A 250,561-nucleotide genomic window follows, 5' to 3' on the forward strand; every position below is an offset into this window, starting at 1 on the left:
GCGGGGTGGCTCATGCCTATAATCCTAGCACTTTGGGAGACTGAGGTGGGTGGATCACCTGAGGTCAGGAGTTCGAGACCAGCCTGGCCAACATAGTGAAACCCCCATCTCTACTAATAATACAAAAATTAGCCAGGCATGGTGGCGCACGCCTGTAATCCCAGCTACTTGGGAGGCTGAGGCAGGAGAATTGCTTGAATCTAGGAGGCGGAGGTTGCAGTGAGCCAAGATTGCACCACTGCACTCCAGCCTGGGAGCAAGAGTAAAACTCCATCTCCAAAATAAATAAATAAATAAATAAAAATAAAACCAAAAACCATAGTGAATACACAGACTCATTTTTATTTGATTGGGCCAAGGCCTCACTGACATGTCTTTGACAAATTTTGAGCAGCCCTGGAAAGGTTTCCACACCAGCTCCCTCAGTCTAACTACACACGTCCCAACAAAACATCACTTCATTCCTGAAAGAAGCCGTGTGGGTCTTGCCATGAATACACAGCCAAGACTATAAAGAGGTCCTTGAAAGTGCACCTGCTCAGTCTGCTCTTGAGAAAGAAAGAATGAAATTTTTTAATTCAATAGGGTTAGCATGTAGACAAGCCACAGTTGGAGCGTAGAGAAGAGGTGCAGAACAGATTTAATTGCTGGCCTAAAACTGCTGTCCTTAGGAAACGCCTGCTTGCAAGGTTAGCCCTGGGCTGGCACCTAGGAACTCAGATGTAGGGAGGGTTCCCACAATTCCTTAACTGGTAAAAGTGGCCTGAAGTGTCTGTGCAAACAGTGTGGTTGATGCCGTACACCTGCCTTCCTCTGGAAGTCTGGTATTTTAGTATATGTTAGGCAAAGGGTGCCTATGTGGCCATCCTCCAACAAAAACTCTGGGCCCTTGGCCTTCTTGGTTGGTAGATCTTCACGTGTGTTGTCACAACTTGATGCTGGAGAAATCAAGTGTGTCCTCTGTGACTCCACTGGGAGAGGACTCTTAGATGCTTGTGCCTAGTTTCCTTGAGACATCACCCCAGTGTATTTTCTCTTTACTGGTTTTGCTTTGTGTTGTTTTGCTGAAATAAATCATACCCATGCAGATGACTCTACACTGAGTCCTGTGATTCCTCCTAGCAAATCCTCCAACCTGGGGATGGTCTTGGAGATCCTTGATGCAGAAGAGCAGCTGTCAGCAGAAATAAAAGACCTTTTAAGCTAAATACTTACAAAAACTTGACACTTGACATCATTGGTACCTTTAAATTATTCAAGCAGTAGCACTCCAGTTGGGATTACTATAGCATACAATTGAGTACATAAACAACAATTTTCTGGATTAGAAGCAGCCCAAGGCAATCAAACATGTGGTAGGTTGTTTCTACCTTTTATGTAAGACTCTCCTGAGAAAACCATGAGACAGCTGGAAGCAGGGCCCAACCAGCTGAAAATTAATTAGAAACTTTTTTCTTCCCCCTAAACTGTTAAAAGTCACTCAATCTCAGGACATAACTTACTTGGAAAATTCAAATTTCTCTTGAAGATTTAGATTCAGCCCTTCTTTACTGGAGTAACAGCTACTGAAGAAATATATACAAATGTTGTTATCTGAGGCTTGAATGCAGTCTCTGGAAAAAACTTTAGAGCAATGTCCTTTTAAAGAACAGTCCAAAGCACTTTATGAAAGGGAAATAAAAATGAATAGTGAATAACGAGTATGCAGAAAACCGAGGATGACTGTCCTGAGGTAATTGTTTACTGAATCTCTGATTTTAGTGTTTGTTTCTCAGAGATTCTTTAGAATTGAGTGTTTCATCCAGCCTTGGTGTTTTAGGACTTGGAACTCTGCACCAAACCCTGAAATTTCTCAGTGCACTTTCTCACCAGTTAGATCATACTCAGAGCGCTCAGAAGGAATGCAGGAGCCAAATGGTCTGCAGTCAGATATGTTAATGGAGTGGTCCCCACTTCTCCCATTTCCCCTCTTCTGTGGGGAGAGCCACATGACACAAAACATGTCAGCTACAGGCACCAAGGATAATTCTCTACTGTCCAATTTTGGGCATAAAAAGTCCAGGATGTTTCTGGTGACTCTTGTTCCGCTGGAATACATGGCTGACAGTTTTCATATGCTCCATTTGCTTTCTCTGGAGAACAGAGAGCTGTCTGGAGTTGCACTGGCTAGGAGGACAGAGTCAACTGTAAGCAATGGGATCACATTGCTGAGAGCCTTAGGTGTACACAGCATGACCTGAGGAAGTAGGAACTGATGAAGATAGAGGAACCATTCTTGGCCTTAAAGCTGGGTGCAATCTGACTTGTGCATCATACCAACAGGATAAAAGGAATTAATCAAGAAGCGTGAACTCCTTATTGAAAGATTGGTTATCCAACAATGTCAATTTTCTGGAACCCAGATAAAACTTAGAAATTAAACACAAAATGGAGTCTGTTCCAAGATGGCCGAATAGGAACAGCTCTGGTCTGCAGCTCCCAGTGTGATTGACACAGAAGTTGGGTGATTTCTGCATTTCCAGCTGAGGTACCTGGTTCCTCTCACTGGGACTGATTGGACAGTAGGTGCAGCCCACGGAGGGTGAGCTGAAGCACGGCAGGGCGTTGTTTCACCTGGAAAGTGCAAGGGGTCAGGGCGGGATTTCCCTTTCCTGGCCAAAGGAAGCCATGACAGACTGTACCTGGAAAAATGGGACACTTTCACCCAAATACTGCACTTTTCCCACAGTCTTAGCAACTGGCAGACCAGGAGATTCTCTCCCGTGCCTGGCTTAGCAGGTCTCATGCCCATGGAGCCTTGCTCACTGCTAGCGCAGCAGTATGAGATCAACCTATGAGGCTGCAGCCTGGTTGGGGAGGGGTGTCCGCGATTGCTGAGGCATGAGTAGGTAAACAAAGTGGTTGGGAAGCTCGAACTGGGAAGAGCCCATCGCAGCTCAGCGAGGCCTAGTGCCTCTATAGACTCCACCTCTGTGGGCAGGGCATAGCTGAACAAAAGGCAGCAGACAACTTCTGCGGACTTAAATGTCCATGTCTGACAGCTCTGAAGAGAGCAGTAGTTCTCCCAGCACAGTGTTTGAGCTCTGAGAACAGACAGACTGCCTCCTCAAGTGGGTACCTGACCCCCATGTAGCCTAACTGGGAGACACTTCCCAGTAGGGGCCAACAGATATCTCATACAGGCAGGTGCCCCTCTGGGACGAAGCTTCCAGAGGAAGGATCAGGCAACAATATTTGCTGTTCTGACATATTTGCTGTTCCACAACCTCTTCTGGTGATACCCAGGCAAACAGGGTCTGGAGTGGACCTCCAGCAAACTCCAACAGATCTGCAGCTGAGGGACCTGACTGTTATAAGGAAAATTAACAAACAGAAAGGAATAGCATCAATATCAACAAAAAGGACATCTACACCAAAACCCCATCTATAGGTCACCAACATCAAAGACCAAAGGTAGATAAAACCACAAAGATGGAGAGAAACTAGAGTAGGAAAGCTGAGAATTCTAAAAACCAGAGTGCCTCTTCTCCTCCAAAGGATTGTATCTCCTCGCCAGCAACAGAACAAAGCTAAACAGAGAATGACTTTGATGAGTTGATAGAAGTAGGCTTCAGAAGGTTGGTAATAACAAACTTCTCCGAGCTAAAGGAGCATGTTCTAACCCATCGCAAGGAAGCTAAAAACCTTGAAAAAAGGTTAGATGAATGGCTAACTAGAATAAACAGTGTAGAGAAGACATTAAATGACCTGATGGAGCTGAAAACCATGGCACGAGAACTTTGTGAGGCATACACAAGCTTCAATAGCCTATTTGATCAAGTGCAAGAAAGGATATCAGTGATTGAAGAACAAATTAATGAAACAAAATGAGAAGACAAGATTAGAGAAAAAAGAGTAAAAAGAAATGAACAAAGCCTCCAAGAAATATGGGACTATGTGAAAAGACCAAATCTACATTTGACTGGTGTACCTGAAAGTGACGGGGAGAATGGAACCAAGTTGGAAAACACTCTGCAGGATATTATCCAGGAGAACTTCCCCAAATTAGCAAGGCAGGCCAACATTCAAATTCAGGAAATACACAGAACACCACAAAGATACTCCTCAAGAAGAGCAACCCCAAGACACATAATTGTCAGATTCACCAAGGTAGAAATGAAAGAAAAAGTATTAAGGGGAGCCAGAGAGAAAGGTCGGGATACCCACAAAGGGAAGCCCATCAGACTAACAGTGGATCTCTCGGCAGAAACCCTACAATCCAGAAGAGAGTGGGGGCCAATATTCAACATTCTTAAAGAAAAGAATTTTCAACCCAGAATTTCATATCCAGCCAAACTAAGCTTCATAAGTGAAGGAGAAATAAAATCCTTTACAGACAAGCAAATGCTGAGAGATTTTGTCACCACCAGGCCTGCCCTAAAAGAGCTCCTGAAGGAAGCACTAAACATGGAAAGAAACAACCGGTACCAGCCACTGCAAAAACATGCCAAATTGTAAAGACCATCGATGCTATGAAGAAACTGCATCAATTGACAGGCAAAATAACCAGCTAACATCATACTGACAGGATCAAATTCACACATAACAATATTAACCTTAAATGTAAATGGGCTAAATACTCCAATTAAAAGACACAGACTGGCAAATTGGATAAAGAGTCAAGACCCATCAGTGTGCTGTATTCAGGAGATCCATCTCATGTGCAGAGACACACATAAGCTAAACCAAAGGGATGGAGGAAGATCTACCAAGCAAATGGGAAGCAAAAAAAAAAAAAGCAGGGGTTGCAATCCTAATCTCTGATAAAACAGACTTTAAACCAACAAAGATCAAAAGAGACAAAGAAGGCCATTACATAATGGTAAAGGGATCAATTCAACAAGAAGAGCTAACTATCCTAAATATATATGCACCCAATACAGGAGCACCCAGATTCATAAAGCAAGTCCTTAGAGACCTACAAAAAGACTTAGACTCCCACACAATAATAATGGGAGACTTTAACACCTCACTGTCAACATTAGATCAACAAGACAGAAGGTTAACAAGGATATACAGGACTTGAACTCAGCTCTGCACCAAGTGGACCTAATAGACATCTACAGAACTCTCCACCCCAAATCAACAGAATATACATTCTTCTCAGCACCACATCACACTTATTCTAAAATTGACCACATAATTGGAAGTAAAGCACTCCTCAGCAAATGTAAAAGAACAGAAATCACAACAAACTGTCTCTCAGGCCACAATGCAATCAAATTAGAACTCAGGATTAAGAAACTCACTCAAAGCTGCACAACTACATGGAAACTGAACAACCTGCTCCTGAATGACTTCTGGGTAAATAACAAAATGTAGGCAGAAATAAAGATGTTCTTTGAAACCAATGAGAACAAAGACACAATGTACCAGAATCTCTGGGACACATTCAAAGCAGTGTGTAGAGGGAAATTTATAGCACTAAATGCGCACAAGAGAAAGCAGGAAAGATCTAAAATTGACACCCTAACATCACAATTAAAAGAACTAGAGAAGCAAGAGCAAACACATTCAAAAGCTAGCAGAAGGCAAGAAATAACTAAGATCAGAGTAGAACTGAAGGAGATAGAGACACAAAAAACCCTTCAAAAAAATCAATGAATCCAGGAGCTGGTTTTTTGAAAAGATCCACAAAATTGATAGACCGCTAGCAAGACTAATAAAGAAGAAAAGAGAGAAGAATCAAATAGACGCAATAAAAAATGATAAAGGGGATATCATCACCAATTCCACAGAAATACAAACTACCGTCAGAGAATACTACAAACACCTCTACGCAAATAAACTAGAAAATCTAGAAGAAATAGATAAATTCCTTGACACATGCACCCTCCCAAGACTAAACCAGGAAGAAGTTGAATCTCTAAATAGACCAATAACAGGCTCTGAAATTGAGGCAATAATTAATAGCCTACCAACCAAAAAAAGCCCAGGACCATATGGATTCACAGCCGAATTCTACCAGAGGTACAAAGAGGAGCTGGTACCATTCCTTCTGAAACTAGGCCAATCAATAGAAAAAGAGGGAATCCTCCCTAACTCATTTTATGAGGCCAGCATCATCCTGATACCAAAGCCTGGCAGAGAACCCCCAAAATAAGAGAATTTTAGACCAATATCCCTGATGAACGTCAATGCAAAAATCCTCCATAAAATACCGGCAAACCGAATCCAGCAGCACATCAAAAACTTATCCACCATGATCAAGTGGGCTTTATCCCTGGGATGCAAGGCTGGTTCAACATACACAAATCAATAAATGTAATCCATCACATAAATAGAACCAACGAAAAAAGCCACATGATTATCTCAATAGATGCAGAAAAGGCCTTTGACAAAATTCAACAGCCCTTCATGCTAAAAACTCCCAATAAACTAGGTATTGATGGAATGTATCTCAAATTGATAAGAGCTATTTATGACAAACCCACAGCCAATATCATACTGAATGGGCAAAAACTGGAAGCATTCCCTTTAACAACCAGCACAAGACAAGGATGCCCTTTCTCACCACTCCTATTCAACATAGTGTTGGAAGTTCTGGCCAGGGCAATCAGGCAAGAGAAAGAAATAAAGGCTATTCAGTTAGGAAAAGAGGAAGTCAAATTGTCCCTGTTTGCAGATGACATGATTGTATATTTAGAAAACCCATCGTCTCAGCCCAAAATCTCCTTAAGCTGATAAGGAACTTCAGCAAAGTCTCAGGATACAAAATCAATGTACAAAAATCACAAGCATTCCTATACACCAATAACAGACAAACAGAGAGCCAAATAATGAGTGTACTCCCACTCACAATTGCTACAAAGAGAATAAAATACCTAAGAATTCAACTTACAAGGGATGTGAAGGACCTTTTCAAGGAGAACTACAAACCACTGCTCAATGAAATAAGAGGACACAAACGAATGGAAGAACATTGCATGCTCATGGATAGGAAGAATCAATATTGTGAAAATGGCCATACTGCCCAAGGTAATTTATAGATTCAATGCCATCCCCATCAAGCTACCAATGACTTTCTTCACAGAATTAGAAAAAAACTACTTTAAAGTTCATATGGCACCAAAAAAGCCTGCATTGCCAAGACAATCCTAAGCCAAAAGAACAAAGCTGGAGGCATCATGCTACCTGACTTCAAACTATACTACAAGGCTATAGTAACCAAAACAGCATGGTACTGGTACCAAAACAGATATATAGACCAATGGAACAGAACAGAGGCCTCAGAAATAACACCACACATCTACAACCATCTGATCTTTGACAAACCTGACAAAACAAGCAATGGGGAAAGGATTCCCTATTTAATAAGTGGTGCTGGGAAAACTGGCTAGCCATATGGAGAAAGCTGAAACTGGATCCCTTCCTTACATCTTATACAAAAATTAATTCAAGATGGAGTAAAGACTTAAACATTAGACCTAAAGCCATAAAAACTCTAGAAGAAAACCTAGGCAATACCATTCAGGACATAGGCATGAGCAAAGACTTCATGATTAAAATAGCAAAAGCAATGGCAACAGAAGCCAAAATTGACAAATGGGATCTAATTAAACTAAAGAGCTTCTTCATAGCAAAAGAAATTACCATCAGAGTTAACAGGCAACCTACAGAATGGGAGAAAATTTTTGCAATCTACCTATCTGACAAAGGGCTAATATCCAGAATCTACAAAGAACTTAAACAAATTTACAGGAAAAAAACAATCAACCCCATCAAAAAGTGGGCAAAGGATAGGAACAGACACTTCTCAAAAGAAGACATTTATGCAGCCAACAGGCACATGAAAAAATGCTCATCATCACTGGTCATCAGAGAAATGCAAGTCAAAACCACAATGAAATACCATCTCATGCCAGTTAGAATGGTGATCATAAAAAAGTCAGGATAAACAGTTGCTGGAGAGGATGTGGAGAAATAGGAATGCTTTTACACTGTTGGTGGGAGGGTAAATTAGTTCAACCATTGTGGAAGACAGTGCGACAATTCCTCAAGGATCTAGAACTAGAAATACCATTTGACCCAGTGACCCCATTACTGGGTATATACCCAAAGGATTATAAATCATGCTACTACAAAGACATGCACATGTATGTTTGTTGTGGCACTATTCACAATAGCAAAGACTTGGAACCAACCCAAATGTTCATCAGTGATAGACTGGATTAAGAAAATATGGTACGTATATACCATGGAATACTAATCAGCCATAAAAAAGGATGAATTCATGTCCTTTGCAGGGGCTTGGATGAAGTTGGAAACCATCATTCTGAGCAAACCATCACAAGGACAGAAAACCAAGCACTGCATGTTCTCACTCATAGGTGGGAATTGAACAATGAGAACACTTGGACACAGGGCAGGGAACATCACACACCGGGGCCTGTCAGGGATTGAGGGGCTGGGGGAGGGATAGCATTAGGAGAAATACCTAATGTAAATGACAAGTTGATGGGTGCAGCAAACCAACATGGCACATGTATACCTATGTAAGAAACCTGCAAATTGTGCACACGTACCCTAGAACTTAAAGTATAATAAAAAACAACAACAACGACAACAACAACAACAACAAAAAAAGGTATTATTTGGAAGCCTTGCATTTTGGATATTAAAATTCTACTTTTACCCTATTTTTCAAGGTATGAAATATCTTATACTTAAGAACTTTCAGTTTATAAAATGGTATAGATAAGAGGAAATCTATACAAGTGACTTAAATGCATGAACTCTACAGGAAGATTTGCAATTACTGAAAATTGTATAATTTTAGATTGATAAATGCTTTTGGAATCTAACCATTGTATAAGCAGAGAAGACACTCTCAAGTAGACATTCGGGGGCTGGGTGGGGTTTAATAGATAAGGAGAGATCCCATTAGGTCCTACACAGTCACATTTGAGAAAAGCACTTTATTAGGTTTTAGACTTGCCCTTCTTCTGTTAGCTTGTGTTTTTAGTTTATTGAAGTGCATCGTAGAACCCAATTAAAAAGAGAATAGAGCCAAAGGAAATTCAATTCTTATTTGACAATTCATTTCTCAGAGAATGAAATCATGTCTTTTTAAGGCAGCACAGATGAAACTGGAGGCCATTATCTTAAGTGAAACAACTCAGAAACAGAAAAAAAATACCACAGGTTCTCACCTGTAAGTGGAAGCTTAATAATGTGTACACAAGAACATAGAGTGTGGAATGATAGACAGTGTAGACTCAGAAAGGTGAGGCATGGGACTTAAGCGGAGGATGAGAAATTACTTAATCAGTACAATTGTACTTCGTTCTGATGATAGATACCCTAAAAGCCCTGACTTTACCACTACACAACATATCCATGTGACAAAATTACGTTTGTATCTCAGAAATTTATATAAATAAGATGAAAACATAAAATTCATATGTAAGCATGATTTCTTATTAAAAAAAGAGACAGCAACCAATATAAGGACTAATTAAACAAAACAGAAAATTGAAAATATAAACAAAAGCAAAAAACTAAAAAGAGAAACATCTTTCTGAAGACTGAGAGTAAGAAGACACCTCATAAAATTATTTAATTTTTAAATTATGGGTCAGAATATATTATTTGAAAACTCTTCAGCAGTTCAAAGTAAGAAAGTATAAATTCAATAAAGTTAAACAATTTTAAGGCAGTAACAAGTGAGCTAAAATGTAGCCGGGTAAAATGTATAATGATACAAATGAGATGAATATATGATAATAAACAAAAAAAGCATTAAAGTACTTAATAGAGAAAACGGGATTGAGAGTAAAATAAATCAAATGAAAATGTGAAGGTCAAGTTTATAAAGTTTTCTCAAAATGTATAAGAAAATAACTAGATGAAAATACACAGATAAGATGTTACAATTTAAGAAACCAAATACAAAAATTTTAAAAACCAATCATTAACGTGTTCTGCAATATTTAAAACTGAAACTACAAATTAAAAAATAATACAAACACCAAGTCAGTTGATTAACATTGTTTTCCAAAGAATGCCATTTTAAAATTGTACTAAATCCAATCTGCAAATATTTCTTTCTTTAATCTACTGAAAACTTTTTGCTTACTTTATTTCCATTTTTTCTAATTTTGTTCATGATTTCTTGTAACATATTTAGAAAATCGAACATATTTATAATAGGTGCTTCTTATGTATCCTTGCTTCCTAACTCGAATTTTCTGTCATTTCTGGCTCCTTAAAAACACGCATTTTTATAATTCTGGAACATAATTTCCTGTTTGGGAAAATGTGTATTAATATTTTATTAGATGATAGAATTTGTTTTTATACATAGTTGAATGCAGAATTTTGCTATATTTTAAAAATGATGTTGGACATTCTTTTAATCACAACTTCTAGAGAACAGCTGTAATCTAATGAAATTTTATGAAATCCTTATTGTGCAAGAGTACATAATAAAGCTGCTAGTTGTAAACTTTTACTTATTTTCAATATTTTCGTGTATTTTTAGGACAACAATTAAAATCTTGTGTGGAAAAAAGAAGAAATTAAACACAAAATACTTCTTAACAGTCAGAAAGAATGTCAAAAAGTTCATATGCTTTCCTCAAAAGCGTTCCTGCTTTGGTCCTCACCTAGAGTACATTTATTCTTATTTTATGGGGAAAAAAAATCTGACTTCAGCCTCCACTAAAACTGCTGTCAGTGGACATCAGTGCCTTCCTTGAGAAAATAATGTCCTTTTACTTATGAACTAATTCTCTTGGCAGCATTTTTAATGTTGAATCCGTTCTCCCTTTCTTATGACTTTTAATCAATTAAATAATTGGATAAAGAAAATGTGGTACATATACGTCACAGAATACAAAGCTGCCATAAGAAAAGAATGAAGTCATATATTTTGCAGCAACATGGATGAAGCTGGAGGCCATTTTCATAAGTGAACAAAATCAGAAACAGAAAATCAAATACTGCATGTCCTCACTGATGCATGGGAGCTAAACAATGAGTACACATGGACATAAAGATGGATATAACAGACACTGGGGACTCCAAAAGGCGAGAGGGTGGCAAGGGGACAAGGGTTGAAAAATTACCTGTTGGGTACAAAGTTCACTATTTGGGTGATGGGTATGCTAGAAGCCCAGATCTCACCATATCTCCATGTGATATATTCATGTAATAAACCTGCACATATACCTCCTAAATCTACAATTTTACAAAAGAAAAATGAATAATAAAGTAAAATTTAAAAAATTAGGCTAGGCATGGCGGCTCATGCCTGTAATCCCAGCACTTTGGGAGGCCGAGGCAGGCGGATTGCCTGAGGTCAGGAGTTGGAGACAAGCCTGGCCAAGATAGTGAAACCCTGTCTCTACTAAAAATACAAAAATTAGCCGGGCGTAGCGGAGCATGCCTGTAGTCCCAGCTACTCGGGAGGCTGAGGCAGGAGAATCGCTTGAACCCGGGAGGCGGAGGTTGCAGTGAGCCAAGATTGCACCACTGCACTCCAGCCTGGGTGACAGAGTGAGACTCTGTCTCAAAGAAACAAAAAACCAAACCAAAACAAACAATAAATTAACCATTTTAAAGTGTACAGTTCAGTGGTATTTAGAACATTCACAATGTTGTGCAGTGACCACCTCTATCTAGTTCTTAAACATTGCTGTCACTCCAAAGTAAAATCCTGAACCCATTATGCAGTTTCCCCCATTCTTAGCCCCACACAGTCACAAATCTCCACTTATCCCTATGGATTTATTTATCCTGGACGTTCTCTATAAATGAAATCATACAGTATATGGTCTTTTGTATCTGGCTTCTTTCACTTAGCACAAAGTTCTAAGTTTTATTTTTGGGAGGTAGCATGCATCAGTACTTCATTCCATTTTATGGCTATATTTTATGGAATATTATTTATGTATAATGTTCCATTTTATGGATATGCCAAATTGTGTTTATTCATTCTTCACTTGATGTACGTTTGAGGTGTTCCCACTTTTTTGCTGTTATGAGCAATGCTGTTGTGCACATTTGTGGGGTTCCTAACTTTTCCACCTCAGTTTTCTCATCTCTAAAACTGAGTTGGTAATGGTAATTACCTCATGAAATTGTTAGGATTAAATGAGGCTTAAGCACTTAGAATTGTGCCCAGAACATGGGAAAGGCTCAATAAATCTTTATTATTTTCATAATACGTAAGCACTCAAAAAGTACCAGAAGTTGGTTTGTGGTAGGACAAATGACTTTAAACATCTCAATTCTTGAAGTCATCATTATCTTACTTTAATAATTAATGTAAGAAATAGTGACCCTGAATTATATGTGAAAGGTTAAAATTTCAACTGGGGTCAGCATTTTTGGGAGGTAAAAAGGCAGGGATGAGCCTGATACCATCTTGACGGATTTCCATCAAAACATAGCATTAGACAGGGGAAATAAATAAGGCCTTACAGAGAGCCAAATGCCTTTTTAAAAGTAATAAGCTATGAGTTTGAAGAGGCAGCATGAAGATTAGGTCATGTTCTAAGGGCCTTTGAGTGCCATATCTCAAGCAGTAGAATTATGTGATGAAAATTATAAATGAAGAAGAGCACCCTGGAACTTCTGAGCCCAGCAGATGTGAGATGTGAGTGGAAGTAGGAGGACCAGAATGGATATTTGTACAGAGGTTGGGGGATTGTCCTGGAGAGGCGACTGGGCATATGAAAAAGAAGCAACGTACCTGGCAGCCACCTTGTATGAAAAATTGATAGAAAATGGGAAGAGACCAGCAGGAGAAGGGAAGATTCAGAACAAATGTTCTAAGATTATGTGAGGGAAGGGCAGGAATGTCACACATTGGAAGTTGGAAAGGGCAGGAAGGACTGCTTTGACACTTCTGTCTTCCCACACGTTTTACTTTCCATTTAGGATTAAAAGGAGATATAGCAACACTCTTGGCTGCATTCGTGAGATCTATTTCCCATTTCCCCCTTGCTGTATCAGTCACAATGTGTTGAGGCCTCACTGACACGGCTTAGCACCCTTTCAGCAGCCCTAGAAAGGTTTCCACACCAGCTCCCTCAGTCTAACATGCATTTCCTAACAAAACGTCATTTCATTTCCTAAAACAAGCCATGTGGGTCTTGCCATTAATACACAGCCAAGACCGTAAGAAATACTTGAAAATGCACTTGCTCAGCCTGCTCTTGAGAAGGAAACAATGAAGTTCTTTCCTTCTTCAATGGGGCTCAAGGGGCTTGGCTTGTGGACAAGCCACACTTCAAATGTAGACATGTGCAGAAAAAATGAATGGCAGGCCCAAGACTGCTTCCTTAGAAAGGCTTGCTTGCAAGGCTGGCCCCTGACTGGCCTCTGGGAACCTAGATGTAGGGAGGGTTCTCACAATTCCTTAACTCATAAGAGTGGCCTGAAGTGTCTGTGCAAACTGTGTGGTTTATGCTGCACACCTGCCTTCCTTCTACATTTACTAATTGAACTCCAGTTTTCTGTTTTGTTTTTCAGGTATGAACCCTATGGTCTAAATCAGTCATGGCAGAAATTTTGTCTTGCCTAATGTCTGCTGTAAGTATGAATGGGCATGGGCCCCAATTCTGATCAATGATACACAAAGGTAATTCACCTGGGGGCTTCTAGGAGAGGTTTTCGTACTTATAGAATGTGCTCAAGGAAGGTGTATTCTTTTCTGCCTCTGGACATGAATATTTCCTGACATGATATTGATAACTGCTATGTACATCCAGACTGAGGAGAAAATCCTCCTGGTAAACTTGGCAAAGCAGAGATACAGAAAGAACCTGAGTCTTTTGCTGACATGTTTGAACTACTGAATGAACCCAGGCTGAAATCACCATATCTCCAGACTTCTTGCTGTGTGATAATACATCTTGTTTAAGTGATCTTTAATTGAATGTCTCTTATTTGGAGCTAAAGTATCCTAGCAGACAATTAAAATATAATTCCACTACCTTGTTAAGTGAATTAAATGGTAGTGTTTTGGTGTTTCATAGAGAAGAGGCCCTTGCTATGTTGCCTAGGCTAATCTGACACTCCTGGGCTTAAGCAGTCCTCCTGCTTTGGCCTTCCAAAGTGCTGGGATTACAGGTGTGAGCCACTGCACCTGGCCTAGATTGTTTTTGAACAAAATGTATTTATGCATTTGTTTAACCAACAGTTTATGGAACGTCTCTTATGTGCTATGTGAATGGAGGACATCCAAGAAGAATAAGAAAAAGAGCTTACAATTCAGAAGGGAATATAAATTCCCACATTTATATTCCCAAATATAAATAAACATACAATTGTTTACCCAAATAAATATATAATAAATATCAATATGAGGCATCTTAAGTCACATGAGATACTACAACATAATGCTGGTGTTATGTAAGTTGTTTCATACCAACATTGTTCTGAGTTCATGTTATTCAGGACACAAGTTATTCCACAGCCCTGAGCAGAGCTACCTTCCTGTCTTGCTGTCCAGAATTGGGGCATAAGCCCATTCATGCTTACAGCAGTCACTGACAAGTGAATGCCCACCATGACAGATTGAGTCTTTGGGAGTGGTGATCAGGACAGAACTTATAAAGTTGAGGTCTTTTTGGTCTGCTTCCCCCAGTAAGAACAGTACCCACGTGAGGTACTCCCCTGGGTTCAAGCTCCTTAAAGTGACAGTTGCTTGTGGTTCAAGCACACGCTAGCTAGCCTTCAGCTAAACACAAATGGTCAATCCAGCGAAGAATGTTCAGCCTCCCAGAGCTCAGGCTCCTTCATCCTGTGGAGCTATTATGATTTTCCATTTCTCTTAGTTGGGAAGAGGTTGCCCAGGTACCATCCTATTCAAGGAATACATGGTTCAGCTTACTGGATAAACAAGCAATCTTTCTGACTCTTATTGGTTCAATGTATACTTATTGTTCACTTCCTTTAGAAATGTGGCTCTATAACGCGGGAGAGGATGGGGTGAGAGCAACAGGCTCCAACATCGCCACAGCAACACCAGCTAGCACAGTCTGGAGGAAAGCAATTTTCAGAGCCATATTCGTGGCACATCTGTTAACCCAGTAACTCCACTCTAGAAATTTCCCTAAGAAGGAACTAGTGGGCAAATAGATACTTCATTGTAACATGATTAAAAGAGAGATCAATTAGATTTATTTGTGAAAGGGAGGTTTATTAAAAGTGAAATTACTAAAACATAAATTTTTATAAGTATCTTCCTTTCCTTAAGGACCTACCTCAGCTGATCACATTATTACTTTCAATCCCCGTAATAAACTATGAGGCAGCTATTAGGAACTTCATTTTTAAAATGAAGAGGCAAAAATTGAGAAAGGTTAAATTACTTGCCCAAGATGAAAGAACTACTAAATTGAAAAAATAGTACTTAAACCTAGTTTTTTTTGTATTCAAACTTCAGTTATTTCTGTTATGGTACAAGTTAAATTGATATTATACATATTTTTCAGGGCTTTTTGTAGTCTTCATAAAGATCATTTGAATGAATATATAATATTTTGTTGATAATCATGAAATAACAATTAGGAAAACATATATAATATCAAATCAAAAATATAACTTAAATGTGTATTTACTCTAAAAATACAACTACATGAAAAAATATTAGAAGGAAACATTGAACAATAAAAATAGCTTTTTTTGTAGGTAGCATTATAGGCAATTTTATTCATTTTCTTTAACTTCTATTACTATTATTATTAACATTATTTTAGAGACAGGGTCTTGTTATATTGCCCAGGCTTGTGTGCAGTGGCTTTTCACAGGCATGATCATAGCCCACTACAGCCTTGAGCTTCTAGGCTCAAGTGATCCTCCTACCTCAGACTCCCAAGTAGCTGGGACTACAGGTGTGTGCCACCACGCTTGTCTAACTCTATTGTTTTTTGTTTTTGCTATTGTTTTCATGTTATTTTGTACACAGTTTCTTTTGCAAGAAATACTGGGGTAAAGCAAACACTGAAAGATCATTCTTTTGGCATCATCAGACTTTCTTCCCCATCTCATATTCCCAGCAAGTTGCACTCACTTTGAGGAAGGAAAAAAAAAAAAAGGATTATATAGGTATTGATATGTCTCATTCTAAGCATATACTCTTCATAGACAAGTTTATTTTTGGTTACAGGAATTCAGTTTATTATCTTAAGAGTCTGTAAGAGCAAGAGCAAGAGCAAGATAGTCACAGTTTCTTCCCTGAAGTGCTAATTTCATCTGAGTGTGATATTCCAATTGCTGTGGATCAGTAGGGAATTGCGTGTAAGAAATAAGCATCAGGGAACAGGGCACTTTCTTTTGATGAAACCACAGGTTGAAAAAAGTTTTTCACCTTTGTGCTAGCCTTTTTCATATCTCCACAGTGTTGTTTAACCAGCAATATATGGAATGTCTTTTATGTGCTATGTGAAAGGAGGACACCCAAGAAGAAAAAGAGCTTATAATTTAGAAAGAAATATAAAATGGGCACCCAAATAAATATATAATAAATATAATATGAGGCATCTTAAGTCACATGAGATACCACAACATAATGCAAAAACACAATTTTCACCTTTGTGAAATACTCTCGAGTTATCGTGAAATGACTCTTACAATTCCCTACGGATCCACAGCAACTGGACTATCACACTCCACAGTGTTGTGGAGTTAAGAAGAGGCTAACACAAAGGTGAAGAATTTACTTCAAGTAAAGGTAACACTATACACAGACATGGAGGATTCCTAGTTTTCATTTCTGTAAATAGGGAAAGGTGTATGTGAACCCGGCTATGGCAGGATGGAGGCAGCCAAACTAAGCCCACTTCTGCCATTTCTTTTGATACATTTGGCAGAGTTGATGTGGACATTTTAAGGAATAAGGAAATATATTGAAGAGGAAAGGGATAAAATAAAAATCAGTTAACTTATGACCTTGGCAAAATAGCAACTTTATAAGAGGCAGCATCTTTCCGTTGTCAAATTGCTACAAAATTATCTCTATGACCTGAACACTAGCACATTAACTCTAATAACATCTCTGCTCACTGGGCCTGGGGTGGGCATCCACCTCCCATCTCCCCAGCTCCAGCCACCATTCAAGTTTATTCTTTGGGATTCTGTTTATTCATTCAACGAATATTTGAATGCTTACTAGGTGCTAGGTATTGAGACAGGCACTGAGAGTGTGAAAGTTGTCAGAATCAAAATGGAGTCATTTGTGTTATAAAAACTCTGACAAATAGAGGTGGGGAAAACCATGAAGGGAGAGTTCCAAGGCTTGTATGCCTGATACCCAGAACTATCCCCAAAGACTCTGCAGAAACCACAACCTTACACAAAAAAATACCTCTGCAAGGGCGTCTACCCGGCAACTGCCTGTCCAACCTCAAACTGGCGCCACCTTTGTTATTGATCCTTGAAGCCAAGGATAATTATCTCAGAAACAATTAATGTAATTCTCTTCACTTTTCCCTTAAAAGCCTTTACCTCCCTGAATACACACATAGGTGACTATGGCACACATAGTCCCACTGGAATGCCCTGTCCATGAATAAATATTTTCTTTTAGAGAGCCTCTCTGTTTGTTATTTAGGTTGGCAGGAGACTAAAAGTACACATGATCTTCACCTTGTGAAGCCTACAATCCAGCTAGAAGACAGAAATTAATCAGAAAAATCACAAAAATAAACATAATTTCAACTGTGATAGGTGCTACCAAAACAAACAACTCCTCCACACCCCTCCAAAAAAACACACAACTTAGTTTCAACCAGAGCAATGATAGGCTGAGTTGACCTGATTGTGAACGTCAAGGAGGACTTCCCTGAGGAACAGATGACTGAAGGAGGTCTGAAGGAAGTCTGCATTAACTAAACGAAGAGAAAGGAACAGCATATTCCAGCAAAGAGTGGGAAAAGTTTGTCCAAATGCTCCATGCCAGGAAGGAACAAAGTCCTGGAAGCAGATCAATGTGGAAAAAGGGAAAGGAAGAAGGGGGAACTTGACACAGGATGAAGCTGGTTAGATGTCAGACCACATGGAACGTTGAGAACCATGTAAGTAGTTTAGTCTTTATCCTAAGAGCAATGGGAAACTGTGGAAGATGTTCATGATCAGATTTGGCTTAAAAAAAAAATCACTCTGGGCCAGGTATGGTGGCTCATGTCTGTAATCCCAGCATCTTGGGAGGCTGATGTGGGCTGACAGCTTGAGCCCTGGACTTTGAGACCAGCCTAAGCAACATGGTGAAATCCCATCTCTAGCAAAAAATGCAAAAATTAGCTGGGCATGGTGATGTGTGCCTGTAGTCTCAGCTACTTGGGAGGCTGAGGCATGAATATTGCTTGAGCCTAGGAGTTTGAGGCTGCAGTGAGCCATGATTCTGCCTGCCACTTCACTCCAGCTTGTGGGGTGGAGTGAGACCCAGCTTCAAAAAAAAAAAAAAAAAAAAAAAAAATCACTCTGGCTTCAGAGTAGAGAAGGGCTTATAGTAAGAGCAATGGTGGCTCCTGGTCTGTTGCAATTTTCCAGGCAAGAAATGATGGTGGTTTATACTACAGTGGTGATGTTAGTGGATATGGGGATGGGAAACGAGGGAGAATTCACAAAGGTCTTCTGGGTTACTCTATAAAAAAGGAAACATACCCAAAAGCATAACACATAACGACTTTTTCTGCCAACATATTTGTTGGAGATTTGGAGGAAAAGATATGGTGAATGCTGTGGCTGGGATCACTCAACTTCTAACCCAATTTCCTTCTAATGTGCTTTTTTATAGTGTAGAGGCCAGAGAGATAAAATTGCATTGCAAATCCCCTGCAGTTAGATTTGCAGATGTGGTTTAGAAGGTACCAACCCAATGCACTTACGTAAGACATGAATTCGGGAAAGAGGTAATAAAGGAAGAAGCAGGATTCAAAGCACACTTTTTGCTGGTGTGGCTTGTAACAGAAGGAGCAGGGTTCTGGCAATTCTGCCAAATCTTTCTGATTTGACAGGCGGCCTCCTAATGGTGGCAGGAGCTGTGGCAATTGGCAGCCCAGTTTGACAATGCCTGGCACATAAATGCTTAAAACTCATGGGCTATTATTATTACACTTAGGATATACAGCAGATAATAATATAGTATGTCTATGTGCTACAGAGACAGAAAGTAAAGGATAATTAAATGCTCACCCCAACTTCTGAGGTAGTTCAGTCGTGAAGGGAATATCGTTTCATGGTTTAATAATGTGTATGACATTGGTGTCCCTAAGCCCGTGTTATATTCCTTTTTGCAAGTAGCCTATGCTCCACAGTATAACATGCTAAAAAACCTGATTCTGTCAAATGCTTGGGAGAAAGCTAGTCTGTTGAAACTAAAGGAGGGCTGGGTGCAGTGGCTCATGCATGTAATCCCAGCTCTTTGGGAGGCCAAGGCGGGCAGATCACTTGAGCCCTGGAGTTTGAGACTAGCCTGAGCAACATGGTGAAACCCCATCTCTGTGGTTAGTGGTGGTGTGTGCCTATAGTGCCAGCTACTGGGGAGGCTGAGGCATGAGAATCACTTGAACCCAAGAGTCAGAGGTTGTGGCAAACCAAGATCACACTGTGGCAAGCCAGGTCTCACTAATGCAGGCCTCCATAACAACTGTTTCAGTACTGACTGAGTGGATAAGTTAAATATTAAAAGCCAGTGCCCTTATACAAAGGCTGGGGTATAAGAAAAGCCCACCAAGAGTTTTGCCTAGGCCTTTCCTGGGCCTTAAAGCATGACAAAATAATGAAGGAATTCTTAACAGGACTCATTTAGGATTAAACAAGTTTTATTGTGGGTCTGAAGAAACTCCCCAGGCTTCCACAAACAAGCTTATTGTGGGGGTTGGCAGGAACTCCCCAAACCTCCATGATTTAGCAGAAGACAAGATAAGGGTAATCATTCCAGCACCTGGACCCATTTAGATTAAGTAAATTTACTCAGGCTCCAGAGGAAGGTCTTCAGGACTCAGACCTTAGTTACAGATTAAAAGAAGTTAATTACTTATGTCTTAGATGAATGCACACTTACATGTAGACATATAACTTAGAAAGTATATAAGCTCTGGAAAACTTTGTAATTTGGAGTTGGTCTGGCGATGATTTCCAGGCCTTCTCCCCATAACCAGTTGCAAAAATAAAAACTCTTTTCCTCCCCAGTTCATCTGCATCTCATTATTGGGCCACGAGAAATAGCAGCCCAACACTTAGTTTGGTCTTGGAACACCACCACAGCACTCCAGCCTAGGCAACAGTGAGATCTTGTCTCAACAAAAAAAAAAAAAAAAAGAAAAGAAAAGAAAGGAAACTAAAGGTGAGCAATCTTCCTCTAGACTGTCCCAGAAATTGTAAACAGCTGATGAAAAACAATTTAGAATTAGAATAACCTGTGACTTTTAGTTGCACTGATCGTATTGACTTAAACTAAGCAGGAAATATATCTGAACCAGGAAAACTAACAATGTTGCAACTTCCTCTACAAGGATAACTTTACTGTAATAAATAAATTTTTGTTCAAAAGTTAAAAACGTTAACAAAGACATGCAGGAACTGGCTCTCTGCTCCTAATTCCCAAAATAATTTCTCTCTGCTCTGAACACATTTTTGGTACCTCTTAGGACATTTTCCATTTTTTAGCTTGTGTTGTAGTTATTTATGTCCACATCTGATCTGCCCAATAGAGAAAACTATAAAAGCACTGAAGGGACACTCACTGATTCATTTTTATTCACTTTAAAGTGCTTGCTAAGAATGATCCCTTATACAAAGCAGGCAATCTATATTTAATAAAGAAATTGGTGAATTTTTGAACAATCCATATCAAGAATTATACTAACCGTTGTGAAAGAATGCTTACAAGGTGTTTATATGTAACTAAATACTTTGATTCATTTTTCAGATAAAAGTGAAGGAGGAAGAAGATGAGTAGGGCTGTACAGGGTGGAGAGGGTGGCAACTCTGCTTTAGGTAAGTGTTTTTCCCACTTTCCATAGGCAGTAGATGTGGCAAAAAGATGGCTCTTTAAGAGGGTTGGAGACTTAGCCTCTGACCATTCATAGGCTGTATGATTATGGTCAAGACACTGGGAAGTTTCTGGGCCTTGCTCCGCCACCCCTTCATAAAAGAAGTTGATGAAGTGATAAACAATAGTTCCTCCTCACTTGTAATCGTATCAGAAGACTGACACTATTAGGAATCTTAAAGTTCATCTAGCCCCAGAATGGCAATTCAGCATTATCTTAGATGCTGATCTTGGCCTATCAGTGGCAGCTTCTTGCAGTGTTGAGAACGATTCTGAAGCTCTATTTGGACTTAGCGGAAAAGCGCCTCCTGTAGGCACTTACTATGTGTTATGCCAGTGGTTCTCATTAGGTGGGATTTTGCCCTCCAAAAGACTTCTGGCAAAAGTCTGGAGATTTTTTGTTGTTACAACTGGGGAGGACAGGGTGTTCCTTGAATCTAGTAGGTGGAGGCCAGAGATGCTGCTAAATGCACAAGACAGCACCCCCGCCAACCTTTACCTCCAGCAGGAAAGAATTATCTCCCTAAAATGTTAATAGTGCTAATAGTGCTGAGGTTGAGAACTCTGCACTAGACTATGTGGAAATTGTTTGCAAATGGATGATCAAACTCTTCCTGTAGTCCAGCAGGTACATAAGTATCTCCATTTTACAGACAAGGAAAGGTGATCGCAGAATCAGGTGGTCATCACAAGAACGAACTGAGGTAGTCTGATTCTAGAGGCCCTCATTTCCTTTACTATCAAAACATGCAAACTCAAGTAGCACCCGCTTACCTATTACCAATTTCAGAAGCTAAGACCACTGTGCCAAATGTGAAAAATTCCCACTGTGGTGGGCGTGTCTCCAAAGAGAAAAATTATTTGTTCAACAGTTCAAAGAAGAGGGTCTCTAGGAACTCTTAATATGGAACCACTGGTCTTTATTAGACATTCAAATCGTTATTTTAAAATAAGACTCTGAGGAGAAAGCTAATTTTAGAACATTAACAAACTTTTTCAAGAATAATTAGCTCTGCGTGGGTTTCAACTTTTATTTTTATTTTTTCCTTTTGATTTTAGGAGCTGGAGAGCCTGGAAGCTTATTTAGGAGCAGAAGAGGAAATGAAACTATGAAAAGCCACAGTACGATTCCTCCTTTACTTGGAGACAAGGCACAATGTGAATAATTCTCTCATCCTGTCCAATTAACTGCCTCAAGTACACACACACACACACACACACACACACACACACACACACAGAGAAAGAGAGAGAGAGAATGTACACTCTATTATTATTTGATTTGGAAGACATTAATGAAAAATCCCAGAACAGGATGCTAAACAACAAAGCCCTATGCAAATCACTTCCTTTCGGATTGAAGGCTTGTCTCCTACAGAAAAACCAATGCTAAAGAAACAGGCGGAGAGGCTGAAGGTGGTAAGCAAAAGCAAAAGAAAGAAAATAGCTTGAACGAGGAAAGGGACTGGCAGGAGGAGGACAGAGCAAGCCTCTCTCAGAGAGAAATTACAGAAAAACGGAAGGAGGTTTGGGAAAACCCAGTCTAAGCTGCTCCGACGCCAGGGCTGGGCGTGGGCAAGGTGCCTCCTTGGACGGTCCGCGCGCCTGCCAGACGCGTCCTTCCACTACCCGTCCAGCCACCTGGCGCTGGTCGGGCTTTGCGAGGTGGTTTAGGAACCGCGGAGTCATTCGATTTGAAATCTTCTCCAATAAGCTTCTCCGTGTGCCGACGTGGGCAGCATGACAGTCGATTTGCTCAGCAGCATCTCTGGCGCCTCCCGCCCTCGCCCGCCGCCTGCCAGATCCGAAACAGGCAGTCCTAGACATTTCGCGAGGAGGATGGTTCCAGAAAGCGGAGATCTGAGCGTGGTGAATGAAATGTGAACAGGATAGCTCCGGAAAAGAGTCTCAGAAACCTTGAACTGGGGTCAGTTTGGAGACTGGAAATGCGTCGAGCGCTGCAGATGGTGGTTGGCAGGGGGATTTAACACTGTGGAGCCCTTACTCTGTCCCAGGCGCCGAGCCCAGCGAGCCACGCGCGGTGCCCAGCTCGGTGAGGTCGGTTTGTTGGGTCTTCAGGGAGGCTAAATATCCTATATTTGCTATTACCTTCTTCTGGAACGCTCTGTGCGAGACTGGGTGTGACAGCTCCTTTCCCAGGCTCAGGAATCTGGGTAAAAGCCACCCTCGCCTAGAGGCCCTCAGGGTGAGGGCCCCATCACGCGCTAAACCACTTTCGAAAGTGGACTTGGCCTTCCTCTCAGTACTAACAGTCTGTCAGCCTTTTATTTTTTGCATAGATAAGTATATTCTCTTCTTTATTGTCTGCCTTTCCACAAAAAATGCAAGCCCCGTGAGTACTGGAGCCTGGTGCGCCTTTCTCACAGTTGAAAGCTCGCAACTGCTCCTGGCATATACTAGGTGCTCACTAAATGCTCACGCCCTTCCCACCCGCCACCTGCGGCACTCGACACATTTGCAGTCTGCAAACTGACCCCAAACCATCAGCTGCTTGCATTCGTCCTAGGATCAAAGAAGGCCATTGGGCTAGTGGGAAGTCAAGTCGGGTGGACTTTCCCGTCTTTCAGGGAGATTTAATAGCACGACGGTGCTCTCCCCACCCCCTACCCCCTTGCACATAAACTGCACAGAACAAAATCACCCCGGCACGAATCTGCACGGCTGCCTCTGGAGGTAGGGTCACGGTCTCCGAGCCCCGGGTCTCACACTGATGCTGTCCTTTGTCATCTCGTGCCTAGAGTGCTGCCTCCCTATGTATTTCCTCCGTTCTCGACTCCTCTGCCTCAGTCTGACTTTCTCGGGAGGTCGAGTTCTCCTAGCCTATGCGACCGCAAGGGTCCCCTGGAGCCTTCTCCGTAAACCGGCCCCTCCCGCGCTGGCCTCACTTTTTCCTCCTTCCCTGGCCCGGAAAAGCCACTAGAAGAACATTTACCGAACGCCTACCGCGCGCAGGCACAGAGCTGGGCCACCGGCAGCCCCACCCAGTGCCCCGCCGCAGGACTCGCCTCCCTCCGCCCTCCCAACCCGTCCGGAATCCGGGGTCCCTAGTTCCCCTCCCTGCGTCATGGAATCCGGGGGCTTCTTCCGAGGGTATCGCCCCACCTCCTTCCCGAAAAGCGACTTCTGATTGGTGAGATTGTGCGTCACTCTACCGCCCTCCCGCCCCCTCGGGGCCCCGCCCCCGGGCCTCGCAGGCCCCTCCCCTGTGGTCCCGCCCTTGCGCGGCTCCTGGGGCTAATCGCCGGGCGGCGCGCGCGGAGAAGTTCTGGGCAAAGTACTCAGAACTGGCCGCGTGCTGGTGGCGCCCGCCAGCCGGCCCGGGAGAGGGGACCCGAGCGCGACGCGGCCGGTGCGCAGCGCGGCTCCGGCCCTGCAGTCTGTCCGCAAGTGGCCATCCCCGCCCCCGACTCGGGCGGCCGGTGCGGGAGCTGTCAGCTGCAAGTTGCGGGGGGACCGGAGAAGCCGGGGTTGCCTTCTCCCGGTTCTGTGCGCTAACCCCGGAGCCCGGCCCCGGGGAACTAGGGAGCGTCTCCGACTGCACAGCGCTCAGGTGAGCGGCGGGGCGCCCGCCTAAATGGGGCCGGGGTGTCGGGGGTGCCTGGCGGCGGCGCGGGCTCGGAAGGGCTGCGGTTTGGGGGGCGCCGCGGGTTTCTGCAGGACCGGGGTCTGCCCGTGTGGCCCGGGGAGGATCCGGCCCTGGGGCAGACCCAAGCCTGGGAGCTTGGGTGCCGGCTGCAGCTCCCGGGGAGGGAGGACCCGGGTCTCACCCACCCTAGGGCACCTTCCCTCGAGGGACGGCTCGGAGGATTGACCGCCAGGAGGAGCCGAGCGCAGGGGCCGGGGCGCAGGTGCGGGAGGACAGGGCGTGCGGATCTCTCCTGGGCAGCGGGGAGGCGCTGCGCCGGGGCTAGAGGTGCTGCGCCGGGGCTAGAGGTGCAGGAAGCCTGGTAAATTGGACCGAGCGCGACGCTTTACCACATCCGCGGGATGGGGCGCGCCGGAGAGACTGAGACAACGCTCGCGGGGCAGGCGCTCCGCTCGCCGGCCTTTCCAACCCCGGCTTACTCAGCTCACCGGTGCCGGGCTGGAGGCCCAGGGCACATTCCTTTCTTGTCTAAATTTACATATTCATCAGCTTTCTTGCCCTTTCTGGAATTTTTTTTTTGACTTTCCAATTACTACTGTTCAGATCACCTTCAGGCTCACCCTAACTCTTGTTTCAGTGTCTCTCACATTGGTCCTTTCCTGGAGGCCCTGCAGCATCTTAGTTCAGGGTCTTAGGGACTTATGCACTCTGTCTGAACATTGTCTACAGTTGGGTTTTCCTATCTCTGTCTCTGTTTATTCCGTGGTCAGGTAAATTCTTTAAATACTGTCATCATAAGCCAGAAACTCCCAAGCAGCCTGTTAGCGCTGCCCAGCTTCCCGGGGAGCGTTTGTGGCCTCTGGAGTCGCTGATGGGCACTGTCGCAGGTCGTCCAGATACTTCTTAAGCAGGGGCGCGCCGCCCCTCCTTCGGCAACGCAACTTGCTTGCTGCCTTCTGCACACTTGTGCTTGTCCTTCTCCACCTCACAAGCCACCAGTCTCCTCAGTCGGGACTCTTGGAGCTGAGGGGACTGTGAAGTTGTCGGTTTCCATGTGTCTGCATATTGCGCAGAGGTGCTTGAGACCCCCTAGGTGTTGCTCTGACCCTCAGAGTTTGAGTATTGGGATGAGGGCATTTAGAAATATTTTAAACTACAGCTGCAAAAGAGATACTTCCACAGATAGGTGAAAGCGAAGGCCTGTCTTCTCATCATCTGCACTGTACCCCGCAAGTATCATACAAGGTGAGGTCCTCCTGGCTATAGGAGATCAGTCAAGCAGGCCTGGGTTCTTATGCATCCAAGCTAAATGACCATCCCCTCCAGCCAAGCCACATCACCTGTTTGCTGTTGCTCACAGCACTTAAATTTCTCTCTGAAATTGTCTCCTTGGGTTATTGGGTTATCTGCCTTCCCTCATTAGGATGTAAGTACCATGAATTCAGAGACCTTGTCTGTCTTGTTCATCACTTGATCCCCTGTGTCAAGAACACGCAGTAAGTTTGCAATAAACATTTATAGAATGAATAAATGAAACCTTCTCTGTAAATATGAGGAATGAGAATTTCATAGCTGATTTTGATTTTCCATCTTTATCCTTTTTTTACTGTTGGGAAAATTAACAAATAGCAATACTAGGAACTTTTGTAGATTACCGCATTAAACTTACGGAAGTCTGTTAGCTAGGTATTTTTAACCAGATGGGAAATTGAGGGTCCAGCAGGTTAACCAGTGTTGCCAAGGTTATCCTGGCAGAACTAGGATTCCAGCCCATTTTGTCTCTATTGTGCTTGACCTCTTCCAATAAACTAAAATGTGGTTTCCACCATTACAGCTAATAGACATTTAGCTTTATTTGTATCAAAAGCTATGGCTCAGCCAAAAGATTTACTGTTTTATTATTGAGATATATTTTCAGTAATCGTTAATAGTTACATCATAAGCCAGATACTCCCAGGCTGCAGTAAGCTGTAATTTTCTTTTTTCATTTCTTTTTTTTTTTTTTTTTTTTTTGAGACGGAGTCTTGCTCTGTCACCCAGGCTGGATGGAGTACAGTGGCGCGATCTTGGCTCACTGCAAGCTCCGCCTCCCGGGTTCATGCCGTTCTCCTGCCTCAGCCTCCCGAGTAGCTGGGACTACAGGCGCCCGTCACCACGCCCGGCTAATTTTTTGTATTTTTAGTAGAGACGGGATTTCACTGTTTTAGCCAGGATGGTCTCGATCTCCTGACTTCGTGATCTGCCCACCTCGGCCTCCCAAAGTGCTGGGATTACAGGCGTAAGCCACCGCACCCGGCCCGTAAGCTGTAATTTTCACCATCTTGCTGGGCAGTGTTTGAGGTTATCTCCATTTTTCAGGTGAAGAATTGGAAACCGAGGTTTAGGAGCTTGCCTAAGGTCACCAGTAAATTGCTGAGCTAGATTTTTTAATAGTCTGACTTCAATTCTTGCCCCACTAATTAGATGTTAAGTCATGATAGAGTCCAATGATACAAATATTAAAACCATCTGAGATTGGGCTGTAAACTTTCTGGTGCTGATATCAAGTGTCTAGTTGTACTGTTTTCAGAATCCCTGAGACTCTTACTGCCATTGATTTTTGTGGTTGGGTTTATGGTTTGTGGGCCTGGTAGACTGGGGACTTTTAATACAGAAGGAAAGGAAATCCTCCTTTCATCTAGATCTAAAGAGAAATCTGATTGGTTTTACCCATTGTGGTAAATGAACTCTGAACAGTAATGCTTTATACCTCTTAAAGAAAGTGCTGGAAAGCCAGCTAGTTCCTCTGTAAGCAGAGTGGAGAGTTAGAAACCGCTGCTGATTCCAAAAGCTTCTGCAGTAGGCTTTCAGTAAAACAACTACATTTCAACTTTCCACTCTTGCACTGACACTGAGGGTGAGAAGTTGGGCACCTAAGGGGCTCATGGCGAAACAGGGAATGGGCAAGGAATTAGTGATTCCTTCTTTCTTCCACTTCATTCCAGTTTGGGTGCTGGTGTAACATTTCCCCCTGCATAAGGGTTTGGATAATGCAGTTTTATGTATAATGTGCTTCTCGGCAGTGCTGTATTTTCCTATTTGTTAATTCTATTTCAGGAGTACTCCAGGGAGGGTTGGAGAACCCTGCGACCTAGAATGCCTGAGGAAGAGATTGAGGTGTAGGATACTAGGGAAGATGGAAACTGTTAGGTGGAAAAAGTCTTCCATGCATAATTGAGAGTTGTTTATGGTTCTCTGCACATTCCTTTCCTGTCTAAATTTACATATTCATCAGCTTTCTGGCCCCTTCTGGAAATTTTTTTTTTTGACTTTCCAATTACTACTGTTCAGATCACCTTCAGGGTCACCCTAACTCTTGTCTCAGTGTCTCTCACATTGGTCCTTTCCTGGAGGCCCTGCAGCATGTTAGTTCAGAGTCTTAGGGACTTATGCACGCTGTCCTAACATTGTCTACAGGTGGGTTTTCCTACCTCTGTCTCTGTTTATTCCATGGTGAGGTAAATTCTTTAAGCACTGTCATTATGTTGTTAAAAATTCTTGGGTGGCTTATATAGTGAATAATAACATTAATAACAGTAGTAATAGCTGCTGAACTTTTATGTGCCGAGTGCTGTCAGAAGTTCCTGTACATGCATTATTGCATTTAATCCTCAGGGTAACATCAAAGCAGGCATTGTTATTATGCCTCCAGTCTCCAGATGAGGCTAGGAAAAGTTAAGTTCACAACTGCTTTGCAGCTAACATATGGTGGATCTCAGACTCAATCCCCAAGTTATTTTCTCTACTTATTTGCATATGGATTCCTTAGCCTAAAGTCACGATCCAGCAGACTGGGCTCAGCTTTGGCCTCATCCCATCATTCCCCAACCCTGTGAGCTGGTAGTCTGAGTTTTATTAATCAACAAAGTGTTTTGCCTTTGTCCATGCACTCCTGTTGCCTAGAAAGCTCTCTGTTCTCTCCGTGTGAAAACCTAAGTCTTTGAAAGCTTAACTCAAACTACTTTTGTCAGCATAATCTCTCTAAACCCAATTTCCCAGATCATTTGTTTTTTTAAAATATGAGAAACTTCCCAGTTCAGTTTCTGATCACAAAGTATGTTGCTGATGTCCTTCCTTCCTTCAGCATTTCTTACCTTTTATCTTCCCCTATTCCTTTCACCCTGTTGCCTCCTGTGCTAGTAATTTATTCAAACTTATTGCCTCCCTTACTAGATTTTAAATGCTTTGAAGGCAGGGTGAGTGTGTATTCCTTAGGTTTCTATTCCTCACATCACTAAACATGGTGTCCTATCTATAGTAACTGCTCAGTTGAAAAAAGAATATTAATTATATTTGCTTGCATTTTGTTAGAGTATTCTGTGAAAAGGTAATTGGAATGTGACATTTTGTTTTCTAGTTTTCTAATTTGTTTTGATTCGCAGTATTTTATGCCATCATCATTTTATGATGAAGTAACAGAATTCCTAGTTAAGTCCATGAAAAGCACCTGTTCTGGTTGCTCTCATCTTTGGACCAAGGAGATATTACAAGGAGATCTCAAATTCACACATGTAATAATCATTGTCTGTAGAATAAATATTTTGCCTATGTTATGTACTATGGTAATGCTGTTACTAAAAATGTACTAAAATTGTTATGGAATTCAAATGGAATTTTTGTGAATATTTCATGGATCAGTGAATATTTCACATTTTAAAGCAGATTTGAAAGACCCTCTCTGAATCAGCTCCTGCTTCCCTGTCTAGACTCATAGCTCACCACTCACCATTCAGACACAATTCACATATTATACAAGTCATCCGTTTAAAGGTACAAAATTTAAAGGATTTTAGTATATTCAGAGTTGTGCAACCATCACCATAATTTTAAAACGTTTATCACCCCCTAAAAAACGTTTGCACCCATTACCAGTCATTCCCCATACTGCCCGTCCATTCCCCCAATCCCCACCCACTAATCTACTTTACGCCTGTATGGATTTGCCTATTCTGGACATTTCATATAAGGGGAGTCATATAGTATGTGGCCTTTTGTGTCTGGCTTCTTTCACCTAGTTTGTTGTTTTCAAGGTTAATTCCTGTTGTAGCATGTATCAGTACTTCATTCCTTTTTATTGCCTAGTAATACCCCATTGTATGTATATACCACGGTTTTATTTATCTGTTTGCTAGCTGATGGGACTGGCATTTCTAAAAAAGTTTGATGCTAATGTGACCCTAATGTGTAGTCCAGAAGTTCCTTTGAGCCCTGTTCGCTGTTTTATCTTGGGGCTAGAACAGAACCTGGCACAAGATAGATGCGTAATAAACATTCAGATGACTGCAATATTTTACTAAAAGTGTAACTCCTATTATGTTGCAGTCAGCAAAACGTCTTGTCATTAAAAAGAGGTCCTCATAGTTGATTGTTTAGATACTGATTTGAACAAACCAACTGTTAAAAAGAGTCAAGGAACTTTGAACATGGCTGCAATGCTACAGTTTTTAGGATTTGCTTTGAAATAATCTGGGGGTGAGGAGGGAGTACAGAGGAAACAAGGCTGTCCATGAGCTGACGATTATTGAAGCTGGGTGATGAATTCTCTATCTGTGCTGTCTGCTGGGCAGCCATTGGTCGCATGTGGCTATTCAGCCTTTAAAATGTGGCTAGTCCTTACTGAGAAGTGCCGTAAGTATAACGCATACACTGAGTTTCAAAGATTTAGTATGAAAAATAATGTAAAAATACCTCAATTTTTAAACATCACATGTTGAAATGATAATATTTTGAATATATTGTAATAATGTATAATTAAAACTAACTTGTTTTCTTTTACTCTTTGTCTACTTAAGAAATTAAAATTATATCTATGGCTCCTATTACATTTCAGCTGGGCAGTGCAGTGCTATACTTTTGTATATGTTTGAAAGTTTTCATAATAAAAAGTTTAGAAATATCAAAGCCATCTTTTTTAAAGTCTGGAGTATCATATTTTTTATAAAGGATTCCTCTGGTATGAAAGGATTGGGAAATACTGATTTTTTTCAAAGGTGCTTCTTTGCAGAAGCTTGTAGCAGGCAGGCTATAGCCTTCCAATATCATTCCTGGGCTTATTTAAGCTATGTGAACATTTAAAAATTCTTTTATAATAATAAATAGAATAGCAGTGTGAAGAATTGCTTCTTTAGTTATTAATCTAAATGATTTTGTTTTGAAGTTGATGATATATTTCCTTCATCTTAGAAAAATACAGACGACTCACTGGTAATTTCCTTGTTCTTAGCCACTTGTTTGTACCCCTGAAATTGAATTTTCTCTGGACTTGGTTTATAACTGCCTCTACCGAAGTCTGTTGTTTGAGAGCCAGAATATGGTTGTTTCTAGATGCTCCAAGACCCCTTGAGTATGAGTGGAATATGATTGTTAGGGAATAATAATAATGTGTGGGTTTAAAGCCAAGAAGCAAATTTCTTTCATAAAAATTTCTTTAGATGAAAATTATGTTGCTGTCTATATGTCTGTGTTTACTTATGAAAAAAATATCTGAGATAATCAACCTAGTTCTCTGAGTGGGTGTGGGCTGGATGAACAATCAGCAGAATTTTCATCTGTGATTTCTGAGATTGTGTGAGAGTAGATCTGAGTTAAAAAATAGCTTAAATGTAAAGCAGAACAGAATAAAATTGCAATGAGCAATCCAGTGTGGGATTGGCAGAGGATCCCTGACAGTTACTATAAATAAAGTTTGCTATTTTGTTTACCCTTTACAGTTAAAATACTAAAATCTTTATTTTTAGTATTGTGTGGGTCAGATACTTTCCTCAATGTAACATTTCTCCAAATATGTATTAAAATGTAGTACTTGTAAAGATTCCCACACTGGTTTCCTGTCTTGATATCTAATATCGTAATAGTTACAAGAACTTTAAAATTATAGTTTATATCTTATAAAACAAATATTTCTCCCTCCCCAAGTAATTTGTGGTGGACAGTCATCTGAAATGTTTAGAAGCTAAAGCTAATATATATATTTTAATCTACATATATGTATATGTATATGTGTGTATGTATATTTATGTATATATTTTTTAATCTCAGCAACTCTTATTAAATTTGAAGTAGATGCCTCCCTAGAATTAAAGCGTGCACTAAGATTTTTGCTGATACATTTCACAAATATTTATTAAGCACATGCCATGTGCCAGACACCAGGCTGGGTGCAGGGGATGTGGTGATGAATTGAAGAGATGTGGAACCTCCCTTCAAGGAGCTTACAGACTAGAAGGGGATGTAGACATTAAAGAGTTGCAGATAATTCATTAATTACAGTGGGGAGATGTGGCTCAAAGGGAATGAGTCTGGCTTTTAATTGGGACCCTGGAGAGAAAAGTTCCATTTTTTTGTAGGTTGTGATTCAGGCTGCTGAAGGAAGAGAAAAGAGAATGTGGCTGGGGAATCCTCAAAGGGGGATGAGATGAGCAGAGTCCTGCCCTTTTGTGCCTTTCTGCCATTGCTGGAGGCCATGTAGAACTGAGTGGGAGGAGGCCTTAACAACTCTTTTGAGGTTTTGAATTTCTCTCTCTGATGCAACACACAGGTTTGTTTATTTGCTAATGGGAGTTGAATCCAAAATTGAGTTTTTAACACCTTTATAGCAGAAACAGAATGATATCTAACAACCTGTCCTCCAGCATAGCCGTGCATGTAGCTTAAAATAACTTGCTGGCTAGATTCTAGTGTAGCTCAGTTGTCTGGCATCTGAGGCAAAGTGGGTTAGGGGTATGTGACGCCTAAAAGAATACAGGGAAGCCCACTTGGGTTTTTCCCAAGTGTAGGGCTGCTTCATGCAAATTCCTGGCATATATAGAGTTAACTGAGGTTTCCTTCGGAGCTTGTTGGAGTTATTAGGGAATGGGAAACCATCCTTCCTTTGAAAGTGGAGGTAATTATGAATAACAGTGATAACAGTGGCAGCCAGTAGCTGTTGGGCACTCCCCATGTGCCAGGCTAAGTGCTTTACTTACACTACCTCGTTAGATCTTACAACTTAGGAGGTGGTTACTATCATTCCAGTTTACCAATGACAAAACAGAGGCTGGGGAGCAGTCACTTGCTCTTTGGTTTTTCCAACATCCCTTTACCTTTCCTGATTTCCATTTGAGAAATCACTTCTTGCCTTTGGATATAGTCTGCTGGGACCAGAAGGAGTGGCCCCATTCCCCTCAGCTGTGGCCCTGTGAGCCAGGTCAGTCACATGCCTCCCTCTGGACTCTGGGTGTGGGAGGGTCATGGAGAGTCTGCTGCGAGATGTGTCATGGCCAGACCATCTGTGCATACAGCTTTGTTGTGGTGTAGCTTTCCATCCTACGGAGCTGTGCCCGGGTTTGCCTCTCCAGCCTCCTCTTAGTTCCTTGAACTGATTTTTTTTCTAATACATTTTCTTTGGCTTCATTTACCAAATTGCTTTCTGTTGCTTCCACCCAAAGAACCCTGGCTATCCAGGCTTAGAGAGGGTGAAGTAGTTTTCCTATGGTCACACAGAGAGCAAGCGGCAGAACTGGGGTACAGTCAGGTCATTCGGCCTCTATTGCCAAGCCCTTGACCAGAGACCCCCTCTGTGTGCTGAACAGCACTGGGCTGGAAGTCCGAGGCTCGGAGGATGGATGTAGTTCCTGTGGTACCTGCCTCTGGGGCCTTGGGCCACTGCCTCTTTGAGCTGGACAGGGTAGACAGGATGAAATCTATACATAACTGACACCCAGTTTGAGAGGATTTTCTTGTCCGTGAGACTTTTGGACACATTTTGCCCCGGTTTTCTAAAGGCTTTTACTTTGAGGTTTGAGGAATGGTCTGAAGCAGTGGTTTTCAAAGTGTGACTCCAGGAGATGTATCAGTGTCACCTAGGAACTTGTTAGCAGAACTTGGGTGGGGCCCAGACCCATGCAATTGGAAACTCTGGGGGTGGAGTCCAGAAAACTGGTTTTAACCCTTCAGGTGATTATGATGCACACTAACGTTTTAAGCTCCAGACATTTTCGTTTTATTAAAAACAATTTATTATGTACAAGGTGCTGCCTAGAAGCAGGGAGCAGGCAAATGTTAATTAGCCACAGCCCCTGACCTCAAAGAATGTTCACTTCAGTTTGGGATATATATGTTTATAGTACTCCTCCTTCTCCCTACAATTGTGTTTTTTATATCTATCTATCTATCTATCTATCTATCTATCTATCTATCTATATCTATATCCCTATATATTGATCCATCTTTTCTCTACTTATATAAACAAGATATTAAAGTGCTATAGGAGCTCAGGAGGAGTGAGGGAGATGCTTTTGCAGAGAAGTGAGTGTTTGAGACACGTCTTGAAGGGCACATAGGATTGAGATAAAGAAAGGGATGAAGGGGCCGAGTGCGATGGCTCATGCCTGTAATCCTAGCACTTTGAGATGCTGAGGCGGGTAGATCACCTGGGGTCAGGAGTTCGAGACCAGCCTGGCCACGTGGTAAAACCAAGTCTCTACTAAAAATACAAAAATTAGCTGGGCATGATGGTGGGCACCTGTAATTTCAGCTACTCGGAGGCTGAGGCAGAAGAATCACTTGAACCGGGGAGGTGGAGGTTGTAGTCAGCCGAGATGGTGCTACTGCACTCCCTGGATGACAAGAGCGAGACACCATCTCAAACAAAACAAAACAAAACAAAAAAGGGATGAAGGGAAAGGTAGGAAGGACATACTAGGCAGAGGTGGTAGGTTAGGTAGGATGAAATAAGGCATGACATTTTAAGAGTTGGTGGACTATCCAGTTTGATGAAGAGAAGGACTGTGTAATGGGAAAAGTAAGAGCATACAGGAATGGAGAGGTAGATTAGGGCCCAAGTAGTATAAGTCCTAAATCCCATAGTAAGTCCAAAGACTATTCTGTAAACAGTGAACAAGGAGGTGACACGGTAAGAGCTATCTTAGTGGAAAGTGTTCTGGTGGTGACAGAGAAGGGCAGAGGCTGGGAGTACAGGCACAAAGTGATGAGACCTGAACTGGGATGGTCACAGTGAGAGGAGAAAAAAGACAGATAATATCAAAATACTGGAAAGTTAGAATGATAGTCCCTAGGAACTAGGGATTGGGAGTAGGGTTGAGGGAGAAGGCAAAGATGATTACACAAGGGATAATTAATGGTGTTGGTACAATCAGGCAAAAAATAAATTCCACGTGGATCAAAACTTTAAAACAAATAGAAATACAAAAAAATACAATACACTTTTAATAATAAGAGGAAAAATCCTTTCTAGATAGGACAAAAAATCCAGACGCTATAAAAGAAAAGATTGGTTTATTTGATTACATATCATTTTTGCGGGGTCAATTTTTAAAAACTATGTCAAAAGGCAATCAACACATTTAGGAAAATAATTGCAATTCGTATCACAAAGACCTACTTTTATCAATATGTAAAGAACTCCAACAAATTAGTACGAGAAAGGCCAGTTACTGTAAAGGCAAAGAGTTTGAACACTTAATTCACGAAATGGCATACAGATGACTGTTAAACATTTGAAAACTTTAACCTCACTTATAAAAGGAGAAAATGCAAACGAAAACTTCATTGAGATGCTATTTTTCACCTATCGGGTTGGCAAACATCACAAAATGTGATAACAGTGTTGGCAAAGGTTTGAAGAAACAGGTATTCATACATCGTGGATGGAAATGTAAATTGGTCCAAACTGTAGCAAGCGATTGGCAGCATCTGTCAAAATTGCAAATGCGTGCACTCTCTGAATCAGCAATAACAGTCCTAAGAACTTTATTCTACAGATACGCAAAATTCACAAAATGATATATATGCAAAATTGTTTCTTGGAGTATTTGAATAAATACCAGATTGCAAGTAACTTAATTTTCATCAATAAGTACTAATTAAAAATAATAGAGCCGTTAAAAATGAGGCAGCTCTACATTTTCTGACATGGAATGATATGTGAGATTTATTGTGAAGTTAAGAAAGAAGTGAAGTATAGAATATCCATATATAATATATATTTTATATGAATATATGCATATACACATGGACATATATTCATGCATATATGCACACATGGATAAAATTGGTGGGCTGAGGCTGGTGCCGTGGCTCACACCTGTAATCCTAGCACTTTGGGAGGCCAAGGTGGGCGAATCATCTGAGGTCAGGAGTTCGAGACTAGCTGGCCAACATGGTGAAACCCTGTCTGTACTAAAAATACAAAAATTAGCTGGGCGTGGTGGTGTGTGCCTGTAATCCCGGCTACGCAGGAGGTGGAGGCAGGAGACTCACCGGAACCCGGGAGGCAGTGGCTGCAGTGAGCCAAGATCTCGCCACTGCACTCCAGTCTTGGGTGACAGAGGGAGACTCCGACTCAAAAAAAAACAAAAAAACTGGTGTGCTGAAGCCAGTTTACACCGGCATGTGGGAACCAACTGTGCGTGACTTCCCAAGCCCTTGGCTGATTACTTCATGTTGGTAGTTTGAAGCCAGCCACAGTGGGAGTTTTTACACCATGGAAATCAGGAAACATAACACATGAGGATATTTTTGTTTTTGTATTTCCAGAGAGCTGGTTGATAAACCTTTAATTGTACTCACTGTATATATAAAAATATAAAATATCTTTTTAAGGTTATACAAGAGGTTGCTATAACATCAGACTCTCCTAGGAAGGGGTAACGGAAGGCAGGATAGGTGTGAAGTTGAAATTATACCTTTTGAATATTGTTCCAAGTAAATGTGTTACTCCAAGTAAATATATAAAGCAAACCAAAAAGTAACTGCAGAGTTTCAGGCCTATGTGACTGTGTTATTTATGGTGCCATTGACTACTGCTGGGGAAAATAGGAAGATGAGTAGATCTTAGAGGAAGAGAGTGCTTTTGGTTTTGCATATGCTGAGCTTGAAGTGTATGGGTGGTATCAGCACAGACATGTCCAGCAACAGCGCAAGAGAGAGGGCAGAGCTGTTGATCAGTTCTGGGAGTCAGCAGTTTAGTTAAAATTGTGACAGTTAAGGGGGCCTTTACCTGTAGAACCTTTGAGGCAGGTCCCAGGAGAGAAAGGGGGAAGCATGTAGTACCTTGGGGAAGGTAAGCCAAGAGGTAGGTAGGGGAAGGGTAACTAGTCACAAAGATTGGAGGACCATAAAATAATAATAATGGCAGTTTCTTAATGAAGTATTTGCTGGAAGTGAGACACTATTCTCCGTACTTTTTGAAAGAACATCACCTGATTTAATTCTCACAATCGTTCTCTGGGGTGGGTACTTTTTCCATGATAACTGTTGAGTTGGGGAGGGTAATTTCAAAGAATAAACCAGGAGAGATCTCATGGGAAGGGTGTTAATAGAGCAGGACCTTGAAGTGTCCTGGTACAATTTCAAAAGGTAGAGAAATGGGAGAGAAGGACATTTCAGGTAGAGGGGAGTGATGAGCAAAGGTGGAAACAGTGTTATCCCTTGCAGCTGTAGGGTAAGAATTCATGGGAACCCGAGGGTGGCGCCTGGCTACTTCATCCTCTGGCCATTGGAGAGCTACAGAATGTTTTGAGCAAGGGAATATGTGTTAATCAGTTCAACTGGTAGTCAGATACAAAAATTAAATGTTGTATGATTGGAAGATTTGTGTGTGTACATTGTGGGAAGGAGGGATGTTAGGAAACAGGAAAAATTGTCATAAAAATTTGAGATAATGTAGATGACTTGTGAATACAGATTTAGAGTGTCTGCAAACAGGCATTGTGATGGCTCATGCAAATTCAGTCTCTTAAGCTGAATTTGCCTGTGTGGCAGTGTATTGTTTATCTTATGTATTAGTCACTTAGGGGATGTTTTTCATATATTTTCCAGAAGACTGTGAATGGGGAATAAGCAAAGTGGCGGTAAATAAAAAAATGATTATTTGTTGACATAAATTTGTATGTACGTGATTTATATATGAGTTTTGCCTGGGAAGTAATGATCAGCTTCATGAGGCACACACAAGCCCAGCCTCTTTAGAGAGGCGTTGTGTTTGTACTAGCAGTTCTTTTGCCTTATAAACATACATATACACAAACATAGTGTAAAACTCCACCCTAATTAGGTTTTCAGCTCAGTCTTTCTCTGGGCCAGTGTCTTCTTTAAGTTTGTTTTGTGTGTGTGTCATTAAGGAATGATACCAATAATAGGGTGTCAAAAAGGAAAGGCTTTGGCCTAAACATGGCTCAGAAAAAGGACTGCCTGGCCTTCTTCATGCACACCTGCCAATGCATCATACTTCTGACTTGTAATTCCTGTTTTTCTAGTCTTTGATCCTGTGGGGCAAAATAACATTCCAGCTTGTTTGTTACTTTGAGTTCTGCATCATTTGTTCCTTGATTAAGGGCCTGGAAGCCCCACTTGTTTGTGGCATCCAGAGGTCTTATTTTCCTGGGTGCGTGTAGCTAGGTGTAGATAGATCTTTATATTAGATGACTGCCTTTTCTGACCCACAGATAAGACACCTTTGTCTGACAGATGCTAGGGGTCAGAAGGACAGGATGTGGGAGTTTGGTTTCTTTTGTAAAATGTGCAGTGTGTGGTCTCTGCAGGTGCTGCATTTCTCTTCGTGGCTAAGAACTTACCAGTCTGGGGAAAATACCCATGTAGGAAGTGAGATCTGTGGGTCTTGCTGTAGCTAGTTAACTCAGGCTGAGGTTTAGCAAGTCATGGACCTTCCACATCCTTTTAACAGTACTGTTTCTCCTCCTCTCTCTCTTAGAGGACTTGTGTGAGACTTAGCCAGGTGTCAGTGGATGTGAAGGGGGTTTGGAGGAAACAAGGGCAAGACAACATTCTGGCTGGGCAGGGAGCCAGCTGGAGGGGTGGGGCCACGTGAATGGGACACACCCTTGAGGGAAGTGGTTCTAAACCTCAGCAGTGTCAGAGTGTCCTGGAGGGACTGGTAAAACACTGAGTTGAGTCCGTCACAGTGGCTAATGCCTATAATCCCAACACTTTGGGAGGCTGAGGTGGGAGGATTGCTTGAGGTTAGGAGTTCAAAACCAGCCTGGTTAGAATAATGAGACTCAGTCTCTACAAAAACAAACAAATTAATTATTTAATAAAACAGATTGCTGGGCCCCACCCCCACAGTTTCTGATTTAGTGAGTTTCTGAGTTAACGGGACCTGAGATTCTACAATTCTAATAAGTTATTAGGAGATACTGACTCTGGTTCACGGACCCCTTAGCAGATCCAAGCATTGGTTCAGCAGGCAAAAGACCAAGTCTTGACCAGCCTGGAGTCCATTCTGATTCCGAGAAGAACCAGAGAATTCTGGTTATCATTAGATTGTCATAACCCCCTTATTTTATATAACACTTCCACATTTGTAAATCACTTTAATATATGTTGCTTCTCACAACAAAATAACCCTGTGAGGTAGGCAGGGGAGTTATTAACCTTGTTGGATGACTAAGGAAAATAAGATTGAAGACAGATGACTGACTTACCCTAGGGGCAAAAATAGTTGAGCTCATACTTATATCTAGATTTTCTTACTGTAGATTTATTGCTCCTTCTACATTGTCTTTTTTCCTTGGAAAATACTACATTTTATTCAAATGATTTTGAGACAAAACAAAATTAGGGAGATGTAGAATCCTTTCCCTCATGCATTCACAGTAAATATTTTTTGAAGACATAATACAGAGCACATACTTATTGTTGAATAAATGAATGAATGGTTTCCATAACTTCCCTAACTCTACTTCTGAACTCATGCACTTTAGTGACCCAGTAGTATCAATTACAAATAATAAGAAAAGCACAATAATTAATTAATACAACATGCCTATTAAAAATACTTCCCAAAACATTGCCTTTAAAGCTAGTAAAAAGCTTCGAGATCATCTGCTTAGGTATTGCTCAATGTTTGTCCAACTTTACTTATTTTAATCACAGCTCCCAACACAAAACAACTTTTAAGTTTAGAATAGTTTTAGAGGTAGAGAAAAGATGTGAAGATAGTACAAAGAATTCCCATATGCCCCAAGTGGTTTTCCCATTGTCGATATCTTACCTTAGTATACTTTTGTCACAATTAATAGACCAGGACTGTTGCAGTATTAATAACTAAAATCTATACTTTATTCAGATTTCCTTAGCTTTTCCTTAGTGTCCTTTTGCCGTTCCAGGACTCCATGTGGGGTTCTACATTATCTTAGTTGCCATGTCTCCTTAGATTCCTCTTGGCTCTATAGTTTCTCAGGCTTTCCTTGTGTTTGATGACCTCGAGAGCTTTGAGGAGTAGTGGTAAAGTATTTTGTAGAGTATGTCTCCACTGGGATTTGTCTGATGATTTTCTTGTATTGGACTGGGGTTATGGGTTTTGGGGAAGAAGATTACAGAGGTAAAATGCCATTCTCATTACATCATATCAAGAGTATAGGTTATCAGCATGATTTATAGTTTTGGTCATGTTGACCTTGCTCATCTGATTGAGGTAGTGTTTGTCAGGCTTCTCCACCATATGGTTATTTTTTCTTCCCCTTTCCATACTATACTCTTTGGAAGTAAGTTATTATGCACAGCTCATACTTAAGGAGTGGGGAGTTACACTGTACTTCTTTGAGGGCAGTGTAGCTACATAAATTATTTGACATTCTTCTGTGAGTTGGATTTGTTTCTTCTTCTCCATTTGTTTATTCAATCAGTTTTTTTAATCAGTGTGGATCCATTGATATTTATTATATACTTTGGATTATAATTTAGTAGTACTTTATTTTATTGCTGAAGTTCGTCCAGCTTTAGCTATTAGGAGTGCTTTTGGTTGGCTCCTGTATCCCTTTGATTTAAGTCCATCATTGTGGATATTTTTTAGCATGTTGTTACTTTTTGGCACTACAAGGTACTCAGGCTAATTTTATATAGTCCTTGTCCCTCCTCTAGAATCATTTTTTGTATGGGTGATGTTGGTCTTCATCCACTAAATTGATTTCATCACCCACTACATGGTTTACTACCCACGGTGAAAAACACTGATCTGTTTCCACTCCTCACATGTTAAAGATAAGAAAATAGACACCTCAAAAGGTGAAATGGTTTATCTAAGGTTACGCCTCTTTGGTAGCAAATCCCAGGCTAGGACCAGGTCCTCTGAACTTGCAGTCCTGCCCCTTTTTTACCACTCCATGCTATGCTGGCAGATTCCATCACTCAGAGTCTGGTTCAGTATACTCCCATCTCACCCAGGTCCTTGTGCATAGGCAGTCAGATGTGCACTCAGACGGATGTGCTGCTGTCTGCCCTGGGCAGATATCAGCAAAAAAGGGAAAGTGGGCTGGCCAGATTCTTGTGAGTCTGTGTTGCCTGGTTGGAATGGAGTTTTGTCATGGTGAACCAATTACAGACCCACAGAGTGGCACTGCTGACATCAGCATTTTGCAGCTGTGGTTTGACCACATGACTGGCCTCTGTGTTCTGGGGAAGTTGGCAGAAGAGTGGCTTTTAGAATCCAACACCCCCTTCCTTTCCATGGGGGAGGATGAATTCAAGAAAGAAGTGAATTCAAGCAGCAGACCCCTCAGATTTCACTTTATCCTGTGAACTCCTGACATCCACAAAAATAGAACTGAGCAGACAGGTTTTTACTGCTCTAAAAGCCCAAACAACCTGGTATTAGGATCGGATGTGAAAAATCAGTTATGCCAAGAAGCTTATTTTCCTTTGTAAGCGGAAATAATTCAGTCATCAAAAAGTTCTGAAGATGCAGGGAATAATAAGGGACAACCTTATTTCATATTCATTTCTCAGAATGTTACATTTCAAAAATATTTAAAAACTTTTTATTATAATTGAGGGTGGGCACTCTGGCTGAAGAATTATTCCTATAAAGGGTTTTAAAAGAATTCAACAATGGTGCTATATTAGGGCATTTGTTTGCAAGTGACAGAAACTCATCCAGCATAAGGACAGTGTAAAAGAAAATTTATTGGCTTATGTTGCTAAAACATCCAAAAGTAGTGCTAGCTTCAGGCACAGCTGGACCTAGGGGCTCAAGTCATGCCATTAAAGCCCTGTTTCTTACCATGTCTTAGCCTGTTTTCACATGACTTCGTTCTCAAGCAGGCTTTCTCTGTGTGTGTCTTAGCTACAGGCTTGTCTCCTATATGCCCAGCAAATCTTAGTTCTATAGATGCTTCTTCGCTCTGGTTGTTCCCACCTGGGTCATGTGCCTAATCCTAAACCAGCTACTGGGGCCAGAGTTGTCAGGGCTGTTACTGGCCAGGCATGGGCCAAGTGTCTCCTCTGCTCTCCTCTGCTCTCCTCCTCTCTCCTCCTCTCTCCTCCTCTCTCCTCCTCTCTCTCCTCTCCTCTCTCCTCTCTCCTCTCTCCTCTCTCCTCTCTCCTCTCCCCTCTCCCCTCCCCTCCCCTCCCCCTCCCCTCTCCTCTCCTCTGCTTTCTTTTTCTTTTTCTTTCTTTTCTGTCTCTCTTATCTTTCTTGTCTTTCTTTCTTTATTTCTGATAGAGTTTCACTCTCGTCGCCCAGGCTGGAGTGTAATGGCGTGATCTTGGCTCACTGCAACCTCTGCCTCCCAGGTTCAAGCGATTCTCCTGCCTCAGCCTCCCGAGTAGCTGGGATTACAGGCATGCCCCACCATGCCTGGCTAATTTTTGTATTAGTAGAGATGGTGTTTCACCATGTTGGCCAGGCTGGTCTTGAACTCCTGACCTCAAGTGGTCCACCCGCCTCAGCCTCCCAAAGTGCTGGAATTACAGGTGTGAGCCACCAGATGTCTCTTTATTAAACAACAGGAAGGTTGATGTGCTGGTACCAAAATGGAGAGTTGGTTGGGCAGACAAAAATAATGTATATCTGTCCTTTATGATGTTGTGAACACTGAGGATAAATGCTTGATGAATGAGTAAATGGCCAGCTCGATGCTATCCATGCATTTGTTTATTTAGTCCTTTACCAAGTTATACTCATTTATTGTATGGACTTTTGAGCCCTTCTAGAGAGATCTCCTTGTTTAATGCGCTATGCTAACTGCCAGTCCTTGGTGCGCCCTGTCTTAGTGTGTTCAGACTGCTATAATAAAATGCCAGAAATGGAGAAGTTTATGAACAGTAGAAATTTGTATCATTCAGTTCTGGAGGCTGGGAAATCCAATATCAAGGCACCAGCAGATTTGGTGTCTGGTGAGGGCCTGCATTCTCATAGAGGGCACCTTCTAGCTGTGTCCTCTAAATGGTGGATGGGGCACAGCAGCTCTCTGGGAGCTTTTTTGTGGGAGCGCTAATGCCATACAGGAGGGCTCCATTCTTAAATCACCTCTCAAAGGTCCCACCTCTGAATACCATCACCTTGAGGGTGAGAATCTCAACATATGGTTTTTGTGGGGTACGTAAACATTCAGACCATAGCAGGACCTCAGCAGATGCTTCTTCTTGTTAATTTCAAGGTTAATTTCAACTAGACTTGGCTAGATCATGGTGAGCCTCTCTCCCCTGATCCTAGTCAGATATTGGTCTAATACTAACCAGGTCGGTATTAGACAGTTTATGATTGGTTTTGGCTGAATGGTCAGCCAAAAGACCATCTTTATTAAAGACGTAGATGTCCTTAATAAATCTGCTTTGCTGTTGAGGGGAAAGAAGGTATCTTCCTTTTTCCCTTCATGCCATTCTTAGCTCACATTATCAGTGGTTAATTCTAATCCTTCCTTTTGTAAGGGGGAGAAGAATTTTTTTTTAAAAAATCATTACATGAACAAAGAATTGTTCCAGGTTTAAAAAAATTATTTCGAAGTTTAATTATTCAGATCCCTTGCTGGTTTTCCTTGTTGCTACCTGCCTTTTGCAAATTTCGCTGCTTATTAGAACCACTTCCCGAAGGTGGGCAAGGTAAGATCGAGGGGTGTAATTAAAACCTTGATGGCATCCTATCTTTTTTCTTATTTCTTTTTGGAGGGACTGTGTACTTGGTGATACTTCTGTGCAAAACCAGGTTTGTGCATTGACCAAGATGAACTGTGATGGATTATCTGTGAAATTCAGCTAATTATCTTTTTGTGTTTCCTTTTACAACAGGAAGTTTAAAGTTGGCTGTGAAGTCACCCCTGGTGACCGGTGGTCACCTAGAGTTCACATCTTTTTCTTTTTCTTTCCTTTTGAGTTTTGTTGGGATCAAATTAAAAATGAATTAATGCCAGGTTCAGAAGAGGCTAAGTGTTTGGGCCTGTTCATCTGTCTCAGAGTGCCTGTTCTATATTTCACAGCCCAATAGGAAAGATTTTTAAAAATCTGCCTCCATTAGCACAGATAATTGAGTTTACGATATATTGATTTTGTGTTGTCCAGCTTCCGCATTTATTTCTGCTCTGCTTGACTAGCTTAGCACCATCAATTTATTTTCCTATTTTTAATCTCCAAAGTATTTGTATGTGGGTTGTGGTCAGGATTCATAAAAACCATTTTGATTAGGTTTCTCATTCATTTATATACCACACAATCGGGGCATGCCTTTGTATTATGAGAATATTTTTAGAAGACTAATGAGGTGGAAGGATCTGTGTTTCATTTCTCTTAGTTTCCCACTATTCAGACACCTGCAGTTGCCATTGATTACTCCTCCTGTGGTACTCTCACACTCTCTTTGTCTGTTGTGCCGTGTTTTAAAATAATATTGGGAGGGAAGCTGGGTGCTGAGGCATATATCTGCATTGGAATAAATAATCGTTTTTTTTCTTAGTAGTTCAACAGAAGGTTCATTTAAGAGTAGTAGCTATTTTGGTACCATTTAAGGAAATTCTTTTATCTTTCTCTGCAATCTTTGCCTACTCTCAGTAGCTGATCTCCGTTGGTCACCTCACTTTATTCTTAATCAAAAAATTTGAATACCATTTGTGACTCATGCATTGTTTCGGAAATAGAACATTCTTTTTTGTCCAAGTTCTCTTTTCAGTGGTAGGCTCTTTGGTCAAACCAGTGCAGGTCAGCTGTGTTTTACAAGTGGCCGATAAGCACGTCAGCATTTAGAAAAACATTTATTCATGAAAGGTATTTTAAAAGGAATATATTTTCTTTTGGAAGTTTCACCTATTGATTTATTTTAGGAACATTTTTATTAAAGTATAATATGCCCGCAGAAAACTATACAAAGCATCAACATATAATCTAATGAGCTTTCGTAAGATAAATAACCTGTGTAACCAGCATCCAGAACAAGAAACAGATTATTACCAGCTCTTCCGAAGTCCCTTTAATATAGCCCCTAGTCCCTATCCCTACCTGCAATGGGTAATTTCCATCCTGATTTGTAACACCATCAGATCAGCTTTGCTTGTTTTTGTAACTTATGTAAATTGACTCATGTCAACACTTTAGGTCTGTGAGAGTCACTCATATTTTGATGTGTGGTTTTTAGTTTGTTTATTCCCATTGCTGTTAGAATCGCATTGTGTTAATATGCCAAAATTTATTTATCCATTCTACTATTGATAAATATTTGTTTTTTTTCTGTTTGGGGTTTTTATGATTAGTGCTGCTGTGAATATTCTCGTACATAACTTTTGGTGAACAAATGTGTGCGTTTTTATTGAGTATATACCAAGGAGTAGAATTGCTGGGTCACAGAGTTAATATATGTTTAGCTTCAGTTGATTCCCCCAAACAGTTTTCCAAAATGGTTGTGCCCATTTACGTTTCTTCCAGCAGTTTATGATAGTTCTAGTTGCTCTACATCTGTACTTGTTTTCTTTTTTGTTTTAGCCATTCTAGTGAATGTTTAAAAATTACAATTCATGGATTATAGAAAAGAAGTCTGTAATCCCCTTAATACTTTGATCTTAGTTAGGTCCTTTAGTCATTCAAGTCACGGCCAGAATTTCAGTGTTAAAACAAACATTAAACAAAAAACTTAGAGAAAAGATGATCAGCATTTCAGTGGTGATATGGATGTCTAGGCCAAAGAACAAGTCTGCAGATCTTCACTTTATTTTATTATCCCCATCACTAGATTTACAATATTGGTTTGGAAGTTGAAAACCACATATGCAGTTAGAAATGCACAGTCTTTTTAATTCAGTCTTCCATGGCACATTAATTGAGTGAATGTGCTGAATATCACAGGGAATGCTAAGATGAAGAATATAATCTGGACCTTCAAGAAGTTCATATGTGTACATGGCAGAGTGAAGTGTTCACTCTTCATATGAAGTGTTCATATGTGTACTATTATGAAGTGTTAAAAATGCTCCCTGGGCACTCTGAGGAAGGAGTGATTAAGTCCTGTGAGAGGAATACAGGAACACTTCATAAACATTGAAATGCCTTTGAACTTGACTGTCAAGAAATTTTGTAAGTGAAGTTGGAAGTAATGGGCATTTCCCAAAATGTAGCCCATTTGGAGAATAGCAAATAGCTCAGAGTAGTTGGATCATAGAATGTGCAGAGTAATACAAAGGAAGAAAGTTAAAGGGTGTGAAATAAATTTTCTTAATATTCAAAGAGAGACTATCAATCAAAAAAAGCCAAAAAACCTCATTAGAAAAAGCAATTAAAACACATGGAGATAGCATTTTTTACTATCCTATTGACTGAGATTTAACAACAGTGTTTAATAAGAGATTTATATTGATCAGCATGTGGAGAAATGGTCTTCATTTATGGCTGGCAGGAGAGTAAATTGCTCTAAACCTCTATGGAGGACAATCTGGCAATCTTTTTGAAAATTGAAAACATGCATACTTTTTGACCCAACAATTCTCCTTTTAGAAATGTACCTTACAAATATGCTTATATGTGAGCAAAAGATTATGACAGTAAAAGACTGGAAATAACCTAAATGTGGGAGAATGTTAAGTAAATAATGGCTTATATAGAGAATGGGGGAGCTTCCTCCTTATTGATATGGAACAGTCTCTAAAATTTATTGTTAAATGGAAAAAAGAATGTATAAAACAGTGTATGATGGCATTTATGCAAAAATTGGGAAATGAACATGTTTCTGATAAAACAAGTATGGAATTGATTATATTAATTGCTTCCTGAGAGAACAAGATCATGGAGGACTTTGAATTCTAGTCTATTTTTTAGGTTTTACTGAATTCATCTAAGTGCCCTCCCTCCTTTTTGGTTACTGTTCTCACAGTAACCAAGTGAGGAAGCAGTTTTTATTTGTGTTTTACAGATGAGAAAGTTGAGACTCAGGAATTTAAGCAAAATAATTCAGTGGTTGATATTAGAGAACAAGAAGTATATTATTTAAGAAATAACTTACATTTACTATATTTTGTTACTAAAAGGACAAAAAGCAAAACAAGTTGAAGCTTAGTGATTTGAGACATGTTTGTTATCAATTTTATCTGGATCCTTACCTGAGTACCCTGTTACTACCATGATCAAATTTCAGCTGTTCAACTTAGATTAAAGCTTGGTTTCATACTCTCTATCCCTAGGTGGAAACGTTGGAATTCATTAGGAAAGAAGTAATTGAGGGCTTGATAAGTTTTTGCTTAATGCAACCTGAAGATTTATTTGTTTGGGGCATTCGGAACTGTAATCCTGTTTTTTGTTTTTTGCTTTTTTAATTGACCGGAAGGCAGGCATTGGATTTGATGGTAAGTTTTTTTGTTTTTTTGTTTTTTTTTTTTTTTTTTTTTTCTATTCTGCCATGTCTCAGCAAAGTGTGGATTAATGTGACTTTAATAGTATTGGCCCCCTTCTTTTAGACTATTAAATTCCTCTCTTATTGGAAGCAATGGGCCTATTCAAGTACAGAGACTGAAACTTTCTAGAGTGGCTTAAACAGCAGTTCTACCTACTTAGTCTTATACCTGCACAGCACCAGGCAAGGCAGATAACATGACTTATTCTAGTTATACTGATGAGCAGACAGAACTCATGGTTGTAAAGGGATGTGCCCAAAATCTTACCACTTTAATTGATGGAACAGACAATGAATAAAAAAACTAGAAATTCAGTAGAACAAAGAGAACACATTTTAAAAAGGAATTTCAACAGACTAAAAGAACTCCATGAGAAGAAATTAATAATGGTTGAAGGGTGAAAGTTAAAAAAGGATAAAACCTGAATTTTCTTATAAAGAAACAAAACAGTATATCTCCATTGAAAAATAAAATTTTATTAAGGTAACGCAAGTATCTAAAAGACAGATGGGAAAAACCACGAAATGTAGAAAAAGGTCTGTTTTACAAGGAAGAATACAAAGAATCCAGAAGTTTTAGGTCTAACAATGAGACTATCTAAACAGAAAATCTTCCTTGATAAATGTATATATGCCTCATGTGTGTAAGACAAAGGAAGATGGCCATTTGATAGTGAAGATATGAAAATGGTAATTCTACTGCTTTACTCTTCCAGTGTTTTACTCTTCAGTTCTTCGTAACAACAAATACATGGAATGGGCAGGTGGGACATAAAGCCAGAGTAGAGAAAACTAATGCAGGATTGGTTTTTAAAAATTAGCTGTATTCTTTTCTGAGTGCCCTTATCTCTTAATGAATAAAACAGTTCTATCCACTGGCATCCTTTGCGCATGTGGAAATAGAACAGGGAAGGGTTGGTTAACTGGAAGCCAGTTGGCACCTTTGAGGCTGAGTCAGGGGCAGGCTTTGCCCTGGGGCAGGCTTTGCAGTATTTCAGTCACAGAGCAGTTTTATTGAAGCTTTCATGGCTAAGTGGGTTTATGCATGATGGGAAGCAGCACTGAGTTCACATCCAGATGTTGACTGTGGGTCACTTTCATCCCAGGAGGAGTCAGTCAGTATTTTCCATGGAGACTGATCCAGGGCCTGATGGAAATGGGCATTTTCATTAGTGATCTAGAATATAAAGTGGAAATTATACTCTTAGGGCTTGCATAATCTCATGGCTACAAATGCAGGGTTTTCTCAGCAGGACCAAGAACTAGTTTGAGTGAAAAAGATCTGAAAGACCAGTGACTAAACTTCACAGCAGTGGCTGTGCTGAAGAAGCTCAATGATTGTATGTTTTTAAAAAACATTCATTCTGTAGATATTTATTGAATGCCTACTAATGCGTCAAGCCCCCTTGTGGGTCCAGGGGATACAACAACAAACAAAGTCCCTGCCCTCATGGAGTTTGCATTATAAGCAAATAAATATATATATCAGGTGATATAGTAAGTGCTGTGGAGAACATTAAAGCAGGGATAAGTAGGTTAGAGTGTATAGGGGACAGGGGTGCTGCTGTTTGATTTTACATAGAAATGTCCAAAGGCCTCTCTGATAAGGTGACATTTGAGCAGAAACCTGAAAAAAGAGGGGAAGCACAGATTGCACACACATCTACTTAGAGAAAACAGGAAGTGCAAAGGCCCTGAGGCCACCCCAGTAGCCTCTCCTCTACAGAACAACCAGGGAGAATCACTAGAATGGAAGCTCTGTGAGAGCAGGAACAACATGTATCTTGTCTACCACTGTATTCCCAGCACTGGAAAAATTCCCAGCACATTGTAAGTGCTCAGTATATTTTTGTTGTTGGAATAGATTAATTGCTAAATGACATGGTAGCCCCCAAACTCATTATGGGAAAAGTTTGCTTTCTTCCTTATTGGTGGGGAATTAACTGGTAAATTAACCTGCTACTGGCTTTCAGCAAATTCATGAATGATTGAACTATAATAGTTTATTAATTCAAAAATAATTTTTTGGAAGTCTGTTATGTGCCAGACACTGTTCAAATGTTGGTAATATGTATAGTAGTGAACGAAAGAAAATCCCTGCTTTCATGAAACTTGAGATAAGGCTAACTCCCTGGCAGAGTTGACAAATGGTCAGATACTGAGAATCAAGAAGTAACCAAGGCACATTATGGATCTTTGAGGCTGTGATTATGGAGGGCATGATCACATTTCCCTTGCCTGCCCTTTTGCCTCACCCTTTAATCCATCCTTAGATCCATTCCTTTAGTACTGTCTGCATGAACCCTTGGCCAGAAGGACCACTTATCAGACCCCATGGGATACTTTTTATGCTCTTTCCAAAAAACCTTTTCAAAGTGTCTTCCACCTTCATAATTTCTAGGTAATGTGGTTTGGTCATCGTATTCCTGCTAAAAATTTCCAGGTTTGAAATTAAAGAGAAGGTCAATGCAAAACGACTTTTTGTTTGTTTTTTAGGGTCCACATCTTTAATTCTTTTCAACGTACTGTTGGAAGAACCTAAGCTTATTTGTATGAGATGGGGTCAGGAGGATTGCAGACTTGCCTTTTTACATCTTGGCCCCCTCTGTCCCCACACCTTTTTTTTTTTTTCTGATTTGTGTGAGAATTGACTAGGCAGCACTGAGTAACATGGTTGGGATAGAGAGAGTGCTGTTTGTCTAAACACTTTGTTTGCAGCAGAAATGCCAAGGTTAACTGGGTCTCTTGTGGATATGATTATATGAATTCAAGCAGTGTAGATGATTCTTGGCATAAGAGTAGCTGTAACAACATTCATAATTATATAGAACTTTTAAAGCTATTTTGGTCTGATGCCTTACCTTGGGTCTGAAATATTTTGACATCCTTATGGAGAAAGGATTAAAAAGTAAGTCTCTCTTGGTGCAGAGAATAAATAACTTCACGTCTAAAAATATCTTAATATGCAAAAAAAAAAAAAAATTAATCCATAGTGTTTGGACAGACTTTTCAGCACAGCCAGATGATTCCTGGTGCTCAGGAGAGTATTTTGGCTTGAGTGATTCTGTGTTTGGACATTATCGCTACTTTGTTTGCCTAGGTGAAAAGGATAGTTTTGGGAGAAAGTAGAAGAGTGGAATACCATGGAAGAGGAAGGAAGGTCTTGGATGAAGAGCTTCACAGGGCCTGTTTGGAGCTGCCACTTCCAGTGTACTCAGACCCCTTTCTCTGAGTTTGTTCTAAGGTTCATCTGGTGACTGAGGAAGTGTTCCAGACTGTTGATCATCATTGTGATGATTACCATAAGGATTATTTTCTTCATGAGCTGTTTTGTCTCACATTTTGTAGCAAAAGCTATTCCTGGGATACATGCTGCCTCCTTCTAGTTCATGCCGTTGAACATTTAATGGAGAGTCAGGCATTGACCATTTATTAAATGGAGCTCCAGTTGTGCCTTGATCTAAGTGACTTGGAGTTTTATTTTCATTCTTTTGTTCCGCATTTATTGGGCACCTACTGTACCAGGATCTGAAATAGGTAGTGGATACAAATCTGCAGCTTCTGTTTAGAGTAAGCTTCCTTCCCTGGCTATGAACTGTTTGATCACTGACACAATCTGACTGCTTCCTAATGTGCCTAATTCTTTTTCTGATGATCTATTTAGTTTTCATACTGAGAGTAATAATGAGTGCTCAATTAATAAACTTTTAAAGATGAATATTCAAGTCTGATTACAATTCAGCAGACATGTAATACTTTTTTTTTTAACACAATACTTTAATAAGACACATTTAAACTCAACTTCTGAGCAGCCTTTCTGGCAGGGATAGGAAATTAGAACCTGCTGGTATAATTTTTTTGAAAGAAACCCCAGGGAAGAGTTGCTTGCTTGGGAAAGATTGGGCTTACTCCTTGGCAGAGCGGACAAATGATGGCATATTGAGAATTGAACTATAGAAGGGTTGCCAGAATAATTAAAGTGATGAAGCAAAACTACTCAAGTGAAGGCTTTAATCTTTTAAGGTAGTATTATTAGCAGAAGCTCAGAGTATGTGTTTATTTACTTTTTAGAGACGGGGTCTCTGTCGTCCAGGCTGGAGCACAGTGGTGTCATCATGGCTCACTGCAACCTTGAAATCCTAGGCTCAAGTGACCCTCCTATCCCAGTCTCTCAAGTAGGTGGGACTACAAGCGTGCACCACCATGCCTGGCTAATTTTCAGATTTTTTTGTAGAGACAGTGTCTTGCTGTGTTGCCCAGGCTGGTCTTGAACTCCTGTGCTCCAGGGATCCTACCACCTCTGCCCCCTAAAGTGCTGAGATTACAGGCATTGGCCATCCCAGAGTTATTTTAAATGAGATTGGGGAGGGGGAGCAGGGTTGATAGGGAATTGGGTAGGGAAATATTTTAAATCTGGGAACCTTGATGGTACGCTTGTTTATAGATTCAGCTGATGGTTTGTGTATTGGTAGGGCAGGCCTAGAATCCTGGAAATAACCTTACCATAATCTCTATAGAGTTGATGTAATGCACAGTTAAGAATGTTGCGGGATTTTGCCTGTGAATATACATATACCTGGCATGAGCTGTATTGAGATACATGAGAAATTTGAGTACCTAGTCTCCAAAGGTGGCTCATATGAGGATCTTTCCATATTTATAGAGCAACATCTAAAATTTCATCCAATTTCAGGATATTCCTTAAGGGTATTAAAAATAATATTTTAGACATGTTAGATTAGACCATACCTTCTGAGGTTTCTGAGGTTTCGGTTTGCTACAGGGCATTGTACTGAATGTTAGGAGACCTAGATAACCAGGTATATGATTAGTGATTACATGACATTGGGCAAAACTTGAGGCTTGTGGGCCTCAGTTTGTCTGTCCTTAAAAAGTTGGACTATTTATGTTTTGCTTAGCTTCTTAATTTTTTTTCTTAATTCTGTTTAGATTACAGATCCTAACCCACATGAAATATCAGCCTATTGAACAGAATTGTGTGCATCATTTCAGTGTCTGGGTAGTTCAAGTGCCTCCTGCCTATCGCATTCCAAGACTAATACTTTACTCAAAGTCTGAGCTCCTTTTTTGAAGCTTGAAAGAATGGCCGGTGGGGAGGCCCCTCTACATTCATTCGTGTTCTTCCTTTTAGTTATTAAATGTTATAATCCAGTTAATAATATCCCCAGGAAGTGTTGCTGTCAACAGTACTAGAACTCTCTACAGTCTCATTCATGTTGGAATAAAATGATTCCTTTTTATGTTTTAAAAAAATGAAAATATTTGAGGTCTCACTGGAAGTGTTTATTCATTTGAGCTGAAAGATGTACCATGGGTGTTGTGATTTTGGAGAGCTTCTGCAGCAGGTTTATGTCTAGAATGTTTTGTCCCTGTTTGTGTTTGTTTAGACTGAAATTAATAGAATTTTTCTTGTAAGCTATGAGGATCATTAATACAGGTTTCTCCCCCGTGGTGTGTTTGTCAGCCCTTACATGGAAGAACAAAATGAAAGAATATTTTTTCTTTTAAGCTCAAAGCTTATGTCTTTACCATTAAATTGGGGAACTTGGGGAAAAAAAAATCCTGTGTGTGTGAGTAGGGGGAAGGGATTTGTGTGTATGCACAATAATTAAGTTTAAGTCATAAATACTAATAGTCTTCTGGCTTTTGTAAACCGATTTCTTTCTTGGATCTAAAAGTGTTTTTATTTTTTATGCCCACATCTGTAGTCGTGGATTTGATGTATATATTTAATAACATTCAGTGATTTATTTTTCAGTTCACCTTTTTCATTTTTCCCCTTTCTTTTTACCAGAAGGAATATGAAGTTACATAAAAATTCTGCATAATTGAAAAAGTGATTTTGATTTCCTTTTTACTTGAGCAAGGAGTTGCTTTTACTTAAAGGCATTTTTATTTTTAAGAAATTTGAAAAAACCCCACTTAAGGATCCACTTACATTAGGCCACTAGCAAATATTTTTAGATAAGATTTTGATTGATTTCTTTCAGTCTAATTCCATAATCTCAAATTTCTTCGTTTCTTTTCTCCTACTTTCCATCCTCTTGATGCTACAATCATTAATAATTTGATTTAGGAGATTCTTTCTTTTTGTTGGGGCTGGTGGTAGGGAGGGAGATTGTTATTTTGAATATTAAATGATCATTTAATGGGGCTTTGACACAATATCATATAAATGCAACTTTAATACATTAATTCAGATTTAAGGCTTAGCTTTATATAAAATATGAAACTTAATTTTTTTTTTTTCAACTCAAGTTCAGTCTCCTCTGATTTTGTAACAGACTTCTAACTGTTGAGCATTGACTTTTAACAGTCCACTGTGGTGACTTGAGTTCCAAATTACATAACCACTTTAATTCTGCACTAATTTGTTCTGAATGACCCTCTTTCTTTCATTTCACCCGTATCATCTTTGGCTAAGAAATATTACATGTTTTGTGTATTGAACTAAATAGTTTCTGTTTTTCCCTTTTGAGACCTTTGATGAGTTTAACTTTTTCTATATTTCTTGGATTTCAAGTTGTAAGCCCTAGTTATAAGGACTTAAATGAATATTGATACAGGCATTTCGATTCTCTAGAAATCTGCTTTCACCAATATGTGTGTGTGTGTTTGTGTGTATTTTTGTATGCACATGTCAACGTGGATGGATATTTGTTCCTGGAGCCTTAATTGCATTACTAATGTTTATTCTGGTAAAGAAAGGCAGTGTGGCAAAATGACATGTTTCCTTAGGAGCTTTTGGGCTGGCACTCCATGCTGCTACAAATACTTTTTATGACCTGGCTTACGAATCTAATCATTTGTAATAGCATTTCTGCGGGGAAAACAATGGATTGCAAATTCCAAGCTGTTGACTTATAAACATATTTTTGAAGCATAAAGTATTGATAAATTGGAGATTATTGAAATAGTCCATAAGGCCTGGGCTTAGTTTGGGGCCCATGAAAGCAGAGCCTGAAGCAAGGAGTTGGGTGCAAATAATTTATTTGGGAGGTGATCTTAGGAAGCAGCGCTGAGGGAGCAGGGAGAGAGGCAGGGAAGGGGGAAGTCAATAATAACAGAGTGTGTTATAGTTAGAGTATTTACACAGCCATCCCTGTACCCCTCTGCGTGAGGTTGTGCACTGGGCCATTTGTACTTCTGCCTTTCTGGGTTACTCTTGCCTTCAGGCTGAGTTGATGCCACCCAGCTTCAAAGAAGGCCCTGGGGACAAAAGAGACACTTAGGCTGTCTTTAGTGGGAGCTGTCAGCTTGAGGCCACCCTACTCTGAACTCCCCGCCATGGCGATGGCTGAAATCAGAGGTGGGTGGAGGGACTACATGACAAGGGGACATCAAGAGTATCTGCTGCCAACATCCAAAATGGATTGATTATATACAGTTCAGTTAACCTATTTCATTGAATCAAAGACTGTCAATTGTAAGATCCCCCATTAATTTATGTACCACTAAGAAAGAAAATGTCCCAGTGAAGAAGGAAAATATGCTGCCAGGTAAACTATGATGGCTGTTAAATGTGAGACACACCCAATATTAGAGATATTAAAATATGAGAAAGAGTGTGTTCCAGAGTTGGTGGAACACAGTATGTGATGAGTACTGTGAAGCTATGCTGTAGGTCTGTATGTCATATTATGGAAAGATGTCAGGAATACATTGTTAAATGAAAATGGCAGGTTATACAACAATGTGTAAAATGTGGTTCCGTTAATGTGAATAAGCAGATTGATAAATTCTAGGTGAATTTACACTCAACTACTAATATGAATTCTCCCCAGTGTGGTGAGATTACTCACAATGTTTTCATGGCGAGATATGCCTGGTGTGACGCAGTTTACAAAGAAAAAATAAAGAAATAGAAGTCTAGAGAAATCATGATATGCAGACTCTTTTGGTAAGTCATTAACATCATAAAAGCCAGATCTAAAACCTCCTCCTGGAAATTGTTTAATTAATTTCTGTTTCTGTTGACTAGGAGCAGTGTTGTCATTAGGAACAACTGATTTCCTGTGATGACTCATAATTCAGCCGTATACTTCGTATGCACACCTCGGAACAGCTTGTCCTGAGGGACCCCCATCTACCCTCTCAGTTAAGATACTTCTGATCTCTTTCTTCACTCTTGATGACAGAGGGCTTAGTGAGATTAGCTGGCTTCAATATTAGCCTAGGTAGACAAATACCAAATAAAGATGTAGAATTAAGGATCCTGAGATTTTTAATAGATGATTTGGGAATTATTTACTCAAAGAAAAGATGGAGACACCCTCTTCCATAGAGTGGATAATAGAATAGGGCTTTAAGAAGGTATCATATTATCACCCAATCCTGTACATCTGATTCTGTAATCTACACAACTTTGCTGATGGACATCATTTAGCCTCTGAAAGCTTTTTCAGTGACTCAGTACCATTGCATGAAACCCATTCCAGCTGTGAGCTATCAAATTGTTAGAAGGGTCTTTTTAAAAAAAAAAAAAGATGAGGTAAATCTGCTTGCTTTGACTTCCACCTGTAAGCCATAGGTCTACCTTCTGAAGTATTAATAGAAAAGTTTAATTCTTTTGTATAGAAGTACTTCAACTATTTCCTCTGAAGTAGAAGAAGTCTGATGTCTTCTGTACAACAGTGCTTCAAATATTTGAAAATACCTTTCTGTCTTCTCCTAAGACTTTCTTTTTAGGCTATCATTCCCAGACTTGAAACCACTTGAGAATCTTCTCTCTCTGTCTTCCGTAGCCAAGGGAGACCGTTTCTCTGTGATCTGTCCTTGTTGTTAGCTCCAGCTCAAGGGATTTCTATATAGGTCTGTGAGCTTGCTGTATGGCATATGATAGGTTGTCTTAGTTTGATTTTTTTATTTCTTGAAAAAGATTTAGAAATGAACATTGGATTAAAAAAATCATTCTTAAAGCTTAATCTGTGATACAGTCTCTTGCATCTTTGGCACACAGTGAATGGATGGAGCTCTTTGGGAACATTATATTGTTCCCCTGTACAGTGTCAAATTACCAACACCGATCACAGAATCTGGCACATGGGTAGTATGCAATGAGAGTGTGTGTGTGTGTGTGTTGTGTGTGTGATTTAATTGGATATGTACGTATACATATATATATATACACATGCATATATTACTTGTGTTTAGATTATAGTTTAGTTTGTAGCATATTTCTAATGTTCAAATTTCAATACATACTGTGCTATCTACTCAGAAATAGTGATTCCTAGATATTTTTGGCAATATTTGGCTTCCTTCTTACCCATATAGTTAAGTTGTTGGTATGGTTAGGGATTAAATATTATGCTAAAAATGTTACTTTGAAATTCATTTCTTGATAGGGACTGAGGAAAGGTAGTTTCTGTGAAATAAAAATATGCAGCTTCCAGGGGTTGTCACGGCAGGAGCAAAAGCAGCAGTCAGGAGTGATGCTCTGGAGGTTTCTGGTGCCTGGGTAAAGCCAGGCTGCACACATGCTGTGGGCCGATTCCTTCTGTAGCCATTGAACTCTACCTGGAAGAGCTTTATTCAGAGAATTTCCTAGCTGTCTTTTTTTCTACGTTAATACATTTTTGGCAGGAGGATAGTGAATAGTGACATCCCACACATTTATAGGAACTCAGTTTTGTTTTTATTTTCTAAATTCTTTGTTATGGAATTGTAGAAGTCTTTCTTAGGAGGGACCTTAGAATCTTAGAACCTCCATCTGATGTTTTACTCCTTTCTACAACACCTTGACTTGACCATCATCAAGGATGGGGCACTCCTGACATTGTTTTTAGACAGCTCCATGCCTTGCTAGAACTCAGCGGTCCAGCCTTCTGTGGTATAGATTGTTTTCTTTGTTTTACAATTTAAAGACATGAAAGGGGCAAGAATAATGAACAATAATGCTTATCCTTTTCGTTTTGAGCACAAGCCAAACAGCAAACCTTTATTGGATGCCTGCTGAGTGTTGTGGGAAAGAAAAAGAGTTAACGACAGTTCTTATCCTCACAAAGCAAATGATATAGATGGAGTCAATCTGTCTCTCTCTCCTCACTCTCCTCTTTCTCACATGCATCCCTGCTACTTCAGCTCATGAATCCAAAGCATATGATAAAAAATGATGTGAGCAGAGGAGGGAGAAGTGTTTGCCACATGGAGTGGTTAAGGTGGACCTGAGCCTGCCCTTCTTAATGGCAGGACTCTATGGTGGTGTGGCCTTTTATTGCTTAGGAGTCCAAAGTCCAAAAGCAGCTCTGTAACCCTCGTTAGGCTAATCATTCAGTTAAGCTTAGCGTATTCAACAAAACAAGATACTTGTACTGAGCAAAATAACAGATAATGTCTGTTATTTCCCTCTTAATGTCTCATATCTAAAATATAGTCTCCTACCTAAACACATTTTTTTAACTAATGGAAACTTACCCCTTTAAGCACTGTGGAAGTTTTAAAAACTGACCAGAAGTTCTTTCGTTGACAGGTGAGGTCTGTTTACCCTTCTCTTAAATACGAGTTGGTTTGTGTCTGCTCCAACCAATAAAAGTACGGCAAAAATAATGCTATCTCACAACTTAGTAGTCTAGGTTGTAAAAGGCTGTGCAATTTCTGCTTGCTTCTCTTGGCACATTAGTTCTGACCATGCTAACTGCCAAGTAGAAGTATGGCTACTCTGAGATTCCATGCTGGAGAAACCATGTGTAGGTAACCCAGCCAGCAGCCCCAGCTGAGCTCCCAGCTGACAGCCAGCATTAACTACCAGCCTTGGGAGGGAGCCACCTAGGACACCTACCCAGCTGAGCCTTCAGATGATTCTAGCCCCACCTAGCTCCAGCCCCACCTGGCATCTGATTGCCATCAAATGAGAGACCCTGAGCCAGAGCTGCCCAGCCCAGCCTTTCCTGAATTCTTCACCATTTAAATTATGAGCCAGATAAAATAGTTGTTTGAAGCTACTAAGTTTTGGGGTACTTTGTTACTTAACAATACTAACTGAAACAAGTATTAAGAAATAAAAATGTTTGAAATCAACTGTTTATACATCACTCTAAAATGTATTCTCCACTGTACTCTTTCTTTGAACAGAGCCTTGACATAATTCAAACCTCCTATGAACAATGAGCATCTTACCTCTTACATTGTGATTAATGTAGTTATGTCCTCAAGCTGTAAAATGAGTTGCAAAGGGACTCTAGACTGCTTAGCTTTTCAGAGTCTCACGTGTACTTCTATTTTTTTTTTCCTTGCTGCCAGTAATCATTTCACCATATCAGAGTGTGCCACTTTCAACATGTTGAACCACATTTGGAATCATTGTGTTCAAATTCAGATACTGCCTTTCATGCAGGATGTTTTCAATAAGTATGTAGTGAGTGCTTATTTTGTGTCTGGCCTTGTTCTAGGTGCTAGATGAGATGTTAAGCTTTAAGATAGCAGTGATTTTTGTCACTGATATATCTCCAATTCCTAGAATAATATCAATACCTGGTGTCACTAAGTCTATGTTGAATGAATAAATATACAGGACACTGTGTTAGGTGGTCAGAGCACATACTCATGATGGATTCTGCCCTTAGAAGAGTGAATAGGATGGAGAAAGAACTGGAAACCATGTTGTGAGAGAATGAATGAATTAAATGGAGATGTTTAGCCTGGAAAAAAGAAGGGTTGATTGAAGGAGGGAAGGATTATCATGTGGAAGAGAAATGGTACTAGATTTGAAATAAAGTGTTTTTCTTTTTTGTTTGTTCCTTTATTATCAAATGATAATATTATTTAAGATAATATAGGTGGTAAACTCCACCCAAGACTTGATACTCAAGTAATCAAATCTTGAGTAGGGTTTGTCACCAAAATGACGTGGCAGTGGCGGTTTTGGTTTAAGAATGCTGCTTTCTCAAATATGAGGCAAAATGTAGTCATGGAATCCATCAGGAAAAGAAAATCAGATGTTAACTCCATTGGGCCAGAATTATTGTTTCCTGTTTTCTGGTTTCTAAAATATTTTTTGAGAATGATGTGGTTGTTCATTCATTTAAAATATCACTATTAAAGCAAATGAGAAGGGCCTTATAGAGGAGTTATGTACTTTGCTAGATAAGAAAAATACAAATACCATATTCTGGTACAAACCTTTGGATAAAATAGCACATACAGAGGAAACTTTGGCATTCCTTCTCTTTTGAAAGGGAGAGGATGATTTGGTTTATTGAGATTTTATATTCTTTTTTTTTTGAGTTTCTTTTTTTAATTATTATTATTGTACTTTAAGTTTTAGGGTACAAGTGCACAATGTGCAGGTTAGTTACATATGTATACATGTGCCATGCTGGTGTGCTGCACCCATTAACTCGCCATTTAGCATTAGGTATATCTCCTAATGCTATCCCTCCCCACTCCCCCCCACCCCACAACAGTCCCCAGAGTGTGATGTTCCCCTTCCTGTGTCCATGTGTTCTCATTGTTCAATTCCCAACTATGAGTGAGAACATGCGGTGTTTGGTTTTTTGTCCTTGCGATAGTTTACTGAGAATGATGATTTCCAATTTCATCCATGTCCCTACAAAGGACATGAACTCATCATTTTTTATGGCTGCATAGTATTCCATGGTGTATATGTGCCACATTTTCTTAATCCAGTCTATGATTGTTGGACATTTGGGTTGGTTCCAAGTCTTTGCTATTGTGAGTAGTGCTGCAATAAACATACGCGTGCATGTGTCTTTATAGCAGCATGATTTATAGTCCTTTGGGTATATATCCAGTAATGGGATGGCTGGGTCAAATGGTATTTCTAGTTCTAGATCCCTGAGGAATCGCCACACTGACTTCCACAATGGTTGAACTAGTTTACAGTCCCACCAACAGTGTAAAAGTGTTCCTATTTCTCCACATCCTCTCCAGCACCTGTTGTTTCCTGACTTTTTAATGATTGCCATTCTAACTGGTGTGAGATGGTATCTCATTGTGGTTTTGATTTGCATTTCTCTGATGGCCAGTGATGATGAGCATTTTTTCATGTGTCTTTTGGCTGCATAAATGTCTTCTTTTGAGAAGTGTCTGTTCATATCCTTCGCCCACTTTTTGATGGGGTTGTTTGTTTTTTTCTTGTAAATTTGTTTGAGTTCATTGTAGATTCTGGATATTAGCCCTTTGTCAGATGAGTAGGTTGCAAAAATTTTCTCCCATTTTGTAGGTTGCCTGTTCACTCTGATGGTAGTTTCTTTTGCTGTGCAGAAGCTCTTTAGTTTAATTAGATCCCATTTGTCAATTTTGGCTTTTGTTGCCATTGCTTTTAGTGTTTTAGACATGAAGTCCTTGCCCATGCCTATGTCCTGAATGGTAATGCCTAGGTTTTCTTCTAGGGTTTTTATGGTTTTAGGTCTAACGTTTAAGTCTTTAATCCATCTTGAATTAATTTTTGTATAAGGTGTAAGGAAGGGATCCAGTTTCACCTTTCTACATATGGCTAGCCAGTTTTCCCAGCACCATTTATTAAATAGGGAATCCTTTCCCCATTGCTTGTTTTTCTCAGGTTTGTCAAAGATCAGATAGCTGTAGATATGCGGCGTTATTTCTGAGGGCTCTGTTCCGTTCCATTGATCTATATCTCAGTTTTGGTACCAGTACCATGCTGTTTTGGTTACTGTAGCCTTGTAGTATAGTTTGAAGTCAGGTAGTGTGATGCCTCCAGCTTTGTTCTTTTGGCTTAGGATTGACTTGGCGATGCGGGCTCTTTTTTGGTTCCATATGAACTTTAAAGTAGTTTTTTCCAATTCTGTGAAGAAAGTCATTGGTAGCTTGATGGGGATGGCATTGAATCTGTAAATTACCTTGGGCAGTATGGCCATTTTCACAATATTGATTCTTCCTACCCATGAGCATGGAATGTTCTTCCATTTGTTTGTATCCTCTTTTATTTCATTGAGCAGTGGTTTATAGTTCTCCTTGAACAGGTCCTTCACGTCCCTTGTAAGTTGGATTGCTAAGTATTTTATTCTCTTTGAAGCAATTATGAATGGGAGTTCACTCATGATTTGGCTGTTTGTCTGTTATTGGTGTATAAGAATGCTTGTGATTTTTGTACATTGATTTTGTATCCTGAGACTTTGCTGAAGTTGCTTATCAGCTTGAGGAGATTTTGGGCTGAGACAATGGGGTTTTATAGATATACAATCATGTTGTCTGCAAACAGGGACAATTTGATTTCCTCTTTTCCTAATTGAATACCCTTGATTTCCTTCTCCTGCCTAATTGCCCTGGCCAGAACTTCCAACACTATGTTGAATAGGAGTGGTGAGAGAGGGCATCCCTGTCTTGTGCCAGTTTTCAAAGGGAATGCTTCCAGTTTTTGCCCATTCAGTATGATAGTGGCTGTGGGTTTGTCATAGATAGCTCTTATTATTTTGAGATATGTCCCATCAATACCTAATTTATTGATAGTTTTTAGCATGAAGGGTTGTTGAATTTTGTCAAAGGCCTTTTCTGCGTCTGTTGAGATAATCATGTGGTTTTTGTCTTTGGTTCTGTTTATATGCTGGATTACATTTATTGATTTGCATATATTGAACCAGCCTTGCATCCCAAGGATGAAGCCCACTTGATCATGGTGGATAAGCTTTTTGATGTGCTGCTGGATTCGGTTTGCCAGTATTTTATTGAGGATTTTTGCATCAATGTTCATCAAGGATATTGGTCTAAAATTCTCTTTTTGGTTGTGTCTCTGCCCGGCTTTGGTATCAGGATGATGCTGGCCTCAAAATGAGTTAGGGAGGATTCCCTCTTTTTCTATTGATTGGAATAGTTTCAGAAGGAATGATACCAGTTCCACCTTGTACCTCTGGTAGAATTCGGCTGTGAATCCATCTGCTCCTGGACTCTTTTTGGTTGGTAAGCTATTGATTATTGCCACAATTTCAGATCCTGTTATTAGTCTATTCAGAGATTCAACTTCTTCCTGGTTTAGTCTTGGGAGAGTGTATGTGTTGAGGAATGTATCCATTTCTTCTAGATTTTCTAGTTTATTTGCATAGAGGTGTTTGTAGTATTCTCTGATGGTGGTTTGTATTTCTGTGGGATCGGTGGTGATATCCCCTTTATCATTTTTTATTGTGTCTATTTGATTCTTCTCTCTTTTTTTCTTTATTAGTCTTGCTAGCGGTCTATCAATTTTGTTGATCCTTTCAAAAAACCAGCTCCTGGATTCATTAATTTTTTGAAGGGTTTTTTTGTCTCTATTTCCTTCAGTTCTGCTCTGATTTTAGTTATTTCTTGCCTTCTGCTAGCTTTTGAATGTGTTTGCTTTTGCTTCTCTAGTTCTTTTAATTGTGATGTTAGGGTGTCAATTTTAGATCTTTCCTGCTTTCTCTTGTGGGCATTTAGTGCTATAAATTTCCCTCTACACACTGCTTTGAATGTGTCCCAGAGATTCTGGTACGTTGTGTCTTTGTTCTCGTTGGTTTCAAAGAACATCTTTATTTCTGCCTTCATTTCGTTATGTACCCAGTAGTCATTCAGGGGCAGGTTGTTCAGTTTCCATGTAGTCGAGCGGTTTTGAGTGAGTTTCTTAATCCTGAGTTCTAGTTTGATTGCACTGTGGTCTGAGAGACAGTTTGTTATAATTTCTGTTCTTTTACATTTGCTGAGGAGAACTTTACTTCCAACTATGTGGTCAATTTTGGAATAGGTGTTGTGTGGTGCTGAAAAAAATGTATATTGTGTTGATTTGGGGTGGAGAGTTCTGTAGATGTCTATTAGGTCTGCTTGGTGCAGAGCTGAGTTCAATTCCTGGGTATCTTTGTTAACTTTCTGTCTCGTTGATCTGTCTAATGTTGACAGTGGGGTGTTAAAGTCACCCATTATTATTGTGTGGGAGTCTAAGTCCCTTTGTAGTTCACTCAGGACTTGCTTTATGAATCTGGATGCTCCTGTATTGGGTGCATATATATTTGGGATAGTTAGCTCTTCTTGTTGAATTGATCCCTTTACCATTATGTAATGGCCTTCTTTGTCTCTTTTGATCTTTGTTGGTTTAAAGTCTGTTTTATCAGAGACTAGGATTGCAACCCCTGCCTTTTTTTGTTTTCCATTTGCTTGGTAGATCTTCGTCCGTCCTTTTATTTTGAGCCTGTGTGTGTCTCTGCATGTGAGATGGGTTTCCTGAATACAGCACACTGATGGGTCTTGATTCTTTATCCAATTTGCCAGTCTGTGTCTTTTAATTGGAGCATTTAGTCCATTTACATTTAAAGTTAATATTGTTGTGTGTGAATTTGATCCTGTCATTCTGATGTTAGCTGGTTATTTTGCTTGTTAGTTGATGCAGTTTCTTCCTAGTCTCGATGGTCTTTACATTTTGGCATGATTTTGCAGCGGCTGATACCGGTTGTTCCTTTCCATGTTTAGTGCTTCCTTCAGGAGCTCTTCTAGGGCAGGCCTGGTGGTGACAAAATCTGTCAGCATTTGCTTGTCTGTAAAGTATTTTATTTCTCCTTCACTTATGAAGGTTAGTTTGGCTGGATATGAAATTCTGGGTTGAAAATCTTTTCTTTAAGAATGTTGAATATTGGCCCCCACTCTCTTCTGGCTTGTAGAGTTTCTGCCGAGAGATCCGCTGTTAGTCTGATGGACTTCCCTTTGTGGGTAACCCGACCTTTCTCTCTGGCTGCCCTTAACATTTTTTCCTTCATTTCAACTTTGGTGAATCTGACAATTATGTGTCTTGGAGTTGCTCTTCTCGAGGAGTATGTTTGTGGTGTTCTCTGTATTTCCTGAATCTGAATGTTGGCCTGCCTTGCTAGACTGGGGAAGTTCTCCTGGATAATATCCTGCAGAGTGTTTTCCAACTTGGTTCCATTCTCCCCGTCACTTTCAGGTACACCAATCAGACGCAGATTTGGTCTTTTCACATAGTCCCATATTTCTTGGAGGCTTTGTTCATTTCTTTTTATTGTTTTTTCTCTCAACTTCCTTTCTCACTTCATTTCATTCATTTCATCTTCCATCACTGATACCCTTTCTTCCAGTTGGTCGCATCAGCTCCTGAGGCTTCTGCATTCTTCACGTAGTTCTCGAGCCTTGGCTTTCAGCTCCATCAGCTCCTTTAAGCACTTCTCTGTATTGGTTATTCTAGTTATACATTCGTCTAAAGTTTTTTCAAAGTTTTCAACTTCTTTGCCTTTGGTTTGAATTTTCTCCTGTAGCTCGGAGTAGTTTGATCGTCTGAATCCTTCTTCTCTCAACTTGTCAGTCATGCTCCGTCCAGCTTTGTTCCGTTGCTGGTGAGGAACTGCGTTCCTTTGGAGGAGGAGAGGCGTTCTGCTTTTTAGAGTTTCCAGTTTTTCTGCTCTGTTTTTCCCCATCTTTGTAGTTTTAACTACTTTTGGTCTTTGATGATGGTGTTGTATAGATGGGTTTTTGGTGTGGATGTCCTTTCTGTTTGTTAGTTTTCCTTCTAACAGACAGTACCAACAGCTGCAGGTCTGTTGGAGTTTGCTAGAGGTCCACTCCAGACCCTGTTTGCCTGGGTATCAGCAGCGGTGTCTGCAGAACCGCGGATTTTCGTGATCTGCGAATGCTGCTGTCTGATCGTTCCTCTGGAAGTTTGTCTCAGAGGAGTACCCAGCCGTGTGAGGTGTCAGTCTGCCCCTACTGGGGGGTGCCTCCCAGTTAGGCTGCTCGGGGTTCAGGGGTCAGGGACCCACTTGAGGAGGCAGTCTGCCCGTTCTCAGATCTCCAGCTGTGTGCTGGGAGAACCACTGCTCTCCTCAAAGCTGTCAGACAGGGACATTTAAGTCTGCAGAGGTTACTGCTGTCTTTTTGTTTGTCTGTGCCCTGCCCCCAGAAGTGGAGCCTACAGAGGCAGGCAGGCCTCCTTGAGCTGTGGTGGGCTCCACCCGGTTTGAGCTTCCTGGCTGCTCTGTTTACCTAAGCGAGCCTGGGCAATGGCAGGCGCCCCTCCCCCAGCCTCGCTGCCGCCTTGCAGTTTGATCTCAGACTGCTGTGCTAGCAATCATCGAGACTCCGTGGGCGTAGGACCCTCTGAGCCAGGTGTGGGATATAATCTCCTGGTGCACCGTTTCCTAAGCCCGTTGGAAAAGCGCAGGATTCAGGTGGGAGTGGCCCCATTTTCCAGGTGTCATCTGTCACCCCTTTCCTTGACCAGGAAAGGGAACTCCCTGACCCCTTGCTCTTCCCGAGTGAGGCAATGCCTCGCCCTGCTTCGGCTGGCGCACAGTGTGCTGCACCCGCTGTCCTGCGCCCACTGTCTGGCACTCCCTAGTGAGATGAACCCGGTACCTCAGATAGAAATGCAGAAATCACCCGTCTTCTGCGTTGCTCACGCTGGGAGCTGTAGTCCGGAGCTGTTCCTATTCGGCCATCTTGGCTTATTTTTTTGAGATTTTACATTCGTAAACATCACCATGGCATTTTTTTTTTTTTCGGAGTCTCGCTCTTTCACCCAAGATGGAGTGCAGTGGCGCAATCTCAGCTCACTGCAACCTCCGCCTCCTGGGTTCAAGCAATTCTCCTGCCTCAGCCTCCTGAGTAGCTGGGATTACAGGCACGCGCCACCAAGCCTGGCTAATTTTTTAATATTTTTAGTAGAGACAGGGTTTCGCCATGTTGATTGGGATGGTCTTGAACTCCTGACCTCCTGATCCACCCGCCTTGGCCTCCCAAAGTGCTGGGATTACAGGCGTGAGCCACCGCGCCCGGCCACCATGGCATTTTTAACACTTGGAGTTTCTTCTTAACATCACCAACTTAGTCCCAGTAATGATCAGGTAAGTTTAATGCAAATGAGAAAATAGAAGCCTTTGCTCAAAGTCTCACAATAATTTTAGGAGGTGTTATAGCCACTATTGTAACCAGACATCTTATTTTAGAATACGAAGAATCCAGTAATCTCTTCAAGTCAAGATATCTTTTAATCTTTGGTTTCTCCCTGATAAAAATGTTTTCTTAATTTTTTTTTACTTTGGACTGGAAAATTTTAAATTTCTTCCTTGGTTTTTCTTTGCTGATGAAAGGAAATTATTGACTACTTATAGTCTCCTGTCCATGCTAGGAAGACTGATTAAGTAAAGGATTCTTAATTCAACTATTATTGTCTCTTCCAGTTTGTGTTTAATCTGAAACATAAGTAAATTTCACAAATTGACTTATCTGGTAGAGTACAGTGATAAATATCAAGATTCAAAATGGACCAAGCAAAGGCACATCTATTTATGATATTTATTCTGGATAATGACATCTTCAGCAGTCCATCCAATTTAGTTGTGTCATAGTGAAGATATAGTCAGCACCAGGGAACGTGAAAGCTTTTCTTAGAGTCACATTTCCATTTTAGTAAATTCCACTTGCTTAATCTGTTTCAAAATTGAATCTGTTTCTTAGCATGACTCTAATAGTATATGGGTTTCCTTGGAGATATGTAGAGATACAGAGTTATAGTGTTAACTCTGATCTTATCTGGTTTAATGGAAATCTTCTTAGAAAGGTATGCTGTTATTTCAGTCATTAAAATATCCCACCAAAGCAAATATAGAAACTATGCAGGTAAGATTTGAGGTGATAAACTTCAATTTATGAACATGGTGCTTGATTGCTTTTTGTATTGGAATGAAATAACTAAATGAACAGACTGAAATGTTTTTTGTCCTTCCTTTAAGCCTCTAAGGTACAAGCACATATGTACAGGCTGCCTCATAGCTTCAGTATTCTTGTCTCATTCACTCTGTCATGATTTGCTGTGGTGTGACCTAGAGTATTGGGGAGTCAGAGGGTCAGATTCATCAGCATGAATCTAGCCAGTGTACTGGGCATGGCAGTGCACCAGGGCAACCATGGAAGGGACATAAATTAGTGAATTCATGAACCCCTGGGCTGCCATAGCCAGGAGAGTCTATAGTAAGGACTTAATGATCTACAGCATAATGTGGGAAAACTTTCTGATGTTCCATTTTACCTGGGCATTTCTTCTAGCCCTGGGTTGGTGTTCTGTTTGGAGCCAGAGAGAGGATGGCCTTTGCAGATAGGCATTGCCATAGCATCTTACCTTTGCAGAAAAAGCAATAGCACTGCTCAGCTCCTTAATTTCCAGTGTCACACAGTTGTTTGTAATGTAGTTTCTTAATCACAGTTGTGAAATCTGAATAGTGACAGGTTTTGGGCCTTTCGTGGAGTTCATTTGATGGCAAAGTTTGCCCTGTCCTGCCATAAGGCTATTCATGATCATTATCCCACTTAATAGGGATGTTCATACATGCAAAAATATCATTGTTTTTGACTGTGAGGTGCTGCTCTAGGCCCTGCTGGAGGTGTTATAAAATATACGACATATGTATCGTATTACCTTAAAAAAGCCATTTTGAATATTCCTGGCCTTGAAGGTTTCAGAAAAGGAACTGAAGACTTGCACCTAACAGGAAGAAAAATGGCCATCACCATAGAAACACAGAAGCTTTCAAACTTTGCATTTGTCCTAATATTTCAGGGACTCTAAATTCTCTATGGTTGAGTAGATGAGACCTGATAGCAGGATTCCCTATTCTGTTGGTGATCAGCGTGGAATGCATGGATTACCATGGGACAGAGAAGAGGCCTGTGAAGGATCTAAATCCAGGAAACAACAGAAGCAGTGTCTGGAAAGGTGCCAGACAGACATGGCTTCAGGCACTCCTGGCTACAAGTGCACTTAGTGCCGTGGTCAGGTGTGGGGGCCCTTAGCTGTATTTAGAACTACAGGTTCATTATATTAGTTGTATAAAAGAATACCTACGTTTAGATTGACTATTTAGTAAATTTGGTTTAGTTCATTCCATATGGTATGAATTTCATTCTGTTCAAATAGCCCCTTTGTTTTCTTATAAAATTCTGAGGTTAAAAAAAAAAAGCATCTTGAGATATTGTTAAGGGATGGCTTCTTGAGTCAGTTGAACACAACATACATTTCTGGTGGTGCCCAAAGTACTTGGAGCAGATGGGCAGCAAGCCTCACAGAACAAAGCTTATTCTTTTCTGTTGCGTTATGTGTTACAAAGAGAGATGTGAGCAAAACACAGCCCTGGGTCCTTAGAATGACACTGAAGTGTGGATACTGATAACTATACAGCCTGCCTGGCTTGTCTTGCATTTAGGATAAGTGGAGTAAAATGTGAATGATAAAGGGGGAAAGGAAGGTTGAGTTGGCGCTTGGGAGGCCTTCAATACCACCACTGTATAGTTGGACTTCACTTTATACATCATTTGTTCACAGATTTTGCATTTAGAATTCCATGCAATGATGTATTACACTTCAGATAACTAAATGTGTTATTTTATGCGAAATTAGAGAGCTCTTCTATTAGGTGTGATTATGGTCAAGTGGGAGAACAGATTGTCGTTACTTGATTTTAGTGGTGGGAATACTGTCACCTATCTTACGGGATGCAGGTGCTGTAAGAGCTTGAAAGCCAGTGCTCTGGGTGAAGAGGAGTCGTTGCAGGTCTTTGCATAGAGAGGTATTCAAAGAGATGCTTTAGGAGGATTCATTTGGCAACTGTATGTGGCATCGTTTAGTGGGGAGAGCTCACTATACCTTGGAAAGCTAGGTAGGAGCTATTGTAGTCTTGTAGGCAAGAGATGATAATTGCTACCTGAACCTGGCAGGGAGCAGCGGGAGTAGAAAGAGGGGAAATGTTGGGAGTAGAGACTTTAAGAAATATCCTAGATGCATTGGATTCAATTCCACTTTTCTCATTTTATTCCTCCAGGGTTTTTCTAAATTGATAAGAAGAAAGACCCAATTAGGAGGAGTTATCTGATAGTAGACTGGCATTTTTAGGATTTTCCCAGGGTTCAGGGCAACATTTCTTATACATATGTGAAAGGTCGTCTACCTGAAACTATTGCTAAGGCAAATAGAATTCTCCTTAAAAGAAAGAAATGTTGGCCGGGTGCGGTGGCTCACGCCTGTAATCCCAGCACTTTGGGAGGCCAAGGCAGGTGGATCACAAGGTGAGGAGATCGAGACAATCCTGGCTAACATGGTGAAACCCCGTCTCTACTAAAAATACAAAAAATTAGCTGGACGTAGTGGCAGGAGCCTGTAGTCCCAGCTACTCGGGAGGCTGGGGCAGGAGAATGGCGTGAACCCGGGAGGTGGAGCTTGCAGTGAGCTGAGATCGTGCCACTGCACTCCAGCCTGGGCGACAGACTCCGACACACACACACACACACACACACACACACGCACACACCCCCCAAAAAAAGAGAAAGAAATGTTAAGAAGAGCGATGTGGGAGATGTGGGAGGTGTGAGCTTTGGTTTGTAGCTGTCTCCTGTTTGCCTTAGAGTTCCTGGCCTGTTGTCATCCTCCGCTGTGCTTATATTGAGGACTTACCTGACATCTTCATTCACTGTTCCTCATCTCCTTGGTTTTAGGTACCTCCCATACCACCTCAGCCGCCCACTCCAGTGGCCAAACACTGGTGCTCTCACTTTGAGATGGTTATCTCTGAAATACCCTTTCCTCCATCACAGCCCCTGTCTTTCCCATCTGCTTTCTCTCACTAAAGCTTTTCTTCAGACTCATTGTGAATTTATTCCCTGGTCTGCACCTGGTTCAGCCTGTCTGGTCTTTACTTTTCCACACTCTTTACTTCTCCCCTGGTGTACCTGGACTACATAGTCAACCCTTTTGATGATCTGTCATTGGTACCAGTAATTTCTACACCTCCTGATCTTCTATAGGATTCATTTCTTTCTCCAATTGTGTTTCAACACAGCAGTCTACTTCTTCTGTCTTTGTACTCAGTTTACCAATCTGCTTATTGGCTTTCTTACAAATTTATGATTTTAATATTAACAGAACCTTTTGATCTGAAAATACATTTTCAGATCCAAAGTTCACACCCTTTCCCATTTTTTTTGCAGCAGCTATTTCAAACCTTTATTATTCTCTTCAAGAATATAACTTTCTTTCACAATCTCATTCTCAGCATTTGAACTTGTTTTCATTTCGTCTAGAAACAGAAGTCAATAGGAAGAAATTCTCCCAACTTTATTTATTTATGTATTTATTTTTCTTTCTTTCTTTTAGTTCTGGGATACATGTGCAGAACATGCAGGTTTGTTACATAGGTATACATGTGCCATGGTGATTTGCTGCACCTGCCAACCCATCATCTAGGTTTTAAGACCTGCATGCATTAGATATTTGTCCTAATGCTCTCCCTCCTCTTTTCCCCCACCCTCCTAACTTTAGTTATAGCCCCCTGTTACTGATTTTTTTCCCCCTTCTCGGTGACTGAACTGGGTCATTCCATTCTAAATCTTCACTGTCTCCCAAGGCCTCTTGATGACATTTTGGCCTGTCTGTTAATGTTTGATACTGTTGACTATTAGGGTGATTTTGGCTGCAAGTAATGGAAAACCCAAACAGAAGAAACTACATTAAAAAAGTCTGAAATTAGGGCAGTTCCAGAGTTGCTTAATTCAGTGGGTTGACTGTGTCCTCAAGGACCCAGTTTCTTTAGTCTTTTCTTCCTGCATGTTTAATTTTTTAAAATATGCAACATGTTAACTTTTTGTCTCCCAAACTTTCCCTAGAGTTCCATTGGCCAGGATTGTTTCAGATGCACTTATTTAAGCCAATCAATAGCAAGAGGAAATGGGATTACCTGATAGGTTTAGAATTGTCAGGATTTATATCTGGGGTTGGGGAGGAGCCCAAGCTCTCCTCAAGCACATAGCTTCCTAATAGCTGAACAAAATTGAAATTCTTGTTAGCCACAAAGAAGCACAGGAGAATGGCTACTAGGCAGACAATTACCAGTAGCTTACACCTCCTCCATCCTCAGAGACCTTGGTCCTTTGGATTATGGACAATGTTGTTCTTCCTTCTCTGAATATTCTTGATGTATTAGTTTTCTTCATTTATCTTTTCTCTTTCTTTCTCTTGAATACTGCATTTCCTGGGATACTTACCTCACCATCTCTTCTTGCTCAATGCTGATTCCTTGGGCTATCTTAACTATTCCTATGATTTCATCCGATATCTCTATGCTAAAAATTCTTAAATCTTTATTTCTACACTGATTCCTACCCCTTGCACCAATCTGTTTCCTTTCATTTGTTCTTGTGTTCTGCATCTTAATTAATCACATCATTTGCTATGTCAAATAATGTTGCCTCCCATTATATAGTTTTTCCTTAATAACAGAATCTTTTTTCTTTCTTGGCCATATTAGTTTTGCTCTCAAAACACACACACACACACACACACACACACACACACACACACACACACACACACACACACGTATCAAAACAAAACTTCATTATTCAGTTTTCCTTTGCAGCTAGGTATGACCATGTGACTAAGGTCTTGCCTGTGTATGTTATTTAGGAGTATTGTATGGGACTTCCAGGAAGCCTAAAAACAAACAAACAAACAAACAAAAACTCCAGCTGGGAGGTATACCCTTTTGCCCATCAACTTTTCCTTCTTCTGGCCTTCAACTTTGAGTGATGACTAGAGTTTCAGAAGCCATCTTGGTCCCTAAGGAGACCTTGAAAATTGAAGCTGGGATAGAAGGATGTTGGGTCATTATAACCATGAAGCTGCCGTATCAGCTTTGGAATGCCTACCTGTGGATTTTCATGTGGCAATGTATTAGTTCAGGCTGCTATAACAAATACCATAAACCGGGTAATTTATAAACAATAGAAATGGGTTGCTTACAGTCTGGAGACTGTGAAGTCCACGATCAAGGTGCTGGCAGATTCAGTGTCTGGTGAGGGCTGCCTGCATCATAGATGATGCCTTCTTTGTGTCCTCACGTGGTGGAAGGCAAGACAGCTCTCTGGGCTCTGTTTCATAAGGGCATTAATCCCATGCAAGAGGGGAGCCCTCATGACCTGATCACCACCCAAAGGCTCCACCTCCTAATGCCATCAGGTTGGTGATTAGGTTTCAACATACCAGTTTTGGCAGGACAGAAACTTTCAGCCCATAGCAAATAAGCCCTTGTTTATTTAGGCCACCATTTGGAGATAAGGAGGAAGTATCTTGTTGGTTGCAGTTAAATGTAGTTCCTAACAGATATTTCTACTTTTGTTACCCAAGCAGAACACTCCATAGTTTTCTTCTCTGTCCTTCACTGTCCATATCCTAATTCATGGATCATACTTTGGAAATATCTTTTGATTCTGGAAACATAATATAAAACCAGAACAAGAATATCATTTCTACACTCACAAATTTGTTCAAATTAAATAGTTTGACTATACCAAGTATGGGCAAAGACATGTAAGATGGAAACTCATGTTTTATTAATGGCAATGTCATTTGGAACAACCGGCTTGGAGAATGATTTGATAATAAGTAATTAGTTAGGTTTAAGGTGTTTCATATTTTATGCCTTATAGCACCATAAACCTCCAGTTCTATTTCCAGATATGTAAAAGTGTGGCACATGTATTGGGACGTCTCATGTATGCTCTGTTCACTGCTGTATTGTTTGTTAGAGAAAAACATTGGAAGCAACCTAAATGTCCATGAGTAAGATGGATAAATAACTATAATGGATTCAGTAAATTAAATTCTATAAAGCAGAAAGAACTAAAACTATATGTATCCTTATGGGTAAATCTCAAGAATAATGTTGAACAAAAAAGTCAAATTGGGGATTATATACAGAATGAGGCCATTCATAATAGTTAAACAATTGAAATAAAAATTTACTGATATGGTTTGGCTGTGTCCCCATCCAAAGCTGCTACAAAACTTGAATTGTAGTTCCCATAATCCCCACGTGTTGTGGGAGGGACCTGGTGGGAGAAAATTGAATTATGGGGGAGGTTCTCCCCATCCTGTTCTCATGATAGTAAGTTAGTTCTCACTACATCTGATGGTTTTATAATATAAGGGCCTTTTCCCCCTTTTGCTCGGCATTTCTCTTGCCGCCATGTGAAGAAGGACATGTTTGCTTCCCCTTCTGCCATGATTGTAAGTTTCCTGAGGCTTCCCAGCCATGCTGAACTGTGAGTCAATGAAACCTCTTTCCTTTATAAATTATCCAGTCTTGGGTATGTCTTTATTAGCAGCATGAGAATGGACTAATACAGTATCCTTTTCTATGACAACTGCTGTTGCCGCCTCTAGTCAGGACCTCATTGTTTTTCACCCGGTATATAGTTTTAAGAGCTCAATAATTTATCTTCCTATTCCATTCTCTCATTCCAACTCACTTTTGATACTGATACCAGTCTAGTCCTCTGTTTAAAAGCCTTTGAGTTTCCTACTGCATATAGGATAATGCAGGCAAACTTTTATCATGGTATTCACGATTGTTTCCAGAATCATATCCCTTCACATCTTCCCTAACTTCTACATACCTGTTCTCCAGCAGGCCCTCAAAGTATTTGTGCCTGCAGGCAGTCTCTGTGACTAGAGTGACTCTTTCCCCCATTTTCATTTTCTCTTTGCCACCTGGCAGAAGCCCAAATAGGAGGTTTCAAGGCCCACAGCTAGGGTCCTTCCTTTCTCAGAGTCATTCTGCTTTCCCACTCCTAGACAGAATTGGCTGTTTACTTCTCCATATACTCCCAGGACTTTATTCTCATTGGTGGTGTAAGAACTTGGCCCATTGTATTGCATTGCAGTTTTGACCTTGTTAAGAGCACGATCTTTGTCTTGTGCATGTTGAGGTCTTGGAGAACCTTTGCATAATTTTAGTACATAGTCTGTGGTCATTAAAGGTTATATTGAAAGAATGTATTCATGTTTGTGGATTGTGAGAGGAAAAGTTAGCCCTAAGTAACAGCCTGTATTCACTGTCTCAGCTTCCTTTGAAATATTCACATATGTTCTTACATACTCACTCAGCTTCATGGGGAAGAACTTTTCAAGTTATCTTTTACTGGAACCAGTAACTTAAGGCCCCTTCATTATGAAGTTGATAGAGGTCGTGTTTTAGGGGAGTGATACAAAAGGTGGTAGTTTTCAACCAGAAGAAATCTTAAGAATGAATTAAATGGTGATAAAAAAAGATTCCTTCTTCGAGAATATACAGAACATACCTTTTTTTTGGTCTTTTTCTCTGCTTTATTAAAGCAACTCATACTCATTGCAAAATAAATGCCAGAATACATAAAATAGAATTTGTTGAAGAAAATTAAATATTGGTGTTCCCCCACCCCACCCCCAGGCACATAGAGACACATGTGAAAATTGAATCATTCTATAAATATTGTTTTGTAATTTTTAAAAAACCTAATGTGTCATCAATCAATAGAACTTTTCATCATTCTTTTTAGATATAAGCATACTTTATAATCTAAATTGTATAACTGAAGTGTATGGCCTAACCACCACCCAGGTCAAGATATAGACCATTTCTAGTACTGTAAAAAGTTCCCTTGTAGTTTTCTCTGTGGTGATGGACAATTCTGTATCTTGTTTGTGGTGGTGATTACATAAATATATATGAGATAACATTTTATGGAAATATATACAATACGTATATATACACATACACACAAAGTGAGTACATGTAAAAACTGGTGAATTTCTGAGTCAGTTCTGTAGCTTACCATAATCTGAGTAAACTGTGTAGCCTAATTGTAGTGTGTCAATATTAATTTCCTGTTTTTGATTGTAGTTATATATAAGATGTTACCATTGGTGGGTGCTGAGTGAAGGGTACACTGAACCACTCTGCAGTATTTTTGCAACTTCTTGTAAATATATATTTCTTTAATTAAAAAGCCTCCCTCATGCCTGTTTTATCATTTTAATGGATGTCTTATAGGTTATTATGTAGTTGTACTACAAATTATCTGTCAAATTTTCTATGCATTGAGATGTTTTCCTTTCTTTAGTAGTACAAACAACCTTATGATGAGCAACCTTGTACATATTTTTGAAAGGGGGCTTAAAGGAAAAGCCACTAAAAGTTTTTGTGAGTCATTTTAAATGACTACATACAATTTTTAAGAAAATGCATTAAGTAAAATGAAACAAACCCATGCAGTAGAAATAATGAAGTCCCCCAGAAAGAAGGCATTTCAGCAAAATTATAATTTCTGGCATTTCCATCTGCCTGTTGCCAAAAGTCCAAGGATGTTGAATCCCAAGCCAAGGAACAGAAGACATAACTGAAAACTGGCCTAATTCAAACCTGTGTCATTATATCACTTCTGAAGGGTGAAATATTTCCAGAAAAGATCCATTCAAAAGTAAGCTGTATGACAAACTCTATTTTACAGCATTTATTTAAAGGATAAAGCCATCTAAGTAGTTATGCTGAGTTTCCTTGATATGGTTCATCCTGATTTCTAATCCGATTTTGAGAAGATCAGCTTGCATGACAGACTTCTTGAAACTCTAATGTACTTTGTGCTACTCCCTAGTGGTTGGGGGCCAAAAGATAGATATGTTTTTGATAACACATGCAGTATATGAGGGTTGTTTTTCATTTAGGCACAGCAGGTACTCTATTCTCTAGCAGTAAATGAAGGTGTTTTGTTTTGTGTTGTTGACAGTGTTCAATTCACTTATGTTCTATTCCCGGCTATTATTGTGTCTTTGATCTGAGGAGCTCGGTTATCTGTCATTAAAGCTTAAAACTCAGACACAAGAAAGGATTATAATGAAAAGGTTATTGCTTCTGAGACATCCAGCAAAGCAGGCTTACTTGTCAATAAGATCGGTGTTGAACATGCCATATTTGTGTAATATTTGAATAAAAATTTGTTGAGATGATTGATACTGGTGTTTTTAAAATGAGGCCTGTATTGAAGTGGTGAGATTTAATTTTTCATGTAAAAGACTGCTCCAATATGACCTTATTTTCCATCAGTTACAAGCTTGAACTCTTGGCTCCAGCTGAGAAAATTAACTTCCTCTCAGATTCCTATTTTAGAGCTATTACACACATGGTCTATCTGCAATCTTAAACTTTGCTTTTCTCATGTCATCTATAAAGGTATTTATAGACTAAACTGATTTAATGCCAACAAATCTTAGTATTTGTTGTTTTACTCTATTTATGCTAAGTGGCATAGCTCTTGTGTATATATGTTTCGCTGTATATTTGACTGAAATTCCAAATTTTGATAGCAAAAGCAGATAGTAACTTTGGGAATTACCCATTGGTTTGCTTTTCTCATAACTAATTATTTAAATATCAACTTCTGATCAGAACTGAGAGCATAGGCAAATACTTGCCTCAACTGGAGTTTAAGATAAATAAATGATAGAAATGCAACATTTCTTTTTTACACAAGCTTAAAGTTTTGCTCAATTACTTGTTTTTCTTGGGAATGGAAGCATAATCGGAAATATTAATGATTTAAGTGTTTTGCATGGTAGGGTGAATCTTGTTTGTGGTTTAGACTAGCTTTAGACTCTTAATAAAGTTTTCTTGATGTTCTTCTGGATTTTTTTTGGTTCTCCTGATGTTGGGCATCTTTTTAAATATTCATAAACTTAACATATTGTTATGTCCATGAAATTATTCAGTAACAAATCAGAGTCCATTGAGAGAGAAAATGTTCTAAAGGGTGTATGTTGGCAAGGTTGCTTTTTACCTTCATGGGTTGGTTCTTTTTTTGACTCTGGAACAGTGTTACTAAATTGTCAAGCTGAAATGCCTCTTATTTGACTGCCTTTTTGGGAGTTTGCAGGTGGTACTCATGATCTTTTCTCCCTTGAACACGTGTAATTGAATGTCCCTGTCCTCTTTATTCCCCATTTTAACCTTGAGCAGTGAACCCCCCTCTCAGCTGGGTCCCAGTTCTGCAGGCGTCTGAGTGCGTGGCCTGTTATTACTCTCTGAATCACTGCTGGCCTTATTAAACTATTCTGGGCAGCAGCCCTTCCATTCTCCTCCTGTGAACCGTGAAGACTGGAGTTGCTGCAGCAGCATCAGGTCCGGTGTGGAATTTGAATATGGAGGAAAGACAGTTCACTGGTTTGTAACATGGCATTCTGCCTTACAGAACAGTGGGGGTCTGTCCCCGGGGACCACTTGGAGTCTTGAAAGTTTTTGTTTCTTTTAAAAAGTGATCTTACAAAGATCGTTCCTGAATGCCCAACATTTCAAATGCTTGAATATAAGGCAGTTTGGTCTTTGCCCCTGTCTTAGTCCATTTGGGCTGCTCTAACAAAATAGCATGAACTGGGTGGCTTATAAACATCAGAAATTTACTTCTCGTAGTTCTGGAGGCTGGAAAATGCAAGATCGAAGTACTGTTGGATTTGGTGTCTTGGGAGGCTCGTTTTTTGGTTGGTAGACAGTGCCTTTTTGCTGTGTCCTCACAGGGTGGAAGGGACAAGGCAGCTCTGTGGGGACTCTTTAAAAGGGTACTAGTCCCATTCATGAGGGCTCTGCCTTCATGACCTAATCACCTCCCAAAGACCTCACATCCCAATGCCATCAAACTGGTGACTAGGTTTTAATGTATGAATTTCAGGGGGACATCAACATTCTCACCAGAGCACCACCTTTTCCCTTTCATTTTCTCTAGGATGTTTATGATCCTGGATTGTGTTGGTGGTGTTCTCTTGCTCTTGCATTCTAACCTATCTCAGACCCCTGGGCGCACAGCTTGAACCTTGACTGGGGAATGCTGCAAGTACACTGGATAAAAAGGTGACCTTCAGTCCGAAATGCCTGCGTTCAAATTCCAGTGATGGTGGACAAATATGACCTTGTTAAGCCTCAGTTGCCGAAGCTTTAAAGTGGGACAAATGTGCCCATTCATTTCTTATTAATTAAATAAGACATGGTTTATGGGAACTTGTTTATGGGAAAACTGACCACTGGTTTGAACCAGTATGTAGGGAAAGCCCTCTGGCCTTTGTCAAGGAGAGATTATCCTTCATCTAGTCTACATGTTTTGTTTTGTAGATTAGTCACTGAGACCCAAAGGGGTTGTGCTTGCGCGATGACACAGCTGTATGTGGGAGAGTGAGGATGAGAGCCCAGGTTTTCTAACTCCTAATGTTTTTCCATTAAGCCTCAGCTTCCCCATATATTGCTGGCTCAGGACCACATTTGAGACAGTATCAGTCTTGTTGATGGAAGTGTTTGTTGTTCATCAGAAAATGCTTTTTCATATGCTGTTTCATACTTCTCTTTATTTCCTTACATCCCCTTTCTTTTTTTTTTCTTTTAGGAAAGACTATATTAGTTGCCTATTACTGCTATAGCAAATTAAGTTGCTTTAAGCTTAAGTTGTTTAAATTTATGGCTTAAACTAACACAATTTTATTTTCTTTCAGTTCTGGAGGTCAGAAAACTAAAATCAGGTGTCAACAGGCATTGTTCTTTGGAGAATTCACTTCCATGCTTTTTCTGCCTTTTAGAGGCTGCTTGCGTTCCTTGGCTCATGGCTTCACATCACATCTCCTTTTCTTCCTCTGTTTCCATCATCACATTGCCTTCTACATCTCCTGACGCCCTCTTATAAGGACGCTTGTGGTTAGATCAGACCTCCCAGGACAATCCAGGATAATCTCCCCATCATATCTGATGAAAAGTCCCTTTTGCCATATAAGGTACATTCAGTGCTTCTGGGGGTTACAACATGGACATATTTGTGGACCATTATTCTGCCTACCACAGACAGGCACCTAACTTATAACCCAGAGTTCCCAAATTATCTCTTTTCACCTATAGTTCTGAATTTTTTCCAAATTAAATAACATTTTTCAGTCTGCTTACAAACATTTTTGCTAGCCATTCATACTCCTCCCTTTGTGCCCCACAGTGAATACCTCCTTTTAGAAAAGACCTATTCTAGAAATGGAAGGAACTGACACCACCCCCTCAAATGACTGTTCAGACTTGTTGGCTTACCTTGATGTTCAGGAAGCAATGGTTGGGAAATGGATGTCTGGGAGCATCTGTCTTCCCACAGCTCACTTTTTGCCTCTGAACATGTTTTTCCTGTGAGAATGTTAAATAATTTTTGCAATTAAAAAAATCATCTTCACATTCTACCATGTATGTATTTGGCATTTGGATTGGAGAGAGGTTTGCCTGCTTGTTTTGGATATAGGTCAAGTTTCAGTGACAAAATCTCATTGATGAATTCATTTAATCAGAAATCCTTCATCTCAACCTAGGTTCTTAAACCCTTAAAGACTCCACAGAAGGCTTTCAGAGAGCCAGACCCTTTGGGACTGTGCAAAACCATATAATCATTTCTGGAAAGACTGGACCATAACTTTCATTAAATTTTTTAAGAGGTTAACCTGGAAAGGTTAATGACCAACTGAATTGATGGCTTTATTCTTCATCTCCCCCTTAGGTAAGAGGCCCTTTGAGGTACACTGCATATGTATTTTTAATATGTGATCTTTTTTTAGCTGCAACTCAGTGTCCCCCATTCCTATTGAAATAGACCTCCCACTGAAACCCGTGTCTCTTTTGCTGTCAGCAATAAAAAGTTTACTTTTTTTTTCTTGGCATATTTTGAGATATCTTTAGAACAAGAGATGGGAAGCCTTTGTTAAGTGTAATCTTAATCTTGGATAGGCAGTATATAATTTGTTTGTTTAGACAGGAATTGACGATAAAAACTGTTGACTTTCTCCCCTGTATTCCTACAAACACCAGATGTTTTATTTGCACATTTTTTTATTTTAGTGCATATTTCCTTGGAACTGAAAAAACTAGTTTCCTTCAGTTTTGCCATGCATTTCTCCCTCACCTTTGATCATTAGTTAATTAGAAGAATAAAGCCATCAATTCAGTTGGTCATTAACCTTTCCAGGTTAACCTCTTAAAAAATCATTAGTTACCCTTTCTTCTAACTCCTAAAGTTTTCTCATAAAGAATGTATGATATTTTCCTTCCTTTATCATTAACGATGCCTTCACGTTTACTTTACCCTTACCTTGCTTTATGAGAACCCAGAGAGGTGAAGACTAACTTTGGGGATTTGGTTGGTTTTTTTTTACATTGCTAGATGTATGAGGCTGAACAATAGTAAAGAGATACTGTATAAGCATACAGCAGATATCAGATGAAATCCAAAGATTTGCCAGTTGATTTACTCCACAATTTAAAGCTTAGTGAGCAAAACATACATGACCAAGGATGATTACTTATGCTTTTGGAATCAGAAACGTTTTTAAAAAACAGGTACAATTTGGAATTAAACTCAGATGACTATAAAAGGAATGCATTAATGTTCACATGAAAGTTCATGATTTGGCAAATTAGCTTGGAAGCAGCAGGCAAGGAGGGAGCCTTCCACTGAATGGAATTCCTTTCTTGATGAATTCTTATTCCTTAAAAAAAAGTGTGGTATTTGGGAGAGAATTATAGCATGAAATAGAATATATTAATATACAAATTCTCTTTGAAAACGGTGGGACAGTCTATAAAAAAAAAAGTGCTAAACTATTAAGAAAGTACTGCGATATTTTTGGTAAAACTTATTTATGTTCATTTTTACTTAGTACAAGAATTTAAGCCTCATTTGGCTCAATTAACTATTTTATCAATAGGGAAGAAATGAGGAGGTGGGATGGATGGTCTTTATGGCGTTATGCAACTATTTAATGACAAAGTTGGTGGTAAAATTTAGGACAACGACCCTGATCCAGCGACCTTTCAGTATACCACATTGCCTGTGTTCCTTAGAAAGAGGAAAAAGTTAAACACTGAACGAAACAGATTTCAGATCTTCTAAATTAAACTACAGTGAGGCACACCTGCACACCTATCAGCATGACTAAAACGTAAAAGACTGACAATAGCAAATGTTGGTTAGGATGTGGAGCAACTAGAGCTGTCAGGCATGGCCGGTGGGAGTATAAAGAGGTGCACCTACTTTGGAGAGCAGTTTGGCAATTTTTAAAGCTAAACACGCTTACCCTCTGGCCCGTCGTACTGCTTCTTTGTATTTACCCAAGAGAAAGGCCTGTAATACAAATGTTAATAGCAGCTTGATTGTAACAACTAAAAACTGGAAACAACTCAAATGTTCATTAGCTGGTGAACAGATAAATTGTGATATATTTATACAACAAAATGCTACTCAGCAGCAAAAAAGAAGGGACCACTGATATTAGCAACAACATGGCTGAAACTCAGAAATATCATATTGAGGCGAAGGAGCCATAAAAGAAAAGAGCATGTTCTGTATGATTCCATTAATACAAAGTCCTAGAACAGGTAAAACCAGATGGTAATGATAGAAATCAGAGGCATCAGGGTTAGAGTTGACTGCAAAAGGGCATGAGGGAGCTCTTTGGGTGAGGGAATGTTCTTTGAGGTGTTGATTGAAGCGATGGTTACATAGGCATATACATTTGCTCCAAACTCATCAATCTATACACTTAAAAGGGGTGCTGTATTCTCTTACTGCTATAAAGAAATAACCTGAGACTGGGTAATTTGTAAAGAAAAGAGGTGGCCAGGTGTGGTGGCTGACGCCTATGATCCCAGCACTTTGGGAGGCCAAGGCGGGCGGATCACGAGGTCAGGAGATCAAGACCATCCTGGCTAACACAGTGAAACTCTGTCTCTACTAAAAATACAAAAAATTAGCTGGGCGTGGTGGCGGGCACCTGTAGTCCCAGCTATTCGGGAGGCTGAGGCAGGAGAATGGCATGAACCCGGGAGGCGGGGTTTGCAGTGAGCCAAGATCGTGCCGCTGCACTCCAGCCTGGGTGACAGAGCGAGACTCTGTCTCAAAAAAAAAAAAAAAAAAAAAAAAAGGGGGTATAGTTGGCTCACCATTCTCAGGCTGTACAGGATACATGGTTGGGGAGGCCTCAGGAAACTTACAATCATGGCAGAAGGTGAAGGGGAAGCAGGCACATCTTTCATGGCCTGAGCAGGAGGAAGGTAGAGAGGAGGAAGTGCTACGCACTTTTGAACAAGATCTCACAATACTCACTATCATGAGAACAGCACCAAAGGGGAAATTTATCTCCACGATCCAATCACCTCCCACCAGGCCCCACCTCCAACACTGGAGATTAAAATTTGAGCAGGGACACAGACCCAAACCATGTCAGGTGCATTTTATTGTATATAAATTATACCTCAATAAGCATTTTTTTTTCTTTACAAAAAGGGATAAGGTACTGAGAAGCTAAGGTGTGGAGCAGCAAAGCACAGTTGGTATAAAGTGTAAAATATTTTTATCATGCTGTTGAATTTTCTGTGGTCCTATTTTCTGTCTCAAAATGGTAAACCTTCTGTTATTATGCCCTTACCACTTGTCTCAGAACACAGACATGACTACAAGCAAGTGTATCACTGTGAAAAAAACTGAACAATCCACCCATACACATTTTCATCAGCAAGCTTCTTCTGTGCCTGAGGATATTTTGCCAACTTAAGCAGTAATCATGGGAATCATTGAGAGCTTCAGTTATTAATTCTTCTTTAGTCACCAAAATTTTACTAGTATAACTATATATGCAAGTAAAATAATACCCCAAGAAATGCCAAGTGCTATTCTGTTCTCTAGGAGGAAGTTTAGAGGATTTGTAGACTGAGTAGCTTGGATTTATTGCCATATTCTCTGCTAAAAAGTCTAAAAATAAAAATGTTGGCATCACAGTTGGTGTTCTGAGTCATATTTTAAGGCCTGCAAGCTTGTACCTTATAAAAATGCTATTCAGAAAACTCTAAACTGCACATAAAATATATCTTCGTTTTTGTCAATTCCCCTGCTGGCTTCTTTTGGGTTTTCTTTCAGAGATATCTAGGACTAGAATTGAAGACATACGAATCCTCTTGAAAGGAGTTCCAGACATACGATGGAAGCAGCATTGCTTCTAACTGAGTCAAAGATCCCCAAGCACTTTCTCTTGTAGCATGCTTGAGGATGATTAAGTAACTCTTGGAACCCAAAGCTCACTACAAAAAAACTATTTGAATAAAAATTCATGATTATATCCATTCCAGTTTTCTTCTGTTCAACTCAAAATAATGCCAGCAGTCTGTTTCTTACAACATTGACTACGTTGGTTTTATTTACATGGATACAATTATTCATCAAAAATTTTTTGAGTACCTATCATATGACAGGTGTTTTGCTAGGCAGCAGGATATAAGAATCACAGAGACCAGGTCCTCCAGGAGCTTACAGTTCAGGTAGGAGAGAAGCTTGTAAGTATCTTTATTGTAATAGTGTTGTAATATATATACAAGGTGTATGCAAGGGCAGCCTGGTGCATGCCAGCCTGGGAATGTTAGGCAGAAATGGACAAGAAGGCCTCATTTGAGCTATGACCTTTATACAGTGGCCACTCTGCTGTGCCCACAGTAAGGGTGGGCATGGCTGCTGCAAAGGTTTGGAGATAGTCTGTAGAGAACTGCAAGTGGATTTGTGTGGCTGGAAGGTGAAATGTCAGCTGAAAAGTGGGGGGAATTGAGCCTTGTATGTAACACAGAGACTTCCTCTTGCAAGCCAGTAGTCCTCAATCCTGTGCATTTCAATCATCTGGAAAGCTTTTTTAAAAAAATGTTTATACCTGGATCCTGGGACCATTGAATTAGAATATTCAGGTAGAGCATGTCCTGAGCATCTATTTGTCTTGACATTGTCCATGGATGATTCTGATTTGCAGCTAGATGACCTCTTATTTGTTACAGGTAATGAATATCCACTAAAGAAACTTGATCAGGGGCATGGCATAACCCTACACGTTCAAACTGAAAACTGGAAAGCTTTGTATGAAATGGAGTCCATCTTATAAACACTACTTCTATAGGTGCAAATACGTCACTGTCATCCCCAATTCAGTACACCTAAGGGGTAATTGTTCTAGACACAAAGAAATAATAGGATCCAATGACCACGGCATACCAAGCCCTGTTATGGGAACTGCCTGATAGTAGCGTCTGCCTCTTCATCACACCATTGCAAAACTGAAGGCTGATAAGATTTCAATCTCTAGCTATTTAAGGATCCTTTTAATGAAACAAGATAAGCTTTATATTTCTAATTCCAGTTATATCATCTTGTCTTATAGTGATCCGTGGAAACTAAAACTGCTATTCTGTTCAACCTTTTCCATATCACAAATCTGGGTAAAATAAATATAGCTAGCCAGCCAACTCTCTTCACTCTAGCAACATTGAGGTTTAAAGGAGAAAGCTTGCTTTAAATACACCATCAGTAGAACCTATCTCTATTCCTGGTTTTCTCTTGTATACACTTCAGTGATTCTGTCTGCTACAGTGACAGGGAAAAGCGGTGAAATGTTCCAATCAAAATAGGAAGTGCTGAATGCATGTTTAGCCCTGAGAAACTAGAGAATGCTCTTGCAGAGAAGGATTTATTCCTTAGGAGTTAAACTTGAAAGGAAAGCCATCTTTGTAGAATTCCTTTGAGACATTTCAGTGCCTCTTGCCTCAAGCAGGCCTATCCACTGGCTGCTTAAAAGGAAGACAGATTTTATTATTAAATAAGAACCAGCAAGGAAAGATGGGGAAACTGTATTGAGTCTTTGAGTATTTGGGCTGGAATTGGGATATTTCTTCTTTTCTTGAAAAGGCATCTGGCCACGTATTATTATAGGCAGACATCACCCCCCCGGTGTTCCAAAAACTCAGACGACAGTAACAAAGTCAGATGTGCATGCCCAAGTCAGCCCAGAAGGCTAACCACCCACCCTCTACATGTGCTTCTGGGGCTGATGTAGAAGGGGCTGAGGGAGGTTTGTTATCACAGCTGTAGGCCTGTAAACAGTCTACCAGGATAATTTCTGTTTCAGCTGTTGGCTTTTTAAATCCAACTCTGTGCTAACATACGTGGTATTTAAAACACCTAATTCTGTGGTCATGTCATTTAGAAATCTTTAGTAACATTTTTTGAATGTTAATTGTATGTATAGTTCCACTGTGCTCTTACAAAGAGCAGAAAGACATATAAAAATGATGAATTGTGTAAACACACAAAAAAGAAATGAAAAAGGGTAACTGCTATGTATAGTTGACTCTTATTCTCTCTAAAGAAGGGAAGACAAGCAGACCACCTGAGCTGGGACAAATGTGACGCTAGGCAGAACTGTGAGCAGCTATAGGTCTAAGTATCTCGAGAATAAGGGAAACTTGTTGAGCATCTAACAGCCTTCTGATTACTGTCAGATCGGTGAGCTGCTCATACAGGCCTCAGGACAGCTGATTAAGTTGGAGATAATCGATGTCACCCAAACACTTAAAAATGGAATTGACTGTCTCAGAAAGTATGGGTAGCGGGTTGCCCATCAGAGTATCAGCAGCCATTAAACTCAACCTTGTACAAAGTGGGCAGGCATTGAGGAAATGTTTACTAAGTAAATGTCACCATAACAATACCGGGAAGAAGCTTAGCCAGATGACGGCAATTCTTAGAACCAGTTCTGTGTAGGAATCCGTACTGGGTATTATAGCAATAGGAAAGTCACAAGTACAAAAGTGTATTGGCGTTAGACTCTTACTACGTTTTCCCTCTTTATTCTATTTTTTTAACGTAATATATCATCTTGAATATATTCTCATTATAAAAATATTGAAAATACAGAGAACGTATAGAGGAAGAAAAAATCTCTTAGCGTTGCCACCCAAATGTAGCCTCCTATCATCTCCCTGGGTATTTTCTTGTGATCTTTATTTTCAATGTACATTTTTACATAGTTCTATGTACTTTTATATTCAGCATTTTTCTCTTAACCATAAATATTTTTAAAGGTGATATTATTCACCACATGAAGTAAATGTATTCTGGTCTTAATTTGCTTAACTTTTCTTCTACTGTTGGGCATTGCGGTTGTATACACTTTTTCCTATTACAAACATTGTGTCCAAAGGTATGAATATTTTATAGAATTTTATTAGTGATAGCCAAGTAGGTTTCCCAGATATTTTAACTTATTTATCGACAATATGTGTCAAAATTGCCAGTGCTTCTTCTCATTAGGTGTTGATATTTGAAATTGTTTTTCTAGATTTCATAAGTGAGAAATAGACTGGATCAGATAAGAGAGGGTTGATTGGAGTGATGCAAGGGGGCAGCTCTCAGAGCCCCTGGCAGGCAGCAGGAAGCACTGCTGTGACATGGGAGGGCCTCCCACTCAGCAGACAGAGCCCCATGAAGATCTCTCTTCTCCCGACCCGGCCACCTGCCTGCCCCACTGCAGCTCCCCATCTTCCTGGTCTCCTTTGGGTTCTGTTTGCCTGCCCCTGTCTCATTGCATGCGCGTGCTGTCTGCCTGTCTCTATGCCTCACACTCTGCATTTCTCTGGGGCTCTTGTCTGTCAATCTCTCTTATCTTTTAGTCTGTCCCTCTCTCTCTCTGCCCTGCCATCTCATACTCATCCCTGCTTGCCCAGCTCATGGTTAAAAATAGCTGTTCTGGCAGTCCTACCCATCTACTGAGTTCAGTGGTCTTCAGAGTCTGCCTAGGTCCCTGTGTGTCTGACTTCGAAGTTCTTCCACGTTCTGAGGAAGGGAATCTGGTTGGCTCAGCTAGGTCAGCACAGTGCCTACCCTTGGCTGGGGTCACTCCAGTGGCCAGGGAGACATGAGGCACAGACCTGGATGCTGATTCACCCTGAGAGTGGAAGAGGCTGGTTCTAGGAGCAGGTTGCTGAGGAGCAGAGACGCTCTTCTAGCCCTGACTCCCCAGTCCTGAGGAGCTCCACTCTGTAGAGAGAGGTCAGCAGGCGTGCTTGGGTTCCTCTCTGGGCCTAGTGATGGCCCTTTCTAGATGGGTAACCTATTGTGATTGATGGAAACTATCTTCTAGGATTAGATTTGCTGTTCTGAACTGAGGAAGATTCACTTAATTGGCTCCACCTCTGATTCTGTGTGTGTGTTGGGGCGGGGAGGTATGTAGTGGTTATAGTGTAGAGTATCTCTGATGGTCATGTTTATATGTTTTTTTCTTTTTCTTATTCTTTTCCTTTTTTTCTTCGACTCCCAAAACTGTAAGCAAACTTGCTTTTTTGTTTGTTTGCTGCATCAACCCTAAAGTAATAAGCTTGCTTTGGAATCAGAATTAGCCCTGTGGTTCTCCCTGAGAGGGTGGTCCGTCACTTTCACCAAGAGGGTGGGGGCAGGAGGGACAGGGTTGGACAGAGATCCTTGACCTGAAAACCTGAAGCAGGACTAGGGATTACATTGCAAAGAACAGAGTTTATAGCAAGGCTGTGAAGCAGGTGGTCAGGCTAGAATGAGGTCAGACTGAGGACCAGGGCAGAGCTGGCAGCTCTGTGGAAGTCACAGGAGAACCAGAAGAGGGCATAAGGAAATGGAGGAAGGGCTAGGGAGAGCAGCCTGGCATTTTACACACTTCCCTTGGGGTTTACTGTAATGATGAATCACATAGTGCATTTTATGTATTTAATTGTTTAATGAGAAAGTCATGTTTGTAGAACCAAACTCTAAAAGCACCACAGTATCCACTGAAAACTTAATTTCCCTCCCACGCTGGTCACTCAGCCATACAATTCCCTTGAGAGGGAATTGTTCCCTGGTTGAGAATATCACGGCACAAGGAAGCAGATTTGCTCAAGGTCACATTGCTGGTAAGGACAAGCCACCTTTCTAACACGAAAGTTTGTGCTCTCCCCAGTCCACCTCACTGTGCCCTTCTAGGACTTTTTGTAACACAGTTCAGATAGTACAGCGCTTGTAGTTTGTATTTGTTAACCTTCTGTTTTCTGTTTCTCACCTAAATAATGTCTTTTCTGAGGCCAGGCCAATCCTGTTAATCCCCATTGCACTGTATGTAAGTTACTTTACAGTATTTAAAAAGTAAATTGCATTCACAATACTAACAATGTTAGAAGTATAGAGATTCCACAAGCGTTTTTGAGGTGGCTGCTATGTGCCAGCCTCTTGGCTGGGCGTGAGACATAAAGGTGGTGAAAAATTGAATCTGTATTGATCATAGATGTTGAGAAGCTGCCAAAAGTCATGAATCTACTTTTCCTAATCTACTTTTCATGTATCTTCCTTATAAAATACATTTTTGAAAAATCCAGCAATTTGGCTTTCTGTAAGAATGGAAGTTTCTTTAAAATCCCATAATGTGAACTCTTGTTTGTTTTCATTTCCAAATTAGTAGAATTGTACTGAGGTTAGAACTTTGGGATAGTACTAGGAAGCCAGGTCCTTCTCTCAGCCTTTAGAGATCCCTTGTTAAGGATTTGTATGTCTCAGTGGGAGTAGGATGGGATTCCCAATGTGGACCACGCCCTGTATTTGCTCCTCAGGTTAGGGTAACTGAGAGGTACCCTAGAGGGTACACTGTTTCTACTTCCTGCTGCTCCAGCCAGGATGCTGCCACTTCTGAGCTACATTCTGGAGTTGACCTTGGAAGGCGTGTTTAGCTTTAAGTGCATTGCACTGGCCTCTCTGGGCTGGCCTGGGCACATGACCAAACGTCTATGAAAAAATGTGTTTTGAGTAGTGTCAAAGAGCTGATTTACAATTACCTTTTGGAATTCAGCCTCTCAAAAGTTGGGATTATCTGTGCTTGCCCTATTCATGTTGTTCTTTTGTCTGCAGACAATGCAGTTCAGGCTTTTCATTAGCCTATGTCATTCTTTGGATTCGTGATGGGTTGGTTTGTGTGAATATGGGTGTACATATGTGTATCTATTTTAGCCTACATCGTGGTATTTCTGAGAATTAGAGTTGTTGTAACTTTTTTTTTTTTTAATGTGGGCTTGAGTCACTGCTAAATGTAAAGCAAGCATATAGAGCAAAGATCAACCAATTGTTTCAGAGTTTGAAAGTCATTTTCATGTCACATCCAGATTAGGCTTTTAGTCATTCTGTAAAGATTTTCATTAGACCTTGGATTATACATAAATAAATGCTCAGAGATCTAAACTGGTGCTGCCTCTTGGAATAGAAGAAAGCCTTTGAGATCTTAGAAGACCCCAGGTTCATTACTGGATATAATTGTCAACAACCTCTCAAGTGAGTTCTAGGATAACTAATGTGGCAGCAGGATTGACAAGTCTTGTCATAATTTGTACAGGTGTTTCCATGTGTAGAAGTTGAATTTGACCTCTGACTTTTGCTGTTTAATTCTTTCATTTCCATGAGTTCACTAGATGGTATAGATTCAATAGGCTTTATGTAGGCTGATCCGAAATCACAGGGTCCCATGTTGATTTTATTTGGTCATTTGTTTTCAACTGAGCTTGCTATTTTAAAGCAGTCTTGGTGGGGTTTTCATAACTTCCTTGTTGGAGTTTTCAAGGGATTTTTACATTTAGATATAATTCACATACTACAGAATTTACTCTTCTAGAATGTATGTCAGTAATATTTTTTAGTATATTCAGAGTCATGTTACCATCACCACTATCTAATGAATTTCTATCACTCAAAAAGAAACTCCATATTACTTTGTTTCCTTCTCCCTCTAGCCAGCCCCTGGCAAACATTTTTCTATTTTCTATTTTCTGTCTCTATAGATTTGCTTATTCTGGACATTTTATATAAATGGAATCATACAATATATGGCCTTTAAAAAATCTGTCCTCATTCACTTAGTATAATGTTTTACATGTTCATACATGTTGTAGCATGACTCACTATTTAATTCCTTTTTATGGCTGAAATAATATTGTGTGGATATTCTACTTTTTATTTATGTATTCAGTTAATAGATATTTAGCTTTTTCTACTTTTTGACCATTATAAATAATGCTACTATGAACGTTCCTGAATAAGATTTCATGTAGACATACATTTTCATATGTCTGGGTTTATACCCAGGAGTGGAATTGCTGGGTCACATGGTAACTCCATGTTTAACATTTTCAGGAACTGCTAGAAGGTTTTCCAAAGTTTGCATTCCCATGAAACTGTGTAAGGTCCCAGTTTCTCCACATCCTTGATAACATTGTTATTGTCTGTTAAGTAAATAATTTTATATAAACATTTTAGTGGTATGTCATTGTGGGTTTGATTTGCATTTCCTTATGGTTAATGACATTGAGCATCTTTTCATGTGCTTATTGGCCATTTTTTGTGGCTTCTTTGGAGGAGAAATGTCTATTGTAGTTATTTGCCTGTTTAAAATATTGGATTATTTGTTTTTTTATTATTGAGTTGTAAGAGTTCTTTATTCTGCGTACTAGACCCGTATCAGATGATTGGCAAATATTATCTCTCATTCTGTGGATGGCCTTTTTATTTTCTTGATATTGCCCTTTGAAGTGCAAAATGTTTTAATTTTGATGAAGTCCAATTTATCACTTTTTTCCCCCTTAGTTGCTTGTGTTTTTAAGTGCCATATATCAGAAACCGTCACCTAATCCAAGGTCAGGAAGAGTTACCCGTGTTTTCTTCTAAGAGTTTTATAGATTTAGCTCTTACATTTATGCCTTTGGTCCATTTTGAGTTAATTTTTGTATGTAGTGTGAGGTAGGAGGCCCAACTTTATTATTTTGCATGTAGATATCAAGTTCCAGCACCAGCACCATTTGTTTTAAAGACCTTTATTTCCCCTTTGGATTATCTAGGCCCTTTTTTCAAAAATAAAGTGACCATAAATATGAGGGCTTAATGTCTACATTCTCAATCTTATTCCACTGATCTGTATGTCTGTCTTTATGCTAGGACACGTTGTCTTGGTGCCTGTAGCTTTGTAGTAACTTGAAATCACAAAGTGTGACTCCAACTTTGAAAAGATTATTTTTTGATGTGATGCTGATGTCTGTCCTTCTCCCACACATATTTTGAGAGTTCTTTTCTTTGTCATCATGAAGTCATATTGGAAATGCTATTTGAAGTGGCCATGAATTCATTTTCAGATCTAAGCTCAGTATTTATATAAAAGGTGTGGATTTGGATGGAATCAGACATATTCCAAAAATTTGGCCACTGGCTCTGTTTCTTAACTATAAAATGAAACTCTACCAAATCAAAGGGTAATTCTGGGAATTAAATAATATGACATATGTAAGAGCATCTAGCATTGTACCTAGGAAATGTTAGGTACAAAATTTATGTCTGTTGCCTTTTCTATCCCCTTCTCATGGATGCAGAAGCTTTCTTGGTACCTTGTAATACGATTCTAAATTCTTCCTTAAAATCATTCTTCTTCCATTTAGAAACTGTTTTCTCCAGGGTCATCATAGGAATTGGAATTACTGAATTTTCTAGTCTGTGCTGTGATATTTGTATAATGTTTCAGACTAAGTTCACTGCTTTATCTCCAGTGTCTAAAACTGTGCCTGACCAATAGTAAGTGATCAGTGAACATTTGTTAAGTGAGTACTAAATGTTGATCCCATTTTCTTATTTGCTTGGGTAAATATAAAGTTAATTGCTTGTACATATGTTTCTAAGTAAGCCCACATAACAGTTGTGTGAATATTTAATTATGAGGTATTTTCCAGAAGATTTTCATGAGTAGTTTATCCAGCTGACTTAGTGTTTTAACTCTCTCGAGTGGCACTTCTTTCTTCCAAATACATACTTCCATCTAGATGTTTTCTCTCTGGGGTAATTCCAGACTGAAATAGGAAGGATTGAGTGTGAGTAGTAAAGTTTAAACAGCAAGTGGAGAGGAGAGTGGGATGTTGGGGATGGCAAAGTTATGTGGTCATGAGAATCAAGGAGGGAAACTTAGGGAGGATAGGGTCAAGTAGGAAAGCACACTGCCAGCTTCTGAACATTGCTGTGGTGTTTATGTGATGGTCAGTTTCCCATGACTCTCTTGACCTCTCAGGTCTGTACATGAAGCTATAAACAGAGTACCCAGGTGTCATTGCTGGCTGCTGTGAGCCTGATACACACTGAGAAACGGCACCTGTGCTTGTTATTATGTGCATTGAGGATAAGCCAACCTTTATAGGTAAGAGTGCTAGTCATTTTGTGGACTCGTAGGATCACTGAATTTGAAAGCTAGACAGGATCGTCAGGCTGAAGGAATCTTGGTAAATGGGTAAGTGTTACCTCAGAGAATGGATTCCATTATCAAATAGGTTTGGAATGAGTTCAGCCAAGTTAACAGGTTCAGGTTTTGTTGTTGTTGTTTTTGTTGTTTAACTTCAGGGTTTCTCAGAGCCTTTAATGTGCCAACATATGTTACATGGTGTCTTTAAGAGTGAATGTTAAGAGCAGGACTTCCCAAAGATGACTAGTCTCTGGAGTCTCCCCCTAGCCCACAGAGAGCCTTCTGGGACTGGTACTTGCCAGGGCATGTTTTGCATAGTTATGGTTCAGGGTAATGCCTTTATTTCTCAGACATGAAGTCTTATTCTTTAGTCTTTTTGAGTTGCTATTTCTAAGAAAGGTCATGCCTGCTGATACATAACATAGAAGCTGACTGTGTCTGTTCTCTAAGAACTGTCACAAAAATGAGAGCTTAAGTTAGGAGTTACAAAAAAATTGATGAAACTCTCTGTGTAAATATATATATATATAAAAGTCACAAAATATCCTATGCTCCAGGATATCAATATTTGGGCTTTTAAAATCTGTTACTTGTATTGCGCAGTCTGTATGGTGCCTGATAATCCTTGATATAGTGAACTTGAAAATACGATTTCTGCAGATTTTGCTCTGATGCACACCCCTTAAGATGGAGAACAAGGAAGAGGCAGGAGGATGACCTATGGAAAACATGACCACTGACTTCCGCTATAGAATAAACAAAATATGGACCACTATAATGGTGCTGGGGTAGTAGATAAGCTTGTTGTCACTGGAATGCATTCTTGGAGTTCTGTGGTAGAGCAAATTGTATACAGTTACAAATATGGGTGCAGCCCCCTTTACTCCTGGGAATTCTTTTTCCTTCCCTCTCTCTACCCACATACTCATCCTTCCTTCCTTCTTCTAAGTCATCAAATAGGAGTTATTTATTTAATTTTCTGAAAAGGTGGGGGGAAATGGAAGATGTCTTAGTGGCTGCCAGTAAACCTGGTTTGTGTGTGTTGGTGTATGTCACCGTTGTGGTGTAACAGCAGCACAGCTGGGAATCCCAGCATGGGAAGTTTCCATTTACATCTCTAGTGAAAATACCCAAGCACCACGTTTTTCTTATCTACATTATCAGGAGGTTTCTACACTTCCCTACTAGATGATGGTGTCGGGAGGAGTGATATTAGGCAGATTCTTTCACCTTAGAGCATGGCAAAATAACGTTTCTCCAACAGTTGAGACACAGCCAGAGAAGAGGGTCACGGAATGAAGAAGACTGATGGAGGTATATGAGTCAGAATCTGAGGTTGGGGAGTGTTGGGGGAAATAAGAGAAACACAGATCAGGTGAACAAATGGAAAAAGAACCATGCAAGCCAGAAAGGTAATTGCTGTTTTATTTTTACTTCAGTGATGTTTTCCTAATTAAAAAAAATTAGGCAAAAGAAAAAAAAAGGTTCAAAGGAGAAAGTAAAATATTACCCAAAAAAGCTCAAGCAGAAGATAACGAATGTTAACATTTATTTCAGCCATGCCTCTGTACATACAGTGAGAGAGGAACAGAAGGATGGGTAGATAAATGATGGGCAGAAATAATTGTGTAAGACTGAGTTCAAACAAAACGTGACTTTAAAAGTAAAACATTCAATTTGATCTTACTTGAATTTAACAAAAGGGAAAGAAATTGTCCATCTTCTGAAAAGTAATTCTGTAGCATAAGAGTATTTGTTCTCTTAGGTTCAGAAAAGAGATGAAAACCGTCACGAGGTTGGGAGTCAGGATGGATTGAGAATAACAGGACAACACGATAAACATCAAGTGCCTTCTCCCTCTGTCCCTGCCTGGCTTTCTGATGTATGCTGCTTGTTTTATTTTTGTTTTGTTAGGCTTTGTACTTTTAACACTCTGTAGCTCTAATTTCCCCTGGGTATTCCTCCACCTATTTATTCCTAATCAATGTACTGTTAACCATTGGTCTTTTTACTATGGCTTTTCATTCTTAAAAATTTAATGGGCTGGGCATGGTGGCTCACACCTGTAATCCTAGCACTTTGGGATGCCAAGGCGGGTGGATCACTAGGTCAGAAGTTCAAGACCAGTCTGGCCAATATTATGGTGAAACCCTATCTCTACTAAAAATACAAAAATCAGCGGGGCATGATGGCAGCTGCCTGTAATTTCAGCTACTCGGGAGGCTGAAGCAGGAGAATAGCTTGAACCCAGGAGGTGGAGGCTGCAGTGAGCCAAGATTGTACCACTGCACAAGATTTGGCCTGGACGACAGAGTGAGACTGTCTCAAAAAAAAAAAAAAAATTAATGTTTGGTGGGCAACATGGTGAATTTTTTTTTTTTTAAGAAAGGGGTTTTGGGTGCCATATTCCTTGAATTTGGAAACATTTGATGTTTGAGGATTATTATGTTTGAAATCATCTGTTGCCTTTATTTTTGAAAGACAACTTTTCTGTTGCCAAACTGTCTTCTAAAGAGGTTGTTCACATTTCTAGTCTACTAGCAATTTATGAAAATGCCCACCTTCCATGGGGGAACTTTAAAGACTGCCTGAAATGATAGAACTCTATTGGGTAGTGGCTGAAGTAAGTTTGAGTTGGTAAATCCGGGGTCAGATTATGGAAAAACTTACATGTTGGAGAATTGGCTATTTTCTTGGTGAGTTAGTTTCTCCTTTCTTTGACAGATTAACAACTTTTCCAGCAGGCCAAATGAGAGCTATTGGGCAGCTTTGTGGAGCTGTGTGGGAACCCTCTTAAAAGATTTCTCATTCTCTCGCCCTGCCCACTGTGAAAAGCATCTGGCTGGCTCATGGTAGGTTTTGGTTGCCATCTGAAGATAGTAGAAAGTGGCAAATACTTTCATCTACCAAAAAAATTGGCATCTGATTTTTTTTAACTGATAACTTTTTTGGTTACAAAGTATGATCTTTTGCCTTGCCTGACAGCCTGTTGTCTTGATACTGAGCAGTCCTTATGAGCCATTCCTAAACGATTTCCAGTTGAAGCTGTATGAGCTGGAGGGTCTGGTCCTCGTAGGGCAGCTCATCGCTTGTGGTGACACAGTTTGAAGTACCTGTAAGTTTACATTGGGCTTTTTACTAAAAAACCCTGCTGATCTCATGTAGAAAACCAATAGCCTGTTTCATGCTTTATTTCATTTTATCCAGACAATAGAGGAAATGGGAAAGAAAATTGCCCGAATGTGACTTCACACACTTAAGTTTTGGCCATAGTACTTTGTGGCGATTCAGATGTACACCAGCCATCGACTTTTTCAGAGGAGGTGGAGCAGGACACACCTGGAAGATTTCAGGAGGCAGAAATGTGTCTAGGTTTGCCCATTTTGTGCTACAGAAAAAAGGGAGAAAATAAGTGGTTTAGAATGGTATGGTGTAAAACTGGGCTCTCCAGTGTCGTAGATGCCACTCATCTGTGGCTATGTAAATTTCAATAATTTAAAATGAAATAAAATTTAAAATTTAGTTTCTTAGTTGCCCTGGCCACATTTCATGCGCTCACTGGGGCAAGTGGCTGGAAACTACAGTATTGGACAGCATCAAGTTCTACCCGTTAGTAGATGCTACTGGCCGGTAGAACTTGATGCTGTCCCGTACTGGCTCTGCTGTCCAATGGCTGGCTCTGGTCTGCGTGCTGATCTTTTCTATGATCCTGTGGGGTTCATTCCAGCCTTAAGAGTTGGGCTCTTGTCTCTTCTCCCTTGTTACCTCTACTTTCAATCATTCTTCTGTTCCTATTCAGATGACAAACTGCTTTCCATATTGCCTTGTTGGTATCCTGTTGATAGCCCTCAGAGAAGCCCATTTGTGGTGGGAACTAGATCTTTGCACTGCAATATTAAAACAACAACCCTCTGGCCAACACCCAAGTGTCTGCATGTTCTTACCAAAGGATTGAATGGTTCTTGCAATTTTGACTCTTTCATAATAAATCTGCTCCTTAGGAAAGTTTCAATGCATACATGTAGAACTTTTACTTTACTTTAGCTCTGTCTTCCGTTTCTGGATGTATGTTTTTGACGGGTTATGGTCCTTGGTCCTTGTCCTTGTCCTAGTTGTATCCCCACTGACTGACCCTGTGACCTTAGTAAGATTTTTAATTTCTTTGTGGCCCAGTTACCACGTGACAATGTACTCCCAATCACAGCTTCAACTATTGTGAAGATCAATGCCAAATGATAAGGGAGAAATTTTGAGGTCTGGGCTGAAAGGAATATTTCCAGGATTTTTAAGGGGTTCGTATGTCTTTTCATCTTTGTGCCCAGTCCTAGATTCCCAGTGTCACTTTGTGATGTGTCTGTCACTATCAGACACATACTGGCCTTGGTCAGCTGATTGGCCCCCACGCTAGACCGTGTCTGCTTCTTGTAAGTGACTTTATAAGGGAGTCAGGGTTTGTTGGTCAAGGGGCCCCCTTCTAAGTCTGACCTACCCAGCAGGAGAGGGATGCTCTGGTAGCAGGAGCCTGCTAGCCTGAGGGACAGGAGAAGAGAGTGTTGCTGCTGACTTAACTAGGAGACTTTTTCACCCCATGTTCTCATGCTTCCCACCTGCCAAGTCTGGAGGTCTGCCAGGGCTTCCTGCCTGGGGTTTCAGCGATCTAATGCAGTGTCACAAACAACCCCAAAACTTGGTAAATTGAGACAATGACGATGAACTGGTAGGTTAATGACAATGTTTATGTATCCCTGACATCTTTAATTTGGGTGGGACTTGATGAAAAGACATAGTTTCTGCTCTACTCAGTGGCAACTGGGACAGCAGGAAGGCTGGAGGCTGGGACATTTGAATGCTTGCTCGGTCACATGTCTGCGGGTTGATGCTGGTTATCGGCTGAGGTGAGGCGGTCGCCATTCTTTTCCGAATGGATCTCTCCACGTGTTCTTTCCACGTTGGCTAGCTTGAGCTTACTCACATCAGGGTGGCTGAGTTGAAGGGCAAGCACCCTGAGACAACAGGACAAGTGGAAGTTACATTGCCATTTCTAACGCAGCCTCAGAAGTCACGAAGCATCATGTCTGCCATAATTAGAAGCCACTCAGATTCGAAAGTTGGGAATATAGAAGCCACCTATTGATGAAAAAGTGTCACGGTCACTTTGTTAGAGGAGCATGTGGGATGGGATGTACATTGGTATGGTCATCTTTGAAAAATACATCTTCCACACCCAGTAATGATGAATCAGAACTGGCATCAGCTTGCTCTAAGCCATAAATAAGCCTTGACGTCTGCCTTGGGTCTGGAGACTGGGTGCTTCTCATTTTCAGGAGCTATGATTGTCATTGTTCTGTGCTGGGGCTGTTCTGTCTTTGGGTGTGAGGATGGGAGAGTTGCCTTTTGCATAGTACTCAGAGTTCTTTGATGAAAAACGGTAAGCACAGAATGGTTTATCAGAATGCCCTTAATGTGCTAAACTCCCTAAATCAATGGATGTCTGCAGTGAATCTGCAACATAGGGGAATATGCAAGGAAGATCAGGGCCCTGGTTGCTGAATTTGATTTTTAAAATTAATTTGATGGAATCCAGCTTAGAGTTTTAATACATTACTTACATCCCACATTTTGACTTACATTTTCTGATTTGTAATTCCTATGAACTATTATTTTTTGGTAACATTCTCACTAGATGTAAACTCCTAAAGAATTAGGATCCATCTTTCCACAAATTTTTAAAGTTTGATAAATGGACACTTGAGAATATTTTCTTACTTCGGAGATAAAATTTAGTAAAAACTTTCTAGTAGCTAGTGTGAAGGGGAGGGAACACAGGTTATCAATTTGATAAACAAATAACCTACCACCTACCGTGTCAATTAAGAAAAAACAAAAACAAGAATGAGACAGTCTTCAAATTGATTTTGATCTATACACTCTACTGGAGAGAATAAAATAACCATGTCATTGAGAACAGAGGTGCTTTTAGATTTTTCTTGCCTTTTTAGTTCTAGTCTACCAGTAACCACCCAACCTTTTTAAAACCTGTCTTCTCTGCCTTTTCCTTTTATGTCTCTCTTTTTTCCAGTTTGTACTAGTTTAAAAGTGTCTCAGGTTAAGTTTTTTGCAGTAATCTTTCTTTCCCCTAGAAGTGAGTAAAACTTCCTGTATCCCTTTTTCTCCCCACCTACGTTCCCTAAATTAGTGATTCTCTTACAAGGAATTATTATCGCCCCTGCAGTTTTGGAAGGATATCTCCAAAATATATCTTGGGGACTTAGATTTATAGAATTTGGTTTAAGCTTAGATTCTGAGTCCCAGGGTTATTTTTAGTTAAGTGGACAAACAAACTTGAAGTGTGTACATCTGATACGTGACCCGCTAGGGTATTTTGTTTCTTGTTATTTGAGAGTGTTCAGTTAGCACTTATAGAGCATTACCCATTGTTAGCTGGCTGTTTACATTTCTGAAAAGATGAGAAGTTGATTTTTACAGGAAATAGGGAAGTTTTAAAACTTCATACTCACATTTCATAGTAACTCAATTGATAGTCTTTTTAGATAAGTAATGAAATGCTGTCTGTGGTTGCCAGTTGTTAAAACTCTACCAAGCTTCCGCAAGCAATTGTCGGTTAAGGGAGCGTAATAACACCCACTGATAAAATTCAAACCACCAGATGTTATTTTAAGTTCTTGGGTGGTGCTATCTTTTCTTACCCTTTAAACTGCTAAGTCACATCCTGCTTTGCATTTCAATTTGGTATAAATTGGATGCAGCAGACATAGGTCTGGCATAAGATGCTTAAACAAAATTAAATACCAAAATTAAAGAAGGCAGTTCTGCGGAGTAAATCTGTCATTTCTGGATGCAAGATTATGTTAGAGCAGTGGCTCAACCCTTGCTGTGTATCCAAATCACCTGGGAGTGTCTCAGGATGCCCTTGCCCTGGCCTCATCCCCAGTGTCTGGACCAGTTGGTATGAAATGGCACCAGGCTTTGGGATTTTGTAGAAGCTTCCCAGGGTGATCCTTTCGTGCAGCCGGGGTTGAGAAATGTTGCAGGAGGTGTCCCTCCCTGCCCAGCTCACAGCTTTGTCCTCCATGCTTCTCTCTACCTAGTCAAGCCCTATCCACATCTTCATGGCTCCCTGCAGGCCACCTCTTCCTAAGCTTTTTCTCACAACTTCAGCCCCACTGAGCCCTTCCCTTGTGACTGCCCATAGCACCTACCAGATGGCCCACCCTGGGGTATGTTCTGGCTTGTTTCATTTGTGACATCTTATCTCCTTGATCACAGTGGTTTCCTCCTTGGATTAAGTTTCTGTCACTTAGTTTCCATCACTGAAGGGTTAGCACAGCAGTGGACACATAGTAGTTACTTTATAGGATATATACTGAATTGAGTTTTCATCAGTGTACCTGTCTTCTTTTGGCCACCTGTCTTTCCACTGTAGCTTCCTTTATTAGCCCACATTTATTCGTAAGTATTTCTTCCTTGTAAGGTGTGGAAGGACAAGTAAGAGTAGCTAAGCTGCAGAAGGAGGAGGAAAACTCAGCCCATTTCTGATTTCTCCATTCAGGAATGGAGGAGTTGTCATAGGACCTGTGGACTCATCTCTCTCCATTCAGAACATTGATTCATCCTGATCTGTAGTGACTCTTGGGACCACATGGGTGACAAATGCAACATGAAAGGGGCTGGCTTGCTGGAGAAGGTGAAAATGATTTGAGGATTGGATCTATCCTATTTTGAGAATTTGGGATTATTTCAGGCCAGGGTAATATACACCTTCAAATTGAAAATAGTAGCTTTCGGCTGGCCACGGTGGCTCACACCTGTAATCTCAGCACTTTGGGAGACTGAGACAGGTGGATCACCTGAGGTCAGAAGTTCGAGACCAGCCTGACCAACATGGCAAAACCCCATCTCTACTAAAAAGTACAAAAATTAGCCGGGTGTGATGGTGTGCGCCTGTAATCCCAGCTACTCAGGAGACTGAGACAGGAGAATTGCTTGAACCTGGGAGGCGGAGGTTGCAGTGAGCTGAGATTGCGCCACTGCACTCCAGCCTGGGCGAGAAAAGCGAGACTCTCAAAAAAAAAAAAAAAAAAAAAAGAAAAAGAAAAAATAGCTTTCCTTATTTTGTCAAATAATGAATAGGATTCTCATTGCCAGAGGTTCTTGTTTCTGGCACAGGAAGCTGGCCAGGACAGAGGTGATTGGCAGCTTTCTGTTAAGACGTACAGAGGTGACCTAAGGTTCCTAATTTGAAGGCATGCCAGCTTCTTAGGGCCAATGTTATTTGTACTATACCTGTGTAACTGAGAGATTCAAAAATTAAGTAACTTTAACAAGATTAAAGTTTATTTCTCTCTCATGTAACTGTTCAGATATTGTTATTCCTTAGCTGGCATGGTGACGCTATGGTCTTCAACCAGTGGCTTTCATTTCTGGGTCCAGCTATCACCACCTCCCAGCCCTCAGGAATGGGGAAAGGGCAGGGAACATGTATATCTCTTTTTAGGATCATGACCTGGAAGACAAACAGCTCTGCCCACATCTCGTTGGCAGCCCTTAGTCACAAGCCCCCACCAAGCTGCAAAGAATGCTAGAAGTGAAAGCCTCTTATTAGATGCCCATGAACAAGATTAAAACTCGAGAGTTCTATTATTAAAGAAGGGGAGAGTGGATATTGCTGGATAACCAGCCAAGGCATGCATGCTAACTTACCAAAATATCAGATCTATCAGTTATCACCCCTGTTCACTGGTTTGGGTAAAAATACTCTAAATGTCAAAAGAAACCTCAAATGTATCATGAGTTCTGTGAAGTCATGGCAGGAAAGTAAAGAACTTGAGGGGGATGTTTGGTGTCTCTACTTTTTGGGGAAAGGTAGACCATGAGCTTGAAGAGGACATGGAAAGTAACTACAGCACAGATAGTGTTAATAAGCAGAGTTTGGTTTGTGGAGCAGGCTCTTGCCGTCTTTTGAGGACAAGTGTGTTTGGCAAGAGATTTGCTAACCTGTTTAAGAGAGTTGAACTGAAATTTGATGGGAAGGAAAAAACGTTAAAACTTGATTGGCTAGAGAACAACCGGCAGAGCAAAGATAAAAAGACCAATAACAGAGGAGGAGAACATCAGTAATTTCTTTTTAAAAAAGCCTGGGCAGCTGATTGGTAATAATACCTGCAGCTCTTTGCCATTGTGCAGCTTATGAGAATGAAGCAAAATAAACTTGAAACATTAAAACTTGGATATAGGTAGCATCACTGGATCTGTCTCACCATGGTTAGTGTGGTTCTCATGACTAGAATATGATTTTAGAAGGGGATGTTTTACTGTAAAGAAGCAGTCTTGGGGAAATCTAGACCTTAATGATGAATCCCTGGGTAAGGGGGCATGGTAGAGAAGAAAGATTGTAATAGGATCAGTATTATGGATGGCCAGATGGAGGCTGTGGAGGGCGCTTTCTTCTCAGAAACTGAAACTTTAGAATGAATACCGCATGTGCTGATAAAAAGGAGATTCAATCAGATAATCACCCACTGGATGTTTCATTTGGCTAACTTCTGATAAACTCTTGACTTGTTTTGCCGATCATTTAATTTTTAAGAAGACTGAAAAAATAATGCAGAGAATGATAGCTCTGGATTTCTTTCTGAGCCAACAAGGAAGCATTAACCAGTGATGGAAAGTGGCAGGCACCAGGAAATGAAATCCCCAAAGAAGGATGCTTTGGGCATAACATCTCTATGGTACTAGAAATATTTGAAACAAGTCAGAAAAAAGAGAGAAATGATGTCTCTTTTGGCCAAAGACTTAAAATGCCAAGGAGATCTCACAAGGAAGGAATAGCTGAAATATTCTGAAATACATAAGTAATCCCAAATGATTCCAGTGAACGGTAAAGACAGACGTCTCCTATGGGAATAAATAAATGTGCTCACACAGAGAACTCTTTCCTTGGCTCAACAAAGATTGCTATCAGTCTTTGTAAGTTACTTTCCACAGAATGTAGAGGTGAACAAAATGCAGTCCCGAGTGAGATATAGACCCAACATCTAGCAGTCAGGATATGAAGAGTGAGTCAGAGTGCAGGAAATGTGACTAATACTTTCAGGTAGCACAAAAGTAAAGCAGAGTCCAAGAGGAAACAAACCCATTTGGGGTGGGAGAGGGGTTGAGAAAAGGCTTCATGGAAAAGGCAATGCTGAAAGTGATCTTCGGAAGATGGCGGACTTTGCCATAGACGGAAGAGAGAAGGTGGGTTAAGAGGGTGCTCCATGAAGAAGGACTCACTAGGACAAAGGGAGAGTGCAGAATGCAGGGTGTGTATATGTGAGTTGTTAGAGATGAAGTTTGAGGAATAACAGCCAAAGTGTAACTGAGTGATGTCTGGCAAGGACTGTGCTGAGTGTTTTACATGCATTATTTTAGTCAATCTTCACAAAACCCTGTGAGGTTAGTACAGTTATTCGTGCCTGCTTTCACATGACGAAGCAACTCAGACATTTAGCCACAGACTAAGTGAGAGGTAGAGCCAGAGTCCAAAACCAGTGAAATGCAACTATGTAGTGGAGGGTTTTGCCTGCCAGGCCTTGCTATTTTACTTAAGCCTGTAGGCATTGGAAATTTGGAGCAGGGGAGAGTCTGGCGATAAATTGAACTAGGGAATGAATGTAAGGATTGAAGTGCTGGGAGAGAAAATGTGGAGTCAATTGCAGGGCCTAATGGTGATCTAAAGTGGATAGGTTGTTTTGAGAATAGAAGAATATAAAACACATTGAGGGGTGATGAGGTCAGTGTCAGGGAGAGAGAGAATCTACACTACTGGGGGCTCTGGGAGAGGGAGTTTGGTTGGATTAGTAGAGGGTGGGTGTCTTAATCAGAGTCAGAGAAGCCAGTGGCAGCTATTAATATCAGCATGAGGGAGTAACGAGCATAGGCTTGCTGTTCCAGTGATGAATCCAGGGGCCAACACCAGGCTGGGGACTGGAGTGGGGGTAGGGAGCAGTGTAGAGGCTTTACTAAGGTAAGAGGTCTGTAAGATGATCAAGAGCTGAAGTGCATAGAGAGAAGTGGATGAGGGACAAAACTTTGGTGAGTGCCCATGGAATTGGGAGAGAAAAAGAGACAGTAAGCAACACTTTAAAGTTAAGAGGTATCAGCACTCCTGTGTTCACAGAAGCACTGTTGATGATAGCCAAGATATGGAAACAACATAAATGTCCATCAACAGATGAATGTGTGAAGACACTGTGGTAGGAACAGAGTGGCCAATGGCCTGGAGAGCAACATGTCCATGTGTGATTGTGACTACTGCAATAAATACCTCGCTCATGACTCTTCATCTGTGCAAAAGATACTCTACAGTGATATCTACAAAGAGAATATGAAAGACTGCTGTCAGAATGGGGTGGAAGAGCAGGCTCAGAGCCTGATGGACGAAACAATGGCTGCACTTCAACAAGGAAAGTTTCCTCCTACTCCATTCTCTGCCTCTCCCCAGCAGGGGCAATGATCCCACCTCCCCCGAAGTCTCCCGGCTCCTCTTTGCCCTGGTATGATGCCTGCACCTCCTATAAGGGGCCCTCCCATGATGTCAGTGATGGGTTCTCCTCCTCCTGGGATGATGCCAGTGGGACCTGCTCCTGGAATGAGACTGCCATGGGAGGTCACATGCCAATGATGCCTAGGCCCCCAGTGATGGAACCTCCTACCTGCTCCGTGATGATGCCTGCTGAGCCCAGAATGACTCACTATGCAGATGAGGACAGGAGGGAGGCCTCTTTATGTTAGTTTCCTATTACTTGTTCTGCTTCACCAGGAGATCATGGTGCTGTGACTCTGGGTGTTTTCTTTTTTTTTGAGACGGAGTCTGACCCAGGCTCGAGTTCAGTGGCACAATCTCAGCTCACGGCAACATCCGCCTCCCAGATTCAAGCAATTCTCCTGCCTCAGCCTCCCAAATAGCTGGGATTACAGATCCTTGCCACCACATTTGGCTAACTTTTGTATTTTTAGTAAAGACAGGGTTTCAACCATGTTGGCCAGGCTGGTCTTGAACTGCTGACCTCAAGTGATCCACCCACCTCAGCCTCCCAAAGTGCTGAGATTACAGGCATGAGCCACCGTGCCTGGCCACTGAATGTTTTCTTAACAGCATGGCAAGGAAGACTTACGCCGTCTTCCTATCAAAGAGAATAGTTTTGGAGCCCATACTCATCAGTATGGAGTCATGACTCTTAGCCCTGGACACCTGTCAGAATGTCCTACGGAGCTTATTCCACTTCAATCATGGACTCTGGGCTGGGGCCTGGGCAGCAGTATTTTGTAAAAGCTCTTCACTAGTTTGCAGCCAGGGTTGATAATAATTGGTCTAGACTTTTCAGAAATTTCCTGTCCGTTTCTAATAATCTTCACAAAATCTACCCAATTTTCATTTTCTGATACCTATCTCACTCTCCCTCATCCGGCATAGCTTACTGTCAGGTCCCCTGAAGACTGAAGTCATTCAGTCCCCTCATCTGTTTGGGCTAAATTGGTAACCAGAACCCATTTAGTAGAGCTGAGTGCACATTTCCTATCTCTTCTCTGTTGTGGGTTTCAAGTTTGTCTTCTCTGTGGTTATTTTATTCTTTCCCGTTAGTACGTCTCCTTTAAGAAAAAAGATGGAAAACCAGTGGGATTGGAGCAATCCTTTTGACCCCCGATGCTTTGTGAAGAGAGTTTCCACACCCAGAAGCTTATCTTCTATTTGTGCATCTGGCTCTGGCTATGTGTCCACAAAGCCCTTTAGTTTTCACCACTGCTGTTTGCAATCCTTGGCTTGCTCCTGATACCAGTCCTCCAGGCATTATTCCAGCATGGTTGTGCAACACTCTTGATTATGAGCCTGGCAGTACACTGTTCTAGTTCCTCTGAACTTTATATATATGTATATACACACACACACACACACACACACATACCTGTATATTATGATCAGAACACTTAACTGAAACTCTGTATCCATTAAACAATAACTGGCATTCTCCCCTCCCCCCAGCCCCTGACAGCCACCATTCTCCTTTCTGTTTCTATGAATTTGATTATTTTAAATATCTCATATAAGTGGCATCATGCAGTATTTGTCCTTCTGTGACTGGCTTATTTCACCTAGCGTAGTGTCTTCCAGAGTCATCCGTGTTATTGCCCATTGTAAGATTTCTTTAGTTTTTTTACGGCTGAATAATATTCTGTTGTATGTACAGCTGTACGGGGTACTAGTTCGGTGATCGCCACAAATACCAAATTTCATGGATGTTCAAGTTCCTGATATAAAATGGCAAAGTATTCGCACATAACCTATGCACATCCTCCCGTATATTTAAACCATTTCTAGATTACTTACAATACCTAACACAGTGTCAATGCTATGTAAATAGTTGCTATACTGTATTGTTTTAAAATCTGTATATTTTCATTGTTGTATTGTTATTGCTGGAATACTTTTGCTCTGTGGTTGGCTAAATCCACAGATGTGAAACCTGCAGATACTGCGGGCTGACTGTATATACCACATTTTCTTTTCACTAAAAGAGTTGACAGTTACATTCTAACATTTCAACTGTACTTTTTCTGTCTCACTTCTCCCCTCCAAAACTACTCTCTTTGATAGGAAGAGGGAGTAAGTCTTCCTTGTCATGCTGTTAAGAAAACATCCAGTGGCCAGGTGCAGTGACTCACACCTGTAATCCCAGCACTCTGGGAGGCTGAGGTGGACGGATCACTTGAGGTCAGGAGTTTGAGACCAGCCTGGCCAACATGGTGAAACCCCATCTCTACTAAAAATACAAAAATCGGCCAGCTGTGGTGGCATATACCTGCAATCCCAGTTACTCAGGAGGCTGAGACATGAGAATTGCTTGAACCTGGGAGGCAGAGGTTGCAGTGAGCCGAGATCTCACCACTGCACTCCAGCCTGGGTGACAGAGTGAGACTGTCTCAAAAAAAAAATTGGTGGTGAGAACATGGTAGCCAGTGGGGAGGACACAGCCTGATGAAGTCAACCCTACAGCAAAACCCACTGTCCCGAGTGACGTCTGTGGTCAGGGGTCAGGGGACATGTGCCAGTAGTGAGGCCCATGTGACCGGAGAAGGGACTCAGCATTGAAGCAAGGCCCTGGGCATTCAGGTATTGAGTGTTGGCAGACACGGGGGTGGATGTGTAGCAAACATCTTTCTCTTTTTTTAAGGAGGATGTCAGACTTCTGAAAAGTCCGCTTGAGGTATTCAACATATCTATTTGGTGATACCCTTGTGAACAAGGTAGAAAACCAAGATCTGAGTCAATAGCATTTCTTCTGGTGAAGGATAGGGTTACATTTGCGTAAAAATCATTTGGAAATTATCTTTCCCTCCTTCTCCCAATCTGCCTGCAAGTGCGCTCTCCCAGGAATCCTGTCGGCTTTGAATTGTCTATCGGTGAACTTCAAAAGGCTAGTAGTAAGCAACATTGGCCACTTGGGTCTCTCTTGATCTCTTCCTTTCTTCACTGGCAAGTATCTTTGATATGTGGCTTTCTGATTCTGTGAGCTAGAGGCTATTATTTGTGAGTCCACTCTTTCCTCATTTTTCACTTGTTCTAAGGATGTTTGTGGCCATAGGAACTGTCAAGTTGAGGCTGGGAGCCATAGGGCTCACCCAGAAGGTGAAATGGAAGGCATCCTAGTGTTGGAAGCCAAGTATTAGGTTGGTACACAAATCATTGTGGTTTTTGCCAGTTAGAAAACCACCAGTACCAGAACATCTTGCCAATAGCCCAGCAGCACTTTGTCTTACTGTCTAACTTAAGAAAAAGTAATTTATTTACACATTGTCTTATTCCACGGAGTTTTTGAAGTGGCCTCCAATAATACACATACTGCACATGGAAACAGTCCGTGGTTGAGAGAATTGGAGCACAGTGACAGTAGAGGGAAGCCAAGCACAGAGAAATACTCATCTCTTGCTATTGAAGATTATCAGTGGTGAGCCATCAATTTGACCCGCTGTCCATCCTAGTACCTCAGACAAAGAGGGAGGTGTTCTGTTCACAGTCTCTAAAAGCTAAAAATAAGCCAGTCGTTTAGGTGTGGCATTCAAGAGTCCTTTCTTTATTATTATTATTATTTCTTTTCTCCTGTAAATGACCATAGAAGAGGCATTTAAAAGAAGCCTCTGTACAGTGTAAGTTGGTGTGGCCATTTTGAATAGTAATTTGGAATATCTAGTAAAACTACAACTAGTCCTACCTTAAGATGCAGCTGTTCCACTTGCTTTAGAAAATTATCATCACAGCCTCACGGGGAGCAGATACAAGGTTGTTCATTGCATCAGCATTTTTAATAGGAAAGAGTCAGAAACATCTGAACGAGTGAGTTCAAGACATAGTCATGTTGCAGGAATGGAACAGAATGTGTATTTTTGTGTGTGCAATAATTTTCAGTGAAAATAAGCCAGCTGCAGAAAGAAGTTAAGTTTAAAAAAACCCAGAAGAATGGTGGGTGTATATGTGTGGAGACCTATTAATTTTGGATGATAGTAATATGGATATTTGTATATATCCTTTGCATTTTTCTGATTAAAAGAGTAAAATACCCATTGTGATGTGCAGGATAGTGACCAGTACATCCTACACTACCTAACTTATAGCAACATGATTGCCTTCTGCTAAATGGTCTTGCATGCATTAGCTCATCTAATCACCTCAACAATCCCTTTCAGGGAGATCCTTTAATTATTCCCATTTTGCAAATGAAAAATTGAGATCTAGAGAGACTAAAAACTTACCTAAAGCAACTTAGTAAGGCTGGCCTTGAACCTGGGCAGTTTGAGTCCACAGCTTTTAGTCTTTATTATACTGCTCTACAAAATTTCCCAGTATTGTACAGTGGGTTGGTTATTTATTTATTGGCAGCAGTTATCTCATTGTAGGCCATGGTCATACTCCTAGAAGACAATGCAGGGAAAGCAGTTCTTAGAGATCAGAATAGGGTAGTTCCATTATCAGATGATACAGCTTGAGCTTGGTGCACACATTGTCTTGTCTTTTTGGATCATTTAATGGTGGCTCTCAGCCCAGAAGCGCCTTGTCAACCCTGGTCCTACAGCCAAAATACCTGTGGAGGTTTAGGAATACCAAAGCCTGGCCCCACCAGAGATTTCAACATAATAGACCTAGGATAGGGTCTGTTTATCAGCATTTTAAAAAGTTTCTCACATAGTTTCAGTATGCACTCAGAGTGTGATCTACTGAATGAGAAAGTCTGGACAGTACATAGTTCAAAGTTATAATGTTTGGCAAGAGCCTGGTGCATGGGTGTTTTGTGTTGAGGATCAAAGACAGGTCCATGTGTGTTGACTTTTATGACCAGATTGCAGCTAATGTCCTATGAAATCATGGCTCTTAATCAGGATAAGGGAATGCATCTTAGCAGGATAGATCTGTCTTACCAACTCTGTCTCTCTTTTTTTTTCCGAGATGGAGTCTTGCTCTGTCACCCAGGCTGGAGTACAGTGGCGCCATCTCGGCTCACTGCAACCTCCACCTCCTGGGTTCAAGCAATTCTCCTGCCTCAGCCTCCCGAGTGGCTGGGATTACAGGCGCCTGCCACCGTGCCCAGCTAGTGTTTGTGTTTTTAGTAGAGACGGGGTTTCTCCATGTTGGCCAGGCTGTCTCGAACTCCTGACCTCGTGATCTGCCCGCCTCAGCCTCCCAAAGCACCGGAATTATAAGCGTGAGCCACTGTACCTGGCCATCTCTCTCTCTCTCTCTCTCTTTTTTTTTTTTTTTTTTGAGAGAAGGTCTGGCTCTTTCACCCAGGCTGGAGTGCAGTGGCAAAATCTCAGCTCACTGCAATCTCCGCCTCCCAGACTCAAGTCATCTTCCCACTTCAGCCTCCCCAGTAGCTGATACTGCAGGTGTGCACTAGCACACCCAGCTAATTTTTGTATTAGGTTGGTGCCAATGGCAAAATCCGCACTTACTTTCACACCAACCTAATATTTTTTGTAAAGATGGGGGTTTTGTCTTGTTGCCCAGGCTGGTCTTGAACTCGTGAGCTCAAGCGATCCACCTATCTTGGCCTCCCAGAGTGCTGGGATTACAGGCATGAGCCACCACACCCGACCGGCCAACTCTTGTCTTTTAGTTTTCTGGAGAGCTGATTGAGGAATTTTGCCATGATGACGAAGCTTGGGAGTGGAGACTGGAAGCACATGTATCTGGTACTTGCCATCCCTTGATTAAGGAGTAGCTAAGCAGTGGGACAAAATCTTTCCCAGAAAAGAACTCAGGGTCTACTCTAATCCCTGACAAATGTACACTAAGTCTTCATGTATCTTCACTGATAAGTTCTTGGAAACTGTGACTTCAAGTGAAATGATATATACGAAGCTAATTTTACCATAGGCTAATTGATAAAAACAATGGCATATTTCCTGTGGCATGTTTCTGGTCACAAAAACATCACCAAACTTCTAAATAACAAAGTTAGATAAAACAACATTACTTGAGGACCTGCTGTATACCAAAGGCCGAAAGATTCTATGCCATGGTTGTAATATTAACCTGTGGCAGTGGTTCTTGGACTTGTGCATTCAGGTCACCTGGAGAACTTGTGAAAAACAGATCCCAGGGTTCCACTCTCAGTTCCTGATTTTGTTGGTCTGTGATAGGGTCAGAGATTTTGCATTCCTAACAAGGTCCCAGGTGATAATGATGCTGCAAGTCTTAGGGCCACTCTTTAAAAACCACAGGACTACGATAATAAAAGAGGGTTTTAGCTTCCTACCCTCTGCCACGTCACACATACACAAATAGAAGGATTGGCTCGGAGTCACATAAGAAAGGTTGAAAGCTACAGGCTAAGTCAGTTATATTCTCAAACTTTAAGCAAAAATCACCCAGGGCATGTGTTAAACATGCAGGTTATCAGGCCCATCCCTAGATAGAAATTCTGATTCAACTCATCTAAAGTGGAGCAAAATTTGCATTTTAAATAACAATCCAGAAGACTTTGAAGAAGGTGGATCTGGACACTTTGAGAAATTGTAGGTGATTGTATAGTTATGGGTATTTACAGTGGATTGGCAAATTTGTATGCAGAAATGCTAATTAACAAACAAATTAATGTCAGGCTGCAGAGACCTCCATGCCCTTGGTGCTCTTCTCGTTACTAAATCTCCAAGTATAATTTACTTGGGTGAGTATAGAATTCATATGCCTGTGCAATCTATATATGCTGTAACAAAGAAGTCAGCCAATGACCATTGGTCTCCAGAAATATCTTGACATGGGTCAAAATTAACATGCAATAATTTAATAATGATTATAATGATGGTAATAATAATAGAACAGTCAAGTCCTGAATTTTAGTTAAAGGAAGTAAAGGAGTCCACTTCAGAAAGAAGGAAGCCCAACTTCTTAGAAATCCCTATGACCTGACAGTCCCAGTAAGAACACTGAGAGCTGGAAAGAGATGCAAGTTCCCCCAAAGCTAAGGCAAATCCAGCAGTATTAACAGCTGCAGTGTGGTTGAGGCCAGGAAGGTTGTCATTGCCTTCTCTTCTGCTCTGTCCAGACCACACCTGGAGCTTGTCTTTAAATCTAGGCATCATTGTTAGAGAAGCACAAATTGAAGGGTGATCAAAGTTGAACATCTGGGATCCTAAGGGCTTTTGATCCATGTCCCATAAGAAATGGATAATGATGACAATGAGGCTGTTTAGTCTGGAGAAGAAAAGATTTGCTGGGTGGGATGTGGGGATGGTGGTGGTTTCAGTGCAGGTTATGGTTAAAAAAAAGTTCTGTCTTGTTCTATGTAGTTACCAAGGGCAAATCTAGGAGCAGTGCATGAAATTATAGTGAGTCATTATTTCAGCTCTAAATGATGACAAACTATCTAGAATAGATTTTTAAAAAGGTGAAATGGAGTGCCTTGTTTCTGTCACAGGAAGTGGTCAAGCAGTGATGATCTAGCTATGTTATAGAGGGAGTTCTTGCTTTGTTTAAGCCAGAGGTTGGGCTAGAATTCATTATTAGGCTCCATGATTCTGTCTAATGACTGGTTAGTTATTGCGCTTGTTGTTTTGTTTACTCAGTGATGACAAATAAATGGTTCCAGCGTAAACTGACAGCCAGATACCATTGTCCAGCTTTTTGTCTCATGGAAGCTGCACAATTCGAATATGCATCCAGGTGCGTTTCTGTTGCTGGATTGGGCTCTGAGCAATCTGATGTCCCCTGAAGAAGTGGATTGTGAAGGCCATGGATGGAGCAGGGAGTATAAATGGATACTCTATTGTGCCAGAGTAAGCATTTGAGTCTTTAGGCCTCTTGACTCCTGTCTTGCCAAAAGTGAGAATAAGATTTTTTAAAAAAATGGTTTGTGGAGGAATTGTTAGACTTTAAGGAAGGGACTTCTGTGGACCCTGAGCCTTAGTACTCATCTCCCAGAAACTTAGTACTCATCTCCCAGAAACTTAGTACTCATCTCCCAGAAACTTAGTACTCATCTCCCAGAAACTTAGTACTCCCCTCCCAGAAACAGTGAGGTATGGGTGCCCTTGGATCAGACCAGCAGTTCAGATAGTTCGGACACATGGACAACACTTCAGAAGTCCAGAATCACCAATCGGTATCTGAAGTTGTGATTAGAACCTGCTCCCAGAAACTTCTGATGCTGAATCTCTGGTCTGTGGTGCTTAAAGCCAAATAACCAAAGCCCTGCTTTTGACCATGTAACATTTTTGAAATCAGGATGTTTCAGAGGGTACCATTTGTAAAAAGATGCATATCTGGGATTTGAATAATTTTATTTTACTAAAGAGCAGAAATAGATATCCCACTTAAAAAATTTCTAATATTAATTCAGGACATAATTTCTTTATATATTTTACTGGGAAATTGCAAACTATTTGGAATTATATGCCATCTGGCCTTCATGAAAGTCGTTTCTAACTATGGAAGCAAAATCTGTTTCTCAAGCAAAACATGGCCAAGTGTCTGAGTGCGGGCCCCCAGGCCTAATGGATTAATAAGTAGCTGTGTTATATGCCACTCTTTGCAATCTACCAGATAATATTGCTTTTTTGGAGACCTAGTGTTGATGAATTCTGTGGCTTTTATCTTTCTGCATTTATGTCTTCTTCCGAAGTAAGCACACTGCTTTAATGCTTTAACACTAGTCTATTCACACTCGCATTACGGATTTTGGGAGGTGTTAATATGTTGAAGGACACACATGTTTTAAGATTCTGTCATCTTTATTTGTTTGTAGTTGAAGGAGGGGTAGAGCTTCTTATCTTGTGCTGCACCTGCCACTTTCAGGAAGCCAGGAGAGAGGAGGCCATGAGCCTTTACATCTGTTGAGTGTCTATTCTATTCCAAAGCCAGACACTGTAACCTCATTTTCTTATTTAATCCTTCTAATTTTCCTTCCTTCCTTCTTGCCTGCCTGCCTGCCTGCCTGCCTGCCTGCCTTCCTTCCTCCCTCCTTCCCTCCCTCCTTCCCTCCCTCCCTCCCTCCTTCCCTCCTTCCCTCTCATGCTGGAGTGCAGTGGTGCGATCTCAGTTCACTGCTCTCATGCTGGAGTGCAGTGGTGCAATCTCAGTTCACTGCAACCTCTGCCTCCCAGGTTCAAGCAATTCTCTTGCCTCAGCCTCCTGAGTAGCTGGGACTACAGGCATGCACCACCATGCTCGGCTAATTTTGGTATTTTTAGTAGAGATGGGGTTTTACCATGTTGGCCAGGCTGATCTTGAACTCCTGACCTCAAGTAATCCAGTCGTGTCCACCTCCTAAATTGCTGGGATTATAGGCGTGAGCCACTCCACCTGGCCAAATCCTTCTAATTTTCTGGGGTGGCTATTATTATTCCCCATTTTGTACAGGAAAAAGTAGAAATCAGAGAGCTTAATACATTTGTCAAGGTGCACAGAATTTGTAATAAGGAAACACCAATTCAAACCTAGGTCTGACTCCTTCCAGCGCACATATATAGTATGTAATGTCACCTTTACATCTTTTCCCAAATTTTGTTATCTTTTCTAAGTGAAACCTGAGTCTTAAAATCAGCCTTTGTTGCCAAAATACTTGACAGTGTGTTGGTCATTTATTCTTCCCCATTCTGGGTAGAAATCAGGGTTCTCTTTTCCTAGTGGAAGCCCCAGGACAGCTTATGTTTGCATGTCATGTGTCCATTTGACTTTTAACCAAAACACTAGCGTTTCACACAGTCCTGACCCATCAGCTTCTCAAAGGTGGGTGGCAGTGGTGAGAGACGATGAAGCTCATCTTAGAGGCACAAACAGGGCATTTTTGAACTGACACAAGTGCATCTGGTGTTTGACACCTGTTGGTTTTGGTGGCCTCTGTGATTTAGAGAAAGGAAAGGGCCATAAATTCTCTCCTCCTCAACCTTACCACCAGGTGGTTTGTTGAAACAAAAGCAGATCCCAAACTGGATTCTGTCACACATCAAACACTGACATTAGGCAGAATGCACCAAAGTAGCCATAAAACCTGTTCCTGTAAGCTGGGGCAAGTCCTAGCTCTCCATCCTTAAGGCATGTTGACAAGTACTTGCAGGAGAGATTTACTCAGGGACAGCAATCTGCAAAAAGATCAGCTCCAGGGGCCCAAGAAGCCTTCTTGGCAGGCTGTAAATGTTCTATTTTTTGATCCAGCTGATGATTATATGAGTATTTGCAAGTGTAACGTTCTGTATGTGCACTTAAGATTTGTGCACTTTAGTATACCTGTTATTTCTCAGTACAAAATAAGGTGGAAATAAATGTTTGTCCTTAAATTATTCACAGTCTGTGAGTAGGGAAATTATCATGCATTATTGAAACCCATAAACCCTTTGAATTAGAGGTTTTCCATGGAAGGCTCTCCGGGTGGAGTGAAAGCACTCAGGGGTCTTTCATATGCACCATCCTGCCGAGGCCTCCTCTCTGGTGACCCCAGCCCATCCCTGTGGTGTCCCCTAGAGTGGACACAGTAGTTGCCTCCATCCAAGTGACCATCTTGGCACCTGGGATACCTTAGTGTTGGGCTACTGCTGCCTTCTTTCTTTATTCTTCCCTGTTTTAAGTAGAGTCATGCATCGCTTAAGATAGGAAACACTGTGAGAAATGTGACATCGGGCAATTTCATCATTGTGGGAACATGTTGTTGTGGGAACATCGTAGAGTATACCTAGCAAACCTGAATAGCAGAGCCTGCTACACACCTGGTCTCTGTGTTACGGCCTACTTCCCCCAGGCTACAAACCTGTACGGTGTGATACTGTCCTGAATACTGCAGGCAGCAGTAACACAATATAAGGATTTGTGTAACTAAACATAGAGAAAGTACAGTGAAAATACAGAATTATAGTCTTATGGGACCACCAGCATATATGTGGGCTGTCACTGACTGAAACCCCATGATGTGGCATGCGACTATATATCCTTCTCTTGGAATTTGACTTCTTTTACTTTTTAGGCCGCTTTTGGTGGCTTTAACCAAATTCCTGATGAGGCTAGGCAGGAAGGTTCTGGGGGATGAAATAGATATATTTCCCTAGGCAACAATCCCAGACTCCACCCTGGGGCTGGTCATGGGAGGGGCTGCGGGTTCCCTGTCTCCTTTCCCAGAAGGGGAAAGGAGACAGGGGTAGGGGTCACCAGGGGGTCATGCTGGCAGAGCTGTTAGCTCTAAGTGCCAACTTTGATAGCTATTGGATTTGGCCTACTAAGCCCTGGCTGTTGCCTCCCAAGTGAAATTCTCCAGAACAAAGAGATAAAGATGACCCTGTATCAGCTGCCTCTAGGACAGGGTTGTGGTGTTTCTGCTTTGGTGGTTTTAGAATTCCTGTGACTTCCATTTATTGCCCATGTTTCTCTCCCTTTACATTTGCACACACCCCCCTCTCATCCCAGACTCCCACTTAACAGAACCCCAGCCTTAAAGAAAAAAGAAAAGCAAAGTTTGTACACACACACACACCCCCCCTCCGCTGGTATTCCTAATCCACTGTGGAATCTGTTGCCATAGCAGTGGCTGCCCCCTCCCTGCCCCGAGCACAGACACACATTTCATCATTTGGGGCTCCCACCAGGTTTTTAATTTTTTTTCTCTTTCTCAAACAGCAACAGCCAACACTGCTTTTTCACAAACTGTTAATATATCTTTACAGTACTCTCTTGGTACTTTTTAGATTGCATTTGCTTCTAACTTCAGGTACACCTAGTCATGCCCCCATCAGTAAGGCTAATTTTATGAAGAGGCTGGTGCTGGTTTGCTTTTAGTCTTACTTATTATTGGATCCAATACTAAATGAAGAAAGGGATTTGGGGAGTTACTTAAGAGTAACATGGGAATTGAACTCTATGGCTCTGGGCACCTTAATTTCATTTTCTGAGATTTTGTATTTCTTTTCATTGTTTTGATTTTAGCTTATTGCTTTAACGTACTCTTTTTTATTTTTAAAGAACTAAGTGTTAATGAAGGCGTAGGAAAGAGTATATGATAATTAGCCAAGTTTGATATCATAGTTAACTAGCTGGTTCCTAGATAAATATATGATACTCTTCTTTTTATAATTAGACTATGTGAACATTAATAACGGAATGGGTTGGGATATATATATATATATTTATTTTATGTTGTTAACCTGCTTAGGAAAGCTGTAGAATTTACTTGAACTTAGTGTGTTAAATAAAGTCCTGGTTTTTTGAAGCCAAAACCAAACATGTTAGTTACTCTTAACCCAGGGCTGTGGGAGAAGCCAGTGATTCTAGGCCCACATTTCCTCTTCGAAAACTAGAAACCCTTCCATCAGGGCAAGACTCCCAAAGAGCTGCAGCCTCCACCGCCCCGGGTTCAAGCGATTCTCCTGCCTCAATCTCCTGAGTAGCTGGGATTACAGGCACCCACTACCATGCCTGGCTAATTTTTGTATTTTTAGTAGAGACAGAGTTTCGCCATGTTGGCCAGGCTGGTTTAGAAATCCTGACCTCAGGTAATCCTCCCACCTCGGCCTCCCAAAGCATCAGGATTACAGGCATGAGCCACTGAGCCCGGCCTAGTTCCAGAACATTCTTGTCACACCAAAAAGAAACTGTAGCCATTAAGCAGTCACTCTACTCTCCCCCCAGTAACCACTAATTATTGGCCTTCTGTCTCTATGGATTTGCCAACTCTGGATATTTAATATGGAAACATACAATGTTTATTTTTTTGTGTCTGGGTTATTTGACTTAGCCTAATGTTGTCAAGGTTCATTGATGTTATAGCATGTATCAGTACTTCATTCCTTTTAATATCTGAATAATATTCCATTGAATGTATATACCAGATTTGGTTCATCCATTCATCAGTTGATGGACATTTGGGTTCTTTCCACCTTTGACTATTGTGAATAACATTGCTATGAACATTGGTCTACAACTTTTTGTTTGAGCACCTGTTTTCACTTCTTTTGGATCTATACATAGGATTGGAATTACTGGATCACATAATTCTGTGTTTAAATTTTTGAGAAATAGAACAGCTACCAAACTGTTTTCCACCATGGCTATGCCATTTTACAGTTCCACCAGCAATGTCTGAGGGTTCCAATTTCTCCATACTCTTTCCAACACTAGTTATTTCCCATTAAAAAAAATGACTGTTATAGCTATCACAGTGGATGTGAAGTGGTGTCTTACTGTGTTTTAAGATTTTTTATAGTGCTGATTTTGTATGTGTCTGGACTCAAATTTTTATATTAATGTTCTTAAGCCTGCCATATTGCAAAGCTACGTGAAAAACCACCTATACAAAATTCCCAGTAAGAAAATGATGTAAAGCTTCTTTTCCTTCTCGGCCCCTGCTATAGCCAAACATCGTGACTCTGTAATCTGTAGTATGTTTAAGCCACTTGCAGACAATTTGTGGCAAATTAGAGATGATATCTGATGCCTCTGACCTTCTTTCTAATTTCTCTTTTTTAGGTTTTAGGGTTTCCTTTGGGCCACCCAAAATGTTTTTTAAATACTTTGGATAAGAGCTAAACCACCTGCCACTGGGGACTTCCATACTCTTGGCTCTGTTGTCATCTGACGGCATTTTGACTGTCTCGAGGCCAAGTGACTTGCTGTCCATGATGAGTGATGAGAAGAACCTTGGTGTGTCCCAAAAATTGGTATCACCTTCAAGGAGCACAAGTAGCTGCTCTTCCAAGCAAGGAAGTCGACAGGTAAAGTTTAACTCATGCAAATTTTAATATGCAAATGTAAGCCATCAAGTTTGCTGGGTAAAATGCACACATTTACTTGGGAAATCCTACTTCTCAGTTTAAGAGCATTTACTTTTGGTTATTTCTTGACTGTATGAGGAGAGTAAATTCTGTATAATTTTAATAATGTGTGCCTACCAGGTAGGAAGAACTGCATTTGGTTCTTCGTATAATTTTATTTAATTCTTGCAACTGTCCCCCAATGTAGATATTAACATCTCCATTTTCCCCATGAGGAAGCTGACTCAGACTGACCAGGTTACTTGCCCAAGGACACACAGCTAATAAGGAGCAAAGAAAGAACCAAAGCTCAGTCTGTTTGGCTTCAGAGCCCACACTTTCCTTTATATCCTGCTAAGTAAAACAAAAAAACAATCCATCATTTTTCCGGTAATTATAATATCCACCCCAACTTTCTTCCCTTCATCAAACCTTTTATGGCAGCTTGTAACCACAGACTGCCCTGTTAGTAGCTTCGAGTCTCACCTGCTTTATAAAACTGTAACGGATGAGGTAACCTAATCTACAGAAAAATGGTCCAAAGAAATTAAGTAGGAGGAAGAAAGAACTGAAACAAAGGACTGAATAATTAACTCCTAAATAACTGTTGAGTAATTATATATTGTTTCTTGATTTCCTTTCTAATAAATCTTTGTTGGCAGAATTTGCTGGTTTTAGATCAGTGCAGTAAATGCACATTAATCATTATAATTCTTCCCCCAGCAGTTAGGTGGAGAGAGAATGAGCTGTCAGAAAGCTGAATTTATGACCAAAGTGGTCTCTGAGCCTTTTCAGCACCTGCTGCCTCTGTTGGCATTTCCTTTTCCTCATGGGAAGTGCTGGCCTGAGAAATCACCCAGAGTCTTTGGTTCCAGAATTGGAAGCAGCAATTAAGCAACTCCCACCTCAGTCACGTCTACACATTTATGACACATCATCAGGGGTCTGTTCAACTGAGCGTTGCCTGGGATAAGGGGCTTTGCCACCCATGAATCTGTGATTCCAGGAAATTAGATTTTGCCACAGGCCTGACATTTGGGAAGCCCTCCAGGATCGCCCCTGAGGGGTTAAGAAGGAGAATTTTGTCAGCACTGTCATCGGTTCCTTCTGGGCTTAAAAAAAAAAAAAAAAAAGAAAAGACTGAAATTAGTCATTGGCTAATGCATCATGGCTCCCTGGAGTTCTGTTTTCATGAGGGTCACTGTGCTTGTCCCCTTTGTCAGCTTTCCACAGGAGTATTTTTCTCCCTAAGCCAAAACTCTGGTTGGGATTAAAACAGCATGTGGTATATCCCCTACCTGCGCCATCTTCCTTACACCTAGGGATTGTTACATCCTTCTTTGATAAAGGGGGAGAACATGATTCATTTAAGTAGCAGGTGGTGATTACACCATAGGAATTGGAACAGTACAATGAAATTCTCAGATCAAATACTACAGAAACTTTTTTCAGTGCGTTATTTGGAATTGATTTGGTTTTCACAAGGCTTTTTTGAAAGTTACATCATGAAGGATGAGAGGAATGTGCTTGATGCCTCAACTTTTTTCTGACTTGGATTGCTTGGTCAATCTGTCACTCATTCATCAAATGGTCATCTTTTATATTTAGGGTCTCCTGCTTTAATATGCATATAATGTGGCTTTATAAATGGAGACACTTATATTTCCTCTGTGGCAGAGAAGGTAGAGAATTTATTATTTCAACTTCAGCCTGAAGTTAGTTATAAAGCCCATGTTTGATTTCCAGAGGTCATTTTCTTGGTCCATCTGCTTTCCCATCCTTCTGTCGAAGAAAGGTGTTCTGTCCCAGGGTATGCTTAGTGTTTCCATCCACGTGGTCCTCCTTGGTCCCCCATACCCAATCTGCCTTCGCAAACTGGCCCAAGATTGTGCTTCAGTCTTTAAAGGTGCTTCAGAGGTGCAGGAACCTTTGAAGCTCTCCTCACTTAGGGCACATAGCCATTTCCGATGGTCTGTCGGTTGCTAAATATAAGGATGACACTGTGTTTCCAGTAACGTCACTAAAGAGTACCAGTTAAACACTTAAGACTTCAAGATTTACATAGTAAGAAATTTAATTAGAGGAATATGAAAATATAACTAAAGATAATCTGTACAAATACCTACTTGTATTTCAAACACCAGTTTAAAGTCATTTTCAAATTGCTGTCTTTCTTTCATCTGGAGGGGATACATCTGATGTTGATTTTATTGGTCATTTTTCTTAGTGCTAGTTTTTCTCATGTGCTTTGGAATTGCAGCTTAGAGCTTCATCTGGAGATTGTTTTCCATGTATTCTTTCTCTGCGCTCACCCTGACCCATCTAGGGATTTGCTGTTGCCAACTTCCTACCTCCCAGGACCCCAGTGCAGAGTCAAGTCTAATATTTGCAGCAAGGGCCTTCTGTTCCATGATGATGATGGACCCAGCACCAGGCCCCAGACAGCATAGCCCAGGGCCTGGCTGTGAGGCTGTGTCTCCCTTCGCACCTCTCCCTGGGCAAGCAGATCTTTAAAGCTCTCTTTCATTGTGGTGTGGGGGCTTCCCCCTCCACAGTTTCAGATTTCCAGTAGTGAGCCTGGCTCAGGTCCCAGCCTTTTCCTGATGACATTTTTCTCCTCGTTAGCCCTCAGAAACAGGCTAATGGACACCTCTGTCTACAGTATACTTTACATTTCTATTTGGTTCTGATCCGTGGAGATACGTAATCTTTTTTTGCCACATTATTCTTTTTTTTTCAGGTTTGTTGAGGTAATAAATGACAAATGAAAGTTCTATATATTTATGGTGTATAATGTGATGTTTTGATACATGTACACATTAGGAAGTGATTACCCATTATCAAGCTAATATACCCATCACCCCCCATAGTTATTTGTGTGTGTGTGTGTGTGTGGTAAGAACATTTAAGATCTACTTTTATGGCCAATTTCAAGTAAATAATGCAGTATTATTAACTATAGTCGCCATGGTGTTACATTAGATCTCCAGAACTTATCAAACCCTGATAACTACCATTCTATCCTCTGTTTCTGTAAGTTTGACTTTTTTAGATTCCACATGTAAGTGAAATCATGCAGCATTTTTCTTTCTGTGCTTGGTTTATTTCACTTAACATAATGTCCTCCAGTTCATCCATGTGATTGCAAATGACAAGATTTCTTTCTTTTTTAAGGCTGAATAGTAGTCCACTGCATAAGGATATGTACCACATTTTCTTTGGAAATATTTAATCTTGTTTCTTTATCACGCAGACACAGAAGAGCCCTGCATGTTTATAACTTTGTATATTTTTGCCATATTTGGAGTGAGGGTAGCATTTTGTATATTTTTGCCATATTTGGAGTGAGAGTGGCAATAGGGAAGGGGCATTAAATGCATGAACTTAAAACACCATCTTAGCTGGAAGACATGGTTTTTTAAAGTCATTTTTACTTAAATTCTCATCCAGTATTGCCAGGTGACCTTGAGAGTATCTGTACTTCAGCCACACTAGTTTTCTTTCACTTTCTGGAGCTGAATTTTCTTTTGTCCTTGTTTCCTGAACTGAACTTAAACTTGAACCTGGTCTTCCTATCTCAGACCTATTCATATAAAATCTCAAGGAGCTATGTGTTTATGTATAGATACTCTCCTACCTATATACCTGTGTTAAAAGAGCTTGCTTCCTTGAAGGAGAAAATGATTGAGACCCAGGTGTTTTCATTTTTACATCTGACCTAAGACAAAATGTACAACTTAGGGCCACGAAAACCCTAGGAGGAGGGTTCTGTCATCTTTTAACTTAAATACTGGGGCTCCTGAGATTTTAAAAACAATAAGCCTCACTTTGCCAGTATGAAAACAACCTGTCAATAAAATCTCTTCAAGATAATTTGAGGAGAGAGGTATGCATAGTGATTAGAACATTAACTCTCCGATCTTGGGTCCACCCATTAATTGGTTCTGTGACCTTAAACTCTCCAAACCTCAGTTTTTTCATCAATAAAATTGGAATAATAATAGTTCTTTTCTCATAGCATTGTGGTAAGGATGAAAAATAAGCACTTATTCCAGGGTCAGCCTCAGGATAGGTGCTGAGTAAATATAAACGTATGTTTTTATCATTATAATGAACATTAATTTGACCTTCACTTCTTATTTGTGAAAGTCCTGAATGCTCATAGTGAATAGTTCTAGCTTTTTTTCTCCCAGGAACTTTTACAGTATCATACATGTATCCACTCATACCTTTTTAGTGTTGTACAAAAGCCCACTAAAATATACACTGTATTTGTGAATATATACTTTTAAAATAAGAAATGCCTTACTCTACACATTAACAAAATGCTTTTGTGAAGAATACAATAGAATATTTAATAATTGGGCTACATTTAACATCTTTAAGCGTAACCTATACCTAAAACAAGTGAAAAAAGTTGATGAATTCTTACCCCATCCTGCTAAGCCTTGCCCTTGCTTGGGTGGTAAATGATTTTCCCCTCTCGCCCTCTATGCCAGCATCTATCTCTTGGTAGTAGCTGCACAGAGCATTGTGTTAAGAAGGACTTTGCAGCTGAGTCTGTATTCAGGGGAAAGATTGCCGTGTTTTTAGCTGTGACTTCTGGGCATAAGGCAGGGAGAGCACAGCATGGACACTGTGTTTGTCACCCCTTAGTGATAGAGAAGAGTTGAAATCAAGAGCTCTCTGTTGCAATCTTTATATTGTGTTATTGGATGAACTTCAGGCAAGTGTAGGTTGTCTCAGTTCTCCATTCATAAAATGGAGGAAAACTCAACTCCTGCTTTTTCCTGTGGAATGCGGTAAGAGAAAATTGAGTGTTTTCAGTGGCTAAAAGACATTGAAAGTCTTTCGAGAAAAGTCCTCTGTAAATTTAAGAAACTGGTATAATTACAGATGAGCTGCCTTTACTTTGACCAGTTCTGGAAGCAGAACTCACATGACCTTGTTTCAAAAACCATGACACTCTGCAGAATTGATTCTTTTTGAAGTAGATCACTTTTCAGATGTCGTGTCTTCACCATAGAGGAATCTACTTTTCTTGTAGGAACTAAAGGGACCCTGCTTATTAGAAAAAAATAGGTTGTTGGTCCCTCCTGACTGTCTTAATCATACCTTATTGTTGTAGAGTTCTAAGTGGATCTTCAGTGTTCTTCCTCATCCCAGGTTTTGGCTCCACTATTCCTTTAGCTAGAATGATCATATGAAACTCTGCTGCCCTTTTGAATTGTGTCATTTCCTTAGCAAGAATTTTTATTTATTGCTTTAAGCTTTTTAAATGATTTTTATAAAAATAAGATTTGCTCATTGTAAATCATTTACATAGTAAATGTGACTTGCTATGCTTTAATTAACTTGTGTTCAAATAGCTGCTGATAGGTCAAATAAAATGCCTGAAAATGACCGTAGTTTGTGCAGGTCATTGGTGTCATTGTCAAATAGTTTCCTTGCAGTCCTGGGGATGAAAGGCTGATTAGAGTTGATTCATGAGAGACAAGGAACAGAGGAATAGAACAGCCCAGTTCTGCCAGGCCCCTCGACAGGATTTGAGAGAAGCCTTCACAGATGTTCTGGTTTGGAACCTTGAGCTTGGCTAATACCATGCTTAACACTGCTATCGTCTCTCCTCTTTCAATTGCTTCATTGGTTAAAAAAGTATATGGTTGTTTAAGTACTGGGTCCTGTTTATACATCCTTTTATTTCTCATAGCACCTAGGACAGGGCTTTGCATGTAGAAGATACAAATCGTCAGACTGAATTTATTGAAAACCAGCGACAAATATCCTTTTATTGGGGCAGGTGAGAATGTATGGCCAGGTATACATGGAGAACATGCGGGAGCAAAAAGCCCAGAGATTCTTAAGCTCTTCCACTCCAATGACAGTTGTGAGGATCTATAATAAAATGAAGAAGGGCTTCCCCATTGATTTTATTCTGCAAATGATGGCATCCATAAATGTTCTTCTATACCTGTGGTCTGTGAAGGAACTACTCTATTGAACGTCTGGAACAAAAAGTAAAGACGCGGCTCTAGAAACGGTTGCTTGTTCTCATCGGTTTTGCTTTTTGCCTGCTGGATAACCTTGCCATGTTTTTTTAAACACATTTTGGGTCTAAGCTTTTTAGCTGTGAAATTTGGATAATTTTGCTTACTTTTGAGAACTAAATGAAAGAGTAAATAAGAGGCATCTAGACTAACATATGGGAAACATTCAGTAAGTGTAGATTAAATTAATGAATGAATAAACATGCAGTTGCTTAGTAGAAAGATTACCATTCACAAAGTCTTGTAGATACATTAAGTGGGTTAAGGAATATCTAAGTGGGAGGGAGAATTGCTATTTTAAAATGTGTAAAATATGAGTAATTGCAATTTCCTCTTGTCTTTTTCCCACTGCCCCCTTACATTTCCTTCCTAGAATTTTCAAAGTAACACATTCCAGAGGCCAGATTAGCTTGATAAAGATGACTGAGTATGCTTTGTCTTTATCAAAAGAGTCCTATAGCCTTGAGTTTTATTTCTTCAGCCAATATCTATTGAGAGCCTGTTATTAAAAGGCCCTGAGCAGGGAGATACGAAGCTATGAAGGACAGGACAGCTGAACAGTTCATCATAAATAAAAATCAACTCTGATTGGAAAGAGTATGAGTTGTAAAGAGAGCACAGCCTCTATTCAGTTTTAAAATGTATTGTTAGCATTTGGCATAGAAGTTAGCAATAGAGAGTAAATCCTGTCAAAATAATTGACAGGTGCTTCACTCATGATTGCAGGGGTTTTGAAATGGAGAGATCTATTGCTAGGTAAGTTTCCATACAATTATGTAATTCACTCTTGTCACCCTGCTGTTTCTGGGCTGAACTACAGTGGCTTGAACTCTCCCAGGGTCACCTGATGAGAGCTTATTTATGCAGGGTATTAGATTATGCCGCACTCCAGAGAGCCCAGCCTGGCTGGGCTCAGGGCCGGAACTCATAAAACAGGTGAGTGGAATGGGGAAGAATTTGCCAAGGAGGGAAAAGTGAATTAACACTTTAATGTCCAGGTGTTTATCATTTCAGCTGTCTGGATATTGAAAATGCTTAGTCCCATTTCTTTCTTTTTTTTGTTGTTTTTTTTTTTGTTTTCTTTTTGAGGCGGAGTCTCACTCTGTTGCCCAGGCTGAAGTGCAGTGCCGCAATCTTGGCTCACTGCAACCTCTGCCTCCTGGGTTCAAGCGATTCTCCTGCCTCAGCCTCCTGAGTAGCTGGGACTACAGGTGTGCACCTGTAGTACCACCATGCCCTCAGGTGATCCAACCTCTTCGGCCTACCAAAGTGCTGGGATTACAAGTGTGAGCCATCACACCTGGCCCCGTTTATTTCTTCTAATTTCATAATGTCTTTAGAGATGCTAAGATTTAGCATCTCTAAATTTATTTCAGTATTCAGTATAGGCTGAATAAACACCACAAGAAAGTCCAGTCAAGGAGGAGGGACGTTGGAAACATCGTGGTTGTCTCACACTGTTCTATGATGATCATAAAAGAGGAGAGGCAGCGAGCATGAACTCTGGAGCCAGATGGCCAGTGTTTGAATCTCCGGCTATTTATAAGCTGTTTGATTTTGGACAAAGTTAGTACCCTCTCTCTGCCTTGTTTTCTTATTAGGTGTAGGTTGCTTAGTTTGAAGAGAGCCTGTAGTAGGAAGTGCTATGTAAGTGTTTGACAAATAAACGTTCACCTTTTGTGAGCAGGGGAGTCCCGGGAGCCCTTAAGCAATGTCACAGCTGCTTCCCTGCTTCATCTTTTCACCTGGGAGGCGGGTGGCAGAGTACAGGGGCAGCCAGCTTGGCTTGTGTCTAGGCTGCTCTCAGAGGAAGACTCAGCATGGGACACTCGAAGTGAAAACTCTCCGATAGCATCTTCACAGCTCATAATATCCTTTCATGCTACCCTTTGGAGTCTCAGCACAACTCAGTGAGGTCTGTAATGTTTCCCCCACTGTGGAAAGGAAATATAGTCCAAAGATATTAACTGATTTGTTCGGAGTCCCATGGCTAATAAATGGTAGGTGACCCGGCAACCAGCTATTTGGAGAGCACTGGGTTTCTTTAGATGCTAGAAGACTTCTTCAGAAGTTAATTCAAGTTCCATGCCTTATGTGCAAATGGTTGTTATTTAAACAAGCCTCCATCAACTCACATCTTTATGAATGCAGGGCCAAGAAGAACGTGGATGATTGAATTAGCCTTAGGATCCCTGTTTGCCTGGAGCTGTTTTTTGTTTGTTTGTTTTCTAGTGGACCCCACTGAGAAAAATAATTAACTATATAGTTCTTATAGTTTTCTAGATTCTCATTTTCTGGACCTTTTACTTCTCCTCCTTACTGCTGACCTTTTAGCCACCCCTATGGTTATAACATACCTCAGAGGCAGAAAGGCTGAAGAAATAAGACTGAGTTCTCAATATATTTCCACTCTGAGTAAGTCTTATAAGACACAAACAAACATTTGGTATCAGAAGAGGTTAAAGTATCAGCTCAAATGACATATTTGGGTTGTCAGGACTTCTTTGTTCCTCTCCACATCCACAAATGACAGACTGTCAGCTGCATTCCACACTCTGAAGATCACGAGAAACTGAACTCTTAAAACACTTCCGGAAAGTTGCTGAACTGTCTGTATTGTTCTGCAATTCTGGAATAATAATCACAGCAAATATATTTGAGTGAGATTTAGAAATATTATTTTGATGAAAACTGCATGGGATTCCTTAAGAAAATAAATGTATTTATTCATGGTTGGCAGTGGGCACATTTAAGATACAGGAAGGCAGAACCCTGGCCCAGATGCTCTGGTTGAGAGCACAGCATAGCAGCTGTACAAGGTAATGGAATGTTCTCAAGAAGCTATTGATGCAAATGTGAACTGAACTGACCGATTCAATAGCTCTTTCCTGGGGAGGGGAAAGTCTACTTCAGTAATTTGATAATATTAAAATACTAAAGGTCCAGAAGTGACAGTGCAAGAAGTAGGACAGAGGCACAACAGAAGACTTCCCTAGTGTCATCTGATGTCCCTCTAAAACCTACACCCTGGCCCTACCGTCGAGTTCAGCTGTGTTTTCCACTGCACCTGTACACAAGCCCACATCACCCTAAATCACCTCCTCTCTGTTCCTACTTCAGATGAATCACATTCCTGACACATCTTGGCCCAGTGGTCCCTGGTGCCCTGTGTAGTGAGCTGAATCATCAGAAGACATGTTCACTTCCTACTTAATTAAACTAAAAAGTTTCTGCACAGCAAAAGAAAAACAGTGAACAGACAACCTGCAAAATAGGAGAAAATATTTGCAAACTATGCTTCCAACAGGGAACTAATATCCAGAATATACAAGGAGCTCAAACAGCTCAGCCACAACAACAAAAAACAAATAGTCTCATTAAAAAACAAGCAAAGGACATGAATAGACATTTTTCAAAAGAATACGTACAAGTGGCCAACAGGTATATGAAAAAATGTTCAACATAATCATCACGGAAATGCAAATCAAAACCACAATGAGATATCATCTTATATCAGTCAAATGACTATTAATACAAAGACAACAACATGTTGGTGAGGATGCAGAAGAAAGGGAACTCTTTCACACTGTCGATGGGAATGTAAATTAGTACAGCCTCATCAGAAAACAGTCTGGAGATTTCCCAAAGAACTAAAGAACTACCATATGATCTACTGGGTATCTAACCAAAGGAAAAGAAATAAATATATCTAAAGGGTACCTGCACTCATATGTTTATTGCATCAGTATTTACAATATCAGAGATATAAAATTAACCTGTTTCCATCAACGATTGAATGGATAACGAAAATATATACACACAATGGAATACTGTTGAGCCATCAGAGTGAAATCATGTATTTTGCAGCAACATGGATGGAACTGGACTAGGTCATTATCTTAAGTGAAATAAGCCAGGCACAGAAAGACAAATATCCCATGTTCTCATAAGTGAGTGCTAAAAAATGTATTCAGGTGGACATAGAGAGTGGAATGATCTAGATAATGGAGACTCAGCAGGTGAGGGTGGGGGAGGGAGGAGGGGGAGAAATTAGATAGTGGACACAATGTACGTGGTGATGGATACCCTGAAAGCCCTGACTTGACCACTATGCAAACTGTGTATGTAAGAAAGTTGCACAGGTACCCTATAAGTATACACTGTTTTAAAAGAAAAAGATGTGTCCACATCCTAATGCTGGAACCTGTGAATGTTACCACATTTGGAAAAAGGACCTTTACAGATGTAATTAATATAAGGATTTGAGATGAGGAGGGCATCTCAGATTATGCAGGTGGGCCCTAAATTCACTGACAAATGTCCTTACAAGAAACACGTTGGGGAGAAGACAGACATAGAGGAAAAGGTGATGTGATGGTGGAAGCAGAGATTGGAGTGATGCAGCTACAAGCCAAGGTATGCCATGGAATGCTGGCAGCCACCAGAGGGAGAGGCAAGGAATGAATCCCCCTGAGATCCTCCAGAGGGAGTGTGGACCTGCCAACACTTTGATTTTGGACCTCTGGCCTCCAGAACGGCTAGAGAATAAATATCTGTTTGTTTAAGCCACCAAAGTTTGTGACTGCTCATCAAGTTGGCCTCAAGAATCTAAGACACCCTGCTGCTTACTGTGTGTCATTTTTTCTGGGAGTCCCAGCTCAGGTGGATCTGGGCCTTGGATATTATGCGTGTCTGAACTCCTGCAGCAGGTTTGTGTGAATCTCCCATTTGACATTTACAAATTTTCAACCTTGTGGTATCCCTTTTATTAACATTTGTAATGTATGTTAGCTTCTTGAGATCCAGCGCTTGATTTTACATCTTTGTATCTCTAGTTCCTGATAATGAGCTTTGGACCTTTGAGCAGGGACCCCCCTATTAAAAAGAAGCTCCGTTACAAACTGGACTATAACATACTTGGCACTAAAGTCATTCCTTCTTTGATTTGTAAAGTTCTCTGAGATCTTAACATTGTTGCTAGGTTCTCATTATGAGAACCAGTTATTGTGTAGCCTGTGAAAATAATTCACTTCTGATTTGGATCAAGATAAAGAAGAGTTTATCGTGCTAAACTTCTGCCACCTACTCCTGTGATTCTAAGTCATGCATGTGTTCATTAGTCAGAATGTATCTCTGCTTTGATTGCAAATTTCAGTTAGCTCTGAAAAAATAGTTCTGAGCGCTCTGTAAGAGAGAACACTGTTCTCAGCTGGTGCTGTCCAGCAAAGCAGTGGGTCTCCTTGAAGAGTCATGAATGCCCTGTAGTTGGCATACAAGAATATTATATCTGAGTGCAGAGTCTGTGATTCTCTTCTGTGCTCAGACACCAAAGAGCAGGGCTCTGTGACATGTCACTGAAAGGTTTTTTTTTTAAATTAAAAGATAATAAAGGTAAAATATTAAAACAGTCCTGGGTGATATAAAAAGGAAAAATGTCTCACCTCAGGCCCCAGTCCCATTCACATAGGAGCCTGTTTTGGAGTTTTTCTCCCCTTCATACAAGGTATGTGCTCATGAGCTGGAGTCAAAAGACCTGGGTCCTGGTCCTCAAAATCCCCTCACTCATTTTTTGCGGCCCCAAACAAATCACTCAGCGTAGATTCCTCATCTCTAAATGAAAGAGCTGGGTAAATGACTTCCTCATTCTCTGTCACACTCTGAGACTTAAATATTCCATGATGGTACAGGAAAGCCAATCATTATGGTATACTTTGAAGGAAAGAGAAAAAACCCAGAAGAGACCCTTGAGTCACTTGGGTGGACAGAGCTATCTTGTTTTTATTGACTAAGCCAGTGTATGGAGGGCAGAAGCATGCCCCTGGAACAAAAGACAGACTTGTTCCACTGGCGGGAGAGAGTAGGGGGGTGAGAGGCAGGACTGGTAGGGGAGGGTCAGTAGGTGGCCCTGGATGGACTCAGCTGAGTGCTAGTGTGCTTCTAGGTGGTCTTGTCCACAGTGGACACTCAGCTGTGAGGTTCTGCGTGGGATCTCCAGACTCAGTCTGCAAATGGGTTCTGCCTCTTAATAGTTTGTGATCTTGCACAAACTAATTTGGAGCTTCAGTTTTCTCATCTGTAAAATGAGGATAATAATACTTTCATTATAGAATCACCACAAGGTACATATATTAAAAAAATAGTAGTTGTCACTTTTATAACTATAATCACTACCACAATAGCAACTATAAAAACCCCATCACCACCCCAGTGGGCTGCATGGCCAGAGAGGAATGACATTTATGGGCTGGGTGTTTTCATCTTTAATAGTCTAAGAGGCCCTGCTTACCGAACAGAGCATTAGGAGGAGAGAAAAATGCATAGAAGATGCTGTTTGTAGCTTTAAGGGGCTTGATACGATTAGGGGAATATTTAACATATATTAATGGCTTCCCAGTATATCTGAGGGGCCTAAAAACATGCCAAAGTAATTTGTAGCCATAAATGCTGAGTGAGTGATCAGCAGTGTGGAAATAGTCATATGTGCATTGAGGTGTTTTTATTAATGCTATTTTAATTATAAATCCATCTGTGGTCAATACAGTTGGAAAGCGTTTTTCTCTTCGGAAACTCAGGATGGGAATGACCTCAGGTGGAGCCACTGACAGAGCTGGCAGCCCACAGGATTTTGTCTCCTTGTTGTCAGTATCAGCTGCTGGCAAGGACTGATTTTCCTTCCCTTTCTCAAGGGTTACACCACAAAGACTGCATGAATATTCTCCCATTATCTAAGTAATGAACGCACCAGTGTTTTTAGTCTGTGGCTAGCCAAGTAATAAGACTTGAAACATTCTGGGGCCTGAATCATCTGGATATTCACTTCCCTCGCCCTGGCGTGAGGTTGGAGAGCTACATCTCTGTGTGAAGGGAAAGAAGGGATGGTGACGGTGGCGGGTGGTGACTGCTATTCCCATGTAGTCATCGGAACCCAAGTGGGAGCTTCATTGCTCAATCTCCTGTTTTCTTTAATCTTCTCACTTAGATCCCAAAGTCAGGGATTGTACCCGAGGTTACAGAGCTAATGCAAATGCTGCTGTTTAGTATGACATGAGTTTATGGTAGAAGATTTAGAAAGGATCTCATAGCTCACTTGTTCTAAACTCCCTGCCAGTCTTGGAATCTTCTCTGTGGTGCCTCTGCCAGGTGACCACCAGCCTCTGATGGAACACTCCAGAGACTTTCATAGATCAGCCATGTTTTTGTCATTTTTCATAGCACTCATTAGATAGTAAGACAACCCATCCTTTAGGCAGAGCTGGAATCCAGGGCCTTGTAGTTCCCACCTATTAGTCCTAGTTTTGCCTTCAGAGTCTTTCAAGTCAAATCCCATTTTTTTGAGACAGCCTGGTCTCCTGGAATGTGGCTACTCAAGTTGGGCTTATGGTCCAGCAGCAGTGATAGCCTCATCTGTGCAGGTGCAGAATCTCAGGCCTCCCCCAGACCTACTGAACTTAAATCTGCATTTTTAACAAGATCTCCAGGTGATTGACATGCAAATTACAGTTTGAGAAGCACTGAGTGAGAGCTCATACACTACCTTTCTCCCAACTAATTTTTTCTTTCCTTAAAAATTGCCATTGCTATCAGGCCTGCTGGTGCTAAACAAACAACCATAGCTGAGAAACATTTAACAAGAAACAACAACTCCAGCTCTCAGTGATTGAAATGTGAGTACAGTTTTGGTCTAGCATCAGTTGAAGCTGTCATTCTATTAATTGAAAATCTATTGACAAGCATTGTCAGTGTTCATAGAACAATCATAAAAGGGAATATTGATGATCGTTAGCCTTAATAGGCTGTGGAAGATCCTGAATGCCTTTAAAATCATTAAAGACAGATTAAATTACATGATTTAAGGCTGGGTATTGCCTTGTGATTTTTAAAAAACTGATAAACAGATTAAGTGAGTAATCAGGACACCCGTTTTCCAACCATGCCTGATAGAGGCAACCACAAAACTTTCTTCCCCAACACCCTTCAGCTGCAAGAAGAATAAAAGTTTTAATCGTTTTCTATTTCTGACATCACTGCAAGGGTAGTGACTGAGGATTCAGCTTTGAAAGGTGCCTGTGGAAACAGCTGTGCTGGAGGGAAGTGCCTTCAATTCGTGCACTCAGCAATATGGAAATTAACTTGGCCAGCGCATGAGCATGAATAAATGCTTAGCTGCCTTTGTAATCACAAAGCAGCTTTCTATCTTTGGCACTTTTCAGACATTCAGTAAAACAGACTAAATTTAATGCCAGATGACAGCACCAGACTGTCTTCAGTGAAACTCAAGCAAAAACCTTAAGAAGCCACATCCCCCAACCCCTCCCATGTTTCTCTCTCCACCTGGTATTCATGGTGACCTTTAAGCTTGACACCCCACAGGATGAGACATGAGTGCAGCCGTGTTGGGCTAAGTCAGCAGGGCTTTGATTTCCCCAAGGGCCCAAGTCTACCCTGTACTGTGTCTCAGGATATGCAGCTCAAGGTGCGTGCCCTACTCTTGGGGTCACCAGGAGACACTCCTAAGTCCTGGTTCCTTTAGCCAAGAGAAACCAACATCCCTCTTGTTTTCTGTCCTGAGTGCCAACTCACTCGAATCCAGCACACATTATTAAAGTCCCATGTCCTGAAGGTTCTGGGGGACTCTTTTGATACCCCCCTTGCTTTGCAGACTCATTCAGTAAATATTTATTTCGGCCCCTATTTCCCAGGTAGTAGGATTGTAATAAGACACAGACCCTGTCCTCACAGAACCCATGTTCTAGCTAGGGAGGCTGACAGTGCAAGGTGACCGTCATCCAGGGAGGAGGTTTGGGCCTAAATGAGAATTTACCTGGCTAAGAGGTAGATGGGGCAGGCTTTCCAAATATGAAAAAAACGAATGGCGAAGACTTGGCAGCCTTAAAATGCACAGGCTAATTTCTCTTCCCTGTTTGGTGGGACTACAGGATAGGGAAAACAGTAGCTATCTCTGAGCAGGGTTGAAGACCTTACTTGCCTCCATCCATACTGCACTGTTTCTTAACTCCTTCCAATTGTCTCAAGGTCTTGACCCACCACTATTCCTCTACCCAATGGGATTTACTCCTTTTTTTTCATCAGAATTTACATACTTAAACTACAGTAAAAATGCAGTATGCTATAACATGTGACAGAATGATTAAAAATGTAAGTTCTGCAGTCAGGTGGCTTCGTCACTTGGTTTTGTAACATCAGGGAAGTTATCTAATTCTCTCTTCCTCAGTTTCCACATGCAAAAAAATAAAGAATACTAATAAATCCAATCTCAAAGGTTGTGCAGGAATTAAACATGATCATGTAAGTATGATATTTAGCACATTATCTGACATATAGAAGATGCTTAAGTGTTAGCTATTGTAGTTGCTCTATTCTTTCAACATATTTATTAATATCTACTATGCAGTATTTTAAGTAGTGAACAAGACAGAAAAGGTTCCTGCTTTCATAGAGCTAGAAAGTGTTCTCCAATTATTTTATATTATTATTGCTTATATTGTTATGTTTATGTATTACTTCAGCCGACCCCACTGGATAGTATTTCCTGAGCACTATTCTTTCATGTTTTAAATGGCATGCTGTACAGAATTGTGGATACAGCTTAATATCTCTGTAGGCCAGCTACTCAGTGCCATTTACTTGGTTTGAGAACTTATTTTCTTAGTTTGAGACCCCAACAATGAATAAACCAGGAGAAATCTCTTAGTTCCTACTAAATATATGCTTAGTACTTTACTAGGATTCTAAGCAAGTTGAAAAGATGGTCACTGTGATAGTTTGGGAAAAAAAGACCAAAGCACTGGAGATAAAAATGAAAGGGAAGAAAAAAAAAACCTTAGAAGTTAATTAATTGCTAAATTATTTGGTAATGGACAGTAATAATAATGTAATTTACAGGAATATGTGACTGATGTGGTTTGGATAATTTAGAAATTTCATGGAAGGAGGTAGAAACCAAACTAAAATCCTGAAGAGTTCACACAGTTGGAAAAGATCAAGAGAAGATTCTGGGAGGCCAAAATCTAAGTAAATCGCTGAAGTGGAAATAAAGACAACCATTTTGTCATCCTCATTTTTATATTGCATGAAGGACAGGACACAATGAGGCCCCATAAATGGTTGTTGACTTTAGTACAAGTGGGGAATTAATGGAATGGATGAGAGCCGAGGTTAGGGTGGTGGCTGGGGAATAGAGAGGAAGGGAAGTAGAAAATACACAATTTTGAAGATGGAACCAACAGGACTTACTTACAAGAAAATATTAAAGCCTTTACAATTTTCAAAGTGATTTCACGTATGTTGTGTCCTGGCCTAATATTCTTTCTTACAACGGCACGCAGAATTTGTGCCGAGTTCATTAGTGGTTCTTACCCTGTCGTTCACGTAACCAACGTCCTCTTATTATGACCAGTATTTTAATGATTGCTTTACTCTCCTATAAATTTGTATATATAATTTATATATGTAAATATATATAATGTATATAATTTTTTATATATTAAAATTACATATATATATAAAAATATAATTTTTTTAAGAGACAGGGTCTCACTCTTTCACCCAGGCTGGAGTGCAGTGGTGTGCTCATAGCTGCCTGTAGCCTTACACTCTAGGGCTCAAGCGTTCCTCCTGCTTCAGCCTCCCCAAATCCTGGGATTATAGGCATGAGCCACTGTGTCCAACTGAAATTCATTATTAATGTAACCTACTTGAATTCATAATTTTGAAAATGTCAGCATCATGCGTTACTGTAATATAAAGGAAAATTCAAAGAATGTGGTTAATGTTAAAACATATATTTTCAATATGTAAAAGCCCAGGCATGACTACACCAGAAGACATAATGAAGTGATCAGATACACCTATACATAGAAAGTGACAACTGCAAATGGAGAGGATACAGGTGTGCTATATTCATAACTCAAATAGCATGACCTTCAGCAACGTCATTCTCTAAAATAGTGGGAGACACTTGGTAAAGTTCCAAAAAGAACAAAATACAGTCTTCCCTCAGTTACTCAGCACTTACATCCCAAGAGTGCATAAAAACTGTGCGGAAATACTTTGATATATGTGTGAAACAGAGTTCGGTTCCATGCTCAAGTGATTTTAAGCACATTTCACCTACAGAAATGGCTAATGGCACTTTGGGAAGTCTTTGGGGTGTGGGATGGCATTTTCATTGTGCAAGGCCGAGGCATTGTGGGACATCTAACATTCCTGGCTCCCAGCCATTCCATGCCAGAGGCAACTCCCTATCATTGTCACAACCAAAAGTGGCTCCAGGATTCCAGTGTCCCCGAGGGAGCATTTGCAACCTCACTGAGAACCACTAGGCTGGATGTTGGCCTCACGACTCATGGACGGTGACAGGGAAGTTGGCGATGAGGCAGGGGGCAGATTTGGATGTCCAGTCCAGAAAAGGAGTTGGTTGCACTGCTTTTTTAGTCAAGGAGAGCCTTCACTTTCTTAAATAATTCAAACCTGGCTTTTCCAACCTGGTAACAGTTTCAAGTTCTCACCCCAGGTGGAAGATAAAATGAAGAAAACACAATATTTTGTAGGAAAAAAAAATGCAACTCCTTTTTTTGTTTGTTTATGTTAAGGGCCAACAGATGTGCTTTAATTCCCTGCCCTGCTTGGTGGCTCACTGATAGAAATGCACTCTGTCTCAGGAGGAGGAACAATCCAGTTCTAACAGGAATTTTTGAAATACTCCTGAGATTTAATTCTTGTTTTCCTTTAAACTTACAGGTATGATCTTATCTACTTTTTTTTCAGTTTTGTAAAGGATGCAATAATGTCTGATTCCTCTTGGTATTTGCATTGTGCACAATCGAATGTTTTGAGCAGATGTGTATGATTGTTTAGTATTAGTGCTCTGCAGGTTGCTTCTGCCTGGGAGTCTTAAAACAAACAAATCAAAAGGGCTTGATCCATTTAGAGTACTTTTCAGAGGATTTTAAGTCTTGGATTTTTATTTAACAATGACGACACCCACACCCCCTTCTTTTACAATTGTGGGTGCATTGTATCTAATTTGTAAATAGTCATTTGGATCAAAGATACTGGGCACATTTCAAATGCACGCTAATTTATGACATTCCAAGAAGATAAATCTGTTTGCAGACTTATTCCAAGACTAAGTTTATTTATTTGCCAATCAGATGCATACTATTCACAGGACAGCAGGTTAGGCATTGTGGGGAAATCAGAAATACTCTGGACCCTTTATGCCCTCAAGGAGCCTGCTGTCCGGCAGGGATGATAAAACCGCATGTACATATTATCATAAGTAAGTGGTGAACCTCCAGAAAAGTAAGATGGAGTACTTATGGAGTCTTTAGGGATGAAATGGTATTTTCCACTGGAGGAGGTGAGATTTGAGGTGGAATTTTTAACTTGACAACCTTAAAGGTTCATTAACATTTAGACGGGTAAAACGTGTTAAATTTTGTGGAATGGCTTTCTGAGCTAAAATAAATTGAAGTAAGATTTTTTTTTTTTTTGGTGTTTTTAAGTAATAGGAAATCTGACTTCCCATCACTTAGTAGTATGCATTTATTGTCTGAGTGTAATTAAATGACTTGGAATAATTGGTAATAATTGTTATGAAGAAATCTCATTCAACATTGCTACCTTCCTTAAAAAAAAATCCTCTAATTTAAAAGCTGGATCTTTTTTTGAAGCTTTGCTTTTTTCCATTGAAGAAGTCTCTTTTACAACTCCAGATCTTGGGATACCACTGTGATATTTTAAAACTCTGGAATGTATCTTTAATTGGATTCACAGTAAAGTGCCATCAGATAGAAGGCAGACCCATCACGATCATTATGTAAAAAGTTCAGTTGCTAACGTAGGAAAGGGTTCTCATTACCAGGTGGGTCCCATGTATTGAACTTGAGGACAACACAGAAACTGAGCCAGAGCCACTCAGGACCCTGTGTGGTTTCTGTGCCCTCCCTATTAGACCACTTGTGTCCCAGGACTTGAATCTAACTGCCTCCTGCTCCCTGGTGCTGGTTCAGACTCACTGTCCATCTCCCAGTGCCTTTGGCTTCTGCCTGTACCACCTGCCTGTGGGCTGGAGATTTGACTCAGAGCAAGTTAGTCCAGGTGAAATCTTGGCTGAAGTGTCATGCTTGTCAAAACTTAATTACTCTGTGTTGGAAATGTTTTCTGTTGGGTCTGGCTGCCAGTTACTGAGTATATGTATAAATGTATAAATTTATCAAGGTGTACTCTTAAAATTCATGTATTTCATGTACATTATATCCCAATAAAAAATGTAAAAATAATAATTACTCTGTGTTGGAAATGTTTTCTGTCGGGTCTGGCTGCCAGTTACTGAGTATATGTATAAATGTATAAATTTATCAAGGTGTACTCTTAAAATTCATGCATTTCATGTACATTATATCCCAATAAAAAATGTAAAAATAATAATAAAAATAAATTCTCCCAGTCACTGAAGTATTGCCACTTTTGGTTTATCTTGGAGTGATTAGCAATGATGTATTCATTTTTAAGTATTTAAAAGTAAATTTTCAGAACTTTTAGTGTTTTCCTTTTTTATTTCTTTTAAAATTCTTTTTCAATTAGTTGAAATAACCTAAATAGCCAACAGTGGAAGATTAGTTGTAACAACTATTTGTAATAATTGGCCAAAGAAAGAAAAGTTTTTGGAACAAAAAAAGATGGAAAAAACAAATTTCTGGGAAAAAAGAGTGAAAATTCTTGTTGCAAAAATATATCTTTGATGCTTCCAGATTTCCAGTACATTTAAATACCTAGAATTTGTGGATGCTGATTTTCAACAAGATAATTATTTCAACCAAGTTGTCATATTTACTGATTTGTATTGTCTCATAATTTTCAGCCAATTCTTAAACTAACTTCCTTCCCCCAACAACACACACCACACACACACACACACACACACACACTCTTTCAGTTAAAATTCAGACTAAAGTTAGTGCTGAGCGAACAGTAATTGCATGGTAATGTCAGTGAATAAAAATAGAACTTACAGGAAAATCTTTACATTTAGCTGTGCCTATTAAGGTTCAAACACCAAAAGAAACATTCCTTTCTAAAAAAAGAGCTTTAAAAAACCTGAAATTTGATGCCACTGAATTATAGAATTAAATCTATGAAGCCCAGGGACTGTATGGAAATTAAATTTGGATTTCTTCTCCCCAACAAACCCAGCCAGCCTCCCCATCTTGAATAAATTTACTGATAGGATGCAGTGCTTTTTACCATTATTATTTTTCAAAAAGATAGACATTTAATATGAACTCTTTTGTTGGAACAGGACAGCTGGGAAGTGGTGGAAGGACTGAGGGGGGAGATGAATTACACCCAGGAGCCACCAGTTCAGAAAGGATTTTTGCTGAAGAAGAGGAAATGGCCCTTAAAAGGCTGGCATAAGGTAAGGTTGGTCTTGGCCTCCCCTTTATTTGCACTCACACTGCCCCACTCAGCACCTGGTTCTTAGGCACTCATATTTAATTTCTAGTTGGAATTTGAGACCAAGAAAAGGGCACCTAAATTGAATGTCTTAATTAATAATACTTTCTTCCCCACAGAGATTCTTCTATCTGGACAAAGGAATCTTGAAATATGCCAAGAGCCAAACCGATGTAAGTCTTTTCGGGGGCCCACTGTGGTATTGGAGAATCCTAAAGGGGTAACGGTCAGCTCAGAGATGAGAGTGTGTATAGTTGAGGATAGCTCTTCTCAGAACTGGAAACCATAGAGGGGAAACACTTCTGTCTGAGCTCTGGGTTCCAGGCAAGCTCAGTTCCTCCACCAGGTCAAGGTGCAGGGGCTCCCCCAACACTCTCTGGGCATGCAGAGGTCTGTTCTGGTCTTAAGGGTGTGCTAAGGAGTTCCCCTGGGTGGGAGAATACATCCTTGCAGCTAGATAACAGGAACAAAACGTAGGGCGTCCTTCCCTCTTGTACTGTGACCGAGGGGTTCAGGGGAGAAGGCACTGGGTGAAGAAGTTCCTTTTCAGATTAATCCCAGGCAGTTGGTGTGTGAGGGCTTTGAATGACCATTTGTCCTGCCCCTTGTAGGAGTCCTGCTCTTCTCCCTTCTTCCTCTCCTGTCCTCTCTCAGCCTCCTGCTCTCACTTCTTTTATTAATACATCACTTCTAAATGAATTTAGACAACAGAAACTCATTCAGTGGGAGGCAGTGCAGTTGACAGGTGAATTCACTGCCATGGGAGTCAACCCACAGTGTTTACTCTTTTGTTTCCTCACGTCTTGGCTGTGTAAACTGCTTGTTACTTAACCCCTTTGTACTCCAGTTTCTTCATCTGTAAAATGGGGAGAGTACTTCCTACCTCAGAGATGCAGGAAGACAGTGCATGTCCAGCACGTAACTCAGCACTGGCTCACGCTAAGTGCTTGATGAGTTGCAGTGTTTGTGATTTTACTATCAGTGGATGTGGAAGGGTGTGTCAGGGATGTGACTACTGCTTTTAACACCATGGTTCCCAAGTGACCTTCTTGGTGCCTCTGCAGATAGAGAGAGAGAAGCTGCATGGCTGCATTGATGTCGGGCTCTCAGTGATGTCTGTAAAGAAGTCATCAAAATGCATAGACCTTGACACCGAGGAGCACATCTACCATCTGAAGGTGAGGCTGCTTCCCACTGTGTAGAGTTCACTTATGTTGGGGAAGGATCGTCAGTTATTATACTGTTGGTAATGCCTTTTGGGTATTCAGCCAACATGTAGAAGACCTTCATTACCAAAGTGTTTCTCATGGACAGTGTTGGTATTTGAATGGGACGTCATTGTGCAGGACTGTCAACACTACTTGAAGGTTTAGCCTCCTGGTCGCCTCATCCCCTAGATACCAACCTGCCCCCAGTGATTGTGACAACAGTCAACAATGAAAAATTTTGTTTCCAAACCATCTCCACCTAGGCAGTAACATCTTTAGTGAAGAACCATTTACCATAGGTTAAAACGTGTTCCTGAAATATATATAACGTTTGGGCCATGGAGCCCTGTTTTATCACTTTGGCTAATTTTATAGGAATTCCACTAAAATTCTCATATTGTAGTGAAATGTCAGGAATTTTTCCCCTGAAGTGTACTTCAAAGCTGCTTACCCTCTTGTGCTGTCTCTCCTGCAGGTGGTAGAGATAGTCAAAGCATGAAGCGTGAGATCTAGATCTGGTTCAAATCTTGGTGTGGCTACTCATTAGCCATTGAATTTGGCAAATTAATCTCTGAAAGTCTCAGTTTTTTCACCTAAAACAAAATGAAAATTATTGTAACACTCATCTTGTCGGGTTGCATGTAGAAAACCTGGTATAGTCCCGGGCCCAGTGTAAACTCAGTAAGTTTAGTTATTGTATGTGCTTCTTGGATGGTACCCAAATGTTAGAAATTAATTGAGAAAATACTAAGACTTTTCTTACTTGGGCAAATTACTTGAGATATTGGGAATGGGGCCTGAGGATTAGGAAAATCGAAGCATGAGATCATGAGCTCCTTGTCTTAAAGTGTCCCTGTCCTCTCTATGGCACGTGTGTGGTGATTGAGCTGTGTGGGCCACATACCTGTGGTTGGTTGAATGGGCAAGACAGTCAAATCTTCACTATTTCCTAGCCTAACTGTATCTCTGGGTGTAGCTAATTGTGTAAAGCAGGGTTTCTCAGCCTCGGCACCATTGACATTGTGAGCTGGATGTTTTGGTGTGAGAGGCTGACTTTGTACAGCAGGATGTTGAGCAGTGTCCCTGCCCCCTGCCCTCTCTCTAGATGCCAGTAGCATCCTTCTCCAGTTATGACAACGAAAATGTCTCCAGACATTACCAGGTGTTCCCTAGAGGATAAAATCACCCCTGGCTGCAAATAACTGGTGTGAAGTATGGGAGGGAAAAGCCTATATCTTAAGATAAAAAAGAAATTTAAGAAAGAATACTATCCTTTTTTCTGTTTCATTGATCAGTCTCCACTAGAATAGTTTAGGTTATTTCTTCAGGTACTTCCAATGAATCTTAGTTCTGTATTTTGACATGGTCAGGAATTAATAGGTTCTTATTTACCCACTATTCTGGTTAACAAAATAAAAGTAATTATGAATTCATAATTTTTAAAAAATTAAAATACCTTAAAATATATTGAATGCTAATATTGTGATAAACGCAGTTTAATATTTCTCTGTGTGATTTGCTTTAAGTTCTGTTTGGTTTCTTGTTCATTCTTTTGAACATCAGCTGTGACTCTTAGTGTAGGTAAGTGTAGTTATCTGAGGGTTCTAGTTAATAGACTCAGTCAGGCAGTTTTTAATTGTGGGCTGTTTGGTCCCATTTATTTTATAGATAAGGGATCCTGGGTAGCAGAGAGATTAAGCGGCTCTTCACCCATGGCCCTAGAACTACTTGAGAGACTGGAACAGGACCCTGGACAGTTATTTAATAAAGTGCTTTTATTCTTCTACCTTGTTTAACTCATAGAAAAGTGAGTCCAGATGGGTGCTTGGGCACTGACTTATAAGGGCCTCTGAGAAGAGATCAGAGCAAAGGATAACACAAGATTCCTGTAAAATTCCTCTTAACCACATCAGGGAAATGAAACACATTTCAAGAACACAATTTAGGGGAGACAAATAGGTGTGAGTCTGTTTGTATTGCTTCGTCCTGTAAATGACACATTAAAAAGGCCCTGCAGGTGCTTCCAGTCTTATAGGTACTTCTAATAATCAACACCAGAGCCAACCTAACAGTTCCTCAGTGAGTGATATTGCTGGCATTTATTTGCATATCCTAGCTCTCATCTCTGGCACTAGTAAAGATTTTCACAGATTGACCTGAACTTTTCATCTTGGAAGTTAACCTACTGTGCATCCTTTTGTATTATCTTAAATTACAGCTTCATAAATCTCAGTGTCCTAATATGTGGGTATCTATCATTTATCTATCATTTTTTTTACCTTGAAAATATCAATACACCATCACACACACACACACACACTGACTTTTTTTTTTTGAGACGGAGTCTTGCTCCATCACCCAGGCTGGAGTGCAGTGGTGTGATCTCAGCTTATTGCAACCTCCCCCTCCCGGATTCAAGCGATTCTCCTGCCTCAGACTCCTAAGTAGCTGAGACTACAGGTGCACACCCCCATACCCGGCTAATTTTTGTATTTTTAGTAGAGACAGGGTTTCACCATGTTGGCCAGGACAGTCTCGATCTCCTGACCTCATGATCCACCCTCCTCAGCCTCCTGAAGTGCTGGGATTACAGGCATGAGCCACCGTGCCCAGCCAAAATTGACTTTTAAGAAATATCTATGGTATATAGGTGCTTGTTATAGTCTTTTTATATATATCACATATTTTTATAAACATTTGAAATATCTTTAAATAAAAACTACTAGTTACAGTATTCTTCATGGAAATTCGCAATTGATAATTGTTCATTTATGGAGAGATGGCTAAAGGTTTGTGAGTGTGATAGTAATAAAAGTTGGAAAAATAATACTATTGCTGTATAGTGCTTTATTTCTGAGAGTGGGAGAAATGTTCTTTTAAATAACTTTCACATTCATCAACATATTGTATTAGTTCGTTTTCACACTGCTGATAAAGACATACCCGAGACTGGGCAATTTACAAAAGAAAGAGGTTTAATAGACTTACAGTTCCACATGGCTGGGGAGGTCTCACAATCATGGCAGAAGGCAAGTAGGAGCAAGTCACATCTTCCGTGGATGGTGGCAGGCAAAGAGAAAGAGTTTGTGCAGGGAAACCCCACTTTATAATACCACCAGATCTTGTGAGACCCACTCACCACCACGAGAACACCATGGGAAAGACTTGCCCCCATGATCCAGTTACCTCTTACTGACCAGGTCCCTCCCACAAAATGTGGGAATTCAAGATGAGATTTGGGTGAGACATGGGACACAGCCAAACCATATCACATATACTCCTCAGCAATGTATTCTTTGTTGGAGAGATGAACAAGTTTAAATATTTTAGGAAGAATTTACTAATTCATTCCAGTTCAGAAAAGATTGATCTGAAAAGTCTGAATTATAAAAGAGTTTAAAAAGAAAAATGGTGCTAATATTTTCAGTAGGGATAGAGAAGCTGGGATTAGAGAACTTGGAAATGCTTTAAGAGGCAGATAAATATAAATTTCAATTTATTTGTTGCTTAATATAATTGGCACTGTTCTGTTTTCTTAAAAATAGCATAACAGGCCAGGTGTAGTGGCTCACACCTGTAATCCCAGCACTTTGGGAGGCCGAGGCAGGCAGATCACCAGGTCAGGAGTTCGAGACCAGCCTGGCCAACATGGTGAAACCCTGTCTCTACTAAAGATACAAAAAATTAGCTGGGCATGATGGCACACACCTGTAATCCCAGCTACTCGGGAGGTTGAGGCAAGAGATCGCTTGAACCTGGGAGGTGAAGGTTGCAGTGAGCCAAGATCGGGCCATTGCACTGCAGCCTGGGCGACAAGGCAAGACTCCATCTCAAATAAATAAATAAATAAATAAATAACAGTTGGACTTACTCATAGAAAGCCAAAATACATACTTTATAAAGATCATTTTTACTCTGCATTTCTTTCTCAAACTTGTTCCCATAGACCACATCAATGTAAACAGTCAATGAGAGGCTATTTCTCCATTCCTTTTCTTTTCTTTTCTTATTTATGTATTTTTTTTGAGACAGAGTCTCCCTCTGCCACCCAGGCTGGAGTGCAGTGGCTCAATCTCGGTTCACTGCAGCCTCAATCTCCCAGGCCCAAGTGATCCTCCCACCTCAGCCTCCTGAGTAGCTCAGATCACAGGTGTGTGCCACCATGTCTGGCTAATTTTTTTGGTATTTTTTGTAGAGACAGGGTTTCACCAGGTTGCCCAGGGTGGTCTCGAACTCCTGGGCTCAAGTGGTCCTCCCTCCGCGGCCTTCCAAATTGCTGGAATTACAGGCATCAGCCACTGGCACCTGGCTGTTGAAATTATGTGCCAACTGAAAAAGAGGATTTTGGGAGTGGCCTCAATTTGATGAGTAATTGTTCCTTCCAGTGAATGATTCTCTTGTTTCCTTTTTTCAATTGACTATATTATAGGTCAAGTCAGAAGAAGTCTTTGATGAGTGGGTATCGAAACTTCGCCACCACAGAATGTATCGTCAGAATGAAATTGCCATGTTTCCACATGAAGTTAACCACTTTTTCTCAGGGTCCACCATCACAGACTCTTCATCTGGGGTGTTTGACTCCATTTCAAGTAGGAAGGTAATGAGTGTTTTGCCAATAATGAATCTGAGAACGGGGTGGCTTTGTTTCATGGAGTCCTATCTTGGGAGCTGAGTCCGAAGAAGGAAAGGTTTTCGGGGACAAGCAGGGTAGGCGTGGGCTGGTATTTAATTAGTCTGTTTGTCCACTGAGTCAGAACCAAGACCAGATGAGCATCTATTAGTTGGGGGCGGTGGCGGGGGGTGGGGGCGGCAGACAGTGACTGAAGAATAAGGAGGAATTTAGTATCTCTGAATGAACTAGCTTTGTCCTGACTGGTTTGAGTTTGGTTTCCTTTTCTGGTTGTAAACTACAGTAGGTATGCATATAGCTATGCAGGATTGCAAAATATTTCCAAACATTTATATTATTATTTTGGTGTTATTAATATTTGATAAAAGAAGAAAATAAGGTCCACCATTCAAGGCATGCCATATCATAGCATAGTATGGCCAAGCCGGGGTGATAGCCAGAGGTCTTAGTACTTTGCTAGAAGCTTCTTCCTCATTATAGGCAGATGGTATCCATTAGTGACTAGCCCACTCTGTTATCCTTTATCTTAACGTGTCCCCGATGGGCTCTGTTTCCATTTACAATGTGCTTTTGTCATCTGTGGAACAGCGTAGCAGTATATCAAAGCAGAATTTATTTCAAACTGGAAGCAATGTATCATTTTCTGGCGGTGGTGAGACACGAGTTCCATTATGGTTACAGTCTTCAGAGGACATGGAAAAATGCTCCAAAGGTAGAGTGACTTGAAACGTCTGCTTTCTGTTATAGCTATTAGATCATACTGGTTTGATGTTTACACTTCACGTGCATTTGTGTCCTTCCCCTTTGCTTGTCCACATTCCGTTCCATATTTTGCTTGTAAAGGTTGCACCCATCATCAACAAAAGACACTCTCCTTGCAGATCTTTGCATCTTCACCTGGCTGTACATGCAGACAGGTTTCTTCTTCTGTTCCTTCAGTATTTATGCCTGATACGGATGCCTGATTTCCACATGGGCCTGTAAGTCAGTCTCCAAGGACAGAGTCTGACACACATCCAAGATTGAGAATCATTGTGCTAGAGGTGAAGGGGGGTGATCAGATTGAGATCTTCACGATGTAGGTGTTCTCTACCCTGACTGCACATTAGAATCACCCAGAGGGCTTTTAAAATGCAGTAATACCCATTCCCAGTCCTCTGTCTCAAATAATCTCTTTAAATTGGTCTGAGGTAGGGCCCTGATATCACAAATTTTCCGAAGTTCCCCAAGTGATTTTGATAAGGCACTGCCATAAGGAAGCTCAGCATTCTCAACCTTAATTAGCTAAGACTGACTTAGGAAACTAAAAACCCAAAAGATCCACAGCGGGATTGGGAGTGCTCTGATTGAATTGTCTGGGGGTGGGATTTAGGCATATATAATTTAAAAGATTTCTCCAACTGATTTAAAACTAGCCATGATTGAGAACCACTATTAGAGAAAGATACCAGGTGGCAGCCTTGAAAATTGCATTATCTGTTGTTGAATACAGGTAGTATCACCCTTGGGACCATGTAGGCTTTGCCCCTCTAATAAATATCACTCATGAGCTTTACTGAGTGACAGTTTGTCAAAGCAGTCCCTGAAGCCTTGTCTCTGGAGCAGCAGCGTCCACCCGGGAACTTATCAGAAATGCGCATTGTCAGGCTCAACCCAGATGTATGGAATAAAAAACTAGGGGTGGAGCCCAATGAGCTGTGGTTTAACAAGGTCTCCAGGTGGTTCTGATGATATCAAAGTGTGAGAGCCTCTAGCCTAAGGCATCTGGGCCTGTATTCTTCAGCAGAAACATCCATCAGCATTCAGCGAACAGCAAATATGGACTATCTTTTGAGTTAGCGACTGGGATCTGGTTGGAGAGTCCTCTTATGTCCTCTCAGGTCCATGTGCAAGAGGCTCATTATGGTCCTCAGGCAGGTCCATGATTGACAGAGCTTTCCTCAGAGACCAGTACAACTTTCATTTTAGTTTTATTAATGTGCGTTGGGTCCTGACAAGTGGATGGTGTCAGGATATTACTACAGGATTTAAGTTGATGATGATGATGATGGTTGATTTATTTAGTTCTTACTCTGTGCCAAACACTCTTCTAAGAACTGTGCAGTATCAACTCATTTAAGTCTCACAACTCTCTTGTCATGTAGATGTATAATTATCCCCATCTTTCTGATGAGGAAGCGGAGGCATGCAGTTTTGCAATTTTCTTAATAGTTACGGTTCATTAAGTGGATTCAAACTGAGGCAGCCTGGTTCTCAAGATTCATGCCCTTAACTACTAGAGTCTACAGCCTTTCCTGTAAAAAAGGAAGTAAAATTTCCAACGCTTACAGATGAAAAAAAAAAATCAACTACAGATAAATAAGGAAAAGTAGCTGGCATGGGGACAGCACAGTGATCCCTCTTGCTAGTGGAGCATTGTGAGCACTGTCCTCTTTTCCCCCACAGACCTGGCGCACTGTCATGCCTACCTGGTAGAAATGAGCCAGCTCCTGCAAAGCATGGACGTCCTGCATCGGACATACTCGGCACCAGCTATCAATGCCATCCAGGTGAGCCCGACTCCTCTTCTGTTGACATTCTGGCCCTCTTCTGCTTTGCTTTCTCCTCCCAGCCTTTCACTAACAGTGGGATGCTGTGGTCAGTTACTTCAGCCAAAGTCAAGGGGATGGAGGTGGTCACCTTGCTATGCATTTATCCTTGTCGGTTTGGTGGACTTTACTGTCTGTGCTCTCTTTCCTGTTTTGAAACAAAGGGTGGATCTTTTGAAAGTCCCAAAAAGGAAAAAAGATCGCACAGGAGGTGGCGGTCCAGAGCTATTGGCAAAGATGCTAAAGGAACGCTGCAGGTAACCATTGCTTCCCCTGACAGACTGGTTTCTTCATTGGCCCTGCTCTGCATGCCATGTGCCAGGAGCTGCCTTGACTCAGCTAGGAGAATAGATGAGTGAATATTCTGTAGTTGTTCTTTCCAGTGTCCTCTGCAGCGAGATGAATTGAATCACTTAGATTATCTGGGTGCTAGGATAAGCACATAATGGATCATGGGCAAGGGAGAGAATATTTTCTAAGGGAAAAAGGGTGTGAGGTCACAGGAATGCTGCCGTTTCTGGGGCTTTTGGTTTCCCCATCTTCACTGTTGAGCCTGCCTGTGCTCTTCCCTGCTTGTGTTTGTGCCTTGTTTTGTGGCTGTGGTTGCTGTGTGCTCTGACCTGTGTCTTCCGCTGATGCTCCATGGATTTGTCATCCCTCTAAGCCCACAGGCCTGATTCTCTGGGCACAGGACATGGTGTAGATTCTCCTTGGCTTCTTACCTCCAAACTCCCAATCCCTTATCCAGGATTCACTGTGTCATGCTAGGAGCTTTCCCAATGCACAGCTAAGCCACAGGCCAAGATTTGCAGCTTAACTGTTGCATATTAATTGCAACATTTTTAGAATCAACATAAATCTCAAGCTTTTGGTTAGGTCACCTGATACACTCATGTACACTCTTTGGTTCAAAGTAGTTTATGGACTGAAGATAAGCACTTTGGAAGTAAAGAATGTTCCATGTACAAATGAAGGTCATTTGTTTTGTAGAAGCCCTAGGTGCAAAGAAAAGCATTTTAAACCTATCCATTACTAACCGCCTGGATACATGGATGATTATTGCCAGGAGGAAAGAATTGAGTATAAATGAGAAAGCCTGGCAGCTTTAGCTGTCATTTTCAACCTATAGCTTTAATGCTTCTATCATTTCCAAAAGAATATGTGATTTCTCACCCATTTTTAGCTCACAAGAAGCAAGTTTCTGTGGAAAGTGTTGTCTTGAGTTCTCATTTTTTAAAATAAGTTATCACTCAGTAGAAAGACCTACCTCGGCTGGGCGTCGTGGCTCACGCCTGTAATCCCAGCACTTTGGGAGGCCGAGGCAGACGGATCATGAAGTCAGGAGATCGAGACCATCCTGGCTAACACGGTGAAACCCCGTCTACTAAAAATACAAAAAATTAGCCGGGTGTGGTGGCGGGCGCCTGTAGTCCCAGCTACTTGGGAGGCTGAGGCAGGAGAATGCTGTGAACTCGGGAGGTGGAGCTTGCAGTGAGCGGAGATTGTGCCATTGCACTCCAGCCTGGGTGGCAGAGCGAGACTCCATCCCAAAAAAAAAAAAAAAAAAAAAGACCTACCTATAAAATGTTTTGTATTACTATGTTTCAATCTTAGAATCAAGTAAATATTCTAAGCAACCTGCATCTGAAAAGAAATATCTCCCTTTGTTGTTACTTCAGGTCCCGAAACCTTTTTCTGGCCCAGTAAGACTACACTCCTCCAATCCTAATTTGTCAACACTAGATTTTGGAGAAGAGAAAAATTATTCTGATGGCTCTGAAACCTCATCAGAGTTTTCTAAAATGCAAGAAGATCTGTGTCATATTGCCCATAAAGGTAAATGAGTTTTTTTTCTTCCTAATGTGTTTGATGAAAATGTTAAGTGCATGTCTGAATGTGAGATGTCCTTAGAGAGAGTATCTTAATTGGTTCGTTTTCTGCTCTGTTAAGATTTAGGGAAACCTAATTTTTATTTTATATCCCTGGTAGTGGAGAATGTATTGGCAAGAACTTTCTTTTTAACGTTGTTGGGGAGACAATGAGAGAGAGTTAGTACTTTAAAAGCTGAGCAATTCATGTGATGCTGATGGGAGTGTAAATTGGTAATTTTCTGGAGGGCAATATGATATTATTTTCTCACTATTTTTAAAATCTGCCTATCTAGCAATTCCACTTTGAAGAATTCATTGTAGGAATTAACTTAGAATTTATCCAAACAAAGTATCCATTTTGCATTGTCACATCAAAAATTAGAAATAGGTATTCAACATCATTAGCCATTAGGAAAATGCAAATTAAAGCCATGATGAGATTTCACTACACACCTATTAGAAGAGCCAAAGTTAAAAGAAAATATAGTATCAAATGCTGGTGAAAATGCATATAAATTTAATCTATCATACATTGCTTGTAGCTATGTAAAATGGTGTAGCTACTCTGGAAAACAGTTTGGCAGTGTTGTATAAAACTAAACATGCATTTACCATGCAACCCAACACTCATTTCTGAGCATTTGTTCCAGATAAATGAAAATTTATGTCCGCACACAAATCTATACCCATGTTCAAAGCAAGTTTATTTGTATTGGCCAAAGACTGGAAACAAACTCAAGTGGTTTTCAACAGATGAATGGTTAAACAAACTGTGGTACATCCATACAATGGAATACTACTCAGCAATACCAAGGAACAAACTATTGATATACATAGCAACTTGGATGGATCTCAGGGACATTATGCTGAGAAAAAATAACCAATCTCAAAACATTACATAGTATAGGTGTATTACTCCATTTTCATGCTGCTGATAAAGACGTACCTGAAACTGGGTAATTTATAAAGACAAAGGTTTAATGGACTCACAGTTCCAAGTGGCTGGGGAGGCCTCACAATCATGGCAGATGACAAAAAGCATGTCTTACATGGTGACAGGCAAGAGAGAATTTAGGCTAAGGGAAACCCCTTACAAAACCATCAGATCTCGTGAGACTTATTTACTACCACAAGAACAGTATTTGGGAAGCCACCCCCATGATTCAATTATCTTTCACTGAGTCCCTCCCATAACACATGGGAATTATGGGAGCTACAATTCAAGATAAGATTTGGGTGGGGACACAGCCAAACCATATCCGTAGGGTTCCACTTACATAAATGTTTTGAAATGATATAATTATGGAGATGGAGTAAGTAAAAGGGAGTGTGATTATAAAGGGGTAGCACAAGGGATCTTGTAGTGATGAAAAATTCTGTATCCTGATTGTGGTGCTGGTTACAGGAATGTGGACATGTGCTAAAGTTGCATTTACTTATACCCACACACATATAAACAGATCAGTGAATGTAAATCTGGTGAAATCTGAATAAAATCTGTAGTTTATACTAATGTCAACTCCCATGTTTTTATATTGTACCATAGATGTGTAAGATGTAACTACTGGGAGAAACTGGGTATAGGGTATGTGGGACTTTACTATTTTGCAACTACCTGTAAGTCAATAATGATTTCAAAATAAAAGATTAAAAAAATAGCAATAATCTAAATGCCAAACAATAGGGGATTGAATTTTTTCAAAAACGTAGTATAATAGAATACTCACTAATAATAATAATGATAGCTACTTAACATCGAGCACATAACTGTCATGTCAGGTATTTGCTAATTACTTTACATGCATTATTTTAATTCTAGCTGCAGCCTGTGAAGTAGGTATCATTGTGATCTCTATTGCATAAAAAAGAAACTTGAGACTTAGATAAAATAACAGCTTCCTGAGGGTCACATGGTTACAAAGCAGCCAGCATGAGACTTGAATTCTCACCTGTTTGACCCCAGAGTCCATAATCCTTACGTGGTATTTCTCTGCTCTTACAGATAGAGTGGCCAGCGTTATTTTTTATAGACATAGAAAGATGTCCTCAGCATAAAATGTAAAGTAAAAATGTAAGGTTACAAAACAATATATAGATATGATCCTATTTTGGGCATATATAGGTATACTCAAAAGTGTGGAAGGATATATACAAACATTTTAGTGATGGAGGCTGGAGTTATAAGTGCTTATTTATCTTTCTGCTTAACTTTTTTTTCAATTTTCATATATTATTTCTTAAAGAGAAAATGGATTTAAAGTTTTTCAGTGGGAGGGCAGTGTGTAAGGTGGGAAGAGAGAAGATATTCCCTCTATTGCCTTCCTTTCCTACTTCATATTTTTCTTTCGTACGTTACTGATTCCTTCAGCTCTCTCTTCCCTTACCCTCTAAATTTAAAACATGTTGGATATGAGGTGGGTTATAAGGAAACCATTTTGTCCTTTATACAGATTGCTACCTGGAATGCTTGTCCTAATTACCATTAGACTGTTTTCAGTGTTTTGTTGTGCTATTGTACAGTCCATCCATGAAATGGCAAGAGTTACCTGGCCCACCCTTAAAGGATCGTCAAAGAATTTGAAGAATTAAAATAATCAGTTGCAATTAGGGCATCTTAAGTTTTGTGGGAGGAAATTCCTATAAAACATTGTTACTTTTTAATAATACGAACTTCTAAAAAATGAGAAGATAACGCCTCCTACACAGAGGAAATGTCCTGAGTTTCGCCTACATTGAAGAAGCTGCCTCCTCAGCATGACAAAGGTTGCCATATTGAGTGGCTTCATTGATCCAGTCCTCCTGCAGAGGCCTCCACCTTGTTGAAAGTCTGTAATGGGCCCCAGCCAGCAGTTCTGTCTTTCCCACTTTGTGAAAACCTGCTGGCTGCAGAGCTGCCACATACCTAGACTGGGCCAAGGTTTGTCCTAGAGAAAGGTCCAATGCACTTATTCAACAGTTGCCTGAGCCCTGTGGGCTTACAGACAACAAATTCCACAGGGAGCCTAACAAGCTGTTTCATTCCTGTGGTTTTACAGTACACTTGCAGAGATGGAAAGATCTTCCTTTTCCTGGTTCAGGGAGTCTCTTACACAGATTGTAATTTGGGGGCCTCAGAGAGTAAAGACAGCTCTCAGGTTTGTATGAAGTCCTGTGACCTTGCATGCCTTCTCACTTCCATACATTCAAACTCGAAGCATCTTGACCTTTCTTCCTGTGTAAACCTCGTTTTGTTGCTGACAGTATCTATTGTACTTTCTCGACTGCATCACTATTCTGTTGACTACAATTCCAAAGCAGCTGAACTAAAGGCAAGAATTCCAGTGATGTAACGTAGTCTCTCTGACCTTCAACTTGTTAAATGCATCTGAATTCTCCTGTTTTTGTAGATCAAATGGTAGGAAACCAAAATGCACCCATCCTAGTTTTAAGAGTCCTTATTCTATATTATAGACTGTGAGTTTGAGTTTTATGGCATATTGTTGAACCAGTAGTTGGCTTATGTTTCTGGCTTTGTGTGGATGTTCACACACATATAAGCAGAGAATGAAATGTACTGAAACCTAAAAGTCTTAAGTAATTTTTGTTGCATATATTAGCTTTTACATTTCTCAAAATATGTTTTATGGAACACTTTACCCATAAAGTACTTCTAAAAATGAAACAAAAACTTCATGATTAAAATTGTTTGGAAAACACTGCTGACTATGGTCTCCTTTGGATTTACATAAGAACAGTAAATAGTAAAGGCCCTGAGAAGTCCTGCAGCAAAAAACAACAAAAAAATCTGTTGGCTTTGTTTAACTCAGTGACTTTCAATATTATTTGGGAATCTTCCCCCTATTCCCAACAGCTATTAACATCCTGGAATTTAAGTTTCTGAGAAACATACTTTAAGAAACATTGTAAATAATAAGCCTTTTTGGAGCTCCCTCTATACTGGCTAAGTAGGCCACCTCTGTTACTGACTAGCTGTGGAAATTTGACTTCATTTATTAACCTCTCTGGCCCTTGATAGCCTGTTAAATGTCGTATAGTAGTTGTCCTGACTCTTTTGGTTCTCAAATTCTGTAGTTATTTTCTTTGATTATTTTACACTGAGTAGAAAGAGTCCATACTATTGCTTATTGTTACAAGAAGGTTTTCTGAGAGAGTGTTCTGTTAGCAGAAACAGAAATGACCAAACTTGGTGAGCAGATTTAGGATGGCAAAGCAAGGAACAAGACAGGACTAGGGTCAGGTGTTCCAAGTGGAAGCGGATATCTGTGTTCTTTGACTTGGAAGGGAAGCAAATGATGTTTTAGGGACACTTTTCCTACAAGTGAAGGACATCCTTATTCACAAATGTGAAAGCTAAATAGAACAAAATCAAAACTGTATTTACCTATTTTTTTCTTTCTGGATTCTTTCCCTATGTTGAGTAGTAAGTATTGAGTGGTCATTTTCTGAACCATTTTCAGCTTCTGGAAGCACTGAATAAAAAGCCAAGTGAATGATACCTCTTTCATAGATTAAAAAGCTAAAAGAGATTTATGACTCAACAAAAAGCCAAGTCATTTGTTGTTCATAAATTAGAATTCAGCATAAATGTGCCGAGCAATTAGATTCATAAGTAGGACCATTTAGTTACCTACCATTGCAAGTTACCTAATGTATCTAAATCAATTTGGATGGAAATGGGTTAAAAAGAATTTTAAAATCATGGGCATCCTGTGAGGTTTGAAACTGCTGCAGATTGCAGAAGATCAGAATGTCCCAGATATATTAGGAATGTTAACATTTTAAAGAAAATTCACCTAAAATTTGGTTTCCAATTAAAAAGGGGGAAAAATGAGTCTCACTGTTTGTTAGGTGTTCTGTGATAGTAGGTTTCTCATTGCTTAAAGCACTCCTCAGATGTGCCCATTATCTACATGTACAGATGTAGAAACATATTTTGGACAAATCCTGAATATAGTTGTCCAAAATATAAATGGCAGCTGCAACTAAGTGTTAGAGGTAGAATTTAACTTCAGGCTGGCCTTATTAGAGAATTTCTTTCTCCTGTACCACATTGCTTTCTAGAGTGGTGCCCATGGCATTCATAACTACTTTCTCCAAGATCTTATTCTTTCCTGATGCTGAGAAACTGCTAAGGAAGGAGCATGTTAAGAAGTAGAGCTCAGATAAATTGAGATACATTGGTAGTGAGAGTATTGACTCTCACTATCCAAACATTCCATCTATTATAGTCTCACTGTACTAACTCAATAAAAGAACAGCATGGAAGCCTTAGAAACAGAAAGGTAGTGACCACCAAGAGTCACTTGTACGACGCTTATGATGTTCCATTCTGTAGATGCAACTTATGACTTCTTACAGTCAAAAACTCAACCTGTGCCCACCTCTCGTAGTCCAGGAAGGGTATCTGAGAAATGGCTAATGACAGTTTGGGAAAGAGATGAATAAACACAGATGCCACAGTTGCCTTCCGATATTTGAATACCCAATGAAAGAGGAAATACCTCCTGTTTGACAGTGAAGAGACACTGAGGCAAATGTCTTAGCAGCAAGAAGGACATTCTAAGTCCCAGAGCAGAATGTACCATTTTAGGAGATAGCAAGTGCTCTGACAAGCGTGGGCCAACAGACCATTTGGCGGGGAAGCTGGAGATGTGAAGACTTGGTCGTGTTGTGGGGTGGGTGGCTTTGGTAATCTCTGAGCATCTAAGATTTTCTGTGTGGCTTTATTTATTGTCAGGTAACCATAGATGTGATGCGCTCATTTGAATCTTCTATTTTTTAAAGCTGTTTATTTGTCTCTAGTAAGCTTAGATTCAAGTTAGAAATAAGAAAGCACTCCTATCACAGAGAGTGTTCCTGATTTTCAGGATCCTGTGTCTTAAACAATTAATATAAATGTGGTCTCTCATGAGCAACCTCTGATAGTTGTCCTGTGTGTGGTGGATGATTAGGTGGCTATGAATGACTATTTTAATGTCCTGAGTGGGCCTTAATAGTCATTTAAGAAATTTAGTACACAGGGATCTAGTCTTCCAAACCCTTTTTTCAGATGATTTAGGAAGCATTTTATTCCTTACAATAAAATATAATGACTATATGAGTTTCTTTCTGCTTATCTTACACCTAATGCAATCTTGTCAGCTGTACATTTTGAACCAAATATTGTATATTCTGCCAGTTTTTAAAATTTATATAGGACTCTTCTCATTTGGTGGAAAGCCTTGTTTTTCTGTGGGTCACCTGGAAGCCAGAGGAATTGATTTGGAAAAGTGGCAGCCAGCTGAGTGCCACATTTATTTTATTTGGAGCAATAAACAGGACAGTGAGAGGTAGCTCCCCGGGGGACCCACTGAGATGGCCGTGGGCATCCTGTGTGTGTGGCAGGTAGGGGAGGGGCATAGCGCATATCTAATAGGACATAGGATGCAGTCCGTAATTGTGTGGCTTGCTGCTCTCCTCCCAAGGCTGTTCTCCTGCGGCTCCATAGATTCTGGCCAACCCCTCATTCCTAGAATTTCTACCCTGTGTGCAGTTATTTACAAGCGTTGTCCTGGCAAAAGAGTAAAGCATCATCTAGAGCTGCTGCCAACATTTCAAGAGACTGCAGTCACCATCACTTTCATCCTCATGTGTCTCCTTCATCGGTATCACTATGATTATTGCAATAACATTTGTTATTTATTACATACCACGCATTGTGTTATGTGCTTTACCTGCATTCTCACTCTCGTTCATCCTCATGACAACCATTTAAAGTAAAAGTTATTATTATCCCCATTTACAAATGTGGAAACTGGGGTTCAGGCACATCATTTACTCATCCAAGGTCATGGAGTAGGGAAGAATCCAGGGCTGACGGTGAAGCCCCAGCTGTTGGTTACTCTGTTGTCCTGCCCATTATTTTGCTCAATGAAATTGTTTAAAGCAAAGAGCTAAGTGTGTTTCATAGGCGTTTAGAAAATTTTAGTTCCATTTGACCCCCATCTTCTGTTGGCAGAGGCAGCACCATTGTGTGTGTGTGTGTGTACAAATTGTTGTGACTTTGTTAAGATGTTTCAGGTCTATCACTAAATGCCACAACCTCAGACAAGTTCAGCAACAACATATAGAGAGGTTTAGTTGCCCTCCTTGCTATTAAATGAAGTAAGTCAATAATGCCTATTTAGTTTCTGTGTTACTAAATAGGCCACTCTTGAATAACAATACCTCTAAAAATGCAGCCTTGTGGAATTCAGTAATGTGCTAGGTCATTTGAGAAGACATGTGTCTGAGTCTCTTCTGTCTTCCTGCTCTTCTAAAACAAAATATTATAAAGGAGATTGGAAAGATAATATTCAAATGTGATAGCCACAATCAGTAATTTAGATAACAGCTTCCTCATCCCTAGGAAGTAATTTGTACATGATGTGATCAAAACCTAATGAATAATGATTTGTGTGTGTGTGTGTGTGTGTGTGTGTGCGCTGTATGTGTTAATGTTTTTTAAAACTTCAGTGCAGGCATTGGAGGCCATAGTGACTAAGCCCTCATTGTACCTGAGTGCTCACTAGGGAACAGAGTAGCTGAATGCCAGGGTTAGAGCTGGGGGATTTGGGTCCTGCAGCTGGAAGGGCTAACAAGCAAGAAGGTAGACAGTAAGACCTTGTTTTGAAACAATTACAAACTTACAGAAAAGTTGCAAGAATTATACAGAGAACTTCTGTATACCCTTTACCTAAATACTTCATTTTAAATATTTGCCACATTTATTTTATCACTCTCTACACACACACACTTTCACTTTTCGGAACCATTTGAGAGTAGGATTCATACATCATGTTGTTCTTTATGGCTTTATACTTTAGTATATAAAATAGGAATACTCTGTTATATAACCACAGTATAGTAATCAAATTCAGGAAATACAGCATTGAAACAACTTTTATCTATTCTGCCTTCCATATTCAAATGCTGTCAGTTATCCCAAGAATGCATTTAGTACCATGTTGCCCCTTGAGTCAATTTCATTGTCATTCCTCTTTTGCCTCCTTTAATTGGGAACAGTTCCTCAGCCTTTCTTTCTCTTTTATCAAATTGACACTTTTGAATAGTATAGGCCAACTTTTAAAAATAAAATGTTTCTCATTCTGGGGTTGTCTGATGTTTCCTCATGATCAAATTCAGATTACATAGCCCTGGCTGGCATACACCAAAGGAGATGTTGTGTCTTTTTCAGCGTATTTTACCTAGAGGCACACGGTCCACCTGACTCTCACCCATAGTTAATTTTGATCACCTGATTAAGGTGCTGTCTCATTTTTCTGCTGCAGTGTTAACATTTTCCCCTGGAAAACAAATAAGCTTTGTTTTTAACCCTTTCCAGTCTTTGGGGATACAAATGAAACAAAACCCTGATCACTGAGGATCCAGAAGCAAAGTCCAAGTGTCAAAAAATCCTGATGATAAGTCATAAAGTCATGAGACATTATAGTGGATAGGGGCCTTAGAATTGCCAGATGTGTGTGAATGGGAGTTAATTTTAATAGACTTAATTTTTTCTAGCAGTTTTAGGTCCACAGCAAAATTGAACCAAAAGTGCAGAGCTTTTATAAGCCCCCTGCTCTCATGTAGGCACCGTCCCCCCGCCATCAGCATCCCACACCAGAGTACTGCATCTCTTACAGTCGATGAACCTACGTGGACACGTCATCATCCAGAGGCCTTAGTTTACATTAGAGTGTTCTACATGGCAAATGTGTTTTTTAAAAGTCAAGGTAGAATGTACATTTGCTATACTCAAAATATTCAGGGCTGTTACTTTGCTTATTTCTTTTATAAGAGATATGTTTTTTTCTGTATTTTGTTTTTAATTATGCTTCCTTATTCCTTTTTATAATGATTATATCTCTGTAGTTTACTTCACTTTAAGGTCAGCTTTTAATATCATGTCAGCGGAGAGAGAGAAACTGAAGCAGCTGATGGAGCAGGATGCCTCCTCCTCCCCATCTGCTCAGGTCATTGGTCTGAAGAATGCCCTGTCATCCGTAAGTTACATGTCTGCATCCAGGAATGCCTGAGATGTATCCAGGCTCATGAATGTTTTGTAATTTCTATTTCCATGATTGTGTTGAAAATTCAGGAGAAAACCAAATTATCCAAATTATGTTCTAACCTTTCATCAAATTTGCTTATTTGAAACACCGAAACTTACCTATCCAAATCTTAATAGCTAGTATTTTATTAAGTGATACCTTCTTTAAGTTTGGTTTCCTCTGACTGATCTTAATGTTTTTGTTTCTCTAACATTTTTATTGTACGTTTTTGTGTTATGTGTGTGTGTCTTACAGACATTTTTCTGTTAATGCTTACAAAATCTGACAGTTTGGAGGAAATTTTATGGGCATGAGACACCACAAGCTTAGCCTTACTTTCCAAATGACAGGTGGCAGAGTGAAATTTCCAATTCACGCTCTTATCTTCTCTATTGCAAAGCACTGATCCTGTTCACCACTCTTTCAAAGACACGAGAACTATTTTGTTTGATTGGATAGTACAAGACATTTAGCTTCCCTGCCCTGCCCCTCTACTGTGGCTACAAAGAGATGAGTCACATGAAAGTGCCTGTCAAGCAATCACTATACCTTCATAGTAACAGGAAAATCACTGACAGGGTCCCAAATGATTCTCAGCCGTTCTGTCACTCATTCTCTCTCCTTTTTTCATCAGTTTCAATTAATTCCTCAGAATAGTTAGGCTCCATTAAAGTGCCGTGTCCTACCTCTATTTGAATAAAGTTATCTGGTTTGTTTTTTTTTTACCCTGCATCTATCAGGAGGCTAGAGAACTTTTGAAATAGCATACTGATTTGCTTTTACTCTTTTCTTGTACTTTGGAATTCCTACTTTAGAAAGAGAAAGAATGTGTGCACATACGAAATTACCATCTGAAGCAATACTGAATTTTCTATTTCAGGTCAGGTAGGGGAGATAAATTTTAGGATCTTGTAACCAGAAGCCAACACAGGCATTGAGAGAACTAGAAAATATTGATTCATATTTTCTATTCATCGCATTGCTAAGAAAAGTGATGCTCTTGATATAATGTTAGTGATAAATCTTCTGCCAGTAGCACATATAGTTGTTGTAGAATATGTAAGGAATATTCACTCATGGACCATTCCAAGTATGCTATCTTCAAAAGAAATTAAAAATAACATTGGCTTGCTTCATATATAAAGAAGAGTCTTAACGTTGTCTTAAAGTCACAGATAGAATCGCCCCCTTTTTATTGTACAAGACAGCCATACATTGGGTGCCATTTTGGTTAGAGAGAAGCAGAAGCAAAGTGTTTTTGTTTTTTTTTTCCTAAGTTTCTTATTGTTCTCATTAAGCTAGCTTTTAGTGCATTTACAAAAGGTACCACTGATGGGCTTCCAAGGGCCCTCTCCCCGTGATCTTCTTCTCCCTGCCTCCTCCCACAGAGGTCTGGCCTCATCTTGTCAGTCTGCCTGTTTGGCCACTGAGACCTATTTGGCTGTGGTATCCTAGGCCAAGGCTGTTCTCACCTTCACCAAGGAATTCATTCTCACCCATATTCACGATTTTGGAAACTTCAGATAAAACCGAATGATCCTTTCTTTCCTTTTTGGCTTGGATTCACAATTGGGGTTTAAGACTTGTTTTTTGAAAATAAGATTTTTAGAACCATATCAGAGCTATCAGAATGGATATGTCGGTGCTGTATGCACAGTGTTGCTATGTTTTCTTTTTCTGCCTGTGGCTTACAAAGGAAAGAAAAACTAATAAAATAGCACAATCTTCAGGCTGTACTAAGATTCTAGCCTCCGTACCACTGTCATTGGCCAGAATAAAGTGAGTGCTCCAGAGAGATTGTTATATGTGGTTGTGTGATCTTAGCTCTTGTGCAGTGTTTCTTAAGTGGTCCTCAAGGATTTTCAAATAACCCATATGCTCTGCGGGGACTGAAAAATAAAGCCAGCATCCCTGTTGGAGATCCAGGTAGAGGATTAGGCAGTACCACATCCTTCTATGCTTTCAGCAGGTTGGTCCTGCAGGCCCTGGTGGATGCAAAAGGCTCAGAGTTTCTTAGAAAAGAGTCAGAAAGACAGACACATAGGCTGAATCTGCGTGCGAGCACCTGTGGAGCTGATTGTGTCAGTGTCTGGGAAGACAGTCAGGAAAACTTGTCCCCTTCCACAGACAGACCATTGGAGAACAGTTGGTCATGAAGTAAAGAGGAGTATCAGCGTGAAGGAAACAGCTTCCTTTACCTTTCAGCCACTTTCCTCCTAGTTGAAAGGTTGAGATAAGGAATGAGCCCTACCCAGGGAAATATAAAGGAGGCCTGGGGGCATAGTCTCAGATTTGCTTTTCATCTCACATTTACCCATTCCCAGAGCCATGGTCCTTAAGCTCTTATGCAGGTAAGTGAGGCTTACTCATTTCTTTTTTGAAATAAATTGCCTTAGTCCTAAATAATGAATAGAACAATCAATACCCATATTGGAAAAGAGTAAAATTAATCTTTCATGAAGTCCTACTTCCCAGCACACAGCACTCTTTCTTTCTTTCTTTTTTTTTTTTTGTGAGACAGGGTCTCACTCTGTCACCCAGGACGCAATCTCAGCTCACTGCAACATCTGTCAGCTTCCCAGGTTCAAGCAATTCTCCCACCTCAGCCTCCCAAGTAGCTGGGACTACAGGCGTGTGCCACCATACCCAACTAATTTTTGTATTTTTTGGTAGAGATGGGGTTTCACCATGTTGGCCAGGCTGTTCTTGAACTCCCGACCTCAAGTAATCTGCCCGCCTCCACCTCCCAAAGTGCTGGAATTATAGGTGTGAGCCACCATGCCCGGCCTCCAGCACACTTTCTAAAATCTGGTTCAATGGGTATGATAATTAAGTAACATTGAAATACGTCCATTCATAAGGGGTGGGGCCAGCATATTCTTCAAAGCTGATAGAATCCTGGATTCCTTAGGAAGGGATTTGGCCAAAGAGACTCCAGACAGTTGGGGAGGAGGAGGAGATGCTGTGGAACCACTGGTCTTAACAGAAGCTGACAGTATCTGTGACTTCCCTCTCTGTTGCACTTACCAACCCTCCTTCCATGTCTGGAATGAGAAAAAGAGCATCATTTCCAGAGCCTCCAGGTTTGTCATCTCCCAGGCATCTCAGAACCAGTATCCTCTTGGAGAGCATTCAAGGAAAAAGTCTAGAAAGTGCGCTCTCAGACCACGTCACTAAGAGTTTCATCAAGCTCTTAGAGATCGCTCCTGCAGGGCCCACTGCTGTGCTTTTCTGAAACATCCATTTATTAACAGAGCCCCCACTATTTTAACATGTTCCAGGCCCTAGCACAAAACACAGATCTTAAAGAACGCTTACGCAGAATCCATGCCGAGTCTCTGCTCCTCGACTCCCCCGCTGTCGCCAAGTCGGGTGACAATCTGGCAGAGGTGGGTAGGTTTCTCATCTGGTAATGTCTCCCCAGCTGCTGCCCGCTCCCGTGATACCATCTGTCCGGTTGCACGGCCTCCCTGCTTCCCCTCATGGGTGCTATCTACCTCTCTGCCCTCCTCCTGTGGGTGCTGGCCGCAGCTGGGTCATGGACTGGGGTCTTGGGCTCAAACGCTTTCTTGAGCATATGCTACTAATTGCATTTTTAAACTGCTCCCTGCCCCTGAACTCTTCTTTCTTTTGTATTTCTTCACCCTGTTTCGCTGCTAAATGTCACCCCTTTCACTAAGTGGTACTGGAGTGGGAACTATAGAGAGATAAACATTTTTTCTTGTTACTACTGAAGAAACCTACATTTCTCTGACCTGCAGTATCTTGGTTCCCTGCCAGCCTCCTTACCCTCTAACCCTTTCTCTGTGGCTGTTCCCTTCTCCCTTTTCTGTGATTTTCTTTTTCTTTTATAGAATGTGGCTGTGCACTCTGAGGGAAAAAAATACTTCATTACAATTAAAGTGTCTCTTGGTCAGTTAAAAGTATGTTAAAAAAAGTCTTTCCTCAAGATTAGGGATGTTTATCCAAAATAGTCTTTGCATGTTTAAAATGAGAAATTTCAGAAAAGTACAAGTAGGTTACTCAAAAAATAAGTAGGAAAGAGTAATGAAAGTAAAAACTGTTTTTAAGCTATTTTTATATTAAATGCCTGCTTCAGATATGCTAAATTTTTATTAACAAATGAATTAGACTGAGTACACTTAAAATAAAAAATATAAGGCAGGTAATAGACAAGAGGTGTGTGTTTATGTAAGTTTTTAAAAGAAGTTTGTAATGTTTAATCATAATCTCTTTTTCTGTCCTCAAAGAAAACAAACCCCTCACACACCTTCACTCCTTGGGAAGCCATTGTGTGGGATGGTGAGGCGAGTTGAGACTGAAGTCAGTCAGTACATGGACTGTAGGGCTCCGGGCACCAAACCCATTTGGAGACAAGATGGTGCCATGTGTGAACAGGCCCATCTGCTCCCATGAGCCTCACCCTCTGTCTGGCAGAAGCTCGTGGGTCTCTTACTACTTCTGAGGCACATGCTAGTGGTTAAGTATGACATTCTTTTATAGAAGCGCTACCCACAAGAGGTCACTTTTCAGGTATATTAGCCCAGACCTAAACTGTCATCTGCAGCATTGAGCACCTAAACATTACTTATGGCACCTTGACTTTAGGCCTGGGCAGGCCCTCTTTTGAATCTGCACATTTGCTAAAAACAGGACCCAGTCATGGCGAGGATCAGCCATTACTGACCAGCTGCCACGTACTATGGTATTCTCTGGAGTTTGTGCATGTTTTCAGACAGTATTTACCTTTTAAATAGTATTATCACAATTTACTTATTTAACAGGTAGTTAAATACATAACCTTAATTTATGCTTTTATGAATTTATGCTTGGCATGTCTACTTGGAACTATTTGTGTTTTGGAAAGGAAACCAAAGGCACAAGTCTTTTAAAATACATGTTTTTAAACTATATATTTAAAATGCATATTTTAAAACTCATCTTAAAAGTAACATACCTGAAAGCTGAAATTCTGTACACTGTCCTTGAAAGGTAACAATAACATCCTTCAAATGCACACCTTCCAAAACAGCCTTCTTGAGTCTTGAATCAGTGATGCAGTTGTCACCTTATCTATTTCCTCTTTCAGAAATTTTCTGTTTCCCTTATTTTATCCCTTTTATCATGGAGTGACTCAGGCTAACTTTCCCAGCAAAGGTACAGTTATTGTTGCCTTCAGGACATAAGTAGGAAAGTAAATGAAAATGGCCTCCCAGACTGAAAACTTGACTCCAGTTAATTTTTTTTCGGTAACTCCCGGTTACCTCTGATACTCTATTGGAAAATGACAGTCTCCACCAATGGGGTCAGCCCAAGGTGCTCTCCTTTTAGAACTCTCACTTTCTTTGCTCACTTTGTTTCCTTTTCTTTCTTTCTTTCTTCTTTTTTTTTTTTTTTGAGACAGAGTCTCGCTCTGTTGCCCAGGCTGGAGTGCAAGTGGCACCATTTCGGCTCACTGCAAGCTCCGCCTCCCGGGTTCACGCCATTCTCCTGCCTCAGCCTCCCCAGCAGCTGGAGCTACAGGCGCCTGCCACCATGCCCAGCTAATTTTTATATTTTTAGTAGAGACAGGGTTTCACCGTATTAGCCAGGATGGTCTCGATCTCCTGACCTTGTGATCCACCCACCTCGGCCTCCCAAAGTGCTGGGATTAAAGGCATGAGCCACTGCACCTGGCCTTGTTACCTTTTCTTTAGCCACATATATTACCCATCTTTGGTGTTGGGCCTGGCTAATTGAATTCTAAAATGCCCACCTTTTCTAAAATCAGAAATTACCCCCACAGCCTACCAAGTTATCCTATTTTATATTCCTGTGAAGATTTAATATTATCAAGTTATCAGTTCCTCAGTTATTTTAGATTCCAAATGAAAGGGCAAGTGACTTTGGGAGGTAACACCATACTACATCCAATGTCCATTTAAGAGACTAAAAAAGGCCAAAACTTTTAAAGAAAAGTCTGAAAGAGAAGGGAACTTAATTCTTTTAATTGTCTGTTTGCTATATCGGCATGCATTTGAATACATTACCTCACAAAATCCTAACCATGACTCTATGAAGTAGGTGGTGATAGTTTCATTTGAGAAACGAGAACTGAAGCTCAGAGAGGTTAAATAACTTCCTCTAGACATACAGCTTGTAACAGACAGAGCTGAGATTTAAATTCACATCTAACGAGGCCAAAGCAATCCTTTTCGCAATAGTATACACTGCTATTTAATGAAGAACGGTATGCCAAGCCAGAAAATAAAACACTCGTTCAAGCTCCAGCAGTTAAAATAAGGTAATGATGGGTAAGAATGGGACAGAATAACTCTCTCAAGCATAAATGTTATTTGGTATATAGAAGAAATAAAGATTATGGTTCGAAAAGGCATCAAAAACCAATGGGAAAGGGGTGGTTTATTCAATAAATTAGGTTGGCACAGCTCAAAGAAATTTATTACATTATTATAATTAATTACCATTATTTTGGAGACAGTCTTACTATGTTGCCCAGCCTGACCTTGAACTCTTGGGCTCAAGCCATCCTCCTGCTTTGGCCTCCCAAGTGGCTGGGATTATAGGCACTCACCATCCACCATGCCCTGCTGAAAGCAATTTAAAAAGAAGTTTAAATCTTTTCATTGCATGTTAAATGAATCAAAAGCAAATTCAAGTTAAATATAAAAATTCAAACTGAAAAATGTTAATGTAAATATTTATCAAACTGCTAGAGTAGGGAAGATTTTCTAAATTGGGTTGCAATAGAAAAAAATTGCAAAAGGAATGTTGATTAGATCTGACTATATTTTTTTTTTAGGAAAAAGTGATGTGTGTCAAAACAATAAGGCAAATAATAGACTGGGAAAAATATTTTCAGTGAAATTGACAGACTGAGATAATGCTAAATCAATAATAATGTTTTTCATATGTAACCAATGAACAAATAATATCAAGTAACTTAAAACTTTAACAAGTAAATGGAAAAAGGCCATAATTCACACACACACACACACAGATAGGTATTGGTTTTCTTTTTTTTTTTTTTTTTTTTACTTATTTTGCAATATTTGTAAATTCACAGGAAAGTACAAAGAAATGCAGAGGGAGGTCCCATGCACCCTTCATCCAGCCTCTCCCTAGAATAACATCTCTACAAGCTTGTTTTTAAAAAAGGGAAAACTATTCAGCCTAATGAAAATTAAAACAATTAGATTAGCTCAAAAGTTTTCTAAATTATGGTATGCAGTGCCCTTAATATAGAAAAAACAGGTTTCCTTATTTGTTGGTGTAATTAGGTAATATATATTTTGCCTTGAAGGTTATTAATAATTCTTCCAAAAATTGATTCTAAGAAATAACACAATACAAGCAAAGACATATTTACAAACAAAGCATTTTCGCAAATCTGTAAATATTCTTAATTTTATTATTACTCTGTGACACTATATAATAAAATATTTATCAATTACAGTTCATTGTCTCATAGAATTTTGAATGGTCTGGGAAAATGTTAACAACATAATGGTTAGTGAATGGAGCAGACAATATGTAGACTGTTTATCCCAGTTTTTCAAAATAAAATTTGTACACAAATATTTTAATATGAAAATGCCAGCAAGTTAATAGGGACCACGTCCACTTCCACATTCATATCCACTTCAATGGGACTTGAAGTGATATTTATTTTATTTGCTTTTTTAAAATTTTCTATTTTGAATACATATTTTTATTTTCAGAATACAGTTTAATTTTGAAAAAAACTATCTTGCAATGTTGTTTGGGCGAACTTTATAAAATTACATACACAGAGATATGAAAATAGCATGATTACAATTATTTCACAAGAAATGTGTCAGAATGCTTGTAGTGGTTGTTATAGTGTGAACTATGAATGTTCCTTTCCCTCCCTTTTCTCTGTTTATTTAACTTAGCGGTGTCCAATCTTTTGGCTTCTCTAGGCCACATTGGAAGAAGAATTGTTGTGGGCTACACATAAGATACACTAACACTAATGATAGCTGATGAGCCAGAAAAAAAAAATCACAAAAAAATCTCATAATGTTTTAACAAAGTTTACAAATTTGTGTTGGGCCACATTCAAAGCCATCCTGGGCCATATGTGGCTCCCAGGCTGTCGGTTGGACACACTTGATTTAACTTTTTGTAATGCAAACAATAGATAAGCAACCAGTCATGCATTACATATGTGAAAGGAAATTATTGAATTGAACTGACTGGGTTAATATTTTAGCAAATGAGGTCCTGAGTTGTTTAAGACACCATGCTGTAGACTTGGGGTGCAGCAGTGCTGGTGAGTTTACAGTACATACAAGAGGACTCCAGAAAGGGCTAGGGGCTAGGAATATTATTTTCAGTGTCAGTCAGCCAGGAAATCTTTGGACCCATCATTCTAGGAGGAGGAAGATACAGAGAGGGCAGGAGTGACTAGTAATAAATTAATGAGTAGAACAAGTAAATAAATGATGAGCATCTTTTGTGACAGGAGCACACAGAAGACACAGGACTACTCTCTTGTTTGAGTGAGTGTTAAAGAAGCTATTCCTTACGATGTTTTAAAACTCAATAGCTTTATGCCTGGCTCTTTTGAGGAGAGAGACCTTTTCCTTGAAGTTAACAGCTGTGATACTTATGGATTCTAAAGTGATCTGTTTGTTAGGGTAGAGAAGAGGCTTGGTTTTCAGAAGGCTACATGGGTATTAAAATGGGTAGGATCGTTAATACCTTGGGCAGATGCCTTATCGATTTCAACAGTTTGTAGATACATATTTGTAAACTGAAGCAAGCAATTTGTAAAGGGACCACTTGCCTTTTATTAATTACAAAAATCTGCTGTGGCCCTCCTGTCATAGCATCCCCTCCCTATGAAACTGAGGGGTATATCCTGAATTCAGACAATTTCTGGGCAAGATGTAATCTGCCTTTTCCCCAAATTATTCTGGATGATGTGGAAGCAACTCCTTTGTTAGCCCAATAAAAAATGTGAGTGGTTTTACTACTACCTGTCTACTCTGATTGAAAGAAATCAAATCATCCTGTCCTGAATCTGTTCTTTTTCCTCAAGTGCCACCTCTGTGAAGCCCTCCTCAAACAAAATCTCCCTAATCAGAATCAATCTCTCCACTTTGCCAGCACTTTGTCTATTCCACAGGCCTCGTCTGATGTGTGTTGGATGCATTCTCTCACCACTCATTCAGTCCACAAACCTTGTCTGGTTCATTGTTATATCCTGCCATGGCCAGCTCAGGACTTAAGTCCTCCCCAGAGGGAAAGTCCAGACCCAGTGGAGTGGAGAATGGAGGGTCATGCGAGATAAGAAAACAATGATGTTCTGTTGTGTTATTTGTACAGAGGCTTATAAAGAGGACTGGGGACTTCCTTTCCTTGCAGTCACTGTGGGTGGAAAGAGACAGACAAAGAGAACTTACATCATTCATCCATGAATAGTGAATGACCTGCCACCAGGGTGCTTCTGGACCAAAACACACTGTGTATTTGTCAAGGGACACCTCAAAAGCAGCATATTGTTCCCTCAGAGAGCATAGGGGCAGAAGAAAGCTATGTTGCTCTGAACCAGCCATGCAAGGACGTGCATTCAGTGCAATGCAGAGGAGATTTTAGTATAAAAAGAAACATCCAGCAGTGGTAGCGAATAAGAGGATATGATTCAGAGAGCACTGGAATTTTTCCCCTTATAAATGGAACAAAGAGTGACCTGGACAGTTGTTTTTTGCCTTGTGATTTGTTGCATGTGTGTGAGAAGTGATAGTGCCTGTAAGTGAGGTGCCCATATTGGGGGAGAACTTTGTTTTGCATGAGGCTCGCTTCTCAGTGTTGGAGCTGACCTCTGCTTTGAGTTGCTTATTTGTATGGGCCTGTGACCTTGTGTATTGTACAACTAAATCATTTATTTTCTTTCTCTTGAGAATGTTTCTAAATGTATACATTTTTGGTTTTGTTCTTCAAATAGGAAAACTCCAGAGATGAAAACCGAGCTCTAGTTCATCAGCTTTCTAATGAAAGTAGACTCTCCATCACTGACTCCCTTTCCGAGTTTTTTGATGCTCAGGAAGTTCTGTTATCTCCAAGCTCTTCAGAAAATGAGGTTTGAGCAATGTTTACAGTAAGGTGCCTCAAAAATCTCTCTTGTTGCTTTGCTGATTAATCTGTTCAGTAAATAATCCATAATCAGAAACACTAAACTCAGTTGCCCTTTTTAGTCATTGTATTCTGAGAGTTCTCTCATAACTCATACCCAAAAAGTATAAAATGATACTATACGTGAGAAGAAAAAGTAAAAGTAGAGAGCATTGGATATTTTCTCATTTCTGTAACTTGATGTGTTAAATTTGTTACACTTTTTTTTTTTTTTTTAAACAGAGCCTCGCTCTGTTGCCCAGGCTGAAGTGCAGTGGTGCAATCTCAGCTCACTGCAACCTCTGCCTCCCAGGTTCAAGTGATTCTCCAGCCTCAGCCTACCAGGTAGCTGGGACTACAGGCACGTGCCACCGCGTCTGGCTAATCTTTATGTTTTTAGTAGAGACCAGGGTTTCACCATGTTGGCCAGGCTGGTCTCAAACTTGTACTCCTGACTTCAGGTGATCTGCCTGCCTCAGCCACCCAAAGTGCTGGGATTACAGGTGTGAGCCACTGTACCTGGCCTCTTTTTTTTTTTTTTTTTGAGGCATAGTCTCACTCTGTTGGCCAGGCTGGAGTGCAGTGGTGTGATCTCTGCTCACTGCAACCTCTGCCTCCCAGGTTCAAGCAATTTTTGTACTTCAGCCTCCCAAGTATCTGGGGATACAGGCGTGTGCCCCATGCCCAGCCAATTTTTGTATTTGTAGTAAAGACAGGCTTCCCCACGTTGGCCAGGCTGACCTCGAACTCCTAGCCTCAAGTGATCCACCCGTCTCAGCCTTTCAAAGTGCTATACTTCTTTTCAAGTACAAGTTAATAATTTTGACTTCTACCTATTTAATAATGTAATATGTCTACTACAGAGAAGGAAATTAGTATCCTGTATATTTTTTAATCATGGAATTTGACCTATATTGATTTATAATATATAATTATTGTATTTTTATCATAATATGGTTGTAATATTGGTTTATAGCATTATTTGTTTTAAATTGATACATAAAAATTATCCTTTCCTGAATAACAGCTATTATAGTTAACATTGCTTTGTGTCAGTGTGTACTAATAATGTTACCCCTTAAATACAGACTTAGTCGTCTTGTTTATGTATTAATTCCCATAGAAGATACTTTTTACACAAATAGCTCAAAGGCAAATTGTAACTTCTTCTACAAAAACAATAATAAATTCTAAAAATGCAGTCAGAATTAATAAGAATCTTTACAATAACAGTCTTGAGCTTGCTTGCTGTTTTCCTTGTGAGAACTAATTCAGAATGTATAAGAATTTTAAGAACAGGTGTTTGTTGTGAACACCTCCTTGGCAGATTGGTGTATGGACCTTTATGAAAACAGTATCCAAGAGTATTTGTAGTGTGGGACTCAACATGTTTGATCATTTGGAGTAAGGGTTTTATGAAAATCTGGCTCTTGTTTATTCTAACTCTAATGAATGTTATTTCTTCTTTCCCATAGATTTCTGATGATGACTCATATGTCAGTGACATAAGTGATAATCTTTCCTTAGATAATCTCAGTAATGATTTAGATAATGAGAGACAGACCTTGGGTAAGATTTACATTATTTAATCTCTGAAAAGTTTGGATTTTCATACAGTACTAATAAGTTGTATAGTTGACTCTTGAACAGTATGGGAGTTCAGTGTGCTGATACCCCATGCAGATGAAAATCCATGTATAACTTTTGACTCCCCAAAGATGTAACTATTAACATTCGATTAACACATATTTTGTGTTATGTGTATTTGAGGCTGTAATCTTACAATAAAGTAAGCTAGAGGAAAGAAGATTTTATTAAAAAAATCATTAGAACAGAAAACATATTTACAATTCATTAAGGGGGTCATCATAAAGGTCATCATCCTGGTCGTCTTCATGTTGAGTAGGCTGAGGAGGAGGAAGAAGAGAAGGGGTTGGTCTTGCTATCTCAAGGGTAGCAGAGGCAGAAGAAAACCTGCATGCAAGTGGACTGATGCAGTTCAAACCTGTGTTGTCCAAGGGTGAACTGTGTAGAGGACCCGCTACAAGCAAAGAGCTCTAGCAAGTACTTTGTAAGAAAACTAAGACATGGACCCCACCCCCTAGGATTTTATAATCTAGGAGAGGAGACAGCACCCACATGTGAAAGATGTGTTAATTCAAATAAATTTGTCTGCTTGTGCAGATTTTTATTTTTATAAAGTGAGTGTATGCCAATTATAGGAATATAAAAAATGTAACATATCTTTTTTTTTTTTGACATGGAGTCTCACTCTGTCACCCAGGCTGGAGTACAATGGTGCAATCTTAGCTCACTGCAACCTCTGCCGCCCGGGTTAAAGCGATTCTCCTGTCTTAGCCTCCAGAGTAACTGGAGAATACAGGCACGCACCACCATGCCCAGCTAAGTTTTGTATTTTTCGGTGGAGACTAGGTTTCACCATGTTACCCAGGCTGGTCTCAAACTCCTGACGTCAAGTGATCTACCTGCCTCGGCCTCCCAGAGTGCTGGGATTACAGGCGTGAGCCACCGTGCCTGGCCCAGATATCCCTTTTGCAGTCTAATGTTCTCTCTGAGGACGTGTTAGAATATGGCTTTTTGCCCTGAGATATCAGGGGGTTTTTATAATTTAGGAATGTGATAGGACTTATATAATAAAAGATATGATCTAAGTGGTCATTTAGCTTCAGATTCTTCAAAACAGCACATTTGAAAGTAACAAATGGCTACCTCTTGGATGGACCCATCAGGGTATCCTAAGATGACCCTTTATTAGTAGTTGATCCCAAGATGGGAAATGATAGGCAGGAAAGATATTTCATAATGCTGGTTCGAACTGTGGAATATCTGGAGTGTCTGGCTAGCCCCCCAAACAGCTCTGATTTAGGACTTCAGTAAGCAGACTGGCCTGTTTAGGAAGGTGCCCTTAAAAAGAATCTGCCCACCTGAACAGTTCTCTGTATGGGGCCTTGTAGCATCAAACACTTACCAGTCTTGGTACTCAGTTTGCCTTGGAGTCTCTAGGTTTGTCTGCACTATGCATTGGATACTCAAAGCACCACCTATTTTCATATCTACACAAAGGAGAGGGACCATGCCAGGCACCTTTTTGATATTTCAGTGTTCCTCAGCTCGATGTGTATGTGTGAACTGATGAATTGTTATCTGAATGGTTAAGAGCCACCTTTTGGGGGACTGCAGTAATTTTACCGTGCTTTGGAAGAGTATCCTTTCAGTATCACACCTGCTAGAAGGGAGATGCTCATCGTGGTTGGTATTTTGTTTGAAATGTTTCTTGGGAGATGAACCCCTTAGTGGAAAGGTCTAAGAACCGGTGGGTTTGAAGAAGAAGGCCAAAAACACTGGAGCAAGTTTGTGTGCTGCTTATTTTTCTAGAAAAACAAGGAGGCAAGTTGAAAGAGAAATGAAGAAACATCACTCCCTTGGCAAACAGCATGCACACTAAAGTGGTGTTCCCACTGTAGATGAGGAGGATTGACAAATGTGGAAGTCCTCCATTTCTTTGAGTCTATAGAGAGGGAGCCATAGGAAGCACAAAGTTAATGGAGTGTTCAGAGGTCAAAGGTCAAGAGAGGACATGGTTCAGAACCTAAGACCACAGCTGTGCTGTGTTGACACCAGCCAGGGAAAGCTTAGAGGTTAGAGCTGGTTCTGTCGTACTTTACAGCCATGTTGCGAGAATGCTAACTAACATTGCCCTTTTTGTGTATGAAGACAGAGTCTCACTCTGTCGCCCAGGCTGGAGTGCAGTGGTGCGATCTCGGTTTACTGCAACCTCTGTCTCCTAGGTTCAAGCAATTCTCATGCCTCAGCCTCCCGAGTACCTAGGCTTACAGGCACGCACCATCATGCCCAGCTAATTTTTTGTATTTTAATAGAAACAGGGTTTCACCATGTTGGCCAGGCTGGTCTTGAACTCCTGGCCTCAAGTAATCTGCCCACTTCAGCCTCCGAAATTGCTGGGATTATAGGCATGAGCCACCTTGCCTAGTCTATGTTGCCTTTCTTGAACAAGCACTGGGCAAAACCCAGTTTTCTTCTTTGTCAGTGTTTGAATACTAGAAATGTGTGTCCCCTAGTTCTTTACAGACATTCCCAGGGGTTGGGGGAGATTATATTTCTAAGCATCAATACTCTACTGAAAAGACTGGATACATAAATAACCTTTACATTTCATATCATCATTTTGTCTGTGTTAGGACCAAGGTCTTGCTACACTGTTATTCTTTGAGTTTATAGTAAACATGAGGTTTTTAGAGTGTTTCCTATTAATTTCTACCCCACAATGTTGCTGGGCACATATTAGGACCTGTCTCTATGCTGGATACTTTGGGGAAGTTAAATGGTTAAGAATATGGATTAAGGGACCAGACTTCCTTGGTTAGCCCCAGCTCTGCCACTCAGTGGTTGTGTGTTCTAGGACCAGATACTTACTTCCTCTATGCCTTATTTTCTTCATCTGTGAAATGGGGATAATAATACTGTTTACCACAAGTGGTAGTTACTAAGGATAAGTGGGAATAATGCATGTGAAATGCTTAGAAGACTGCCTGTCACAGAATAAAATGCAAGATATGTGTTAGCTGTTAGTAGTATTGGTGGCGATGATGGCAGTGGAGTAGCACTCTTTCAAAATTTAGATTAATGTAATCAAAGAAAATTTTTTGAGACTACATGAAAAATTGCTTTCAAAAATGACTGCAGGCAAGGCACAGTGGCTCACACCTATAATCCCAACACTTTGGGAGGCTGAGGCAGGAGGATTGCTTTAGGCCAAGAGTTTGAGACCAGCTTGCGAAACATAGCAAGATCGTGTCTCTGAAAAAAGATACAAAAACTAGCCAGGCGTGGTGTAGCATGTCTGTAGTCTGAGCTACTCAGGAGACTGAGGTGGCAGAATTGTTTAGGCCCAGGAGTTCGAGGTTACAGTGAGCTATGATCATACCACTGCACTCCAGCCTGAGTGACCCTGTTGAGAAAGACCCTATCTCAATATTTAATTAATTAATTTTAAAACTGCCATTTGCAGCTACTTACCTATGTTGTATTTACCCATATTAAGCAACTAAAACAGGCTGGGCATGGTGGCTCACGCCTGTAATCCCAGGACTTTGGGAGGCTGAGGTGGGTGGATCACTTGAGCTCAGGAATTTGAGATCAGCCTTGGCAACATAGTAAAATCTCATCTCTACAAAAATACAAAAAATTAGCCAGGCATGTTGGTGTTCATCTGTGGTCCCAGCTACTTGGGAGGCTGAGGCAGGAAGATTGCTTGAGCCGGTGAGGCAGAGGTTGCAATGAGTCAAGATTATGCCACTGTACTCCAGCCTGGGCAACAGACCAAGACCCTGTCTCAAAAAAAATTAATTTTAAAAAAGCAAAACAAATTCAAAAGTTAATTGGATGATTAGATTAACATGAGACGCACAGTGTGGCCCTGTTTTCATGTGTTTCTGTTCATCAGAGCAGCCCCTTTATTCAGTGATTGGCTTTATAATAAGTAAATGTTAAATATATATGTTTAATAAAATATATACCAATAAAGTATGTTTACTGATATATAAATAAAAGTAAAATGCAAGAGATTTCATTTGAAAACAGGCACAATGGAGGATAGGAATTTCAGAGCATGGAAAAGATTGATAGATTGACATACCTAAAATAAGTTTCATTCATCAAAATACTCCATGGACCAAATTTAAAGGTAAATGCCAAGTGGGAATTGAATTGTTAAACAAATATAAAACAAGAGAGTATGGTCTTAATACATAAATAGGAAGGCAGACAATTCAGCAAAGAAGAACTGCTCATGAAAGCACTCCAAACCACACAGGAAATCTTTTAATTGTAAGCTAAAACAAGGAGGTTACACTGTCCACCTGACAATTTGACAGAAATTAAAAATGAAAATGACAAGCCTGAAGAGTCCTCAGGAGATGGATGTTCACATCTGCTGCCGATAAATGGGGAAGTTGGGGGCAGCCTTTTTGAAAAGCAGTCTGATCATGTGAATCAAAAGTCTTAACAACATTCAGAGTTGTTGACATAGTAATCCCACTTCTTTGTATCCTAAGAAAATAAAGATATAGGCAAAAAATATTTTACAGTCTTTAAAAATGATTTATTAAAAAAACTCTTAGGTTCAGGGGTACATGTGCAGGTTTGTTCTATAGGTAAATTGCATGTCATGGTGGTTACTGTACAGATTATTTCATCACCAGGGTAATAAGCATAACACCAAATAGGTAGGTTTTTGATCCTCACCCACTACCCACCCTCCACCCACCCTCCACATTCCAGCAGGCCCTGGTGTCTATGGTTCCCTTCTTTATGTTCATGTGAACCAACGTTTAGTACCCCTTTACAAGTGAGAACATGCATTTGGTTTTATCTTCCTTTGTTAGTTTGCTTAGTTAACGGCCTCCAGCTCCATCTATGTTGCTGCAAAGGATATGATCCCATTCTTTTTTATGGCTGCACAGTATTCCATGGTGTATATGTACCACATTTTCTTTATCTAGTCTACTGTTGATGGGTATTTAAATTGATTCCATGTCTTTGCTATTGGGAATAGTGCTGTGATAAACATACACGTGCATGTGTCATTGTGGTAGAACAATATATATTCCTTTGGGTATATAGTCAGTAATGGGATTGCTGAGTTGAATGGCAGCTCTGTTTTAAGTTCTTTGAGAAATCGCCAAACTGCTTTCCACAATGGCTGAGCTAATTACATTCCCACCAGTAGTGTATAAGTGTTCCCTTTTCTCTGCAGCCTCACCAGCATGTTATTTTTTGACTTTTTAATAATTGCTATTCTGATTGGTACGAGATGATATCTCATTGTGGTTTTGATTTGCATTTCTCTAATGATTAGTGATATTGAGCAAAAACTGATGTTTTAGAAAAATTTTAAATAATATGGAAAAATACTCTGTTAGCTGAACAAGCAGAATATAAAATATGTATACAGTATGAACAACACAGATGGAGAAAACACGAAGATACTCTAATATATAAATGGCTGCTATTTTGGGGTGGTGGAGCAATGAAATGACCATTATTTCCTTTATAATTTTCCTGTAATAAACACAATTGTTTTACCAGAATTTAAAGTGATTTTTAAAAAAATTTTACAAGTTTTTATAAACAGTAAGCAACTATAGGCATAGAAATCCAATTTCCAGTTTTATTCTAAGTGTGTATGAGCTACGAAGAACTAGGTTTTGAGGAGCAATTCAAGGTCTTCCCTGTGAATAAAGTCGATGGGTTTTAGTGTGTGTCATTTTTGGTATTTAATTGCTCAGAATTCTTTTGCTGGTTTTCTGACTTCCACCCATACTCTGAACAACTGAGTTTAATAGTAACATTGACTACTTGCTACGTAAGGTTTTATTCGTGGATTAAAAATAGAATAAAATGAAAAGCTTTATAGAGACAACCAGGCCTCTTTCCCTTTCAGGGCCTGTCCTTGATAGTGGTCAGGAAGCGAAGTCCCGGAGAAGAACGTGCCTGCCGGCGCCCTGCCCAAGCAGCAGTAACATCAGCCTGTGGAACATCCTCAGGAACAACATCGGGAAGGACCTGTCCAAGGTGGCCATGCCGGTGGAGCTGAACGAGCCCCTGAACACGCTGCAGAGGCTCTGTGAGGAGCTGGAGTACAGCGAGCTCCTGGACAAGGCCGCGCAGATTCCCAGTCCCCTGGAAAGGATGGTGAGGAATCAGCCTTTCCTTGCCACTGTCCAGCCTCGGTCCCCAAGCCACGAGGCCATTCACGGGGCCCATCAGAGAGACAGCCCCTGTTCCCTCCGGTTTCATTTTGATTGTTCCGTAGACAGGTTCATTACTCAGAGCTGTCTGGCGTCCTCCGCCTGGCTGTTTCTAGTCACCTTGTCAGCATTTGGAGACGGGGTTGGGGTGCTTCTCCGTGGCACTTGGTGCCTGGGGTAGTTCTGTTCTGTGGGTTTGTGCTTCCTCTTTCTCCAGAAGCCTTCTGGCTGATTGTTCCGATGTGCCCGGCTGGAAAACATGTCTTTAGGGCTGTCTGCATGTTTATTTTTACTTCCCTGGGTGGACAGAATTTAATTTCTTGAGCTGTTTTTCTCATCCAGGGTAAGTTTCCCCTGAGAATGTTTGTGTTTACTTCTGGAATTGTCCCATCAGCTCCTAGGTTTTTGGAAAATAAAGTTCACAAGAGGAGGTTTTCACATCAGAAATATTCTTTTTTTCTCTCTCCCTCTTGTTTTATAGAGTACTTAAAAAAAAATCTTAGAAGAGCCCACCTTCTCTTCCCTACTCAGCATCAGCTCCAGTCACAGCATGCTGGCTTTTAAAATGGCTTCCAAGTATTTCTCATCTTTCCCCTGTCTCATGGGTAGGGAGATTGGGAAGGGAGTACCCAAAGGGCAAGACTCTGGGCAGAACAGCCCTCTCTATGACTGTGACTAACTTTGTTCTTGAACATGGGTGTCTGTACCTCTTTTTGCTTTCTCATATTCAGTGACCTTAGAGCAGTAAGGTCATTGTCTCTATGGGATGCTGGGACATCAGTGTCCCCCAAATGCAGAGTCTCTCTCCTGGGCGTTTGCCAATTGTCTACATTGGAATTGGAGTGCCCCCTCAGCTTCACAGACCTAGCCCTGCCGACACCCCCCATTGATAGAGGATGCTATTATTTTCTACATTCTAAGCATTCTGCAGTTCTAGCACTCATTAAAACATCATTACTTCAGTGATTTGAAGATTAAGGGGGAATCTTAACTGCTATCTGAGAGGGATATCCCATCGTCATTCTGCCCAGTCTCCAGGGCCTCCCCTATCAAAGAGACTTTCTCTTTTTTTGAGTCAGGGTCTTTGTCGCCCAGGCTGGATTGCAGTGGTGCAGTCCTACCTCACTGCAACCTCGAACTCCTAGGCTCAAGCAACCCTCCTGCCCTGGCCTCCCAAAGTGCCAGGATTACAGGCATGAGTCACTGTACCTGGCCCAAGAGACTTTCTTTCTTGTTATTGATAATCAGGGTGGGAGACAAAAACAAGCCATATTTTTTAAACTCTTCTTTGTTACTTATCCCCAGATAATTTTTGCTGAATAAAAGGAAGGCAGATCTTCTAGAAATAGCTTCTAAGGCAAGTGTTAAAAGTCAGCATTTGTGGACAGCTCTTTTCTTTAAAGGAAATGGTTGGCTTTGAGGATGAAAGTTTCTTAAAGATGTTTCATGCTGTGGCAATTTAGAGACCCTTAAGATATTCAGCTGATTGATCAGTGTAATTGACCTTGAGCAGAGAGGTTTGAGGAGAGGCTTCTCATCCGCAACATAACCACTAAGCAGGAGTCTTATCACATGGGTTTTGTGTACGTCCTGCAGGTCTGCTCATGCCCCTGCCTGGAGTCTCCCTCATGCCACCAACCCACAGGGAGAGTGCTTCCTTCTGCCTCACCTTCGCTCTCTCTTCCCCACAGCATCATGAATGGCACTAGGTTCTTTCATCGGTTGTGTTTTATTTTACATGGTGAAGGTGATTAAAGGTTGATTCAGCGTTCCATACATGGTGTGGCTGTACTGTTTCACAGCTCACCAATGTGGAGAAGCAGAGAGAGGAACAGACACCCAGGTTTCAAGAACACAGGCAGTCACAAGTAGGACTGACTTGAGTGTAGTTGATTTTTTCTTCTTTTTTTTTCTTTTTTTTTTTTTTTTTTTTTTTTTTTTTTTTTGAGACAGAGTCTCTCTGTCGCCCAGGCTGGAGTGCAGTGGCACAATCTCGGCTCACTGCAACCTCCACCTCCCAGATTCAAGTGATTCTCCTACCTCAGCCTCCTGAGTAGCTGGGATTACAAGTGCGTGCCACCCCATCCGGCTAATTTTTGTATTTTTAGTAGAGATGGGGTTTCACCATGTTTATCAGGCTGGTCTCGAACTCCTGACCTCATGATCTGCCCACCTCGGCCTCCCAAAGTGCTGGGATTACAGGTGTGAGCTACCGCGCCTGGCCCTTCTTTTTTTTTTTTTTTTGAGACAGGGTCTTGCTCTGTCACCCAGGCTGGAGTGCAGTGGTGCAATCACAGCTCATTGCAGCCTCGACCTCCTGGGCTCAATCAATCCTCCCACTTCTGCCTCCCAAGTAGCTCGGACCACAAGCATGTGCCACCACACCCAGCTATGTCTTTTGTATTTTTTTGTAGAGAAGAGGTTTCACCATGTTGTCCAGGCTGGTCTTGAACTCCTGGGCTCAAGCAGATCCACCTGCCTTGGTCTCCCAAAGTGCTGGGATTACAGGCGTGAGCCACTGCACCCAGCTGAGTATAGCTGATTTTTATAAGCCATCCAGCTGCTCTAGAGAATTCTATAGCATGAGATGGTGAGGTGGTCCGTATTACAGGCAACACCAAAAATTTAGCAGAAGGTTAAAAAGGAAGGTTATGTGACTAGTGAGCATTTATGAAAGGCACTCAGCTCTTCTTCAGTATAAGAAACTGCATGAAATGTGCTGGGAAGAAGAAATCTTGAGATTGTTACTACCCGACATTAGAAAGGAAAATTGGCCATCACTGCTTATGCTTAACTGTTTTTACACACATGGAAGAAAAGACAAAGAAGGTAATGCGCCTCCCTGACGCCCTGACAGGGAATCGCTAAAGACGCCGAGACCTCACAGTAAGGGCTGCCCAAAGAGTTTGTTCACTTCGTGTTCACGTAAAGTTTTTCTTCCTTCCTCTCTTTATTTTAATTTTTTTTTTTTGATGTTTCACTTTTCCTCCCAAAAAAGCAGAACTTTAAAGTCACTATATCCTGTGGCTTGTTTCCCAGGCTTAGGAAATGACTCACAGATTTTCTTTGGTCAAAATGAATGTTTTGGTTTCTATAATACCACATTTTGAGTGGTTAAATTTATGATGCTGATTCCTGAGTTTTGGAGGGATTTTTTAACACTCCTTTTTTAATACTCTTTCCCCACTCCACCCCTGAAGCCTTAGCACCATATCAGGATCCTCAGGTACTGTCAGGCTTAAAAGTACTGGACTCAGCTTAACAGTTTCCAGAAACAGTGTAGTCCAGTTTAGAAATGTCATTGTCTTTATAGCATCTCCCAACTTTTAGGCATCAAGATAAACGGACAGCTTTAAAACATTGGGTTAATTTGTTTTGGGGCCCAGATAAACATTATTTAAACCTACAGTTTTAAACCTATGTGGTTTAAAAACAACCAAAGACAAATCTTTGGCTTTCTGAAAGAGAATCATAGAGGTTTTATTTTGTTTAGTTCTTTGTGAACAGTAAAGCTCTTGGTGACACAGAAATGACAAAGTTCTTTTCTCTTGTCCTTAGGTATATGTGGCAGCCTTTGCCATATCAGCGTATGCATCTAGCTACTACCGAGCTGGAAGCAAGCCATTTAATCCGGTTCTTGGAGAAACATATGAATGTATTCGGGAGGACAAGGGCTTCCAGTTTTTTTCAGAACAGGTAGATGTACACCCTTTTTTGCTTAGTGGGAGGGGTTGCTTATGTCTTCCATTAAATGTGCTTCTGAAATATTTATCTTCCACCTTTCACTGGCTTCAAAGCAGCCGAGATAATTACAGTGCTTTTCAACATAAAGGGAAGGATCGATTTCTCTTCCACTGAAGCCAAGCCACCACCCAGGGGCATAAAGGTACCACCCATAATTCTGCACACTTGCTTGGCTACATGCATTGCCGGTGTCCTTTCTCTTTAATATCATTAGCACAAGGAATTTTGAAAGGATTAACGTTGGCCCAAACTTCAATTTAGAGGTTTAACATTGCTCCCTAACACACTGACATCGTTATTCCAGAGCATGAATGCCCCCAGCAGAGTGGGTAGCGCCAGATAAATGCATTATTCTCAATTTTGATTTGAGAGGAATCATTCATTCCTGTATTTATTCATTCACATCAATAAATTATTTCTAGAATGTATACCATGTGCCTGCCACTGTTCCAGGTGCTAGGATATTGCAGTGAGGTGGGGGTGAGGGGTCCGGACAGGAGTCCCTGCCCTCGTCTGATGGATGCACAACCTTGTACTCATGCAGCCTAAGGTTCCATCACACTCTTGCCACAGAAGTAGCATAGAGTAATACTCAGGCATCAGACAGCCTACGATCCATCCTACCTCAGTTCTACCTCTTACTAGCATGATAACCCAAGGCAAGTTACATAGCTTCTCTGTGCTTTAGTTTGCTCTTGAGAGTGGAGAGGATGACAGTTGTATGTACCTCACATGGTTTTGTGATGATTCAATGAGACACTGTCTGCAAAGCACTTGGAGCAGCATCTGAGACATGAAGATACATGTTATATGAGTGTTTGCTGTCATTATTGATGCATACCAGCATAGTTTATAATGGTGGAGTGTTGGGAACATCTAAAATACTTGTCAACAGGGGATTATTTACCTAAAATAGAGTGTATACATATTGAAATTTTTAAAAAAAAAACCTTCTCTAAGATACGCAGAAAGAAATTTTATTAAAATTGTAACAAATTTAAAAAATAAAATACACCCTCTCCCACCTTGTTAAGGTAGCAATCAAACACGTCCACTCTCTGTATATCCCTAAATCCCTAGGGACATTAAACATCATTGCTTCTGTACATTTCTCACCCCCCAGTTCTTAGAGAACTGAGGAGAAATGGGGGGTGGATTGCTAAAATATTCTTTTATCTTGCTGCTCTCTTTATCAATGGATTTGCACTACAGGGAGAGGAGGGGAAGCGTGGGTTGGCTGAGAGACTTATGATGATAGTGCTTATCTTAACTATAAATGATAAGGAGTGTTCTCTGGAACTCAAAGGAAAATGAATATACAGTAACCCAAAGCACACTGTCAGTAGCTTGCCAGTTAGAAGCTAAAACAAGAAATTAAACATGGACTGACACTGGGGAAGTAGGGAGTTAAATCAGTAGTTAAAGGGGATAAGATAATCTGTGTGATTCAAAATTCATCTGGGTTATTTAAATACTGAACCTAAAATAGAATGAGAATAAATGAAAATATAATTTGGTTTCCATGGTATCATATGCACTCTTGTGAAAAAATAAAGGCCAAAAATAGCCTCAAACTACAGCAGACAATCAGGACAGGATGAATAGCTATAAGAAAAGAATAGTAATGTGAGCTGTGTAAAGTTGAGCTTAAGTCCTCTGAGCCCTGGTGGGACAGGGCCAAATTCAAGATCTGTTTGTGTATTTCCCATGGTGGCACAGGGGGGAGAAATCAGAGCTCCTGGGCACATGTGCACAAAGACAGAAAGAGGGTTACATAACTTAGCATTTAGTTCCATGAAATAAGCAAGAAAGAGAACTGGTTATTGTTAGTAGTTTAGAATGTGCTGGGTGTAGGATGTGCAGACCTGCCTGCTTCAAATCTTACCTCCACAGTTTGCTCCATGTGTGACCTTATGTAAGTTCCTTCAACTTTCTGAGCCTCCCTTTTTAAAAAAAAAAAAATCTGTAAATTAGGAATGATAATGTTTGACTAATAGGTTGTAGTAAGCCTTAAACAAAATAATACACTGATGGAAATATTCAGTAAATGGCTATTGCTCTTATATTTAGTGGGAACTTCTACGATGCCTTTTTTTTTTTTTTTTGAGACAGTCTCACTTTGTCGCCCAGGCTGGAGTGCAGTGGCACAATCTCGGCTTACTGCAACCTCTGCCTCCCAGTTCAAGTGATCCTCGCACCTCAGCCTCCCGAGTAGCTGGGACTGCAGGCTTGTGCCACCATGCCCAGCTAAGTTTTGTATTTTTAACCGAGATGGTATTTCACCATATTGGCCAGGCTGGTCGCAAACTGACCTCATGGGATCCGCCTGCCTTGGCCTCCCAAAGTGCTGGGATTACAGGCATGAACCACCATGCCTGGCCTACACTGCCTTTTAATATAAAGTGTTAAGAATAGTAAGAGTTTGGGAGGCTGAGGCAGGTGAATCACCTGAGGTCAGGAGTTCGAGACAAGCCTGGCTAACATGGTGAAACCCCATCTCTACTAAGAATACAAAAAATTAGCCAGGTGTGGTGTCACATGCCTATAATCCCAGCTACTCAGAGGCTGAGGCAGGAGAATCACTTGAACCTGGGAGGTGGAGGATGTGGTGAGCCGAGATCGCACCACTGCACTCCAGCCTGGGCAACAGAGCAAGACTCCATTTCAAAAAAAAAAAAGGGAAAGAATAGTAAGAGGAGCGTTGACAAGGCAGAGAGGAGGCTGAGGAATGACTCGATGAAAGAAAACTAGAAAGGCATGTGTCTATAATATATACTTTCTTATGTTCAAATAAGATATGCTATATCTCCACTTCTAGTACAAGTAGTTTGAAGGGGACTCGATGTCGCTGGTGAGTCTCTGACAGAAAATGGCTGTCAGGCAGCCAGGAGTTCTCACAGCTGGCTTCACCATGGTCATACCACCAGTCCTGATCATCATGGAGCTGCTTCATCTGTCTAGAATTTAGCCTGATGGCCGCAGATAGTTGGTTATTTTAATATGCCTAAGAATGGATGAGTCTCTCAGGGATAAATTCACACTAAGCTTACAAGAGACTGATGTATAAACTAGAATGCTACTAAATGCATTTACTGTGAAAAATAGACCTGCTATGGGGATCAGAAAGCATTGTCCAGTGTGACTAGGTATGATTTTCCCATAGGCAGATTACTTGGGAAGCCAATGAGAATCCTAAGTGAGTGTACAGTGTGAAGATGCAGCTATGTGATTCAGTACGTCAGGCAGCTCTCTGCCCTAGGAGTGGGAAGGGTATAGGGCCAGGGCCTCCCTTTCCCTGGCCAGCAGGAACCTATCACCTCAATGTCCCTCTTTCTTTCTCCCAACCTTGTCTATTCTAATTTAACACATCTGAAGAGAGTGCCAGAGCATTTATTCTGTTTCCCGCTGGTACCTGCTATGGCTCTTTCTGCCTCCAGCCCAGGAGACAGTCTACTGTGATGGAGACAGCATGACTCCGCCCTTGTCCATTATGTATCATTGATATACTTAAGCTCTCATGGCTTAGAGGTTTGTTTTCTTGTGCCTCTCTACAGTGAGTACAGGTTTCTGGATGACTAATATAATAAACTGGGCAAGCCCCCCAAATTAATATTTTTGGGTGGAATTTTTTTCTAACGAGGATGTTGATGGAAATTATATCTCCAAGCTTAAGGACCTGGCAAGAAACAACTTGGCTTTTCTTCTGAGTTTTCTAGACAACAGTCTGATTTGGAAAGCGATGGCTGCCTCTCTCCTCCAAGCCCCTCGATTTTGTTGTCTTGTGGATTTGCTGGGTATGTGGATGTTCGAGGTGGTGAGCAGCCAGGCAAGTGGAAGTCATTGCTGCTTGAGAGTTCGACTCCGTCGAAGCTTGCCTCTCTGTATTGTTTCTCGTCTAAAAGACCCAGAACCACAACATCAAAATGATTCATGTGGTCAGAAACCAGAGAAAGCATTTCTTGTTAAAAATTTTTCTTAGAACAAGTATTAGATTTGTAGAGTGCTCCGTGCATTCATGATGTTACTTGATCTCCAAAACGGCGCTCTGTGGAAGGTGAGGCGGGGATCAGTTACAGGCGAGGAAACCAAGGCCTAGAGGATTTGAGCTTCCCAGTGCCCCTCAGCAAATGCTAGAACCCAGCCCCTCTGTTTCCATCCCTTCCTCCTTTTCCCCTCACCCTTTGTGGGGTCTCTTGTGTGGCCTCAGTGACTGTGCTCAGAGCTACTGGAGTACAGTATACACAAAGCAGCCCTTTGTGTATGCTGTTCATTCTCACCATGCATAATCTCTCCAGACTCACATAGGACTTTGTTCTCAGCTCCTGTGGTAGGCAGGGGTGTGGCCTTTGTGAAAGAGGACTGATCAGGAGTGAGTCATAGACATTCCTGTCCTAGGTTCTGACCCTCTGGCTCTTCCACCTTCTCAGAGGTTTCCTTTGTGTCAAAAAATCCATTTCAACCTTGGCTTTCTACATAAACTCACAGAAGGAGGAATTCAGAGAGGAAGACTTCCCTTCTTTCCTTACTGGTCAGGGACTAAGTATCCTCTGGCAGGTGATTCCCTGCTTGCTGCATCTTCCTGCTGCCTGGGAGAGCTAACACACTGGTTTTGAGCTGCATCAAGGGAATAGATGGGTCAGAAAACTTATTTCAGTTGGCTATGTTCCTTTTTTCGTACCTTTGGGAAAGGTTTGGTGTTGAAAGGATATGCAATTAAGCTATGGTCTAAAAGTAGCTTTTCCTAATTACAGGAAACTTTAGTTGTCCAGATCATTGTTCATTTTAACCATTTACGCACCCATCTGCATACCCTTGACGGTGTCAGAAAAGCTGAGTGCAGTTATTAAAAGTTACTAAAACGTTAAGAGATTGAAATATGAAGATCTTTTCTTTTGCTCTACGGGCTTAGCCTTTCTTCCTTTTCTGTTATTTATTGGAGGACTCTGAGTCCGTACATTCTTGGACAGGCTTATACTTGCCACACCCATCACTTCCTCCTTGCACATTCATGTCACCTCTGAATAGTCCTTGTATCTACTAGTTAGCAGAGTTATTTATTACTGATTAAATAAGTAAAGATACTGTCAAAGGGTAAATTCTTAAAGACACTGTCAAAGGGTAAATTCAAGCTGTTCAAATAAAACCAGCAATAAATCAAATATGAGACAACTAAACCATTGCTTTGTGGTTTTCTACATTTCTAGGTCAAGTCAGCACTTAATGTGTTCTTGTTTTTTAATTTTTTGCAAGAAGCCATGTGTTTATGAGATAAGTGATTCACTCTGAACATGGGAGAAGGGAAAATAATTGGCATCTGCGTTCTCTCCAAAATCAGGCCAGAATTCTTGGCATCATCCTTAATAGCTCTTTCTCTCATAATTCACATCCTCTTATCAGCGAGTCCTGGGGTCTCCCTTCAGAAGCCTTCCTTCTACAGCCAGCCATTTTCACTCTCTCTCCCATTTGGTGCTGGTCACCTAGCTCAGGCAGCTAAAATCAATGACTGGGATTATTGCAGTAGGACTCACTACTGATCTCCTGTTTCCAGAGCCAATTAATTCCTTATCCAGCAGCCAGAGTGACTGCTTAAAACAGAAGCAGCAGCTGCTCTAAATCCTCCACCAACTTCCCAAGTCACTTGGAATAAAATCCAAAGTCCTGGCCATGGTCCACAACGCCCTCGAAAATCTCACCCTCAGACACTTCTCCTACTTTCCCCACCTCCTCATTTAGCTCTGCCACACTGGCCTTGCTTCTTCTGCTTCATACCGAGCATTTTCCAGCCATTGGCCTTTGCTGTGTCCCCTGCCTGGGACGTGCTTCTCTCAGATATCCACGTGGTTAACTTCCGAACTTCTCTCAGCCCCACAGGTTTCCATTATTAGTCTTGCCCTGCCACCCTGTCTAACCAGCACTCCTACTCACTGTCCCCACATCCTCATGCCCTGCTTTATTTTCCTTAACACACATTACTACTGACAAATTATGTGCTTCTTATGTGTCGTTTGTCTTACCCACTTCCATACTAAAATATAAATTCCATCAGGGTAAGAATTTTTGTTTCTTTAGCTTATCATTTTACCCTTGGTGACTAGGACGGTGCCTGACACTTTGAAGGCAATCAGTAAGTGCTTGATGAGTGACCTGGAAAGAATGGCCACTTGGTCCCCTCTCTGGATGACTTCTTCACCTGGCACTTGCCCTCTTTTTCATTATTGCTCTGTATTGCTGCAGGGAAGTCAGGACCTAGGAGGACTGGATAGTTATGCCTTGGAGCAGTTGCAGGGGAGAACTGATGTATTGAAGGGCTAGTTTTCTAAATCTGAAAAATAAAAACTTACAAAGTACAAAAATACTGAAAATACATCCTTTCCCTATCTGCTTCTCCCTTGACCTCTTGAAGTGCATTCAAAGCATAAATTAAAAATGATTAGGTCAAGGTAAAGAAAGGCCTCAGATATATAAATAAATTATGAATTACCAGAATTCTTAACTGCCAGTGGAACTGTATTGGGGCTTGTAGAAAGAAAGATAGATACATGTGTTACCATATAAATACTTGCATAATAAAAACCATGTGTACTAATTTCTTGAATGCTTGGGCATCCTTACCAATCAAGAATTGCTCTTCTTTGATTGGAGAGGAAGTGATAGGGAAGAATGCATAAAAAAAAAAGTCTAAATTGGGTTTATTCAACAGGCTAACAGAGAGCATCTCTTCCAGGCCTGGGTCAATTCAGACAAATGCATCTACTGCCCTTTTTGCCTGAGTTAAAATGTAAGGAGAATACAGACTCAACCAAAATCCTACAATAACAAAGACAGGTTAGATTCTGCTCATTATTCTCTACTCTAATAGATTTTAGAAAGATTGCCATCAACAAAGATTAAGTGATTAACTGTGAATTACCTTTTTCCATGGGCATTGAAGTTAATCAAAGCCTTTGTATAATTTTTTCAAGTTGGCCAGCATCCGCCGCCACCTTTGATGCTAAGATTCGAAGAAGACATTAACAGCAGATGTTAGAATCAGAGCATTTTGAAGCCAAGAGGGATCCTCACACCTCATTTTACAAAGAAATATGCGAGACTGAGGTTGGAAAGGTCAAATTCAAAAGGTTTTTTTCTCTAAATGTCCTTGAGAAGGAACCTTAATGATGTGTCCTGGCTTTGGGGAGGGACACTAGCCCTGGATCTGGAAGAGGATGATGTAGGTTTGGAGTGCTACCTTTATCACTCATTAATGATGTGGCACTGGGGAAGCTCTTTGCTGGCCAGAACCCCTATTTCCTAATTTATAAAATCAGGCTAACCAAGATACAAGGCTACCGTAAGAACTAAGTGAAAATACACTCATTTTAGAAATCTATATTTTGATTTTTTAAATGAGTGTATTTTCACTTAGTCTCTTTTAAATGAGTATATTTTCACTTATTCTCTGCCTAATCCACATCAGCGTATGATCCTGGACAGTTTGTATGTGTTCTCTTTTTTTAGTTGGCCGAGTCAGTGGAATCAGCCTTATTTCACAGATGAGGTGACAGAGGCTGAAAAGCTGTGTCACCTCAGCTTTGAAAAGCTGTGAAGGTCATACAGCCAGCAGATGATGTTGCAGTCAGGGCCCAGGTCCATGGAACAACAAAAACCTTTCCCTCGTTCCCGGACGCTAGTGCAGCACATGGCAGATGCTCCAGAAACAGGTGGAAATATACAAAATAATAATAAGCTATCAATGTATATCTCCCCAGAAAGCTTTGTAAAACTCTTAAAAGCAATGTGGGCCAAATAAACCATTCCCAAAGGCCTGTGTAAGCCATAAAGAAATAAGCAAAGTTACTGATATTTGAAGGTTGAGACTTATTCAGAAAATGTGTTGAACCCATCTAAACATAATCTGCTAAACATTCATTTATTATCTAACATAATAGTTTAAAAAAATCAAGGTTGGGTTTTTATGAGATGTGTGTATACTGTAGGGGTTCTCTTATAATTCGTATGGATAGTATATTTATCCCTGTTTTATGGGGTTTAAAATTATTACAGAAGAGGTGTATGGTTTTTATATACTGTGTTTACATTCGGCCATACCTGTAAAGATGCCAAATTCTTCATCAAAGCTATAGTGCTCCTCTCCCACATTGCTACATTGTTTTTGTGGGATGAATATAATCTACTTCATAATAATCCACTTTAAAATATGTCTACATTATGGGGGAGAGGAACATTTCATAGCTTTCCTTCCATTCCATAGCGGGTCATGCCAGGTGGGGTGGAGAAGTGGAGAGTGGGGATTGTCTTGAGCTGATTAATGGTTATTATTATTATAGATAGTGTCTCACTATGTTGCCCAGGCTGGTCTTGAACTCCTGGATCCTGGGCTCAAGGGATCCTTCCGCCTCAGCCTCCCAAGTAGCTGGGATTACAGGGCTGTGTCACTGCACCTTGATTTTGTTTTATATGATCCCATGGTTTCAAAGCTAGCTCCATTGTTTTCATTGAGAGACAGCTAGTGAAGAAAAGGAGAAGAATGTAGCATTTTTTTATATAAGGTATCTCCAAGTGGTAGGATTTTTTTAAAAAAGATAACTGGATGTGGTGGCTCACACCTGTAATCCCAGCACTTTGGGAGGCTGAGGTGAGAAGATCACTTGAGGCCAGGAGTTCCAGACCAGTCTGGGCAACATAGCATGACCCCATCCCTACAAAAAGTGAAAAAATTAGCCGGGCATGGTGGCATACACCTTTAGTCCCAGCAACTTGAGAGGCTGAGACAGGAGGATCACTTGAGCCCTGGAGGTCGAGGCTGTAGTGGGCTGTGATTGTGCCACTGCACTCCAGCCTGGGTGGCAGAGTGAGACCCTGTCTCAAAAAAAGAAAAAAGACAACATCAAAGGAAATCAGAGAGTTACATTATGGGATTAGGTTTCTAAGTCAGTGCTTGAGGTGAAAATTGCCCTTGAAAATCCCACAGGCACAGAAGGGCTCACGTTCTTAGGAGGCACATGAGAACTAAGACAAACCAAAGGGCAGCAGATTTGAGTCTCCTGCTTTTGTATTGCAACTGGCATTTATGTTCATTGAGGAATCTGAAAGATACCTACATGATTTACATCTTTGTCTCTACCTTTCTTTGGCCCACACTGGTATGGCTGTAATCCCATGAGTCACATCTGGGTGTGGCGTGTGTGACCACATCCTCCCAGCCCTGCAGTCCTCCTGCTAGAGGCCTGGCATACAGAAGTAGTTTTCAAACCATGTTCCTCAGCTGAGGGTCCCAAGGAAGGTGAACAGCTGTGGATTTGTCACCCACTGCCCTCCCTTCCTCCCCACCTGTTTATCTCAAGCAAGGGCTCAGTATTCTGGGTTCTTGATAAGATGGGTTTGAAAACTGTACAGCTGCTTAAAACATTTTTTTTTCTTTTTTTTGCAAAGTTTGAAAACCAGTGAGGTAAACCAAAACTGCTGGGACTTACCTCTACCTCTTCCCTGACTATCGGTGTGGCTTGGGAAATGTTACTTAATCTTTCTGGTTTCAGTCTCTTCGTTTATAAGGTGCAGGCTTTGAGCTAGATACTCTCAATGTAAGACACCTCTGTTAAGAATCAGCTACATCAGAGAACTTTCTGGAAACACCCCTGGCAGCATTACTGTGGTTTCACCAGTGCTGAATTAGAATGACAGCATATACACCTCTCAACGTTCCCTGAGTGTGACTGAGATAATGAGGAAATGGAGGAGCCATTTTCTCTTCAGCTTCTTCATTACTGAATAAAATGAGTAATGACCCCTTGCCAAAAGGCAGTCTCTGCTCTAGGGGATTCTCTTTTCTGAAATGAGATTACTTATTTGCTCAAGATAGTTTTTATCTTGACCAAAAATAAATAAAATTTTCTTAACAGTTGACTAACATTTCCTCAACACTTGTGTGTTTACCTTTTTTTTTTTTAATAGAAACATCCTTTTTTAAAAAATTACCTTGCATCGGTCTTCTTGTAGGTGATTTGAAAAGAGGCTGGACTTTATGATGCAGAGTTTTCAAGAGTTAAATTGGCTGAGCCCGAGGAAGAGCATTTTGGGTTGCATTTAGAATACTTGTTATTTGATATCTTAATTAAAGCATCTGCCGCTACTTTCAGAACAGCTGATAGAGATGTTGACATTGGTAGCCAATGTCAGATTATATGTTATGGATGAGCAGTCCTCACATGTCCCCGTTTTTATTTTTATGTCTTTCAAAATGCGCCTCTATCCTCATCACTCGCCACCTGGCCGCCCTCCCACGGAGGCTTCTGGAGGCTTCCGTTCAAGGGCCTTCCCCTCACCCTTGACCAATCTGAGCGAGTGGGAGCTGACTGTATCAGGAGCGCCCTCTTGAGGACAGACTTGTTGAGGGAAACAAGTTTTTCCTTCAGTTCAGCACTGCACGCTGTGTTACATCTCAGTGCAGGGGAGAAAGAATGGATTTCATGAGACACAAAAGTTCATTCATTTTTTGTTTTTCTGTCCTTTGTTTCCATCAGGTCAGCCACCATCCACCTATCTCTGCGTGTCATGCTGAGTCTAGAAATTTTGTTTTCTGGCAAGGTAATGTGCTAATACATTTTACTTCCATCATATTGTGTAATATGTTATCTATTTATTTTATCCAAGAATTGCTGTCAATTCTTACTGAGATCAAGAGTGGTCCTTGGATTTGGGCCTGCTTGGAAGGATCTGCGCCACCTGTTCTTACCTCTCATCTCTCACTTAGTTTATCTCAGCCACCTCCATTTATTTCAGTAACTTTCTCTTATGTAAAAATCATTTGAAACGCCTCACATATTTCAAGAGACACTAAATATTTACAGTTGCTTATCAGAGTGTAGACAGCAGAGGGGTTTTCTGCTTTTGTCAAACTTAAATTTTATTTCTGAAATCGTGTTTTACATTGCTTACTTCTTTTCATTTTTGAGATGATTGTTCCTAAAATTTTGTTCAGTTTATATTTTGAGTTGGGGGTGGGTGGGTAAATCTTCTAAAGAATAAATTAGGCTATAGATATTTCCTAGGTGGATTAATTTTGTTAATCTCTCAATTTATTTAAAAAAAAGTGTACTGTAGAAGGAAAATGTAAGCATCATAGGTTTTTAGACAGTGAGCACATATACATTTTAAAAATATTTTTCTCTGCTACTAGTGATATCACATGTTGCCTTTACACACACATGCATACACACACATGCAGTCTATTAAACTTTAAAAGTACAAAACAGTATACCGTAACCCCCTTCTCCAGCCACTCAGTTTCTCTCTTTGGAGGCAATCAGTATTTCCAGTTTAAAGTGACAAGTACCATGGTTTTCTTTCTTCACCTTTGCTATTAAAGTTTAAAATTGAAACTGCTCTCTCACCAAAACCCTCTGGAAATACTCTCATAAGGTTCCTAGCCTCCTAATTGCTAAATCTCACTCATGCTATAAGCACCTCTTCTTTGTTTTTTCAAAAGTTGGATTTTTTTTTGAAATGGAGTCTCGGTCTGTTGCCAGGCTGGAGTGCAGTGGTGTGACCTCGGCTCACTGCAACCTCCGTCTCCCGTGTTCAAGTGATTCTCCTGTCTCAGCCTCCCGAGTAGCTGGGACTACAGGCATGTGCTAACATGCCCAGCTAATTTTTGTATTTTTAGTAGAGATGGGGTTTCACCATGTTGGCCAGGATGGTCTTGATCTCTTGACCTTGTGATCCGCCCGCCTCGGCCTCCCAAAATGGGATTACAGGCATGAGCCACCGCGCCCAGCCAAAAGTTGGATTTTTTTTTTTAATGCGAGGGGTCTTCTCAAAGTAGTTCTGTGTGCTCCTACGTTACATCCTTCCATTCTCAGCCCTTCCTGAGCATCCTTCTCCTAGGCCATCCTTCCCCATCAGCCTTTTCCTGAGCAATCCACCTATTTCCATGGGCCCAGGATTCCCAAATCTTGCTTTGTAACGCAGCCTGACATTTCTCTGCCTTTTATGTAGGTTGTGTAAGCCATTTCCGTTTGTTGTGATTGTAGTGTAGCTGGGCTTAAATCTGCCCTCATGATGTTTCTTTTCTGTTTGTCACATCTGTTCTTTGTTCTCCTTTTCCTCTTTCTCTGCCTTTTGGATTGAATAATTTCTATCATTCTCTTTCATCTCCCCTGTTAGCTTATTAGCTATTAGCTATACTTACCTGTTTTGTTTCTTGTTAAAGTTGTTACTTTAGGATTTATGTTATATATTTTTAATATCATCAAATATTATGCCAGTTTCATATAGTGAGATTTACAGAAGTATACTTCCATTTTCCCTTCCCAACCTCTCTACTGTTTTTGACATACATCTTCTGTATATCATAAACCATGTAGTACATTGTTAATACTTTTGCTTTAAACAGCCAACTATCTTTTTTTTCTCTTGGTAACAATTTTATGAACATATAACTTATATACCGTATCATTCATCCATGTAAAGTGTACAATTCAATGGTTTTTATTCACAGAATTGTGAATTTAATAAACTGCGCAGTTATCAGTGCATTTAATTTTAGAACATTTTCATCACTCCAAAAAGAATCCTCTTTAGCAAATATTACCCTCCCCCTCTGCCACCTGCCCCATTTCTCTCAACATTCCCCAGCCTATAAATGTGCCTGTTTGGGGCATTTTATATAAATAGGATTATACAATATGAGGCCCACTGTGCTCGATGGTCCCAGCCCCACCTCTCTCACCTGGACCCCAGCCAGGGCTCCCCACTGTCCCCCCTGCTCCCACCCTGATTTCCCTGTGGTGTGTAGATCCTCAGTGCAGCAGCCAGATGGGATCCTCTTGCTGTTCTTTTTCTATTCCCTGGCTTCTCTGTTGGTACCACCATTCATTGCAAGTTAGAGAAATCTGACATTGTTCATAAATTCTCTCTTTTTCAGTCTGTGTCTAACTTGTCACCTAGTTGTGCCTAGTTCTCCTTCTTTAGTATTTCTGGGCTCACTCACTTCCCCATATCTGTTGTCTTGGTTCCCTTCATCCCGTTTGTTATCCCCTGGGCAATTGCAGTAGCCTCTTAACTTGTCGCCTTGCTTCTCCTCTCTCCTACTCCTGTTCCATTCTCCATATGGCTTCCAATTGCCTTTGCAAGGTCCATGTCTAATCACATCAGTGGCCTGATTATTTCCACTCAGTGCACACAAACCAGACTCTTAGCCAGGCTTGGAGAGCCCATTGTTTTTCGTTTTCAGTTTTTTGTTTTTTTTTTTTTGGCAGAATCTCACTCCATCACCCAGGCTGGAGTGCAATGGCATGATCTTGGCTCACTGCAACCTCCACCTCTCGGGTTCCTGCCTCAGCCTCCCGAGCAGCTGGGACTACAGGCACCCACCACAACGCCCAGCTAATTTTTGTATTTTTAATAGAGAAGGGGTTTCGCCATGTTGGCCATGCTGGTCTCGAACTCCTGATCTCAAATGATCCACCCACCTCTGCCTCCCAAAGTGCCAGGATTACAGGCATGAGCCACTGCACCTGGTTTTGTTCTCAACCTTTCTACTCTTCTCTAGATAAGACAATCTGAGACCTATAGGACAGAACCACACTATGTGACTGTGTTTTCCTATACTTCTGTCCCCTCGGACAAGCTATTTATTTGGCCTTAAATTGCTTTTTCTCTGCCCAGTGAACTCCTGCTTATTCCTCAAAGCCCCATTTAGATGGCCCTTTCTGACAAGCCTCTTCTGATGCTTTCTCCAAGCATGTTCGTCACTCCTTCTTCTCAGGTTTCATTTTACCTTATAACACACTCAGTTATAGCCTGGGCCTTTCTGTGTGCTTACTACTTGTTTTCACTTCTCGCATTCATGGAAAGGACTTTATCTTATCATTTTAGTTTCCCTGATTCTGCTCCAAGGGCCCATGGGGTTGGTACTTATATTTTATGAAAAGTTATCCTATACAATAATTGACTTGATTGTGAAGAGATTGTACTATATAGCAATTGATCATTTATCTAGCCTAGGAACTATTTCATCTACCTAACTCTCCTGCTAAAAATGTAATATTTGGTATTTCATTTCAGATGTGAGATGGAAAAACAAATTCTGGGGCAAATCCATGGAAATTGTTCCAATTGGCACAACCCATGTGACTCTGCCAGCGTAAGTTCTTCTTCTGTGGTTAAGGAGCTTCATGGAATTTAGGGCCAAGATTTTGCTTTGGGGACAGGATGCCCACCCCCGCCCTCGGCAGTTGCATTGAGTGCGTGTTTTTTCTTTTAATCTGTCTGACAGTAGGTTTGAATGTTCCTCCGTTTGGCAATCTCACTTTTAAAAAATGTTTCTCTCTCAAATGGAAATGTCTCCTGGAGACCAAAGTTCCCTGAATAGATGCTTATTAAAACTCATTTCCACTTCCTAACAAGATTAAGAATGGTGGTTTTAGCTGGGCATGGTGGCTCACATCTGTAATCCCAGCACTTTGGGACGCCAAGGCGGGCAGATTGCTTAAGTCCAGGAGTTTGAGACCAGTATGGGCAACATGACAAGACCCTGTCTCTAGAAAAAATACAAAAAGTAGCCAGGCATAGTGGTGGCACGCACCTGTAGTCCCAGCTACTCAGGAGGCTGAGGTGGGAGGATCATTTGAGCCTGGGGAGGTTGAGGCTACAGTGAGCTGTGATTGTGCCACTGCACTCCAGCCTCGGTGAAGGGGTGAGACCCTGTCTCAATTAAAAAAAACAAATGTGTTTTTCCTTTATTGTGCTGCTTTGCTGTCAAAATCCCTTTTAAGAAAGGTATGGCCTTGATCTGATAGGGATGATTGATACTTATTTATAAAGCAAGATGCTTCTGAGCAGGGACTCTGAAACTGGACTGCCGAGATTCACCTGCTCACTCTAGTACTTACTATCAGCAAATCCCTGGGCAAGTTACTTCACCTTTCTCATCACTAGTTTCCCCATCTAGAAAAAGAATAATAAACCACCTACTTCCTAGGGCTACTGTGAAGATTAAACAGATAATATACATAAAACACCTAAAATAGTACTTAGCACATTGCATATGTTTTGTAAGTATCTGGTCTTATTATTAATACCATTTTCTTCATAATTATTGAATTCCATAAGTAATATCTGAATACTTTCTCATCATAAAGGATGCAGGCAATATATGTTTAGCAGATTGTATAAAACCTTCATCCTTTCCTCAAGCTTCCCTTTCCTAGTTCAGCAACATTAGACAAGCCCCTCTGGCTCTGAATTGCCTCCTCTGTCAAAGGAGGGAGTGGGCTGTTCCAAGAGACTACCAGCTTCTAGTGAAGCCTCTGGTAGCTTCCAGAGTGCAGAGTCTGAATGCTGTCATTCTCTGTGGCGTGCATGCCTCCTTGTAGAGTGGAAGCTCCTAGAACATCCAGTGTGGCATAGACACTTAGCCAGTGTTGCTTCTGTGAATAAAGGGATGAGTAATGCATTACATGACCTATTTTATAAAAGAGCAGAGTTCATTTGCATTTGCTGCTGGCTCTTCTAGAAATTGGTACTTCTACTTTTTCCTTCTTTTTAGTTTTGGGGATCATTTTGAGTGGAACAAAGTGACCTCTTGCATCCATAACATCTTAAGCGGGCAGAGGTGGATTGAGCACTATGGAGAGATTGTCATCAAGAACCTGCATGATGATTCCTGCTACTGCAAAGTGAATTTTATAAAGGTAACTCCAGTGACTCTCTGAGCTCTGACCCTGGAAGGGCTGTGGCAGAGCCAGGGCCCCAGAGCACAGGGCATTTGAGAGATTTTTCGCCTTCACCTTTATGCCAGCAGGCAAGCAATGCCTGAGCTCCTTGGTCCCAGCTGCACCTCTTTCACCTAGACCAGGGCAATGGCCCCTCCTGGCCTCTTACTCCTCTAAGGTCTGTCCTCCGTACAGCAGCCAGAGAGACCCTTTTAAAACATAAATCACCATGCTGCAGTATGTATGCACCTTGACAGCATTATGTTGAGTGAAATAAGTCAGCCCCAAAAGGACGAATATTACATGATTCCACTTCTGCGAGATCCCCAGAGGAATCCAGTTCACAGAGAAAGAAAGCAGAATGGTGGTCGCCCGGGGCTGCAGGAGGGAGGAAGGGGGAATTAGTGTTGAATGGGTATAGAACTTCAGTTTGGGAAGATGAAAAAGTTCTAGAAATAGATAGTGGTGATGGTTGCACAGCATTGTGAATGTATTTAATGCCAGTGAATTGACCCTTAGAAATAGTTAAAATGGTCAATGTTCCATTAGGTATGGTTTACCAGACTTTTTTTTTTTTTTTTAATGTCATGCTGTATCATTCCTTTGAGCAAAATCCCCCAACAGCTTCCATCTTTCTCAGAGTTGAAGCCTGCATCCTTATGGTGGCCTGCTGGGCCCTGCACAGGCTACACTCCCCATCTCCACCCTTTCACACACATACTTGCACACTTGCAGATACACACGTACACACACGCCACCTCATTCCTCTCCAACCTGAACTTCTCTTTTTCCCCACTGTCCTCTGGCCACACTGGCCTTCTTTCTCTTTCTTCATTTCCTTCTGCTTGGGCAGCTGTCCCCAGATCCTTCCATCACCAGCCCCATCCTGTCATTCGCTCCCTATCCTGTCCCATTTTCTTCAGAGTTCTTATCACGGTCTGAAGTCAGCCTGCTCATCGTTGCTGTGTGTGTTTATTTTCTGCTCTCCATACCCTCCTTATCATCCTTGACTCCAGAAAAGCAAAACCTAGTCTATCTTGCTCACTTCTGTAGCCCTGATTCCTGAAATGGTGTCTGGCACACATGAGAGACTCATAAACATTCAGAGAATAAATGGAAAAATTGGCCAGAGGCAAAAAGTATGGAATAGTCTCTCATTTTAACAGCCTTGCTGGCGGCCCTCCCTGCTTTCTCTCCCTCCTAAGATTCCTTCTTGCTCTTAAAAATTGTATGTAGTTAAAACAGCTTTAAAACATGACCCTCCTCAAGGAATATTTGCATTTAACAAAGATCGAAATAATAAGCAGAGAGATGAGGTTTTATTGTGGAACTTCATGCAATGCCTCTCTGCACCACCTGTAACCTATAGGGAATACTTAGGAAGAGGTGGATTGGGGTCTTTATTATAGCCTCAAACTGGGTTATAGACAGACATAAAGCCCATAATGACCGTACATGTGGGACAAAATAAAAGTGATCCTACCTTGAAAGCTTTGTCTAAGCTCTCTGCAAACAGAAACAAAAGGCAACCTGAAGCAGGGGTATGTTACCTGTGACCCAGGTGAAAGCCACATTGCTCTCAACATTTTCTCCAAGGAAACATGCTCCACTCCCGTATCTATCACCTACCTTGTTCTCATTCACTTACATGCAGAAAATAGGTTGTATAGTCATGAGAGATGAACACTGGGCATGTCTGGTGTTGAAAGAGACGCTGCAAGTGGATGCCACACTCGCCTGTGGAAGATGACAGTGTCCCTTGGTGGCTTCCAGCAAATTCTCAGCACTGGATTTGTTGGCAGATATCTCTAAGGGAAAATCTGACACCTGCTTCAGAATAAACTTAAGAGCCTGGGTGCCATGGCTCACACCTGTAATCCCAGCACTTTGGGAGGCTGAAGCAGGAGGCTCACTTGAGGCCTGAAATTTGAGACCAGCCTGGGCAACCTGACAAGACCCTATCTCTACAAAAAATTTAAAAATTAGCCAGACATGGTGGCATGCACCTGTAGTCCCAGCTGCTGGAGAGGCTGAGGCAGAAGGAGCACTTGAGCTCAGAAATTTGAGACTGCAGTGAGCTATGATTGCACCACTGCACTCTACTTTGGGGAACGGAGTAAGACCCTGTATCATCAAAAAATAAATAAATAAACTTAAGAGTCTCAATAGTCTTTTTTTTCTTTTTTCTTTTCCTTCATTCTTACAAGGCTGGAGAACTCAACTTTAAATTTCTAATTCAGCTCTGAGACACTTCCGTGCCCCACCATTTTTACCACAGCCTTGAAATGCAGAAGCTGAACTACCAGAATCTGACCTGAAAATGCCATTCAACATGATTAGTTTCCAAATATGGACTCTGTTTAAGCTGAAAATAGTACTAGGTTTTTTTGATTTATGGAGAAATGCCTTTGCCGTTCTTTCTTTCATAGAGATTTTTAGGGCAGCCAGGTAATTTGAAAAACAAAAACAAAAACAAAAACCAACTCTAGGGCGCTAGAGCTCCCTCTGCTGGCTGCAGTGTGGAACTGTATAAAATCCTCTGGGCTGGACTGGCGTGAGCTGAGCTGAACTGAGCAGAATAGAGTGCAAGGTTGCCTCGCAGACCAGGACCAATACATAGTGAGAATACCCACACTACTCGCTTGATGTATAGAAACTGAACCTTTTCTTTTCTTGTTCTTGTTCTTTTTTTTTTTTTTTTTTTTTTGAGATGGAGTCTCAATCTCACCCACTCTGAAGTGCAGTGGTGCAATCTCAGCTCACAGCAACCTCCGCCTCCCGGGTTCAAGTGATTCTCGTGCCTCAGCCTCCCAAGTAGCTGGGATTACAGGTGCCCACTACCACAGCCGGCTAATTTTTGTATTTTTAGTAGAGATGGGGGTTTCACCATGTTGAACAGGCTGGTCTCGAACTCCTGACCTCAAGTGATCCACCCACCTCGGCCTCCCAAAGTGCTGGGATTACAGGCATCAGGCACTGCACCCGGCCAAGAGCTGAGCCTTCTCTTACATTGTATGTAGCAAAGGTAAAAATACAAATGTATCTTACACAAATACTAGTTGAGTTACAAACTGTAGATAGTTAACCATTCATTTTTATTAAATAACTAAAGGTATGAGTTTTTTAAAGCCAAAATCCAAGCATAAAAACAGATACATAGACCAATGGAACAGCATAGAGAGCTCAGAAGTAAATCCATGCATTTATAATTAATTGGTTTTTGACAAAGGTGCCAAGAACTCACAATGGGGAAAGGACAGTCTCTTCAATAAATGGTGTTGGAAAACCTGGATATCCACATGCTGAAGAATGAAATTAGAACTTTATACTGTATGCAAAAATCAACTCAAAAGGACTAAAGACTTACAGCAAGACCTGAAACTGCAGAACTACTCAAACAAAAACATAAGGGGAAAAGCTTCATGACGTTGGTCAGGGCAGTTATTATTTTTGGATATGACCCCAAAAGCACAGACAACAAAAGCAAACATAGACAAATGGGATTATGTCAAACCAAACAGCAAAAGAAACAATCAATACAGTAAAGAAACAATCTATAGAATAGGAGAAAATATTTGTAAACTATACATCTGATAAGAGGTTAATATAAAAAATGAATAGAGAGCTCAATAGCAAGAAAACAATCTGATTTAAAAATGAACAAAGGACCTGAAGAGACGTTTCTCAAAAGAAGACATACAAGTGGCCAATAGATACATGAGGAAAAAATGATGAACATCAGTAATCATCAGGGAAATGCAAATTAAAACCACAATGAGATATCACCTCATATCTATTAGAATGGCTATTATCAAAAAGATGGAAAATAATGTGTTCAGGAGGATATGGAGAAGAGGAAACACACCATTCGTGGAAATGTAAATTAGCACAGCTATTATGGAAAACAGAATGGAAGTTCCTAAAAACAGCTAGAAATGGAATTACCATATGATCTGCCAATCCCACTACTGGGTGTATATCCATAGGAAATGAAATCAGTATGTGAAAGAGATACCTGCATCTCCATGTTCATTGCAGCACTATTCATAATGGCTAAGATAGGGAAACAGCCTAAGTGTCCAACAATGGATGAATGGATAAAGAAAATATGGTACATATAACACAATGGAATATTGTTCAGCCTTTAAAAAGAAGGAAACCTTGTCATTTGCGGCAACGTAGATGAACCTGGAGGATAAGTGAAATAAGCCAGACACAGACAGATGCTACATAATCTTACTTATATTTGGAATCTAAAAGAGTTGATCTCATAGAAGCAGAGGGTGAAATGATGGTTGACGTGGGTTTGCCAGGGGTGGAGGGGAGGATTGGGAAATGTTGGCCAAAGGATCCAAAATTTCAGACGGGAAGAATTAGTTCAAGAAATCTATTTATTGTATAACATGATGACTATAATTAATAACAATGTGTTGTATACTTGAAAATTGCTGAGTTTTTGTTTTCATTTTGTTTTGTTTTTTTTTGAGACGGAGCTTCACTCTTGTTGCCTAGGCTGGAGTGCAATGGTGCGATCTTGGCTTACCACATCCTCCGCCTCCCGGGTTCAAGCGATTCTCCTGCCTCAGCCTCCTGAGTAGCTGGGACTACAGGCATGCGCTACCACACCCGGCTAATTTTGTATTTTTAGTAGAGATGGAGTTTCTCCATGTTGGTCAGGCTGCTCTTGAACTCCCGACCTTAGGTGATCTGCCCGCCTCGGCCTTCAAAGTGCTGGGATTACAGGCGTGAGCCACTGTGCCCGGCCACTGAGAGAGTTAAGTGTTATCATAAGTAAGTCTGTAAGGTAATGCATATGTTAATCAGCTTGATTTAGCCATTCCACAATGTATACATGTTTCAAGACACTATGTTGTACATGATAAATATATAAATTTTTTATTTGTCAGTTAAAAAAACAGAACCCAGAACTAGCAAACTAATATGCAGTATGGAGCCACTCTTACAGTCCTTTCTCTAGCTTTTCCTTTTTTCTTTCCTTAATATCTGTAATAAGCTGATGCTAAAGGACTAAGTCAACAACTCATTTGAATCCTAGGCAAAATACTGGAGCACTAATGCCCATGAGATTGAAGGCACAGTGTTTGACAAGAGTGGAAAAGCGGTTCATCGGCTGTTTGGGAAATGGCATGAAAGCATCTACTGTGGCGGCTCTTCCTCTTCTGCTTGTGTGTGGAGAGCAAGTGAGTGTCTGGGTTTGTGGACCCCAGGCTGTGAGTGGGTGGATGGGTGGGCATGGCAAAAGAAGCCACAGAGGACAGGAGCAGTGTCTGTTCAGCATCTCCAGCCTCTTCTGCTTTGAACTAGGTTAGAGGTATTGGCCCTCTTTCCTTCATCCCGTCTTCACCTCCCCGTCATGCTTACTTATAGCAACACCTCTGCTGGGCTGCTGGGTCCCGGGTTCTTAACCCCAGAACAAGCATTGCTAATCCATGGGCATTCTCTGAGGGAATCTGGCAGTCCACATGCATAACTCTACTGGGTACTATAAAAGAGTATCAGTGAAATGCAAGAAGTCGTTCTACAGCAAGGACAAAGAGGAAAGTGTTCCTGGAAAAGCAGTGACCCAGGAGACCTACAAAAGTTAACTATCCCCAGGCTGACCTAACCCCAAAAGCCATCCTCATCACTCCTGTGATTGCAGAAGGGTGCTGAGCTCTTGGAGCAGATATGGGCAGAAGAGCTAGGGAACCCCAGCTTTCATCAGCATGTCCCCACCACACTTTAACATCTTATTCCATCTCCTAAGTCCGAAAATTATGTTGTTTCCAAGTCACAGCCATATTGTAAACCATTGTTCTGAGATATAACTGTTAGGATGCTTTAGGCTGGTAAAAAACCAAACAGAAAACCATTTGACTGGTGGCTTAAACCGTTAGGCTATGTGCTATTACACAACAGTAAGTGAGGTGGTGGGTGGCTCCAGGGTTGTTACATAGGCAATTTACCTGTGTCAAGGACACACAGATCAGTGAGGATACATTCTGCTACTCCCAGTGTGCCGTGGTGTTTCCCCTAATGAACGCAAAATGGTTGTTACCATTCAGTGTCATACCCCTGCATGACAGCATACCAAGCATGTAATGAGAGGACAAAAGAGCTTTCCTCTCTCGTGCCTCTCTTTCCTCAGGAACATTTCCTAAGATCCCCCAGCAAATGGGACTTTATATCACGTCAGCCTGCAGTGGGTTCAGACCCATCCATGAACCAGTCATGGGCAACAGAGTAGGCAAGAGAGATTTAGATGTCTTGGATTAATCTCCAGTAAGGGCACAATGCCATTTGAACAGAATCAGTATTCTGTTAGCAAACAAGAAAGAGAAAGGATGGTCAAGTAGGCAGCCAGCAGTGGCCCTTTCAATAGGCAGCTGCCACATCTCCCACTGTTGCAGAGGTTGCCGTGAAGTTAGAATGAATTGGCACCAGTGGAAGCCTTCCTAGCTTCAGAGGCAGGCATGAGATTTTGCAAATGGCACAGTCTGTCTCCTTTGCTTAAAGTGTGCATCACAGATGAGAACTACCATCCTGTCTCAGTGTTAAAGTACCACCTTGATAAAGCAACACTGTTTAAATTTTTGTTACTGTCATTATTCCTTGACTTTATGTCTCTCTAATGGCAGTGAGCATCCCTGGCCCATCTTTAAGAAAAGCACTGTCTTCACTCCCTGGTTACTGGGGAGCTGACCAAGACACCATAGGAAACTTTGCTACTATTTTTATGCTTCGGATACACAGAGAATTAGACTAGTTACAAGGAGGACTTACGAAGATTCAAAAAATGGGTCCCGGTGGGGCATGGTGGCTTACGCCTGTAATCCCAGCACTTTGGGAAGCCAAGGCAGGCAGATTGTTTAAGGTCAGGAGTTCAAGACTGCTCTGGACAACATGGCAAAATCTCACCTCTACTAAAAATACAAAGATTAGCCAGGCATGGTGGTGTGCATCTACTGTAGTCCCAGCTACTCAGGAGGGTGAGGCATGAGAATCACTTAAACCCTGGAAGTAGAGGTTGTAGTGAGCTGAGATCGTGTCACTGTACTCCAGCCTGGGTGGACAGAGTGAGACCCTTTCATTAAAAAAAAAAGCGAGGGGTTTCTGCAGAACAGTTATTGGCAAGCATTTCTCTTGTTACGTGTGAAGAGCTTAGGCTATAAGTAGATCTTAGTAGTCTACATTGGATTTATACAATATATAAATTTGGGTATGTTTAGCTTAAAAAGCTGGAATTCCAGTTAGGGCAATGCACCTAATGTTTTAAAGATGTAAGACTGAGGGGAGGCAAGAATTGGTAAAAAGGGCAGGAATGGAAGAAAAGAATAACATTTATTAACCACCTGCTGTGTGTTCAACACTGTTATAGGTACTAAACAGAGTTTCAGGAGAATTTGACATCACTTAAATCAAAAACAGATTCTCTAGAGTGAGAATCAGGAAAAATGGACCCAGAGCTGATATTAGTATGTTTATTTATTGTTATTATTATTATTATTTTTGAGATGGAGTTTCGCTCTTGTCGCCCAGGCTGGAATGCAGTGGCGGGATCTTGGCTCACTGCAACCTCCACCTCCCAGGTTCAAGTCATTCTCCTGCCTCAGCCTCCCAAGTAGCTGGAATTACAGGTGCCCGCAACCATGCCTGGCTAAGTTTTGTATTTTTAGTAGAGACGGTGTTTCGCCATGTTGGCCAGGCTGGTCTCAAACTCCTGACCTCAGGTGATCCGCCTGCCTCGGCCTCCCAAAGTGCTGGGATTACAGGCGTGAGCCACCACGCCCAGCCGAGCATGTTTATTTTAAAATCAAATTATTTTCATAGCTTAAGCACTACAGAAACTTCACAGCATTGTATAAATTTGCTTTCTGACCACACATAGGAGGCCACATCCCTGTAGGCAGAAGAAAAATTATAGAGAAGAAAATTTATAGAGAAATGTTCAGTGCCTGTTCATTAGTCAGAATATTTTAACAGAAATGGAAGGGAGCTGAGAGAGAAAAATTGTAGCTAGGCTGAGATGAAAAAGGTGAAGGAATTAAAATGTAACATAAGTGACATGCAAGTTTGGGGTGAATGATTTATTTTCTTCTTAGATCCTATGCCGAAAGGCTATGAGCAATACTATAGCTTCACACAGTTTGCACTGGAATTAAATGAAATGGATCCATCATCAAAGTCTTTATTGCCACCTACTGACACTCGATTTAGGCCAGACCAGAGGTAAGGATTTTTTAAAGATTTTTCTCTCCAGAAATGTAAAACCCTTTACAAAAAGTCTTATTAACAATCCTTAGGCCACCAGAGGCACCTGAGAAAGGTGGAAAATGTCATCAGGAATTGAGAGGTGGGGACGCTTTAAACAATTGTATCACGGAGGAGATGGGGCCCAACTAGGATCCATGTGTGGCATGGCCTTTACTATCCGTAAAGCCCCATTTGCATTGAAATGCCAAAAAAGGTGTTTATTTTGAAGAGTTTTACTGCATGCAGTAATAAAGAACTTAGTGTAAAGTAAGTAAGTAAAAACATCCAGCTCCCCAAGCCCTCAAATTTAAATGATTTTGGTGCACTGAGATCTAACTGCTGATTCTAGGTTGCTGCTCACAAGGTGTGTGATATATGGTAGGTCTTTTCATCTTTCCCGGCCTCAGTTTCCTACTCTGTAAAATGGAAATAATAATGTCTCCCCTAAGGCCTTTCTAATTAAGACTCAAAATCTAGAAGCCCAAGGAAAGAAAAAATTGTTACATTTGGCTTTATTAAAGACAAACAACACTTTGGGAGGCCAAAGTGGGCGGATCACTTGAAGTCAGGAGTTCAAGACCAGCCTGGCCAATATGGCGAAACCCCGTCTGTACTAAAAATACAAAAATTAGCCAGGCATGGTGGCACATGCCCGTAGTCCCAACTACTTGGGAGGCTGAGGCATGAGAATTGCTTGAACCCAAGAGGAGGAGGTTGCAGTGAGCCGAGACCACACCATTGCTCTCCAGCCTGAGTGTCTCAGTGAGAACCCACCCCCCGACAAAACAAACAAACATAAGCCCTTCTTTATGGCAAAATAAATAAAACTATATAAGGTCAAAAGATAAATGACAAACGGAGAAGTCCATATTTGCAACTCATATCATGAATTGCCTCTAGAAATCTAGTAATAGATCAACCCATTAGAAAAAATGGACATAGGGAGGTAAATTCATTTTGCAGGGATTGAACACTGTTGTTAGCAAGTGCCTAAAAAAGATGTGAAACAGTTTACATATGTCAGCGTAACAGTTGGTCCCAAAGGGGCCCTTTCCCCTAATTTATTTTAAAGACAGCCATACACAGAATGCTTCAAGCTATCTTGCTATGCACATTATGCTTGTACTGTTTCGTGCAGTTTGTCTACTTTTTTAGGGAAGTATTTTTTGTATAAAATCTGTTACAATTGTGTTTCTTAAATCAAGCCTAAGAATGGAGTTAATTGGAAATATACAGTATATATTAATAATGTATGTGGTGTTTAAAGAATGGTAAACATTGTTAATTTCTGTGATGAACATTTTCAATTAAATTTATCTTAAGTTTGTGTTAAAAAAAAAAAAAAAAGAAAAAATGGACATAGGAAAATGAACAGTCCACAAACTAGGAAATGCAGATATCCCTTAAACATGTGAAAAGATGTTCAGCCTTAATCATAATAAGAAAACTGCAAATTTAAAAATCATGTCGACATCCCAATTTTTAACCTATCCGATTGGCAAAAATTCAGAAGTTTTATACACTTTGAGGTTATGGGAGAAAAGGGCACTCTCAGCATTGCTGATGGGAATATAAATTGGGTATAATCCCCATAAAAGGCAGTTCAGTAATATATAAATTACACACTCACCCTTTCACCCAGCAATTTCACTTCTAGAAATTTCTTCTACAGATTTTTCCTACTTACTCACGTAAAATGATGGATATACAAGGTCGTTTATTGCGGCATTGTCACATTAAAATGATTCAAATGATTCAAATGTCTATCCATAGGAAATTGTCTAAATTCATATACATCCACACAACTGGATATTATGTGGCTATTAAAAAATGTCTATATACATCCATGGAAAGATCTGTAAGATATATTGTTAAATAAAAAGTAAACCAAAACCAAAAATCAAGGGATACATAGCATGCTACCATTTATATTTTTTAAACGGAGGGAGGGATAAGAATATGTATTAATATTTGTTTATATACACATGAAGAATCTCTAGAAGGATGCAGAGGAAACTAATAAAGTGGGTTTTCTAGGGTGGAAGGGTGAAGGTGGCTGGAATTACAAGGAAGAAAAGAAGACATTGCCCCAAATTCTTTTTTGTAGATATAATTTTTGAATTATGTAAATATCACCAATTCAGAAAAATATCTTCTCTGACTACTTCAAGATATGGATTAAAGGGTTGGGGCGGGGTCTTACGTATAGGAGAGGATTTTGAATATCCAGTCGTGGACACATGCAAGTTGAGTAGTAATGATTGTTTTGTTTTCTTGAATTCATATCCTTTCATTTTTTTTTCCTCAATGCCTCAGGTTTCTAGAAGAAGGGAACTTAGAAGAAGCTGAAATACAAAAGCAGAGGATTGAACAACTACAGCGAGAAAGGCGGCGGGTCTTAGAAGAAAATCATGTGGAGCACCAGCCTCGGTTTTTCAGGTTCGTGCCTGGATTGAGTAGGTTTTTGGTTGATAGGTGGTGCCAGCACGTTATGCTTCTGGTTCGCAGAAAGTGAACAGTACTGTCCCCAGATAAGAGCATTCTCCAGGCTTTTCCTGCTTCCACGTGGGGGGACTGCTCCTCTGTGCCAGGCCCTGTCCCCCGCACTTACCTTCAGGCTCTCCCTCTTGCTGACTTCAGACAGGACTAGGGCCTGCGTTTTTGCATTCCTTGAGCTTTTCCAGTGCCCTCAACCAGTGAGTTTGCAGAGGAGGTCCTCAGTCAGGGAGCCTGCCAGAACTGGGTCCCAGCGCCAGGCCAGCTTATTAAATTCACAGCTAAGGTTGGTCACCCCCATAGGCACGTTTTACACCATGACAGAGATCATTCACGATCACTCCACAGTTAAGCAGTATGGAAATTCCAAGCAGTCTGTTTCTTGCATTGTGGAAGTTCCAGTACACTTGGGCTTTCATTTCCTGTTATCTTAAAATAACTTGCCAAGAAGGTCTTGTTAAAATAGATTTAATTTTTTTTTTTTTTTCCTGATACAGAGTCTCGCTCTGTCACCCAGGCTGGAGTGCAGTGGCACCATCCTGACTCACTGCAGCCTCCACCTCCTGGGTTCAAGCGATTCTCCTGCCTCAGCCTCCTAAGTAGCTGGGACTACAGGCGCGTGCCACCATGCCCGGCTAATTTTTGTATTTTTAGTAGAGACGGGGTTTCACCTTGTTGGCCAGGATGGTCTCGATCTCCTGACCTCATGATCCACCTGCCTCAGCCTCCCAAAGTACAGGTAAGAGCCACCGTGCCCAGCCAATAGATACAAATTTTTAAAGGAGGTATGAGAGATCTTCAACCCTTCACCTCCCCATCTCCTCCTATAACTGAGTAGAAGAGAAAGCTCAAGGCAGGTAGGGGATCTGTTGAAGGACTCGGTATAATACCCTGGAATGGGGCCTGACTCTCCTCACTACCAGGCCAGGGCCTATATGATTTTAGTTTTTCTGTTTTCTTTTTTTAAAACACTTAAATAGGTGTATGTGAAAAAGCAGCAAGTTCCTGCTCTACTCCATCTGCCCAAGTCCCTCCAGGGCCACCAGTGTCTTTTCATTGTTTTGGGATGTTTTTTGTTTGTGTTTTTGTTTGTTTTTAGTGGACAACAGAAGTACTTTTAGGAGGATTTTGTTATTAATAACAGCAGCAGTAATAAAATCTGTATTCCAAAATGTCAAAATAGTAACAAATAAGGTTTTGTCTTGAAGAATATGATGCTCTTTTCCCTAAAGTTGATGTAGATTCTACTAGATCCCTTCTGATCATTTCCACAAATTCAAGATATTAGTGATGGAAAATCAACTGGCCAAAATTTCATCCTGAAATATTCAAGCTTCATTTAAACATTTAAAGAATGAGATGGAAATGTTACATTCCTTTTTGAAAAAGGCAAGTAATAGAAAAATGGATAGATTAACAGACTGATCAGTTGATTTACTGATCAGTTAATAGATAAACACATTACACCCTTAAGTAGGTTGGTTCTTTTTCTTCCATACATTGTCTATTTTCATTTTTTAAAAAAAGAAAAATCTACAATTATGAAGATGTTCATTACAGTACTTTTTAGGATCATTAAAAATGGTAGGTAACCAAACTGTCTCAAGGACTAGTTAAGGAGATTCACCAACTCGGTCCAACATGAGGCATTAAGGATGACCTTACAAAGCCTGCAGAGCTCTGCTGGAAACACATTACCATATAAATGCAAGATACAGAATGTGATTATGCTGTCATTACAATCAGGAAGGAATTATGTCTGGAATGAAAAAGGACGGAAAGCTGCTTCAGCTGCGGCGGCCATTGCTCTTTAGTATTAGATGGGGAAATTTTTTTCAATTGGAGAAAGAGCGAGAGTTGTTCAGCAGTAGCAGTCCTCCATGGGACTGTTCAAATTAGAAACCTGGCAAAGAGATTTTGGAGAAGAACATGGGGACTTGGATGTTGTCATTAACACTTACTGAGGAACAACAACAAAATCACTGAAAATTCCAAGTAGAAGCTGGAGCTCAGACCAAATTGAGCCTCTTTGTTTTAAAATAGTGAACTGTCTGATACACAGATTGACTCATTTTTAAACACATAGTGTTACTGGAATAGGGAAACAAGTGTGATAAAAATCTACATTCCTGAGAGTGTGGGAAAACAGGCGCACTCTACTTTTGCTTCTAAACCATATGGTAATATCAGTCAGAATCACAAATGCACATACTCTTTGACCCAGCCATGCTAATTACAGGAATTGTTAATGTAACTATACTTACACACATACAAAATAACATGCTGAGCTAGAGTTTGGAAATAACCTAAGTGCCCATCAGTGGGGTACCTGTTAGGTAAATTGTGATCCATCCATACAATGGAATATCATACAACTGTATAAAAAGAAAATGTGGAATCCCTTATTGCTGGAGTCACCAAACTTTTCCTATAAAGAGCAAATGATAAATATTGTTGGTTTTGCAGGCCATCAGGTTCAGTTCATTCAGCAGCTATTATGCAGCCCTGCTGTTCAGCATTGAAAGCAGCCATAAACAGTATTTAAACAGATGGACATGGCCATGTTCCAATAAAACAGTATTTCAGAGATATGCAGAAGGCTGGATTCGACCCTTGGGCCATAGTTTGCTGACCCTTGCCTTACTGTACTGATTGGAAATGATCTCCAATATATTTCATTATGTCAAAGCTGAAAGGGTAGAACAGTGTCTGGTGCAACATTATGTCAAAATGAGAGGGACTAGAGTGTGTGTTCTCACACACACACACACACACACACACACACACGGAATTTCCCTGAAAGAATGAAGCTGATAACATCACTACCTCTGAGGAGAAGAGTCAGGAGGCTGGCAGAGAGGGGGAAGATAAAGACTTGAAGCTGTATATACCCTTTTGCACCCTTTGAATTTGGTCTGTGTCACATATTCTCTATTCAAAGAATAGAAAATCAGGACTAATCTCTCCAGACTCTTATGGCTTCCAATTACTTTTTTTTTTTTTTTTTTTTGAGAAGGAGTCTTGCTCTGTCTTCCAGGCTGGAGTGCAGTGCCGTGATCCTAGCTCTCTGCAACCTCCGCCTTCCAGTTTCAAGCGATTCTCCTGCCTCGGCCTCTTGAGTAGCTGGGATTACAGGTGCCCGCCACCATGCCCGGCTAATTTTTGTATATTTAGTAGGCACGGGGTTTTGCCATGTTGGCTAAGCTGGTCTTGAACTCCTGACCTCATGATGTGCCCACTTTGGCCTCCCAAAGTACCGAGATTACAGGCGTGAGCCACCACACTCGGCCTCCTTAAAAAAAAAAAAAAAAAAAGTTAACCACTTCCTATGCACAACCTGGTTGATGTGTAGCTTTTGTGCAGTCATTCCCAAGGTGCTGACAGTCATGCAAGTTATGTTTTGTATATGACAGACTCTCCCCACATCCTCCTTCTCTCAGAAGCACCACTTTTCATAGCCTCTAAGTTTGAGAAGTTAAAGTTGAGTAACAAAATGGGCCGGCGTGGTGGCTCATGCCTGTAATCCCAGCACTTTGGGAGTCCGAGGCGGGTGGATCACCTGAGGTCAGGAGTTCTAGACCAGCCTAGCCAACATGGTGAAACCCCGTCTCTACTAAAAATACAAAAATTAGTCGGGCATGGTTGCACATGGCTGTAGTCCCAGCTACTCAGGAGGCTGAGGCAGGAGAATCGATTGAACCTGGGAAGCAGAGGTTGCAGTGAGCCAAGATCATGCCACTACACTCCAGCCTGGATGACAGAGCGAGACTCCATCTCAAAAAAAAAAAAAGTAACAAAATTATTTCCGGATATCTAATTCCCAGAATTCCCGGTCCCAACACTCTGGGACGCTGAATGCGTGCGGGAATGAGGATGGGGAAAACAGGGAGGTTAGGAAGGAAAGAGACTTGAGAATATGATGCTGGTTTCAAGAGTCTGCAAGAAATTGTTTCTTCTTTCACAGGAAATCCGACGATGACTCTTGGGTGAGCAACGGCACCTATTTGGAACTTAGAAAAGATCTTGGTTTTTCCAAACTGGACCATCCTGTCTTATGGTGAAAAAGTAAAGAAAGATAACGTTAATGTATTTCTCCTGTGCTTGCCTTCTGAAGCAGCACAAACCTGTGTTTATATATTTAAAAGATACTCTAGGATGATCACTTGTGCTTAGCTTTTAGCATTGTAACTCTTTAAGTCTATATTTTCCTCAGTGCGTTTCTTTACAATTTCAAATGTTACCCTGATTGTTTATATGAATGTAGAACACCTTGACATTTCTTTTTATATATAAACTATTTAATAAAAATGAAAGATTGAATGTTCATGTGTGGGTTAAAAAAAGAAGCTTTAACACTGATTTTCCAAAGGTTAGGGAAGATTCCAATTAAATTTATGCCTTATAAAATTACGTTGTAGAAAAAAAATCAACCTCTCCCAGGTGCATTAAGAAATAAGAATTCCCAGGGTTACTCACCCATGCGTAAGCTACCCAAGTTTAATTTGGTAGCTGAGATATCTTTTTGCCTCAGACAGCTCTTGAATTGCTCATACAGAACAATTCTGCTGGTGCTGGAGTCTGAAGAATATTTTCATTTGCATTTTAGTGGTTAGGGAGAGGATATAAGATTAATGGAATGTATATTTTTATATAAGACGAATACGGCACCTTCTTGAAAAGGAAGTATTTGAACTTGTTCCTCCCTATAGTTCTGTTGCCTTATATGCAAAATTGTACCCTCTTGCTCAGAGAAATTATTAATAAGAGAAAAGAATTCCAATTAATTAAATATCACAATAGCATCCCAGAGAGACTAAGGAAATTTCTCCTTAGTGAGAGCTGAGTCCTTGAGAAGTTAAGAGACTGTTTCCTGCTTCCCACCCCACCCCTAGTTTTTTGTCCCTCTATTTGATCACCTCCCTGTTGAGTATGGAATGTCCCAGTTTAATATAAAACATACAGTTTATTCCACATAGCAGTTTGACTTTGTAAAAGTTTAGCAAAATAACTGATTGTTTTGGATAACTCAACATGTTTTTCTTAAATGCTGTTTTAGTATTTTCTACCTCTGAATAAGCACCATATTTTAGATCTTGTATAAAAAGTTGCCATCTGCCTTATAGACAAATGTAGAGAATTGATGTTCTTGCTTTGTGTTGTGTTCTGGTAAAGCTTTAAGTAAGTGTCTTACCCTTTTCCTATACTTTCTTGTTATCCATATCATTCTTTTGTGAGTTTTGCAGCAGTCTTGAATAATACAGATTATAACTACTGAAAGGGGAACCTTTGTCTTTTTAAATGTGTTATTTCACATTACAATGATATGTGTAGTAGTTGAATTGTGTTATCAAAGCATTTCCAACTTCTGTCCAGATGACATTAAAACCAAAGCCTAATTGTTAAGCCTTTTATTCTAAAGTCCATAGCAATCCTATGGAATATCAAGTATAATGATGTAGTAAAAAGATTTCTCCAGAAAACACTTTTAGATACTTAAAGAAATTCAGAGCATATCAAATGTTATGAATGAAGAGTAAAATAATTACAGGAAAAGAATGCATGATTTTTCATTGTCACACCAAATAACCAGTTGGACAATATTGCATTTTCAAAATGGAGAGTTATTTAAAGTGAATCTGTAGCCTTCTGGAATCTGCACGTGACTGGCATTTTAAAACAACTCATTAAATATGGGATTCATTTTATCGCGATGCCAAGATGAACACAATGTGAATATCATTTCCATTTCTAAGCAGTTGAATGACACAGTCAGATTCTTTGGTGTGTGCTTTGTTCTTTCCATCTCAAGCATTTATCCAGATTCTGCTCACAGACATGAGGAAGCAGGCTGTAGATTTAAGGGCACTCAAGGGGAAAACAAATGTAGTTTCCACAGTGTGAGGATAAATGTAGAATCTTAGTAATATTGGCCGTTAAATTGGCCTGCTCCAGAGACTGGCTCAAAAAAGAAAGAAGCAACAAAAACAAAATGTACAGCCTGAATGGATGTAGCACTGTCATGTGGTATTTGGAAAATCTTTAATTATCCTAATGTTGTTATTTCACTTGCCCTTATGCTTTATTTTAGAGTCCCAAGGACAACTGGACCAAACATCACCTCTGTAGTCATCTTATTTGAGATGGGGGTGGGAATGAATTAAAATATGATACAGAACTATATGCAGATTTTAAAATCTAGTCAGTACTAGTATCTATAAAGGGCTTTTCTGAAATTTAAACAGCTTGGTGATGCATCCTGATATTATAAGCTTAAAACTATCTTGAGGGGGAAATGACTTCTTTTCTCCTGTCCCTTTTCTCAAAAGCATCTTTCCCCCAAATGTGTGTCTCTAGGACATTTTATAGTTTTAAGAGGAAGAAAACAGAACCGTGGCATCATTTGGGAAGAACCAAGGTACCAAGGTAGAATTTAATTTCCTGGACTTTAAATCTCCTGGTTAAATAATGCTAATCACTGTATCACTTGAGTTACATGTTTTAACCTCTTTTTTTTTTTCTAATTATTCCATCCAAAATTTCTGGTGAATTACACAGAAATTCCTGGAAATGGGACTTTGTGCAGGTAACCACCCTGCACTTCAGGTGATGTTCCTGTCACAGCTGTCAACTACCCCACACTGCAGGAAATCCATTCAGAAATGAGCTAACAGTCTCCAGTGTAGCGGGAGAGCCAATCAGTTCCCTCCCCAGGCCCCAAAGCACCCCAAGGCTGGTATTCCCTTGAGTCAAAGGTATTAATAATAAAAGCCTCAATGCAGCTTCTCCATGTAGTTCCTGTTCTACAAGCCAGGTGGATTCTGGTCCTAACTAAAGAGATGGGAGTTCACTTGAGGGCAAGAAGTACCCAGGATGCCCAAACAGCTGCACAGGTGTCCTGTGCTTCCTGTGACACTTCCTGGGGGAAATATACAAACTAATTTTTTTTAAATGTTTACTTCATTTACACTGCTGCTTTTCTCATATTCTGCTTTTAATTACTTGTAGTAAATCATTTGCTTGGGCTTCAAGCACTGTCTTCCATCTGCATCTTCCAGATTTATCATGAGTGATCTTGTTCTACTGTTAAAGATGTCAAGCCTAAAATAAAAATAATAAAGTTTTTATTTGGCTGTTGAACCTTGATGTAGCCCCTACTACGTACACTACAAGTTATGCCTTCTGGCTACTACAGAATCTCTGCAGACCTTTTAGTTATGAGTAGAAGCAATAAGAAGGTGTCTTTATGGTCTTAGGAATAATAGTTCCAATGTATTGGCATAATTTGTTTGAATGTCTTTATTTTGATATTAACACTGGCATAAATCTATTTTTGCTACCAGATGATAGCTATTTTCATTTGCTCTATTTTCCTCTGCATTGTACTAATCTGTTACTCAGTGTTAGTCTTCATTTTTCTGGGTTGGAAACCTGCGTCATGTAAATATCTGCAAATCATGACAGTCTAGAGTGCAGATCATTTTCAGAGACTTTGGTTTGGGGAATGCAGTGATCAGAAGTGGCTAATTTATTTTATTTCTGATTATTTTATCCAGAGGGTACTTTTTAAATGGATATTTGTAAATCTTCCACTTAACCACTGAAAATTATTTTGTTTTAATCCCACCCTTCCATCCATACCTCTGTGCCTCCCCAAAAAGCTCCTATTAATTTGCTTATCCCCCTCATGTAGCTAGTTGAATGTGAATAAATAACATGGAAAAAAAGGCTTTTTGTCTTTGTTTTTCCAGGTTAATGGGAAGGTTATTTGGCTGCTAAAAGGGAACAGAACAGGACCCTTGCCTGAACTCTTTCAAGGAGGAACACACCAGGTTACTGGAAGTGATGGGGGTTGGAAATAAGAATACTCCGGGACACAAAACACTTGGAAACCATCGAGTCACCATACCTTTTCCCGTAACATTCCCAAGGCACGCCACCATTGTAGATCCCCCTCAGCCCTTGGAAGAGAGAACTGAGGCAACTGGAGCCCCAGACAGGACACCTCCAGCCCCTCTGTCGATTCCAGTGTGCTATGAAAATATTACAGTTGATTCTTGAACAACACAGGGGTTGGGGTGCCAATACCCCACGCAGTTAAAATCCACACATAACTTTTGACTCCCCCAGATCTTACCTACTAATAGCCCACTGTTGACCAGAAGCCTTCCCAACAACACAGATAATTAACACATCTGTTGTATGATATATGTAATATAGACTGTATTCTTATAATTTAACCTAGAGAAAAGAAAATGTTATGAAGAAAAACATTAGGAAGAGAAAATACATATACTGTTATTAAGTGCAAGTGGGTCACAATAAAGGTCTTTGTCTTCATCGTCTTCACGTTAAGTAGGCTGAGGAGAAGGAAGAGGAGGGGTCGCTCTTGCTGTTTCAGGGGTGGCACAGGCAGGAGAAAATCTGAGTATAATTGAACCCACACAGCTCAAATCTGTGTTGTTCATAAGGGAGGAGACCACCCCTCATATTGTCTTATGCCCAATTTCTGCCTCCAAAGAAAGAAGAAGTAAAAACTAAAAGGCAGAAATGAAATCCACAGGCAGATAGCCGGGCGCATACCCTGGGCCTGGTAGTTAAAGATCAACCCCTGACCTAACTGCTTGTGTTATCTATAGGTTCCAGACATTGTATGGGAAAGCATTGTGAAAATCCCTGTCCTGTTCTGTTCCATTCTGATCCCGGTGCATGCAGCCCCCAGTCACGTACCCCTGCTTGCTCAATGGATCACAACCCTCTCACGCAGACCCCCTTAGAGTTGTAAAGGGACGGGAATTGCTCACTCGGGGAGCTTGGTTTTGTAAGTCTGCAGATGCTCCTGGCAGAATAAAGCCCTTTCCTTCCTCAACTCGGTGTCTGAGGGGTTTTGTCCGCAGCTAGTCCTGCTACATTTCTTGGTTCCCTGACCCGGAATCGAGGTGATTAGCGGGCGGTGGAGGCAGCCGCTTAGGAGGCTTAGGCCTGCCCTGTGGAACGTCCCTGCCGGGGACTCCTGCCGGCTTTAGTGACGCGAATCCTGAGAGCGCTCCCGGGTGGGCAATTGCCCTGGTGGAACTCCTCGCCAGAGCAGCGCACGGTAGGCCCCCGCGGAGGATTAACGCAGCAGCTGAACACCGGGAAGGAATCGGCGCTTGGAGTCCGGACATCTGGAACATGGTAAGACTGGTCTTGGAACTTGCCCACTCCATCTGAGTGGAAGCGTGGCCTGATCACCCACGGCATGCCTTTATCGGCACCTTGGTTTTGGTTTTGATTTTGACTGGATTTGCACTGTTTTGGATTAGATTTCGGTATTGACTTTTGGATTTGAACTGTTTTGGCTTTGATTTCGGTTCTGACTTGGCTCAAATTGCTTGATGAATGAGTAACTCCTTATCCATACTTTGGTTTTAGTGTGAATTGCTTGGGGAGTGAGTGACTTTTTTGCCCCTTTTTGTCTTCCCTCTTTGTGGTAAGAGTGTTGTTTTGTCTCCTGAGAGAGGAAAATGGGTAAAACACAAAGTAAGCCTACCCCGTTAGGAACTATGTTAAAGAATTTCAAGAAAGGATTCAGTGGGGACTATGGACTCGCTATGACACCTGGAAAGCTTAAGGCTTTGTGTGAGATAGATTGACGGGCATTAGAGGTGGGATGGCCATCAGAAAGAAGCCTAGACAGGTCTCTAGTTTCAAAGGTATGGCACAAAGTAACTGGTAAATCAGGACACCCAGATCAGTTTCCATACATAGATACTTGGTTGCAGCTGGTTTTAGACCCCCCACAGTGGTTAACAGGACAGGCAGCAGTAGTACTAGTGGCAAAGGGACAGACAGCGAAGGAAGAAAGAGCATCTCTACTCCCGCTGGTCTCTCCCCTAGGGGAAGAGGAAGGAGAGAACAGAACAGCAGCATAAGCAGCTGGCAGAGGCAAGGAAAGACCAGCAGAGAGAAAAGGGAGAGAGAGAGAGGAGAGAAAGAGAGAGAGGAAAGAGAGAGAGAGAGGAAAAGAGGCAAAGAGAGAAAGCAAGAGAGACAGGAAGAGACAAAGAGGAAGTCAAAGAGAGGCAGAGAGAGAGGAAGAGACAGACAGAAGGAAGTCAAAGAGAGAAAGAGAGAGATATACAAGTAGTTAAGAAAAAAAGTGTACACTATTCCTTTAAAAGCCAAGGTAAATTTAAAACCTATAATTGATAATTAAAGGTCTTCTCCGTGATCATATAACACTCCAATACCACTTTGTTGTCAGTGTAAACAAGGGCGTAGCCCGAAAGCACTGAGACCACTGACAACCCGTAGCCTTCCTATCAAAATTCCTTAACCCAGTAACCCGCGGATGGCCCAAATACATTCAATCTGTAGCGGCAACAGCTTTGCTAACAGAAAAAAAGTAGAAAAATAACTTTTAAAGGAAACCTTATTGTGAGCATACCTCACCAGTTCAGAACTATCCTAAGGTAAAAAAAAAAAAAGAGAGAGAGAAAAGGGGGGTAGAATTCATGTAAAAAGAACGTTATATAGTAAATTCTTGTCCTAAAATAAATTAACTGGTTGTTTAAAGAAAGGGATGTTTGCAATAAGTCAGAAAGTTGAGACATGTTGAAGAATTGTCTGAAAGTCGTGAAACAAGAAAAAAAAGTGTGTTATAAAAAAGGAATTTATGCAAGAAATGTTGTATAATTTAAAAGTAATTAGGCCTCCTGAATGTAAAACTATTGAAGGAACAGTTTATATGTAAGGTGTGTAAGAAAAGTAAAATATACTTTTAGTAAAAGGATTATAAGGAGGCATAAAAATGTAGATTTTTACCTACATTAAAAAGTTTTTAAAAATTTTGTTTTGAAGGTTTAAGCAAGTTTTAAAACGTTAACTAAAGAAAATTCTGTGTATAAACATATTAGCTAAAGTTAAAGGGGTATCATCCAGTTTTTCTGTGAACTGGACATTAAAGTAAAAATACAATGGGTTTTTCTTAAAGCACTAACCTGCTCTTTTACAAAAATTATAAAAGGTTGAAGAGAGTCTATAAAAACCTTATGGTCAGACATTAAAAATTGAATAAATATGTCTACAAAGTTTTATTAAAACTAAGTGTAACATTAATAACACACTAATAATAAAGGTGAAATTTAGCTTATCTGGTATAAAAGTCATACAGGAAGCATTGTCAAATATAAAATGGTGTTTGGCTTTCTTTGGTCTAAAAACTAATAAAAATAGATGCTAAAGGAAATTTCTCAGTAAGAAGGCACCAAGGTACTCTGATGATGTCAGGTACCTGACGTCATCAGGTACCGCTGCTGATGTCCCCACATTTAAAACAAAAGGTCAATTTCTTAGAAATTATATACTTAGTTTATCTTCCACTTTCCTTTCCCTCAAAACTAAAAGTCTTTTAGCACATGTACCACCCCTAGAATTTCTGGTAAACCAGCACCAGCCTGAACATTACGTTCTCATCAAAGGGTGGAAAAAAGAAAAACTTGAGCCAGCCTGGGAAGGACCCTACTTTGTGCTGCTAACCACCGAGACTGCTGTTTGTACAGCAAAAAAGGGATGGACTCATCACACCCGAGTCAAGAAAGTGCCCCCCCTCCAGATTCGTGGGCCATAGTCCCAGGGGAAAACCCTACAAACTAAAGCTAAGAAAAATTTAACTCTTTCATCTGTTCTATTACTCTTTCTTCTTTCCTGGCTCCATCGCTGACCATCCAGTTATTAACATAACCAACTCAATTTCGCCTCAAACTGTTGCATTTAATGCTTGCCTTGTTATACCTTGTGGGGACTTGCCAAATCAAAGACAGACCTCTACTTCAGAAAAGTACCTCTGTCCCTCCTGACTCTCCTCAGACTAGGCATTAGTAAATTAGGACCATTTTATCTGAGGAGATTTCAACAAAGACCCCAGTGTTAACCAGGAGTCTTGCCCCCCAATGTAGAGCGTTTATGCCATAATTGGTCCAATGTTCTGTGGACCACTAAAGAGCAAGGATGGACTGCCCCAACCAGTTTTTGTAATTTCCTGAAAGCATACTTTCATTTTATTAGAGGATCATAGAAGTTAAAGACTTAAAACAAACTTTGACAATTAAAACAGGATACCAAGATGCAAATGTTTGGTTGGAATGAATCAAATATACCGTTGGCATGTTAAACAAAAGCAATTGTTATGCTTTTGCACATGGCAGGCCAGAGGCCCAGATTGTCCCCTTTCCACTAAGGTAGTCCTCCAGTCGACCAGGTGTGGACTTCATGGTAGCTCTTTTCCAGGATTCTACAGCCTGGAGTAATAGGTTGTGCCAGGCTCTCTCTGCTATATCCCAAAGTCTGGCACCCTGCGGGTCAGCCCCCGAGGGCCATCCAGCTTCCATCTCCCAACACTAAGTTCACTTCGTGTCTCTCACGACAGCGAGGAAACTTAGCATTCCTTGGAGACCTGAAGGGATGCAGTGAGCTTAAGAATTTTCGAGAGTTTACCAATAAGTCAGCCATTGGTCATCCCCGAGAGGATGTGTGGTGGTATTGTGGCAGACCTTTACTGGACACTCTGCCGAATAACTGGAGTGGCACTTGTGCTTTAGTCCAATTGGCTATCCCTTTCACCCTGGCATTTCATCAACCAGAATGAGGGCAGGTGATAGATGAAGGATGGATCCGGTTATCAGATGGAAGAATAGCCATGCCACAACTGCTAGGGGCTGCAGTCATACTGGCTGGGCATGAGACCATCCACCTAGGCCAAGAGTCACTTGAAAAGTTGTTAGGCCAGTACTTCTACATCTCACATCTGTCAGCCCTTGCCAAAACAGTGGCACAGCAGTGTGTCACCTCCTAGCAACACAATGCTAGGTAAGGTCTAACTGTCCTGCCCGGCATACAGGCTTATGGAGCAGCCCCCTTTGAAGATCTCCAAGTAGACTTCACCAAGATGCCCAAATGTGGAGATCTCATCCCTAGGTTTGGACTGCCCTGATGAATTGGCTTGGACAATGGGCTGGCGTTTGTGGCTGACTTGGTACAGAAGACAGCAAAGGTGATCAGGTGTAGATCAAGGATTAGAACATAGCCCTCTTGCAGCCACGGTGAAAAGGACCCAGACTGTCGTCTTGACCACTCCCACAGTGGTCAAGGAATCCCAGCCTGGATCCACCACAGCCGCATGAAACCCGCAGCACCTGACACCTGGGAGGCGAGAGCAAGCCTGGACAACCCCTGCAAAGTGACTCTGAAGAAGACGACAAGCCCTGATCCAGTCACACCCGGAAGCTGACTGGTCCATGCATGGCCAAAGCATGAGGAAACTCACCGTGGGATTTATTTTCCTTAAATTTTGGACTTGTACAGTAGGGACTTCAACTGACCTTCCTCAAACTAAGGACTGTTCCCAGTGTATACATCAGGTCACTAAGGTAGGGCAAAAAGTTAAAACTGTCTTTTTGTTCTATAGTTATTATAAATGTGCTGGAACCCTAAAAGGGACTTGTTTGTATAATGCCACCCAGTACAAGGTATGTAGCCAGGAAGTGCCCAGCCTGATGTGTGTTATAACCCATCTGAGCCCCCTATTGTCACAGTGTTTAAAATAAAATTAAGAACAGTCACCTGGTAGGGTCTAAACCATACTAAAAAGAAACCATTTAGTAAATTCCCAAAGTTGCAAACCGTGTGGACCCACCTGGAGTCCCACTGGGACTGGACAGCCCCCACCAGATTATACTGGATATGTGGGCATAGAGCTTACACCAAATTACCCAACCAGTGGGCAGGTAGTTGTGTTATTGGCACTATTAAACCATCCTTCTTCATACTGCCCATAAAAACAGGTGAACTCCTGGGATTCCCTGTCTATGCTTCCCGTGAAAAGAGAAGCATAGCTATAGGTAATTGGAAAGATGATGAATGGCCCCCTGAGAGAATCATACAATACTATGAGCCTGCTACTTGGGCACAAGATGGCTCATAGGGATATGGGACCCCCATTTACATGCTCACCCAAATCATATGGTTACAAGCTGTCTTAGAAATAATCACTAATAAAACTGGCAGAGCCTTGACTATTCTGGCCCAGCAAGAAACTCAGATGAGAAATGCTATCTATCAAAATAGATTGGCTCTTGACTACTTGCTAGCAGCTGAGGGAGGGATTACTAATTGCTGTCTACATATAGATGGATGATCAAGAGCAAGTAGTTGAAGACATAGTTAGAGATATGACAAAACTGGCACATGTGCCCATGCAAGTGTGGCATGGATTTGATTGTGGGGCCATGTTTGGAAAATGGTTCCCAGTGCTAGGAGGATTTAAAACTCTTATAATAGGAATTATAATAGTAATAGGAACCTGCTTACTACTCCCTTGTTTGCTACTTGTACTCCTTCAAATGATAAAAAAAAACCTTCATCGCTACCTTAGTTCACCAAAATGCTTCAGCACAAGTGTACTATATGAATCACTATCCATCTGTCCTGCAAGAAGACATGGGTAGTGAGAATGAAAGTGAGAACTCCCACTATTCAGTGAGATTCTCAAAGGGGGAAATAAGGGAGGTGACCACTCCTCATATTGTCTTATGCCCAATTTCTGCCTTCAAAGAAAGAAGCAAAAACTAAAAGGCAGAAATGAAACCCACAGGCAGATAGCCTGGCTTGCGCCCTGGTAGTTAAAAATCAACCCCTGACCTAACTGCTTGTGTTATCTATAGATTCCAGACATTGTATGGAAAAGCATTGTGAAAATCCCTGTCCTGTTCTGTTCCGTTCTGATTACCGGTGCATGCAGCCCCCAGTCATGTACCCCTTGCTTGCTTAATTGATCACGACCTGCTCATGCAGACCCCCTTGTAAGCCCTTAAAAGGGACAGGAATTGCTCACTCAGGGAGCTTGGTTTTTGAGACATAAGTCTGCCAATGCTCCCAGCCGAATAAAGCCCTTTCCTTCCTCAACTCCGTGTCTGGGGGGTTTTATCTGTGGCTCGTCCTGCTACATTCACAGGCGTGTGTGTGTGTGTGTGTGTGTGTGTGTGTGTGTGTGTCCTAATGTGAAAAAGGAAAATGCTTACTACTCAAACCAACATAATCACCCTTATGAATAATTAACTCATTTCCCATACCTGAGTTGTGTCTTTTGCAATACCAGAAACACCCTTAGCACTCTCTAAAGTTCCATTTGCTTCCTTTGATATATTAATGGTGTTACACAATGCACTATATTGCAGAGTTACTGACATAAAGTCACATCTCTGCATCCCTGAAAACACTTAAAAAGAGACATCCAAAAGCAATTCATGAACCCTGATTGGATCCTGGCTTAAAAGAAAAGGAAAAACAAGCTATAAAAGACATTTGGATAACAGTTAGTGGAATTTGCATATGAACATAATGAAATTATTGCCAATTTTCCTATGCATATTGTGATATTGCCTGTTGAACTGAATCAAATCTGCCATTAAAGGAGGACTGTTTTTCAGCATTATTCAAAATAATGTGTTATGGGCACTAAAGAATATCTTTAAAGGCAGCCTCGGAATATTTTAACATGATGGTATTGAAACATCCTAAGGTGTCAGCTTTGAGAAGGCAATACAATTTGGAGGCATAAGTTCCAAGCCATTAGTTTAGAAATTGAGGCATACCAGTGAAATACCAGCATTATCACAGTTAATGTTGGTCAGTGATTAGCACATCAGGACATCACTGTCCCCTTAGATGACAGCAGTAAAGGATTTCTTTTTATGGGCTTATTAGTTGGTGCCCCTGCAGGAAACAGAATCCAGCTCAGATGGTTTGAGAGACTTAAATGAAGGGACTACTTATAAGGCTGTGAGCAGGCTGAAGTCACCGAGAGATTAGCAACAGTGGGAAGTTGGTACTGCCCAGCAGTAGCTGGAGCTCCTGAGGAGGGGACAGCCATCGGGAGCTACAGCTGTAGAGAGACATGCGGCATCTGCCAGAAAAATTCAGCCCAGAGTAAGGAAGAACTATCCCAGGCCCTGTCTCCTCGGGGCACCACTCATCGCATTGCCCCCTAGTGGCTGAACCTGAGAGAGCCCCAGAGCCCCAGAGCCCCAGGGTGCAGTTCTTAGGGCTCAGTCCCTGGGCAGGGGAAGAGCCAGGGCAAATAGAAAAATAAGCCCTTTATATCCACCAGAATCGTTCATGTCTGAGCGTTTGGAGGCATTTTCGGTAAGTAGATATGCATAAGAGCCTTGGAGAGGGCAGAATTTGTTCAGTACTTCCGGCTTCCATTTATTTTACCGAAGGCAAATTATGATCAGCTGTGCTTTTAAAAAACTCTTTGGCCGGCATGGTGGCTCACGCCTGTAATCCCAGCACTTTGGGAGGCCGAGGTGGGCAGATCACAAGGCCAGGAGTTCGAGACCAACCTGGCTAACATGGTGAAACCCCGTCTCTACTAAAAATACAAAAATTAGCCAGGCGTGGTGGCAGGCGCCTGTAATCCCAGCTACTCAGGAGGCTGAGGCAGGAGAATTGCTTGAACCCAGGAGGCAGAGGTTGCAGTGAGCCGAGATCGTGCCACTGCACCCCAGCCTGGGCGACAGAGCGAGACTGTCTCAAAAACATAAATAAATAAAAATAAACCCACAAAAAAACCAAGAAAAAAACCTCTTTGGTTCTCCATGATACTATCACTGTTGTAATGGCTTTAATGAGCCAAGAGCATGCTGTCTTCTTTATTAACTGCCGTAATTTAAACAAATATTAGACTAGAAAAGGTATATCGACATAAGCAGTGATTCTCAGATTTGGCTAATGTCCTGGTGGTAATTTACACACACACCACTGCCACCACCACTACCACCAAGTCGCGCCAGGTAGTTCAGACCCAGATAGCACCATATGGTTTGTGGATCAGCATTTGATCAGCACATAGCTGGGACACCACCTTCTAATTTCATGATGATTCTAGGACCTCAAAAATGGCATGTGGTTTACAACGATTTGCTTCTTTTCATTGAGTTTCATTTATTGCTTTTGTACTGTCTTTGAAAATGGGTAGGGGCCATGTTCCCTCCTTCCCCTGTGATGCCTGTTGGATGCACATGAGAGGACGTGGCAGCCAGCATGACTCATGGTTCCTCTCCATGCTAAATAAGCCACAACGCTGCTGCCCAACTTAGGTCACAATGAAATTTTTGATGTGTCACAATATCTCGTGTTTCCTGAGCCCAGAGGCATGAGACAAAGGTTGGAGAGTAGATGCCAGCAGTACTTGGCTGGTTAAGGGAACAAGAGGAGGCCAAGGAAATCACGCCCAAGGCCCTCAGCTCTTCCCAGTGCCACAGATCGCATAAGCCACCACCTCCAGTGCCCCCACCACATCCAAATACAATCTTAGGGAGTAACAGTGAGGCCAGAACCCAGGGAATTAAGAGAGAGGTCATCTCTCCAAAAGCGACTGTGCATGACCACAGCCGACTGCCTACACGATCAGATTAGGCTGTTTTTTTATTGTGATGAAATATACATAAATTTGTCGTTTTAACCATTTTTAAGTATGCAGTTCAGTAACATTAAACACATTCACATTGCTGTGCAGCCATCACCACTGTCCACCTCCAAAACTTTTTCACCATCCCAAACTGCAACTGTACCCATTTAGACTAAATTTTAAACAAAGTTCGAACTTCAGTTAACTTTTTCTTGCTCACCAGTATGTGAAGGGCTCATGAGGACTAGGTCAGTCATTGACAAGATGACAGAATATTTTTCTCACTTTCTGAGTTGTAGTGTGAGTTTTGCAACCCCACTCCAAAAGCCTCACAACAACCCCGTTTAGGCAATCCCCGTTTGTCAGAAGCATTCACTAAGGACTGGAAGTTAAGCAACTTGACCAAACTCTCACAACTCATTGCTGATGGTGAGGGCTGCGAGTGTGTGTCTGCATGTTTCCAAGGGCACCTCCTTGTGCTACAACACAAGACGCAAGCAGTGTGATTCCAATACCCCTTTCCTTTCCAAGTTTAAATGTTTGTTCTTTAATCTTAATTCCAAAGTTTTCCTCGGGTCTTTGAAGTGGACACAGGCAACCCGGTACACAGAAAAGAACCCCAGGATGGGACTTGGGGAACCTATCTCTAGTTAGTGGGGAGACTTTGGGTAGGCCACTTACCTCTGCAAATCTCATGTACCCCAACAGCAGATGGACAGATTATCATTAAAGCTCTATACTGCCACCCTATGATCCCGAGAATAGGTAGAAATGTTCTGCAGTCAATCAACAACTATTCGACCATCAGACATGTGCCAGACACAGCCCTGCCCTCACAGAGCTTACCTATAGATTGAAGATCTGCCCTCAATTATTCTTTTCTTTTTAATCCTAAAAGTGGAAATTATTTGGCCATCTGGAAGAATTATATTGTATATGTATATTGAGGGATTGTTAGATGGTAGAATCAATAGATTGCAGATAGCCATGGGGCTAAAGAATTGCTGGAGACAGAGGGCTAGAAGGAAGGAACTGGAAAGATAGGAAGCGGCAGCCTAAGACCAGGGTGCTTTGACATGTTTAAAACAAGTGAATTGGCCGGGCACGGTGGCTCACACCTGTAATTCCAGCACTTTGGGAGGCCAAGGCAGGCAGATCATGAGGTCAGCAGATTGAGACCATCCTGGCCAACGTGGTGAAACCCTGTCTCTGCTAAAACACAAAAAAATTAGCCAGGCATGGTGGCGTGTGCTTGTAGTCCCAGCTACTCAGGAGGCTGAGGCAGGGGAATCGCTTGAACCCGTGAGGTGGAGGTTGCAGTGAGCCGAGATCGCGCCACTGCACTCCAGCCTGGTGACAGAGCAAGACTCCGTCTCAAAAAACAAATAAACAAACAAAAAAACAAGTGAATTATGGACTAAATAAATATTGAAACCCTTTTATGTCAAAAGAGAGATTGTGATCATTATTTAGTTGATATTTCTTTAGTATTTTCTGGTCAGGAACTATGCTATTAGCACATTATAAAATAAATAGTGAAATTGCAACTCAAGGTACAGTGCTGTATCTAAAGGATCTGCAATTTTTTTTAAATCAGGTAGTACACATCTTAGGCTCTGCGGACCACATGGTCTCTGTTACACTGAACTCTGCTGTTATAGCCCAAAGCAGCCAGAGACAATAAGTACATGAATGGGCATAGCTGTGTTCCAACAAAAGTTTACTTTTAAAAAACAAGTGTCAGGTGGGACTCAAACTGCAGACTACAGTTTGCTGACACCTACTCTACCCAAACCATTGTCTGTAGGTGCCTGTGATGGTTAATAGTGTTAACTTGATTGGATGGAAGGGTGCAAAGTATTGTCCCTGGGTGTGTCTGTGAGGGTGTTGCCAGAGGAGATTAACCTTTGAGTCAGTGAATTGGGAGAGGAAGACTCACCCTCAGTGTGGGTGGGCACCATCCAATCAGCTGCCAGTGAGGCTAGAAAAAGGCAGTCTGGGCGCAGTGCCTCATACCTGTAAGCCCAGCACTTTTGGAGGCCAAGGCAGGTGGATCACTTGAGGTCAGGAGTTTTGAGACCAGCCTGGCCAACATGGTGAAATGCCATCTCTACTAAAAATACAAAAATTAGCCAGGAGTGGTGGCAGGCACCTGTAGTCCCAGCTACTCAGGAGGCTGAGGCAAGAGAATCGCTGAGACTCTGTCTCAAAAAAAAAAAAAGGAAGAAGAAGAAAAAAGCAGGGGGAAGAAGGTGGGATCAGCTGGCTTGCTAAGTCTTCCCACTCTCATCTTTCTCTCTTGCTGGATGCTTCCTGCTCTTGAACATCAGATTCCAGGTTCTGCAGCCTTTGGACTCTTGGACTTAGACCAGTGGTTTGCCGGGGGATCTCAGATCTTCAGCCACATACTGAAGTCTGCACTGTTGGCTTCCCTACTTTTGAGGCTTTGAAACTCTGACTGAGCAACTGCTGGCTTCCTTGCTCCTCAGCTTGCAGGTGGCCTATCGTGGGACTTCACCTTGTGATCGAGTGAGTCAGTTCTCTTTAGTAAACTCCCCTTTATATATAGCCTATTAGTTCTGTTTATGTATTCCTATTAGTTCTGTCCCTCTGCAGAACCCTGACTAATACAGTGCCCATGGATAAGTCCTCTCTCAAGCCATCATAGAAGAAAGTCAAATTTCCAAGAAACACACCCCTGAAATTCAATCAAAGTAAAGAAAGGCAAACTACTCTTTGGATCTTAGGCTCATAGAATCTTGGCAATGAGAGCATTGGAAAAGCAAACACCTTGGCCAGGCTCATCCAAAATTGTGGCTTCTCCTCCACGAGAACACCTGCCAGTGTCTGCTGCAGCCTCTCCATGCCTGACCTCTCCTGACCTTGCCATCCACATTTCCACTGCCTGTGGAAATCCCCTGGGGCATCTCAAACTAAACACATGCAAGAATGAAATCATCTTCCCCACGCCCAACCCATTCCTCTCTTCTCTGTCTCAGTAAATGTCACTACCACCCATAAGCTCACACAAGGAGCCTGGGAGTAATTCTAGACTCCTCCCCTCCCTCACCCCCATGTTCATGGGGACTAAGTCCTGCCCACCCTACCTGTGAAGTTCCTCTCCCTTAGCCCCAGAACCCCTGCCTCAGGTCAGACTCTTAGAATGAAGCCCCTGTCTGCAGTCCCAACTCCCACCCATTCATACTCTTAGCTGCCACCAGAGTGATTTTTCTAAAATCAGGTCATATCATTAATCTGCTTGTAAACCTTCTCTGCTCCAAACACCTCAGCGTGATGTGTGTATAATACTGCAGTCACAAGCTTGGCCTTGAATGAGAGAAATCGCATTTGAATCTCAGCTCAGCTATTCTGAGCCTCAGTGTCCTCAGTTCTAAACTGGAGCAAACTCCCGAGGGTAGTTGTGGGGATTTCTGGTTGCTGCCATTTCTGGAGCATTCACTCCATAAATGTGTGAGACACTGTTCTAAGGCTCCCTTACTGTCCCCATTTTATACTGGAAGAAATTGAGCCCTAAGTTAGGTAACTTACTTATAGCTACAATCTTGTACTTGATAAAGCCAGGATGTGAATTCTCTGAGCCTCTAAGCCAGCAGTTCTCAGAGTGTGGTCTTGGGAATCTCAAGACCCATGCATGAGGTATGCAAGGCCTCAACTGTTTTCATAAAAAATATTAAGACACTGTTTACCTTTTCCTCTTTCATTTTCCATGAGTGTATGGTGGAGTTTTCCAGAAGCTACATGACATGTGAGAGTACAACAGGTTAATGCAGAAGCAAGTATGAGAATCTCGCTGTCTTCTTTTAAGCTACACATCAATTAGATTTGCAAAAATATAAAGCAAAGCTATTCTTCCCTCTATTTTTTTGTTTTGGTGACTCTAGTTATATTTCATTAAAAATGTGTTTTTGCAAACAACCCCATCAAAAAGTGGGCAAAGGATATGAACAGACACTTCTCAAAAGAAGACATTTATGCAGCCAACATATACATGAAAAAATGCTCATCATCACTGGTCATCAGAGAAATGCAAATCAAAACCACAATGAGATACCATCTCACACCAGTTAGAATGGCGATCATTACAAAGTCAGGAAACAACAGGTGCTGGAGAGGATGTGGAGAAATAGGAACACTTTTACACTGTCGGTGGGACTGTAAACTAGTTCAACCATTGTGGAAGACAGTGTGGCGATTCCTCAAGGATCTAGAACTAGAAATACCATTTGACCCAGCCATCCCATTACTGGGTATATATCCAAAGGATTATAAATCATGCTGCTATAAAGATACATGCACACATATGTTTATTGCAGCACTACTCACAATAGCAAAGACTTGGAACCAACCCAAATGTCCATCAATGATAGACTGGATTAAGAAAATGTGGCACATATACACTGTGGAATACTATGCAGCCATAAAAAAGGATGAATTCATGTTCTTTGTGGCGACATGGATGAAACTGGAAACCATCATTCTCAGCAAACTATCGCAAGGACAAAAAACCAAACACTGCATGTTCTCACTCATAGGTGGGAATTGAACAATGAGAACACTTGGACACAGGAAGGAGAACATCACACACTGGGTCCTGTTGTGGGGTGGGGGGAGGGGGGAGGGATAGCATTAGGAGATATACCTAATGTAAATGACGAGTTAATGGGTGCAGCACACCAACATGGCACATGTATACATATGTAACAAACCTGCACATTATACACATGTACCCTAGAACTTAAAGTATAATAAAAAATAAATTAATTTTAAAAAGTATGTTTTTGGGCTGGGTGCTGTGGCTCATTTCTGTAATCTCAGCCGTTTGGATGGCTAAAGTGGGAGGATTGCTTGAGGCCAGTAGTTTCAGACCAGCCTGGGCAACATAGCAAGACGTCATTTCTACAGAAAACAAAAAATAATTAGCCAGGTTTGGTGGCACACACCTGTAGTTCCAACTACTTGGTAGGCTGAGGTGGTTGGATTGCTTGAGCCCAGGAATTCAAGACCATAGTGAGCTATTACCAAGCCACTGAACTCCAGCCTGGACAACAGAGTGAAACCTTGTCCCCACCCCCACCCCCCAAAAGAGTGTTTTCATTAACATATAATAGGTTATTATTGATATTTTACATGAATTAATATTTTAAAATTTCTGTTTAAATTTCTAATATGATAAATATCATTAGATTTAACCCACATAAACAAACGCTCTTTGGGGTTCTTAATAGTTTTTGAAAGCATAAAGGTGCCTTAAGATCAAATAGTTTGAGAAACACAGACCTAACCAATACATACTATATGAAATGTATAGTCCTCAACTGTACATAATATATGTAAATTGCTTATCGTAGTGCCTAGTGGAGGATGAGGTGGTTTTTACTCTTTTATGAGGTGCTGTGTCATGAATATAAATTCACTGGCCGTGAGTACTGTAAGCTGCATGTCTCACGGCTTCCCCACATGCTCTTCTCTTCTGTGTTAGATTGAACTCCTCTCAGCCCAGATCTCCATGCCTTTGTGCACGCTGTTCCTCTTTGAGAAGTGTCTCCTCCCACATCTGCTTCCCCTTAAGACTCAGCTCCAGCACCCACACCTTCTAGACGCCTGTCTGGAGTTAGGCTGTACACCTCTCCTGTCTGTCTGTGGTCACACTGACTTGGGCAGGAGGTCATGTTGATCTCCTTGGAAAGGGACCAGAGAGGAAGATTTCGTCACTACCCATTCAGTACATCTGAGAAAGATGCACTTTTCATGGTACATAAAATTTCCCCATCACTAGACCAATGTGTGCAAGAGCTGAAGAAACATCATGGGCCACGCCAGTGTTTCCCAAAATGGGGCCTAAGTCCCTGTGTCAAGGTCACCCGGGTACATGTTAAAATGCAGAGTCCTGGGTGAGTTAGGCCTTCTGAGGGTAGGGGCTGGGAATATGATTTTTTAAACCAAATTCTTGAGGCAATTGGGTGATTCTTATACACACCAAACTCAGAACCAATCTTCTAGATCCTACTAGGCTCCAGAAGAGGCAGCATGCCATCTACTGGGTAGACAAAGGTCACTAAGACCCTGCTCTGCCCCTTGCAGAGTTCATGCTCTCTGGGAGAATTATACTGCATTGAGAGAGGGCGTAACCACCCGTGAATATTTAAAATGCATAGAAACTTAACAAAGGGAGGAGTTAGTTCGATTTCAGGGAGGGTTTCACAGAAGACATGACATTCGAGTTGGTCTGAATGGGCGTTTTTCAGGCAGAGCAAGGCCACGTAGCTATCCAGGCAAGAAGGGTGTGTGCAAAGGGGTAGCAGTGTGAAAATGTGTGGCACCAACAGAGAAGGGCAGAAAACAGCTGAAATCCTTTGCTTGGATGTTACGTTTCTTGGTTATGCTCAACTAAGAAACTTCCTGAATATTTGGTTTTTCAGCTGCTGTGTACCAGATGATAAACATGAGTTTTCTCGCCATTGCAGAGAGATTTGCACATCCTATATTACAAATCAATAAACTGATATCCTGGTTTATACGCTGACCTTTGGCTAGGGTGTATCAATACCCCAGAACTTAATCAATGTGTCAGGTGGCAAAATTAAGTTTCTAATATGTAACTCTAGGTCCTGGCTGTGATTTCACAAGGCGGGAACTTTGCATGGGGCCTGCCAGAAGGGCCAGCCAACTTCTCGGACGTCCTGCCGGGGATGCTGGAGATGGCCTCAGCCATTTATTCATCCTCCTTCTTACTTACTTATTAGCAGAACTTTAATTCTCTTTGGATGTGGGCAGCCTTGTGCTTGAAGCAGGGCAGAGCCCCTTCCCAGCCCCAAGACCCTGATCAGGCTGAGCCTAGACAGCATTCCTGCTCCTGCCATCAGCTGCCTTCAGAATGGGCATGGGATACAGTTCTGGCCAATGAGATGAGGGCGAAATGTGCTGGCAGCTTTGGAAATGTTTTCCACAATCTGAGAAAGGGGCCGAAGAGAGAAGCATCTCCTTTCCAGCCTAGGGATGCTGTTTGTGTGGACTGTTTCTGCAGTCATCCTGAGGCCAAGAAGGAGCGAGCCTGAGGATGGTGCCAGGGCACTGAGAATGGCAGTGAGAGATGGTGGAAAGAGCCAGGCTGCTGGCAATGTTGCCAAGCCTCCGAATCCACTCGCCCCAGAACTGCTGTTCCTCTGCACGTCTTGATACGTGAAATGACAGATGTATGTCTTTTCTGGTTAGGCCATTTTTAGTGGGGTTTTCTGTTTTTTTTTTTTTCCCACTAAAAGCCCATTGATGGCACAACACATGGACACACACACACACACACACACACACACACACACACACACCATGTATCACTTCCCCACCCTGGGAACTGAGATTAAGGTATAGGAATGTAGGAACAGCCATACTTCCGGGCCTCCAGAGACTCTAATACATTTATGAAACCAGAGGATTATTCAGGAACCCACCCACTTCTATCAATAAGATTATCTTTTCCTTCTCAAGGACAAGTTAATCCTCTCCACAGGGCCTGGCTGCCTCTGCCTTTGCCATTCTGCAATTACTAACCACTTTCTTACCTGAATGTCTTTGCTGTACCTCATGGCTTCTACTCATAGCTTCTGCTGCCTAATTTCTTTCTGGATATCTTTCAGCTTCTGCAGCTGACTAACCAACTTCCCATATCTCCCTTTCAGTTATTTTAGGAAAGAGTCATATCCTTGTGTGTTTAAGGCTGTTGCATCAGGCTGTCTCATTGGCTGCTGGAAGTTGGCTGCACTTGGGTCATGGGATGAGCTCCAGTCCACTCAGCTGAGGCTTAGGTGGAGGTCACGTGGGACCAGCATGACAATTACCCAGTAAGACCACTTAGGAGGGAGTTGTGGGGTATGGCAGGTGTTTGAGGTTTATCTATTCAGTACTATGGCAGCTTGCAAGATGCCCTCCAAATTTATTTTCTCCTTAATCCAAACCAATAGATAGAGAAGCTTTGACTGGGTACATGATTATCCAGCTAATGACAGCATTTCCCAGATTCCTGCTAGGAGTGGCCACGTAACTGGATTCTGACTAGAAAGTCATGAGCCACAGCGGTATGTGCAGCTTCTGTGTTGGCCCTTTAAAATGAAAGAGGCCACCCCTCCGTGCTTGCCCCCCTTTCCTGCTGGCTGCCCATGGGCATTAGGATGGAAGCTGGAGCAGCTGTCTCATGCCCCAAGATGGAACCTGCATGTCGGCCAGCCAACAAGGTCGATGGGCCCTGGGACCCAACACCTGGGGCAACCAATTTGTCCCGGACTTTCCCGATTCTAGTATTGGGAAGTCCTGTGAACCAGGGACCTCCTCAGCCTTGGACAAACTGGGACAAGAGTGCAACAAAACAAAATAAAGTCTTCCATTTGTGATTTCTTTGTTTACTTCACACTAGCCTGTCTCTTAATACAAATACATTTGGTCTACAGATTGATGACTACTTTTTTGTTGTTGCTCAGCCTCAGGTCTGATGCTGAGGTCTGAAGCTCCCTGGCCAGGCTTCTAGGCCCCAGTGTCTGGTCTATCCATGTCTGGGTTCCAGCCTTTTGTTACAAAGGCCCCTGGGAAGGCTGAGACCTGATTGCTAGCTCTAACCTGGTCCTTCTGCTTGGATCTCTCCTTCCCTTTCTGAGTAAGAAGGGACATTTTGAAACCTATCGATAATCCATTCTAACACCACTACAGACACACATGCACATACACAGTCTTTCTCTCTCTCTCTCTGTCTCTCTCTCTCCCTCCCCCGCCATTTTCTCTCTCTCTCTGTCCCTCCATCTTTTTTTTTCATTCCCAGCCTTTTAGAGGGAGCCTTTATGGGAAACAGATAGGAAGCTGGAGTGGATTCAAGGGCACAATATATTCATTTTTCTTTTTTAAATCACACAATACATGTTCTTAGCAGAAAAATTGGAAAAAGAATTATGGTTTCATAAACTTTGTTTTTGCTTTTGTTTTGGAGATGGGATCTCTCTCTGTTGCTCAGGCTGGCCTCGAACTCCTGGGCTCAAGCGATCCTCCTGCCTCTAACTCCTGAGTAGCTGGGACTGGGACTACAGGTGCGTGCCACTGTGCCTGGCTTTCATAAACTTTTTTAAAAAGCAAAATAAATTGGAACTACAGGACATTAGGATTTAATCTCCTTTTGTCACACCATGAGACACCACTCTCACGTCAGAGCCTGGAAGAACACTTGAGCTGAGCTAATGATCTGGGGTTAGGTGAGGGGTGCTTCTTGGAGGCAGAGGAATTCAGGCTCATTCTTAGGTGTGGGCTTGCTGTTCAGTGACATCACCTGCAAGGTTGGCTCCAAAAAGAGCCAGTGACTTTCTGTATGTCTGCATTTTTCTAGAGGAGCTCTACTTTCAAATATCCTTTCTTCCCCTAAGAGCCATCTATAAAACCGCAAACTTCCAGTGGTTCGATTCCAAAACTTCATTTCCTACACCTCTTCTTGCATTCCAAAGCATCCCTAAAAGCCTTGGTCAGCCCATGGGTGTGGTCTCTGGTTTGGATAATATACGGGGCCAGATTATGATTGATCCATAGGCACACTAGAGGATCACCTATGTGGACAATTTCAGGGTGTCCAAATTGTGTTGCTTGATTAAAATACTTCTCCCATTTTAGATTTTTACTGAAGAGTTCAGCCCGTGTAAGGAAGCCAAGGTGTTATTTTCTATACAAGCTTCTTTCGAATTCATATATTTTTAATGGCATTTTTGTTCATTTTCTTAATCATAAAAGTAATTCATTACTTTTAGAAATAGAGAAAATATAAACAATTATTAAAATATAATACAGTGAATATAACAATTATATCATTTATAGAACTAGAAACATTTTTAATAATTAGAAGGTAAAAGGAAAGAATAAACTGAAAATTTCCTGAGTTCACACCACCCCAAGAAAACACTGTTAATAGTTTGGTGCACGATTTTTTACTTTTTGGCACCATCTCTATGACTATAGGTACACACACATATAAATGAATTTCCAGTCTTTTAAGAAATGAAAGGACATAATTTGCACCCAATTTCTTCAGAAAGTAAATCACCTTTAGAGCAGGAGGTGGGAATAGTGACCTAAGAAAAAGAGAATGAGGCTGACCGAGTGCCCTTTTGATTTTCATATTACCAGGCTCATTTGCTTAATAGAACTTATATCTGCTGCAGGAAGTTGTAATTAAGGCAATCCATTAAGGATTTAATTTTAATCGAATTTTTAAATGACATAAAAACAAACTCTGATCACATATCGAAAACCTGGTTCTAAGATGGAACCTAGGATTTGCTTCAAAATAAAATAGTTGGGAGTGGGGAGCTGGGTACAGATGAAACAAGATTGCTTATGTGTTGATAATTATCAAGCAGGATGGTGGACACGGGAGTTTATTATACTGGTCTATCTTTTTGGTATAGGTCTGATGTTTTTCCAAAATAAAAAGTTAAAACAAGTGACAATTAAACCCAGAACTGGCTCCTGGTGACAGACACAATCTGACTCAGGTCCCTGCATCTTCTCATTTTGAAGACTTCTCTTTTCTTAGAAGTACCGCTACCACGTCCACTGTGGCCTAGACCCCAGGAGCTCTTCCATATCACAACTCCTTCTTTCTTAGCAGAGATTCTTTTTTTTTTTTTTTTTTGAGACGCAGTTTCACTCTTATTGACCAGGCTAGAGTGCAATGGCCTGGTCTCAGGTCACTGCAACCTCCACCTCCCGGGTTCAAGTAATTCTCCTGCCTCAGCCTTCTGAGTAGCTGGGATTACAGGCGCCTGCTACCACGCCCGGCTAATTTTTGTATTTTTAGTAGAGATGAGGTTTCACCATGTTGGTCAGGCTAGTCTCGAACTCCTGACCTCAGGCAATCAGCCCGCCTCAGCCTCCGAAAGTGTTGGGATTATAGGCGTGAGCCACTGTGCCTGGCCTTTTTTTTTTTTTTTTTTTTTTTGAGATGGAATCTCGCTCTGTCGCCCAGGCTGGAGTACAGTGGCATGATCTTGGCTCACTGCAGCTTCCACCTCCTGGGTTCAAGTGATTCTCATACCTCAGCCTCCCAAGTAGCTGGGATTACAGGTGCCCACCACCATGCCCAGCTAATTTTTGTATTTTGAGTATAGACGGGGTTTCACCATGTTGGCCAGGCTGGTCTCGAACTCCTGACCTCAAGCAATCTGCCCAGCCTTGGCCTCCCACCTCCTAAAGTGCTGGGATTACAGGCGTGAGCCACCGTGCTGGCCCTTAGCAGAGATTCTGAGAAGCTGCTTGGGGCAGGCAGGTAGGCAAGGAGGACAGCAACCTCAGGGTGTCCCCAGCAGCTCCTTGCAAGCTTGAAGGATCATCAAATCCTGTCACTTCACACGTTTGTGTTGATTTTGCATTCCAAACGATATGATTTTTAGGCAAATTAGTTAACATCTCTGAGCTTTAGCTTCCTAAATTAAACAGATATCATCACACTGATTTTACAGTACAGAAATTAATAAAATAACATATCAAAAAATTGTCTAGCAGTGTGCTGGACATAGCAAATGATCAACATGCATCACCTTCTTGTTTCCTGAGTTACTAAGAAATCTGAAAGAAGGTCTTTGCTTTCCTAGACTTACGGTAGAGTTCAGAAGATAATGTGTCCATATAATATTTTGTAACAGCATGAGAAAAATGTACCGTAAGACTTGGTATTGGAATTCCTCTTGAGAAAGGAACTGTTTTTGTTGGGAAATTTAATTTGATGAAACACTGCGGGTGAAATATGACACCCCAAAGGTATGGATCACCAGAAGACAAAGAAACCACAGAGATGGCAAAATCCCAGGGCCACCTATTATGCATTATTTAGTTGCTTGTTTTGCTTCCTTGCAAACTCCATTTCCCCCAGCATTCAGAAACATCCCCCATACACACATGCCTTGTGTGGGTAGTATTTGTGTAAATGAAAGACAGGGGCTGGGTTTCACATCTGCATCAGCTCTAAAGAAAGGAAAGTGTTATGGCCAGGTGTGGTGGCTCACGCCTGTAATCCCAGCACTTTGGGAGGCCGAGGTGGACGAATCATGAGGTCAGGAGTTCAAGACCAGCCTGACCAACAGGGTGAAACCCCGTCTCTACTAAAAATACAAAAATTAGCCAGGCGTGGTGGCACGCGCCTGTAATCCCAGCTACTCAGGAAGCTGAGGCGGGAGAATTGCTTGAACCTGGGAGGCAGAGGTTGCAGTGAGCAGAGATCGCACCACTGCACTCCAGCCTGGGTGACAGAGTGAGACTCTGTCCCAAATAAATAAATAATTTTTAAAAAATTTTTTTAAAAAAGGGAGTTGGTAAGCATAAGTAAGTTTGCAGACCCAGGATCTTAAAGCCAGAAGTGGCACAAAATTGAAGTTGTGGGAAAAGCATGAAGTATTTTGGGAGGTCCTGGTCCTTCTTTGAGGGCTTAAGGTGAAAGATGGACAGGAAGGAAGGGAGGGAGGGAGGGAGAGGGAAGACAGACCAGTAAAGTGAATATGATACTGTTTGTGTTAAGGGGAAAATGAGTGATGCCAACAGGAAATGACTTGGAAAGAGATGACTTCTTTGGAGCAGCCATGATGGAGTTAGAAAGGAGTTGGAGGATGAGCAGGGCCTGGGAGTCCCTCATCACTCAGACTGTACTGATAAGGACTCTCTCAGAAAGACAACATTTTCTTCTCCTAAAGGAAGCAGGGTAAATTTTTTTATATTCTAGATTTCACATACCTTCAAAAGACATTTGTGCATCTAAGAGACACACTTCATATAAACACAGGAAAATTTAAAAGAAATTGGAAATTGTGAAAAAGCAAGGATGTGGTTGTGCTGGGAACTAGGAAAGATGTGGTTGCAGCATTTTAGCTTTCTGGTAACCTCAGGAAGGAGGGGTCAAGAGCTTTCCATAGCAGACAAATGGAGTTACACTAAGTCAGAAGGCGAGCACCAGATTCTAGAGAGAATTCTTTCAGGGGATGTGTTCATAGATATATTTAAGCTCCCTCACTTGACAAAACCTAAGAGGCCATGCCATCACTATTTTAGAAGACACAGGCTCTTAGAAAGGTGGGGGAGAGAGGGAGCTATACTGACAAGTTACGACATGACTGTGACTCTTAATTAGCCTTAAAAATTCGTTAGGTCTGCATAATATATCTGAAACTGAGAGTCTCCATAAAACATACAAAAATAAGAACCGATATCAAATTGGTAGATGGAAGAATATGAATTGCCATCAAATAGGAATATAATTAAAATGAATTAGTCATAAACCATACTAAAATGAAGACTACAAATATTTGGATTTATGATTTGCACTAAATGTAAAAGAATAATAATAGCACTTTATCCTAAGCTATGAAGTAATATTTCTCAGTGTGTTTCAAATGATGATATGCATAACTTGAGATGTCTAAATCCTAAAACAGAATTAGGGCCCAAATGATTTAAACAGCCATGTAAGAGCAAACACTGAATTGGTTTACATACAAGGGCTTAAAGTGCCTAATGGAATTGAGTTTATAAAGAAAAGAAGATGGAAAAAAAATTTTTTCATTGTCACTGACGAGTTTCCAGGAGACCAAAGACAGACTTTTCAGGGATGGAGGTGAGAAGAACAAGTTTACCTGTTGTTGAGTTTTGGCTTGCATAGCCCACCTTGGGTTAAGAGCATGGTATTCTATAACAATGCAATTCCCATTGTCTATAATCAGCAACTACTACATCTACCTCACCCCAACCCCATAGGTCTTTGAATGCTATTGGGTGTCTCATTGGCTGTAATTGCCAAGTCCATAGCAATTAGATTCTTTATCTATTAAGATCAAGTCTCATTGAATAGCCTCTTTTATAAATAAAAGATGTATTAGCACACGGAGGAAGAGGCAACCAGTCAGAAAGAAACACCTTTCTAAGTTCTACAACTAGATTTCTGAAATATTACTGAACTATATGGAAATCCATTCCTATAATCCCAACAGTCTTTGCAAAGATATAAAACCAAGTTAGTCATGGAAACTACTAGAATCTGACAAGAAATATGCCCATGAAATCAACAGCTATCATTTATTAGGCACCAAATGCATGCCAGGTACTATGCCAATGACTGAACCAAAAGTTATCTCTAACCCACAGCCACAGTTGACTGTTCATTCTTTATTTATGCATTCAACAGATATCTGTGGAGTGCTGACTCTGTGCTAGACATTGTGTGAGACACTGAGGACACAGCAGTGAGCAAAGACAGGCATGACTCTACCCTTTATGGAGCCTACATAAAACAGACAGTAAACAAACACAATCAGTTCATTAATTACAATTAAGAAAATTACTATGAAGAAAGCTATGAGAATAAGTAAATGAGACCTTAAACCTGTGGGTCAAAGAATGCTGGCTAGAGAAAGAGAAGTTTAAGCTGAGATGTGAAGCTAAGCAAGAGGCAGCCACATGAAGAGTTGGGAACAGAAATGGTCCCTGCGGATTCAGCCCCTATGGAAGGCACTCAGCACTTCTGAGGAACTGAGGATGGGCCAGCGAGGCACCTTCCTCACAGAGTGAAGGGAGAGGTGGGCAGGGGCTAGAGGATGCAAGGACTTGGGATTCTGTATTTAGGAGCAATGGGAGAATTCCCATCCCAGGCGTGGGATACCCAAAGCTCGTGTCACCAGCTCATTCTATTTCTGCCGGCAGCCCTCATGAACAAGGGGCTGTTGCGCGTGAATTGAAGACAAGGGGACTGCATCAGGTGAAGTTTTTCAAATGGGATGATAATAGCCAGGCCACTACCTCCATTCACGTCAGGGGTGCTCTCAGGCTCTCCAGTGGAGCTGGAACAGGATTGACTAGGACAGGACTTAGAGATTCTTCTTAGGTGTCCCTTGTCTCCCTTCCTCTTGGCCTTTCCTCTTTAGAAATGTTCCTGCAGCCAGGCAGGTACTGGAGCAGTTTTACAGGCATCTGGGACCTTTTCACATCAAGTGAGTGTGGAGCATCCAAGTAAGCCCTCCCAGGACAGTCTTGACACTCTTTTCCAAGCTCTCTGGGGTACCCTTCTGTAACCTATAAATACCAACTAGGGGTACAATCTGTAGAAGTAGAATAGAGGCCCCAAAACTCAGGCAACTTGCTCAAGGTCATACAGCCAGTAAGTGGCAGAACCAGGATGCAAGCCTGGTTACATTCCTTCTACTGCACCAAAGGACCTATTTCAGACAGTGCCAAGCACATATTAGGGGCTCAATGAATGTGTTGAGTGAATTTTCTCTCTTTATCTTCACTCATTCACTTAACTAACATAACACAATATGATAGAATAAAACAATATAATACAATGTAATATAAATGCTGTTTCTGCTGACTCTAAATAAACAAAAACATTAATGTGTCCACCACAAATTCAAGAGCTCATAATAATCTGACTGAAAGGTCTCCTTTCCAGGAAGGCTTTCCTTGGCCACTGTATCAAAAATTCCAAAAGTTGCCCCATGTAACTCTTTGGCCTTTTCTTTGTTTTGTTCCTTTTAGCATTTACAGTTACCTGACATGCCTTATATTTGTTTTTTTCAAGATGTTTTCTTTATCTTTGGCTTTCTGAAGTTTCAATACGATACGCCTAGCTTTAGTTCTTTGTCATTTATCCTGCTTGGTGTTGTCTGATATTCCTGGGTCTGTGGTTTGCTGTCTGATGTTAATTTGGGGAAATTCTGTCATTGTTGCTCTAAATATTGCTTCTGGTTCTCTCTCTCTCTCTTCTTGTATTTCCATTACACTAATGTTACACCTTTTGCAGTTGTCCCAGTTTGGGAATATTCAGTTCTTTTTTTTTTCAGCCTTTTTTCTTTTTGCTTTTTGGTTTTGAAGTTTCTATTGATATATACTCAAGCTCAGAGGATTTCTTCTTTCCTCAGTGGTGTCCAGTCTACGAATGAGCCCATCAAAGGCATTCTTTATTTCTGTTACGGTATTTTTGATCTCTAGCATTTTTTGGTTCTTTCATAGAATTCTCATCTCTCTGCTTATATTACTCTTAGGTTCTTTCTGGGGTGTTTTCTGGCACCAACCAGTTCTCTGATTCTGCAATTCTCTGACACCAGCTGGGCGTTCAACAATTCAATCCCATTCTGAAATCAACTCCCAGAGTTAGCATAGACCCGGCAGGTGAAGAGCTGAGTCTTACAAGTTCCAAGTGGCAGGTTTCCAAGTAACCCACACTTCTGTGTAACCGGGCTGGAAATGTGGCGATTCTCACGACTTTCTCCTCAGGTTCAATAATTCTCTAGAATGACTCACAGAACTCAGGAAAGGCTATACTTACTATTAACAGTTTATCATAAAGGATACAACTCAGGAACAGTCAAACAAAAGAGATGCATAGGGCAAGATATGGGTGGAGAGAGGAAGACAAAGCATCCTGTCCTCTCCAGGCACACCCAGTACCTCAATGTGTTCACCAGTGTGGAAGCTCTGTGAACTTCATCATTTAGGAGTGTTTATGGAGGTTCCATGATGTAGGCATGGTTGATTAAATCATCAGCCATTGGTGATTGAATTCAATCTCCAGCCCCTTTTTCCTCCCTGGGGCTTGGGTGTAGGGCTGAAAGTTCCAACCCTCTAATCACATGGTTTGGTCTTTCTGGGACAAGTCCCATTCTGAAGTCGTCTATGGACCCTCAGCCAAGAGCCATGTCATTAAACACCAAAAACAAACTTACCATGCAGGAGTTCCAAGGGTTTTAGGAGCTCTGTGCCAGGAACCAGGGACATAGAACAAATCTATTTTATTATGCCAAAATTACCCATCTGTTCTTGCATGTTGTCTACTTTTCCCATATTAATTATAGTGAATTTTAAATTCCTGGGCTGATAATTTCAACATCCCTGCCATATCTGTGTCTGGTGCTGATGCTTGCTTTGTCTTTTCAAATTGTGTGCGTTTTTGTTTTGTTTTGTTTTTTACTTTTCAGCATGCCTCGCAATTTTTTGTTGAAAGCTGAACATGATGTACTGAGAAAGAGGAACTGTGGAAAATAAGCTTTTAGTGATGTGGTGGAGAGGTATAGGGCTGGGGGAGGCGTTCTATAGTCCTATTAATCAGTCTTTAGTGAGCCTATGTCCTGGGCTGTGAAACTTAGTTCCCTCCCCCTCTTATGTGGGGCAGAATGGCTAGAGGGGACTGGAGTTGAGTTAGGCTCTGATAAAACCCCAATCGTTTAGGCTTTGGTGAAACAGCTTCTCTTGAAGACAGGCCTCGTTAAGAAAAGAATGCTCTGGCATGTTTCAAAATGGCTACGTTCCCCGCCTCCCGCTGCAAGAATGAGGGGAGTTTTTCTGATATTCCTTGTGAGAACCTGGTTAGAGCTCCTAGAGGTAAAACTCATAGAAGTGTAGAGAGTTTCTAACTCTCAGACTTGTCGACTCTGAGCTTCCAGCAGTTCATCAGTTACAGTTCAGGGTTTCCCACGCAAGCAGTGGTTCCTGTGGTTTCTGCTCTGGTAAGTTGTGAGTCTCTGAATCTATGTCTGTCTCTCCAAGACAATGGTTTTTCTTGTGATCTTATTTCTCTGACGATTCTAAGAAGAGTTGTTGACTTTGAGTTTGTTCAGCTTTTTAACTTGTTAGGATAGAGTGACGACTTCCAGGTCCCTTTCAGATTGTACCAGGAACAAGAAGTATATCTTTTGCCCATTAGAGCATGAGCTCTATGACAGCAGTCACTTAAGTCTGTTTGTGTCTGTTGTTCCCGGCTGTATCTCCAGTGCCTAGGACACTGCCAAGCACATACCAGGGGCTCAATGAATGTGTTGAGTGAATTTTCTCTCTTTATCTTCACTCATTCGCTTAACTAACATAACACAATAGATAAAATAAAACAATATAATGCAATGTAATATAAATGCTGTTTCTGCTGGAACTGCTGATGAAAGCCATTTCATAAGCAAATTAATTTGGTGAACCAGATTGCTTTAAGGTGGTGCTCCCAATCTTTGTCATAGCATGGCACACATAGAAAATAAAAGCGTTCATTCAGCAACCAGCCAGAGGCTGACGTTTCAAGGGTTGACGACCTCAGTCTCTAGTTCCACTTATCACTTGTGTGCTGTACCACTTGGGAAACTCTACTTTGAGGGTAACACTTAACTTACTGAAGATACCAATCCATTTGGCTAGGCCCATTTGAATGGGTCCCAAGGACTAAAGAGAGCTTAGGGCAAGAAGGGGGAAAATGGTGTAGATAAAAGATCGAAATGACACCTCCCCGTTGACATGCAAGGCTGTCCCCACTCTGGTCTCAGCTGATCTTTACAATCTCAGTTCCCTTCCCTCCCCTACACCTTACATGGCATTTCACCTGGCTCCCCTTAGCGCTGTTCCCTCTCCCCCTATGCTAAATCTTACCGTTCTTCTGTTAGCTCCAGGCACAGCCCAGCAGGTGTTTCTCGGTTGTCCTAAGCAGAATCCTCTCCCCTGCACACCAGAGTTTTTGGTCCACGCACTGCAGTTGAGTTTTTTACTCCAAATTTTAAAGTTTGAGTAACCTCAGAGGCCGGCTTTAACCTTTAATTTTCAGATGAAACACAGGGGATCAGAGAAGTAGAGGGACTGTGCTGACCACAAAACCAGCTGGGGGCAGCCTTGGGACGTGGGTGTCCTGCCCCTCTGCTCTTTGTTCTGCTCAGTTTAATTTCTTTTGCTAATGATGAAACTTGATAATTTATTAATGGGTGAGAACAGATTCATTTCAGAGTCTATATGATCGGTAGCAACAACCAGATGGCCCTTAATAAAACATTAATAAAGCAAAGGCAGATGGCACTTAATAAAGTATTATACAAACATGCCCGAGAGCCATCAAAAGCATTTTTTCTGCACTTTCTAATAGTGGAGAGTTATTAGACAAGATATAAAAGGGGAAATTGGCCTCTAAGCTGTGACGTAAGAAAATGTCTTTGAGTTTTCTGCAGAATTTTGGATAATACAAAATTTTTAATTTAACTTTATCCCAGATTTCTTAGCCCTACAATGACTGGTTTGTAACAAGTTTGTAAGAAATGACAAAAACTTTAGTAGAAACAAAAAAAAAAGGTTCTACAACTCCATTTTCCTTTGAAAATCCAGCCAAAGCCATGCTACTCAACTCTTCTCACTTTTTTAGAAAAACAGACTTCTAGAATTCATAAAAATAAATTAAAATAATGTAAAAATTCTAGATAGAGGTTTTCTCTTGCAGTGATGGGGAGGGGGAGGGAGGAGAATGAGACTGGGCATGAATATACAGAAACTTCTATTGATAGTTTTATTTTTTAACTGGGTAGTGGGTACATGTGTTCATTATGTTATTCTTATATACCTTTATATGAGACAAATATTTCATAATAATATTTTTTGTTGAGATAGAGTCTAACTTTGTCACCCAGGCCAGAGTGCAATGGTGCGATCTCGGCTCACTGCAACCTCTGCCTCCCAGGTTCAAGTGATACTTCTGCCTCAGCCTCCTGAGTAGCTGAGATTATAGGTGCCCACCACCATGCCTGGATAATTTTTGTATTTTTAGTAGAGACGGGGTTTCACGATGTTGGTCAGTCTGGTCTTGAACTCCTGACCTCAGGTGATCACCCCGCCTTGGCCTCCCAAGGTGCTGGGATTACAGGTGTGAGCCAGCCACTGTGCCTGGCCCATAATAATTTTTTAAATGTTAAAAATAACATCTCATGCCCATTTGAATGGCGATCATTAAAAAATCAGGAAACAACAGATGCTGGAGAGGATGTGGAGAAATAGGAACACTTTTATACTGTTGGTGGGAGTGTAAATTAGGTCAACCATTGTGGAAGACATTGTGGCGATTCCTCAAGGATCTAGAACTAGAAATACCATTTGACTCAGCAATCCCATTACTGGGTATATACCCAAAGGATTATAAATCATTCTACTATAAGGACACATGCACACGTATGTTTAGTGTGGCACTGTTCACAATAGCAAAGACTTGGAACCAACCCAAATGCCCATCAATGATAGACTGGATAAAGAAAATGTGGCACATATACACCATGGAATACTATGCAGCCATAAAAAAAGATGGGTTCATGTCCTTTGTCGGGACATGGATGAAGCTGGAAACCATCATTCTCAGCAAACTAACACAAGAACAGAAAACCAAACACCGCATGTTCTCACTCATAAGTGGCAGCTGAACAATGAGAACACATGGACACAGGGAGGGCAACATCACACACTGGGACCTGTCGGTGGTGTGAGTCTAGGGGAGAGATAGCATTAGGAGAAATGCCTAATGTAGATGATGGGTTGATGGGTGCAGCACACCACCATGACACATGTATACCTGCGTAACAAACCTGCACATCTGCACATGTACCCCAGAACTTAAAGTATAATAAATAAATAAATAAAGTGTTGTGCAGGGTCTGGATTTTATTAAAAACGAAATGAATGAGTATAAGTTGACTGTGAAAACATGCAAACATATACACACACACACACACACACACACAAATAATGTAATTTAATATCATGGCCATAGAAATCACTAGACTGAACTACAGGAGTTGTTTTAGGAGTCACTAACCTACAGGACATTTAAGAACAGAAGAAATAATCTGTTTTCAGTGAATGAATATTAATTTACCTAAAGGTAAAAATATGGACTTTGAGGTTTATGTTTAAATGTTTGACGTCTTCCCCAGATTTACCCATTAGGCAGTAGTCAAAAGTTAGGGCATGGAACTCAGATCTGAGTTCAAATCCTCATATATATTGGGCCAGATTTATAGGCTGCCTCTCTAGGATTCAGTTTTTGCCATCTGTAAAATAGGGACAATAATAATTTATAGAGTTGTACAAAGATCCAATGAAATGATGTATATAAAGGATCATGCTGGACAAAAATAAGCAATCCAAAAAAGGTGGGTAATATAGATATCTAACTTGGTGCTATTAAAAGAAAAACTTTAGATAAATGAACTTTAACAGAGTTTAATTGAGCAAAGAATGATTCCTGCCTCAGGCAGCTCCCAGAACCAGAATAGGTTCAGAGCAACTCTGGGGCTGCCACATGTCTGGATAACATTGAAGGACAGAAAAAGGGCAGTGACGTACAGAAAAGGGGAGTGAAGTTCAGAAACAGCTGGTTTGGGCACAGCTCCACATCTGCCTTATTTCAACATTGGGTTGAGCAGTTGGCCCTGTGATTGGCTGAACTGTAACCTAACACATCCAGTGACATTACAGTTCACTATACACGGAGCAACCTTTAGGCTGAACTTGAAATACTAAGGAGGGAGCTTTAGGCTAAACAATTTAACAGTGCCCATTGTTCTAACTAAGCTAAAAATAGCAAAGTTGTGGAATAATTTCATATTAATTTTCTTTTTGTAAACTTTTTGTGTATTTTCGACAAGAAAGGATCCGTATCGACATTTATAACTTAATGGGATTGTTTATTGCACTGTGACTTCTCTAGGGGCTATTTATACCTCAAGTCTATTTCTAATTCCAGAATGTAAGGCTAATCATTCCTAGAGAGGAATTCCTAATTCCAGCGTTACCTGGGGCCAGGCTTTTTGGTGAGGAAGGAGAGGTGAGAAATGGATTTGGGGAACTTTGAAGCATGCTTGCTCAGCCTTCTCTGTAAGGCCCTAATCAAAGGCTGGTCTTTCCATGGTATGTTTCCCCAAAACTCCCTCTCCCAAGTCAGAATTGCTGGGACCTTTTAAAGCTTTTTCAGCACGTCACTCCTCTAGTGGTTGTAAGCTTCTTAGAGGCAGGAATCCAGATTTATTCAGGTACACAGTAGGCACTCAACATTATTTGTAAAATGGAATGGAATTCCAGGGAATCAGAAACTAGTAATCATAGCTACCATTTATCAAGTATCTGCTGGTATATCTAATCACAGTAACTCAGTGAGCTAGGTGTGATTATTCCCACTTTCCAGATAAGGAAGTGGAGGTTTGGAATAGTGGTGACAGCAAGTAAGAGGCAGAGTTGGAACTCAAACGTAGCATTTGCACCAACTCCAAAATCATCAAACAGCCATGTCTTAGCTGGCTGCCCACACTGACACTGGGATTTGCTTGGTTTGGGGTGGTGTTGATTTTTTATTGTTTTTTAATATAAGAAAGTTAGCAAAAGAAGATGGATTTACTTGCAGAAAGGAAGCTGACTTGATTTCTGAAGTCCCTGTGTGCCCATTCCCACTGGTTGTCTAGATTCCTTACAGAGATGGTGCCTCAGAGTGAAATGACAGGTACAGTTCTTTGGGGGAGAAAAAAAGAAGCTTGAAGGTTTCAACATATAGTATTAGAAAAAAATTCCATTTCTACCAACAGTTTGAAACAAAAGCTTTCATGATATCACAGGTGCCTAAGGTGACAGAAGCTCTACTTGCAGGGCTGTTTTCTTTTCCATCATTCAGACCAAACACATTTATTACGCTGGTGCTTTTAGCTATCAGTCAAGATTGAGTAAGATGCCAGGATAATTTTCCTTGCCAAATTGCTTTTTCCGTTGCAATTAGTCTTTTTAAGGACCTTACCAAACAACAAATGTGTATACAATTCCCATACTCCCCCTCCAATTATAACTCAGCTAAGAAGTTGTATCAGTAATAAATTGTTATAGATGAAAACATCAGCCTCACCCACTCTATCACCAGTCTCTCCATGTATTCTTAGATAACTCTTGGAATCAGGTGTAGGATTAAGAGAGGCTCATTTTAAAAAATAGAATGTATTATACAATCCAAAAATATGTTATTTAAATCAGTTCAGCTGTCTGATTTACCCTAGTTGGGATTCTTTATAAAAGCTCTGGGCTTGGCCATCACCTATTTGCCCTCTAAAATCATTTTGTACAAAGCTGAGTCAGCCACTGCTCTCGAAACCCAGTTCCTTTTTTTCCAGAGCACAAAGACTACATTTTCCAGCCTGTCTTGCAATTAGGAGAGACTCTGTGACTGATTTCTGGCCAAAGGAAGGTACAGTAGGCTCCCCTTATCTGCAGTTTCACTTTTTGTGGTTTCAGTTACCCACGATCAATCTCCATCCAGAAATATTAAATGGAAATTTCCAGAAATAAACAATTCATAAGTTTTAAATTTGTGCCATTCTGAGTAGCATGACGAAATCTCATGCTGTCTTGCCCTGTCCTCTCCAGTGACACAAATCATCCCTTGTCCAGCATATCCATGCTGTCTACACTCCTGCCTGCTGGTCACTTCGTAGCCGTCTAGGTTATCAGATTGGCTGTCATGACATCGCAGTGCTTGAGTTCGATCACCCTTATTTTATCTAGCAATGGCCCCTCTGTGCAATAGTAATGATGCGGGCAATTGGGATATTCCAAAGAGAAGCTGTAAAGTACTTCCTTTAAGTGAAAAAGCAAAAGTTCTCAATATGGAAAGAAAAAAATTGTATGCTGAAGTTGCTAAGATCTATTTCAAGAACAAATCTCTCTGTGAAACTAAAGAAGGGAAAAGAAATTTGTGCTAGTTTTGCTATCTCACCTCAAACTGCAAATGTTATGGCCACCATGCGATGTAAGTGCTTACTTAAGATAAAAAAGGCATTGAATTTGTGGTTGGAAGACATGAGCAGAAACGTGTTCCAGTTGATCCTGGCTGGGTTTGGTGCCATCCTCCATTTCAGGCATCCACTGGGAGTGTTGGAATGCATCCTGTACCCGAAAGTGCCGCTCCCATAAAAATCTCCCACGAGGGAGTCTCCGGGTTCTTTCCTTATGTATCTGCCCGAGGTGTCCATGCTCAGGGCAACCTCAGCAACCTGGAGCTGAGCCTCCCCCAGCCTGGTTCCTGAAGGAATGGGGACTGTGGTTCTTCCTCCCCACCAACCCCACCCAAAACCTAGAAGTACCTTAGTTAGACTGTTTACCGAGTAGGAAATGAGCTACTATTGTATTTGAGCCATTATAATTTGGGGGTTTCTTTTAGTAGTTAGCTTACCCTAACAAGGACAGCTGACCATTGTATTTCTCATCCTCTATCCTTATTGTTTATCTGTCTGCCTTTCCCACTATACTACAAAGCCCACAGACCTGGAGGGCATGAAGCACATTCTCCTTGGTCACCTTATATCCTCAGTACCTAATATGGCACCCAGCACCTAGTAGGTCACTAACAAATATTTGTTAAAAAGATGTTAGGTGCATGGGCTTTATTTCTCTATGCTGGGTATAGCTCACTTGGATGCTGGACAATATTTAAAAATAATGATAATCCGAAGAAAAAAGTTTGTATATCTCTGGATTATATTACTTTGAATATTTCTGTAAATTGGACATCTGGTGGCTGACTACTGGTCTTCATCACAAATTTCTTTAGTGCTGATAATAACGTATGTTTCTCCATGAACAATGGACAAACAATACAGAAGCTTTTACTAACTTTGTTTATGTAATGCCACTTTCCTTTATGGCATTTTTTTTTTTTTTTTGACACACAGTTTCTGTCACCCAGGCTGGAGTACAGTGGCATGATCACAGCTCACTGCAGCCTCAACTTCCTGGGCTCAGGTGATTCTCCTGCATCAGCCTCCTGAGTAGCTGGGACTACAGGTATGCACCATCACACCGGCTAATTTTTTGCATTTTTAGTACAGATGGGGTTTCACCATGTTGGCCAGGCTGCTCTCTAACTCCTGGGCTCAAGTGATCCACCCACCTCAGCCTCTCAAATTGTTGGGAATACAGACAGAAGCCACTGCGCCTATCCTGTAATGCCACTTTCTTTCATGAAAACAAGGGCGGCAGATAGAAGATGTCTGGAAATTCTTTGCTGTTTCTCCCATTGAGAGGTAGAATATACCACCCCTATCTTTGAATCTAGGCTTGTTGTGGAAATTACGTTCTGGGTGTTTAGAGACTAAGGCATAAGACTTGTAGCTTCTGCCTTTTTTCTTTTTCTTGAACACTTGCTTTTGGAGCCCTGAGCCTCCACTATAAGAAGTCTGACTTCCCAAAAACCACCATGATGAAGAGGCCACATGTAGGGCTCTGGTTGATAACCCTCAAGTTCAGTCCCACCCTCAAGGCATCCCTGCCAGTGCACTAGACGTGAGATGCTATGGTCTGAATGTTTGTGTTCCCCCAAAGCCATATGTTGAAACTTAATCACCAATGTGATAGCATCAGGAGGTGGGGCCTTTGGGATGTGATTAGGTCATGAGGTGGATCCCTCATCAATGGGGTTAGTGCCCTTATAAGAGACCCAGGGAGCTTGTTTTGTTTGTTCTTTCCTTCCACCAGGTGAGGACACATTGAGAAGTCACTATCTATGAACTAGGAAGCAGGATCTCACCAGATATCGAATCTGCTGATGCCTTCATCTTGGACTTCTCAGCCTCCAGAACTGTGAGAAATAAAGGTCTATTGTTTATAAGCCACTCAGTCTATGGTATTTTATTACAGCATCCCGAATGGGCAAAGACGTGTGTGAAGTTATCCAGGACCCTCCAAACCAGGCCATTCACCTTCACCAGCTAAATTCCAGTGAGTGACCCCAGTCAGTGCACAAGGAACAGAGGAGTCACTCAGCTGAGCCCTGCTCAAAGCCCTAACCTACAAAATTGTGATATGTAATAAAGTGGTTGTTGTTTCAAGCCACTAAGTTTTGGGGTAGTTTGTTATACAGCAGTTGATAATTCGGACAGCAAATTATTCCACATTTCCTTGTTTGTCCAATAATATTTGCATTGAGACTTTTGATTTTGACAATATTGGTTGATCATTTGCTAGCTGCCAAGTAATTTCAGTTCTTCTCCTATCTGTATCCATGCCTTGCAATTGAATAAGAGAAGGTTGGGACACCAAGAGAAACCGATTTAATTCTTTATAGAAGTTAAAGCTTTAACCCTCTATAAAGCTTTTTATTTTAAAGCAGTAATTAGTAATATGCATTGGCAATACAGTCTCCAGTTTAAAAAGCACTTTTGGGATTTAGGGAAGTAAATGAAATCAGTTTTAAAATATATATCAATGTATGCCAAATTTTATTTTAATTTATGTTAGTAGCTATGTTCCTCTGGGAAGCAATCAATATGGTAAAAGGCAAAATTATGCATATGTGAAAAATGTAGGCTTAATTTAAAGCCAACTTTAGCTGAAAAGTAATTAATAAAGGCAAGGAAACTAATTTTTATTGAGTGCTACTATGGGCTGAGTACTTTATATAATCTCATGACAATGTTATAAGTAATTTTTAAATGGGAAGTTATACAATTTGCCTAAAGTCACTCAGCTGGTAAGTGGTAGGCTGGATTCTACCCAAATCTGATGGATCCAAAGTCTGTGTTTTTCTCCTTTGCAGAGGTTATGCATCTGAAAGAGTCCAGGTCTCCAAACGTGGTTCTCAAAGAACTAGGAAGCAATTATGGCAGCCATGCAGAGCTGGTTTATTGGTGTGTTCATTTATGAAATAAATCCCGGTAATGAGTTTTATTGAGTTTTGCTGCCCTTTGCATATTGTTTCCTCAGCAAGAATCTAGGCATAGGGTAGGAAATACACAACACCCAATAGATGTGTTTCAGAAATTCTGTAAGTTGAATCATTGTTTATATAATGAATCTTTTTGAAAGCAGATGCTTACCATCATCATTAGGACCACTCCAATTGATCTCCTGTGAGATTTTCTTTCCATATCCCTCCATTTCCTCAAAGGGAATATATCTGTATGAAATAAGAAGATTGGAGTTCCACGTTTTCTTTTTATTTACTTTTTTCCAATTGGGCTAAAAGTTTCCATGTTGTATATGTTCATCTGAAATCTTCAAATACTCTATTTAACAATAATAATAAGCACAACTATTTTTTTAAAAAAGTTATGGCTGTGCCAGAACCTTTTCATCCCCCCACCATTGGACAGGGAGAGCAGCAGACTGGGGTCAGGTGAGATCTTGAACACAAGTCATCCCTCTCTCCCAACACAGACCGTGCTCCTACACTGCTTGGGTGGGGGGACCCCCACTGCACTTCCTATTTTCTGTTCTGGAGAGTCTACCCTATGGTGGGTTAAAACTCAGATGGTGCTGAACAACCTGGGTTAAAATCGTGGCTCTGTCTCTTCCCAGCTGTGTGAGCATTCCATTTTGTGCCTCAATTCCCTCATTTGTAACTCGAAACTCCCAAATAGTTGTAAGGATTAAATGAGCCAATCATTGCATGTAATGTACTCAGAAGCATGCTTGGTGACAGTAGACAGAAAGTGCTACATAAATAATAGCAGCTGATATTATTACTGTCTTCCTCGGGCATTTAATTAAAAGACTAGACAGGACAAAAAAAAAGAGTGACGGAATTTGAAGCCACTTAGTAACTGTTGCATCAAAAAGTTCACCCACTCTGAATTACAAGTGGTAACTATCTAGATAGAGGACTGGGGCTTTTTGGGGTGGGAACCTGATGAGTATGCTGTTTATGAGGCTATTCTTAAGGTCAGTACCCTAGGTGGGGATGCAATAATCTCTGACAACAAGCCAGAGTCATCACCATATAATTTTATGAAGATAGAGAACTAATAGCATAGATGAAAAGTCTCTTGACAGGGCTGGGATTCTTTCTTTCG

General features: G+C 40.9%; 1 protein-coding gene across 15 annotated transcripts; it reads left to right on the forward strand.

Annotated features, from left to right (window-relative positions):
• The first annotated feature begins 22,664 nt into the window (after nucleotides 1-22,664).
• OSBPL3 (oxysterol binding protein like 3) lies at nucleotides 22,665-210,763 on the forward strand. 15 transcript variants are annotated; one of them, XM_054494372.2, is made up of 23 exons: nucleotides 22,810-23,104; nucleotides 117,174-117,418; nucleotides 137,828-137,944; nucleotides 138,102-138,155; nucleotides 139,047-139,160; nucleotides 143,620-143,787; nucleotides 144,409-144,532; nucleotides 146,266-146,369; nucleotides 146,573-146,665; nucleotides 148,088-148,244; nucleotides 157,172-157,302; nucleotides 160,632-160,739; nucleotides 167,324-167,458; nucleotides 168,966-169,059; nucleotides 174,974-175,224; nucleotides 178,839-178,976; nucleotides 189,545-189,608; nucleotides 193,089-193,167; nucleotides 194,572-194,716; nucleotides 199,794-199,938; nucleotides 202,840-202,966; nucleotides 205,307-205,429; nucleotides 209,451-210,763. In XM_054494372.2, the coding sequence occupies exons 2-23, from the start codon at nucleotides 117,323-117,325 to the stop codon at nucleotides 209,545-209,547; spliced, it is 2,664 nt and encodes an 887-aa protein (XP_054350347.1). In that variant the 5' UTR covers nucleotides 22,810-23,104; nucleotides 117,174-117,322; the 3' UTR covers nucleotides 209,548-210,763. The 15 variants fall into 15 exon arrangements, with proteins under 15 accessions (XP_063523539.1, XP_054350347.1, XP_063523537.1 ...); XM_063667466.1 differs by having other exon boundaries at nucleotides 22,862-22,973; XM_054494364.2 differs by lacking the exon at nucleotides 22,810-23,104 and adding an exon at nucleotides 24,287-24,617.
• The last annotated feature ends 39,798 nt before the right edge of the window (nucleotides 210,764-250,561 follow it).

The sequence above is a fragment of the Pongo pygmaeus genome, chromosome 6, assembly GCF_028885625.2.
Source record: "Pongo pygmaeus isolate AG05252 chromosome 6, NHGRI_mPonPyg2-v2.0_pri, whole genome shotgun sequence".
NCBI lineage: Eukaryota > Metazoa > Chordata > Mammalia > Primates > Hominidae > Pongo > Pongo pygmaeus.

Bases quoted from the DNA above. Each gene is read 5' to 3' on its own strand.
- OSBPL3 (XM_054494372.2), top strand. From the start codon at position 117,323: ATGATGAGTGATGAGAAGAACCTTGGTGTGTCCCAAAAATTGGTATCA. The intron at 148,245-157,171 runs GTAAATGAGTTT...ATATCTCTGTAG, and splicing joins GTGTCATATTGCCCATAAAG to TTTACTTCACTTTAAGGTCA. The intron at 167,459-168,965 runs GTTTGAGCAATG...TCTTTCCCATAG, and splicing joins CAAGCTCTTCAGAAAATGAG to ATTTCTGATGATGACTCATA.